General features: G+C 45.2%; 4 protein-coding genes, 1 long non-coding RNA gene and 1 pseudogene across 12 annotated transcripts; 2 read left to right on the top strand and 4 right to left on the bottom strand.

The window, feature by feature from the left end:
• Positions 1-8,789: 8,789 nt before the first annotated feature.
• On the bottom strand, positions 8,790-19,450 carry LOC125165244 (uncharacterized). Its single transcript, XR_007152036.1, has 3 exons — positions 18,390-19,450; positions 10,058-10,140; positions 8,790-8,853 (listed from the first exon to the last, which is right to left on the bottom strand). It is a non-coding gene; the product is annotated as an uncharacterized LOC125165244 (long non-coding RNA).
• A 1,274-nt stretch (positions 19,451-20,724) lies between these two features.
• Positions 20,725-60,276, top strand: MRS2 (magnesium transporter MRS2). 4 transcript variants are annotated; one of them, XR_007152035.1, is made up of 12 exons: positions 20,726-21,019; positions 22,814-22,887; positions 26,172-26,208; positions 27,431-27,543; positions 36,356-36,529; positions 38,774-38,904; positions 39,342-39,458; positions 40,726-40,878; positions 41,121-41,238; positions 52,874-52,987; positions 53,504-53,998; positions 60,253-60,276. XR_007152035.1 is itself a non-coding variant. In XM_047857870.1 (11 exons), the coding sequence occupies exons 1-11, from the start codon at positions 20,848-20,850 to the stop codon at positions 53,612-53,614; spliced, it is 1,314 nt and encodes a 437-aa protein (XP_047713826.1). In that variant the 5' UTR covers positions 20,726-20,847; the 3' UTR covers positions 53,615-54,112. The 4 variants fall into 4 exon arrangements, 2 of the variants coding, with proteins under 2 accessions (XP_047713827.1, XP_047713826.1); XR_007152034.1 differs by lacking the exon at positions 60,253-60,276 and adding an exon at positions 55,882-56,890; XM_047857870.1 differs by lacking the exon at positions 60,253-60,276 and having other exon boundaries at positions 53,504-54,112.
• Positions 57,072-125,103, bottom strand: GPLD1 (glycosylphosphatidylinositol specific phospholipase D1). Of its 5 annotated transcripts, none has more exons than XR_007152033.1 (27): positions 124,951-125,103; positions 120,476-120,751; positions 117,634-117,689; positions 105,523-105,601; positions 102,075-102,172; positions 101,541-101,651; positions 99,877-99,925; positions 98,866-98,920; positions 89,719-89,826; positions 89,464-89,491; positions 89,231-89,370; positions 79,939-80,004; positions 78,177-78,300; positions 75,793-75,932; positions 73,679-73,865; positions 71,378-71,488; positions 70,008-70,082; positions 69,754-69,910; positions 69,123-69,264; positions 68,239-68,344; positions 68,060-68,153; positions 61,996-62,172; positions 61,493-61,653; positions 60,264-60,290; positions 60,091-60,141; positions 58,141-58,344; positions 57,563-57,618 (listed from the first exon to the last, which is right to left on the bottom strand). XR_007152033.1 is itself a non-coding variant. In XM_047857865.1 (27 exons), exons 2-26 carry the CDS (start codon positions 120,570-120,572, stop codon positions 58,291-58,293), a joined length of 2,493 nt encoding a protein of 830 aa, XP_047713821.1. In that variant the 5' UTR covers positions 120,573-120,751; positions 124,951-125,103; the 3' UTR covers positions 57,603-57,618; positions 58,251-58,290. The 5 variants fall into 5 exon arrangements, 4 of the variants coding, with proteins under 4 accessions (XP_047713819.1, XP_047713822.1, XP_047713821.1 ...); XM_047857865.1 differs by having other exon boundaries at positions 57,603-57,618; positions 58,251-58,344; XM_047857863.1 differs by lacking the exon at positions 58,141-58,344 and having other exon boundaries at positions 57,072-57,618.
• On the top strand, positions 124,133-144,995 carry ALDH5A1 (aldehyde dehydrogenase 5 family member A1). Its single transcript, XM_047857869.1, has 10 exons — positions 124,133-124,451; positions 127,762-127,845; positions 129,209-129,379; positions 130,986-131,102; positions 132,432-132,575; positions 134,687-134,830; positions 136,847-137,005; positions 141,403-141,572; positions 143,142-143,200; positions 144,168-144,995. The coding sequence occupies exons 1-10, from the start codon at positions 124,134-124,136 to the stop codon at positions 144,371-144,373; spliced, it is 1,572 nt and encodes a 523-aa protein (XP_047713825.1). The 5' UTR covers position 124,133; the 3' UTR covers positions 144,374-144,995.
• Positions 144,996-152,643: 7,648 nt separating this feature from the next.
• On the bottom strand, positions 152,644-226,801 carry KIAA0319 (KIAA0319 ortholog). The gene is given in 26 exon segments (XM_047857868.1): positions 152,644-152,822; positions 155,216-155,307; positions 157,765-157,855; positions 160,230-160,352; positions 162,030-162,172; positions 165,332-165,470; positions 166,040-166,178; positions 167,808-167,853; positions 167,855-167,939; positions 171,424-171,590; positions 172,232-172,364; positions 174,452-174,575; positions 177,516-177,744; positions 197,098-197,134; positions 197,137-197,222; positions 198,655-198,751; positions 199,808-199,888; positions 200,993-201,094; positions 202,555-202,647; positions 205,726-205,775; positions 205,777-205,913; positions 205,998-206,095; positions 209,466-209,525; positions 222,681-222,780; positions 223,158-223,317; positions 226,707-226,801. Coding segments are annotated over 22 exon segments (2,382 nt in total). The 5' UTR covers positions 206,007-206,095; positions 209,466-209,525; positions 222,681-222,780; positions 223,158-223,317; positions 226,707-226,801.
• On the bottom strand, positions 214,610-215,041 carry LOC125165635 (40S ribosomal protein S13-like; annotated as a pseudogene).
• Positions 226,802-227,198: the final 397 nt, after the last annotated feature.

Genomic DNA, 227,198 nt, shown 5'->3' with positions numbered 1-227,198 from the left:
CTCTCACTCCCTCTCTCTCTGCCCCTTCCTACTCGTGCACTCTCTCTCTCTCTCTCAAAATAAATATAAGTAAATGATAAGATAAGATAAGATAAAATTTCTCCAAATGTATAACTCAGTCTGACTCAGCAACTGATTTTTTTAGAGAATTTTTTCTAGTTATTGCTGACACTGTATATAAATGCAATAGATCTTTTTATAGTGTCCAGAAACCGAAGCTCTCCTGGATTTTGCCAGATAACATTTAGATTGGAATTTTTACATTAATGTAATTTGCTGTTTGTTGTTGTCCTTGGCCTATATATATTTTGCTATATAAAGGTCATGCTACCTTCTGAAAGATTTGGTATTAGATCAAAATTATAGCTCTTTAAATACTTGGTAAAACTCACCAGTGAAATTGCCAGTGAACTCATTTGAGTCCTGTTAGTTGTTTTTGTTTTAATCAGACTTGGGAAGTTATGTATTTTAGTACTATGTCCATTTCACTCTTCTTCAGGTTCACTGGCATAAAGCTGGCCATTGCATCCTCTCATCTGCTAAAGGTCTGCAGGGTCTGTGGCAGGTCCCATCTTGTCCATTTCCACCATTGTTCCTTTTGGCTGCATTCTTCTACTCTTCGTTAATTTCACCAGGGTTTTGTCAATTTTATTAGTCTTTTCAAAAAAAACCAACTTTTGGCTTTATTGATCATCTCCATGGTATGCTTTATTACTTTATCACTTATTTCCGGTTCTTTGAAAAACATCCCCTTTCCTGTTATTTCCTTGAGTTTACTTTGCTCTCCCCCCCCCAACTGCCTAAGATAAAAGTTTATTATTTATTATTTGTTAGCTTTTCCATATCCATTATCAGAAGTTGGCCAGAAAACCCAAAATAAATATTTCACTACAAATTCTTTAAAGCATTGAGTACAAACAGTCCTTTTATGCCATGTGTAAAATAAAATGTGGAGACAAGGGGGAAAAGAGAGGCATTCTGGTGCAGGAAGCAGTGTCACCTTGGCAGTGTCTCCCTGGACCCTGAGGACTCTAACATGGCATCTGTGGCGGTGGCACCTGGCCAAACACCATGTCACTGCAGAGGCAATGGTGCACAGGTTCTGGCGCCCGCCTCCTCAAGCAGCGGATGCCTCAGGAAACAGCACCAGAAGGAGCGAGAGCAGAAAATGAGGGACATTCAGGAACCATGCTGATGAGAGGGCTCATTCCCTGGGAACTCCTAGAAGTAACTAGAGGGAACCTTCGGGACGAGGGAAGGTTATGGGATGCACAGGTACTTTTCATAGGAAGCAAGAGCCTGAAAAGATGTGCCTTATTAATTTTGACCAACTTTACCCCCTGGCCCGATATGGTCTGGGAAAATCTAGGGTTTTGAGCCATGAGAGCAAGGGAGCAGGGTATATGCAAAAAAATGGATAGAATCTAGTAATGTTGAAAAAGACAAGTTAGTAACTATTTTAAATATCAGTGTAGGGTTTTTTCATTTTATTTTTCATTTTTTTTAATTTACATCCAAATTTGTTAGCGTATAGTGCAACAATGATTTCGGGAGTAGATTCCTTAATGCCCCTTACCCATTTAGCCCATCCCCCCTCCCACAACCCCTCAGGTAACCCTCAGTTTGTTCTCCATATTTATGAGTCTCTTCTGTTTTGTCTCCCCTGTTTTTATATTATTTTTGTTTCCCTTCCCTTATGTTCATCTGTTTTGTCTCTTAAAGTCCTCATATGAGTGAGGTCATATGATTTTTGTCTTTCTCTGACTAATTTCACTTAGCATAATAGCCTCCAGTTCCATCCACAGAGTTGCAAATGTCAAGATTTCATTCTTTTTGATTGCTGAGTAATAATCCATTGTTTATATCTATACCACATCTTCTTTATCCATTCATCCATCAATGGACATTTGGGCTCTTTCCATACTTTGGCTATTATTGATAGTGCTGCTATAAATGTGGGGTGCATGTGTCCCTTCGAAACAGCACACCTGTATCCCTTGAATAAATGCCTAGTAGTACAATTGCTGGGTCATAGGGTAGTTCTATTTTTAGTTTTTTGTCGAACCTCCATGCTGTTTTCCAGAGTGGCTGCACCAGTTTGCATTCCCAATTATCAGTGTGGTTTTAAGATAAGAAAACAACTCTGCATTAGAGTTTCGTCCAAAGATGCTGAGATTTACATTACTTTCTTCACAAACAGGCCATTCCACAGACCCCGCTCTAAAGGGGTAGAGTTAATGAGATTCTTTAACCAGTAAAGCCACTTGTAAACTACAGAAATTCTCAGAGGGATTCATCAGTGCCCCATGCCTTCTGGAGGCATTTAACTAGCCACCTGGAGAATTTCCATCTCTAGACAATTATTTCACAATAAGGAAGAAAAAAAAATTGCCTGAGGTTTTCAACTACAGTTAAATTCATTGGAGTCAACATGTCAGACAGTTGGTGTAGCTGCCCCGGGTCTGTTAGGCACAAAACTTTGCTCTTGAGGGATTGCTCATTTCCCACACTGGATAGCATATAGATGGGATCAAAAATTGTATATTCCAGATGACAGAGAATCTGACCTCCAAAATCAGCTCACTCAATAGTTATTAGTAATGATAGAATTTTATTACAAGAAAGAGGTGAAGAAAATTGCTGAGATATTTATATTTTATTTTTTATTTTTTATTTTTTAATGTTTATTTTTGAGAGAGAGAGAGAGAGCACGTGACAGAGCATGAGCAGGGGAGGAACAGAGAGAGAGGGGGGACACAGAATCCGAAGCAGGCTCCAGGCTCTGAGCTGTCAGCACAGAGCCCAACTCAGGGCTTGAACCCACAAACCGTGAGATCATGACCTGAGCTGAAGTCAGAAGCTTAACCCACTGAGCCACCCAGGCACCCCAGATATTTTATATTTTATAATGCACACACATTGCAATGCATTCATCAAATGACTTAGGTCAGGTTACTTCGTAAGTATAAGGTATACTTTAGAGTCCCTGTGTGCAGTCGAGTTCAAGCTGCCCTTGGTGAGATATTGCCTGAAATCACACCCTCACCTGGCTTCCTAATTACCAATCACCCTGAAAGCATTTCCGTACTAAATCACTGTACACAAACCTATGACCTTACCCATTCTGAGTCTCTAACTTCCAGTCCTGGATCTTAACTGCCTACTGCATGCATGCATGCATTCATTCATTAGCAAATACTCAGAATCTACTCTGGACAAAGCGCTATTTCTCATTTACACAGTGTGGCTGATATTGGGCCCTTCCTCCCCCATCTGCACCTTCTGTTTCTCTCTCCTATACGTCACAATAGTCAACTATGTAGCCTGGAATGAAGGGAGGAAGGGAAAAAGAGAGAAAGAAAAAGAAGGGAAGAATGGTTTGCTTCCAGCTGGATTCAAGCAGATCCTGGCGTCATGAGGGTGCAGGCACCCTTCAGCACCCCCAATCCTCTCCCCGGTGGTGAAGCTCCCCAGTCAGGACCAGGGGTGGTCAATTTCCCTTCAGTCACCAGATGGTTTCTTTTTTCAACGTTTACTTATTTTTGAGAGAGGGAGAGAGGATCCCAAGAGGGCTCTGTGTGGACAGCAGAAAGACCAGAGAGACCCATGCAGGGCTGGAACTCATGAACCCTGAGATCATGACCTGAGCCAAAGTCGAAAGCTTAACCCACTAAGCCACTCAGGCACCCCTGCCAGGTAGTTTCTAATCCAGCTTTGGAGACAGGGACAGGGAACGAACCCCAAGTGAAAAACATTACGCACCCGGGGCGTTGCCTGTTGGCTGTTATTAAACCACCTCTCCTACAAGGGCCTCTGGGTGGCTGCACTTTGGTTCAGGTCATGATCTCACAGTCCACAAGTTCAAGCCCCATGTAGGGCTCTGTGCTAACAGCTCAGAGCCTGGGGCCTGCTTCGGATTCTGTGTCTCCCTCTCTGTCTCTGCCCCTCCCCCACTCATGCTCTGTCTTCCTCTCAGAAATAAACATAAAAAAATATTTTTTAACCACTTCTGCTACAGAGCACAATCAGGACGCAGCCAGGATGAGCCCCATGTAGGAGCTGGACATAAACCAGAGGACCTCAGCTCCAAAACGCACCAGTGGGCTGCCTGAGTCGCCACCCATATCCACTGATCGGGACGAGGCCCTTCCAACCAATCAAGATGAGGCATTTTTCTTTCCCTTTCTCTCCTTAGCATACTGGGCCCAGGGGGAACCTGGGTTTTGTCTGTTTAAGCAGGGTCCCCCCTCTGTTCCAGGAGACTACATTAAGTATCCTCTGTCAGTGCTGTGTCTCTTTTCGGCTCCAGCCGTAGCCTCCGTAAAGCCTTCTTGTGCCTTTGTTTTTGGGGGTCTCCTCTCATCGCTGTCATTGTAGGGCCCAAAACGCAATTCCGGTAATGTTTTTGAAGGATTTCCCTGGTGTACCATCTCAGAAACTAGGAGACGCCCAGCATTTAATAACTGCCGTATGTCCCACAAGTACTGTGTGAGATACTTCATCTCAAAAACCAGCGGTCACGGGACTAGAGAGTGCCTGAATTCTGGCTCTCCACAGTGAGCGTGGCACTTACCCTCTCTATGCCCACAGTCTTCTCATCTGTAAAATAGAAGCAAGGATATTACCTATTCCATAGGTGATAGCCAGGATGAGACAAGACACTCCGTGTAGAACATTTAGTACAGCTAATTATGAATGCTACGCTTCTTGGGTTTTGAAAAAAACCTTCATATTCTAAACCACCCTTTTTGTGTATGATCACAAGTACAATAAATTAGGATCGTAATGTTGAGAGGTTAACACGTTTAGCCTATAATATAGATAAAAGACTATATATCTATCTTTTTAAAAACAGCATAACCTCAGAGTGAAGTGTAAAGCTGCCAAGAAGGAGCTAGTCCTGTTTGAGGAGCATGTATGTGTCTGTGGGGTCAGCCGGCCAGGCTGCAGGGTCACCCGCAGACTGGGTGGCTTAACAGAAATGTATCATGTCTGAGTTCTGGAGGCTAGAAGTCCTAGATCAAGGTGTCAGCGGGGTGGTTTCTTCTGAAACCTCTCTTGTGGCTTGTAGATGGCTGTTTTCTCTCTGTGTCTTCACGTCGTCTCCCTTCTGTGCAGGCCTGTGTCCTAATCTCCTCTTAGTGTAAGGACACCAATCTTTGGATTAGGACCCACCCTAAGAACCACACTTTGACTACCTCGTTAAAGACCTAGCATCAAGTGCTGTCACGTTCTGGGACAATAGGGCCTTGGGACTTCAATACATGAATTTTGAGGGGTACACAATGCAGCTCATAATTCATTATTTGTAATGAATTATTTGCCGATTCTAACCAATCACCACCCCCTTTATTTTACACGCTTTTGTCCTAAAGAGCATCTAGCCCTAACACCGATTTGCTTCCTTTCTGGGAAAGTGGATAGGCCTGCAGGTCTGAAGTTGAGTTTAAAACTAGTGGCAGATGAAAAACACAAATCATCGAGTGTTTCAAAAAGCCTTTAAATGATAGTTGAGTTGCATGAGGTACCAGAGAAGGATGTGGCAGGAGTCAGGACTACAGCGATCTTCAGCTGATTCCCTCTGGTTTGTTTCTGTGTATCTGTTGGCATGATGGTTCACAGCCCTCTCTGGAGCTCTCTGGATGGGATCTGAAACCAGCTGTAGGGGGGAAGGCAAGGAGACATGGAAGAAAGAGGCAGGCCATTTCAGTTTGGTAGGTGGCAGTTGTGATAAACAAAGGGAGCTTTCATGTCAGGTTTGTCTCGTCGGGAGCAAGATGAATGGATCCCTGCATCCACCTGCCATATCTTAAAAGTTCATAAAGAGGCCCCAAAAGGGTTCAGTCACGTATACCATGCAGGTGTTCTCAACGCCACATCACCATCTCAAGGCTGTGTCCTTAGAGCAGCCTCTGGGGGCGGGAAAAGCAGGAGGACCCCACATCCCCAGGACGGGGGAGGGGGAGAGGAACCTCTAATACCCGAGTCCAGCTCACAGGTCAATCGTGTCTTTTCAATGACCTTCTCCAACGTGGCAATATACATCATATGTATCATTGATTTCCTTTATTCTCATACCCTCTAGTTTCTGGAAACAGAAGGATGAATCACTACATTATCTTACAGAATACCAGAACCCCTGGGAGAATGGATCAGTTATGACACGGAAGGTGTAGAACAAAGAGCCTGGCTTTTTATTTATTTTTTTCAGTTTATTTATTTTGAGAGAGACAGAGAAAGCGAGCAGGGGAGGGGCAGAGAGAGAGGGAAAGAAAGAATCCCAAGCGGGCTCCACACTGTCAGCACAGAGCCCAAATGTGGGGCTGGAACTCCTGGAACCGTGAGATCATGACCTGAGCCGAAACCAAGAGTCAGATGCTTAACCGACTGAGCCACCCAAGTGCCTCAAGAGCTTGGCTTTTTATTTATTTATTTATTTATTTATTTATTTATTTATTTATTTATTTGTATTTATTTGTGTTTATTTGTATTTATTTGTATTTATTTATTTATTTATTTATTTATTTATTTATTTATTTTTGAGAGCTTGGCTTTTTAAATGATTTCTGCTTTGTGGCAAGAAGCTGCTAGGCGGATTTCACTTGCCTGCGGCACGTCTGGAAGGAGATGTAATATTGGAAATTTTCTGAGTAATTTCACCTATGACACAATTTGCTCTGTCGCCCGAGGAGTTTGTTGTAATACTCTGGTTCTTGGAACAGAAAAGCTATTTAAACAAAGCAGTTTCTCCTCCGTGGTGATTTAACGATCTAGCAATGAGGAGGGGAAAAAAAAAACTTTCACAAAACTAGGCAACCTAAGCTCAAAATTCTTTCCGCATTTCAGGCAAGTATACATCCCCTTCACTTACAATTAAATCCCTTGGGTCACTCTCAACAGAAGCAAGACTTTGATTCCAAGTTAATAAAATTGTTACTCATTGTCTTCAGCTGGGGTCTGTGAACTGGCCAAAAAAAACCCTTAGGAATGGTTTGACTCTGTCTCTCGGCTCTAAATTATTTATGTGCATAATCATTAAGTAAGTGGTGTAAATATCTTATTTACATAAGGCAGAAGTGGTGTTTACAGATACAAAACCAAAGCTTAATTAGCAGTCAGTGTCTCCCCCCACCAAGAATTCAAGGTGCTGGGGGAGGGGCTTACTGCCGCTTCTCCAAGTTATCATCAGGTTTCCTTAACGTGGAAATTAGAAGGATGCATATCTGAGGTTGCTGATTTCTTTGGTGGTGGTGGTGAACTGTGAGTTTCCTTTCATGATTCAGATTTGGAGCAAAGCAGTGAAACTGCATTTTAAGGCCTGTTCTCCAGTATCCCAGGGACTTCTTTCATATTTTTCCACAATGGACAGACTTTTTCCACTGACCTTAATTCTATAAAACCTCAGAACAAAAGTTTCTCTTTTTTTTATTTCTTTCTTTCTTTCCTTCCTTCCTCCCTCCCTCCCTCCCTCCCTCCCTCCCTTCTTTCTTTCTTTCTTTCTTTCTTTCTTTCTTTCTTTCTTTCTTTCTTTCTTTCTTTCTTTCTTTCACAAAGTTAAAAATCACTACCCTTTAGGGGCTCCTGAGTGGCTCAGTCGGTTAAGCGTCCGACTTCGGCTCAGGCCGTGATCTCAGGATTCGTGACTTCGATCCACATCGGGCTGTGTGCTGATAGCTCCAAGCCTGGAGCCTGCTTCAGGCTCTGTGTCCCTCTCTCCCTCTCTGCCCCTCCCCTGCTCATGCTCTGTCTCTCTCACAAAAAAAACTTTAAAAAGTAAAGTGTTTAGGGGCACCTGGGTGGCTCAGTCAGTTGAGCATCCGACTTTGGCTCAGGTCATGATCTCACGGTCTGTGGGTTCAAGCCCTGTGTTAGGCTGTGCGCTGACAGTTCAGAGCCTGGAGCCTGCTTGGGATTCTGTGTCTCCCTCTCTCTCTGCCCTCCCCCGCTCATGCTCTGTCTCTCTGTCAAAAATAAATAAACATTAAAAAAATTTTTAATAAAAATAAAAAAAAAATCACTACGCTTTAACACCAGCAAGATGACTTAGATGACTATGTCTCTGGCTCTATCATCATTAAAAGGCTACTTCTGGCAAAATCTTAGATGCCCAGTTTGGACTATCAATTGTTTAGTAAGCACTTTGGAAGGGTTTCCTTAGTTCACTGACAATTAGTGAGGTAAAATAGTACTACCACTTAGTACCTGGGAGGGTTTTGTTTTGTTTTAAGGCATAATGTCTTAAGCCCTGGTGGACTGTAATAAACAGAAGACTTTGATGAAAGAGAACTACCCCCTGCTGTGAACAGCCAGGAGCAAAGTTAACCATTACAAAATACCAATTTTGCAAGAAATTATGTCACTGATGCAGAAGTTACTGGTTAACTGCAGTCCAGTCTCTGAATTAATGGAAAGAGCTGCCTTAGTGAACTATAATGTTCTGATGTCATTTAAAGTTTGGAGGTTCCAATTTAGAAAACTGGTATCGGTCAACAAGACATGACTAGCATGGCAAGTAGTAGGATGGAAGCCAGACACCCTGGTACTTTCTCCTCACATATATTGATTTCTAACTTAATTATAAACTAACTCCAGAAGTTTCAATGATTGTGCAATATAACGTTTTTCAGCCCATCAGATTTATGACCTGTTTGATCATTTCCCAGTGACATTTTCAGATAGTGCAGAAAAACCATAAGGGGTGTAGATTTGAAAAGAACTTCTTAAAACATCTACGTGAACAGATGAGAAGGCTGTAGGTCCATGTAAGTTCACATGCAGTAAAACCTCACCTATTTAAAACCCAGCACACCCTGAACTCTGCCTGATTTTTCCCATGATTAACTCAGTTTTCATCTGAAAGAGAAAAATGAAAAAAAAATTAGTATCACGAATTTACTCGAGGCAGAAGGAGGAAGAGAGGAAAGAAAAAACAAATCACCACATTACATTTATTGCAAGATGCATACCTTTCTTCATCGTCTCTGAAGTCAGGATGTGCCTTACAGTCAAGGTAGTCTTATACCTGTCCTTGACCAGGTAGTTGTGTGTTGTGTGAGCAAGAAGGAATCAGGCCAAATGGTTCATGTTGCCACCACCCAAGCTGAGAGATGTGCATGGTTAATACTTCATATATGAAGCTTAGTTGACTTTTTTATTCTTTTAATATTTATTTATTTTTGAGAGAGACAGAGCACAAGCAGAGGAGGGGCAGAGAAAGGGAGACACAGAATCCGAAGCAGGCTCCAGGCTCCAAGCTGTCAGCACAGAGCCTGACACGGGGCTCAAACCCACGAACCTCAAGATCACGACCTGAGCCTAAGTCAGACACCTAACCACTGAGCCACCCAGGCACTCCAATCATGGTATAATCTTTAAAAAATTCATTTAGGGGGCGAGCCTGGAGCCTGCTTCAGATTCTGTGTCTCCCTTTCTCTCTCTGCCCCTCCCCGGTTTGTGCTCTCTCCCTCTCTTTCCTTCCCGCTCTTTCTCTCTCTCTCTTTCCCTCTCAAAAATAAATAATAAACATTTTTAAAAATTAAGATTAAACTATGATTTAACATTGGAACAACAAGTCTTAGGAGTGTCTTAACCAATATTTTGCTTACATTTTCCCATTTATGTACAAGACTTATACAATAGAAACCCATGTCTAAATAAAATCTGAAAAAGAGCTTTCAGTAAGTAAAACCTTAAAAAAATCTATGAGAAAGTATTGTGTCCTCATTTATTTGAAATTATCTTCCTCATTTGTTTGAAATGATTTTCCTTCTTAGGGTTCCATCAAACACTGGGGCGTCTTGTCATCGCAGGTGTGTTAACTGGAAGAAGGAATGTCATCCCGTGGGGTCAGTCCTCACAAATCTCTCTGACAGCCTTGCCCCAAGACCTCATCCTACCTGACAAGCCCCCGCCCCTCCTGCAGCCACCACTTCTCCATCCCCAAATCAGAGAGCCCCCGAGAGCACGGGAAGCAAAGCCGGCAGCCGCTTTCTCGGGGTCCTGCCATCATCGGCCAACCACGATTGTAAGATGTTATGGCAATCAGAAGTCGGTTTACCTGGTATAAAACCCAGTGCCAGCGCATCACTCAGTAAGCAATTGCATTTAGCGTCATGACCCAGGTCACCAAAGCTTCACTGACTGTCGCAGAAAAGAAGAACACGGTCAGACACATTCCCAGTAAGAAGGGTTGACACAAAAAGCGTCATCTAGCTAACTACCCATAACTAAATCTGAGCCTCATTCCCCGCACCCCCTCCTCAGCTTAAATGATGCCGTCCTTATCGTAATTTGGATCATAGGAGACATTTCCTTAGGCATTTAGGACTATATTAAAAATGTGTGGTTGCATCTCTATCGGTTTCAAAATGTCACTTCTATGTCTGGTAAACTGCAGAAGGGGTGGCCCCGGACATTTCCAACATTCCCGGAAGAGTGAAATTCCATTCTTTCCAGATTATCCTAGATGGTTCAGACCTTAACATGGGCTTCCCGTTGTGCTGGGAGAGGAAAGAGGAGACAGTGATCTATCCTATGACAAGCTGGGTGTTTAGAAGACAGGAATGGTAAGATTTAATAAAACTTAATACATTTTTGAAAAATGTATACATTTTACATAAATTCGTGTAAATTTAACAAATAGAACACACATCACACAAGGCTTTGCTCTACTGAATTCTCTCTCCCCCAATCTGAACTACTTTAAAGTAAATTTTCATCAGATTCACCGTATCGTGTTCTTGGCTGTCCTCCACAGCCAGTTCAAGCGTGTGATAGTATGAAGGGCATGGACGTGTATTTTTTTAAAGCCTAGAAGTGTAAAACTTATTAGGCCTACTATCTTCACAAGCGAAAACTTAAAACTTTTGACAGATGCTAAATCTTTACAAAAAGGAAAAAACTAATAATGAAACACACACACACACACACACACACACGCACTGCCTCAGATTCGACACCTCCTCATCGTACCTGCAGATGTCATATAGAGGTGGATACTACACCGATTAGCAGGGGTCTGCACATATGTGCTCTCCCCAAAGTACAAGAGGTTAGTTCGAACACCTTCAGTCTGAGAAATTCTTTAAAACGGTTGCGTGGGACAGCAATCTGTTGTGTAGATTCTACCTTGGCCTACTGCTTTCCAAAATTACAACTGTGAAATAAATGCAGTGGCAGGTGGGCACAAGCTCAGATCCTAAGAACGGAGAGGTGTTTGGATTCCCGACGTGGATGGTGGTGATGGTTACATTTAGGCGCTGACTTGACGGGCACACAGAGTGCCCAGGTTGAACAGTATTTCTGGGTGTCTGTGAGGGTGTCGGCAGATGAAATTAGCACTTGAAGCAACAGACTCCGTAAATTGTTGTTGCCGGTGTGGTGGGCGTCATTGAATGGGTGGTGGGCTTGACCAGAAAAACCAAAGCAAACCAGCAGAGGAATTCACCACTTACTTCTCTTCGGCCTCCCTGCTTGACCTGGGATGTCTGCTCTCATCTTCCGCTCCCAGACTGGCCTTTCCACCATTGGGTCCCCTGGCCTCGGGCCTCAGACTCAGGCTGAATCACACCACAGGCTTTCCTGGGTCCGCAGTTTGCAGACAGCAGATTGGCAGACGTTGGAACTTCTCAGACATTATCAAGTGGGCCAGTTCTTCCTGACAAATCTCCTTTCCTCCTGTTGGTTCAGCTCCTCTGGGAAATCCTGACTAATACACTAACTGTGCCTCTGATTCCTAGGTTAGGAATTCCCTGTATCACTTAACTCTGAAAGCATGTATTAAAATAGTCAATAAATGAACAAGCAAGCACAGGAATAGTGCTCCCTCCTGTGGCCAAAGTTCTGAAAACTTTTCGAATGTGGGGAAGCTATCTCTTGGAACCCCCAAGTGGATCACAGACCCAGACCCCAGAGATCCCAGTTTGCCACTGCAGGTCCTGGGTATAGACAGGATCATGATTTTATTTTTTTAATTTTTAAAACATGTTGGTAATGTTTATTTTTGAGAGAGACAGACACAGAGCACGAGCGGGAGAGGAGCAGAGAGAGGGGGAGACACAGAATCCCAAGCAGGCTCCAGGCTCTGAGCTGTCAGCGCAGAGCCAACACTGGGCAAACCGTGAGATGAGATCATGTCCTGAGCCAAAGTCAGACACCCAACCAACTGAGACACCTAGGCGTCCCAACAGGATCATGATTTTAAAAGCTGGACTCGTGGTTTGTGGTAATGGATGCAAATAAATCAGGACACATGTTTAAGTCATAAAGAATAAAATTTAATTCAGTGCTACAGTCCGGTAACGTTAGATTTGCACTTTTGAATGTCTACTATGTGTGAAGAAAATGTCTGTCAAAATTTAAAGAGGTCTAACTTGCAAAAGGAGAAACGGTCTTGGGGTTGGTGGATTCTTCTAATTCTTATAAAATACAGTGGTTCCCAGGGGCGCCTGGGTGGCGTAGTCGGTTAAGCGTCCGACTTCAGCCAGGTCACAATCTCGCGGTCCGTGAGTTCGAGCCCCGCGTCAGACTCTGGGCTGATGGCTCGGAGCCTGGAGCCTGTTTCCGATTCTGTGTCTCCCTCTCTCTCTGCCCCTCCCCCGTTCATGCTCTGTCTCTCTCTGTCCCAAAAATAAATTTAAAAAGTTGGAAAAAAAATTAAAAAAAAAAAATAAAATACAGTGGTTCCCAGTCAGAAGTGATTTTGCTGCCCAGGAAAAGATGACCACACCTGGAGACATCTTTGGCTTCACATCTCAGGGCCCGTGTGCTGCTAGGACCTAGTGGGTCAGGGCTGCTTCTAAATGTCCTACAATGCCCAGGACAGCGCTCCCCGCCAATAATGAATCACCTGATCCAAAATGTCCGTAGAGCTGAGGTTGAAAAACCTTGATACAAGAATGCTCTGTAATACTTTCCATTCCTATGCAATATATAAACCTTCAGCTTGTACGCAGTACTTATTCAGTACAAAACCAAGTACGTTTTGCTAAATTTCCAGCAATAAAGCCAGTAACTCAGAAAGGAAGATTCTTATGAATCATGAATCACGTCTGACTACATTCTTTTGGATTATGTATTTTTTTCTTGGAACATGATATGCTAACGATCTTCAGCCATTGTTTTTCAAAATAGAAAATGTATTTGGGTGTTTTGGTTGATACCCTCCGTGAGATATAAATTTAGATATTCTTGTCCCTCAGAGAAATACTAGAAAGGTGAAATTGTTTAAATTAACTCTACATGGGGCTGAAATGTTTTCATTAGAAAAACGTGCCTGCTAGCAACAGGTGCATCGAGAGCAGGAGAAAGGAGAGAGAAAGATCGACTTTAACATAGTCACCCCTCTGGCAACCATGGAAAAGCATTTCTTTTAGGACCAGGATCCCCAGCCTGGGATGCCCAAATCCTGAGGCTCTATGACAATAAGGAGAGTCTGAAAGCTACTTTCAACGTTTTAGAAATGACTTAATAATAATTGACCATTTATCTACTCGAAAACATATGAGACTCACTAAAAAGCAAAACAACACATGCAGACACTTACTACATACAAGTTTATTTCATCTGATGTAATATTGTAGGAATTGCCAGATCTCTCTGGGAGGGAGGGAAGTAACACAAAGCATCCTTTGTGATTAAACAAGAAGTTGGAGACTACTGCCTTGAGGAAACCTGGCAGTTAGATGAGGCTGTCTGGGAAACTAAAGCAGTAACACAATGTTGCACGGACCTTGTCCTCCGGTTTACTGCTTGTGGTGCTTAGTGCATGCTTGGTATATAACAGAAAACGCAATATGTAGTCGCGGTTGAGGCAGAACTTTCAAAAGAGTGAACTCCACTTCAGAATGATGGCAGTGGCAGTAAGAAAGCCCCAGGGAAAACAGTGGAGGGACAGTGCGCCAGACTTCCAAACCCATCAGGGAGAGCCTCCCCCCCCCCCCCCCCCCGAGGATCTACATTCATTTTTACTAAGGAGAAGCCTGGGTTGTTTTCTTAGGGAACTTAACGAAGACTCAAACTATGGTAACTTCTAGTCCCCTTTACCTTCACTACCTTCACTACCTTCCCTACCTTCCCTACCTTCCCACTGTAGTCAAATACAGCAAGCTCTCAGAGTGACTCCACTATTTTATTGGGGGCTCCTACCACTTGGGCTAGTCCATGCTGGACCACAGGGCCCATCCCCTTAATCTCTTGGGGACCTCCTGCTCCAGGTTCCGGTATTGGTTGGTGTCCCCTGGAGAATGTGATCTGGACCCTTCCTCCTTTCACATCCTCCCCGGGCAACCTCCTACATGCCCACAGCTTCGCTTATTTCTACATGCCCAAGCCCCACATTTCTCCGTCTAGCCCACCGCTTTATCCCCTACTCCAGACCAACGTTATCTAGATATGTGCTCGGCAATCTCCAACTCAACAGGTCCAAATAGAATTCCCACTCTTTCCGCTGAACTCTTCTTCCTCCGGGTTTCCCTTACTCAGTACATAGCACTATCCACCACCATCTTGCTTCTCTCAGAATCATGGGTTCATCGTTACTTTCTGCTATTGAATGAATGGTGTCCCCAAATGCATATCTTAAAGCCCAAACCCCCAGGACTTCAGAACATAACATATTTGGAGAGAGGGCCTTTAAAGAGGTAATAGAAATGAGATTATTAGGGTGGGCCCTGATCCAATCGAACAGGTGTCCTTACAAGAAGAGGAGATTAGGACACACAGAAACACCAGGGATGTATATGTGCAGAAAAAGGCACAGGGAAGGGCACCATCTACAAGCCAAGCAGAGAGCCTACCAACACCTTGATCCTGGGCTCCTAGGGTCCAGAACCGTGAGAAAGAAATGTCTGTTGTTTAAGTCTCCAGTCTGTGGAATTTTGTTACGGCAGCCCCAGCAGGCTTATATGCCTTCTCCCTCTTACCAATCACCTGGTCCTACCCGCTCTACTTCTATATATCTCTCCAGTCTTTTCTCTCCATGACCGTTCTCCCTGCCCTCACCCAGCGCCCCCTCAAGTCTTGTCTGGATGCCTACAGAAGCCTCCCAGTGGTCTTCCGGCTCCTCCTCTTCCCCTGCCCCATACAGTCTCGTCTCCAAAGACGTCTCCAGGGTGATCATCTAAGAATGAAAATGGAATCCTTCCCCCAGCTTAAAGCCCTTTGATACTTTCCCTATTTCTCACAGAATGAAATCCAAACTCCTTAACTTGTATAAAGCCCAGGACAATCTAGTTCCCATCTGCCCCTCTGGCCTCACCTAGACCCACTCGAGGGCCTCATCCACCATGCGTCGTCAGACACCTCTGGCAATTCTTCCAATGACCAAAAAAAACCCCACTTGTTTTCCCACGCATTTTTCCCCGTTTTGGAAATGTTTTTTCAGTCCCTCCTTGTTGCTAATGCTTATGCATCCCAGTCTCAACCAAACTGTCATTTCCTGAGAAAGGGTTTCCCTGCCCTCGCATGCTGGTTCACCGCATCCAAGTGCCCTGAGACCCTGCACTGGTCACTGATAGTGACCTTCTTCTCACAAGGGAAATTAAACAGTTGTCTGCATTATCATGTTTCTCAGGTGAGCTCCCCAAGACTAAAATCAATCTCTTTATTTTGTATTCCCTGGACCAAGTACAGTGCCTGGACCATATTTGTTGGGAAGGGATAAGAGTAACCAGAACATACATCTGAGGCTCCGAAGGAATTTACTTCTTACTAAAGGCCCACAATTCTTTGGCAGGAGGCTTTGATTTGAATTCTGAAGCCAAGTATTAAAGAGCCACAAAAGGTCGAACTTAACAGTAAATTAAGCTGAAGGGAAACATAAAACTATAATATGTCTTGTTTGCTTTTGATCTGTAGCGTGTATTTCCCCTCAGTAAAATTCTTGTGTACTGGAAATGACTGGAGGAGCTTGGCTGGAATAAGAGGTTTGAGGACACCAGTAAAGACTTAAAGGAGGTGTTACGGGGAGAGAAGGGGGGCAGGGACTGAGAGAGGGCAGTGAAATAATCATCGGGTGGTAGTGAGGGCACAGCTGGGGCCCCGAATTTTATAGGCCCCCATCAACTAGGATTTAAGCTACAGGAAAGCAGGGTATGCATTTTCTGGGGCTGCCGTAACAAAGTACCAGAAAACGGGCGGCTTAAAACAACAGAACGTTATTCTTTCACAGTTCTGGGGGCTAGAAGAGCAAACTCATGGTATCAGCAAGACCTCACTCCCACTGAAGGCGCTAGGGGAGAATCCATCCACACTTCTTTTGGTTTCTGGTGGCTTCTGGTGCTCCTTGGCTTACAGCTGAATCACTCCAATCTCGACTCCCACCTTTACATGGTGGTCTGCTAGGTCTGAGTGGTCAAGCCTCCCTCTCCTTTCTCTGATAAAGACTACTAGTCACTGAATTGAGGGCACACCGTAAATCCTCGATGATCTCAACTTGAGATGCTTAACTAGTTGAACCTGCAAAGACTCCTACTTCCAAATAGGGTCATGTTCTGAGGTTCCCAGCGAACATAAATTTGGGGGGGGGGGGCAGCATTCTACTCACTACAGACAGGGACTTTGTTTCCTTCACGCATTTACCCCAGAACCTAAAATAATACTTGGCACATTGTCATGCTCAGCAAGTACTTGTGAAATGAATAACTTCATTAACGAATAAAAGAAGTGCAAAGGATCGAGGGTGCTGAGGAATACAGGTGTTTCCGCTGAAGTGCCAAGATAGGGTACCAGCACCAAGGTCAGTTACCAACTTCTGAAGGGAATTTATAGAGAAGCCACTACACAGGTGGACCTCTCACCCAGGTGGAAGATGTCAAAGGATCAGAAGACTGAAGACTGAGGCCAGACATGGTGTGGAAGATTTAGAAACACTTCCAGAGAAAGGGGTAAGGAGAGTGCTTGCCACTCACTTCAAGTCTATTGAGAGGGACGTCTTAAAGTCACTCTGAGAGCTTGAAGATGTCACAGGCTTGTACCTAAGCAAAAGATAGCAGCTCTATGCTGGGGAAGTAATTGTGCTCCCCTCTAATGGTGCATGAATCCTGGGGTGAACACGTGACAATGGGAAATCAGGCTGGGTTGCTTTTTAAAGGATCCTGCCCAAAAGAGCAGCAGGTCGGGAAAAGAGGAGCCTGGTCATTTGAGGCAAGAAGAGGCAGAATTTGTAAGTGATCAGGAGGGTCACTGTCCGCATCAAAGGACTGGCAACCAGATGGGCCTGGAGGGAAGAGCGGAAGGTCTTCCAGAGAACCCGTGGACATGCCCTCAATGGGGTCAGCTTCAATATCTGCCCTGCCTATAGAGAGCACGACGCTGCCTTTCAGTCAAAGACTCGTTCATTCTAACTTGGCTTCACTGCCCCGGCAGAGTCAGAAATGGCAGCCATGGAGTAAGAAAAGGAGTGGGAAGGGGTTGGGGGGAGCTGTCCAAAATCTCTACCCACACCAAAAATTCTTGTTTGCCTCCAGGCCCAACAAGGAGAGAGGTACCGAGTCCTTTCTTTGAATGAAGATTGCAGCTGTGATTAGTATGAGGGGTCTGATACTGCAAATTACTGAATTGAAATTGGTATGTGGAGTGGACGTTTTCAATTACTGAACTGATAACAGAGTGAACATAGGGCCGAGGGACCAGAAGAGTCATGGGACCTACCCAAGTTTTCAAGAGGCTGGAGAAGGACTAGCCCCACTCAGCAGGATTGGAGGGACAAAAATAAAGTAGTTTCTAGGATTACACCCCTGAATGCTACATGTTCCAAGTACTAAGTCCTAGAGGTTTCAGATGATCAGTTACATAATCCAGGCTAGGTAGAGAAGGGAGAACAGCCAGCAAGGGTCCGATGGGAAAATATAATTGTGGGTATAAAGCCTCCAGAAGGCTAGTGTCAGAGAGTGTGTTACTGGTATGGCTTTCCTGACATGAAACATTTCTAGGTAAGAATACAATCCAGAGGTGGGGATGAGGTAACCGACATGCTTTGGAGCTCAAGAGGTGAGAAAAGAGATTAAAGAAACTTAAGGCAGGGTGCTTGGGTGGCTCAGTCAAGCGTCCAACTCTGAATTTTGGCTCAGGTCATGATCTCACGGTTCTCAAGTTTGAGCCCTGTGCTGACAGCGTGGAGCTTGCTTGGGCTTGTCTCTCTCTCCCTCTCCCTCTCTCTACCCCTCCCCTGCTTGCTCTCTCTCTCAAAGTAAATGAACTTAAAAAAAAAACTTAAGGCTAAATTGTTATATAGGTGCAGAAGTCTTCTGGGATCTTGTCACGGCTTGGGCTGAATAGGAAGATGACTATTCAGACCCCAATCCCTACCCCTACGGAAACTGCTCCTGTCAAGATCACCAGGAAACTCCAGTGTCACTTCCAACATAAGCAATTCCCATTTCTCATCTTACCTGTCAGTAGCATCTGACGTAATTGAGCACTTCCTCTTTCTTGAAACACTTTCTTCACTTTGCTCCAAGGATTCCACCCTCTGATTTTACTCCTCCTTCCTGGCCACCCCTTCTCATATTCTTCTGCTGGATCCACCTCTTTTTTCGACGATTAAATGCTGGAGGATCTAGGGCTCAATCATAGAAACTTTTCTCTTTGCTGTCTCGCTTCCTAAGAGATCATACCCGGTCTCATGGCTTTAAATACCTCTACACAGCTCCCAATGTGTATGTTAGCACCAACATCTCCCCCAAACTCCAGACTGCTTACTTGATACCAATGCTTAGATATTTGATTTAGCATGTCCAGAATCAAACACAATGCCATAACCTGATCTCCAACTTTCTCCGCTCTCAAATTCCCTCTCACTAGATGCCATCATGATTGCCCAGTTGTTTAGGCAAAAAAAAAAAAAAAAAAAGTAGTCAACTTCTATGCCTCTTTGCTTACATCCCATCTGCAAATCTTGTCAACTAGGTCTTCAATATATAGGACCAAGCTCGCCCTGTCTCCCCATCTCCATCTTGGCACAAAGCATCATTGCCATCTCTCTGCCTCCACACTTGACTCTCTGTAATCTCTTCCCCACACAGAATTATCCATTTAAACATACCTCAGATCTTTACCTCGCTGCTCATTGAAGTCCCCCTATGGCGCCTACCCTTCTCAGGTTAAATTCCAAACTCTTGACACGAATTGCAAGGTGATGTGTCTGGCCATTTCCCAGAGCTTTTCTAAGGCTCTGCAAGGCCATCTTAAACACAGCTGTCTCATTGAGCTGGGGGGGGTCAAGTTTTTTTAAAAGAATTATCACATATTGTCTCAAAGAAAGGTCTCTGAAGGCGTGTTTTAGGAAGAACTGTTTCATCACTGAAGCGCTTAGTAAAATGAAAAATCTATGAGGTACGTTCTTTCCAGATTTTAAGGCTTGATGTTATCCTTTGCTCTCAGTGCTGAAGTCAAACACCCCCTCTTCTGTGAAGTCTTCTGTCTGCTGGCTTCCTGATTCAGCTTCATTCCCAATACCCTACAGAAAAAACAAAAAGTTCTCCATTGTTCTGTGTTTATACACAGTGATTGGGAATCTGTGAAGCTCGTGTCTGTCTTGTGTTACTACTCTGGAAGGCACAAGTCTACTAACTCACGCTTTAAAAATATGCATATATATATACTGGGTGCCAGGGTGACTCAGTTCATTGAGCTTCTGATTCTTGCTACCGGCTCAGGTCCTGATTCCTCAGTGATGAGTTCAAGCCACTAGTGGGGCTCCTGGCTGGGCATGGGGCCTGCTTGGAATTCTCTCTCTCTCTCTCTCTCTCTCTCTCTCTCTCTTTCTCTCTGCTCCTCCCCTGCTTGTACACATGCATGCTCCCTCAAAATAAACATTAAAAAAAATTAAAATATACACATATACTGTATTTAATCACTTCTAAAACCCACTTTTTAAATAAAGACTGAAATCAGGAGATGCCTGGGTGGCTCAGCTGGTTAAGCCTTGGACTTGATTTCAGCTCAGGTCATGATCTCATCGTTCATGGAATGGAGCCATGTGGGGCTCTGCACTGACAGTGTGGAGCCTGCTTGGGATTCATTCATATTCTCTCTCTCTCTCTCTCTCTCTCTCCCTCTGACCCTCTCCCACTGGCTAGCCTGTGCATATGCACAGGCTCTCTCTCTCAAAATGAGTAATAAAAAAAAACACTGAAATTGGGATGAGTCTTAAAATGATAGAAAACATAATTTCTCAGCACTTTTTCTTTCTTGCTGGTACATAAAATAATGCTACCTTGGAATTGATACTATCTTACAGTTGATTAAATACTGAGTGTAAATCTTGTGAGTTTATGTGCTTCCATCTTCACCAGCAGAAGTTTAGTCCATCATTCCATATGACAGTTGTTTCTGCTACAATACATTTAAATATAAATTGAGTTAGGAACGGGGTAGAAGTTCCTCACTTCCAAACTGCGTATCTGATCCTCAGTACGAAGACGCTCCAGAAACGGCAAAGCATTATGGTCCTGTATTTCTTCACATCCAACCATCACCAATCACTAGCAATGACCCACCCTTTACGCTCCAGCCTGACCTCTGCAAGGTCGCAGGGGTTAAGCGCCGGTTCCGCAGCTGGGGTGGCGCAGGTAAGCGCGCCCCGCCCACCTACCCCCCACCCCTCCCCGACTTGCCTCGTACGGGACGCGAACTCTGATTGGCCAAGGGACTCAAGGAGCGTGCCCAAAGTCACCTTCCGAGCATGCGCGGGAGAGGAAGTGCAGGCGCGGCGCCACCCGCGCATGCGCCGTACGCAGCCGTCGCTCTTTAAAGCGCCCGCGCGGGGCAGCGTCTTGCCGGCCGACCCGCCACCGTCCGGCATGAGGGGTTGGGGTGTTGCTGTCACCTCCTGCTCGCTCAAGCACCATGGAACGCCTGCGGAGCCTGAGCCGGCTCCTGCCCCGGCGCACGCTGTGCGCTCTGGCCCAGGGCCTGACGCCTGGGGCGCGCCCAGTTGCCGCCTGCGGCCGCGCGGCCCACATCCTCGGGCGGAGCCGGGCCGCGCCGCTGTGCGGGCCCCGCCGGCCCCCAGTGGCAGGTACGGCCCTCTCCGCGGCCTTGGACGCCGATCTTGCGTCGACCTCAGGGCCCTGACCCGACCGTCCGACCCTGCGCAGGCCTCAGCCCCGAGTCCGCCCTTGGGGCTCCCGCCCGGAAGGTCCGCCCAGCGCCGAGATCCCCACGCCCCTCGCTGCAGCCCTCCCTCTGCAGTGCCCCAGGGGGAAGAATGTTCTTAACGAGAATTTCTCCCTAATTCCTTATATGGTAGCTCTGAAGCCGAGATTGGGTTCGTCCGCCTGAAATAATTGTCTGTTACTGTCTCTTCCCAGTCTTCTTTCCCTTCCTGATGGACACTGGTAACCCTTTTCCCATTGCTCAAGTGAGGAATGGGGACGCACCTATAAATAAGGCTGAAAACTTGGGAGACTTCGTAGTAAGAGTTGCTCCCGAGGAAGCTCTGACTTAGTTTTCCAGGGCAGTGTGACAGCCACAGGGGTCCGAGCAGTGGCGAGGAGGAGGAATCAGAGCTGTTAATGTTTTCACCATGTGATACAGCATAATGATCACATTTCCCCAAGTGTGAGAATGTGGGTGAGAATACTCAGAAACGAGCGACGTTACAATGTATGGCTCCTCAAAAGTATTGCGCTGCCCTCTAGTTTTCTCAGTTTTATTCTCAAAAGCTTTCTGAAGTACAACTCGCCATCGCCACGTCCTTCCCCACGCTCAACAGGGAGTCTGTATTTGGGTACATCGCATTTTCCCTCCTTTGATAATGCTCGGAATCCCAGTTTCAGCCCATCTGATGTTTTAGGACAAACGTTGAGATTCACAATCCCCGATTTGGAAACACTTTATCTAACTTGTGGTTGATTAGCAAATGCTGATTTATTACCGCTCTTTTACTTTTATTCACCTGACTCTTATAATTTGTATTTTGTAAAGGGGAAACAACAAGCCCCAGATGCTAACAATTACAGGAGTCACTAAGTGTATGTAATGGGAAAGAATAAGATCGGAAAGGAGACTGTGTCTCCACATTCTGTGGAGTCCGTGTGATTACTTTGGAAGTGTAAAATAATTGGTAATTTTTTTTACACCTTCTTCCCATTCCTTTTTAGTATTTTGAATACAGCATCCTTTGTGTCATTAAATCGACATGGTTATTCTTCAGAACTCACTGCAACTCAGTCTAATTACATGTTTTAAATAGATTTATTTTCGAATAAGGATTTGTTTTCATTCCAATTCATTGGGTTATCTTATGAGTATGGGATCTGCATTCCAGTTCAATGGGTCATCACATAAGTATTTACTGTGTAAAGTATATGTGTGGAAAAGTTAATACATGGAAGTAAAATCTACAGGTTTCATGACTTAGAGATCCAATAATCCTGCTCCTAGAATGCTGAAACGGGTTTTACTTGCAATGTGTTTTCTAAAATATGTCTACCAATGTAATTTTCATGAGAAGCCTTTTTAAATTCTGCAAAAAAAGATGGACATTTTCTTTTAATCTCAGAACAGTGTTATACGTTTGTGCATTCAACTCTGAGATAGCAGTAATCATTAGAAAAAAGGTGGTTGGAATCCGTAAGTTATTCTAGTACCTCACCTAAGCCATTACTTTTAAAAATCATTCCCTGCCAGATCTAATATAATCACCTACAAGTGTTAAAAGGGACATTCCTCTAGGAATTCCTCATTCCTCTAGGAAAAATGTTTCCAGAAAATAGTCTGAAGCCTTCCGCATACTATAAGAGCTCTCTGTCTTAGCCATACGTTGAAACCTGTTGTATGACCACAGAGAATTTCTTGATTTATTCTTCAGGTGAAATGCACCGGTTTAGAACTTCTGATGTCTCTCAAGCCACTTTAGCCAGCGTAGCCCCGGTGTTTACTGTGGTGAGTATGGATGGTACGTTTGATAACTGAAAGAAAGTCCTTCCCGTACTTATTAAGTTAACTGGGGTGGACTGGTCAGCCGAGATAATACTTATTTTTTGTTTCATAGTGAATCATTATACTTGCAAGTCATGTCGTCTTTGTGTTTTGTTTGGTGACCTGAGCGCCAGCTAGATTTGCTTAAGAGCAGCCTTGAAACTTCGGTGTTGAATGTGGAGGTCTTCTTTTGATACTAGAACTGGTCGTTCAAATCACAGCTCCTCACTGCCTCCTCAAGATTTCCCCGTGAATATGTTTAGAAGTCCTTGAAGGCTGTTGGCCATACAGGGGCTTAAACCCGTGCTATGCAATATAACATATGCAGAAGCATGTTGAAGTGAAAAAGTGTAGTGTTCAAGAGTGTATGCTTTTTTTTTTTTTTAACGTTTATTTATTTTTGAGGCAGAGACAGAGCATGAATGGGGGAGGGGCAGAGAGAGAGGGAGACACAGAATCCGAAGCAGGCTCCAGGCTCTGAGCTGTCAGCACACAGCCCGACGCGGGCTCGAACTTACAGACTGCGAGATCAGGACCCAAGCAAGCTGAAGCCAGACGTTTAACCGACTGAGCCACCCAGGCGCCCCAAGAGTGTATGCTTTAAAGGTTCATGATCTCTGCGATGATCTGAAATGATTCAGGGGGGGAAATGAGTAAAATAATAAGAATAATGTGTATCACAGACACGTATCTAAGAAAGAGAAATAGGCCATTGGGGCAGAATCGTAGCAAAAGAGGGCTCTAGGTGAAAGTTGCACAGGGTTTGGTTGTAAGATACTGCAGCTTTTTTTGTAGGGCTTTAACTTTTTCAAAACAACAGTTGAATTTAAAAAAAATAATGTGCCTGTTCTGAACGAGCATTCCTAAATTCAGAACTCAGCTCTACCTCTGTTAACTGGGCAGACTTGGACAAGGTGTGATAACATTTTTGTGCCTTAGTTTTCTCGTTGGTATACACTGGGGGTAATAGTACCTAGTGAGGTTCAAATTAACTCTCAACTGTGTGTGAAACCCTTAAGATTCAGGAATAAGACAAAGATGTCCACTCTTACCATTACTGTTTAATACAGCACCGGAAGTCCTAGCCTCAGTAATCAGACAACGAAAAGAAATAAAAGGCATCCAAATCAGCAAGGAAGAAGTCAAGCTTTCACTGTTTGCAGACCACATGGTACTCTAGGTGGGAAACCTGAAAGACTCCACCAAAAATTAGAACTAATTAACACATAAATTTACTAAGTCACAGGATATAAAATCAAGGTGCAGAAGTCTGTTGCATCTCTATACACCAGTAAGGAAGAGGCATAAAACCGTTAAAATAGTGCCTCACATGGTAAGCGCTTGATATATAGTAGCCATTATCATCATTATTATTCAGGCTTATGAACATAAGAACTTTTCTTTATAAACTGTATGAAGCAGGGGTGCCTGGGTGGCTCAGTCAGTTAAGTCTCCGACCAGCTCAGGTCATGATCTCATGGTCTGTGAGTTTGAGCCCCATGTCGGGCTCCGTGCTGACAGCTCAGAGCCTGGAGCTGGCTTCAGATTCTGTGTCTCCCTCCCTCTCTGCCCCTCCCCCCATTCACAATCTCTCTCTCTCTCTCCCTCTCCCTCTCTCTCTCTCTCTCTCTCTCTCTCTCTTTCTCAAGAATAAACATTAAAAAAAATTTTTAAGAATAAATTCAGAAATTAAATACTGAAAGAAGGTTCTTTGCAGGTGAAATTGTGTACCAAAAACACTTAAGAAAATCAGTTGATACTATTTGAAAGGAGAGCTCACTAATCAGCTCATTTTCTAGGTGATGTTACTTTATAAGATAAACATTTTTTTAAAATCATAGTTTGTATGATCTTTATCAAGATATTAAAGAAAAAATGGTGAATATTGACCTGCAAAAGTATTCATATATCGTTAAGTTGGAAAAGGAGGCACGACTGCAAAGAAGTGTGTGTAACATGAGTGTATTGAAGAGGAAAAAGGCTGGGAGAACGTTTAGTAAAATATTGGCATGGCTTTCTCCAAAATTTGTCATTTGGGGTGATTAGTTTTATTTTACTTTATTTTCAAACTTTCTTCAGCTGGTATGTGTATTTGTGAAATTAAGGAAACCTAGTCTGTATTACACAAAATAGTTCTTTTTGATGTAAATTTGCCCTTTGATGGCTTATGGTACTCATATTTATGTTGACCTTACCTTGCTCATGAGAAACCAGCTAAAATATATGCTGTGGGATGTTGTTCTTTTGCTGTTAACACAGCATGCATACGTTTCCATGGTAATAACCCAGCATTTGTTGCTTCAACTATATCTTAGGGTCTTTCTGGAAATGCATATTTAACAGTAATTAGTGCAGCCTAGTATATAGTGATTCATTAAATGCTATTTGACACATTCAAACTTGACAAGTATTCAGTACTTGTGGACAAGTATTGTAGAAAAATGTTCCCTCTGCTTTCTGGGAAATAGGTAGATTTTCTGCATTGTGTCCTCTCTTCAAACTATCAGAAGAGGCCTTTTCAGTAAATCGTTATTGATTCCCCTACACTCACCAGAGAGACTTGATAGCCTCCAGTAGATCCTTAGATTCACAAGATGAGCCACAGTTGGTTTCAGTCTACTCAGAAGGATAAAGGAAAGGAAACACAGAAGGGCAGCGTCAGATGTGTCCTCTTCAAAAGAAGCCCTTGCAGCCATCCAGCAGCTTCTCTGGACCCCATGTGACAGCTCAGGTACAAGCAGTTGATGTTCTTAAAGGTGGGTATGAGTTACACCTTGGCTCAGAATCTCCACACCTTGCAGTGCCGGTGTCTCCTATAACCAGCTCCAGGGCCCATCCAGGGCTTCCTCGAGGAACGCGGCCAGTTACAAGAGCAGCCATGCTCCAGGAAAAGCAGAGCCATGGCTTCCCACGAGGTTTCTAATTTGTCCACAGTCTTCCTGGTCCTGTGCGGTCTAGCAGGTATCAGGCATTTTTACCAGAAGCAATGTTGCCTATCACACATTGATACTCCTTTATCAGATTTCCAGTGGAACCAAGACAAAGTTAATCCAAGGTCACATTTATCCTCGCAAATGAAAGAGATTCTTTTAAACCTTAACTCCTAACCGAATTTAACCTAAAGAAGCTGTTATGGTTTATCTGTGCATTTTTTTTTGTATTTGGGAGATATAATACCATATGGTATAATACTATAAGTAGTCTCATTTGGGAGAAAATAATATTTTGTTTTTATTATCTTTCTTCAGACAAAATTTGACAAAGAGGGAAACGTTACTTCTTTTGGTGAGTATGTTTAATTTTTTTGTAAATTACTTTTCTTCTTTAATCAGTGAGTGAATGAATCTGATGGAAATTAAAAAATTGTAGTGTTTTGAGTAGGATTTCCTTTGCGTATGTGGGTATATTGAAAGAGATCTGTCTTCAGCATTTGTCCATCTGTCCTAATTGGAACTGGCAGTACCTGGACAATTCTCCCAGAACTGGTTTTTGGTTTTTTGTCAGGAGCCACTTCCTCTCTAACCGGATGTTAAAGGGATATTTTGAGAGCAGAGGCTGGTATGCAGCTGGAGTGCATTTAATTTCTCTTTTAGTCTCCCTTTCACTGCCCTAGTCCACATACACATCTTCTGTTCCACATGTAAGACAGACTTACAGAATACTATTGACATTGCAGTGGCAATGGGTGACAGAAGACAGGAAGGACAGGGCACTAGACGGGCTCTGCTGCTGCTGGACAGTTACTTTTTAAAATGAAACTAAGCATCGCTTTACTGTCTGACCTCAGATGCCGGCCAAGATCTCTCATGTGCTTCCAAACCCCATGATCCTGTCCCTGCCATTGCTGAGATCCTGGTGGGATATTTTGGGTGTGTTTTGCTCATTATGTCCTTCAAATGACTGTTGTACTTCGAGCTCTGTCACAGGTGTGATTTGACACTACAAGTACAGATGCTACTGTAACCATATCGTTTCTTGAGTTTCTTCATCCATCATGCTTTCTCTTAGGTAATAATTTTAGTTTTCAGGTAGGAGAATCTAGTGAAGAACTGACTTTATTTTCTCATTTTCTGTTAGTCCAAGAACCAAGAAAGTTGAATTATCTCTTCACAGATTTAAAATACTGAAGATAGAAAACAGGAAATGTAGTTCTTTACAATATGTATTAAAAAAACAAAAAACAAAAAAAGATGGTCCGTCTCTAGAGCTTGAAATCGATACCATGAGTCCTAATCATGTATGGCTGTGGTTATTTTGGTCCCCGGGGGCTTCTGTGTACAAAGACATTTTATGAAGTGTGGATAAGACCAAAAAAGAATTATTAGAGTTTGACCAAGTTTACTTGAATTTGTTTTGAGGCTAAAATGGCCACTAAAAAGACTAATTTTGTCTTGTTTCTGGTAGTAGAAAGTGATCTTGGTGGTGGGAGGGGTGCTCTGATACAAAACTAAACTCCTCACTTTATTGGTTTGGCCCACTCTTTTTGTTAAAAATCTTTCTTTTATAGAAAAGAAGAAAACTGACTTATATCAAGAATTAGGTCTTCAAGCCAGAGATTTGAGGTTTCAGCATGTGATGAGCATCACAACAAGAAACAATAGAATTATCATGAGAATGGAGGTAAAGGGTTTTTATGTCATCATCCTTTCCTGCTTCCTAGCTGTCTAGATCAGTATCTAGGTGAAAAGTACCTTTGTACTGACAATGGATGTGTGAGACCTAGGGTACTTGATAACATAACGTGTCATTATGAGCGTAACTCTTCCGTGGGTTCTGTACATATGTTCAGCAGGCATGACTCTTGCTCTGTTTTGTGTTGGAAGAGTTCTGACTGCAGTCTCTATTCTCGCTGTTGGAATTTGGTTTCTAGTTTCTGAAATGGTAGGAGAAAGAATCTTGATTATAATAGACATTTTCAGTTGTATACAGTTATGTGTCATCATAGCATAACTTTAGCCACCAAGAACATATATTCTGGGTCTTCAAATAGCCCAGGAATATCCCTTAAAATTTATAATCTTAACTTATATTTTTATTTCAACAGAAAGCTTTCTAAAACAAAGTCTTCTCCCGTCTACTCAGAGTACACTAAATACAATGTAATTTTCCTTAGTGATTCAGAATAAATTTGAACCTATGTAATTTGGATGGGCTAATGTCTAGAGTTCAGAAATAGATGAGACATGGTTCTCAATGGTATTGGCCCTCCAGTAGACATGAGACATGCTTTCTTTAAAAAGTCTTTGATGGCAGATTTCTGTCGTTTTAACTAGAATTTTTTAAAAAACTAATAATGGAAGCAGTCTTCAGAAAATATTCTTCACTTTTGTTATTGATAGCTAGAACCCTTTAAAAAAGTATCTTTGTCCACCAAAAAACTACAAGAACTGTTACATGAATTCAGTAAATCACAGGACACAAGATCAACAGAAATCCATTGCATTTCTGTACACTAATAGCGAAGTAGTAGAGAAATTAAACAGTCCTGTTTACAATTTTATCAGAAATAGTAATAACAATAATACCAAAAATAATAAAATACCTAGAAATAAAACATTGATAAAAGAAATTCAAGATGACATGAAAAAATGGAAAGATATTCCATGCTCATGGATTGGGAGAGCAAATAGTTAAAATGTCCAGACTTCCAGAAGCAATCTGCAGATTTATGCAATCCCTGTGAAAATACCAGCAACATTTTTATTGATTTTTTAAAAAATTTTTACTTTAATCACCAGTGCTCATCATGACAAGTGCAGTCCTTAATCCCCATGACCTGTTGTCCCCATCCCTCCACCCACCTACCCCTCTGGTGACCATCAGTTTGTTGTCTATAGTTAAGGAATCTTAGTTTCTTGGTTTGTCTCTTTTTTTTCCCCCTTTGCTCCTTTTTTTTGTCTTTCTTAAATTCCATATATGAGTGAAATTACAGGGTATTTGTCTTTCTCTGACTTACTTCACTTAGCATTATGCTCTTCAGCTCCATCCATATCTTTGCAGATGGCAAGATTTCATTATTTTTTGTGGCTGAATAATATATGTATATATCTCATCTCTTTATCCACTCATCAGTCAGATATTTGGGCTGCTTCCATATCTTGACTATTGTAAATAATCTGCTATAAACATAGCAGCACATGTATCTCTTCAAATCAGTATTTTTGTATTCTTTGGGTGAATACCTAGTAGTGCAATTACTGGATCATAGGGTAGTTCTATTTTTACCTTTTTGAGGGACCTCTGCACTGTTTGCCACGTGGCTGCACCAGTTTGCATTTCCACCAACAGTGCATGAGGTTCCTTTTTCTCCACATTCTCCTCCAGCATCTCTTGTTTTTTGTGTTGTTGATTTTAGCCATTCTGACAGGTGTGAGGTGGTATCTCCTTGTAGTTTTGATTTGTGTTTCCCTAATAATAAGTGATAATGAGCATCTTTTCATGTGCCTGTTAGCCATCTGTATGTCTTTGGAGAAACGTCTGCCCATGTGTTTTGCCCATTTTTATTTGAACTATTTGTTTCTTGGGTATTGAGTTTTATAGGTTCTTTTAGACACTAACCCTTTATTGGATACGTCACTTGCAGATATCTTCTGTCATTCCATAGGTTGCCTTTTGGTTTTGTTAATTGTTTCCTCTGTTTCCTCTGCAGGAGCTTTTTATGTTGATGTAGTCCCATTAGTTTATTTTTGTTTTTGTTTCCTTACCTCAAGAGACATGTCTAGAAAAATGTTACTATAGCCAATGGCAAAAAAGATACTGACTGCCTGTGTTCTCTCCTAGGGGCTTTGTGGTTTCAGGTCTCATGTTTAGGTCTTTAATCCATTTTGAATTTGTTTTTGTGTATGGTGTAAGAAAGTGGTCCAGTTTCATTCTTTTGCATGTTGCTGTCTAGTTTTCCCAGCACCATTTGTTGAAGAGACTGTCTTTCCCATTGGATATTCTTTCCTGCTTTGTCAAACATTAATTAACTATATAACTGTGTGTTTATTTCTGGGCTTTCTATTCTGTTCCATTGGTCTGTGTGTCTGTTTTTGTGCCAGTACCCTACTGTTTTGACTATTGCAGCTTTGAAATACAACTTGAAATCCAGAATTGTGATGCCTCCCGCTTTGCTTTGCTTTTTCAAGATTTCTTTGGCTCTTTCAGGGTCTTTTGTGGTTCTGTACAAGTTTTAGGACTGTTTGTTCTAGCTCTGTGAAAAATGCTGTTGGTATTTTGATAGGGATTGCATTAAATGTACAGATTGTTTTGTGTAGTATAGACAGTTTAACAGTATTTATTCTTCCAGTCCATGAGCATGGAATGTCTTTCCATTTCTTTGTGTTGTCTTGAATTTCTTCTTTCATCAGTGTTTTGTAGTTTCCAGTACAGGTCTTTCACCTCTTTGGTTACATTTATTCCAAGGTATCTTTTTTTTTAAACTTTTTAATACTTATTTTGAGAGAGAGAGCGAGAGAGTCAGAGGGGAGAGGGCAGAGAGAGGGGAGACATAGAATCCAAAGCAGGCTCTAGGCTCTGAGCTGTCAGCATAGAGCCCAGTGTGGGGCTCAAACTCATAAGATCATGACCTGAGCTGAAGTTGGACGCTCAACTTACTGAGCCACCTAGGTGCCCCAGTATCTTATCATTTTTCATGCAATTGTAAATGGGATTTTTTTCCCCCTAATTTCTGTCTCTGCTGCTTCATCATCAGTGTATAGAAATGGAACAGATTTCTTTACATTGATTTGTACCCTGCGACTTTACTGAATTCGTGTATCAGCTCTAGCAGTTTTGTGGTGGAGTCCTCAGGGTTTCCTATATGTAGTATCACATCATCTGCAAATAGTGGAAGTTTTACTTATTCCTTGCCAAATTGGATAATTTATTTCTTTTTGTTGTCTGATTGCTGTGGCTAGGACTTCCAGTAGTATGTTGAATAAAAGTGGTGAGCAAGCACATTCTTGTTCCTGATCTTAGTGGAAAAGCTCTCAGTTTTTCACCATTGAGGATGACGTTCGCTGTGAGTTTTTCTTTTTTTAAATTTTTTTTTTCAATGTTTATTTATTTTTGGGACAGAGAGAGACAGAGCATGAACGGGGGAGGGGCAGAGAGAGAGGGAGACACAGAATCGGAAACAGGCTCCAGGCTCTGAGCCATCAGCCCAGAGCCCAACGCGGGGCTCGAACTCCCGGACCGCGAGATCGTGACCTGGCTGAAGTCGGACGCTTAACCGACTGCGCCACCCAGGCGCCCCTGCTGTGAGTTTTTCATATATGGCCTTTATTATGTTGAGGTATGTTCCCTCTAAACCTACTTTGTGGAGGATTTTTATCATGGATGTTGTACTTTGTCAAATGCTTTCTCTGCATCTGTTGAAATGATCGTATGGTTTTTATTCTTTCTCTTGTGGATGTGATGTATCATGTTGATTGATTTGCAAATATTGAATCACCCTTGCATCCCAGGAATAATTTCCACTTGATCATAGTAAATGATTGTTTTGATTTATTGTTGAATTTGGTTTGCTGGTATTTTGTTGAGGATTTTTGCATCTGTGTTCACAGAGATACTGGCTTATAGTTCTCTCTGGTCTAATCTTTATTTCCTTTTTTCTGCTGGCTTTAGGCTTTGTTAGTCTTTATCTAGCTTCAGGTGTAAGGTTAGGTTGTTTACTTGAGATTGTTCTTGCTTCTTCAGGCAGGCCTGTATTGCTGTATATTTCCCTCTTAGGACCATTTTTGCTGCATCCGAAAGATTTTAGACCATTGTGTATTCATTTTCACTTGTTTCCATGTACTTTATTTCTTCTGTTTCCTGTTTGACCATTCATTGTTTAGTAGCATATTATTTAACCTCTATGTATTTGTGTTCTTTCCAGGTTTGTTCTTATGGCTGATTTCTAGTTTCATAGTGTTATGATCAGAAAAGATGCATGGTATGAATTTGATCTTTTTCAATTTGTTGAGGCTTGTTTTTTTTGCCTAAAGTGATCTATTCTGGAGAATGTTCCATGTGCACTTGGAAAGAATGTGTATTGTGCTGTTTTAGGATGGAATGTTCTGAATATATCTGTTAAATCCATGCGGTCCAGTGTGTTATTCAAAGCCATGGTTTCCAGGTGACGGATGGCTCAGTCATTAAGCATCTGACTTCGGCTCAGGTTGTGATCTCATGGTTCGTAAATTTGAGTCCCACATCAGGTAATCTCGAGCCCTGTTTCTTTCTCTCTCTCTCTCTCTTTCTCTCTCTCTCTCTCCTCTCTCTCTCTCTCTCTCTCTCTCTTCTTTCTCTCTCTCTGCCCCTTTTGGGATTCTCTCTCTCCGCCTCTCTCTCTTTTTCTCAAAAAAAAAAAAAAAAAAAAAGAAAAGCCATTGTTTCCTTGTTGATTTTTTTTAAAATATACGAAATTTATTGTCAAATTAGCTTCCATACAACACCCAGTGCTCATCCCAAAAGATTCCCTCTTCAATGCCCATCACCTAACTTGTTGATTTTCTGATTGGATGATCTGTCCATTGATAGAAGTAAGGTGTTAAAGTCCCCTATTGTTATTGAATTATTCTCACTTAGTTCCTTTATGTTTAACTATTTGATCTATTTGGTTGCTTCCATGTTGGGTGGGTTAATATTTACAATTGTTACATCTTCTTGTTGGATTGTCCCTTTTATAATTATATAGTGTCCCTCTTCGTCTCTTATTATAGTCTTCATTTTTGTTTTTGTTTGTTTTTGAAAACTTTAAGTTTGTTTATTTTTGAGAGATAGAGACAGAGTGTGAGCAGGGGAGGGGCAGAGAGAGAAGGAGATACAGAACTCAAAGCAGGCTCCAGGCTATAAGCTGTCAGCACAGAGCCTGATGCAGGGCTCAAACTCATGAACCATGAGATTATGACCTGAGCCAAAGTCGGGCATTCAACAGAGTGAGCCACCCAGGTGCCCCAATTACATTCTTAAAATCTATTTTATGTGATTTAAATATTGCTATCCCAGCTTTCTTTTCACTTCCATGTGCATGACAAATATTTCCACCCCCTCACTTTTGATCTGCATGTGTTTTTAGGTCTAAAATGCATCTCTTATGGACAGCATATAGATTGGTCTTTTTTTTTTTTTTTAATCCATTTTGTTACTCTGTGTCTTTTGATTGGAGTGTGTAGTTCATTTACATTCAAAATAATGTATTTATGCCATTTATATGATTTGTGGTTGTTTCTGAAGATTTTCTCTGATCCTTTCTTTCTTTCATGGTTTGCTGGGTTTCTTTCGTGATATACTTGGATTCTTTTCTCTGTATTTTTTTTCATATCACTGGTTTTGATTTCTGGTTATCATTAGGTTTATATACAACGTCTTTGCAGTCTGTATTAAGTTGATGGTCATTTAAGTTTGGACCCATTCTTTACTTCTCCCCTCCCGCCCCCACATTTTAGGTATACATGTCATATTTTATGTCCTTTTATTTTGTGAGTTCCTTAACTGATTTTTTTTTTTCCAGAAATGTTCATTTTTACTGATTTTGTGTTTCTTACCTTCCTACTGTCATTTTGGTCTTTTCTTTGCAGTCAAGGATTCCCCTTTAACATTTCTAGCAGGATTGGATTAGTGGCCATGAGTTCCTTTAGTTTTTGTTTGCCTGGGTAACTCTTTATCTCTACTTCAATTCTGAATGACAGCCTTGCTGAATAGAGTATTCTCTTTTTTAATTTTTTAAAAATATTTATTTGTTTTTGAGAGACAGAGTACAAGCGGGGGAAGGGAAGAGAGAGAGGGAGACACAGAATCTGAAGCAGGCTACAGGCTTTGAGAGTTAGCACAGAACCTAATGTAGAGCTCAAACTCACGAACATGAGATCATGACCTGAGCCAAAGTCAGACACTCAACCAACTAAACCACCCAGGAGCCCCTGGATAGAGTATTCTTTCTTGGCAGCAGGTTTCTCCCATTTTCTACTTTGAATGTATCATGCCATCTCTCTGTCTTGGAAAATTTCTGCTGAAAAAAATCTGTTGCTAGGCTTATGGAGTTTCCTTTGTATGTAACTGTCTTCTATTGTCTTGCTGCTTTTAATATTATTTATCACTGTATTTTGCCATTTTAATTACAATAGGTCTTCGTGTGGATATGCTTATATTGATTTTGTTGGGAGTTCTCTGTGCCTCTTGAATCTGGATATCTGTTTCCTTCCCCACATTAGGGAAGTTTTCAGCTATTTTTCTTCAGATAAATTCTCTACCTCCTTTTGTCTCTCTTCTTTTGGGACTCCCGTAATACGAATGTTACTACATTTGATGGAGTCACTGAGTTCCCTAAGGCTGTTCTCCTGTTGCATAATTCTTTTTTCTCCCTTTTGTATAGCTTAGTTACATTATTCTGTCTTCTAGGTCATTAATTCATTCCTCTGCTTCTTCAGCCTGCTGTTTATTCCATCAAGCGAAATGTTTCTCATTTCATGTATTGAGCCCTTTATCTCTTTATGTTTCCTCATCTCTTTGTCAAGGGTCTCACTGATGTTGTCCACTCTTAAGTCCATTGAGTATCCCTATGATCATTGTTTTAAATTCTCCATCAGCTTTGTTACCTATATCTGTTTTATTTAGATCTCTGGCTGTGGCCTTGTCCTGTTCTTTTATTTGGGGCAAATTCCCTGTCTTCTCATTCTGTATGAGTATCTCTACCTGTTTCTGTGTGTAGGAAAGTCAGCTACATCTCCTGTCCTTGAAGGGAATGTTCTTACGAAGAAGAGGTCCTGTGTAGTGTCTGCAGTGTAGTTTCCCTTGTTCCCCAGGGCCTGGTACTTCTGGTACTATCTCCAATCCATGCTCAACACCAAAAATACCAAATAACCCAATTAAAAAATGAGCAGAGACATGAACAGACATTTTTCCAATGAAGACATACAGATGGCCAACAGACACATGAAAGGGTGTTGAACATCACTCATCAGGGAAATACAAATCAAAACCACAGTGAGATATTATCTCACAGCTATCTGAATGGCTAGAATCAAAAATGCAAGAAACAGCAGGTGTTGGCGAGAATGTGGAGAGAAAGGAACCTCGTGCACTATTGGTGGCAATGCAAACTGGTACAGCCATTGTGGAAAACAGTATGGAGATCCCTGAAACAGTTAAAAATAGAACTACCCTATGATTCAGCAATCACACCACTGGGTATTAACCCAAAGAAAACGAAAACACTAACTTGAAAAGATATATGCACCCCTGTGTTTATAGCAGCATTATTTACAATAACCAAATTATGGAAGCAACCCAGGTGTTCATCAGTAGATGAATGGATAAAGGAAGTGAGGTATACACACACACAATGGAATATTAGCCAAAAGAAAGTATTAAATCTTGCTATTTGTAACAACATGGATGGAGCTAGAGAATGTAATGGTAAGTGAAAAAAGTCAGAAAGACAGGTGCCATATATGTATTCACTCATGTGGAATTTAAGAAACAAAAATGAACAAAGTAAAAAAGACACAAACCAAAAAACCAGACTCTTAGCTACAGAGAACACACTGGTGGTCACCAGTGTGGAGAGGGTGGGGGGATGGGTGAAAGAGGTGAAGGGCATTAAGAGTACACTTACAATGATGAACACTGAGTAACATATACAATTGCTGAGTCACTATATTGTACACCTGGAACTAACATAACACTGTGTTAAGTATACTGGAATTAAAATAACTCTTTCCCCTGATAATTTTTAAAAAATTATCTCTCTGAAGGAGAAGTGTGTGACAAAGCAAATTTAGCAGAATGCTAATTATACAGTCTAAATGATATGTATGTAGGTGTTCACTGTGATTTTTCAACTTTTCTGTATAAAAAATTTCATAATAAAACATTAGGAAAAAAATGTGAAAAATCTCTTAATTTTTATGTCACTAATACAGTGGCCACAGGTTACCTGTCCATATGACTCTTCTCACTAAAAGGATGCCAGTCTTGAGAATAAATTTCTAATTTCATAGTGTTCTAAATTAGAGTATTAAGATTATATTTTATCTTTATATTTTCAAATAGCTTAATATGTTTTGATAACATTTTAAAAAGGCAACTTTCCCATTTCAGCCAAACTAATCATGATTAAGTCATTTCTGAAAGTCCACCAAAACGTGACTTTTAAGAAAACCTTTTCTTTGTTCCCTGTTATTCTCATGATGACCCGTAAGTCTTCATATGTAGTTTGATTCCAGTTCTGTTGAGGGTTAGAGGTATCAAGACTTACATATATTTTAGGCTTCCTTTCTTTAAAAAGTATATCTTAGGGTTTTTACAAAAACCTAATTAACAATGATTTGGTTTAGGCTTAATCCAAGTTTAAAAAAGTATTAAACCCTACTTTATGGCTGTTACTCTTCTCCTGCAGCTCTATAACTTGCATATATGCATGTGTATGTGTTTGTGTATACATATATATGATTTCTTTTTTTTACAGTATTTGAAAGCTGTGATAACTCCAGAGTGTCTTCTGATACTAGATTATCGTAATTTAAATTTAGAGCAATGGCTATTCCGGGAACTCCCCTCACAGTTGGCTGGAGAAGGACAACTTGTCACATACCCTTTACCTTTTGAGTTTAGGGCTATAGAAGCACTCCTACAATATTGGGTAAGCCTATATTTTTATGTAGCTTCTTGAATTTGTTCTTGTTCACTAAAAAATTTTTTTTAACATTTATTTATTTTTGAGAGACAGAGACAGCACAAGTGGGGGGAGGGCCAGAAGAAGAGGGAGACACAGAATCCAAAATGGGCTCCAGGCTCTGAGCTGTCAGCACAGAGCCCGATATGGGGATTGAACCCACAAACTGTGAGATCATGACCTGAGCTGGAGTTGGATGCTTAACCGACTGAGTGTCCCTGTTCTTTGTCTCGTTTAAGACAAAGTTGGTATTGTTGCAATGGCACTTTGCCTAACCACACCCTGCCTCCAAACAAAAACATCTCTAAGGGTCCTGTATAGAGAAAGAAGTTAATTCTTTTTTTTTTTTCAATATATGAAATTTACTGTCATATTGGTTTCCATACAACACCCAGTGCTCATCCCAAAAGGTGCCCTCCTCAATACCCATCACCCACCCTCCCCTCCCTCCCACCCCCCATCAACCTTCAGTTTGTTCTCAGTTTGTAACAGTCTCTTATGCTTTGGCTCTCTCCCACTCTAACCTCTTTTTTTTTTTTCCTTCCCCTCCCCCATGAGTTTCTGTTAAGTTTCTCAAGATCCACATAAGAGTGAAACCATATGGTATCTGTCTTTCTCTGTATGGCTTATTTCACTTAGCATCACACTCTCCAGTTCCATCCACGTTGCTACAAAAGGCCATATTTCATTCTTTCTCATTGCCACGTAGTATTCCATTGTGTATATAAACCACAACTGAAAGAAGTTAATTCTTAAGCTATATGACCCAATCAAATAGATCTAAGGTCCCTAGATATAGTTTACAAAGTTTCTTTAAGAGTCCTATTAGGACATTCCCTTAAGCACATTTTAAGTTGGCTGTCCTTTGTGCAGTGTTGATAACTGTATTCGGGGGTGATAATTCAAAATATTTAACATCCTAAGTATCATACAAGAGAACATATCAAAAAAGTTTTAAATATATTCCATTTTATTCTGTAACTAAATTGTATATTGTAAAACCGCATATACATGATAAATGTTATAGCTCAGATCACTCATCAGATCATTCTAATACTTTCCACATCACTCTGTTTGTACAATGCTTTGTTTGAGACAGCTAGTGATGCCACTGTTTGAGACATAGTTTGACCTAGGAGCCACGTGTAATTCTTCTAATGACTCCCCCATTATGTTGATAGTCACTGAGTGTTTGGAGACCCTGTCAGGCCCTGAACAAGGATGGTCACTGGCCTCCTGGCCCCCACAGATTGTTCACTATCTGTCCTTCTCGTTAGGTTAGTGTCCGGAGCTAGCTGCATGCAACAGTTTTAGGAGCATGCTAACCAGAGTGAGGGAAGGAAGCAGGGAAAGAGCACGCGCAGTGGGTGAGGACCGGGTGAACCCGCGTCCCTTCTCTCTCGTCTGCCCTGCTGTACTGAGGGAGCCGGAAATGGCTGCATCCCCCACTCAACCCGGGCTAATGAAGCAGGAGCTCAAGCTAGTATGAGCCCATGCAATGGTGACTAGTTGGAGCAGGGGATGGAGAGAAGAGAAGGTGCAGCCAGCGGTCAGTGACAGGTTACATAGGCTGAGGAAGCTCTCGGTTCTCATGCTGAGACCAACAGTAAATGCTGGGATTTATGTCATTAACTAGTTTTACTAATTACTGCTTAATTCTGTTACACTCTGTACCAACTGTTATATCCATATTTAACCACTGGAATAGCTCTGTCCGTGCTTTCTTGCTGAATGTCTGCCATGCTTCTATATACCTGAATAATAGACTTTGACTTGACACTGATTTGTTTTTTTTAAAGTCCCAAGTTACGTTTTGATTTTCAGAAGAGTTTGTTATATAGGAGTTTTGAACTGCATTCTGTTGACTGAGAACATGGGTTATCAACTGTAGAGTTTGTGTTGTAGCCGTGGAACGGCAGGTTTACTTTTAGTCCATCAGTCCTGTGTTCCTTTCATAATGAGTGTTTATGTGGGAAGACTGTATGAAAGCTGATTCCCTGTTGACCAAGTGCAAGCCGGGTGACAACATCACGTGTGCTTATCTCATAACCTGGTAGATGTAGTTCTTGAATTGTCCAGAGTCAGCATTCCAGCAGTGACCGTGTTCCCAGCCATTACAGATTTTTGTGTTTAATCAGAAGATAGATCACTGACCCTGAGTATTCTAAAAAGATTGTTTTAATTCTTATGAAAGGTCATGTTGTTATCTAGATCAGCACTCTTCAGGGGAAACTTAGCGTTTTGCAACCACTGATCCTTGAGACATTGGAAGCTTTAGTGGATCCCAAACATTCCTCTGTAGACAGAAGCAAACTGCACATCTTGCTACAAAATGGCAAAAGGTAAATACAGGTGATTTACCTATTTGGGAGATAGACACAACGGTGAAATGCGTTGTATAAATTCAGATACAAAATTAATATGTTTCTTACCTGTTTTAAAAATACCAACTAGTCTTGGTAATGGTAACGACTTACTCTCCATGTCTTCAAAATAGGAAAGTAGCCTAGGTGGGAAGTTGAGCTAAAAAGGGCACACGGGCTAATGTTTATTGAAAAGCTGTTTTGCATGAAATGCTGCATTAGGGTCTTTAATGTATTTTTGGTTTGGGAATTGATTCTTAACGTGCATGGGAAATATCAAATTTTTTTTTACAAGTCAGTGTTCACCATCAACGTATAAGTGATCAATTTGATAAGATACTTTAAAAAGGCGCTTTTCTTGTAGTGAAATGTGTAAGTTTATGTTATTGATCATTTCTATACAACTACTCTTCTAGTCTGTCAGAGTTAGAAACCGATATCAAAATTTTCAAAGAGTCCATTTTGGAGATCTTGGATGAAGAAGAGAGGCTGGAGGAGCTCTGTCTAACAAAGTGGAGTGACCCACAAGTCTTGTGAGTATGTAGTCGTGCTTTGCTACTTATCTTGGTAGGATCTGTCACCTGTCTTCCTCAGGGTGGTTTTTCATAGAGAACGAGACGTTTTCTGAAAAGCAGAAAATAGAGGCACCTTTTATCCCCGGTTGTTTCACTATTTCCCCATATGTATTGCATCTTATTCAGTGTAACAAGGATATATTGAGTGCACACTGTGCTGGTCTACGATGAGTATAAACACACCATTACCTGTATCTTCAAAGGACTGGCCACCAATGTGGCCCACACATCTACCCAGACAACCTAGGGAGCACAGTGGAAGAGAGGGAAATACTCACGTGGGGATGGGGAGATGGCGGCAAAGGAAGGGAAGACATGGACATATGTTCTGTATCTTTTGTCTAGTGTAAAAACGCTTATCTTATAAATCTTTTATCTCTTATAAAATTAGAAATCATTTACTCTCCTTATGCCCACTCAAGTTAAATGTTTACTTTTTAAGTACTCAATATTTTTTTGTTCTTTGTAGATGAGTTTTAGAAATTAATGGAGACATCTTTGTCACGTCCATAGTTTCCACAGTCTGTACAGACTTTTTAAAGCATTTTGAGACATTAGTTACCTATATTTAAAAAGGAAAAATTAAGATTAAAAGGGCTATTATAGCAGAGAGATATAATAGCAGGAACTTGAACACACTTTTATTTGCTTTTTATTAGGCCAGTCTGTGTCTAAAATACTTTGTAAGTGTCTTTCACAGAGCACTTCACTCCTACTTACTCCCTATGGTAGGGTGGTAGGGAGTATAAGTAAAGGCTCACAAAATAACTATTGACATCATTCAAGAACACTTTTCTTCCTATATGAAAATAACATTGTGTATCTGTCTTGGAAAGGAAATGCTATGTTCGTTTTTAGTTTTACCTGATCTGCACTAATTTGCACTCCTTCACCAGCATTTACACATCTGGGTTTTCCTATAGGTGGTAGCGCATATTTGCATGAGAATCCTGTGAATTGGGGCCCTGGAATACAGTGAACCCGGCTATCCTGCATTGGGGATAGGGCTTGTGCCCCCCCCCCCCCCCCCCACTTAGTCTAATAGTGCTTGGGGTCGCCTGACAAAGCCACTCACAGACTGACCTCCATCACAATAATAGAAAAGACAAAGGCCAGTTTTGTCATCGGTAGCTGAATATTGTATACAGAATCAGGAAGTTTTTGGTATGAATGTATGATGCATGTATGGGGGGTATGTTAATTATGTTAACGCTTTTAATTGAAGTGAAAAGAGCAGTGCAGGAATCGACCATGCAGAAGAGATGGAATTGCTGTTGGAAAACTACTACCGATTAGCTGAGGATCTTTCCAATGCAGCTCGGGAACTCAGGGCGCTGATTGATGATTCACAGAGTATCATATTCATCAATCTGGACAGGTAAGAAAGCATTCTATAAATCAGTCAGTAAATATTTTCTTTTAAAGTAATTCTAAAGTGATAAAGCTTTTAAGGCCCTGTCATTTTGGGAGGAGTTACATCATCATCTATAAATGCCACATGGGAGTATGTCCTCTTTTTAAGGTGTAGATTTAATCTGTGTGGCCTCCAATAGATTCTTTCGTGAATTTGCTGTATGGCTAGCGGGCCCTTCTCATCCAAGTACGTGTTCTCCTCTCCAGCCACCGTAATGTGATGATGAGGCTGAACCTGCAGTTGACCATGGGAACCTTCTCTCTTTCACTCTTTGGACTAATGGGAGTTGCTTTTGGAATGAATCTAGAATCTTCTCTTGAAGAGGTGAGACTGCATTTCAATGAGCTAGGGATTATTTTTTATGTTTTGAAGATCGTTTTTTAAAATGGATTTTAAGGGGTGCCCAGGGGGTTGGTTCGAGTCCCACGTTGGATGTAGAGATTGCTTGACAATAAAATCTTAAAAAAATACAGTGGATTTTAAGAAAAGTCTTAAAATGTATGCACCCCTAGTGAATTAAAATGTGTAGTCTAATTCATTCAAAATTCAGGCAGTGTTTTTAGCCCCTGTTACAACGTAAATATAACTGTAGCCTAGGTTACCTCAGGTTTCTTGAAACCTGGAACCACACGTGGGAAAGGTTTGACAAAACAATGTCACACCGTGCACGGTGCTCTTGCAGGATCCCCCTGTGGGGCTCTGGTATGCGGGAGCACAGTGAGATGGTGCTCCCGGAGGATCTTGCCGTGGGTGCGGGTAGTGCAGGATCGGGATCGCACCGTGAGGAGACCGTGGTGCAGATCACATGATGCGATGGTGAGCCCGCAGGATCTTACCATGTCATTCTGGTAATGCCGGATCACACCCTGAAGCAGTGCTTGTGCGGCGTGGCACCATGAGGTGTAATGCAGGATCCCCCTGTGCGGTGTGTGCAGGATTGATTGTGAGGTGGTGCTCCTGCAGGGTCCTGCCATGAGGTGGCGGTAATTCAGAATCACAGAGAGGCCATGCTAATGAAGGACTTTTTTCCTAATTCTTACGTGCCAGGCATTGGTAGCTTGCTTATTTCAGTCAAGTCACAGCTCTGAAGATGGAAGGGTTACCCTACTTTACAGATGAGAAAACTGAGGTCCAGGAAATTGAGGTAATTTGCTCAAGGGCTCAGTGCTATAAAGTAACAGTCAGGATTTGAGCCTGAGACTTGTACTTTGCACTTGGCTGCACGTTCACATTAACGCAACACTGAACAGCCAGAGTTCTTCATATCATCGTAGCCTTGTATTTTCAGAAAATACCTTACTGTAAGATTTCCAGAAAATAATCTGAATACGCACTCAGCACTCTTTTTGGCTCCATGTCCTACGTAATCTGTAAGGTCGTTCTCTGTCTCTTTCCCTGTCGTCCTTGTCCAACCGGTGTCCTGTCTCATCAGGACACTTCCACTTCTAAAAAGTGGCCTGTAACAGAAGCACATCTGGTGGTCACTCTTCTGAAACTGTCCAGTGGTTTTTGATTGCCCTTAAAGATCCAGGCTCCTTGGGCTGCAGGACTCTTCCTGGTGTGTGTGCCCTCGTCTGCACGTCGAGCCAACCACTCGGCCCCACTGTCCATGCTGCATTGATCTTTCTGTACAGGCTCACTTCCTCCCACACACGTTCCCTCAGCTCCCACCTCCTCTGCCTGATTGGCTCCTACTTCCTCTCAGGTCTCAGCTTACTTGTCACTTCCAAGGACAATCATCAGCGAGGCACAGTGTTAGTCAGTTAGTTTAGTTCTCCTTGTACTGAGATGTAAAGAAAAATAAAGGCAGTCCATTCATTTGTTCATCCTCTAAACACAGTTTTGGTGCCTGTTACATACTAAGCACTGCTTTCAGCCTTGGGGAAACAGCAGGGAGTCCCTGCCCATGTTGGGGTCACGTGACAGTAGGAGAGAGCATAGAAATAGACACATAGTATGTTAGGTGAGAAGTGCCATGAAAGAAAAGCCCGGCACAAGGATGATGCTCACAGGAAGTGAGATGAGGAGATGGGCTGGTCAGGGAAGGTCCTTCCGAGGAGCTGACCGTACAGAGTGGGACGGTCTATGGGAAGGTACGCGAGGCACAGGGGGCCGCACGCGTACTGACTGCAGCAGGGATGGGCTGCACTTCTTTAAGGAGGAGAAGGCCGGAAGGGGCAAGAGAAGACGACGAGTCAGGAGGAGAGAGGTAGGGAAGGAGGTCACGGAGTAGACAGGTGGGAGATCGTGATGATTTTGTAGAGCCGGATAGGGTTTGGATTTATTTTAGGTGTGCTGGGCATCTGTTCTGAGGCCAGGAGTTTTAGAATTCTTCTCTGATAGCTCCCGGCCCGTGCGGTCCCCTCTGGTAGCTCTTGGCCAGTGTGGTCCTCAGTGTGGAGCCGCCCCATTGTGATGAGAGGTGAGTGGTTCGGGGGGATTGGTTCCCACACAACAAGATTCGGATCAGTACCTCACCCGTTACAAATTCCGTCTCTGGGGATCCTGAAGGATAGGAAAAACTTCTTGTTTTTTTCTTTTTAAGATAATTTTAGAATCTTCCAAGAATAGTCCCAGAATTCCCATAGAGCCTTCATGCAGTGTCTTCAAACACCAACGTTACATCACATTCACTCTGTCATTGTATCTGTGCAGCCTTTTTTCCTGAACCACTGGAGAGTAAGCAACACATGTGATGCCCCTTCACCTGTAAATATTTCACTATATACCTTTCAGTATATACTTCCTAGAAACATGGGCATTCTCATATATAACCACAATGCAGATGTCAAAATCAGGAAACTGACATCGAAACAATGCTGTTTTACAGTCTGCGGACCTATTTGGATTTAGGCTTTTGTCTTGGTGCTGCTCTTTGTCTCTTAGAAGACCTTGGATCACATAGTTACCCTGTCTCCTGAGACTCTTAATGGAGCCAGCTTTCTGATCTTTGTCTTTCATGGCCATGACACTCACTAAGAAAGAGATTCATTATTTGACCCTTGATAGCCTTTCTTTGTCCTGAGGTTCTGGTTATGCATTGTCAGTATGTTCTTACATTGAGTCCCATCAGGAAGCACATGATGTCTGTTTGTCCCGTTATTGGGACCATCGGTTAGGGAGGTGTCTGCCAACTTTCTCTCCCGTGAAGTGACTCTGTCTGTGGAGTGAAATGTCTTGGAGGGAGATACTTTGAGACTGTGTAAAAATCCTGTCATTCTTCAAATTTTCACCCTCTGGTTTTTGCATCTGTCACTTGACCAAAAACTAATTCATGCCTGAATCAAATATTACTGTGATGGTTACCAAATGGAGATTTTTTTTTCTTTTTAAGTTTTCATTTTAATTCCAGTTAGTTAACATCCAGTGTAATATTAGTTTCAAGTGTACAATATAGTGATTCAGCACTTCTACACATCACCGGGTGCTCATCACATGTGCACTCCTTAATCCCCACCATCTATTCCCCATCCTCCCCCCACCTCCCTTCTGGGGACCATCATGTGGTTCTCTACAAGAGTGTGTTTCTTACTTTATCTCTTTTTCCCCCCTTTGCTTGTTTCTTAAATTCCACATATGAGTGAAATCATATGATACTTGTCTTTCTCTTTTTTTTTTTTTTATTTTAACATTTGTTTAGAGAGAAAGTGCAGGCAGGGGAGGGGCAGAGAGAGAGAGAGGGAGACAGAATCCCAAGGAGACTCCACACTGTCAGCACAGAGCCCGATGCAGGGCTTGATCTCACCAACCGTGAGATCATGAGCTGAACCAATATCAAGAGTTGGTAGCTTAACCAACTGAGCCACCCAGGTGCCTCATGACTGACTGTGTGTGTGTGTGTGTGTGTGTGTGTGTGTGTGTGTGTGTGTGTGTGTAAAAAACACATCTTTTGTATCCACTCATTTATTGATGGACACTGAGGGTTCTTCCATTGTTTGTTGTAAATAATGCTGCCATAAACATAGGGGTGCGTGTATCCCTTTGAATTAGTGTGTTTGTATTCTTTGGGTAAATACCCAGTAGTGTGATTGCTGAATCATAAGGTAGTTGTCTGTTTTTAACTTTTTGAGGAACCTCCACACTGTTCTCCACAGTGGCTGCACCACTTTGCATCCCTACCAACAGTGCATGAGGTTCATTTTTCTCCACATCCTTTCTAGCATCTGTTGTTTCTTGTGCTGTTGGCTTTAGCCATTCTGACCTGTGTGAGGTGATACCTCGTTGTAGTTTTGGTTTGCATTTCCCTGATAATAGGTGATGATGAGTATCTTTTCATGTTGTCTCTTCTGTTGGCTATCTGTATGTCTTCTTGGGAGAAATGTTTGTTCATGTCTTCTCATTTCTTAATTGGATTATTTGTTTTTTTGGGTGTTAAGTTAGATCAGTTCTTCATATATTTTGGATACTAGCCCTTTATCCGATACGTCATTTGCAAATATCTTCTCCCGTTCCATAGGCTGCCTTTTAGTTTTGTTGATTGTTTCCTCTGCTGTGCAGATTTTTCTGTTGATGTAGTCCTGATTGTTTATTTTTGCTTTTGTTTCCATCGCCTCAGGAAACCTATCTTGAAAGAACTTGCTGTGGCCAAAGAAGTTACTGTCTGTGTTCTCTTGTAGGATTTCTATAGTTTCACGTTTCACATTTAGGTCTTGAATCCATTTTGACCTTATTTCTGTGTATAGTGTAAGAAAGTGGTCCAGTTTCATCCTTTTATTTGTCCAGTTGAGCCAGCACCATTTGTTGAAGAAACCATCTTTTTCCATAGGAGGCATATTCTTGCCTCTTTTGTCAAAGATTAATTGACCATATATTTGCGGGTTTATTTCTGGGCTTTCTGTTCTGTTCCATTGGTCTGTGTGTCTGTTTTTGTGCCAGTGTCATACTGTTTTGATTACTACAGCTTTGAAATAGAACTTGGAAGTCCAGAATTGTGATGCCTCCACCTCTGCTTTTCTTTTTCAAGATCACTTTGGCTATTTGCGGTCTTTTGTGGTTCCATACACATTTTAGGATTGTTTGTTCTACCTCTGTGAAAAATGCAGTCAGTATTTTGATAGGGACTACATTAAATGTGTAGATTGCTTTGAGTAGTATAGACAGTTTAACAGTATTTATTCTTCCAATCCATGAGCATGGAATGTCTTTCCGTTTCTTTGTGTCATCTTGAATTTCTTCTTTCATCAGTGTTTTATAGGTTTCAGAGTACAGATCTTTCACCTCTTTGGTTAGGTTTATTCTAGGTATCTTATTTTTTTTTTTATGCAATTGTAAATGGGCCCTTTTCGTAATTTTTCTCTGCTGCTTCATCATCAGTGTAGAGAAATGCAACAGATTTCTGTACATTGATTTTGTACCCTGCAACTTCACTGAATTCATGTATCAGCTCTAGCAGGTTTTTGGTGGAGTCCTTCAGGTTTTCTACATATAGTGTCATATCATCTGCAGATAGTGAAAGTTTTATTTCTTTGTTACCGGTTTGGATGCCTTTATTTCTTTTTGTTGTCTGATTGCTGAGCCAAGGACTTCCAGTACTATGTTGAATAAAAGTGATGGGAGTGGACATCCTTGTCTTGTTCCTGATCTTAGGGGAAAAGCTCTTAGTTTCTCACCATTGAGGATGGTATTAGCTATTGGGTTTTCCAGTATACAGACTATTTTGTTGAGGTATGTGCCCTCTAAACTTACTTTGTGGAGGGTTTTATCATGAATGGCTGTTGTTCTTTGTCAAATGCTTTTGCTGCATCTGTTGAGATGATCAGTACGGTTTTTATCCTTTCTCTTGTGGATGTGATGTATCATGTTGATTGATTTGCGAATATTGAACCACCCTTGCATCACAGGAATAAGTCCTACTTGCTGGTAATAGGTCTTCAAATTTCCTATTTCTTCCTGATTCAGTTTTGGGAGGTTATATGTTTCTAGGAATTTATCCATTTCTTTAGGTTGTCCAATTTGTTGCCATATAATTTTTCATAATACTGTTTTACAATCCTTTGTATTTCTGTGACACCACTTATTTCCCATTTCGTTTCCGATTTTTTTTTAATTTTTATCTCTTAATATTTATTTTTTGAGAAAGAGAGCACAAGCAGGGAAGGGACAGAGAGAGAGGGAGACACAGAATCTGATGCAGGTTCCAGGCTCCGAGCTGTCAGTGCAGAGCCTAACATGGGGCCTGAACTCACAAACTGAGATCACAACATGAGCCAAAGTCGGACACAACCCACTGAGCCATCCAGGCGCCCTCATTTCTGATTTGAGTCCTCTCTCTCTCCTTTTTCGAAGAGTCTGGCTAAAGGTTTATCAATTCTGTTGATCTTTTCAAACAACCAGCTCCTGGTTTCATTGATCTGTTGGTTTGGTTTTTTTTTAGTTTCTATTTCATTTCTGCTCTTTTCTTTCCTTCTACTAGCTTTGGGTTTTGTTTTTTCTAGTTCCTTTAGATGTAAGGTTAAGTTGTTTGAGATTTTTCTTCTTGAAGTAGGCCTGTATTGCTATAAACTTCCCTCTTGGCACCACTTTTGTTGTATCTTGAAGATTTTGGACCATTGGTTTTTCATTTTCATTTGTGTCTCTGTAGCTTTTTTTTTTTATTTCCTCTTTGATTTCTTGGTTGATTTATTCATTGTTTAGTATCATGGTATTTAACTTCCATGTGTTTTTGGTCTTTCCAGATTGTTTTCTTATGGTTGATTTCTAGTTCCATAGCATCGTGGTCAGAAAAGATATGTGTTATGACTTCAGTCTTTTTGACTTTTTTTGAGACTTGTTTTGTGGCCTGATATGTGGTCTGTTCTGCAGAATGTTCCATGTGAACCGGAGAAGAATGTGTATTCTGCTGTTTTAGGATGGAATGTTCTGAATATATCTGTTAAATCCATTTAGTCCGATGTGTCACCATTTCCCTAGTGATACTCTGTTTGGATGATCTGTTCATTGATGTAAGTGGGGTGTTAAAAGTCCCCTACTATTATTATTGTATTGATTACTTCCTTTATGTTTGTTATTAACTGTTTAACGTATTTGGGTGCTTTCATGTTGGGTACATTAATGTTTACAATTCTTATATCTTGTTGGATTGTTTGCTTTATGATTATTGTAGCATCCTTCTTTGTCTCTTGTTGCAGTATTTGTTTTAAAACTATTTTTTCCATCTAAGCATTGCTACCCCAGCTTTCTTTTCACATTCATGTGCATGATAAACGTTTCTCCATCCCTTCACCTTCAGTCTGTTAGTGTCTTTAAGTCTGAAACGAGTGTCTTATAAGCAGTATATAGATGGGTCTTGTTTTTTTATCCATTCTGTCACCCTATGTCTTTTGGAGCATTTAGTCCATTTACATTCAAAGTAATTATTGATAGATATGTACCTTTTGCCATTTTGTTACTTGTTTTATGGTTGCTTTTATAGTTCTTCTGTGTTCCTTTGTTCCCTTGCTCTCTTCTCTCACGATTAGTTGGCTTTCTATAGTGATATACTTGGATTCCTTTTTATTTTTTGCATATCTATTACTGGCTTTTGATTTGTGGTTACCATTAGGTTTGTAAATAACATCTTGTGCATATAGCGGTCTGTGTTAAGCTGGTGTTCACTTTAGTTTGAACCATCCTTTACTCCTCTCCCACATTTTAGGTATATGATGTCATACTTTACATCCTTCTATTTTGTGAGTCCCTTGATTGATTTTTTACAGATATACTTATTTCTACTGCTTTTGTGTTTCCTACTTTTCATACTCTCACAGTCTTTCCCAAGAGTCCCCTTTAACATTTATAAGGCTGGGTTAGTGGTGATAAATTCCTTATACTTGTTTGTCTGAGAAACTCTTTATCTCTCCTGTTCTGAATGATAGCCTTGCTGGATAGAGTAATTTTGGCTGCAGATTGTTTTCGTTTCATCACTTTGAATATATCCTGCCACTCCCTTCTTCCCTGTAGTTTCTGCTGAAAAATTAGCTGATAGCCTTATGGGGTTTCCTTTGTATTTGATGTTCTTCTTTTCTCTTGCTGCTTTTAATATCCTCTCTGTATCACCACTTTTTGCCATTTTAATTACCATATGTCTTGGTGTGGACCTGCTGGGTTGATTTTGTTGGACTGTCTCTGTGACTCCTGGATCTGGATTTGTTTCCTTTCCCAGATTCTTGACGTTTTCAGCCGTTATTTCTTCACATAAATTTGCTCTCCCTTTTCTCTTTTCCTTCTGGGATCCTTGCATTGCGAATGTTATTACACTTGATGTGTCACTGGGTTCCCTAAGTCTATTCTCGTTTATAACTTGTTTGTCTCTCACCTGCTAATAAGCTCGATTACTTTCCATTACTCTGTCCTCAATGGATATGTTCTTCTGCTTCCTCCATTTATTCTATCTAGTGTATTTTTAATTTCATTTATTGTGTTCTTCATCTCTGATTGGTTCTTTTTTATGTCCTTGTTAAGGGTCTTACTAATGTCCTCCACTCTTAAGTCCAGTAACTATATGATCATTGCCCTATATTTTCTATCAGGCATGTTGCTTATCTCCATTTTGCGTAGGTCTCTTGCTGTGATTGTGTCCTATTCTTTTATTTGGGACGTATCCTTCTGCCTCATTTTGTCTCCCTGTCTGTTTCTATGTATTAGTAAAGTCAGCTATGTCTCCTGCTTTTGAAGGCAGTGGCCTTGTGAAGAATAGGTCCTGTGTGCCTGCAGGACACCGTCCCCTGTTCACCAAAACCTGGCGTTTCAGAGGTGTCTCCTGTGTGTTTGGAGTGCACCTGACTGTTGTGTCTGGGCCACGTTTACCTTCAGTCCCGCAGTCTGCAGCGGCTCTTTGCCTACTCTGGGCGATGTTTGGTCTCTGTGGTGTTAGTGGGCCAGTCTGGTTCCACCTTGGGCTTGAGTTGAGTCATACCAGGCATTTGTCAGAGATGCAGTAGCACCGAACTGCAGGCTGCTTTCCAGCATTGTCCCCTGAGAAGCTTTCATTGGCGGACAGGGCCTACAGTCAGATCAGCTTTCTGGCCCCAGCCCACTGCTGGGGCCACATTCTGACCTTCCCCTGTCCCCGGGCAGGAGGTACTCTGGAGCGGTGCTGGCCCCCATTGGGGCTGCTTGCACACAGCCAGGCTTGGGGGTGCTGCTTCTGATGGGCCCCTGCCCTGGAGTTTGTGGATGCACAAAGTGCCCAGGGTGTAGGAGTGTCCGTGTTCTCAAGGTTTGTTGGGTCTCCTGGGGGAGGAGACCACAGCGCTGGCACTGAGGCAGGCCTGGCTGTGGGTGTGGAGGGAAATGGCACCTGCCAGGTCCTTTGTTTTGCGTGTCCCGGAGGGACAGACACCTTTGGGAGACTCCTCCAGGACACGCTCTCACACTGCTGCTTCTATGCTGTATCTCCCCTGGGCTGTTTCTCGTGTTGGCTCTTTAAAGGCAGGGACTCAGTTTCCTCTTGACTTCTCGGCTCTCCCAAAGTTGAGCCTGCTGATTGATTGATTGATTGATTGATTGATTTTAGTTATATATTTTTTAAGTTTATTTACTTATTTTGAGAGACAGTGAGAACAAATGGGGGAGGGGCAGAGAGAGAGAGAGAGAGAGAGAGAGAGAGAGAATCCCAAGCAGTCTCCACACTATCAGCACAGAGCCTGACACAGGGCTCGACCCCATGAACTGTGAGATCGTGTCCTGAGTCAATATTGAGACATGCTCAACCGAGCCACCCAGGTGCCCAAGTCTGCTGATTTTTTTAAATTCCAGGTTTTAAGTTTTTCTGATTATAAGAATTGACAAAATTTAGCCTCTCTGGTTTACAAAGCCAGTGTTATGTGGATTTGTCTTCCCGTGCAGGCCCCCCTGTGTGACGGTCTGTTTCTCTCCCCTCTTCTGTGCCAGCAGGTTCCTCCCTCTGTGCACAGCCCCACTTTCATTTAGCTCCCCACCCTGTCTCCATACTCCCTACCCTCTTGGATGTAGCTTCTTCTTTACATTTATTTGCAGAGTCTGTTCTGCCCATCTTCAGGTCGTTTTCTGGGTTAATAACACTAATGTGAGTCTGGTTGTGTCTAGTTGTGTCCTGGGACGAGGTGAGCTTAGGGTCCTCCTACTGCACCATCTTCCAAATGCAGTTTCTCTGTATTTTAGTAGCACGTGGAATTTCAAGCTTGGTTGGAACTTGGCTTAACCTCTCGAGTGTATCCCATTTTGGCATTCCCAGATGTTTGATTCATACGCGGATTACTGAATCAGTCTGCAGCAAAGATAGTAGTGATCCGTGTACACTAAGTCTCATTTAAACATAACTTTTACTTGGGACACCTGGGTGGCTCAGTGAGTTAACTGTCCGACTTCAGCTCAGGTCATGATCTTTCAGTTCATGAGTTCAAGCCCCGCATCGGGCCCTGTGCTGTGACAGCTCAGAACCTGGAGCCTATTTAAGCTTCTGTGTCTCCCTCTCTCTCTGTCCCTCCCCTGCTTGCTCTTGCTCTCTCTCTCTCTCTCTCTCTCTCTCACAAGTAAATAAACATTAAAAAAAAATTTAGACATAACTTTTACTTAATAAACTAGGGCCTTTTTTTTTTTTTTTTGGATGGCTAGAAAACGTGTGAACATTAACAAAAGTTAACTCATTTAGCATTTGTCTCCCTGATAGCTTATGTCTAACTCTGAGTTCATGTTCCATCCAGGGAGGTGGGTTTCTCCTTCATGCATGGTATGAATTTCTAACAGTGATAGTTTATCATTTGTGTAACGGAATTACCTGGGGGACAGGTGAGCTCTCAGTCACTGGAGCTAACGAGGCTGTGGTTGATCACCAACTGACAGAGCTATAGATGGAATCCCTTCCCTGTGGGATAGTAAACATCAAGTCTGGTTCTGTACATGGATGCATTATACTGCAAAAATACAACGATTCTGAAAATCACAGGGGAAATACTTATTGTATAAGTCGGAGCTTCCCAAACTTCCTTGGCCCATGATGGTTAGTGTCTTTCCATAGTATCACTAGACCAAATGTTTTTTTATTATGTTGTAGTTTTTGAGATGTTACCTAACAATTTTTATATGAAGTAGTTAAGTCAAACAACTTACTAGTGGTTCTCAGAGTACATTGCAGATGTCACTGTGTTCCTCTTAAAAACTTAAAATATTCTGGGGGTGTTGTGATGCTCAGGACACCACAGCTCACAGTTTGGGAACTGTAGCCATACGCAAAAAATGTGTGTATACTCTCTGTGTGTAACTGATCAGGTTTGTATGTATGTAAACAAAGACTGGAAGAAAACAAAGTACAAGTTATGTTTGGCTTATAGATGATTAAAATAATTTTTTTTACGTTTATTTATTTTTGAGAGACAGAATCAGAGCACAAATGGGGGAAAGACAGAGAGAGAGGGAGACACAGAATCCGAAGCAGGCTCCCGGCTCTGAGCTGTCAGCACAGAGCCTGACATGGGGCTGGAACTCCCAAACCGTGAGACCTGAGCCAAAGTCAGAAGCTTAACCAACTGAGCCATCCAGGCGCCCCGATTTTAAAATATTTAAGCCCTTTTATTTTTTATTTTTTTTAACGTTTATTTATTTTTGAGACAGAGAGAGACAGAGCATGAACGGGGGAGGGGCAGAGAGAGGGAGTCACAGAATCTGAAACAGGCTCCAGGCTCTGAGCTGTCAGCACAGAGCCCGATGCGGGGCTCAAACTCACGGACCGTGAGATCGTGACCTGAGCCGAAGTCGGCCACTCAACTGACTGAGCCACCCAGGCGCCCCTATTTAAGCCCTTTTAAATCATGTTTTCCTTCTAATTTATTTCTGATTCTTGGGTCTCTGGGTGCAGTCAAGGCTTGTTCTTAGGTCCTTCCTACAGGAAGGAGCTGGACAGACAAGAGGCTTCTTTTAAGCTCTGGGGCAAGAGTAGTGTGGGAAATTCCACTGCTAAGGAACCCGGCCTTTTGTGATTAAAATTAACTGTGTTCTCTTTTAGGACCATAGGGTGTTTTGGCTGATTACAGGAATTATGTTTATGGGAAGTGGCCTCATCTGGAGGCGTCTGCTGTCATTCCTGGGACGACAGCTCGAAGCTCCTTTGCCTCCTGTGGTATGTGGTGTGGAGAGTCTGGCTCGCAGCAGTGCAGCACAGGGGTCACATCTGGGCTTACGTGGGCACAGGCTCTGCAACCCTGAACACATCACTTAATTTCTCTAAGCCTCCCTCACTTTCCCCATCTGCCAGTTAAAGTGCTAGTGGGAGAGTTAAATAATATACGTAAAGTACTTGTTAGCACAGTGCCTGGCACAGTAAACAAGTTAGAAGTACTTTTTCTGTGTGCAGCACCGTGACGAGCATTACGTATTTAGACAGATGTTAGCAGTGCTGCCGCAGGCTTTGTCATAACCCCAGCTGAAATGTAGACAATGTAGTGTCCTCATCAAGATAAAAGTTTACCCTTTTTCTTCCCCTTCTACTCCTTGTTCACAGCAGGAGTAAGCACGTAAGGTACCGATACAAGTCTTACGGTCCTTCCCTCGTGTGGTAGGTAGTTCTCATTTTACTAGGGGCTTTTCTTTTCAGACAGACACCAACTAAAATGATTAATTTCCCTTCTTTATTTAGATGGCCTCTTTACCCAAAAAAACCCTTCAGGCAGACAGAAGCATGGAAATGAAACACAGCTTCCGGCCAGATGGACCCGGATCAAGCAGGAGTGTCCTGACAACCCGGTAGAGACGGGACTATTTTTTTATAGTAGTCACGAGAAACTTCTGATACCTTTATTTTCTTTTAAGAATCATAGACTTGAAAAAAATCACTGATACTTAAATTATAATGTCTGATAAAAATATTAGGGCACTCACAGTACTAGAACTTAATTGCAAAGTACTTGCTTTGTAAAAGGCCAAAATTCTATCTTCCACAAACTGAAAAAGCTGTTTTTAGAGACATGATGTGAGGCATGGAGAGACTGATTTATACATATCAAAAAAAGTACAGCCTCACGCCAAGCAAAGCCTGAAAACTTGATGAACCCGTGTGATGAGACCAGGTAGCGGCCCTTAGGAAGTTCCCAAGAACAAGATTCCCTGTGCTGACTCTCAGGTGACTGGAAAGGTAGGAAAATCTATATTAACCTCAAAACACACTTGGAAAGTTTGTGCTTTAAATCAGTCTTTTCTTCAATTTGCCTCCTTTTTATATAAGGCAAATAAAAATGAAACGATTGAACATCAGCTTACATGGATTCCATTTAATCAAGATTTCACTTTCTTGAACCCTGGAACAATTTTTCTTTGCTTGGCTATAACAAAGCCTTTAGAAATAGTGTCAAAAGAAACCATTTCCCTTCTGTTGCTTGGTCGTTCCCAGACTTTAGACAGAGGGGTCACCTCGACCACCCCCGAAAAAAAGTGTACATAGCCACAGATGGGCTTCCTAAAACCAAAAGGTGGATAAACTTCAGAATTTTGTCTACAGTCAGGTTGGGATTCAAAAACTGTGGCTATTTGTAAGTCTCAAAATTGCTATCCTACTTACCATCTTAACTACCATTTTTATATTTTCTGGAGGTTAGTTATGCAGAACATTATAGCTTTCCTTCCCTTCAAAAGTAACATGGAAGATTCCAGAGAGTCCAGAGCAGCTCTTGTACTCCAAAGAACAAATATGCCAGTGATGTTGGGGTCACCTGATACTACAATAGGATGTCATATGGGGAAGTTTAGGAGTCCATTTACCAAGTGGTTTGGTGATAGCTCCTGGAACAGCATTTTTATTCCTAATTTGAAAGAAAACGGATGAAGTTGTCAATTTTCCCCAGTCCCAGGTGTGGTTACAGGAGGCCTTCAAAGGTGGAAGATAGAATGGCAGGAGCTGGCCTGAGCTCAGCACAGAGTGGCCCCCAAGTACGCTCTGTGGTGTGGGTGTTGGGACATGGATAGACGTGGCTCTCTAGTGTCCTAAATCTGTGTGGTGGTTTTCAAGACAAAGTCTCTCTGATAATCCTTAGATTTCACAGGACACTCTTTGGCCCACCTCAGTGCACCTGCTGCTGGTCTTGTGCTATCACTGTAAAGTAGGTTATAAACATTAACTGTGACAGGGGAAGAATTGAAAGCCCAGAGGGCTTTGATTTGACTGAGATCAGACACAATTGAATTTTGGCCTTTTTCCTCTTGGTGTGACTTAGTTTGCAGACTTGGGTAAAATAATTTTTTTGATGAGTCCCATCTCGTCAATAAAAGGGAAATGGCTATTACCTCCTTAGTCTGCAGAGAAGTCACTGATGGTTTATCAGGTTCTCTAAGGTGCTCACATCAAGGAGGATTTCAAAAATGGCAGCTAGCTCTGCTTAGCGGACAGTAAGTAATAAGATGGCCTACACTGAAAATTACAAAGTTCAGTGGTTTTAAATTTTGAAACAGACTGAGCACATAAACTTCTGTAAATAAACGATAATACCAAATACTTGGTTACGTAAGCGAGCAGTCTTATCGCCTGTTTAACAAGTTCAAGGAACAATATTCTTCAGACTGTTCATTTTTGGAAGGCAGAAAATAGCATCCTAAAATGACATCTGAACACTCGCTTTATTCTTGATAAACCGATTGTGATGAATAACCACTAAATAAAAAGATAGTGGGGAGTCATTCTAAAAGTTGTACACAGCTTTATTTTTTGGAATTGCAATGTTAAACACACTTTAAGTGGTACCTGTGGAGGTGGGCTAATGGATGGTGCCTGGACTGGGGCATTCAGAGATCTGAGTTTATTCCAAGACCCACTTCAGATCTTTCTAGATCTGCAGTACAAAGGCATAAAACCATTCTGATCTCGAAGCAAGTTGTTACATATACATAGAAAAACAGACCGCAAGTATGTACCTGTGTTTTGATATCTTGAAATAAAGGTAACTGAGTTAAATTATTAAGTTCAGATTTGTGTTAATGAGAGCTTAAAACCCTACAAGATGTTTCCATTTCTGTTATGCATTTCAGAATCCATGCTGAGAACTACAGTTAGTGGAGTGAAAACGTAACCACATAATGCATTGGACTCTGTGCCAGGTTGACCTCCGACAGTAGGAATACAAATTAGCACTTCTGAATATGGCTAAATGTCCTATATAAAATCCTACACGAAAACTTGCCTCCAACCTTATACATTTTAACCTTCTCTGCCCAGTGCTTGCTATCTGGTATGTTTAAGCATTAAGAAGAATGTAAGTCATTAATGATCGTGTTTCAACACAGGCCCTATCAGTGAAGCGTGGACGTCTTCCGCGGTGCTGGCAGCGTAAAGGAACCCACGCTTGTAAGGAAAGGTCCAGTACTAGACAGGCATCCGTTCTGCACTCAGACTTCTCAACTTGTACAACTTGTCAACAGTCAACTAATTTCTGGGCCCTAAAGATGAATTTCCCTTAAACTAAAAAGAATAATTCACATAAGAACTAGCAATAATTGTTACCCATATGAAACCAAATGGTATTTGTGCTTTTTGCTGTTCCCTAGGGAACCATGCAGATGGCCTGCCTCTTTAGGAAAGGGGACAGTCACAGGACTCATCCAGAGGTGACTTTGTGTCCTGTTTCCCTGTATGTACTCACCTGTGCTCACAATGAACTCTAGTAGCTTTCCCTAGATTTCTAATTCAACTTTTACTCTTCTGCTGGACTCCTTCTTTGGACCAGTCTCTACTCTGCCTCTAGAGAAGCTGGGTTCTTGTCATTACTTCTCCCTGCACTTTTAGTACCTTTCACTAGTGTGCTTCCCTGTTACAGGATCAGTAGTAATGGTTTCTCACATTTTTTGTGAAGCTAAAACCCTGGGGTAGATCCCTTTCCCTTACCTATGCCACACTGCAGGACTGGCGGTTGAAATCTGCTAAAACCAGCCCAGGAACAAGAGAGACCAAGGCCTGCTTCTCTGCCTGGTCCCTTGCAGTGGCCGCTGGCTCAGGCCAGATCTCTTCTCTCTACATAGTTTGTACCAACTCAGTGCGACAGCAGCTCCTCTTGGGAGGTCCTAGAACAAGTGGAAAGTCACTAGATGCCACAGTTAGGACAGCCGCTTCTACAAAAGCATTTGAGGGCACTAAAAGGTAAGGAGGTTTTAGGCTTGTATTTATCCTTCACTATACAAAACACTGAAAATGAAATAATCCTCCCAAGAAGGGACCAAATCAGGTACAGCAGGTGCCTTTGCAGTTGTGAGGTTATCCTTCACCCCCTTACTTTTCACTATACTAGTTCTCTAATTTGTTTTCCTATATACTACACTAGTTCACTTTGATTGGAATGGGTCACCGTTTTTAAAAGGAAATTTTTAGGAGAAATTGTGATAGAGAACCACAGAGAGAGAGGTCTTTCCAGGCATCAGAAAGACATAGCTAGTCCTGTGAAGAGGAGAGACATTGTACAAAGGTTTGAGCACAGGCAGTAAGTCAGGAAGAAGTTTAAATGCAAGGGAAGCAAGGACTGAAACTCTGGAAGAGGAGGGGACCTGGCTCACCAGAGCCCCTGTCACCGTCTACTGCATCGTCATCCCAGACAGAGACATCTCTACTCCCAGGAGCCCTGCCCCCAGCAGGAACGCTCCCCCTGGAGATGACTGGGCACAAGAGACGGACGCAGAGGAGGCCAGCCTTTAGTCTAGGCCAAGGCTGTAGACGTGAAGTGCCCCAGAGAGTCGGGCTCCCAAAGAGCTCCTTCCAGCAGCAACGACAACTTGGTTCTGCAGAGGACACAAAACATTTTGATGATTCATAATGCCTTTAGTTTCTGCCATAATCCAGGCATCACGTTATGCTCTGGTGATAAGATGTTGTTTAAATCCCGCATTCTCAGATCTGTAGGTTCAGAAAACCAGGGCTGAGGAAGTTCCGTCCCTTCTCTGGGGGCAGGCCCTGCTGCTTGAACCAGTTTCGGAACCGTCCTTCAGAAGTGTCTTCAAAGCCTGCAGCCAGTGTTTAAACTGTTTTCCCGGGCAGCAGGTCTACATGCTGGGAGCCTGGACTTGATGATCCTAAACCCAGGCTGGCCAGGGTCCAGCCGGCCAGAGCAGGGAATGACCGTGAAACGGCCAAACCTCCTGTGAAAAGTTCTGATTTGATTTTGAGAACTACAGATGGAATCCAGAAGTAATAATGGCTAACATTTCCTGACCCCTTACCACACTGCCCTTTGCTGTTTTATACCCTAGTGTCAAAAGGAAAAATGAAAATCTTGCCTTCCTCTTATTTATGGAAGTATTTACTTGATTTGCCTGTAGTTTAGTTTCATAGTTGAGCTTGGTCTCCATTTCACACCTTCCTTTCCTGCCTCCTGTCCAGCTAGTCAACCTCCTCCTGGTTCCTGGCAGCTCACCTTCCCCGGCTCCCGCTTTCTGACTGCCTTTGGCTCTTGCTCAGCATACGTGGGCCTGTGTTACCGGGCACATTTCCACCCAGATGGTAAGCACCTGCGTGCAGGAACCAGACGTCAGGTTTGCGTGCTTCTCCGGGGCGTCGTATGACCTAGCGCGGCCAAGGCTCCCCTGTGCGCCCCGTCCTGACTCTGGCTTCATGCTCTCGAGTCTTCAGACTCCCAACCTGAGTCTCCGTAAACCACCACTCTGACTGGCCTCAGGTGGTCTGTGTCCATCTCTAAGCTACTCCCATGCTGCCATCCCAGGTGTGTGTTGTGCAGGTGGGGGGAGGGGGGGGTTGGTGCAGCACATTCAGTGTTCACCCCAGGGGAATGGTCGTTACAAAGGAGAACGTGCAGCATTGTACGCAGTCAACCATAACTTCTAGATGATCTGTACCACTCCTCAGGTGGCAGAAGGGATGCTGGGTATTTGTGATTCTTAGGTGGGTTCTTGATAACATCTAACTTTCAGAAAATGCATTTTAAATGCAAGCCAAGCTTACAACACATTCTGTCACCAGACATTCGGAGAATCCTCCCATAAACTTCATCTCTTTTTCTGGATAACCCTAAACTTTTACTTAACCAGGCTTGACTATATAGATGGTAAAGCAAGAGCCATCGGAACTGGTGGCCACCCGAGAGCAGTTTCACTAAACGGCAAGAAGCTGGAGGTCACCCACCCTGCCACACTCCATGATCTATGAAGGCCTCCCATTCCACCGTTAGTACTGGTCAGACTTTCAGACTATGCTTTAGCCTTAAGCCTGTCAACTTCCCACGTGTATAAATCTTGTTTCTCTCTCTCAAAGCTCACACAGTTCTGTAGAACATCCTCTCCTAAATGAATGAATGGGTTTGGTACTTTAGCTTTATATGTGAAGATAAAACTCTTTAACTGCTGTACCCATTAAAATCCAAAATGTGCATACCTTTTGGTCTAGCAGTCTGCTAAGAATATCATTAGCACAATTGGTTTCTTGTAATGGTTAGAGAGAGGGAGAGAGAATTCCAAGCAGGCTCCATGCTGTCAGCACGGAGGCTGACACAGGGTTTGATCTCCCCAACTGTGAGATCATGACCTGAGCCCAGATCAAGATTGTCAGATGCTTAACTGAGCCACCCAGGAACCCTGAGGCTTGCACAATTCTATAAAAATGGAAATAATGGAGAAAGGGAACCAAATAAAACCAATACGATGCAGCCATTGAAAAGACACCAACAGCTCCATGTGTATTGGTCTGAGAAGAGCCATCAGATGCTATAGAGCACATGGAGGTGACGAGGCCGGGCAGGTAGAGTGCGTGCACGTTTACGTGTTTGTCCCGGAATCTGGGCGAAACCGTGCCAGCATATTAATAGTGGTTATCTGCCATGGTGGGGTTTGCAAACTCTCTGAAAGGGCCAAGATGATGATTACTTCAGGCTGTGGGGGACCTCGGTCTCTGGGACAGCGAATCGCCCACCATTGCATTACAGTAGCTGCCACAGAGACATGGGAGCAGGAATGTGTTCTGATAAAACTAGGGACGCTTCATACAAGTCTCAGGTGTCACCCAGCCACTTAAACTGTAATAATCATTTTTAGCTCATGGCCTGTACAAAAACTAGTCCCACAGGCTGTAATTTGCCAGCCCAGCCCTGAGGGTTGAATGGGAAAGTGATGAGATTGTGTATGGATGTCATTTCCTTTGTGTTCCTCTTTTTCACATACAATCTTTTAGATGAAAGACCACCCCGCCCCCTCCCGCCCACAGCCTTAGGATATAAACATCCAAAGGATAGTCTTCATACCCACCTTGTTTTTCGACCTCACGGTAATCACGGAGCTCCCAAACCTTGAACTTGCCTGTAAAGCAGTGTCTGTTAATGGTCTTTTGAAAACATACTGTGATATCTTATCAGTTTAAAATAAGGGAAAGGGTGCACTTCTGTGGTTTCTCTTTCTTCATTCCTTCAGGAGGTACTTACTTCAGGAGAAATCAGTACATACTGAGCCTGAAAGGAAGGGGAGAGAAGGGAGACTTGTGTTACTGTCGATGCAGGTTTTAACCGCTCATCGTGAAGCCCCACACTCACATCTACATTCTGGAGAAGTCCTCAACTCGTGCATGCCCTTTGACACCAGAAATTCCACTCACAGGAGTGTAGCTCAAGAAGACAGATGGACAGAAATGTTCATATATGGATATTTATATCCTTATTTGTAACCGTGAAATGAAATGGACGGAGGGACTAATAGTCCCTCAGATAACGTCTACATAAACTATGGTGTGTCCACAGATAAAACAGGCAGCCAGGAAGTCCACTGTATGAGAATAGAAGGCATGGAGAAATGTTAACTACGTTGGCAGGGAAGACCAGACCAAGTTACAAAATTGTGGACAAGATGATCACGGCTGTTAATAAGCCCTATCCACACACACACTAATGGTGAAGAGTGTCCTAAAGAATCAGCTCCTGGTGCAGGGCCCTGGCCTGCCCTCTCCTAGCACTGTGACCTGGTGCGCCTTCCTCACGGACATTCGACGTCTTCATCTGGCACAGTACCCACATAGTAGCTTGGAGGTGGCTTGAAGAAGTAGCAGTGAGGGAGACATCTATCAAGTGTTAACGCAGTGCCAAGTACAGAGTAAGTGCACAATAAATGGGAACCATTAAGCCGACAGAAAAGCATACCAGAAGGCTACACCTCAGAAGGTTAACAGAAGGCATCGTCTCTGCAGAGTGCAAATCTAGGTAGAGGATTCGTACCACTTGTATTTTCTAAAATTTTTACAATGAACTGTACTTTTGCAATTAAATAAGGTTGTTTAAATTTAAAAATGGTGTTTTAGGCCCAGGCAACTTAAAAAAAAACCCACCTGAGAAAAGGGATGAACAGGAAGCAGTGAACAGGAAACAAAAGAGGGGGCGTTTTGATGGAATCCCAGGGGGCTGCCATGGGCCCTAACCAAGCAAGGCAGGCTGGGACCAGAACGAGCAGGACACTACGTCCAACTGGACTTGAGCTACAGTGCAAGCAGACGTGGAAGAATGCAGGGCTGCTCGGGCCTATGCCACACAGGCAAGTGATTGTGCCCTGACCGCCAGACAGCTCAGAAACCGTCAGAGTTGCGCAGCGGACACGATGTCACAAGGCATCCGCAGGTAGCCGCCTTTCCCAGCGTAGCCTAGGATTCCACACGGGCCCACGTTACCTTTTCCTCAGGACACGGAGCTGCCCAGGATTTGCATCTGCCCGTCATGTCACCAAAGGTGGTCTGTTTGCCATTGTAGACGTACACCCGGCCATCTTCCCCTCCCAGCAGCCCGGATGTGATGTCTGTTATCCGCAGTGGGGCTGCCACGAGGATTTCATCTGCAGACGACAGAAATCAGAACTAGGTCCTAACCCAACCCCCCGCAAGTCCCATGAACGCATCCCCTAAATCGTCTACCCGGTTTCATCCCAGCATAGTCAAGGCTCTGGTCCCCAGTCAATCATTCCTGGACAACAACTGACATGCATGGCTCTCATGTTACCACCTTCAAGAAGTAGAACTTTCTCTTGGCTCTGGTCTTACCGAGCTCTAAAATCTACCTAAAGGCCTTGGGTCACTGAGCTGTCGATGCTAAGGGCAGAGCCTACATGACCCAGTTCGGGGGCCGGTCTGATGACTGGGGAGCCAGTTCTTGGCCAGAGGCCCTGTTCCTCTCCTACCTAAGCCGTCGCCATCCAGGTCACTCAAGTGCAGAATGCCACCGAATCGGGAGAAGCGGCGGTCTCCGCTGAAGGTGCCAAGCAGAGGCGGCTGCGTGTCCAGCGTCAGTTCATACATCCGACCGGTTCCACCCTGGTGCAAGGTCATGGTCAGGAACGCCATCTTAGACTTCTCATCTGAAACAAACCAGGGCATGGTGTCTGCTGCCATCACAGGAATGAAGAGAAAATGTAAAGCGCTGAATGGAGTCCTATTCTCGCTTCAGTCTTCTGTACCTTGAGTGACACAACTGCTCAGAATCCCACGGACTGGGGTGGGGGGGAGGTTAGCGCTGACCAACTGTGGCCATGAGGAGACCAAACACTGGGTAGGCTCAGTGACGTCCCATCAGACAGGTCTGACCCCTGCAATACATTCTCCATACAACCATCTTTTTTTACATCACAAATTTCCTGTGAGATACACAGTCTAAATTCTTCACGAGGCCTTCCGCGGGCTCAGGAGGCCTTAGAGAATTGGCTACTTAAAGCTCTAGTGTTTGGGGGCCACGTCCCCCTTCTCACCCACACGTCACCCATCACAGATTTAAACCACAGCCCCTTCTATTTCTTAAGTCTGGGCCTCTGAACATGATGTGCTGTCTGCCTGGAACCGGCATCCTTCCCCCACACCCCTCTGCCGGCCGACTCCTGCGCTTCTGGAACGCGGCCCTGCTCTCGCCTCTGCTGCAAAGCCTTCCCTTCCCTCCTGTGTGCGGCCACAACACGCTGTGCCTGCTGCTTCCCGTGCCCCTCGCAGGGGAGCCTCGCTTCTGTTCACCGGGCCTCTCCTGCACCTGGCTGTCAGTTCCATAAGCAATGGGACCGTGACTTAGTCCCACAATGTGCTTAGAAACACGTTGCTTGGTTCAGTGCACGTATGGGATGGATGGTTTTTAAATGGGTGAATATTGAACGGTTTTTAAACAAAGCTAGAATTTCGCCTATATAGATCATCTGGAACACAACCTTCATTTCAGAAATAAGTACCTTCTCAAAAACAACAATGGCATCTGTCGGTTGGGGTTACTGGTCCTGGGAGGCTTACGATGACCCAGGCAACGCGTCCATGAACAGGTACAATCTTGTGTCAGTGTCTTAGTATTGTGTGTAGAACTGACTACAGTAAAACCTTGGATTGTAAGTAACTTGTTCTGCGAGTGTTCTGAAAGACTAGCAACCATTGCTAATAAGCTTTAACCTGATCAATGAGCGATGTCTTACAATGAGTCATATATGACCCTGAATGTCACATGACCACAGCTGAGCCACTGGTTCTTGAAATTCGCTTTGATGTACAAGTGCTTTGGATTACAAGTGTGTTTCCGGAATAAATTATGCTTGCAAACCAAGGTTGTACTGTATTTTCTTGGACAGCCTTCCCTCATGCCCTGTTCATAGCCAGCTGTCAACTAGAACCAACTGAAAGCTCAAAGCAGAGCCAAGAATGGCGGTGGGAATAACAGCGAGGACAAAAAGGAAACAGCCAGCACTTTGAAAGGTTCAGCAATCTGGGCTCTTGAACATAAAAGTACAACCTGACCCAGAACAATATTCCCAAGAGGACAGTGTTTCCATAAACTACAACCGCTAAAATTCAGGGTGAAAGCCCAAAGTATGAAGAAACGTCAAAACGAGAGGACATTCTTACGCCCTTCTGCTTCCTGAAGGGACTCGAGCTCCCTGGGGTCACAGAACACAGTAATGCTGGGAGCTCTGGCCACAGGGAGGAGGATGAAGTGCCTGCCTGCAGGGGCGGGGGACAAATGTGGCTTCTCCCTCTGGCTCTGCCTGCCTGCAGGGTGGGCATATCATGCTGGTTTTGCTGCTCGCGGGACGCACACAGACCACAGCCAGGTCTGCCTTCTAGATGCACTCCTGAGTCCACACCTCTGCCGCTCGTACTGCAGGCCAGATGTGATGGCCTGCAGACCCAAACTCTCTCTCAGAGAAGTCACCCCATGGTCACTTTGTGGGCCAAGATCAGAAAAGCCTGAACGTGGCTGCCCATCCAGACCACATTCTCCAACCCAGTTTTTAGAAGACACATATTTTGATAGGAATGATTCATGAGTCCACTTCTCAAATGGCTCCAAGTGCAGAAGGTTGGGGGAGGGGAAGCAGTGATTAGCACTTCCAAAACTCTTACTTTTTATCATAGTCACAATTTCAGCACAGTGTTGCTTTCAATTCTCAGAATTTGAAAAGGGCTCAAAAATCAGCAAGCCATGAAGACATGGGAGAACCTTAATGCAGAATATGCATAATGCATAAAGAAGCCAATCCGAAAAGGTTGCGTACTAGGATCCCAACTGTATGCCATTGTAGAGAAGGCAAAGCCATGGAGAGGTAGAAAGATCACTGGTTCGCCAGGAGCTAGGAGGGAAGATGGATGAAGAGGTGAGCACAGAGGATTCCTAGGGCAGTGAAACTATAATGGATACAGGTCCTACGTTTGTCCAAACCCATAGAATATTCAGCACAAAAAGTGAATTTTAATGTAAACCATAACCTGGGTTCTAATGGTGGGTCCGTGTAGGTCCATCACGTATCAGGTATAACAGATGCAGTCTGATGCAGAAGACAGCAGGGCCCACAGTTCACGTGGGGGGGGGGGGCGGGCAGGAGGGGGTTACGGGAAATCTCTGTACTTTCCACTCGATTTTGTTGTAAGCCTAAAACTGCTCTAAAAAAGTCTATAAAGGATTCAGATACTTTAAATTTTTGGCCATTCCAAATACCTCATTTCTGATAGATGGTAACTAGAACTTCCAAGGGTCATGTCCTAATGTGTACGTTATATACACCTGAAACATATTTTTCAATAAAATAAATTTTAAAATACTTCATCTTCAGGTTGATGCAAATTAAACAGTGGCTTACGATACACATTTTAAGCAAGAGGGGAAAAAAACAAACCCAAGGTTATGTTTCATTATTTCTGCATCTGTTATTTGAATAACAAAAGTAATCCAGCAGACCTTGGGTTTTTTAAAAGGGATAGGTCAGGGTCGGGGGTGAAAGTTTTTTTAAACACACAAGTGTTTTAGTCACTTCTCAAGACTAAGTTCACTTACTGTGACAGCAGAACACACAGCTGTCGTAACACACGGGTGTGTCCCTGCAGCTGGACCCCTGCACGAGCCACAGGAATGGGGACACCGCTTTGCGATGTGGCTCAACACTTGCAACTCATAAACTATGAATCATGTTACTTCCCGTGGCTGACTTTCCGGACTACCGTGAAATAGTCAAAACTAGAAGTGTCAGACTTGGGAATGCCAGGATTTTTTACATATCATTCATTACAAAAGGTGTGGAAAACACCCCCAAAAAAGTATAGTGAAGTTGTACAATGCATCTGTTTCTTTCTGGAGACTGACACCCATAGACATGTTAAACAAAATGGAGTTTGTGGAGTTTGTTATGGATTATAAAATTTTATACCCACTTAAGCCATTTCTAATTTTTTGCTATTATAATTAACACTGTGAGAAAGATCTTTCCCTGCAGCTCTGAAATAACTTTCTGAGAGCAGATTCTTAGAGACTATCCAAGGGAATGAGTATCTTTAAGGCTTTTGCCATTTAACCAAACCTTTCTAGAAGGGCTATATCAGTTCACATCTCAGCAGCACTGTGTGAGTGCCCACCTCCTCTCAACCCTTTCAATACTGAAAACACTTCATAGGTCATCAACACCCTAAAGTCCCCACTGAATATTTAAGCCGTTCGTTGTGGCCACGTTCTGAACCAAAGATTCTGCTGAGCCAGAGACAGAGCCCAGGGTGAAGGGGACAGGCCCGACAGGGTCAAGCTCCAGACCACCAGCATCTGGTGAGTACATCCAGTTGTTCCAAGATAGGTGACCCTGTACCACAGAGCCGTGATTCCCATCTACACCGAAGCACTCCCGTGAGCCCCCGGGAGATGCAGATATGCTGACCCTTGGAAGGGAACACAGTGACGCTGTCTGCCGTCCACATGAACTACCTGTTGGAGGCAGTTCATGGTTTTCACACTAGTTCCCTACGATCCTTTGAGTGACATCATATCTTTGCCAACTGGGATTTTAGGGGTTATAATAAAGTGCAGGTACCACGAGAAAATCCGTGTGGATTAAAAATGAGGGTGGTCATGTCTAATCTGATTCCAGGTTTGAGAAGCTGTACAGCAACCAATGGGGGCCAAGTTCTTAGGACGTAAATACAGCATGTGCCACACAGGCAACCACACGGAGCCCCAGGCTTGGCTTGATGCTTTCCAGTCACCTGCCTAAAATTCTGAATAATTTGTAACAAAGGCCTCCACATTTTCATCCGTACCAGGACTCACAAATAATGTGGGTGAAATACAGGCAAAATATAAGTAAAAAATAGGTAAAACCAGGGTGCCTGGACAGCTCAGTCAGTTAAGCAACCAACTCTTGATTTCAGGTCAGGTCACGATCTCACAGTTCATGGGTTCGAGCTCCGCGTCGGGCTCTGTGTTGACCGTGCAGAGGCTGCTTGGGATGCTCTCTCTCTGTCTCTGTCTCTCTCTCTGTCTCTCTGCCCCTCCCCCGCTCACATGCGCTTTCTCGCAAAATAAATAATAAAACCATTAAAAAATAGGAAAATCTGAACAAGATTCAACTGGTGGATTACATCGTGTCGATAACCTGGTTGTGACACTGTTGTGGTTTACAAGTATTATCTTGGCAAAAACTGGATAAAATGTCACGTGGATCTCCCCATGTTATTTCTTACAACTGCATGTGAATGTATAATGGTCTCAAAAAAGGTTAAACTGTATATAATACACATGTAATAAGATATATAAATTAGCCTTTTTATAATTTATACAGTATTTTGTAATAGGAAATTACTAAGACCGTAGGAACGTTAAAGTTTGGAAAGCTCTACTCACAGCATTCCAGTAGAAAGAGACGTGAGGCAAATAAAATCACTAATGTGTGTTGCAGGAGTTTGGAAATCACTACCTTGACTGTGTAAAAAGGGGTGGGGAGTGGGGAAGAACAACTTTTCCAAAGCTAAGTCAGCAAGTTCCTGGTGTGACAATGCTGCGTCCTGAATCATGCAATGAAGGAGCTCACCATTCTTTTGCCCAGTCCGCTCTGCTTATTGTATCGTAAGAAACAAAAATCTTCCCGAAAAATAATTTGACAGTATGCAGTTAAGAGCCTTACTATTAGACCCTCGAGTCCAGAAACTCCACTTCCAGGAACCGATTTTAAAACTATTCAGAAAGGCAAGGTTTTCTGTACATGGATGTTCAATGAGACCCTGTTCACAACAGTGAAAAATTGGAAACATCCTAAATTTCTAGAATAGGGATGATGTTAGTAAATGTTGGCATGTGCACGTGGAAAAAAAAAATGTGATAGGTATCGAAAACCACATTTAAGAAAAATCTTAGTAACATGAGAACACGCACAAGATATAGAATAAGAAATCAGGTGTGAAAATGCGTATATATTATACACACAACATATAGTATGAGCTTAAATTGTTAAGTATCTGGATAAGGGTGATTTCTATATACATCTTTGTATTTTCACAAATTTCTACAATAAACGTGATTCGCTTTGACAATCTTGAAGTGAATACGTTTTTGTCGGCTTTTTAAAACTCTTCCCCCATAAAGTAAATAAAATAATGGTTTATAAACAAATGTCCTCAGAGCAGACCTAGTCCTGGTGAATGGATTTACAGAATCTTCTGAACTCCCCTCTCATCCAAGCACAGTGGGACAGGAGCTTTAAAAACACACTAGCTCACTTTCATGGGGGATTTTCAACAAATCTTTGAGAGGGACGTTATAATTTGTATTTTGCAAACGATGATGCTAACATTTAGGGAGGTTAAGTAACTTCCCCCGGGCTTGTGCAGCTTGTGATTAATGAGAAAAGGAAATCCTCAAAATCAGGTCTGTCTGGCTCCAGATTTCACAACTCTCCCCCAGTAGGGCACAGTCAAGGAGCCACATGAGAAACAAGCAGCCAGGTTTCCTGGCAAATGACCTACCGTGCGTCGGGGCTCCAACCAGCAGCACCTGTTTCCGGGTCCCATTCACCATCACGTGACCACTTGACAAGGAAGTACCCAGCTTCCCCATTGCCTGTGAAATGCAAGGAGTCAGTATGGTACAACTCAGAGAACCCTCCGTGGCGCCCCCTGTCCTGGGGAGGGAGCAGCGGCCATACCTTGTCTCCAGAAATGGTGAACCAGCTTTGGCAATTTGGCGGGAAATAGCCATACACCCGTCCGAGGCTCTGTTTCTCATCCTGAGTGCGGTACAAACGGCCCAGACTGGAATGAAGCAGGCGGGGGTCAGCTGCTGGGGCCCGGGATTAAGAACTGACCGGGTGTTCAGGTCCAGGACCGAGCAAAGAGAAGCCCCCTCTTCCCCACCCCGCCCCCCCTCCCCGGGATCCTTGGCATGGGAGCAGGGGTGGCTTCCAGAGCGAATCCCAGTATTAAGACTCTCCAGGTCCGGGGCTCACCACTCGGCCTCCCAGCTGACAGCAGGTATAGGGAGGCCTACGGTCACGGCTGAACGGTGCTCCCCCAAAATTCGCATGTTGGAGTCCTAACCCCAGCACCTCAGATTATGTATATTTGGAGATAGGGTCTTTAAGGCGGTAGTTATGTTACAGTGAGATCATGAGGGTGGGGCCCTAGTGCAATCTGACCGGTGTCCTTGTAAGAACAGAAAGACCAGGGAGGCGCACGGAAAAGAGGCCGTATGAGGATGGAGAGGCGGCCCTCTGCAAGCCAAGGAGAGCCCTCAACCCTGCCAATACCTTGACCTTGGGTTTCCGGTCTCCGGAACGGTGAGAAAATGACTTCCTGTGCCTTACGCTACCCAGCCTGGGGCACGCTGTCACGGCAGCCTGGCAAACGGATGCGCCTCTCTACCTCGTTCTTAAACTTCTAAGGAGGAGGATTTGCAACCTCGCCCCACAGCCTTCTTCGCTTTTCCTCGCAGGGTAAGGCCTCGGCCCCTGTGTCTGAGCCCCACCCTTCCGCGGGCTCCCACGGCGGCCTCGGGTGCCCACCGGTCCCCGGCCCCACCCTGGGCGCTTGCCTGTTGCTGTTCTTCCAGGTCGGGCTCCCGACCAACAGCAACGTCCTGTTGTCCACGCTGAGCCCGTGCAGGGAGTAGCCTAGCCAGGAGAAGTCCTCCTCGCCCCTCGCCATCCAGTCGGCCGCCTCCACGTCCAGCTTTTCTACGCGAGACCACCAGCGCCGTTTACCCCACACGGGAGGGGGGGGCGCTGAGTTTTTGCCCGAGCTCTCAGATACCCCCCAAGCTGTTCGCAGGGCCCCCACCGTCAGAAATGGATCCCCCGCTTCACACGAGAAGGAAATCTCCAGAGCTCACTTCTGTGGCGCACAGGATGCAATACGGACGGGGTGGGGGTGGTGGGGCGGGGCGGGCATCCCTGGGATGCCTTCGGGCTTCCCATGCTTCCACAGAGAGACTCTGCCAACAACCCACCGGCCCCCTTGGATCTGGACCTAGAAGCTGGATCCCTTTCTGTACATCCTGTGACTATCCACAGCACCTGCGGGAACACCCGCCAGACTAAACGCTGGTAGATTTCAGCGAAATGATCACGGAGTGAGGAAGAAAGGACACGAGGCCACGTGCACCAGCACAGACTAGAGCCGGGAGGCCTCCGCCCCCACCCCCCCACCCCCCCACCAGGCGTTACCTTTGCCGCTCCGGTTGGGGCCGGAATGAAATGCAGCTACCATGCCCTTCTGTTTCCCTCCACCCGGTGCAAAGGGGGAGCCCATCACCAGATCGGGCGCGCCGTCGCCATTCACATCCGCGGCCAAGAGCGTCCAGCCCAGGTTACAGTAGGTGTCCTGTAGGGGAGACCAGGAAACTGCGTGACTCCCAGAGGCCGACGGCGGGATGCGGCGAGGTCCGGTTCGCCGCCCTCGGCCAAGGCGCAAGACATACCTGGCAGGTGATGGTGACGTTGGGGCGAGAAGACATCCCTCTTCGTGTGGGGCCGAAGTAAACGTACACGGCACCCTAGGCAAGGCAAGGCAAGGCACGGGGCGGTCGGGAGGCTTGGGTGGTGAGCCCAGAGCCCCAAAGAAGAGCAGGAGACGCAGGAACGGTGGTAACATAAGCCACACGAGTCCCTACTGTCAGGAGCTCAGTGACGGAGGGAAACCCGGCCCACGCATCTGCTGCTGGGCTGAGACGGTTTTGAGGTCACCTCCATCAGACTGGTGGAGCCCCCGACGCGGACACAGTCACTGTCACTCATCTGTGCGTGCCACCCACACCTGTCCGTGCGTTCGCAGGACCACTCGCCCGCCTCCCCCGCCTCCCCCGTTCAAGGCCAGCTCGGTTCCCGGCTCCTCCGTGACCCAGCCCATCAGTCCTCTGGACACGACTTGCGTGTGCCTCGAGACGCACACGCCGTGCCATCACTCTGTGATGCAGACCATTTCCTGTCCTCTCACTTGCCGGTCTCCATCCTCATTCGTTCTAGAAGCATTTATGTGCCACTTTGGGCCAAGCACAGGAGGAACCATGATAAATAACAACACTCTGTCCTCCCGAAAAGCTAGCAAGCGGGCAATGACAACACCACGGCATGAGGGGCAGAGGGTGCCGTGTGAGGCCGGGAAGTGTCACCCACACTGGGGTTTGGGGGACAGTTCCGGCACGGGTCTCATGTGGCCTCTAAAGGAAAAGGGAAGAAAGGACTTTCCAGCAGGGAGGGAGCTGCCCAAGCTGGGTGCTCATGTGCAGGGGCCTGTGGGCCCAGGAGTAGAGGGGGGAGGGCAGAGGGTGAGCTCGCAGCGGGCGGTGGGGTGAGCGGGGCGGGGGGGGGGGGGTTGGTGATGAAGGGCCTTTGACCTTTGTGCTCACACATGGCACAGAAGCTGGGCCTGCCGTGCACGGGGCACATGCAGACAAGAGCCCACATTCCAGGACCGGATCTGGGCAAGGAACAGGGACGGGGTGGGGTCTGTGCATGAGCGGGAAGATCTAGGGAGGTCACCACTCTGCTGGGATGACGGGGCCTCCGGATCGGCTGGAATCTCCATCCCCCTCCAGCATCCAGCATCTGAGGGGGTCGGGGGAGTAATTTCTGGTGGAATTGAGGCCACGCTAGGCCAGCAAGGCAGGGACTAGGTGGCACCTGGTAACCTGTGGTCACGTCAAGGACCCCAACTGGGGGACCCGAGATCATCTCCCCGCACACACTGCAGCCGACACACTTGGCTGTCCGCTTCCTGCAGAGGCTCTGTCCAGCCGGGCCTCCCGCCCGGCCTCCCCCCCTGCCCCCCCGCCCCCAGCATCAGCCTTACTTTGTAGGTGAGCTGCTCGGAGCCCACGGATGGGGCTCCCACGGCCAGGTCAGGCACGCCGTCCTTGTTAAAGTCCAACACGGCCAAGGCCGAGCCGAACCGACCTGAGGGCTGAAGAGACACAAGTGACTCCCCCCAGGCCGAGCCACAACCTTCAGAAGCACACAGGACTCCCCGGGAATACAGAGACCCAGACCCCTGCCCTGGAGCCCCAGGGCCCAGGAAGGAAGCAGCAACCTGTGACACTCCTGAGACGCCCAGACTCCCCGCTGGGCGGCTCTGCCCTAAGGATATTTTTGGCAAGCCTGTCTTGCTTTAAGGGAGGGGGGGTGCCGGGAAGAAGAGGGTCTGTCCTCACAAGTTGCAGAGTTAGAAACCGGTCTAATGTACATTCTGCCCCACGTTCAGGGCCAAACTCCCCCTGGGAAACATCCAAAATGATCATCGCACCCACCAGCAACAACAGCTAATGTCTGATGAGCACTCAGGATGTTCTAGAGCCACACGATGGCCAGAGCAGGGGCCACGAGCTAAATGTGGCTCTTACAGTTAAAGTAATTCGTACCGAACACATTAAAAATTCAGCTCCCCAGAGGCACCAGCTGCCTGGCAAGTTCTCAAGAGCCGTTGCACTTAGTGGCCCTCCGATTGGACAGCATAGCTACAGGATGTCGCTACAGAAAGTTCTGGACAACACTGCTGAGGACCCCGTTCTAAGCACCTTACACAGACTAGGGCAGGCGCGTTTATTAATCCCCCCGTTCGCGGTTTACAGGTAGAAAACCCAGCCCGTTCAGGGACAATTTTCTTCCAAGGTGGATTTCCTAGACCTTTCATCCCCCACCCTCTGGAACCAGCCTCAACCCAAACGCAACTCTTCGTCCTCCCGTTCTTACACAACTTCTAGAACAATGACCAGTCTTGCACAAGTGAGTGGTTTGCCACATACACACGGCCCAGAGTCCGCATCAATTATGTACTGGCTCATGGCGCTACACCCACGTGCATGGTGCCTCTGAAGACTGCCCCTTCCTGCGAGGCGGGAACTCAACAGACTAGAAAGGAATGCTCCAGGGCACAAAGCACGTGGGCCACGAGGAAGGGGCCACGACAGATGCATTTCACCCTACAGACAAGGACACAGAAAAGTTCACTGCAGACTCGGGCTGGACCGAAGGAGTCCCCTCCCTAGTCCCCGCCTTCCTCTGGCCATCTTCCTTCTCCTCGAAGGTCACTGGGAGACGAGAACACAGAGCTGCCCCCTCCACGTCCCGAGTGCGTGACACTCGATTGTCCCCAGGCGACAGCCGCCGCTCTCGCTCCCCTCTGCAGGAGCCCAAAGGGTTAGACCCTACCCAAAAGGCTGACACGGAGTGGCTTTGTGAAGAAGTCAGGAGCAAACAGCAACGGGCAGACTGATTTTGGAACTTTCTCGTGTGGTGTCAGAAGGTTCCGAAAAATGCTGTCCCTCCGGGACTGTGTAACCTCGCACACCGGCCAGCCGACTTTGGACGAACGCTCACATACAGGGCCCCTTCCGTCAGGTCAGGTCCTAAACCCCGTGCTTTTCATTTGTGGACATGGGTCCAAGAACGTCGTCATCTTGTTTGGTCTCCACAGCATTAACTCGACAGCAGGGGGTTTTGCCGTTTACCCGGGACAGGAACCAGCTTCTGATCCAAGTCCGGGGCTCCCTCCCCCGGTGCTTGGTATTCGGAGCACGCAGTTCTGCCCCAGCTCCCACACTCGTCTGTGCCAAGGAGCGTGGCCGCAGACAGCTCTTGTGAGAACGAATGCCGGTCAGGCCCCGGGGGAACCTTCCAGGCTCCTGGTGCTCCCAAGAGGGGTCAATGCAGACTCCGTGCTGGACATCCATATAGTCCGTGTGGGATTTTTCTGCTGATGAACCACTTAAAACCAAGGAATGAGGGGCACCTGGGTGGCTCAGTCCATTGAGCATCTGACTTCAGCTCAGGTCGTGCTCTCACGTCTCACGGGTTCGAGCCCCGTGTCGGGCTCAGTGCTGACAGCTCGGAGCCTGGAGCCTGCTTCAGATTCTGCGTCCCCCTCTCTCTCTGCCCCTCCTCCATTAGCACTCTGTCCCCTCTCTGCCTCTTCCCTGCTCAAGTGCTGTCTCTCGCTCTCAAAACTAAAAACAAGCATTTAAAATAAGCATCGGCCACCGGCTGTGTGTTGCTACCGTCATTCTTGTGACTGGCTGTTCACTCTGGAGACTCGGCTGAGAAAGACAGGCAGTGGCTTATGGACACCAAAAGGAAAAACTGGAGATGGCCGCCTCACCTCAAAGCCCTCCAGGATCACGTGGGCCTCCTTGTCAAGATCCAGGTCGATGGGGGGCAGGCCCAGGTCGTTGCCGTAGAGGAGGTACACGCGGCCGACCTGGACGTGGCCGGGGCGGCTGTATCCCGGAGCGCCCACCACCAGGTCGCCGTGCCCGTCCTGGTTGAGGTCAGCTGAGGTCATTGCCCTGCGGGGAAGAAGAGAGGACCCCCCCAGTATCTGCTGAGAACTATGGGTAAGACGGTCTCCTGTGTCCTTCCTCCCTAGAACTTCCTCTTGTTGACTTCTTCACCCTGCCTGACTGCGGAGAGCATTCACGTCTGAGTTTACGTTGTGATTCAGTCTTGCTCTCCAAGAAACACAACAACGACGACGACACTGAGGCCACCAAGGCCTCTGGGCATTTCTGGGCCCTATGACCCGAGCAGGTGAAAAGCGTCTTCACAGAGCCTCAGGTCCTCTATGCAAAACCCAGAATAGCTGTGCATGGTCCTGAGCTCGCCTGGCAAGAGAGGACAACTGCACCCAGCCAGTGGCATGGGCTCTGACAGGTCAGGTAACAAATGGACACCAACTGAGTCTGGGACAAACGTGTTAAGTATACATGCTATCTCTACCTTAGCTGCACGGGGTGCCGTGTGCTGTGAAAAATACTAACTGTTCAATGTAGTTAGTAGATCTTGCTTTCTTTCTTTTTTTTAAGTTTATTCACTTATTTTTGAAAGAGAGCGAGACAGCACAAGCAAGGGGAGGGGCAGAGAGAGAGAGAGGGAGAGGGAGAGAGAAAACACGACATGAACCCGTGAGATCATGACCTGAGCCGAAATCAAGAGCCAGACACTTAGGCGACTGAGCCCCCCAAGGCGCCCTAGTGGGTGATTCTAAATGAGAATCTATGACGGAGCAGGTACAGAAGTAGACAAACCCAAAGGTTCAAAGGTCTTTGCTGGGGCAGCTAGAAAGACCAGAGATCATCTGTTTATTCTTGTTATTATGGCCACAAAAGGAATAAAAGGCAGAACAGAGGGAGACAAGTAGTTTCCAAGGGGCTGACAGGCACCAGGGAGACACTGCTGTTCCCTGCGCTCTGAGGCTGGGTGCAGGGGAGAGACCTCCGTCTTCACTGCTGCTCCCCCACCCCCACACCCCCCTGTCCTCATACACCCCCCCCCCCCATGTGACTGCAAGCCTAGCAGGAGGCCTCCTTTGGCTCCTTCGGGAAGGCGGCCACGAGGAGCCATTATGCACGACTGAACGGCCAGTAAAAACAACATTCACCCCCCATTCCTGTGCTGGGGCTGCATGCGTTAGTGGCCCAAAAAAGAAGAGCTGTCAGTAAATGTTTCCAAGGGAAACAATGTCATATGGATTTAAGGAGCGTGGCTTAAAAAAGAAGTGTCCCCAAACCTCCAGAAAACAATCACTTCTATATACTGGGGCTCGGTTTCGGTTGATTATTAAAATCAGAGGCATCCCCAACATTGTATTTATAATTACCGTGGTTTACTAGGCTTTTGTCATATGAAGTTAGGATATTCCGATCACTGGATTAGCCATCTGTTCATATGCTTCTAATGTCATTAGATTCCCAAATGTCTGTGACATTAGGTCTTCAAGAACATTGAAGCTTTGCAAATATTCTGTAATACTTTATTGTAATTATTCAGTCAGGTGAAAACTCCTTGTATTTAAACACATTTTCACCAATTTTAAGGAGATCGTGGTTATTGGGTTTTGAAAATTTTTTTAATGTATATTATTTTGAGAGAGAGTCCGAGCAGGGGAGGGGCAGAGAGAGAGAAAGAGAAAGAGAGAGAGAGACAGACAGACAGATCCAAAGCAGGCTCCAGGGTCCAGGCTGTCAACATAGAGCCTGATGCGGGGCTTGAACCCACGAACCATGAGATCATGACCTGAGCCAAAGTCAGACGCTTAGCTGACTGAGCCACCCAGGTGCCCCAAGTGGTTATTATAAAGATGAAATTAAATTAATATTTTTGTTGATGGTGACCGGAACGGAATATGAGGTGCTAACAGGTGCCATCCGAAATCTGTTCAATGACTGAAAGTCATGCTGATGATAGCATTCAGGAATAGGAGAAACTTCTACCTACCAACCGAGTCTTGCATAGGGAGAAGACAGGAAGTAAGAAGCCAAGGGGCTGGAGACGTGCTTCAGCGACTGCTGAGAGCCGCCCGTGAACATTGTCCGTATGTTCCTCTCCAGAGCCTGGTACGCAAAAGTAAGGGAATCCTGGAAAACAAAATTAGTACAGGCAGGTAAAGACACATGGCATCATCGGCAAAACTATTATTTCTTGTCAAAAGTATTAGACTAAGGGAAGCCAGTTTTGACAAGTGCTAAATAAATAAATAAATAAATAAATAAATAAATAAATAAAGCACTGATTCCAATCAATAGCTAAGACCACTTGGGATGGGCAGTCAGGGCAGGCCAATCACTATCCCAGTATGCGGCGGGGAGGGGAGGGGAGCAGTTACAGCCCCAGGTCTCACACCAGCGGGTAAGGAAGTTTGCTGGGGCTTAGCCTGAACCAAAGTCAGGATGGTCTGTGCTCTGTGTTAACCTGAAGAACAGGACGAAAGAAAGCTAATGGATTAAAATAGCTTAAAAGTTCATTCAATATGGAACTGATTGTGTATCTGTGTGTCTATGCATGTGCAGGGGCATGTCTATGTGTGTGTCTATGGGTGTGTGTGTGCACATCTCTGTGTATGCATGCGTCGTGTGTGTGCATTTCTGTGTCCGTGTGTGCGTGTCTGTGCATATTTTCACCCCCAAGAACTGGACCACCACCGAGATGCCCCAAACACCCTCCAAACCACAGCAGGTAGAGGCGCGTCAGGCAGGAGAGCTCAGCTGCAAAGCACTGGAGTGGGGACCGGGCCGTCCGTGTGGGATGCTCAGCTGTTCGTAACTTGCTCGCGCACCCAAGCGGCCCTGAATAATCCGGCCACGTACCAGATCCGTCCAAGCCCAGGGGATACAACTCTAAACCCACCTGAGGGCGTCACGAGACCAGACCAGAATTCCGAGGCCTGCCCCGGGGCGGAGTGGCATCGGCCAGAGCAGGGGGACAGCCCCTCGTAGCTCGGGCTCCAGAGAAGAGCCCGCTGAGGGCCCTGCAGGAAAGGCCCATGCCTCCTGGTTTTCCATCCAGTCCGCCTGGCGGGCTGCACACAGACGCCCAGCCTAATGCCCAGCTCTGCCTCGCTCGTTCAGCCAGGAAGCATTTAATCAGCACCTGCTGTGTGCCAGGCACCACAACAGGCCTCAGGAACATAAAGTGTTTCTCTTACAGGACTTCCCTTTTTATGAAGGGGATCCAAATAACTAGGACAAGAGGATAAGTGTGTGACAGAGGATCCCGGGTCAGGACTGGCTGTGTAATTTGCGGAGCCCAGTGCAAAATGGAAGCACAGAGCCCCTAGTTCAACAGCGAGTAGGAATTTTAAGGCAGCAACAGCAGAGCGCTAACCCAGGTAAGGGGCCCTTCTCGGGGCGGCTGCAGCCCGTCCCCCGTGTCGGCACTGCTTGCACCCCCACAGAACAGACCCGCCCAGGCCCTTGCCCAACTCCCAGAGGCGCCGTTTAGACGATGTCGCGTGAACCCTTCTCCCGGCGTTAAGAGCTCTTTCACAGTCCAGTGCCTTCCCAAACCTCTCCGAGTACTTTGTATCCCTTGTCTTGTTTTCCAGGCCAAAAAGTCTACTCGTATTTCCAAATATCCCCCAAACTTTCCCAACCCACAGAGATACATGCTCACTGATGAAATATAACCTCCTGTTCAAGGCCTAAGTCAAAGAAGGAAGTTTTGTCTCACAGGCAGAGTATTGCCCACCCGCGTTATTTGTTGCATACTACGTACATATGATTATCTGTGTACTTATCACCCCAAATAGACACCTGTTCTCAAGGTCACAGTCTATTTCCCTTTCATCTTACACACCCAGTTGAGTGTCTGACACTTAACGTTTTTTTTTATTATTAATTTTTGAGGGACTGAGACAGAGCATCAGCAGGGGAAGGTGAGAGAGAGAGTTTGAGAGAGAGAGAGAGAGACATAGAATCTGAAGCAGGCTCCAGGCTCTGAGCTGTCAACACAGAGCCCCACGCGGGGCTCCAACCCACGAACTGTGAGATCGTGACCAGAGCCGAAGTTGGACGCTTAACTGACTGAGCCACCCAGACTCCCCAAACTGTCTGACACTTAAAAGATGATCGCATGGATGGATTTCATATGCAGCATCCGCCAGGGCCACCTCAGGCTCCGCGGGACTTGCCAAAGGCCACAAAGGTCCAGACTCACATCTCAGGACGTCTCTGGAGAAAACCAGATTTGGAGGCCAAGGGTATTTGCTGGCCTGGAGGCGCACAGGGCGCTCAGTGAACAAGTAAACAGCCGGTACGTCTGCAGGTCAAGATCGCAGTGGGCAGCTCACACCCTCCCCCTCCATAGCAACAGAAAACTCTTACCGAGGTCCAGGAATCCACGCGGAAGAACACTCCTCTTTCAGTATAGTTTATATTTTTTCCAGTCTCTTTAGTGAGGGACGCAGTCAAATTCCTATGGAAATCACTTTTCTGTACTTTGGAGCTGCTGGAAGGGAGAACCACAAAATGGGACAGACTGAGGAAACAACAGGCCCCCGAACGATGGACATGAAGTCAGGTCCATCTCGGATGAAAGACCATGAAATCCTATTATCTGGAAGGTGAAAGAGAAAAACCTTCCCAGGACATTCCACAGAATTTCACTGAACACATTTCCAAGGCTTAAGAGCCGGTGCTTATAGAAAACTACTTCCTGGAGCCTCAAACTTTTCTGGTATAAAAGGTGTAAAGTTCTTCCAGATTACTAAAAATAACAACAACAACAAGACGGGATTTCAGCATTTCATGCAAATGGTCAAGAGATAGTCGGTAGGTGGGGCACCCGGGTGGCTCAGGTGAGCGTCCGACTTCAGCTCAGGTCATGATTTGGTGGGTTCTTGAGTCGGAGCTTCGGATTCTGTGTCTCCCTCGCTCTCTCTGCCCCTCCCCCGCTCATACCCTGTCTCTCAAAAATAAACATTAAAAAAAGACTACTTAAAAAAAAAGAGATGTAGGTGCTTGGGACGCCGGTATCCAGGCACACGGATTTATCTTCAAAGACACACTGGAATGAACCATGCAATAAAAGTATGTTTTCAAAGTCATATATTTTAAGAGGCAACAAACCAGACGCCCAGAGGAGCGGGACAGAGCAGCCGGGAAACGGGAGTGAACGCAGGGGCCCACGTACAACGCCAGCCGGTGTAGGGACTCTGACAACCTAGACATTACAAGCTCGAGCCAGAGGCATTCAATTCAGTTACATTAAAAAAACAAAGGCTTACCTCATTTAAATAAATTAAACCATGAGGGCTTAACTCTCCTGTTCTGCGGCTCTACACTCTCTCTCTTTCACTGCAGCGGCGTCCGAGTATCTACCCCTCGCTCACCCTGAAATATCCACGGAAACACCACTTCGTCGCCGAGGGTTCTCCTGTGATGGGGTCAGGGCACTCCATGGTACGTCCCTCCTGACACTTGAGACTGTCTATGAGTTTTGTTCAGTGCCCATCTCCCTGCCGGACACATACCCTGGGGCGCAGGAACCGTCTCTGTCCTGCTCACGATGAGGCCTCAAAGCCTAAACCAGCCCCTGGAGCCAGCGAGGAGGAAACACCCTCTCGTTACTGACGTGCAGAATACGAACACGCTTAGTAGGCGCATGTGGTCGGGACGGGGCCCCACAGGGACTCAGAATACAAGTTGGGCCCCCTGGCCCCCTCCTCAGGAACCCCCTGACCATCTTCTGCTCACCCGGTCTCCTCGAGGACTACCCAGATTTCACCCTGAGCAAGTAAAGTTGATGAGTACTAACAGCGATAGTAATAACACCATGAACTACCATTTTTACTCCTTAGCGAGCGACTCGCTGATATGCTAATTGCTTTACATCCATGCTGGCACGAAATCCAGGCCATGATTCTGGGAATATGGACATGTGTTTTTTTCTATCTCGCCAGGAGGAGGAAGTTGCACCTCAAAAAAAATTCAGCAACTTGCTTGAAAAATCACACGGCTGTAAATGGCGGACCCACGCACCTACCTGTCTACAGATCCCGTCTTCATGTCTACCGGGCACCCCTCGGTGTGTTCCTTGATCGGTTTGGATGTTGTTTCTCTATGAACAGGTTTGGAACCTACTTACCCCTGGGCGCTGGTTTGTTGGCCGCCGCAGGCAATGAACAGAGGGTTCTCGGGCAGACTGCAGTCACTGGGGACACAGATGAAGCAGGCATTTTTCTACTCCCTTCTGTCCAGGCATGAATTTTACTGAGAATCGGTGGTGCACTTGAAGCCGCGTCCAGAAGCCTTAGTCTAGAGGCGTTCGTGACGGAGCCGGACGGCACTGCTGAAGGAGCGGGGGCCTCCGTGCTGAGGGTGTATGAGCCGACCGCAGGCAGCCCCACACCCTGGTCACCCCAGACCCCTCCCTGCGAGGAGGAGGAGGAGAGGGACACAGGATCTAAAGCAGGCTCCAAGCTGTCGGCACAAAGCCCAGTGTGGGGCTCTGAACCCGCCCCCCTCCCTCCTGTGCACCTGCTCTGGTCACCCCAGACTCACGCCGCCCTCCTCCCTCCCAGTGAACCTGTTCCACTGCCCCACGCTACCGTGAACCCTCTGGGAGTTGGAGACAAAAAGAAACGGATTCCAACGGCACCCCTCTCTGCCCGATTATGCCCGCATATGCTCCAATAGGTCTTATTTTCTTCACCTCATTCCTTTAAAAACAAAGATTTGTAAACTGACACGGCCACTAAGAGAACATAAGAGGTAAACTTTCCCTCTCCCTCTGGAAGGAAGCACTAAGCAAGGGAGTATTACATTACAAGAGGCTGTTCTCAGGGGCACCTGGGTGGCTCAGTCGGTTGAGCATCTGACATCAGCTCAGGTCACGATCTCACAATGCATGAGTTCAAGCCCCGTGTCAGGCTCTGTGCTGACAGCTCAGAGCCCGGAGCTGCTTTGGATTCTGTGTCTGCCTCTCTCCCTGTTCCTTCCCCAATCACGTTCTGTCTCTCTCTCTCTGTCTCTCTCAAAAATAAATAAACAATTAAAAAAAAATCATCTCTCTCAGGGCCAGCGTTCAGCTTTGGAAAAGGTTTTTCCTCAAATGTTCTGTTCTCCAACACCAGGATCGGGATGGCAGCCTTACAGCAAGAACGCTACAGTTACAAATCCTTTTTGAATTATGCAGAGCTCCGGCCGCAAACATAACTACCATTCTTCCACTGTTTCTTCCAGAAGCCACACTAGGAGTTTCAAGCAACAAATCTGCTTTGGAAGATAATTATCAGGACGCTGAGAAATCCTTATAATATGACAGTGGACACACTGTTTCTCCCGCTCCTGAATTTGCCTCCTTTTTCTTTGGAGCCTTTCTCCATATTTCCACCAAGTTCCACAAACTCTGATGAATCTTTCTTTGTGTGTGAAGAGACAATCAATTCAAGGAATTTTCTGCCTTGATAAAGCAGAACAGAGATCAAGAGACAAATCTGTTCCTTCTCAACTAGTTCTCCTAATTAAAGAGTAAGGTTTAGGGGCATCTGGGTGGCTCAGTCGGTTAAGCGTACAACTTTGGCTCAGGTCATGATCTCACGGTTCATGGGTCCGAGCCCCGCGTTGAGCTGTGTGCTGACAGTTCAGAGCCTGGAGCCTGCTTCGGATTCTGCGTCTCCCTCTCTCTCTGCCCCTCTCCCACTTGTACTCTGTCTCTCTGTCTCTCTCAAAAATAAATAAACGTTTAAAAAAATTTTAAAGAGTAAGGTCTGGCTGTCCATAACTATTTGGACAACCTACCCAAAACAAATGCCGAAACTATTCTCCACTTGAGGATCATTACACACGGATTTTATAAAGCAAATAAATGTTGGAGCACCTGGCTGGCTCAGTCGGAAGAGCATGAGACTCTTGATCTCAGGGTTGTGAGTTCGAGCCCCATGTTGAGTATAGAGATTATTTAAAAATAAAATCTTTAGGGGCACCTGGGTGGCCCACTCAGTTAAGCGTCCAACTTTGACTCAGGTCATGATCTCATGATTCATGGGTTCAAGCCCCACATTGGGCTTTGTGTTGACAGCTTGGAGCCTGCTTTAGATCCTCTGTCCCTCTCTCTCTGCCCCTCCTCTGCTTACACGCTCTCAAAAATAAAACTGAGCCTGGGTGGCTCAGTTGGTTAAGCATCCAACTCATGATTTCAGCTCAGGTCATGATCTCACAGTCCATGAGTTCTAACCCCACTTCAGGCTCTGTGTTCACAGCTCAGAGCCTAGAGCCTGCTTTGGATTCTGTGTCTCCCTTTCTCTCTGCCCCTCCTTCCCCACCAAAAATAAACATTAAAAAATTTTTTAAGCATCTGAATCATAGGGGTCCCAAAAGATGAAGAGAGAGAAAAAGGGTAGAAGATTTATATGAGCAAATCATAGCAGAAAAGGTTCCTAACCTGGGGAAAGACACAGACATCAAAATCCAGGAAGCACAGAGAACTCCCATTAGATTGAACAAAAACGAACTACCAACAAAGCGTATCATAGTCAAATGCACAAAATACTCAGGCAAGGAGAGAATCATGAAAGCAGCAAGGGAAAAAAAAGTCCTTAACCTACAAAAGAAGACAGATCAGGTTTGCAACAGACCTATCCACAGAAACTTGGTAAGCCAGAAAGGAGTGGCAGGATATATTCAATGTGCTGAATCGAAAAAACATGCAGCCAAGAATTCTTTATCCAGCAAAGCTGTCATTCAAAATAGAAGGAGAGATTAAACGTTTCCCAGGCAGACAAAAATTAAAGGAGTTAGTGACCACTAAACCAGCCCTGCAAGAAATTTTAAGGGGGACTCTCTGAGGTGAGAAAAGATGAAACAAAACTTAAAGGACCGAAAGCAACAAAGACTAGAAAGGAACAGAGAATGCCACCAGAAACTCCAACTCTGCAGTCAACACAATGGCCATAAATTCATCTTTCAGTACTCACTCTAAATGTCAATGGACTAAATGCTCCAATCAAAAGACAGAGGGTATCAGAACAGATAAGAAAACAAGATCCATCTATATGCTGTTTACAAGAGACCCACTTTAGACCTAAACATGCGTTCAGATTGAAAGTAAGGGGATGGAGAACAATCTATCATGCTACTGGTCAACAAAAGAAAGCCAGAGTAGCCATACTTACTTATATCAGACAATCTAGACTTTAAAATAAAGACTGTATCAAGAGATGCAGAAGGGCATTATATCATAATTAAGGGGTCCATCCACCAAGATCTAACGATTGTAAATATATATGCCCCCAAAAATGAAACCACTCAACTATATAAATCAATTAATTACAAACATAAAGAAATTCATTGATAATAATACCATAATAGTAGGGGACTTCAGTACCCCACTGACAACAATGGACAGATCATCTAAGCAGAAAATCAACAAGGAAACAATGGCTTTGAATGACACACTGGATCAGATGGACTTAACAGATATATTCAGAACATTTCATCCTAAAGCAGTGGCATACACATTCTTCTCCAGTGCACATGGAATATTCTCCAGAATAGTTCACATACTGGGACACAAATCAGCCCACAACAAGTACAAAAAGATCGAGATCATACCGTGCATATTTTCAGACCACAACACTATGAAACTTGAAATCACCCACAAGAAAAAAATTGGAAAGACAACAAATATTTGGAGACTAAAGAACGTCCTACTAAAGAACGAATGGGCTAACCAAGAAGTTAAAGAGGAAATTAAAAAGTACATAGAGGCCAATGAAAATGATAGCACCACAACCCAAAACCGCTGGGATGCAGCAAAGGAGGTCAAAGAGGAAAGTATATAGCAATCCAGGCCTTCCTAAAGAAGGAAGAAAGGTCACAGATACATAACCTAACCTTACACCTTAAAAAGCTGGAAAAAGAAGAGCAAGTAAAACCCCAAACCAGAAGAATACAGGAAATAATAAAGATTAGAGCAGGAATCAATGCTATCAAAACCAAAAATAACAGAATATATCAATGAAACGAGGAGCTGGTTCTTTGAAAAAATTAACAAAATTGATAAACCCCTAGCCAGTTTGGTCAAAAAGAAAAAGGAAAGGACCCAAGTAAATAAAATCAAGAATGAAATAGGAGAGATCACAACCAACACAGCAGAAATATGAACAACAAGGGGCACATGGGTGGCTCAGTCAGTTAAGCATCCGACTTGGGCTCAGGTCATGATCTCACAATTCACAAGTTCAAGCCCCACGTCAGGCTCTGTGCTGACAGCTCAGAGCCTGGAGCCTGCTTTGGATTCTCTGTCTCCCCCTCTCTGCCCCTTCCCTGCTCATGCTCTGTCTCTGTCTCTCAATAATAAATAAACGTTAAAAAAAATTAAAAAGAAATACAAACTATAGTAAGAATATTACGAGCAATTATATGCCAATATAGTTGGCAATCTGGAAGAAATGGACAAATTCCTAGAAATATATACACCACCAAAACTGAAAGAAATAGAAAATTTGAACAGACCCATAACCAGTAAAGAAATTGGTTAGTAATCAAAAATCTCCCAAATAACAAGAGTCCAGGGCAGGATGGCTTTCCAGGGGAATTCTACCAAACATTTAAAGAAGAGTTAACACCTATTCTCTTGAAGCTGTTCCAAAAAATAGAAATGGAAGGAAAACTTCCAAACTCTATGAAGCCAGCATTATCTTGATTCCAAAACCAAAGACCCCACTGAAAAGGAGAACTATAGACCAATTTCCCTGATAAACATGGACGCAAAAATCCTCAATAAGATACTAGCCAACCAGATCCAACAATACATTAGAAGACTTGTTCACTATGACCAAATGGGATTTATACCTGGGATGCAGGGCTGGTTCAACATCTGCAAAACAATCAATGTGATACATCACCTCAGTAAAAGAAAGGACAAGAACCACATGATCCTCTCAATAGATGCAGAGAAAGCATTTGACAAAATACAGCATCCTTTCTTGGAAAAAACGCTCAAGATAGTAGGGATAGAAGGATCACTTCAAGACCATAAACGCCATATATGAAACACCCAACACTAACATCATCCTCAATGGGGAAAAACTGAGAGCTTTCTCCCTAAGGTCAGGAACAAGACAGGGATGTCCACTCTCACCACTGTTATTCAACATAGTATTGTCAGTCTTAGCTTCAGCAAACAGACAACACAAAGACATCAAAGGCATCCAAATCGGCCAGGAGGAGGTCAAACTTTCACTCTTTGCAGATGACATGACACTCTGTATGGAAAACCCAAAAGATTCTACCAAAAACCTGCTAGAACTGATCCATGAATTCAGCAAAGTTAAAGGATATAAAATCAACGCACAGAAATCAGTTGCATTCCTATACACCAATAATGAAGCAACAGAAAGAGAAATCAAGGCATTGATCCCATTTACAATAGCACCAAAAACCACAATAAAATACCTAGGAATAAATCTAACCAAACAGGTGAAAAATCTATACACTGAAAACTATAGAAAGCTTATGAAAGAAATTGAAGAAGACACAAAAAAATGGAAAAAGATTCCATGCTCCTGGATAGGAAGAACAAATATTTTTAAAATGTCAATACTACCCAAAGCAATCTACATATTCAATGCAATCCCTATCAAAATAACATCAGCATTCTATACAGAGCTAGAACAAACAATCCTAAAATTTGTATGAAACCACAAAAGACCCCAAATAGCCAAAGACCCCAAAAAGCAAAGCTGGAGGCATCACAATCCCAGACTTCAGGCTGTATTACAAAGCTGTAATCATCAAGACAGTATGGTACTGGCACAAAAACAGACACTCAGATCAATGGAACAGAATAGAGAACCCAGAAATGGACCCACAAACGTATGGCCAACTAATCTTTGACAAAGCAGGACAGAATATCCAATGGAATAAAGACAGTCTCTTGGGGCGCCTGGGTGGCTCAGTCAGTTAAGCGGCCGACTTCGGCTCAGGTCACGATCTCGCGGTCCGTGAGTTTGAGCCCCGCGTCGGGCTCTGTGCTGACAGCTCAGAGCCTGGAGCCTGCTTCTGATTCTGTGTCTCCCTCTCTCTGACCCTCCCCCATTCATGCTCTGTCTCTCTCTGTCTCAAAAATAAATAAACGTTAAAAAAAAAATTAAAAAAAAAAAAAGACAGTCTCTTCAGCAAGTAGTGCTGGGAAAACTGGACAGTGGCATGCAGAAGAATGAACCACTTTCTTACACCAGACACAAAAATAAACTCAAAATGGATGAAAGACCTAAACATAAGACAGGAAGCCATCAAACTCCTCGAGAAGAAAGCAGACAAAAACCTCTTCGACTTTGGCCGCAGCAACTTCTTACTCAACATGTCTCCAAAGGCAAGGGAAACAAAAGCAAAAATGAACTACTGGGACCTCATCAAAATAAAAAGCTTCTGCACGGCAAAGGAAACAATCAGCAAAACTAAAAGGCAACTGACGGAATGGGAGAAGAGATCTGCAAATGAAATATCAGTTAAAAGGGTTAGTATACAAAATCTATAAGGAACTTATCAAACTCAACACCCAAAAATCAAATAATCCAGTGAAGAAATGGGCAAAAGACATGAATAGACACTTCTCCAAAGACGACATCCAGATGGCCAACCGACACATGAAAACATGCTCAACATCACTCATCATCAGGGAAAGACAACTCAAAACCGCAAAGAGATACCACCTCACACCTGTCAGAATGGCCAACATTAACAACTCACGCAACAACAGATGTTGGCGAGGATGTGGACAAAGAGGACCTCTTTTGCATTGTTGGTGGGAATGCAAACTGGTGCAACCACTCTGGAAACCAGAATGAAAGTTCCTCAAAAAATTAAAAATAGAACTACCCTATGACCCAGCAGTAGCACTACTAGGTATTTATCCAAGGGATGGATACAGGTAAGCTGTTTCGAGGGGCACATGCACCCCAATGTTTATAGCAGCACTATTGACAATAGCCAAAGTACGCAAAGAGTATGCAAAGTATGCAAAGAGTCCATTGACGGATGAAATGGATAAAGAAGACGTGGTATATTGGGGTGTCTGGGTGGCTCAGTCAGTTAAGTGTCTGATTCCAGCTCAGGTCATGATCTTGTAGTTCGTGAGTTCAAGCCCCACATCAGGCTCTGTGATGATAGCTCAGAGCCTGGAGCCTGCTTCGGATTCTGGGTCTCCCACTCTCTGCCCCTTCCCTGCTCACTCTGACTCCTTCTCAAAAATAAATATTTAAAACAAATTTAAAAGAAGATGTGGTATATATATATATATATATATATATACAATGAAGTATTACTTGCAATCAAAAAGAATGGAATCTTGCCATTTGCAACTATGTGGATGGAACTAGAGGGTATTATGTTAAGCGAAATTAGAGAAAGACAAATATCATATCACTTCACTCATATGTGGAATTTAAGATAGAAAACAGATGAACATAAGGGAAGGGAAGCAAAAATAACATAAAAACAACGAGGGAGGACAAAACATAAGAGGCTCTTAAATGCAGAGAACAAACTGAGGATTGCTGGAAGGGTGGTGAGTAGGGGGGTGGGCTTAACGGGGAAGGGGCATCAAGGAGGACACTTGTTGGGAGGAGCCCTGGGGGTTTTATGGGGATTCCCATATAACTGGATTCCATTCCTGAAGTTATTATTGCACTAGATGCTAACTAACTTGGATGTAAATTTAAAAATTAATTTAAAATTGTTTTTTAAATTAAAAAGAGAGAAAATCTTTAAAACAAATAAACGCAGGTCATTCACACTCACACGACCAACATAAACTGAACTTCCTTCCAATGGTGGTCCTAACACTAGGAGCCAACATGTATGAAGTGCTTCCTACACACTGAACCATTTACACGAGCGCCCTCAGGTGGACCTCCCAACAGCCCCGTGATCAAAGATAGAATTATTTCTGCCCCCATTTCACAGATAAAAAAACAAAGCTCGGGGAGGTTTAGTTACTTGCTTGGGATAACCCAGCAGTGAGTGGCAGGTCTGGAAAATTCCAAAGCCCATCCTCTACCATCGTGTGCATCCAAAACCCATGGCCACAGAAGGAGAGCCTGGAGATTTCACCGGAGGCTTATTTCACTATTAAAAATAGTATTTATATTGGATTGTTTATCTCACTGTTCCCCAGCTACTTAAAACAGGTTTAATATTTACAGTCTAATGTCAAATTTATCACGCAAGGCAATTCTGTTCCAAGTCACAATATATAATTATGGTTAATGTTCTCTGAATACTAAAAGTGTTTTTATTTTTTTTGTGTTTGTTTATTTTTGAGAGAGAGAGAGAGAGAGAGACAGACAGACAGACAGACAGAATATGAGCAGCGGAGGGACAGGGAGAGAGGGAGACACAGAGTCCCAAGCAGGCTCCAGGCTCTGAGCTGTCAGCACGGAGCCTGACATGGGCCTTGAACCCACTAATGGTGAGATCATGACCTGAGCTGAAGTCGGACGCCTGACCAACTGAGCCAGCCCCGAATACTAGCAAATGTCTTTAAGGCCAAAAGAATAGCATCCGGCATATAATATCTCAGAGCTACACACATTTGGGCCTCTCCAATTTATAACCCCAGTCCTATACTCCTTACCTGGAGTAGCCGCCGTCTGGTACAGATCCGGCCCTAAAACCCTCTTTCCCACTGCCCTTGTCTGCATGGGGTGCTGCCTCCGCTGCTCCCTCTCCAGACCACCCCCCACCCCACTTAGCTGCGCAGTGCACGGGGGCTGCATACTCAGTGGGCCGGTTGCAAGCCAGATCCGAGAGGAGCCTTGGCTCTCTCATCCAGCAGGGAGACTCTGTGAGCCCAAAGTTCTACTGCGGCTGGAAGTGGGCTGGTCTACCCCGGTCGGAGGCCCCGGTTAACACTCATCCTGGACATGCAGGGCGGGAGCTGGCGCTCCAGACGCTGTTCCACACGGGCTGAATGTCAGACTCCAACCGAAGGCTGTGATTTACAAATGCATCCACTCCTCGTTTCACTTCGGAGGAGGGAGTTTGGTGCAGCGGCCTCTGAAACCCTTTAACCCTGAGATGGCGGCAGGCGGAGAGGAGGCTCACTGGGCCCTGGCTGCCGGAGCCTGCGCACAGCTCGGGTCCTCCCTGAAGAGGGGACGCGGCACGGGGGTGGACAGGGGGCCCTCCCACTGACCACAGTTCCGCAGGATCCACCTCTCCGTCCCCAAAAGCGGAGGCAGCAGCACGTGTAACCACATGGGAGCGCGTCTGAGCTTTGAGGTGAGGGAGGGAGTTCCTTGCTCTCCCTCCTCGGTTACGAGAGAGGCCAGCACTTCATGAGAGCCTTGCATTTGATCAGTGGAAAACCTGAGCACGATAGTTGGGGGGGAGGCAGGGCAGGAGGGCCGCGAACAAGTAGAGCCGGATCTCACCTGGTCCCGTTTTCTAACATGAAGCTCGTCAGACGGAAGATGTTCGTGGACCAGTACGCCATGTCGTCCAGTCCCCCCAGGAAATATTCTTGGAATTGTTCCACCAAAAACGGGGATCTTCTGGAATAAGTGGGATAAAGCTACAGTAGAGAAAAAGAAAAGTTACCAATAAGTGCTTTTCCTGGTGTCTTCGTAATCCTTTAAATTGAGACTGTGAAGAATGAAGCCTTTACCTTGGAAACGGCTAGCATCTCACCATACCTGCAACATGAACAACAATTTTGCCTGTGAGTGTGGTTTGTACAGAGAAGCGAAGCAGATAATGAAGGAAAAAACTCCATTAACATGTAGCTACTATCGTGCAACTGCCTTTGAATGAGCAAAATCCCGTAAATCCAAAACCCAACTCAGGAAACTAAAACGTCAGAAAGCGCTCTAAGGAAGTCACACTGAGATCAGTTGTAAGCTCTCCTCTGGGCGACACCTACATTTCCAAGAACTGAAGGTAGGTACAGTCAACGATTGCACTTTTGGTGATGACTTCTCGGCCATAGAGCTTCTTGTAAATTCCCAGCAGATCTTGGACGGGCACATACCTGAGAAAGGGTTAGAATAAAATAAGATTCTGAAATTAAAGATAAATGGCCAGCAAGAGCAGCTACTGTTCACTCCATGATTACTTTGGGCCAGGAATTATGCAAAGGGCTTTCCATGAACTATTTATTTCGTCCTACCTACAGGCCCCGGTGCTTGGAGTTACTACATTCCTGCTTGACATCAGAGGAAGCTAAAGCACAGAAAAGTGAACTGATTTCCCCAAAGATGCACAGCAAACAACTGTACCTTAACCCAATATTTATGGAGGTACATTGGAAGACAGGAAACGAACTCTAACGTGTCAAAAGAATTAGTCTTGTGAATTCAGTTCAAGGAGCAATATATTTTTATTCTTTTGAGCACTGAATTGCTATTGAAAGTTCTTAGTTTTAAAACACCAAAATTGGGGGCGCCTGGGTGGCTCAGTTGGTGAAGCGTCCAACTTCGGCTCAGGTCATGAGCTCATGGTTTGTGAGTTCGAGCCCCTCATCAGGCTCTGCACTCACAGTTCAGAGCCTGAAGCCTGCTTTGGGTTCTGTGTCTCCCTCTCTGTCTGCCCCTCCCCCATTCATTCTCTCTCCCTCTCTCTCTCTCTCCCTCAAAAATATATAAACATTACAAAATATTTTTTAAAAACACCGAAATGGCTCCTCACCCCAACATCCTGGTTTAGACCACACAGAAGTAAGAAGTGAGACAGTAAAAAGAATTCTAAGTCAGGTTTTGATTCACAATATTCCTTATTTCAGCCAAAAGAGCAGCATACATTAGATTAATGCTGAATCATCTTCCGTTTTTATTTCTGAAACCTTAGAATACACCAGACAGAAATCACAACCAAATAAAACCTGATTTTAGTATATTTATGAGAAACACTCTATGGAGAGATCCTTTTTTTTTTTTTTTTTTTTTTTTTTTTTTAAAGAGCACCAGAGTGGTCCTCCCAATAAAAATAGCTCCGGGCTGGACAAAATAACAAAAATATTTTTTTTAGATGAATCATGAAGCTAGCAAGAAAGTGAAAATTTTCCAAAGGCCCAAAATAAATTGAAACTGGAAACTTGAAGAGGTAAGCAAGTGGGGAAGCCAGGCTGTGCCCCGAGCTCTTGGCGATTTTGAAGGGCTGCAGATGGTATGGGCTAAAGCACAGAAACCAGCCAAAGCTGGTTTCCACCTCGGAGGAGACTCTGAACTAATGGCTACGCCTCTGCACGAGTATTAGCTAGAAACCAACCTAACCTGTCAAGGTCAGCCAAGAAACTGACAATGGATAAAGGGGAAAAGATATAGATGTCCCCCTAACATTGGTAACTACCACCAGTCCCACAAATGGTCTGTCCTGCATTCGTGCTATCTCTGTAGTCAGAAAAACTTCAAGGGCTGAATGTAACTCCGTATGGTCCTAGGTTAACAGTGTCTCCCGGGAGCCTGCAGAAGTCGACAAACCCTGCCTGGAGACATGCAACTCAAAGTCCAGCCATGAGGAATTCAAGCACCATGGGACATAACCAAGAGAGCCGGCGTAACGACAGTGATAGTTGCTAAAGGAGACTGGGAGGCAATAAGCATTCACTGGCGATGAAGAGGGTCACCACGTCATGAGAAAAAGGTTCAACTCACTGGAAAGATGTAAGATTTTTAAACTTGAATGTACCTGACAACATATCTTCAAAACGTCTATATAGCAAATTGACAGAGCTTCAAGAAAATGGAAAACAATCCATCACCAGGGGAAATTTTTTTAACAAATTTCTCTCTCAGTAATTATTAGATCGACCTAATGTAAAATAAGAAGGCTAGTTTATCATTTTAACAGTAAATTTAATAAGCTTAAGCTAATAAGCATACGTACATTAGACCAAAAGTTGGAGAACAATCTTTTCAAGCGCATATGGACTATTTACGAGTGTTGATCATACGTTAGGTCTCAAATCAAGACTCAACAGGAGACTCCTGGCAAAGACGGCAGAGTGGGAGGACCCTAAATGGATCTTGTCCCATGGGTACAACTAGACAACACTCACATCAGTGCAGACAACCCCAAAAATGACCCAAAGACTGGCAGAAGAGCCTCCACAGCTAAATGTTGAGAAGAGGCCACATTAAAGAGGGTAGAAAGGGTAGAGACATGTGTGGACTAAACCCCACAGGTCTGGCTACCAGAGGGAGGCAGCCATGGTTTCAGAGAGGGGCAAGAAGCAGATTATCACACTGGGGAGCCTACTTGGTTCCTTGAAAATGGACGAACCTCTTGCCAGAGGCATCAGAGAGAGAGAGAGAGAGAGAGAGAGAGAGAGAGGGAGAGAGAGAGGGAGAGGGAGAGAGAGAGGGAGGTCATAAATAAACAACCCCCCCAAAAGAGGAAAAGTAACAACTGACACCACAGAAACACAAAGAATTGTAAGAGAATATTAAGAAAAATTCTATGATGACAAATTGGACAATCTAGAAGAAATGGATAAATTCCTAGGAACATATAACCTACCAAAACTGAATCAGGAAGAAGTAGAAAATTTCAACAGACCAATTATCATTAATGAAATTCAATCAGTAATCAAAAACCCCCCAATAAACAAAAGTCCAGAGCCAGATGGCTTCACAGGCAAATTCTACCAAACATACAAAGAAGAGTTAATGCCTGTTCTTCTCAAACTATTACAAAAGATAGAAGACGAAAGAAAACTCCCAAATGCATTTTATGAGGCCAGCATTACTTTGATACCCAAACCAGATAAAGACACCACTAAAAACCAGAGGTACAGGCCAGTATCTGATGGACACAGATGCAAAAACCCTCAACAAAATACTAGCAAACCAAATCCAACAATACATTAAAAAAAACAAAACAAAACAAACATTCACCATGATCAAGTAAGATTTATTCCTGGGTTCAAAGAGTGGTTCTGTATTCACAAAATCAATGCGACATATCATATCAATAAAAGAAAAAATAAAAGCCTTATGATCATTTCAATAGATGCAGAAAAAGCATTTGACAAAGTACAACATCCATTCATGACAAAAACCCACAAGATAGGTTTAAAGGGAACATACCTCAACATAAGAAAAGCCATATATGAAAAACCCACAGTGAACATCATAATCAGTGGTGAGAAACTCAGAGTCTTTCCTCTAAGGTCAGGAACAAGATGCCGATGTCCGCTCTCACCACCATTATTTAACATAGTATTGGAAGTTCTAGCCAAAGCAATTGGACAACATAAATAAAAGGCATCCAAATTGGCAAGGAAAAAGTAAAACTATCACTATTTGCAGATGCCAGGATACTATCTATAGAAAACCCTACAGACACCACCAAAAAAATACTAGAGATGATAAATGAATTCAGTAGGATCACAGGATACAAAAGTCAATGTACAAAATTCTGTTGTATTTCTATATACTAATAACGAAGTAGCAGAGAAACTAAGGAAACAATCCCATTTACAATTGCACCAAAACCAATAAAATCTCTAGGAACAGAAGAGGTGAAAGACCTATACTCTGAAAACTATAAAATACTGATGAAAGAAATTGATGACGACACACCAAAAAATGGAAAGACATTCCATGTTCATGGATTGGAAAAACAAATATTGTTAAAATGTCAATACTACCCAAAGCAATCTACTATTCAATGCAATCCCTATCAAAATACCAAGAGCATTTTTCACAGAGCTAGAACAGTCCTAAAATTTGTACAGAACCACAGAAGACCCCGAGTAGCCAAAGCAATCTTCAAAAAGAAAAGCAAAGCTGGAGGCATCACAATTCCAGACTTCAGTTATAATTCAAAGCTTCATTAATCAAAATAGTGGGATACTGGCACAAAAACAGACATAAATCAATGGAACAGAATAGAAAACCCAGAAGTGAACCCACAACTATATGATCAGTTAATCTTTGACAAAGCAGGAGAGAATATCCAATGGGAAAAAGACAGTCTCTTCAACAAATGGTGCTGGGAGAACTGGACAGCAACATGCAGAAGAATGAAACTCGGCCACTTTTTTACACCATACACAAAAATAAACTCAAAATGGATTAAAGGCCTAAATGTGAGATCTGAAACCATAAAAACCCTAGAAGGGATCACAGGCAGTAATTTCTTTGACATCAGTCATAGCAACATTTTTCTGATATGTTTCCTGAGGCAAGGGACATAAAAGCAAAAATAAACTATTGGGACTTCATAAAATAAAAAGCTTCTGCACGGCAAAGGAAACAATCAGCAAGCTAAAAACATCCTACCGAATGAGAGAAGATATTTTCAAATGACATACCTGATAAAGGGTTAATATCCAAAATATATAAAGAACTGATATAAGTCAACACCAAAAGAACTAAACCAATTTAAAAATGGGCAGAGAACATGGACATTTCTCCAGAGAAAACATCCAGAGGGCCAACAGACACATGGAAGGATGCCCTCAACATCACTCATCATCAGGGAAATATAAATCAAAACTATAATGAGATACCACCTCACACCTGTCAGAATGGCTAAAATCAACAACACAAGAGACAACAGGTGTTGGCGAGGATGTGGAGGAAAAGGAACCTCGTACGCTGTCGGTGGACGTGCAAACTGGTACGGCCACTGTGGAAAACAGTGTGGAGGTTCCTCAAAAAGTTAAAAATAGAACTTCCCGACAATTCAGCAATTGCACCACAGGGTGTTTACCCACAGGATACAAAAATACTAATTCAAAGGGATACGTGCACCCCAATGTTTTCAGCAGTATTATCTCCAAGAGCCCAATTAAGGAAGCAGCACAAATGCCCATCAACTGACGAACAGATAAAGAAGGTGTGGTCTATATATACATGATGGAATATTAATTGGCCATAAAAAAGAATGGAATCTTGTCATTTGCAACAACATGGAGTAAACTAGAGAGTATAATGCTAAGTGAAATAAGTCAGAGAAAGACAAATACCATGTGATCCCATTCAGATGTGGAGTTTAGGAAAGAAAACAAATGAACAAAGGAAAAAAAGAGAGAGAGAAAAGAAGAAACCGACCCTTAAGTATAGAGAAGAAACTGATGATTACCAGAAGGGAGATGGGTGGGGGGAGGAGTGCAACAGATAAAGGGGATTAAGAGTACATTTATCATGGTGAGCACCAAGTCATGGACAGATTTGCTGAATCACTATATTGTACACTAATATAACACTAGGTTAACGATACTGGCATTAAATTTAAAAACTTAAAAAGACTCTACAAATTTTATAAGAACCTGAAGGAAATAAATATATGAGTAAAAAGTAAGGAAAGAGAAAGGGAACATGTAACAGAGAGGATCAATAAAGCCAAAAGTTCATTCTTTAAAAATAATAAACCTGAAAAATATTATTTGAGATTCATTGGAGAAGATGTAAGAAAAAACAGGATAAAGAACACTTATGGATGACAAGGGAACACAAGTACAAATAAAGAAAAAAATAAATTATGAACAACCTTATGCTACAGTGTTTAAACAGAGGGAATGGAAAAGTCCTAGAAAAATAAAACTCCTGAAGAAGAAGTTAAAAAACTCTATAGCCCTATAACCATTACAGAAGTTTTTAAGAAGTCTCTACAAAGAACACCTGGCCTAAAGGGCTTTACAAAGTCTACTAAACATTCAGGAAAACGAAGTTTTGATCTTACACAGACTTCCAGAGAACAGAAAAGGAAGGAACACTCTCCACCAGATGTCATGAAGCCAGCCCAACCTTGATACCAAAACCAAACAAGGACAGAAGAAAGGAAAATCACAGTACAAGCTCACCCATATACAAAAATGCAAAAGCCCAGGCAGCAACATGTAACAAATATTAAACAGAAAATAAGCTATGCCAAAGTTGGTTTGTCCCGGGAATTAAACTTGATTAAATATTGGCAAATGTAAGATTAATAGAATCACTGTATTAACAGATTAAGGAAGAGAGAACTATTTCAACAGATGCAGAGTTCAACCCATAAGAAGTTAATTCATAACAAAAACTACTAGCAAACTAAAATAGAAGGGAATTACCTTGAGTTGATAAAGCAAATATTATACGTGATGAATTTTGAAAGCATTTTCTTCAAGATCACAAACAAGGTAAGCACATTCAGTATCACCACTTTTTTAATGTTTATTTATTTTTGAGAAAGAGAGAAACAGAGCATGAGCAGGGGAGGGTTAGAGAGAGGGAGACACAGAATCCGAAGCAGACTCCAGGCTCTGAGCTGTCAGCACAGAGCCTGACACGGGGCTTGAACCCATGAACGGTGAGATCATGACCTGAGCTGAAGTCAGATGCCTAACCAACTGAGCCACCCAGGTGCCCCACAGTATCACCATTTCTACGGAACTGAAAACATTAGCCAGTGTGATGCACCAGAAAAAGGAAATTTCTAGAGGAAATAGGAAAAGCAAAATGGTGACAATCTGTAGATGAGGCATTGTGAGTCTACCGTAAATTTGAAAGCATCTCCAGATACATTTAAATTAGTTGCTGGATACAAAAGTCAAAATTAGAAAGTCACTTGCATTTCTACACAGCAACAATCAATTAGAAAATAAAACTGGTACCAAAAGTTACCACTTATGGTAGCAAATAAAAAGTCTCTGCAACCAAATCAAATAAAATATGTAAGACCTTGATGACAAAACTTGTGAAACTTTAAAGTCATTAAAGAAGAGTTAAATAAAATATATAACAGATTTATGGATAAGAAGACTCAATATTGCAAAGCTGTAAATTCTCTTCCGACGGAGCTCTAGATTCAATAAAATTCTAATAAAAATTCCAACAAGATTTTTCTTAGAACATGGCACCTTGCTCCTATCACTTGATTTGAAAGAGCCAAGGCAAAAGAATATGCAAGGTATGTCTGAAGAAAGAGGACAGGCTGAGAGACCAGCCCTACCACATGTCAAGATGTGTTATAAAGTCACTGTAATTTTTCAAAATCAGTATTGCTCACGGACAATTAGATCAATAGAACAAAACAGAAAGCCCAGAAATGGACCCAAATACCTCTGGAATTTAATTTATGTCAGAGAGGGCATCACAGATCAGTGAGCAAAGGGGAGGCTATGGATAAGTGCCCTGATCTGGAGACGATCAGTTCTGTCTCCAGAAAGAAAGAAAATCAGATTTTATCTCAGAATATACAAAAAATTAACTCCAGGTAGATGAAAGGCAAAGTTTAAAAAATAAAACTATAAAAGCTCTTGAAGGCTAAGTAGGAGAATAATCTCACGCCCTCAAGTAGGGAAGGATTTCTTAAATAAGACATCATAAGTACAAATTACAAAGGAAAAGACCGATATATTCAATTACTATAGGTTAAAATTAAGTTCTGTTTATTGAAACACATCATAAGTAAAAAGACATGCCGCACACTATAAAAAGATATTTGTAACAAATAATGATAAACGGACCAAACATTAGGAGCCCTAATATGCAAAGAACACTCAGAAACAAGCAAAAAGGATAAGCAAACCAACAGAAAAACAGGCCAAACACCAAATCAGATTTTCACTTACTATCAAACACGAACAATCAAATATGAAAGAACGTTCAAACTCATTATTAGTCATCTGGGAAATGCAAATTAAAACTTTAATGAGGTACCATTACACACCAAACAGGTTATTTTCGAGTTGGACAGTACCCAGCATTGGAGAAAATGTAAACGTCAAAAGAAAAAAATACGTATAACTACCACATAAAACTGCGGAGAGCAGAAATTGGGAAGACCTTTCTGAAAGTCTGGGCTTGCTTAGGGGAGTTAAACATGCACTTGCCCTACGACCCACCAATTCCATGTCTGGTGGTGATTACGAGAGAGGTTCCTCTCTGGTGTATGTACAGAAACGTTCATGGCAACGTTATGTGTGAAGCAAAAACACTCCAGATGGCTTACGTATCCATCCACGTGAGAACAGAGTAATTCACCTGCTCTGCCCACGAAATGGATACCACGTAGTGGTGAAAAATGAATGAACTACCGCCAAACACATCCATGTGACTGTATCTCAGAAACAGAAACGTAAACAAAATTTGAGGAATACGTGCTATACGATTCTATTTATCTAAAGTTTAAAACCGTGTACTACTGGGGCGCCTGGGTGGCTCAGTCGGTTAAGCGTCCGACTTTGGCTCAGGTCATGATCTCTCAGCTTGTGGGTTGGAGTTCCGCGTCGGGCTCTGTGCTGACAGCTCGGAGCCCGGATCCTGCTTCGGATTCTGTGTCTCCCTCTCTCTGCCTCTTCCCCATTCATACTCTGTCTCTGTCTCTCAAATATAAATATTTTTTTAAAAACTTAAAAAATGTACTATTTTATATATGGACACATCCCTGTGTTTTAGACTATAGAGAAAAGCAACAAAATGATTAACAGGAAACCCACAGTAGTGGTTACCCCAGTGGGAGAGAAGGTGAGGAGGGAGGGCAAGGAACTTGTAAGATTCCAGTAAGGCTCCATTTCTTAAACTGAGTGGTAGCTGCACAGGTGTACATCATCTTATTTTTTTTTTTTTTATAAATATGCATGTTTAGGGGCACCCGGGGTGGCTCAGTAGGCTGAGCGTCCGACTTCAGCTCAGGTCATGATCTCACGGTTCATGAGTTCGCACCCTACATCAGGCTCTGTGCTGACAGTTCAGAGCCTGGAGGCTGCTTCGGATTCTGTGTCTCCCTCTCTCTCTCTCACAGTTCGTGAGTTCGAGCCCTACATCAGGCTCTGTGCTGACAGTTCAGAGCCTGGAGGCTGCTTTGGATTCTGTGTCTCCCTCTCTCTGCCCCTTCCCTGCTCATGCTCTCATTTTGTCTCTCAATAATAAATAAATGTTAAAAATTTTTTTAAATATGCATTTTTACATGGTATAATTCACAAGTTTAAAGAATCTACTTAGACCATTCTAATCTGCAATTTTACCTTTTAGAATTTACAAATACAGATGCCTTCTAGTTACATTGTAGGTTATATTTTCTAGAGGGATAAGAAGGGTCAATGCCATTTAGAGAACACATATGTGAGTGTACTTGCTCTTACCAGTGCCGTGCGAGGTAATTAAAATTAAACTCAAACTGGCTCAACACATCTCCTCCTAGGGTACAAGAAAAATATGTACATTTGGTCAGTCAGAGACAATATGGAGCATGCTTCCTTGACACAAATTTGGATAATCCAGGTTATTTACCACATCGTCACACGTTTCTGTTTGTTGTTTCAGATATAGGCATATCTTTAAGAAAAAGGCGATCTTTTATATCTTAGGCAGTGAAACGTATGAATTAAGAAAAAATACCCGTTATTAAGAGTTTTTCACTTGAAGGAAAGACAAGCCATGAAAGTTCTTTAAAAACCCCATTCACCATCTACTTTGGATATTGGGTGGTAATTTACTATGGGAAAAAATGGAAGATGCCACTTTAAAGCTGAAATATTAGGTGATATTAGGTAAGGAGTTTCAACCTGATATGAAGTAAAGCTTTTCTAAATTATGACACAGTCAATGATGAAATGTGATTTTTTTAAATAAAAAAATACACATACGCAACTTTTCGGAAATACATTTCTATGTTAAAGTATAGCCATACTATGAATTAAGATAGCTAGTTAGTATATGTACTGATAAGATAGGATAAAAAATACATATTTTACTTATGTGGGGTTTTTTTAGTATAAGTTGAATTTTACACACACACACACACACACACACACACACACACACACACGAATGAGAAAGAGATAATGCACCAAGCCTACAGGAACTATGCACGTCTTTGCCCAAGGACGCTCCCAGAAGCATTACTTACTATCTAGACACCTGCCTGTTTATTAGACATTTCACAAAGTGACTTAATACCTATTTCACAGAGTATGAAAATTGCATTTTTACTCAAGGGAACCACATAGCCAGTTCTAATTCATTATGAAATGGCCTCAGTTAAGGAGAAAGAAGTTACTAAAATAGGGGAAAGATACAGAGTTAAGATAGTGACTCCATAGCAAGTGAGATATAACCACTGCAAAAGAAAACTTGGCAAGTGTAAACAGTACCGAAGTCACCAGCCGAATGCGCCTCCGAATAAGAGCCATGAAAATCAACCTGAAAAAGAAAGAGAAACACCCGATGTGTGTGTATGTATACATCACAAACTGTAGCCCAAACCCCTACCCCACAGCCAAACCAGTAGTGGGAAGGTGAATGTCTGTCTAACCGAATGAAATGCTAAGGGTACATATGGATGGGACTCAATTTTCAAAACCATGTTTCATTTTATTATTTTATTTTACATTAATAAATATCTATTCTATTAAAATACTTATTTGTTCAAAACTGTATTGGCCGCTGAGTTGTATACCTGTTGTCTGGTAGTAAATAAAGCTATTGCAAATGTTTGCGCCTCAGAGGATATATACACAATCTTGACGGAGTCCAAGCATAAGCTTCTCACAGAACGGTACTAATGTCAACTGGTGACCAGAAGGGACTTCCAGAAATAAGTCACCAGGTAAGATCGTCATTTTCAGTTTGGGGAATGGCGTTTTCATACAGAACATTCAAAAAGATGGGCAAAATGGATGAAGGGGGAAGGGAAGGAGGTACAGGCTTCCAGTTAAATGGATTAATCACGGAAATCAAAGGTACAGCTTTGGGACACAGTGATGGTAGTATAGTGGCGTTGTGTGGCGACAGATGGCAGTGACACTTGTGAGCTCGGCATAATGAACTGAGACGTCCAATTGCTATGTTGTACACCTGAAATTAATGTAACAGCCTATCGACTACACAAAAAAAATTAATTTAAAAAGGTAAAGAAAATTTAATAAAAGAAAAAACAAACATGCGGAACCATTACTTTCAAATAGAACTAAGTGGCAGGTCTTCACATCCTTACTAATACACAACACGAATAAAACATGAAATTTCCCCAATATTGTTTGTGACTAAACAGAACATCACATTTATCGCTGTTTTCAGTGCACATTAGTGAATGGCTAATGCCTGTGTGATGAATGTATAGGCAGCAGGAAGAGTAAGAGGCATAAATAGTAATGGATGGAAATCTAACAAATCCTGCTTTGGGCAAGAAATCTTGCTTCCAAACAATAGCCAAATTATGGAAAGAGCCCAAATGTTCCTCAACTGATGAACGGATAAAGAAGATGTGGCTTATATACACAATGGAATACTACTTGGCAAAGAGGAAGAATGAAATCCTGCCATTTGCAACAACGTAGATGGAACTGGAGGACGTTAGGCTAAGTGAAATGAGTCAGAGAAAGACCGGTATCACATGATTTCACTCATATGTGGAATTTGAGAAACTTAACAGACGATCACAGGGGAATGGAAGGAAAAATAAGATAAAAACAGAGGGAGGCAAACCATAAGAGACTCTTAAATACAGAGAACAAACTGAGGGTTGATGGGGGTGGGGTGCAGGGGAGAGGGGAAAATGGGTGATGGGCATTGAGGAGGGCACTTGTTGGGATGAGCACTGGGTGTCGTATGTAAGAGATGAACCACTGGGTTTTACTCCTGAAGCCAAGACTACACTGTATGTTAACCCGCTTGAGAATAAATAATGAATTATTCTTAAAATAAATAACATGACCTCTGAATAACCTCAAGTTTTCCTCTCCTCTAAAAGGGTGAGTTTTTAATCCTGGGTGGGAAACACTCCCATAGCACCATTAACCCAAAGACGGGTACTCACGGCTGCCATTGTCCTGAGGAACCCTTGCTGGATCCCCAAGCTGTGCCAGCTGACATCGGCCACCATGTGAGAGGTGATTCCCAACAAGAACGCCACCAATTTCTCTGTGTCCTGCCAAAGAAGCGAATTAGAGTCCTAGGTGCTTGGGTTGGTCTATAAAAATCCCATTAACAGTTTTAATAAGTATGATTTCCATTACTGAGACTTAAACACTAAAATTAGAGGCAGGTACATTGTAGTTTCCAGTTACAAAAACCACAAAGGACTCTTCAAAATATTTTACGGATTTCAGATTAATTACCCTTGGAGCAAAACAGTGAAGTGACATACCCCAAACATTTTTAAGTGGTTTATTCAGATATTAACTAGCCACATGCTATGTTTGGCATTGAAGGTATGCAGGGGTGGGGGTGGGGGGCAGCCCTCCCAGAGCCTGGCGTGGAGACGGGGGACAAACGGAGTAGATGCAGACATAAGCAAGGGACTCAGCGGGTCTAGAACAGAATTTCTTCTTGGCTTTAGGGCTGTGCCTACCTTCTCCCAAGGAAGAGGATAGTTCTCTCGGATGTAATGAACGCTCGCATTCAGAAATGGGGTCCAGTGAGTGCTCTCGGACACATCATGGAATTGCCCTGATGAAACAAAAGGTGTCAGGAGTCTTTCTTTAAAAGCTGGAGATTCCCAATCAAATCTGCCGCCACTGCTGCCCGCTACGACCCTCCTCCTCCTCCTCCCCTCCGAGTCTCTTAGTTTCTTCTGTTGATGTGCAGGGGAAGCCTCTAGAACAGAAGAGCCAGCACAAAGAGAGAGAGAAAGGAGCCTGAAATGGCTCACAGCATCTTGAAATCACCTGGGCTGCCATGGAAGCTGGAAGGGTTTCCAATTCTGTGCTCTAAAGGGAAGGAGAGGAGGGGGCGCCTGGGTGGCTCAGTTGGTTAAGCATCCTACTCTTGATTTCAGCTCAGGTCATGATTGCTCGGTTTGTGAGATCGAGCCCCACATCAGGCTCTGCACTGACAGGATGGAGCCCGCTTGGGATTCTCTCTCCCTTTCTCTCTGCCCCTGCCTCAAAACAAAATAATTTAAAAAAAATAATAAGGGGGGGGGGGGCGCCTGGGTGGCACAGTCGGTTAAGCGTCCGACTTCAGCCAGGTCACGATCTCGCGGTCCGTGAGTTCGAGCCCTGCGTCGGGCTCTGGGCTGATGGCTCGGAGCCTGGAGCCTGTTTCCGATTCTGTGTCTCCCTCTCTCTCTGCCCCTCCCCCGTTCATGCTCTGTCTCTCTCTGTCCCAAAAATAAAATAAACGTTGAAAAAAAAAATAATAAAGGGAAGGAGAGAAGGGGTGTGTGGTGTGAGGGGAGGTGCAGTGGGACGGGGGCGTATAGGTGTGGGGGGGTGTATATGTGCATGTGTGCAATCTCCATCCATCACAGTCCACCCCACCAGCACAAAAGACAACAGTAGATATACTCCAAAGGCTTTCAAGTATTTTAATTTACAACAATTGTTTTATAATGGCACCGGCCCCAAGCATCAGCTGAGTGTCTTAATTCCCTTTATTTCCACAGTGGGGATAAGAAAGACGGGACCAGACATCTACTCAAAAACTCCCAAAGCCACACATTCTTCCTGGGGTGTCCAATGTCACGAGGGGCAACTGAAACCAAAACTCCAGAGTTTAGGTCCCTCAGTTCAAGTATTTTCACTGTCGCTAAAGTAAAAACAGCCTAACCAGTTTTCGATCATTGGTTTTTGTGGAAATGATTTTCAGAGACATTGCAACTAAGAAATTTGATTTGTGCTAATGGTGTTCCTAGAGATAAAACTTCTAATTCCTATTTTACAGAGCTCAGTACAAATCCAAAATTAAGTATAGAGGTAACCGTTTTGACAAACCTCCCCTTAACCAAATTGTCTTTTGTTCCCCTCTGGAATCTGACCAGAAGCAAAAGGAAGCCCACCCAGGGTCTGGGGGTGGGGGTGGGGGTGGGGGGGTGGCAGCCAGCAGGTACCTGTCCCCACAGCCAAGCTGTGTTACAGGAGTCGGCAGGGTTCCTTCCATTCCTCGCTAAGATGGTCCTCATTGTTGTAGTTACAGGATTTGTTCAGTTACTAGGTAAAGTGATGCAACGGAAGTGTAAAAACAAAGCTGTTTCTTTGGCAGCTGAGCATGAGAACATTTGCTTTCGGAAGATGCCATAAAAGTGAACCCCGAAACACGAAAGAGACAGGTGCTGTGGAAGTAGGTATGTGTGAGACCAAGGGGAAATCTGGAAAATTTCATAAAAGTCTAAGAGGAGTCTGCATCGAATTCCTCATAATTGGCACGTATTTTATAATTTTTTTATGTTTTTATTTTTTGAGAGAGACACAGAGTGCAAGCAGGGGAAGGGCAGAGAGAGAGGGAGACACAGAATCCGAAGCGGGCTCCAGGCTCTGAGCTGTCAGGGCAGAGCCCGACTCGGGGCTCAAACCCATGAACCATGAGATCATGACCTGAGCTGAAGTCATGCTTAACGGACCCAGGCACCCATATTTTATAATTCTAAGTGACCTCACTGATGAATTGGTCTGTGCTGTTTGGGGGAGGGCATCTACCACTGTGGGAAAAATGGAAAATTCAGGAGAGTGGGGACCCCTTTTATACTCTTCTCAAAGCCTGCAGTACTGTGTGTTTAATTGGTCTCTTAAAATGGCACATAGTTAAGCAAGTTTTCTCAAGTTTAATTGACAAAAAAAAAAAAAATCCTTTTACTTCTTTTTTATGGAAGAGATCAAGGAACTGTTAAATTATCGAGACATTATAGCTCCCTGAACACAGTGTTGGAAAGGGCTAAAGAGGAAATAGGTTTTTTAAAAAAAGCTGTAACAAGCAGGCAAAACAATAGCAAGATTAAGAAAGAATAGTTAACAGACTAAGAAGGAAACAGAAGAAAAAAAGAAAAACCCAACCTTCCAAACGTGAGAAATACAAAAGCTTAGTTATCTGGGGTCATAACTACAGGTGTGGCACTAAACATTCCACTGACCCTACAAGCTTCACTGTATTCAACCAAACATTGGGATAATGGCTATGACTCCAAGATTCCAAAAATGGTTTACGTGATGACCAGTGTACTGGATGTCTTCCATTTGTCCCTCGGATCCACGGTCACCCCACCCTGCCCCACCCTGTGCCCCTAGGACCTGTTCAATTGGTCTCATTGCCCTCCAGCTTTGCTTGGGCTGGGTTTGGCCAATGGGGAGTGTGCAGAGGAGATCAAAGAGAAGGGAGAGAGAGGGAGATGGGGGTATTCATTTTCCCAGCTCCCCTGCTGTGGGGTCACAGGGACTGGCTGTGTCCACAGCTGAAGGTCTGGCCCCAGCAAGTGGTCCCCCATGCAGCAGCCTGTCCATTAACTGCCCCCTCCCTGCACTATCCTTCCCAGTTCTCTTATATTGTGCCCCTGTCTTTGTAAATGGTCACCTTATAAAACACCCCAAATCACTCCACTGGGGAGCACCTTCCATGCCTGCTGGGGACTCCGACTGACACACCCATAAGCCCAATTTGCTGATAACACCACCTCAGGTCTGCAGAACACTTGACAAAATAATATGCATTAACACCAACAAAAATCCAGTAAAGAGGCAAGCAGGCATTTTTACTACGTTACAGGTGCGGAAACAGAGACTCAACATGGCCAAGAGTTTTTGAAAGTCACATGCTAACAGAACAAGAACCCAGACCCTTCAATCTCTTTCAAAATGTTTTCTCTTCCGCCACAAAGCAGTAAAGGAAGGGCGCACAGGATCGTGAAAATTCTCAGAATTTCCATGCTCGAGTAGGTAGGGTTTGATTACGTGGAAAATGCAGCTAACGCGAACCAAGTCATTGACCAACAATAGTGGAAAATATAATGTGCCGTGTGTTTTAAATCCTAGCCATTCCTACCGCTCAAGTGAAGGTGACATCGTGTGGTCTGTAACACTCCACCTTACCTCTTTCGCAGATGCTGGGGTAAAACGCATCAGGAAACACGGCTCCCGCCTGATACGCGTCCTGGTGTTCAAGCAACAGCTGGGGAGCAGGAAAACGGAGAGATGAGGGGCAAGAGGCAGCAGCCTGGGACAGGCCCACCAACAACAGGAGGATGGAGGGCAGGCATACGTGATAATAAAAACTCACGCGTAATCAAGACAACGCCCTACAATGGAGAACCTTGGGTTCTATCCTAGCAAACACAGGCGGATCAAGAAGTAGCAAAAATCACTTATTTGCTCCGTTCACCCAACAGAGCGGGATTTCCCCAAGGCTAGTTCGCCAACTGCTTTGTAGAACGATTTTCAATGATCCGGTGAAAAATCAGTGAAAGAGAGGAATACAGACATACATACGTGTACATAAAATACACACATACACACAATATACGCACATATACATTTACACAGTTGACCCTTGAACACAGATTCGGGCTGTGCAGACCCACTTATACGCAGATTCTTCTCACTAAATGTAGTAGAGTACTCTAAGTGTATTTTCTTTAATGTATTTTCTCATTAATGGTTTCTTTACCTTGCTTTATTAGAAGAATACGGTATATAATACATATTATACAAAATAAGTGTTAACTGACTCATCAGTAAGGCTTCTGGTCAACAGTAGGCTATTAGTAGTTAAGTTTTTGGGGCGTCAAAGTTATATTTGGATATTCAACTGCCTGGGGGATTGCCCCCACCCCCCCCCCGCAGCCCCTGTGTTGTTCAAGGGTCGACTACGTACACACAAGTTTATAGCTGCTACCTGTGCTTTAGGGTAAGATTATGTCTTTTGCGCTTGGGGGGGAGGGGTCTTCCTTGGGTGGCTGGCTCACTCCATTCCATTCTGACCCCCTTCAGGGGGCCCCAGAGGTCTCTAGAGGCTAGAAAGCAAAGACTACACTTCCCAGACTCCATGGTGGAGCCCCCTCTCCCCCTCTGCTTCTCCAGCTAGCAGGAAAGTGCCTGGTTTTGCAGCAGAGGTCGGAGGGGTCCAGGTGTTCACAGGTAGAGTACAGAGCACCTATTTTGCTAGTAATGAACATGGCTGAGGTGACAAGGTCCTGGAGCCAACAGTCCAGAAGGCGGCTTCTTACTCTCCAGACTGTGTAGGAGGCAGTTGGATCTGGATCTAGCAACTGGGCCATGGCTGTTTGACTAGGCACAGGTGACCCTGGCAGGCCAGTTCCGGGTGTCGTTCTGGGAGCCCTTCCTGGATGCTCAGCCCAGAACCTGCTCTTCGAGCGCTCACACGTCGTCAGCACCGAGTTCCCCAATCCTGGGCATTGAGCCCCTCTCAGCAGAAGCTAGCCAGAGGGGTTTCTGTGATCTGCAGATGAACTCTGATGGCCAAAATGGGCAAAGTAAAAGCTTGGCAACCTAAGCTTCTTAATTTCTCCGTAAGGACTCACTAATGCCCATCACCACCACGATGTTTGGCTCAGAGATGCACGTTTGATGAAAGCTAGCTCAGTTAGAGCCCTCGCCGAGACTCCTCATCTCGAGCCATAGGGAGGACACCCTCTTCCCTTTAGGGATTTTCAGTTTGAAGCCTGAGTTCTGGATGGCCCGTGTCCCCCACGGGGAGAGAGACCGCCACTTGACCTGTGGGTGGAGCTCTGCTCCAGGGCTGTAAGTTACGTGGGCCCCTAAAGTCTCCTTGTTCTCTAAAGGTAGCTCGGGTTGGACTTTTGTCACTGCAAAATAATAGTTACCTTTATTGAATATTTACCTTGTCAGCCACTGTCCTAGTTACTTCACATGATAAAGACTCTAGGTGAGGGAGAGCCTGTTACTTAACATTAAAACAGAATTCTGAAGTAAGTTTCGAAAAGTAAATGTGTCAGCAAAATAGGACACTGCCGGCGGGGTGGGGGGAAATGTGGGGGAGGATGCGTCCTTCAGACGTAAAAATGTATTTTTAAGCTACAGAAATAAAAGTAGTAGGATCCTGGCGTCGAAAGAGATCAAAGAGAGTCAAGAAACAGACTCAAGCATACAAAACATACAGTGAAGAGGAAAGGGGGGGAGTAACCAACAGATGGTGTCGTCGCAACCCTGTGGCCGTGAGGGTTCCAGCGTGGCATAACAAGAGACAAATACGAGGTGACTTAAAGAGTTAAAGGCAAAACAAGAAGCCACAAAATTAGGACCAAACTTAAGGAAATAATTGCACAACCTCAGAGTGGGAATGATTTTTCTAAGCAAAGCATACAGGCAAAATCCATCAAAGAACAGAACGGTGCACTTAAGTACCCCAAAATGTAAGCATTTTGCATGGTAAAAAGCACCAGAAGCAAATTTAAGAGAAAAATAACCACGAGAATCATTTGATCCATGATGGGGGCTCATATATTTAATAAGTCATTTTTCCACATCAAGATAAATATCCTAATTGAAAAACAAGAAGATATAAATGATTCACATAAGTACTAAAAATAGTTGATAAGCACTTGAAAGTATATTTAACCTCATTCTTTTTTTTTTTTCAACATTTATTTATTTTTGGGACAGAGAGAGACAGAGCATGAACGGGGGAGGGGCAGAAAGAGAGGGAGACACAGAATCAGAAACAGGCTCCAGGCTCCTAGCCATCAGCCCAGAGCCTGACGCGGGGCTCGAACTCACAGACCGCGAGATCGTGACCTGGCTGAAGTCAGACGCTTAACCGACTGCGCCACCCAGGCGCCCCTAACCTCATTCTTAATTCACTAAAATGCCAATTAAATCTCTAACAAAATACCTTTTTTCACCTACCAAATTAGCAAAAATGAAAAAAAAAAAAAAACAGGCTCCAAAAGTGAATGTTTCCAAACCTGAAGATACCTATCAAGAAATTTCAATGAAATACATGAGCAATTAAGGATATTAATCCTTCCTATAGGTCTTTCCTGTTTAGTTTTGTCTTGTTTCTGGGCCAAACGGACTCCACTAGCAGTGCCAAACATGGTCAGGAAACTGGCCGCAAACAAGGGGACTGGGCACGTAAGAACACGTATCGAGAATGACAAAGGCCAGGCTTCTCACTGTTGGAGAAAGGAGTCACAGATACAGACATAAGAAGGCTAGAACGAATCCGGTGATGATGGATCATAACTGGAGATATTTTTGGGTGAACTCATGGTTTTAAATAAATAGGCAGATAAATAGACACCAAAGCCAACTAGAGGCAGAATCTGGGACAATGGAAGCCTCAACATAAACAATAGTAATGTAATACAAACCATTAAAAAGAAATCCATGAACGTATATGGATATAAGTAAATATACGAATACGGAAGAAGGAAAGGCTCTACTTTACAGTAGAATGTCGATAAACGTAGAAAGGATAATGGAATCAGATAAACAATTTGGCCACCATCATAATAATTATTTCAGGCAAGAATTATCAATGGATGCTAAACCCGATGGGAAAAACAGGGTATTTACATTACCTTACTATCTCTCCCCATAAAATATTTACTTGCTAGTTAAAAAATAGAAAATACTGGGGCGCCTGGATGGCTCAGTAGGTTGAGCATCCAATTGTTGATGTTGGCTCAGGTCATGATCTCATGGTTCATGGGATTGAGCCCCACATCAGGCTCTGCACTGACGGCGTGGAATCTGCCTGGGATATTCTCATTCTTTCTTTCTTTCTCTCTCTGCCACATCCTCTCCTCCCCTCTCAAAATGAAAATAAACCTTTTGAAAAAGTAGAAAATACTTATTAAGTTTCCATTGTAAAAATGGAAAGACCCCATCTTACCAAAAAATTGACATCACTAAGACTTCTGCTTCCGGGAAGATCGAAGAGATGCACTTTTCTTATTCCCTCTTGCTAAACATAACTAAGAACCCGGGATGTTGTGCGCAAAGTGAGACTTAGAAGCCTCTGGAAGGTGGAGGGAAGTATGCAGATGGCTGGGGAAACTCAGGACCTGAAGACGACACCGTGCAGAGTTCTCTTGATTTTCTTTTGGCCTCTTATGTCCCCAACTGGATACCAGAAAAACTAGAAACTCCTATGAGCATAGACTAAACACACAAATGAAAGCCACAACAAAAGCCTGTTGTAACCATGCGACCAAGAAAGAGGCAGACTAGCAAGACAGAAAACTTTTAGACAACAGCCTCTCTACTGCAGCCAAACAACACAGAAAAGACTGTGGCCCCACCTTTACCAGGACTTTCATCTGTGCTGTCCTGTCTCCCATCCCTACCCCTCAGGGTGAGTGGAAACCATGGGGAGATCCTAGACATACAATGCCAACTGGCAGTGACATGGCACCTCACCCCATCCCCACTGGGTGGGACCAGAAAAGGCCCAGGGGAGAGCAGGACGTTCACCACCAAATGACACACACCCCAGCATCTGCAGAGGCCACAGTGAGGAGCAGTATTAGGTACTTCTACCCCTCCCAGCCAGGGAGGCATCAGTGGAGACCCCAGGGGGAACCTTGACCTCTACCCCCAGTTGGCAGTTAGGAGAGTTAGGAAGTGGGTATCCGCCCACTGCAGACCCCTCCCAAAGCGGTGCTGGAAGAAGTCAGCTAAAATAGAAGGTTTCAGGGGGGCTGAAACCTGGGGGCTCAGCCGGTTAAGCGTCTGACTTGGGCTCAGGTCATGATCTCATGATTTATGAGTTCAAGCCACACATTGGGCTCTGTGCTGACAGCTCGGAGCCTGGAGCCTGTTTCAGATTGTGTGTCTCCCTCTCTCTCTCTCTCTCTCTCTGCCCCCACCCCGCACTCATGCTCTCTCTCTCAAAATAAATAGACATTTAAAGAAAAATTTTAAAAATAGGTTTCAAGTAAGAGCCAGAGTCTCATAACCTGGATACCCAAATGTCCAGGTTTCAATCAAAGATCACTCATCAAACCAGGAAGCAAGCATCTCAAAAGGCATGAAAAGAGACAACCAACACTGAGATGGCAGAAATGTTATAATTATCTGACAAATATTTTAAAGCAGCCATCATAAAACTGCTTCAATCACAAACACACTTGAAACAACCCGCCTCCCCCAGCCACCACCAAAGCAGTCTCAGGAGAGAAATATATGAAGAACAGCCAAATGGAAATCCTAGAAACGAAAAATACAATAGCTGAAATAAAAGTTAATATCACCAGAAACCGTACACTTGACATTGTGAGCCTTCTTTTTTCTAGTTAATTTATTTTTTTAAGTTTATTTTTATTTATTTTTTTGGAGAGATTGAGCATGCATGAGCAGCGGTGCGGGGGCAGAAAGAGAGAGGGAGACAGAATCCTAAGCAGGCTCCATGCTGTCAGCGCAGAGCGTGATACGGGGCTCAAACTCACAAACTGTGAAATCATGACCTGAGTGGAAGTTAAGAGTTCTATGCTTAACTAACTGGGCGCCTAGGTGCCCCGACATCGCGAGCCTTCTGATACAATCCAATGAGAATACAGCATCACCTCCACGTTCTATGATATTTCTGTCAAAAAATAACCTGCAATGGGTCTATCATGGAGAACCATCAGACAAAACCAAATTAAGTTGCATTCTAAAGAATTATTGGACTTTGCCCTTTCCAGAATATCAAGGTCATTAAAGACAAGGTGGGCCTGAGGAACTGTTGTAGGTCACATGGTGCTGGATTGGTTCTGGAACCATAAAGATTATTGAGACACAACTGGTGAGATTTGAATGAAACCTGAGGATTGGGTCAAAGTGTTGTTCAGTGTTGATTTCCTGACTGTGATTATTATGCTGTGGTTACATAGGAGCGTCCTTGTTTTCAGGAAATACACAATGATGTGTTAAAGGATAATGGGTACCCCATCCACAACTTACTCTCCAATGGTTCAGGGGGGAAGAAATCAATATGTATAAATAATGTGGAATCGCATGAAATCTCTGGACATGAAAGATTCCGTTTTCCTGTCCAACGAATGAACTCTTGAACTGGGCCAGAAGCAGCAACTATTTGACAAGCAGTTGCTCATAAAATTTCAACAGGACAGCAAAGTTAATTGATACATAGGAGGACAGTTTTAATTGATAACACCAATAATCAAGAAGATAGTCATCAGAAATTGTTCAACTGGTCAGCACCAAATTAGCAGGGTTTTTCCTTCTCTCCTTTATCTAAATCATGGAATCACTCCTTCCTTTTTTCCTCATAAACACTCCTTGGTTTCCCTGAATGAGCAGCACACTTTTCTGGTTATTCTAGAATCTGTACTCCCCCAATTGCAATTCTGAGACTCAAATAAAGACCTTTGTTCCTTTTCAGTTCCACCTCCTTTCCTTGGTTGACAACACAAAGGATAAAAAGGGAAATATGGTAAGTTGTCAACAATTAGGGAAACTGGGTAAAGGGCATAAATGAATTGCCTGATTTTCCAGCTTTTCTATTGGTCTTTAATTACTTCCAAATGAAAAGCTAAAATATAGAACTGGTTGATTGAATTATGGTGCATTATGGATAACAGAAAAATATGTATTTGTTCTCAGTGATTCTGAAGTTCTCTACTGACATGGAAAGACATCACCAATATATTAAATGAAAAATAACAAGGTGCAGTGTGCAGAGAGTAATTTGGTGGGGTGAGGGTTGTACTAATAAATGAAGAGATGACACCTAGAATGATATAAAGCCAGGTGTTAATGCAGGTAGTCTCAAAATTTTTCTCTATGGTGAGCATCTATCAGTTCTCTAATTGGAAAAGAAAAAACCTCTTCTATGGGCAGGTAGAAGGAAGCAGGGCAGAAAGGACAGCAACCAAGCAAATAACTACCGTTGCTATGATTTCATGGTTAAAACACCACATTCTGTATTCTTATAGAACATAAATACATATAATAAGTCCAACCATAACAGTCTGAAATTAGAAATTATAAGAAAAACTAGGGGGGAAAAAAACACATGGAGACCCAACAACATGCTAGTGAACAACCAACGGGTCAATGACGAAATCAAAGAAGAAATTAAAAAATACATATGGAAACATACATAATGGAAACAATGACTGAAAATCTTTGTGGAGAGCCCCTAGCTGGCTCAATCAGTGGAGAGTGCCACTTTTTTTTTTTTTAAAGATTTTTTTTTTTCAACGTTTATTTATTTTTGGGACAGAGAGAGACAGAGCATGGATGGGGGAGGGGCAGAGAGAGAGGGAGACACAGAATCGGAAACAGGCTCCAGGCTCTGAGCCATCAGCCCAGAGCCCGACGCGGGGCTCGAACTCACAGACCGCGAGATCGTGACCTGGCTGAAGTCGGACGCTTAACCGACTGCGCCACCCAGGTGCCCCGAGAGTGCCACTCTTGATCTCAGGGTCAATGAGTTCAATCCCCACACTGGGTATGGAGCCTACTTGAAGAAATCTGGGGTGCCTGGGTAGCTCAGTCGGTTGAGTGTCCGACTTCGGCTCAGGTCATGATCTCGCACTCTGTAAGTTCCAGCCCCGCGTCAGGCTCTGCAGACAGCTCGGAGCCTGGAGCCTGCTTCCAACTCTGTGTCTCCCTCTCTCTCTGCCCCTCCCCTGCTCATGCTCAGTCTCTCTCACTCCCAAAAATGAATAAATATTTTAAAAAATTGTTAAAAAGGAAGAAATCTTTGAGGTGCAAAGTTTATAGCAGTTCTAAGTGGGAAGTTTATAGCAGTATAGGCCTACTATAGGAAACAAGAAAAATCTCAAATGAAGCATCAAACCATACCCCTAAACGAACTAGAAAAAGGACAGATAGAGACCAAAGTTAGTAGAAGGAGATAGTAAAGATTAGAACCAAAATAACTGGGAAAAAAAAATAAATCAATGAAACCAAGAGCTAGTTCTTAGAAAAGATAAAACAATTAATAAACCTTTAACCAGACTCATCAACAAAGACAAGTACTCAATGAGTAAAATAAGAAATGAGGGAGAAATAGCCAACACCATAGAAATACAAAGAATTATAAAATACTATGAAAATTATATAACAAATTGGAGAAACTAGAATAGAAAAATTCATAGAAACATAGCCTTCCAAAATTGAATCAAGAAATAGAAATTTTGAACAGACCAATTATTAGTAACAAAATTGAATCTGTAATCAAAAAACTCCCAAACAAAATTCCAGGACTGGATGGCTTCACAAGTGAACTCTACCAAACATTTAAAGAAGAGTTAATACCTATTCTTCTCAAACTATTCCAAAAAGTAGAAGAGGAAGGTAAATCTCTAAATTCATTCTATGAGGCCAACTTTACCCTGATACCAAAAGCAAAGACACTACTAAGAGAACTACAGGCCAGCATCTCTGATGAACTCAGACACAAAAGTCTTCAACCCATATTAACAAACCAAATTCAATAATATGTTAAAAGGATCATTCCGTGATCAAATGGGATTTATTCCTAGGATTCAAAAGTGGTTCAATATTCTCAAAACCAATGTAATAGGTCACATTAACCAAAAGGATTGAAACCATATGATCATCTCAAGAGATCCAGAAAAAGCATTTGACAAAATACAACATTTGTTTATGATAAAAACTCTCAGCACAGTGGACGTAGAGGGAACCTACCTCAACATAATAAAGACCTTGTACAACAAACCCACAGCCAACATCATGCTCAGGAACAAGACGAGGATGTCCTCTCTTACCACATTTATTCACCATAGTACCAAAAGTTCTAGATGCAGCTATGAGACAAGAAATAAAAGCATCCAAACTGGTAAGAAAGAAGTAAAACTGTCACCATTTGCAGATGATAGGATATTGTATATAGAAAACCCTGAGGACTACAAAAAAAAAAAAAGAAAAACTATTAGAGTAAAGGAATTCAGTAATGTTATAGGATACAAAATTAATATGCAGAAATCTGTAACATTTCTACATGTGAATCATGAAGTAGCAAAAAGAAAAACTGAGAAAACAATCTAATTTATGATTGCACCACAAGGAACAAAATATCTAGGAATAAACTTAACCAAGGAAGTGAAAGGCCTATACTCTGAAAACTATAAGACATTGATGAAAGAGATTAAATAGGACAGAAATGGAAAGATATTCTGTGCTCATGGATTGGAAGGATTAGTAATGTTAAAATGTCCACATTACCCAAAGCAATCTTCAGATTTAATGCAATCACTATCAAAATACCTATGGCATTTTTCACAGAACTAAAGCAAACAATCCTAAAATTTGTGTGAAACCACAAAAGGCCTCAAACAGCCAACGCAATCTTGAGGAAGGAGAACAAAGCTGGAGGAATCTTGGAGTGTATCCAGATTTCAAGCTACACTACAAAGCTGTAGTAATCAGCACAGAACGGTACTTGCACATAAACAGACACATAGGTGAACAGATCAGAACAGAGAGCCCGGAAACAAACCCACACATATATGGTCCATTTCTCTATGACAAAAGAGTCAAAATGTACAATGAGAAAAAGACGGTCTCTTCAACAAATGGTACTGGGAAAACTGGACAGCTATGTGCCAAAGAATGAAACCGGGCCACTTTCTTACACCATACACAAAAATAAACTCCGAAAAGATTAAAGACCTAAGCAGGAGAGCTGAAACCATAAAAATCCTAGAAGAAAACATAGATAGTAATCTCTTGGGCATTGGCCTTAGCAACATACTCATGGATAATTCTCCTTGGGCAAAGGAAGCAAAAGCAAACAGAAACCATTGAAACTACACCAAAACAAAAAAAGATTTTGCGTGCGCGCGCACGCACACACACACACACACACACACACACACACACACACAGACAAGATACACACAAAAGAACTCAATAAAACAACAAAGTAACTTACTGAATGGAAGAAGATATTTTCAAATGATGCATCCCATAAAAGGTTAATATCTAAACAACATAAAGAACTTACACAACTCAACACCAAAACAAAACAAAACACCAAACAATCCCATTAAAAAATAGGCAGAGGACTTGAAAAGACATTTTTCAAAAGAAGACCTACAGATAACCAATACACAGATGAAAAAATGTTCAATGTTACTAATCACAGGGAAATGCAAATCAAAGCCTCACACCTGTCAGAACAGCTAGAGTCAAAAAGGCAAAAAAACAGCAAGTGTTGGCGAGGATGTGGAGAAAAAGGAACCCTTGGGCACTGTTGGTGGGAATGTAAATTGGTGCGGCCACTGTGGAGAATAGTATGGGGCTTCCTCAAAAAATTAAAAATAGTATTACTATATGACCCAGTAATTCTGCTACTGGGTATTTACCCCCCGCCCCCGCAAATGAAAACAGTGATTCAAAACGATGTATGCAACCCTATGTTTACTGCAGCATTATTTACAAGAGCCAAACTATAAAAGCAACCCAAGTGTCTATAGATATGTGAATGGATAAAGGAGAGGTGATCACACACACACACACACACACACACACACACACACACACGAATATTACTCAGACAAAAAGAAAGAATAAAATCTTGAAATTTGGGATAACATGGGTAGACTCCACGGTATTGTGCTAAATGAAATAAGTCAGAGAAAGACAAATAGCACGTTCCACTTAGATGGAAATGTAAGAAACACATGAACAGACAGACTCTTAAATACAAAGAAACTGGTGGCTGCCAGGGAGAAGGTCATGGACAGGAGGGGATCAGCAAAATAGGTGAAGGCGATTAAGAGGTACAAACTTCCAGTTATAAGACATGGAAATGAAAAGTACAGCACAGGAGATACAGTCAACAATATTGTAGTAATGCATGGGCACGGGTGGTGACCACACTTAGTGCGGTGAGCACTGAGTAAGGTATAGAATTGTCGAATCGCGATGCTGTACATATGTAATGTAGCATTATAGATCAGCCACATTTTAGTAATAAGAAAACAATGGGGAAAAAGTATCAGGTCAATAATGACGCCCAATGTGAGGTCGGTTTGCTGTTTTTACAGTTCTTATAAATTAATGAACTGATTTTCTCCACTTGATGCATTATTCTTTTTGTGTAAGTCAAATCTTTAAAGAGAAAATATATTAGCAAAAGATAACCCCAGAACCAACAAAACTCCACAGAGCCTGCCCCTAGATCTCCAGCCTGTGGGGGACAGTCTAGGCACACAGCTGGCATCCTTCAGGCCACTTCCTTCTGAATCATTTCACCAAACTGTACCATTGAGTCCAGAAGTTACCGAAGAGCAGGTTTGAATAGGGAGAAAATGATACTACAACAATTCCCACATACAGAGAGATATAAAATAGATCAAGAAAAGGGATTGGATAGTATCAGAAAAGGTGAAGTAATCCTGATCTTCATAAATTGAAAGCTGAAGGGTAAGCACTCAGGGCACTTAGTCATTTCTGATGACGACATCACTCTTTGCATCAGGGCGGATGCGGAGGGGAAGGATCGGTGTCCAGTTCACGTTTCAAATTAAGTTCGTGACGCAAGCACGAATATTTCTACTAGAAAAATCGCTCTGTACACACTCAGGATTGATCGTTCGCATGATCAATTAGGCAATCTTCCTCCTCCCCCTCTTGCCTGGCTGCTTTCCACCAGGGTCAATGAGGATAACCAACTGCTGTTGAAGCGTCAAGAAAGTCGAAACTAACATCTAAACGAGGCATAAAGATATGATAGATTTCAGTTATGTTACCATCCTGCTTTCCATACTGAATTATCGGGACTTACTGGCAATAACTGGGTCCAAGCCTGACATCAGGAGCAAATGTTAACCACTCTTATCAAATGGAAGTGCTTAATCCTCTGTCAGAGCACACTGTTTAGCTACAGAACTAGCAATAGTGTATAGGGTCAGAACGGGTGCAGTCGATTTGAGGACAGGTCCAGAGAAGCCACCAGATGGTCCTACGAAGAATACAGTAGGAGGAGACGTCAGAAGAGCCTCTCAACATGGGCTTCTGAAGAAATCCTTCCTGCTCCTTGTAGGGATGCAATTTTTATACAACACACAGTCAGGAGGTGAGAAACAATTTGTCTCAGGTGTGGCTTCTCTTTGTAAAAACAGTAAGACGCACCATTCTTAGACAATTCTTTCTCAGTTTCTCATATTATGATTTGTCATCAATGTTTTTTGGCACCGATGGAAGAAAGTTAATGAGCGAGAGAAAAAGTAAACGTTATACCTCTTTGTAGTTAATTCTCCCATCTTGAAGGTGGAGAAACTCCAGAGCTCTGTGTCCTGAAATATTAAATCAATTAAATTCAACTGTAACTGAAAACAGAACTTACTCGAGATATTTTATTTTTTTTTCCCAACGTTTATTTATTTTTGGGACAGAGAGAGACAGAGCATGAACGGGGGAGGGGCAGAGAGAGAGGGAGACACAGAATCGGAAACAGGCTCCAGGCTCTGAGCCATCAGCCCACAGCCCGACGCGGGGCTCGAACTCACGGACCGCGAGATCGTGACCTGCCTGAAGTCGGACCCTTAAACCGACTGCGCCACCCAGGCGCCCCTTACTCGAGATATTTTAAAAGGAAAATGTAATTTTGCCATTGTAACTGTCAAGGAAGTGGGAAATGGAAATTAAGTGTGTACGCACTAGTAATTTTCATCAGGCATAAGATTCTTATGATGTTTATTTTGTTAAACTACAGATCAAATCCGCACAGGGATTTGAACTTTCTACTTAGGTAGCACTATAGACCTGGCTAGGCTAGCTAGCAGTTCCCTCCTAAGTAAAACTAAGTAAATAATACCCACCTTACAGGTTTGTTGAGAGAGTCACGCAAAATAAATGCTGTGTGATGAGCACAATGGCTGATACACACTAGGAGCTCAGTAAACAGAAGGTGTCATCATTGTATTTTGCCTCAACAACCCACTGAGATAAATAAGCCTAAGCAGGAAATATGATACATGGCCAAAAGCATGGAATGAATCAATGACTCTCAATTTTTTTTCCATCAATTAGATGGACCAAAAAAAAAAAAAAAATCATCTCAGGTCACCTGCTCCACCCACATGCCCATACACCCACACCCTGAATCTTCTTAGAATCTAGAAGATGAACATGCCTTGCGAAGTTACTTCCAAGGGTGATACCTTATTTTTTATTGTGCATCACATCCAGTTTTATAATCCATACAAAAACACAGCCACTACTACAAGCATTAATACTGTACGATATAAGCTCACAGCCCACACAAACGACCTGTGTAGAAGATTCCAGTGATTTACAAATCCAAACCACTGAATGAGGCCAAATCTAATTAACTCGCCTGAATGTCAACCTTCCACACAGGCGAAGTGAAAATAGGAACCAAGACATTTATAAAAGCCTCTAATTAGTAAATGTCGGAGTTTTGTCTTTCACATAAAAATCTTCAAAATCTGGGGCACCTGCGTGGCTCAGTCTGTTGAGCGTCCAACTTCGGCTCAGGTCATGATCTCATGGTTTGTGGTTTGTGCTGACAGCCCAGAGCCTGGAGCCTGCTTTGGATTCTGTGTCTCCCTCTCTTTGTCCCTCCTCTGCTTGCTGCCTTCCTCTCTCTCTCTCTCTCTCTCTCTCTCTCTCTCTCTCTCTCTCAAAAATAAACATTAAATTTTTTTTTTAATCCTCAAAATCTGTACAGGTTAGGAGTGGTCTTCAATTATGCTCAAAGTTTTATATTAATATACATTTAATATATATTTAGTATATATTAATCTATTAGGATCTTTGTCACAGACTAAAAAATAGCAAGCAATTATCTGATTTTTTTTAATTTTATATTTCATCTGTGTTTAAATTCTAAGGATTGAATACTTCAGTACTTCTACTTATACTTGTCCTCTTTCAGCCCACTTATAGTTTTAGCCAATTTCAGTTTCACAGACCTTACACTTGGAAAATACTTTTCAAATCCATTGGCAAATGTGGCTTCCTTACTCTACAGGAGAGGAACAGAGAGGAAATGAACTCCTCTTGTGGCACGTACTTAGTTTACAGAGCTGGTATTAGAACCTCGGTCTAATTCTCTTTTCTATTGTTTCCTGACTCTCGCTAGCAATAGATGTTTTTGGAAAGAATGCTGGACTGGCTGTCAGGACAGCCAGTCCTAGGCCAGCCCACTAACGAGCTAGCTGGGAGATTCTTCTACACCCATGTCCTTGTACGTGAACCGCAGGGACTGGTCTCAGTGACCTCTAGTGCCCTTCCAGACAGTAAAATTCTGTGATCATAGGTTCTTGGGTGCTAGAACTCAATACCTAGGTCTATCCTGCACTGATAAGTTTTCACACTTTATTTGTAATGTTGTTCTGCTTTGTACCTTCTGGAAGTGGCCTAACTAGAAAATATTATTGTTTTTATCTAAAAGTAAACCCAGATATCAGGTATTACCTGAAATTAATCCGAAAATTGTTACAGAATATAATCCCATCTGCTTAGATTATAAAATGGCTGACTTTTTCCAGGAGTTAAAAAATAGTACAAATGCCCTTCGTACGGGAACTGAACGTACTGTGCACCAATATCCGATACTCGGCCTGTAGCCGGTCCTTCCCAGCTGCTGTCCTCATCCTGGGCACCTCTAATGCCAGTGGCCAAGCTCCCTCGCGTCCTTCCCCTCCCTGCAGCCAAACCCTTGACTCGGGGGATACACTCTTGGGGCCACAAGTGGCCTTTCCGCACACTTGGAAATACAAAACAACAAAAATATCTTCCTCTCTCTTACAGAATTCCACGCATCTTTCTCCTCTCTGCATTCGATCAGATGTTCTGCTTCTGGGCAGCCCCCAGCTCATCCAGCTCGTCTGCCCACCCAGAACAACAGCCAGGGACCGTATCGTCAAAGATGCATCGTTGTCAGGCTTCCTGCCCACCCCTGACTCGGGTCACGGCCCGCCACTCTCCACCCCCAGGCTGCTGGCTGCAGCCGGGGGAACTTGTTATCAATACACAGGACCGGCCGTACATCTCTTCCTCAATGCCTTTAGACGGATTTAGAGTCCTAATAGCACAGCAAGGTGCTGGCACTTACCTATCTCTATGTGCGTGGAGATGCCACATGGTGAACCTCTCGGACACAGGGAGCCCAGTGCGATCAGCAGCCCCGGCCAGAACCTGCACGCAGACATGCCCTCGTTCCTCACCACTCCGGTGACACGACGTGTCTGAAATCTAGGCCCAGGCTCCCTGCTTTCCCTCTAAGCGGGTCACCGACACGGGAAGCCCAGCGTCGTTTCAAAATAATAACACTGCCCAGCAAACTGTTTAACTACTGTTTAACTTCACCAGAACAGCAAACAAACTCCACCTAGGAGGGGGGAAGAAAAAAAAAGCCATCAACCCAAATCTGAATGTCCTGAGGTTGAAGCATTGCCACTTTCTGACCCAGGGGGCCTCCGGATTTCTTTTTAACACGAAATTTGTATGGTGACACTAGCAAAGTTTTTCTCCAAATATTCTTTGCTTTCTTAAAGAGAGAGAGAGAGAGAGAGAGAGAGACACTCACCTGTCCATATTGACAGTCAACATCCCCTCACAAGGGCTGATCTCTCGGGCATCGTTTCCACACACGTATCAGGTGCCCTGCGTCCTTGGCCTCCCAAGCCACAAGTGCTGGGAAAGCTTTTATGACAATCAGCTGGCACCAGCTTCTCTTTCAGTATTTGGCAACAGATACCAACACCCGCAAGGGGATTACACAAGGGCAGCCACTCCTGGTCTCTCCACTTCTGGTTGCTCTTATGGGGCTTATCTCGAGCCTGTTGCACGGTCAGATTCCTGCACCCCAAGAAAAGATATCGATTCCACTGGGGGCGGGAGACGTGGGACCGATTTAAGACTGGGAAACAAGAATTCAGAAAATGCTAGGCTCAGAATCCACCTGTCACGAAGGATCTAATCTACAGCACTTAATCCATGGGAAAAATTACGTGACGCTCTCAAAGCTCAAATTGTGCATAAGATACGGGAAAAGCAAGGAAGGAGATCCTAAAAGGGTGGGCAGAAACCATACTCATGCTCAGGCGAGCAAATAGAAGAAAAGCCAGAATGTGGGATGATCTGAGATCCTTAGAGGCCTGCCAAGTTTCCCCTGTAACCTTAGCTCAGCCACCGGCAAGCCCCAGAGAAAGGAAGCCCACAGCTGTGGGCTCAGCCATGAGGGCATTGGGCTGGGCTGCTTCTCACTGCTTTTCGGCCAGAGACCTTTAATTGACATGGTTTGTCTGGCTAACAGGGTGCTTTACAAACCTAGGTCTAGGCTCCTCCTTACTCCAAGTGGGGGAGTGGATGGGCAAAGGGGAGAAGTAGAAGGTGGAGGTGCCCAGGACAAGGGCACGTGACAAAGAAAGTTCCTGGGTACTGATGGTCTTGCCCTCGCGGGCCCTGGTGAGCGATCACACCCATCCAGGCTCTGGGGGACATCCTAGGCAGCCCAGGAGCAAGACAGGAACCAGGGGGGAATGTGCTCCCACTCTGAATGGGGGATTTCACAGGGCACTAGACAGAGAAGGGGAGGCCAACAGCATGAATTTCCTCGGCCTGAGGCCTTTATGGGCCCCTTCCTTCATAAGGATAGAAAAATTAGATTTTACACTGGCATTGGCCTAAGTATTAATACTTATTATTAATAGTTAGCTATTAATGGTTAATAGTAATCATATTAAAGTTCACTTTTTTCCTGATTTTTATAAGAAATAACAGTTTTGTGTGCCCCCAAAAGTATCATGGGCTCTAGGCAGTGTGCCTTTTGGAGAAGTGAGTGGACACTGTTGAAAACGGAACCTTACAAAGATAAGCAGACAGGGGCACGTGGGTGGCTCAGTTGGTTAAGTGTCCCACTTCGGCTCAGGTCATGATCTCGCAGTTGGTGAGTTTGGGCCCTACATTGGGCTCTGTGCTGACAGCTTGGAGCCTGGAGCCTGCTTCAGATTCTGTCTCCCTCTCTCTGCCCCTCCCCTGCTCACGCTGTGTCTCTCAAAAATAAATGTTAAAAAAATTTTTCTTAAAGATAAGACAAACCGCAAGAGACTCTGTAAGAGAACTGAGGGTTGTTGGAGGGCAGCTGGGTGGGTGGGGATGGGCTAAATGGGTGATGGGCATTAAGCAGGGCACTTTTTGGGATGAGCACTGGGTGTCATATGTAAGAGATGAAACACTGGATTCTACTCCTGAAGCTAAGACTATACTGTATGTTGAGTTTAAATTAAAAGAATTTTTTTAAAAGATAACCAGACTGACTTGGGGTGGAGAGAGGCAGTCACCGTTGCCCTAACAAAACGCGTTGCCCCAAACCCAAGACAGCAAGCTGTCGGTAGGGCTCCCTCTGCAGGCGGCAGGTGGAAACACACCAAGTCCCCAGTCCCCCATGACACCCACCGGCCAGCACTCCCTTCCAGGGCCCCTCTCTCCCGTTCCTTCCGGTAACATGAAATACAGAAGGAAATAGCGAACCCCCACACACAAAAGATTAAACCCCGCCGTTCCCACTTCTGCTAGATGTGACGGACTCAAGACTGAGTGACGCCGACTCAGGAAAAACCAAAGTCAAAATCTAAATGCCTGGGCATTTTACAAATAAGAACCCAACGTCCTAGAGAAAGGTGAAGGGCCCAGAGGCTCCGGAGAGGCCACCAAGAGACTCCACTCTGTAGTGGGGAGAAGCAGAGAGATGCCAAGACTAGGGGTCCTAAATCAATGCATAGAATGGGGCTTCCCTTGAACCCACAAATTCCGAAGATAGTCCTATTTCTATTTGCATCCTCATGAATGCGGAGGCTCTCTTGCTGCTTCTGGAGTTGTATGCTCTTGTCTACTTGTGACTCTACCTCGGTTGATTCGATTCTGACAAATGGTCCTACTGACGAGTCGGGGAGGCCTAACTTTAATCGTAGCAGTGGCTTGTCCAAGGGCAGCTAGCAGGACTTTGAACGTTGTGCCCGATTTATTGCAGTAACTCTCCTAAGCAATTACGTTATCTCACAACGAAAGAACTTTCTACCAAAAAAAACAAAACCAAAAAAACCTGAGGTTAAGTAATTTGTCTAAGGTCATACTGCCTGTGGACAACAGACTCGGCTTGGGGCCAAGATGGTCTTCAGAGGCACAGCTACAGATCACGGCGCGGGGGAGGGGGGGGCGGTGACCCCAATTAATGGAGAGAATATGTAAACACACACCCAGAAAAACGTCCAGGCACAACACGGAGCCACACTCGCCCCGCACACAGGGCCCTCGGCCCAGAGCCCGAGCGGGCTGGGCTGAGGCGACGAAGAGCCGAGATCGCGTCCTCAGCGGTTGGGGCAGCACCGCCGGGGCATCCACGGCGTACAAATTCCGGTGGCAGGGGGAGGCAGGTTGGGGGGGGGGGGGGCTCGCGGAAGAGGGAGCAGGTGCCCTGCAGTAGTTGGGGGGCTAAGGAATAATTACAGAAGAGCACTCGGGGCGGGTAAGGTGCGGCCGGCAGGTGCGTACCCCGGGGAGGCCTCCCAGGTCCGGCGGGGCGCGGGGCCGCTCTCCGCGGAGGACCCGCTGCAGCGCCGAGGGCGCAGGAGAGGGCGCTGCTCCGCGTCCCCGCGTCCCCGCGTGCCGGGCGCGTCCCCGCCGCCGCCGCCTCCCTCCTCCCGCCGCCCCGACCCTTTGCACTGGGGCGCGCGCTCGCTTGCCTGCTTCCTGCCGCCGCCTCCGGGGCCATGGCGACCTGCCTGCGGCTGCGGAGCTGCCGGGCCCCGCGCCTCCCGCCCGCGCCCGCGGGCCGCGGCCTGCGCCCCGGCTGCCCCGCGCAGCCCCGCCGCTCTGCTGGGGGCCCGGCCGGCCTGTCCGCGGCGCTGCTGCGCACCGAGAGCTTCGTGGGCGGCCGCTGGCTCCCGGCCGCCGCCGCCTTCCCCGTGCACGACCCGGCCAGCGGCGCCCAGCTGGGCTTGGTGGCCGACTGCGGGGTGCCCGAGACCCGCGCCGCGGTGCGAGCCGCCTACGAGGCTTTCTGCAGCTGGAGGGGCGTCTCGGCCAAGGTGAGCGCGCTCGGGGGCCCGGGCTTGCCCCATAGGGAAACCGGCCGCGTCGCTCCCCACTCCCCGATGCGCCGGGCACGAAGTCGTAGAAAGGAGAGCAGAGGCGAGCCACGGGGAAGTTTGGAGCGTCGGCGTGGTCCCGACCGCGGTGCGGGGGGCTGGGGCCAGGCGCCGCCCTCCAGCCTCTGGAAACGTCCAGCCTGGCAGGCAGAAGCCGGAGGAGTAACATGAAATGAGCAGCGAGCCGAGGGTGGGGTGAGCAGGTCGAGGGGCCTGACCGTGGGCGGGGGGCCGGGAGGTGAGCTCAGGTGGCTCAGCCTGGGTCGTCGGGCGTGGTGCAGGACCGTGCTCCAGGTTTCGGCCTGCGTGGAAGGGCGCTGCGCTAGCGGGCATCTCCTGGGCCTGCAGGTGGTCGTCTTCACACGACCTTCCCTCTCTACCTGTCCGTGTCCTTACCTTCTTCCTGTAAAGACGCTAGTCGTGTTGGGTGAAGACCCACCTGTATGACCTCGTTGAACCTTGATAACCTCTTTCAAGACCCTGTTCTGTGATACCAGGGGCACAGCAGGGGGAGACACAATTCAGCCTGAGCATCAGGGTAGCTTCCCAGAGGACACGAGCTGCAATGATAAAGGCAGGGGAAGGGAATTCAGCTGGACCAAGATTCCCGAGTCAGGAGCGTGCCTGACCCATTTGTAGAGCAGCAAGGGGGTGGGGAGGCTCTGCAGGCGGGAGAGACGGGATGGCCTGCTGGATCCAGAGGGGAGCGTGGACTAGGTTTTACCTTGAGGGAGGTGGGGCACCGTCCCAGGGTTTCAAGCTGAGCGGTGATCGGCTTTGCATTTGCAAAGGGTACTGTAGGCACAGCACGGAGAGGGAGGGGCGGTGGAGGCCCCTTAGGGGGCTGGTGGCAGTGACTGAGGCTTGAAGCAGGGCGGTCCGCGGAAGGGTCTGTTGTGACCCTGCAGGTAACTGGAGTCCCTGGCGGTGACAGGGTGTGAGAGGAAGAGGGGTCAGCCGGGACCCCAGGGTCTCTGGCCAGAATAGCGGGGCAGGAAGGAGTGGCCACCAGCTGAGACGGGGAAGGGGTGGGCAGGAGCTGGCGGTGTTGCAGGCGTCCGCAGCTCTTCTGCCCCCGTCTCTGCTCCGGTGGTTGTTTGAGCCCAGGGCTGGTGCCGGGACCGCTCACTGACACAGTCCCTGGGTGTTCACATCACCCACCTGACATCAGTGCCCTTGAACGTGAATGCGTGGCATCAGCTTGTCCTCCAGGAGCTCGGGCCTTCTCTCCTTCCTTCTTGGAAGGATCTCGGAGCATTTTCCTGAGGAAGTAAGGGGCTCCGCCTTGCCTAGGAAGACAGGCCCACCTCTGCAGCTATGAGACGTGGGCTCTGATACGGCTTGTGTGGCTACCGTGACCCTCCCTTCTTGTCCCCCGGCCTCAGCCGCTTTCTGCCCGCTTCCCTAGGCCTTCACGTCCCGCCCGCCCGTTGCGGAGGTCGAGTTCACCTGTTGATTCTGCCGTTGGGCCCATCCCAGCGAGCTCACAGCCTCACTATTCTCCCTTCTCTCCATAGCACAGGTCTTGCGTTTCCTGTTGACATTTTTTTTTTGCCTCACAGCGTTCTTTTCACGTGTTTTAGGACCTCCCGTTTCCCACCTTGGGACCTCCTGGAGGAGCTCGGGGGAGAAGGGAGCTGGGTACTCACAGGCGCCTCATAAGCCGGCGCGTTGGTTTCCTGTGGCCGCTGTAACGAATTACCACAAGCTTCGTGACTTCACACAACACAAATGCCCTTACTATTCTGGAAGTCAGAAGCGCAAAATGTGTGGACAGGGCTGTGTTCCTTCTGGAAGCTCTAGGGGTTTCCTCACCTTTCCCAGCTTCTTGAGGCAGCCCCACACTTTTTCTGCTACTACTTGGCCTTTGACCTTCCTGCCTCTCTCTTATAGCGACCTTGTGATTACATTGGGCCCACCTGGGAAATGCAGGCTACCCTCCTCACCTCGAGGTCCTTAACGTAATCACATCTGCAAAATCCCTTTGCCACGTAAGGTAACAGGTTGACAGGTTGCAGTGATTAGGGTGAGGCCGTCTCTGAGGGCCGTTACGGTGCCTGCCACATCTGAGTACTGTTCTTGGTGCTTAACAGGTGCTTCCTCTAGTCCTTTTGATGGCTCTATGAGGTAGATACTCAATCCTTGTTTTGGATGAAGAACCTGGCTGCGAGAGGCTCAGAGTTCACCATCCACCACTCACCCCTGCTCAGGTGGGGGTTCTGGGACTTGAGCCCCACGTGACTCCGTGCACCGTGAGCCTCCCTGCTGGAGTCCTGCATGCTCACACAGCTCCTCACAAAGGCTGTGGAAGTTTCTGGGAGCTGCCCCACAAGCCTGATGGTTCAAACAACAGAAACAGATTGGCTCAGTTCTGCGGGCTAGAAATCCAAAGTCAAGGCTGCTTCCTTCTTTTTTTTTTTTTTTAACATTTTAATGTTTGTTTATTTTGAGAGACGGAGTGAGAGTGAGGGAGGGACAGAGGGAGAGGAAGACCGAGAATCCGAAGCAGGCTCCAGGCTCTGAGCTGTCAGGACAGAACCCGGCACGGGGCTCGAACTCACAAACCATGAAATCATGACCTGAGCTGAAGTTGGATGCTTAACTGACCGAGTCATCCAGGCGCCCCTGCAACATGTCTGTTTTGGGCGGACCCCATTAGCCCGTAACCCAGGCTGTGCATACTGAGGATGGTTCGTCGCCTCCCCTGGCCCCCAGGGTTCGGCCTGGACATTGTGTTTTCTGCCACCAGCAGAATCCACTTTGTATTCCTGCAGTTCTTACACCGTTTCCCGTTCTTCTCTCGTTCTCTCTCAGGCAGAGCGTGTGCTTTACATCGAGCAGACCATGTACTCAGATATTTGATTGCTTTCTCCGAGCTAGGCCCCCTAGAACACAGTCTTTCCTCTCTCACCCAGAGGAAGTGCTGGCCTGTAGTCACCAGATTCCTACCTGGCAGAGCACAGGGCCAGCAGGAAACTGTACCTGTGTGCGGTGAAATTGTTCATATTTGCACTGTTCCACAGAAGCTGCTTTTCTCTTTCACGATTTATGACTCCGCATACGCCTTTACGTGCACTTGAAATGGAATCTCATTACTTATCAAAGAGGGGCCTGCACACCTGAGACTAACATAACGTTATATGTGGATTATGCCTCAAAAAGGGGTTAGAAGGTCAAGTTGTGTCTCCCCGAGAGTGAGGGGACACGGAAGGTTATTTTGTATGACTGTTGTTTTTATTTCCTCGGCCAGGAGAGGAGTTCATTACTTCGGAAATGGTACGACTTAATGATGCAAAATAAGGATGACCTTGCCAAGATCATTACAGCTGAAAGTGTAAGTTCAAGGTCCTAACTTGTTACCCTAAGAAAATGCCCTGGAATTCTCAGGCAAAAGCTTGGGAAAGCCTCTAACTTCAGGGCTGTTCTGCAGCTAAAGAAAATGGGAATTCTTCACCTAATGGTCAAATACCAGCTAATCCTTTTTTTAAATGTTTATTTATTTAAAAAAATTTTTTGATGTTTATTTATTTTTGAGATGGCGGGGGGTGAGGGGGGCTGTGGTGGAGGTGGGGAGTACAGGCAGAGAGGGAGACACAGAATCCGAAGCAGGCTCCAGGCTCTGAGCTGTCAGCACAGAGCCCGATGCGGGGCTCGAACCCATGAGCCGTGAGATCATGAGCCAAAGTCAGATGCCTAACCAGCCACCCAGGCACCCCCACAGATACCAACTAATTCTTGTGCCCGGCACCAACTGTTGCTAATGAAGCCAGGCCCTCGTTGTTGCTAGAACCATTTGTATGTTGCACGCTTGAGTGACACAGAGAAACATGGATGGAGCTAGGGAGTATGACACTAAGTGAGATAAATCAGCCCAAGAACGGCTGGTACGTTTTACGATTTCCTTCTATGTGGAATTTAAGAAACGGAACAAAGGAAAAGTAAAAAGGACAAAAAGAGGTTCTTAAATACAGAGGACAAACTGAAGGTGGGAGGGGAGGTTATAGTGATAACCATAACACGTGAGCAATGGATTTTGAGTGAAACTATGTGAATAATGCTTCCTCACCGTTCCCAGTTGTTTCCATGTGATTGGTACGGTTGATTTTTTTTTCACGTTGTTTTTGTACGTTGAAAACGAGCCTGTAGCTTCTGGTAGCTGTAACAGTCATGTGACACCAGGGTCCCACCCTCGGGAAGATGTGAGGAGGAGAACAAAGGAGGAGACGCACTTGCCACTATCTTGGATGCGAACAGGATTGTGGCTTGGGTGGGGCTCGTTGCTTTCTGTCACCGTTTGTAACTCTGCTTTCCAAGACTTCTGCTGGGGTCACCGAATTTCTCAACAACCACGTGGGTTTTGTGAGGGGCAGGAGACTCGTCTGCCGTGCATGCGGCCTGGAAGAATTTCCAGGCGCGGAGTCAGGCTTTTGTGGTTAGAAGGCAGTGAATGTGTCCTTTTTTTAATTTTTTTAAGTCTGTTTACTTACTTCGAAAGAGAGAGCACAAGTAGGGGAGGGGCAGAGAGGAGAGACCGAATCCAAGCAGGCTCCGTGCTGTCAACACAGCACAAAGCCCAATGCGGGGCTCGAACCCGCGATCCCCTGAGATCATGACCTGAGCTGAGATCGGGAGTTGGACGTTTAACGGACCTTGCCACCCAGGAGCCTCTGAATGTGTCCTTTTCCGATCCGGTCCAGGGGAAGCCGCTGAAGGAGGCGCAGGGGGAAGTTGCCTATTCCGCCCTTTTCCTAGAGTGGTTTTCAGAGGAGGCCCGCCGCGTCTACGGAGACGTCATCTACACCCCCGCCAAGGAGAAGCGGGCGCTGGTCCTGAAGCAACCCCTTGGGGTGGCCGCGGTCATCACGCCGGTAGGTGGACCGACGGGATGGGCAGGGGCCCGGGGTAGGAGACGCAGCGAGGGACAACTCGCTCTTCCTCGGGGAGACGTGTGCTCCTGCCGGGGGCTGTCACCTGCCCTTGCTCCCTGATTCCCAGTGTGGGGTGGCGGCCGGGGAGGCCTGTTTCTAATGCCTGCAGGGGTGGGGGGACCCACAGCAGGACCCAGTGGCTTTTCTGATATGGCTTAAAGGCTGCTTCATGGCAGCGGCTCTAGCACATCTGCAAAGGTCTTTTTTCCTAGAGGCAGGATGTGACACATTGAACGTGCTGTGGTTTGGGGACATTTTTATGCTGATTTTATGGTTATCATCAACAGCCAAGTGTTTGCGTGCAGTGGGCCGGGTTCTGGAGGTGAAAAGGCTAAGAAATACAACATTGTGTCTGCCTGGACAGAGCCACAATACACTGGTGGGGCACCCAGCCCTGTCTGGGCCACCAGAGGGCCTGCTGCCTGCCAGGCCTCTCGTGTCAGTTCACCTACAGTGCCCGCTGGTCCCGAGACCGCTTTCTTCCCTGGCTCAGCAGAGTCACAGGCTGACGCCCCCCTTACTGCCTAGACTGACTCCGTGTGACCCGGAACTAGACGTTCACAAGCTGTGTGACCTTGGGCAAGTTACTTAACTGCTCTGTCTCAATTTTCCCCAACGGATGTCCTCATTGTCCTCCAGGATAATAATATTGACCTCAGTGGGTGTTGATGAGGATTTAATTATAATTTAAAAGTGCTTAGAATAGTGCCTGGCACAGAATCAGCACTATGCAAATATTTGTCAAAATAAAATAGGGAGAGGTCTACAAATATAGATCTATAAATAGAAGGAAGTAATAAATCACCTGCCATTTGGAAAATTACCTTTGCTAATGTTTTCTCCTAGAGGGTCAGGCAACTACAGCTTTCAGGCCTAACTCAGCCCTGCTGCCTGTATTTGTGAATAAAGTTTTATTGGGACACAGCCACACCCATCCCTGCACATACTGTCTGTGGCTGCCTTCACATTAGAACCACGGAGTACTTGGGGCGCCTGGGTGGCTCAGTCGGTTAAGCGTCCCACTTCAGCTCAGGTCACGATCTCGCGGTCCGTGGGTTCGAGCCCCACGTCGAGCTCTGGGCTGATGGCTCAGAGCCTGGAGACTGCTTCCGATTCTGTGTCTCCCTCTCTCTCTCTGCCCCTCCCCCATTCATGCTGTCTCTCTCTGTCTCAAAAATAAATAAAAAAACGTTAAAAAAAAAAAAAAAAAGAACCACGGAGTACTTGAGACAGAAACTGTACATCCCCCAGAGCCTAAATTTTTACAATTTGGGCCTTTACAGAAAAAGTTTGCCAACTCCTGGTGTGGATACTCTTGTACTGTTTTAAATTCTGAAAATGTTCCCTGTGTTGGCGAGCCTTTGTCCCGAGTCGCCCGGGAGGACGGGTGTCAGGTGTTCTGAGAGCTCGCCTGTGCAGGAGGAGCGGGAGCACTGCTTTCGGAGTCCGTGTGTGCAATGGCATCTGTTGACTGACTTCCCGACCTGCCTGCCTTTGAACAACCGGGCCAACGTCTCTCATCTCCTCTCTGCTCTTCTCACCCCAGTGGAATTTCCCCAGCGCCATGATCACCAGGAAGGTGGGGGCCGCCCTGGCCGCCGGCTGCACCGTGGTGGTGAAACCCGCCGAGCACACGCCCTTCTCCGCCCTGGCCCTGGCCGAGGTGAGCCTCTCCCCCGCGGTCGTACGGAGCTGACCAAGTCCAAGCAGCAGATTGAAAACCTGCCCCTTTAGCTGCATCTCATGCCGGATGGTGTTGGGTTTTAACTGACTAGCAGTTATTTTAAGTCTGACGTTTGAGAAAAAGCAACGATGGGGGACTTTCTGACATCTGTACACATGTTTTAGGCTGCCCTAAAGATGCTCTCTGTCCTCCTGCTCCCGCCGCCCGCCACCGGCCCCCCCCCCCCCCCCCCCCCCCCCCCCCCCCCCCCCCCCCCGTCCTCTGTGCGGAGTCTCTGGCCGGCACCTGCTGCTGCGCTGGGCGGTCACAGCGGCCGCTCTGGGGGCGCCTGCCCTGCGTTCCGCGAGCACCTGGGGGCCGCTTGGGCTCCTCCGTGACCCGCCCGTCGCACGGCTTCCGTCCGCACCCGCCGGTCGGGCCCGGAGCAAGCCGCCAGGCTGTCGGTTCTCCCACAAGGCTGCGGGGCGGGTGCCGGGTGCTCGCGCAGCGGGGGGGGGACGGGGGGGGGGGGGCGGCCAGGCGGTTGTCCCGACTGCAGTCTTCGCGGCAGTCGGACCGGTGAGCGCAGCGGCGCGGGGAAACACGCCGACCGTCCTGCGCACGCCGCTGCCCATCTCGTCCCCGATACTTCGGTTTGGCCGTGTCGTTGCCCTCGCTGGGTTTACGAGGGGACTCAGAGAGGGCGCAACACTCTGCTGTTCCCACCGTCTTCCCAGAATCCCCAGTCGGGTTCCTGCGGCGTTGACTGTGCGGGAGGTTCGGCCGTGACGGTGATTCCAGCAACGGCTGACCCAAGGAGGGTCAGCGTGGAAGGAGCGCGCGCGGGGTCCGGGCCCGGGCGCTGGCGGGTGGGCGCGCTGGCTCCCTTCGGCCCTGGTGTGCGGCCCGGGCGTCGCCTCCCTTTCCTGGCCGCTGCCCTGCGAGGTCACCTGTGGGCGGCTCTGCCCCCTGCGCGCCTTCTACAGGTGAACCCCAAGCTTCTTGAACTCTCCTCCCATTTTTCAGGGAAGAAATCCAAGGGGCTTTTTTCGTTTTTGTTTTTTCTCTTTATTTTTGCAAACAGAAAGTGGCATGAAAACTCATGCCGTAAAAGAGCTCAGTGTGTGACAACACATTTAATACCACCTTGGCGTGAATAAGGATCTCATTTCAGGCCCAAATATATTCTTATTCTGTCCCCAAGGTCAATTTAGTATTTCCCCCAGTACGTTCTGGATTTAAACAGCTGTTTCTCTCTTCCCGGTTCCTGTTTGATCACGTGCTGCCCCCCCCCCCCCCCCCCCCCCCCCCCGCCTGCCGTTTCTGTAGCTCGCGGACCAGGCTGCAATTCCTCCCGGCGTGTACAACGTCATTCCCTGCTCCAGAGCGAAGGCCAAGGAAGTCGGGGAAGCACTTTGTACTGACCCTCTGGTGTCCAAAATCTCCTTTACTGGCTCAACGGCTACCGGAAAGGTACGTGACTTAAGTGTCAGAGAAAACAGATGTCGTTCTCATATTTTCCTTGGAGACTGAAAATACTAGTTCATCGTTATCAACCTCTTAAGGAACATTCTCAGCAGAGTGTTGAAAGGTTTGTTGCATAAAGTAATGTCTGATCATCCTCTGGAGACATTTTGGATGGTGTCCCTTACTGTGAACCTGACCCAGGCTTCTGACCATACCGAGGGATCGGCGCAGCTGGAGCTCTCAGGATTTGTGGCCCGGGAAGTGGCTGAAATCTATCCGTTGTGTTTCCTCAGTTGTGAGATGCGCATTTCTTTCATGATCTGGAATAAAGTTTCCAGAAACATACAACTGATGTTGGAATGGAGGTCTTGGAATTGAACAAAAATTGTAGGTAGTAGAAAGGTCCTTGCAGAAATAGAAAGGCCTTTTTGTTCGTTTCCTTAAAAAGCTTTGCAGTTGTGCGTCGTCCTACAAATTTATACTGAGAGAATAATTGCAGTGTTATTTTTTTTTTCAACGTTTATTTGTTTTTGGGACAGAGAGAGACAGAGCATGAACGGGGGAGGGGCAGAGAGAGAGGGAGACACAGAATCGGAAACAGGCTCCAGGCTCTGAGCCATCAGCCCAGAGCCCGACGCGGGGCTCGAACTCCCGGACCGCGAGATCGTGACCTGGCTGAAGTCGGACGCTTCACCGACTGCACCACCCAGGTGCCCCTGCAGTGTTATTTTTAACAAGAAATTAGGAAGCTAAATTTCCAACAGATGGGGGCTAAATAAATTTATGAAATAGCCATGCGATGGAATAAAGGAATGTTCTAGGGGTGCCTGGGTGGCTTAGTTGAGCTTCTGACTTCAGCTCAGATCATGATCTCACAGTTTGAGTTTGAGCCTCACATCGGGCTCACGGTCAGCCCAGAGCCTGCTTCAGATCCTCTGTCCCCCTCTCTCTCTGCCCCTCCCCTGCTTGCGCTCTCCCAAAAATAAATATTAAAAAAAAGAATGTTCTAGAAACATGTACTAACATAAGAGAATCTTCACGTTATAGTGTTACACTAAAGGAATATGGTATAAAGTGCTATGAAAGTGTTAAGATGTTCCAGATACGTGGTTAATTGGGAAGATAAAGGTTACAAAACTGTATAAATCTACCATTCTGTTTTCTTTATAAAAAAAAAAAAAGAGGAAGTACATATATATGAACTTGTGTGTGTGACCATATTCTGAATCAGTATACCTCAAAATTTTATCAGTGCTAAGCTATGGGCTATGGGATTCTGGGAGATTTTATTATCTTCCCTCTAATATGATTAAGCCAATTGTCCCGTAAAGTTTTTTAATTTTTTTTTATTTCTTTTAACATTTATTTATTTTTGAGAGAGAGCAAGAGACAGAGTGTGAGTGGGGGAGGGGCAGAGAGAGGGAGACACAGAATCTGAAACAGGCTCCAGGCTCTGAGCTGTCATTACAGAGCCCGATGTGGGGCTCGAACTCATGAGCAGTAAGATCATGGCCTGACCCGAGGTGGGACACTTAACCTACTGAGCCACCCGGACGCCCCACCACATAATTTTTTAATAAGTAATACACTTAGATGGTTCAAGAAGCCAGACGATGTAAACACGCTCACATTCAGAAGGCTCTCTCCTGCTCCTGACTCCCTCCCTTCTATAAGTAAATACTCTTTGTTTCTTGTTACCTTCCTACTGTTTATCAAATAGAGATATGTGTTCTGTCTTATTTTTGAGAGAGAGAAAGAATGTGTGAGCACCAGCAGGAGAAGGGCAGAGACAGAGAGGGAGAGAATCCCAAGAGAGAGAGAATCCCAAGCAGGTTCTGCGCTGTCAGTGCAGAGCCTGATGCAGGGCTCCATCCCATGAACTGCAAGACCTGTGCCGAAACCAAGAGTCAGACACTCAACCGATTGAGCTGCCCAGGTGCCCCTAGAAATAGACGTTCTCATTTCCTCCTTTTCTTATACAGACCATCATCCCACGTACACTACTGTGCGCCTGGCTTTTCCATTGCTGGGGAGTTGTGGGAAACAGAGGCTTACCGGTGCGGGTGGCTGGGTAGCTGCTCCTGCCTGGTGCTCACGGAGTCTGTGCTCTGTTGCAGATACTGCTGCACCACGCAGCTGGCTCTGTGAAGAGGGTCTCCATGGAGCTGGGCGGCCACGCCCCGTTCATCGTCTTCGACAGTGCCAACGTGGACCAGGCTGTCGCGGGAGCCATGGCATCCAAATTTAGGAACTCTGGACAGGTGAGTCCTGTGGCGATTTTCAGGGTGTGTATGTGTGTGTGTGTGTTTCACAAAGATCTTACCACCTGACTCACCTCCTGGAAGGAAACTTGTAGGTTCCTTCCGTAATTCTTTCTTTACTCTTTGAGCACGTATTTCTTAAGGCCCTCTTTTTGCCAGTGACTGTTCCGGGCTCAGAGGGTCCAAATGGAAATAAGGTGTAATGAGGAATTTCTGAACAGATTTTTTTTTTTTAATTAAACTGTTCTCTTCCTACTCGTCAGTTATTCCCTCACCTTAGTTATTATCTTCAGTTTTCCCTCACTGGGCTTTTCTCTGCTGCACAGGTAAAGTCATCTCCTCAGACACAAAACAGCCTGAACAGCTGGGGTCTGAGGCCCACAGTCTTAAGGAAAAGAAAGTAGGAAAATGTTGAGATGGTTCTGGAAAAACTCAAAACCCTACTGCCTGGGTCTCACTGTCCTTGAGGTGGAGGCGGCCTGACAGGCACACGGTACAGGTGCCCATGGGGTCTCCAGGTTGCCATCGGAGTGGCGGCCCGAGTTCACACCTCCAAGGAAATCTCGGAATAACACATCTGGTGTGGACCTTCAAAGTGACCTGATACAAACCCTGCATTTTATAGATGAGGCAACGAAACTCTGGAGAGACTGTTTGACTTGAAGTCCTACGTCCCTGGGTCATAGGGCCAGCCAGTACTGCTAAGGAGCTGGGACTGTGGACCAAGAGGCCTGTCTCCTGGTTTCTCTCCAGGCTGTTGCCAGAAACCTGGCTTCTTACAAAATATCCTTAAGCACTTTGTCTCAGAGTACCATCAATAAGTGGTTTTATTTTTTTTTTTAAGTTTATTTATTTATTTTGCAAAAGCTCATGTGAGTAGGGGAGGGGCAGAGAGAAAGAGGGAGAATCCCAAGCAGGCTCCATGTTGGCAGCATGGAGCCCGGCTTGGGGCTCGATACCATGATCCATGAGATCATGACCTGAGCTGAAATCAAGAGTTAGACGCTCAATGGACTGAGCCACCCAGGTGCCCCAATAAGTGGTTTTAAATGCATTCCAGAGACAGAATAAAAACTCCCTGAAAGGTTATATTGTGGGGGAAAAAAGGTGAAATCTTGTATAATACTCTGTATCAAATAGTTTTCATCCTTGTGTTGACCTTTGGTAATTAATTTTTCCCCTTTCATATAACCTTAAATAGCTTGGTTGTTTCCGAAATACCTGTGTTTTCTTTTAGAAACATAAAATGCCAATATGTGTAACCTTCAGAGTTATAAAGCTACAACTTTGAGGTATGTTGATTTAAGCCAGTAAAAATGCATAGGATGCAAAATTATATGTAAGTAGATAGTTTCTACTAGAAAAATACATGATTAAGAAAAACATACAGGAAGAAAATCTATCAGTGATAACTGCAATTCCTATAATGTGGTTGTATTTTATAATTTTAAAATATTAGGTCTAATTAGGAAAAAATAAGCAAAGGTCTTTTCAATAATTTAGGTTGACGTGGAAGAACGGCCATTTTCAAAATGTCAAATTCAGCCAAACCCTTAAATAGTTTAATAAGCTAGTAGATAGAAGTCAGTCTTTGACTGCCTTCCTTCCTGCTCCTGCTCTGTCACTGCAGCAAAACTGTCTCTCGTGGAGTTACTGTTTTTTTATGCTCCTTTCTTCTTCCTGTTTGTTTCATAATGGCTTACTTAACCCTTTGGAAAAAACTTGAGTCAGGTGGCTTTCTCTTTTTTGTGCAGATGTTTGTACTTGCTTACTTGTTTAACCTCAAGGTGAGGCAGCTATGGACGAGGTTGGAGAAGAATGAGCACTTTGTGCATTCGTCTTCAGGGCCCCAACCACATGGGGAGGAATATGGCAGGTTGGACACAGGACAAGAGCCACTTGGGGAAGTGTTTTCACATTGAGTATCTGATAGCAACAGTGACACTTTTATTGGCTGGGTCAGTAGCTTCTGACAAATGGTCTTGTGAATTTGGTTTGGGTTTTTTTTCTGTCCAGACTTGCGTTTGCTCAAACCGTTTCTTGGTGCAAAGGGGTATCCATGATTCCTTTGTGAAGAAATTTGCCGAGGCAATTAAAACGAACCTGCGTGTGGGTAATGGATTTGAGGAGAGAACTACTCAAGGCCCATTAATTGATGAAAAGGCGGTAGAAAAGGTAAGTTCATTTGCTTTTCTGTTAAATTTCATGGTTTCAGTGTCAAGAGCTTTAACTAGCAAAAAACACTTTAGTAAGGTGCCCAGCAAGGCTGTTTTGGAAACAATGGAGAAATCAGAAAAAAGTGAATTTCTGCCCATTTGCATGAATTAAATAAATGGTATCATCTGGCTTATAAGCTTTTCTGGCTCTGTCATTACACTGAGCACTCGTCAGATGTCACTTTATTTTTAATGTTTATTTTTGAGAAAGAGAGAGAGAACACACGCACGCACATGTTGGGGAGAGGCAGAGAGAGAGGGAGACACAGAATCCGAAGCAGGCTCCAGTATCCAAGTTGTCAGCACAGAGCCCAACACGGGGCTCAGACTCGAACCATGAGATTATGACCTGATCTGATGGCGGACGCTTAACCGACTGAGCCACCCAGGCGCCCCGAACTCTGTTACTTTAGATCTCCTACTGCCCTCCCTAAATTTTCTCTGATAGTGGTGATCATTCTATCCCTGGCTGCCTCAGGAATTAGGATCTTGAAAGACAAAGTTCTTTAAATTTTTGAACAGCTAAAAGGAAAGGAAGACCGGTTTTATTTTTGAAATCATGGGTGTTTCAGCTGAAATGCTGGCTTCCATTGACAACAAAATGCCCTTCAGGAGAATCCTTGGCAAAAGCATCTGGTAGGGAGATGCAGAGGAACAGAAGCCACACCCAGTATTTACAAATGCCAGGAGAGAGAGACTGCTTTTAGGAAGGATCTGTTTGTTCAAAGAAAGTCATGGTCTAGATAGATCACTAGCTGGGCGAGAGTTCTGCCCTTGGTGTTTTAAAACATAATCTCCTGTTTTAAAACATAATCCTTTTAAATAAAGAAGATGTACTACATATATACAATGGCACATTACTCAGCCATAAAAAAAAAAAAAAGGAATGAAATCTTGCCATTTGCAACAACATGGATGGATCTAGAGGGTATAACGTGAAGTGAAATAAGTCAGTCGGAGAAAGACAAATACCATAAGATTTCAACCATATGTGGAATTTAAGAAAAAAAAACAAAGAAGAAATGACTCAAGAAAAATCAGACTTTTAACCACAGAGAACACACTGGTGGTCACCAGAGGGGGAAAGAGGTGGGTGAAATAAGTGATGGGGATTTAGGAGTACACCGATCATGATGAACACTGGGTGATGTCTGGAACTGTTGAATCACTATATTATATACCAGAAACTACTAGAACGTGGTATGTTAATGACCCTGGAATTAAATAAATAATGGGGGAAAACCTTATCCTTTTTAGAGTTACTTACAAGGAACTTTCTTGTGATACGAACATCCAGTATGCTCTTTAGATAAGTCTCTATTAATAGAAAGGATTTTAATGGAATAATTTAAGTTGGACAGAAAATGGAGGCTGGAGATTGATGTGCAGGGAAGAAAGGAGGTGGCCCAAAGACCCACATCTGTTGCCTCACCCAGCGGGAGCCAAGGGAAGCACTGAGGTTTGACAGAGCTCTGATAACTGTCTAGTGATTGCCTTGGCATTGCCCTAGTAGAGAACATGCATTAAAGTGTATGTTGGTACCACCTGCATTTTTGATGTGACTTTGGACCCTGTGCCTTGATTGCCAGTGGAGACAATTTGGGTCTGAACTAGCTGTGGCTCGAGGGACAGAGTGCTGGTTCTTAACCCGCCCTGTGCCTTTCACACCTGCAGATGCCAGAGAGTCCTTCCCGAGGAGACGGGGTGTGAGTAGGGCCTCAGCACTGAGAGTTTTTCAAGTGCCCCCGCTGTTTTTAATTTGCCAGCCTGGGAGACCACTGTCCTAGAGATTTTGGTGTTCCTGCCAAAGTGAAGGTGCAACCATTGGCCTCTAGAGGGCGCTGTGTCCCAGGACTTCGAACAAGGAAAGTGAAGGATGTTTTTCAGTTTAGTAGAAAACCTCTTGTCTGCAAAAATCCATTGTGCCTGCTTTAGTAATACCCACAGTCACAGGGTAAATTTGGGTGGGGGGGACACTGCACATGACATCTAACATGACCAGAAAAGGGCAGACCATATTCTCTCTGGGGGCAAAGAGGTGGCCCTTGTTAAAGATAATTAGTTTTCGAGCTATAAATCGTGGAAGGTAAGCCATGACGGCTAATGGGGTTTGTTGCAGACAGTGGACTCTGAGAGCATGGTAGGGGGCGAGGGATTAAAAAGGGCGGTTCTGGAGGGTGGAGTGTGCCCCAGCCAGTATTTACCTTTCCTGAAATCCCATGGCATATTCTGCCAAGAATAAGAGTCCTCCCCTGGGAGGTCTCCGGGGACCAAAGGTTGTGGAGAACTTCTGGAAGGAGGAATGGATGGTGCTAATACAAAAGTCAAAGCAGACGAAGCATTCCCAGGGGAAGCCTGTAGGGGAAGTGGGTGCCATTTTTTAGGATGGAACTTTCTAGAAGTGGGTAGGGTAGGAATGGGAGCAGGGGAAACATGGCGCCAACTAATTATATTTTGTACAGTTTTCTGGGCCGTCCCTACACCATTGCACCTCACAGCCACCACCAGGAGAGTGTAGGCATTTGCTCTGGGCAGGAGGTGAGCTACGGCTCCAACCTCAGTTGGTGTGCCTTTGCCCTCTGGGGACAGGGGCTGTCCCTAACGTGAAGCCTGCCAAGTCAGAATAAACCTGAGCTTGCCGTTGTCCCCTTGTTCAGGGGAGAGACCGGAAACTGTAAAGGCCACCCACGTCACCCAGCCAGTCCTTCACGAGGAAGGTGAACAGCCAGGGTTTGGAGCAAACCCTCAGCAATGAGAGGAACACCTGACCCTCAAGGAAGCAGATGAGTCCGGGAACAGAAAGGAATTTTCTGAGGATCTCATAGCGTCATCCGTGTGCTTCTGAGAAGATAGCGCATCTACAAAACAGAAGCAGGTCCTGTGAAAATTGAGGCAGTGAGAACAAGAGAGTTTTCAGAAATTAAACACATGATGGTCAAATTTTTTAAAAACATCAGTAGATGAAGACGGAAGGCAGAACCAAGGAGAATTTAAAGCAAAAGATAAAGAGATGAGGGGCACCTGGCTGGTTCGGTCTGTACAGCATGTGACTTGATCTTGGGGTCATGAGTTTGAGCCCCATGTTGGGTGTAGAGATTACGTAAGAAATACAAGTTGTTTTTTTTTAAAGACAAATGAAAAATATGACAAATTTGAAAAGAAATCAGAATTAATCTGAGGTGAGAGGCATATCCATTTTAGCTACAGGAACTCTAGAACAGACATAGAAGTAGCAGCATTATCAAAAACATGAGAAATGAAAACTCAGAGCCAGGGGAAAATGATTCTTCGGATGGAAAGACTTTACCAACTGCCAAGTGGAAGGAAAGCAGAAAGCCCAGATCCATTCTGCTAGAACAGTGGAGTGTCAGGAACATAGAAGATCCTAAAAGCTTCCAGAGATTGGGGGGGGAAAGCTACCTGCCAAGGGGCGAGAACTATTTTGGAAGTGCTTTTCAACAACACTAGAAATAGAGACGTGTACTTAGCGTTCTGAAGGAAAATTGGATGACAATTCCACCACCAACCAACACAAGGTAAAAACATCAGACATGGCAGGCAGCTCTTCCTGCCCATGGGTCCTGTCCCCGTGCTTTCAAAAACTACCTTTTTTGCACCCCCCTAAAAAAAAACGAAACAAAAACAAAACCATGAGACACGCAGTGTCAGGAAACTCAGGAAGCACACCATTTTCAGTGCACCTTTTTCAAAATGACCACTTGAGAAGAATGCATGAGAACAAAGTGAAAGTGAAGAGGACAGCATGGCACCCAAGAACCTGGAGCCAGCTCAAGAGTGTGAGAACAGAGGCGCCTGGGGGGCTCAGTCAGTTAAGCATCCGCGTCTTGGTTTTGGCTCAGGTATAACCTCACGAGCCTTACGTTGGGCTCTGTGCTGACAGTGCAGACCTTGCTTGGGAGCCAGTCACTCTCTCTCACTCTCTCTCTCTCTGCCATCCCTCGCTCTCTTTCCCTCAAAAGAAATAAAGTTAAAAAACAAAAACAAAAAAGAGTGCCAAGAACAAATGTCAGGGCAACTTCAGGGTGCCGGGCCCAGAAGGACATCAGGTCATACCAGACCCTTCAACAAATGGTAGAATGGAACAGCGGAAAAACAAAGAGCAGGGGAAGGCGGCACTGCACCTGCCACATGCCCTCCTCCTGCCTCTGCGTCTCCACGTATTTGGTTCTTTCTAGCTAGAAAGCATGAGGGCACCTCGTTCTCAACCTATTTTTTTAAGAAAAAGAAATGAAGAAAAGCACAGTTTTCTGCAGATTTAACATTCTAAGAGATTGTATCCTCTCCAACGTATCTTCAAGCCCGCTGTCCCGGGCTCCTCCTCTTCTCTTCACGCAGGTAGAGAAGCACGTGAATGACGCAGTGTCCAAAGGCGCCACTGTTGTGACAGGCGGGAAGCGACACCAACTTGGAAAAAACTTCTTTGAGCCCACACTGCTCAGCAATGTCACCAGGGACATGCTCTGCTCTCACGAAGAGACGTTTGGGCCTCTGGCACCAGTTATCAAGTAAGACCACCCAGCGGGTGGATTGGGGAAGGAGGACACCAAGAAAGGAACGCCGTTCGAGTGCCGTTTCAAGGCCCTGGGGCTGGGACGGGGGCTGCGGAGGCAGGGCTGTGTAGTGTCACAGAACAACAACTCCCATTCGTGGTTCTGAAATAATTTGTTTTTATCATTGCCTATGCAGAGCACAGAATTCAGCAGCTTCTTTACTTTGCCTCCTGACTTTTGTGTTTTCTGCTGAAATCATTTTTCTTCTCCTCGGAGCACATCCTCAAAGAGCTCTTTCGAGGGAGTTAGGGAAATGCACTTGCTGCGCTCTTAGGTGATGTTTTGTCTCACGTTCAAAAGTCAGTAATTATCAACCTGGATAAACTTCTAGGTTCAACGCTGTATCATTTCTCTGTCTCCTTATTTCTGGAGTCGTTACTGAGAAAAGTTGGTGTCTGGTTCTTGTTTCTTTGAAAAGGATCTAGTTTTTCTTTTTTGGAGACTATGAAGATTTCTCATGGTCTCTGACGTTAAGTTCTACCGGTGAGGCACGTCGTGAGCGTCTTCACGCTGCGGTCCTAATGTCTTCCTTGAATATCTAAGGTGTGTGTCTGGTCCCGGGAAATTGCTGGTCACTGTTTCTCCAGCAGGTTTTTCTCTCCCCTCCATTCGTTGCGTAACGGCCTCTAGGAGGTCTGTGGTAGAGACACGTCCGCGTCACCCCGCTCCTCTTCGCTCTGTTCATCGTACCTCCTCATCCGTTCCCGACACCTTCTGGGACATCCCCTCCCTGCCACCTGCCCGCTGAGCCATCCATTCCTGAGATACATACACTCTGCCACCCAGCCCACCCACCGTGTTCCTTCAGTTACTGTCATCCATGCTATCTCCACTTCTTTGTTCTTCCCCATAATGGAGTCTCCCCACTTCCTCATTCTCCCTTGTTTTGCTGCGGATGCTTATCCGTTTCCTACATCTTTTTCTGTCCCACTGTTGCTGCCTCCTGGCTTGTAGATCATTCTGTTTCTTATCCTTCTCCGTCTCCTCCAGAGAGATGGCTGGCTCCTGCTGCCGGCAGATCTCTGAATTTAAGAACTGGGGTGCTCAGAGCCCTTTGCCCCGGAAGAATGCTTCTCAAATCTTGTTCTGGAAAGAAAGGGATAAAGCTGGAAGGGGCCACAAGGGGCTTTGGTTTCTCTGCTGTTCATCTCAGGGAGGAGTGCACGCACGCAGAGCCCTGGCCCCCCGGCTTCCTGGGGACAGCTTGCTTCTAAAGTGGTTGCCGATTGTTACAAAGTCTCGGTAGGCAGCAAGAGCAGTGATCCTTTTTGAAGGCATTTGGTTTGACCTTCCGAGTCGCCGCTGTTCCCTATGGCCAGCCTGCTTGCCTCTCGTTCTCGCCAGAGAGGAACCGTGTGTGTTGAGCAGCGGGGCTCTTTGCTCCTGTGCTCGGCCCTGGGGTCTCTGCAGATCTCCCGACTTACACCGTGCCATTATTCAGGAAACAAGTCAGGAGACCAGAGAGCCGGCTTTCTTTGCCCTCTCCCCTATAGATTTTGCTGACAACCCCTTTAACTCTGGCAGGTTCGACACAGAGGAGGAGGCTGTGGCGATCGCTAACGCAGCTGACGTCGGGCTGGCAGGTAGGCGCTCCTGACTCCGTGGGAATCAGAACCACTCCTGGAACCGATGCTGGCGTTTGCCTTTTAAACATCCCCCTGGGTTTTGAGTCAGAAATGCCATTGTAGCGTGTGTTCTGCTGCTTTTCGGGGCACGAGCGGGTCTGTGCAAGGTCACGGCCTCCTGTCTGGTCCTTCCCACATTTTGGAGCTCCTGGTGAGAGCTGGGGGGCAGCTTGTGGGTGGAGAAGCGCACACCCCAAAATTCCCACGTTCTCGGAGGCTTGATGCCTGGAAGTTCACGTCTTTTTCTTCCACTCCGCCTGACTCCTGGCGGCCTGAGCCAGACCGAGGGGAGCCGCGGGGACCCTGGAAGTAGCAATGACCGTGCGTGCAGACGGAGCCTGAGTGGCCACCGTCCTTTTAGTTCGGAGATGGTCAGGGTGGCCACGGGACGTATCCCACTGCCAGACACCAGCATATGCACATAAATGCACTGGCAAATCTGCATTTAGCATCCGCAGTGAGGAGAGCGCGCTGAGGAAGACACAAAGACACAGATACACGGTTGCTCGGTAGCAGCTTCCCCTCCGGGGGTGAGCGAAGTACGTGGAACCAGAGGAAGGCCACGCACACTGGGGAGGCCCTTCCCCCAGCTGTCTGTGCAGACCTGTCGCGAGGCTGCAGTAGGACGTGTGCCCGAGTGCCTCGGTGACACTGCACCCAGCGCGCCTCTCGTCCCTTCCCAACAGGATGCGGGGAGAGGAGGCCGCAGCCTGCACTAGGCCATCCGTGTTAGGCAGAGATGGGAGGAGAGAGATTCTGGGCCCGGGGGCCACGGGGGTTCAGGTCGGAAAGGGTGGTGGTGATGGGCGTGATGAAAGGAAACGCTGAAAAGGACTAGACAGAGGTCGCCTGTGGCATCCTCTGCTTTAGACGCGACGTCTGTAACGACTGTATAAGCCGCGTGTGCCCTTTCTTCCCCTGACAGGTTATTTTTACTCTCAAGACCCAGCCCAGATCTGGAGAGTGGCCGAGCGGCTGGAAGTGGGCATGGTGGGCGTGAACGAGGGGCTGATCTCCTCTGTGGAGTGTCCTTTCGGCGGGGTGAAGCAGTCTGGCCTCGGGAGAGAGGGGTCCAAGTACGGCATCGACGAGTACCTAGAGCTCAAATACGTGTGCTTCGGGGGCTTGTAGGACTCGTCAGTGCTTTAAAAAATAAAGAAAGGAAGCTGACGTGCACTTACGGGGACATGCCATCCATTATTCTAGGTGAACTTCTAGGTGAGTGGAATTAGGGATTTTTCAAACTCCTCCAATACTCATGATCTTAAGCACAGGTGAGCCCCACCCCTCCCCTTACCTAACGAGGGACCAGCAGATGCCACACGTCTGGGGCGCAGACTCCCCAAGAACCAGCACTGCGTGTATAGAGCGAAGCCCTGGGACTCCACCAAGAGCTGGGTGTCCCGTCCCAGAGGCTCATCACTGCCTGGGCCGTGACCCCGCCATCTCCCCTGTGGCTCTGAGCTCACACCAGAGAGGGCTGCCCGGAGGACCCCTGAGCATGAGGACAGGCCGGGCAGAGGTGGGCCCACCGTCCCTGTCAATCTCCTGGCTCAGCTCTACACGCCCGTGCCGTGTATTCCTAAATGTTGCCACAGAGACTGAACTGATCATTTTTAAGACTTCGCAGTAGCACAGAATCTCCTGTGTTTCTGTGAGGAAAGAAAGAACACGCCTCTCTTTTTCTGGACCTTTTTTCTTAAGCTTATTTTTCCAGTAATCTCTACACCCAGCATGGGGCTCAAACTCACGACCCCAAGATTAAGAGTCACGTGCTCCACTGACTGAGCCGGCCAGGCGCCCCGGGACCATTTCAGTTAAAGCTTCATCATCCTAAATTTACTACTTAAAGATCATGCTCTCATCTCCATCCTGCTTTCCATTTCATTTTGTCTCCTTCAGGAAGTCAGCCTAGGCGGAAAGCAGAGAGCAGCAGAGGCAGCTGGGAGAAGGGAAGGCACAGAGGCGTGGCCCGGCAGCCCTTGGGGGGTGGGGGGGGGCTTAGTTCCCGTAGATGCGCCATTCGGCAGTCCGTCCCTTATGCAGAGGAGAGATGGTGTACGTGGCTTGCTTAGTTCAATGGGAGATTGCGAGGCCAACAGAAACCGAAATGTTTGCAAAAAAAGAAAGAAAAAAATTCGGTGCCAGTAAAGGGGCCATTATTCTTAGTAGCAGCAGAACCCCTCCCTGCCCCCCAGTCCAGCTGTGGCTTTGCAAGGTGAGGAAGGCTGGGGCCCGCCTGCACTCCCACCCAAGACTGAGCAGCTGTCGCCCGCAGCCTGCCCTTCCCGTCCTCACCCCCAAGAGCAAGCAGCCTCCCCACAGTGATCCCGAGAGGAAAATGAATTTCCATAATTGCCAGTCCGCCTAATGGCAGAGGTGCGAGGCCTTGAAATTCAGGCACGCCTTCTCCAGTAAGTTTTTCCAGCTCATCATTTGTAACAAAAATGATGCTGTGTCTCCTTTCACTTGGTAAGAGGAGCTCTGATTAAGAAAATTCTAAGCCTTTCTGGACATGTCTCCCATGCATATGGATACACTGAGGAAAAGGAATAAAGGCTGTTCCTGGCTGTACAGGCAGAGAGGAAGCTCTTTCCATTCCTACTCTCTGTGTGCAGAATCCACTGACACTCTGTGGGTATTCTGGGCAGTGGAAGGAGAAAGTAGTTCCTACCCCTCCCCCCATTTCCACCCTGTGACTTAGCATTTGTCCCTCCGCCACGGGGGAGCCTTGGGTAAGTCACTAGCGGTCCAGAATGCCCATGGGGACGGAGGAACTTAAGAGCCGGTGCTGGAGCTCCCTTGACTTAGCCTGCCTCACTCCAGCCACATCCCGAAACCCACAGGAGGAAGGACCAGAAATCTGCCTCCTGGTGACATGCCTCCCCCAGGCCCTGTCAAGAGTCACATACACAGCATATTGACAGCTTATTTCTACCTTTTGTTTTTATAATTTGGGGCTTGTTTTATATAACATTCTAATTAGGATTTGGGCGTGTCCATCTGTTTTCTGTTAATAAAATTCTTATAATGTTATTTGTTAGAAGTCAGGAACACAGATGCTTGGAGGTGTTGAGAGAATACGCTCAAAGTTACATGTGTCACTTTGCAAAACCAGTGGATCCCTTGGCTGGGTGGCAGATCGGAGTTTTCTTGTATATTTGGCTCACCAGGTACATAAATTCAGGTTCAGAGACTCATTGCGATATCTTTGATTAATTTTGTAGTTAAAATAATTTGGGAAGGAAATAGGTTGCTGTTTAGTAAAACTGTTCCGGGTTGTGGGAAGAAAGAAAAGTGTCTTTCAGGGTTTGTTTTTCAATAACATGAGCGTGTGTGGCCAGGAGTTGGCAAACTACAGCTCACAAGCCAAATGTGGCCTGCCACCTGTTTCTGTACAACCCGGAGCTGAGGATGGTGTTTGTATTTCCAAGTGACTGGGCGGGGAGGGGGGGGGAGAATCAAAAGGATAGTATTTCACGACACAAAACCATGTGGAGATTCAGATTTTCGATTCCATCCATAAAACTCTATTGAAACACAGCCACGCCCATTCATTTCACATTGGATCCATGGCCACTTTGTGAGCAGAGCTGAATACTGGCGCCACAGCCAGTATGGCCTGCAAAGCCTACGTCATTTACTCCGACTCTTTACAGAACACGTTGGCCGTCCCGATCTAGAGATCCTGAGCCTGAGGGAGATACTGATCTTCCTGCGTTTACCAGGCATTCTCTTATTTTATTGAACACCCGTGTAAGAAGCACTTTTCTGGGCATCGCTCCAACGAGTTCTCACCAAGAATTTGCCAGCAATTATCGCGTGACTCAGGTGAAATTATCCAGATAACACAAGTCTGGCGGCCTAGAGAAAACTCCTCAGTTTCCTTTCCCCAGCTAGGCAAGGATTCTCATTGCAACGGCCTATCTTCATCTGTTGTATTTACCCCTTTGAGTGGCTTTCAAACACGATTTTAGGCCACGTGGTGTGTCTTTTTTCCCTTATTCTCATGGAAAGACTCCGTGAAAAGAGATCAGAAGCACAATGCAAAGAAATCTACATTATTGGTAACTTACTAACTTTCGATTGTGGCATGTGACTGCCTTCTCAGAAGGCTGGAGCCCGGGATTTTAATTATTCATGTGCAGCTATGTGAGACAGCATTTTACTTGAATAATAGTTATGTGGTGATTTGTGTGTGTGTGTGCCATATGTGTGTATGTTTAATTAATAAATGTTGCATTAACAGAATTTCCTGTTTCTGCCTTAGGGTCTCTGGTGGTGGTGGTTTTTTTTTTCCTTGCCGGTTCGTTTTCAGTTTACATTGGATATTATTAGACCAGTTCAGATATGTATGAAGACGCTTAGCAGACTACACCATCCCAAGCCTGCTGCTTTGGCATAAAGATTATTGTGAGCTGAAGATGCCCTGGAGAAGCAGATGCCAGAAAAGCTCTCTGCCTTCCCCCTATTTTCTTAAAAGCCGGACCTAAGTTTTCAAAGGTGCCCCATCCTCTAGGAAGGACTGAGGTTGGTCTCTGGAGATGACTTGAGACCCGGTCAGCCTGGAGAGGGCACCAAAGGAATCTATATAACAGATTTTCCCAACTGGCTTTTATCTCCCAACTGGCCTTGAAAGCCTACGACTGCTTCCCTCTGTCCTGCCAATTCTCTGCACACTGATCGTTCTTTGTTGAAGGTGCTCTGTAAGCCAAAGGGTTGAGCCACCTCTCTGTTCCTCATTCTCCCCCGTGTCTCCCATGTTTGCATGAGGCATGCCTGTTCATCAACTTCTGTGTGCTTCTCCCTTGTTCCTGTAGATTTCAGGGCAGGGGGCTCAGCCAAGAACATAGAAGCGTAGATGGAAAGTTATTTTTCCCCTCCTGCATGGGTAAATAGAGCTCCCTCCCTGGAGACCTGTAGTCTGTGAATGCCTCGGGCCAGGAGCCTGCAGGTGACATTTTGTATCCCGGCCTCTGTCCTGTGATCTGGCCTCATTAGATGTTTGCCAAACTGAACGGAAAACATACCTGGTTTGTAAGTGTGGCCACGTAACCGCATATTCTCCAGCTTTCCACATTTGCCAGCCTCACTCTTCTGCTCTTCCTGTTAATCCATTATGTACTTTTTCCCAGGTTTGGGTTTTTCCAATACTGAAAGGTATGGGGAAGAAATTCCCTGAAACTCTGCTCTTCAGATATAATCACTGTTAATTATTTTAACAATGTATATTTTCGCCCACTGCTCGTTTATATTTTAAGAAATTTGCCGAATGTGACCTTGAACAAAGGTAGCTTTTTCATTAGAAGAAAGAGCAGTGCCACCGGATGCCTCTCTTTGTCATTCCACTGATCTCATGCATTTCTTTTCACCTGATTTGATTTTTTTAATGCTTACTTATTTTTGAGAGAGAGACAGAGCATGAACAGGGGAGGAACAGAGAGAGAGGGAGACACAGGACCCAAAGCAGGCTCCAGGCTCCGAGCTGTCAGCGCAGAACCCGATGCGGGGCTTGATCTCACAGACCGTGAGATCATGACCTGAGCCGGAGTCGGATGCTTAACCGACTGAGCCACCCAGGCGCCCCATCACCTTCTTTGATTTAAAAAAAAAAAATGAACATGGGGGGCAGGGCGCCTGGGTGGCTCAGTCGGTTAAGCGTTGGACTCCTGATTTTGGCTCAGGTCATGATCTGACAGTTTGTGGGTTAGGGCCCCACACTGGGCTCTGTGCTGACAGCACGGAGCCTGCTGGGGATTCTCTCTCTCTTTGCCCTCCTCTGCTCTCTCTCAAAATAAGTAAATAAACTTAAAAAAAATGAACATATTGTAGTATTGTATTTAACTCATTAATGAGGAACCTGGTAAGGGTATTATAACCAGTGGAAAGGAGAAGCCAAAAGCTCCCCAAACTTGTATGGATGCACAACACTGAAACGGACAAGAAATGGAAACACACTGTGTAGGAGGGAAATCAGTCAAATTCTAGGACAGACAGAATTTGCATTTGGCATCTTTCTTCTCTACAATGTTAAAGTCAGAAAATGCCTCCAGGACAATGAGTGTGAGAACCAGATAACCCAGGAAATAACCCTTTGCTGTGTATAGACAATGCATAGTTTTCCACTGAAGCTGTTCTTCATTTTGATTTTTAAAATTACTTCATTACCAGCAGAAAACTCTCCACTTACCTCTTAATTTGTGGGGTTTTTACGTGCTCGGCCTAGGCCAGTACTTAGAAGCGTTATTTTCCATCTTCCTACCTTTTCTTCCATTCTCTCAGTAAATGTTCACCTGCTGCAGCTTTGTTTCTAATTTAGCCTGCAACAAATTAAACAGCAAATTAGTGTGGTCTTCATTTATGAGGTCTGGGAAACTCTCTGGAAAAACAGCAGGTCCTACTTATTCTGAGAGCATGGAAAAGCTAACCAACATATTCTATTTGCACGTGTTATTTATAAATGAATGGAAATTAGTTTGGAAATGAGCAGTCTGCAAGTTTATCTATTTTTGTCAGCTAACGAGAATGGTATCGCCACAGGTTAGGCCACAGACAGTCCTCTGTCCCAGTGTCCGAGGACACGGATGTTTTTGCAGGTACTTGGTCAGATTAGGGAAGACTGAGCTTTCTCTCTGTTGTGCTAAGGACTCAGGCCTTCAACTCTGGGCTCATCACCTTCAGGACAGAGGTGATAATACTAAGTAGGCTTCAAATACAGGAAATTTGTCCATTTACTAAACTCATATCAAAAAGGGAGACTCTCTGTTTAGCTGGAGACAAGCTGGCTTTGCATTTTTGTTTAACCTGTTCCTGATATTAACGGAAAAGCTTTTAGCATTTCCCTGTTAATCATGAATCTGTTTCCTCTCAACATCTTTCCACCCTTTATTCTGAAATAATTACAAATTCACAAGAGGCTGCAAAAAGAACAGATTCCTCTGTAACTTGCACCCATTTTCCCCCAGAGGCTACTGCTTACAGAACCAATAGCAGGAAACTGACATTAATTAGTATCATACTAGGGGCGCCTGGGTGGCGCAGTCGGTTAAGCGTCCAACTTCAGCCAGGTCACGATCTCGCGGTCCGGGAGTTCAAGCCCCGCGTCGGGCTCTGGGCTGATGGCTCGGAGCCTGGAGCCTGTTTCCGATTCTGTGTCTCCCTCTCTCTCTGCCCCTCCCCCGTTCATGCTCTGTCTCTCTCTGTCCCAAAAATAAAAAATAAAAAAAAAAAATTAGTATCATACTATTAAGTCAGTCCTTCTGCCAGTTTGCCCAGTTTTCATGTATGTTTAGATGTGTGTGATCCAACTTAAGCACATCAGCAGGTACGTTTGTGCAGTCACTGCCACGATCAAGATACGGAGCTGTTTCACCCCCACCAAGGAAATCCCTCCTACTATCTCTTTATACTTGACTGGCTTTGAAAGTACAGTCACTTGGCCAGGTTTCTTGTTAAATTTTCATTCAAGTGTAACGTGCATGCAAAGAAAAGCGTATGTAAGTGAACTCGCTGAATCTTCACAAACTGGGGACACCTTGTGACTGGGCACCAGAGAAAGAAATGGAGCACTGCCAGGCCCTGCCTGCGACCCTTTGGAATGACCAGTTTTTCAGGGAAGTCTCTGGACTACAGCTCTCTCTCGAGATGCCAGGAAACGTTTCACTTTCCCCCAAGATCAAAAGGAAAACACTTCTGCTTTGGGGAAGCTTTAAAGTAAGGGTTTATGCTAAGTTTCAGGTGAGCTCAGACTTAGAGGTTTTTTTATTTTGTTTTGAATGTATTTGCAATAGTGGAAAGTCATCACTGTTGAGATTATAAAGATTTGACGCAAAGGGCAGTTTGGGTCTCTCAGGGAATGAATACAGAGCTCTGGCAGGACCGAGGGGGACCTTGGAGCCCTGAACCTAGTTTAGGTAACCACAGTAGTCCCATTCCCATTACAGGGCTCTTTACTTCAGCAAGTATTTTCCTGGTCCAAGTTGCTAATGGATTCATTTAAATGGCTTGGAAAGGAGGAAACGTGACGGATAAAAAGCTCCAAATGTGAATGTATATTATACGATCCCATTTATGTGAAACTCTCAGATATTCCAGCTAATCTGTAGTGACAGTGGATCGGCTTGCCTGGGGAGGGAGAGGTTACCAAGAGAAAATTTCATCTCAACCGTGGTGACGTTTTCCCGGTTGTACACACACCAACACTTACCAAGTTGTACTACGTGTTTGCAGTTATTATGAGTCCGCTATACCTCATGTACCATTTAAGTCAACGAAGCTTTGATGCCAAGACTTCTACCCCAACCCAGTGGCTGGCTCGCTCATGAACAGCCCATGTAACAGGCAGGCACGGTTGTGAGGCTTTAGGGAACCGACAGGTGACACGCCACCGTTCCAGAGTTCACAGCTGGGAACGCGACCACGCGGGAGGTACACAGTCGGGGTACACAGAAAACACATGGGTTCCGCGGTGGGGAGAAACCGGGTTGGGGGCTAAGGCTTCGGTCCGCACACCTTCGCCAGCTGCAGGCCTCCTCCGGCAGGGAGCGCTCGGCCGTTAACGTCGGGGCAGAGGTGGGGGCCTCGCGCAGGAGAGTCATTATCACTATCTATGGCCCTCCAAATGCATGGCCTATGTACACACTCAACAAATGTTCCATGAGTTAATCAACACTTTTATCATGTTTAATGGAAACTGGGGCTAAGAGAGGCTTCAGTGTTGTTTGTTTTTCTAAGAGAAAGAAAAGGCCAGGAATGTTAACATGCTACCTTCAACTTTCAACCTACTGGTCATTTCTCCCCACTCCCCTTTCTATCTCCTCTGGACCTCATAATATGAGTCTTACTTAGCTCACAGATTTCTAGGACCTGCTGTCCACAGAGAACACAGAAAGATGGCTACATAGAAGACAACCCACATCTCAGAGGAACCACTTTAAAATAGACAGCCATGTGACTGTATGGGTCCTACCAGAGAAAGCATGTTCCGAACGTCGTCCTGAAAGGCCATTGCAGCTCCTAAGAGAAATCAGCCCTCTTTAATCCGTGTTTAACTTTACCTAAGGGTCTGCAGATAGAAACAGGTGTTAATCTTTAACATGGGTAATATAAATACTGTGCCAGCTACAAAACACAAACTCTTTTCAGTATATACCTAGTATCTTACCCAACCTTTATCCCTATTAACAAGCATCTTTGTTAAAAGAGCAATGTTTCTGTTTTGTTTCGTGTCTCAAACACCCCAAGAAAACCAATCTTTTAAATTTAGGGGCACACATCCAGCCCAGTGTGAAAGGACACTGATGCACAATTGTAACAAGAGTTAGTTCTGTGTTTGAACTCCCACCGACTGGTCCTGGATTACAGGGTTCCTGTGCAGGGCCTTCAGGTTTACAACCTCTCTGTCATCTGTCCTCGGAGCCATAGCTGAAGGAAGCCCCGTTTCTGACGGAACCATTCATAGAGCCTTTTGGATCCCCTCTCTCCATCCGTTCTCAGCTGAAGATTGTGTCCCGATCACTGTCAAACTCAGACTCGGACACCATCAGGCTGGAGTTGTGCTCCGTGCTTCGGTGTCTGATACCTGGGGAGCAGCAGACAGACGCATCTTGGAGGAAATGGCCTTTCCACTCTCAGCTGTCATTCCGGCTGTAGGTCCCACATGCCCAGCTGTGCTCTCTGCACCTTCAGAGCGTCACTCACAACACAGCACGGGTTGGGGTTCCTAGTGAGCATCGACGTGGGCTGTGTCACACCTGAGCTTGAGCCCAAGCTGTGACACTTACCAGCTGCGTGATGCTGGACAAGATGCCTAACCTCTCTGGGCTTTCAGTCTCCTTCTCCATTAAAAACTGGGAGACCACAAAGCATCTACTCCACGGGTTTTTTTTTTTAATGTTTATTTACTTTTGAGACAGAGAGAGACAGAGTATGAGCAAGGGAGGGGCAGAGAGAGAGGGAGACACATAATCTGAAGCAGGATCCAGGCTCTGGGCTGGCAGCACAGAACCCGACGTGGGGCTCGAACTCACGAACCGCGAGATCATGACCTGAGCCGAAGTCGGATGCTCAACTGACTGAGCCACCCAGGCACCCCTGCTCCACAGGTTTATGGTGAGGATTAATGAAACAGTGCGTGTGAAGCTGCTGCCAAGTATTTAGTATTTGGTAAGCACTCAATGAAAACTCTCATGATTTTGCTCTTTGGTTCAATCGAATATTTTTGGTAGAATATGTGACTGCTGGGGTCAAAATAAGAAACAGAACTGCTGTAAGATCTGATCCCTGCTCTCCGAGAGTTTACAGTGTCCAGATAAGGGCTTAAGACAAAGACTCATCATGAGAAGATGGTTCAAAACAGGTAAGGAAGTTTTAAAAATAAATCTTACACGCAGCAGTAAGAGGTAAGCATGCACTGGTGTTGCTTCGGTGATACTTCACAGAGGATGCAATGATGCGAGTAGGGGCTTTGGACAGGAGGACAAGGGAGGCACGGGGTGTGCAGACAGGCCCCAGAAATACTGGGAGAAGCAGACGGCCTGGCCCAACCCACCATGGGCACTTGCCAGCTCTGTTACTCGGGCAGGTGGCTAGATTTTTCTGTGTCTCAGTTTCGTCTTCTGTGAAATGGTGATAATCATAGTACATCCATCACAGAGCTATTGTGATATTAAATGGGAGAAATTAAATGGGTGATGTGCCTGAACAGGGTGCAGTACAAAGGAAATTCATGATTACCGTTCGTGCTCTTAGTCCAGAGGGGAGGCTAGAAGGGTCTGCAGGGCGGTAACGACGCTGTGGGCGGAGGGACGAGAGACTAGGCAAGAGGGTGGGTGGCACAGGAACAAGGCACTCCTGACCAAGCACCAGCAACTGGGGCTCAGAGCCTGGTAATAACAAGCATGGGGGTTCTCTGAATAGAAATGGGGATGTCAGAAGGACAGGTGCACGTCAGAAGCAGGGTGGGTGAGATAATCCAAGTGGAAAGCACTCTGCGCTCTTAGGTACAAAGTTGCCTTCTAATAAATGACGTGATGTAAATGGTGAGCACACACATGTACCACGTGTGCGATCGTCTACGCTGCCCGTGAAGCCTGCCCCACCGAAGTCGCTAACCACACTCTGTAGGCCATCAGTCTTTCCGGGGCATCGTCCGTGCTTCGGTAGGTCTTGTGCTCCGACACGGTCACCCTCTCTGGGCTGTCAGCGCCTATAAAGACGGGCACTGGGCTTTGTTCCCCCACCTGCTGGGCCGCAGGGTAAGCACTCAAAACTCATCATGGGCGTTTTCCACCTCGCGACTTTGAAAGTGATTATGTCCCTCTGTAGGAATGTAGTTATGACAAAATCCGTGCTAAGCAGCCTCAGGGGGCCAGAGAAGGGTTACTGAGTCTCTAGGAGTTAATGCAGGGGAATCAGCTAACTGGGGTGAGGCAGTTCTAAGCACAGGGGTCTGTTCACTTTGTGAAGAAAGTCCACTTTCTGGGAAAGCTTCGTGTTCGTCCGTATCTGGCTAACCGCTAACAGAAATGCCTGACGCTGAAGCCCACGTGTTATTCTGCTGCGTTTCTCAGGGAGCAGACGGGCAGGCACAGCGTGTGGGAGACGAGTTGGCAGGCAACGGCGTCCCATATGCCCCACGCCCCCAGCACGAGGAGGAAAAACCTGTCGGGACATGTGTCTGAGGAGCAGTCTCTGCCTGCAGTCCCCGGGCGGGAGCCCAGCTGGTACCAGGCACTTCACGTCCCTCACCGGTTAAGGCCTCAGAGCGCTTCACCACACTTTCGTGCAACTCAGAACACAATACGCCTCCCGGTCACAGACCCTCGGGATTGGTGTGGGCGAAGCCCAGACTCAGCCTTCCTTCCCAAGTAGAGTGCCGGCCCCAGCCTGCTGCTCCCCCCTTCCCCAAGGTAACTCTCAGGCAAACGTCTGGATCCGATGATTTCACGGTAAGCCTCCTGGAGCCCGCCTTACATTATTCGGGCCTCAGCTCCATTCTGTCCTGGTCATCCATGTTATCCAGGATGGCATACCTGGTGTTCTTCCTTATTTCGGTCCTCTCTCGTCTACAAGGAAGAGGGAAAAGCTCAGGTCAGATTCTCAGGGAACTGGGAACCAGGAACTCAAACACGTGGAGGAATGAAGAGTCCACACTTGTACGAATGATGTGCACACATGGCCAGGTCTGGGTTCAGCGGACTCAAGTGCGCCGTGCATCTTGGGGAAACGTAGGAGCAGGACAGCCACCAGCACCCACGTGACTGCAGGCTCCCGGCTGAGCCTCGGGCCAGGCCCCTGGTAGGAATCCTCAGCACCTGTGTGTTTGCACAACAAGCTCTTCTTTGTAATTCTTCACTCAGAAAAACCTGGAGGGGCGTCTGGGTGGCTCAGTCAATTAAACGTCCGACTCTTGATCTGGGTTCAGGTCATGATCTCAAGGGATTCCTGAGTTCAAGCCTCCAAGATTAGGCTGACAGTTCGGAGCCTACTTGAGACTCTCCCTTTTCCCCTCCTCTCTCTGCTCTCCCTACTCTCTCTCAGAATAAATAAACTTGAAAGAAAGAAAGAAAGAAAGAAAGAAAGAAAGAAAGAAAGAAAGAAAGAAAGAAGAAAGAAAGGAAGAGAAAGAAAGAAAGAAAGAAAGAAAAGAAAGAAAGAAAGAAAAAAGATAAAGAAAGGAAAGAAGGAAGGAAGAAGGAAAGAAAGAAAAAGAAAGAGAGAAAGAAAGCAAGCAAAAGAGAAAGAAAGAAAGAAAGAAAGAAGGAAGAAAGAAAGGAAGAAAGAGAAAGAAAGAAAGAAAGAAAGAAAGAAAGAAAAGAAAGAAAGAAAGAAAGAAAGAAAAAAGATAAAGGAAAGAAAGGAAAGAAGGAAGGAAGGAAGAAAGAAGGAAAGAAAAAGAAAGAGAGAAAGAAAGCAAGCAAAAGAGAAAGAAAGAAAGAAAGAAAGAAAGAAAGAAAGAAAGAAAGAAAGAAAAAGAAAGAAAGAAAGAAAAGCCTAGGTGCACATGTTTTCCCCTGAACCTATACTAGCCTGGAATGTCCAAAATGTAGAACGAAAAGGCAACATAAACTAGCAACCAGAAAACAAAACGAAAAGCAAACAAACAAAAAAACCAGAAATATAACAGATCCCCCAAAACTAATTAGCAATAACCCGGTTTTTCATTTTTTCACAAGGCATGAAAACCACTGGGTGTGCGTCATCCTAAGCTGCAGGGGTTCTTTGAAAGTACACTTCAAAGCCACGGGAAGGTGTGCTGAGAACAGTTTCATGGCACTGAATCAGCTTTCTGATTGGTTGGTGACCAAGACCTTGGGCCTCTAATCCTTGATTTAGTGCTTGCTAGCTGGGCAACTCTGAGATAATTTTTTGATTGCGTCCTGACTCCATGCTCCCACCTGTAAAATGGGAGTAAAAACAGTCCCTTTTTATATGGTTGGTGGGAGGATTGGGAAATGTATGTAAAGCACTCAGAGCCACTCATCACAATGGCAGATACTTAATGGTCACAGTCAACCACTTTATCATGACCGTATCTGCTTGATATGTCACAAAACTGCAGAATTTGTATTTTTTAAAACTTTCAGAGAAGTCTTACTATGGGATTGAGGCCTCTGAATACCTGTACACCCCCCCGTCCCCTCACCAGCCTCACCTTTGGGAAAGTCATCACAAATAAAACCAAGATAATGGAAGTGGTTTCAAAAAGTAACTATTATTTATGATACACATTTTTTTAAATCATATCTCCCTTGGAGAGCATTTAGTGTTTTGTATAGGAAGTTGGGTCATCCCACACTGTCTTCTAAGGACTTGGTTAATCACTGTCTCTACAGATCCCCTCACAAAGGGCTGGGCACAGAGTTCTGGAAGATTCAGTCAATGAGGCAGCTCACCGCCTTCTCAGTGGTCAGCTCCATGGAAAAAGAAAGAAAAACCTGAAGTAAAGCTTCTCTTTAGTGATCACATCACCTTGATGAAAGTTTGGCATTCATTAAATAGAACTCAGATTCTACTGTTGCTTCACACAAAAGAATCAAAATCTAAATTTGCTTCAGTGTTCTAGAACTCCTAACTCTCCTGAGGGCTGGCTGATCAGTCAGGCTGCTCCGGGAGTGTTAGAATGCACACAGTGTGAGACGACACCAAGCAACATGAGATTGGATACAGAATTGCTAAACCTTCTAGGAAATAAGAAGCTGCCTCTGCCATTATTCCATTTATCTGGGCACATACGCCTTGTGAGGGGCAGCGCCTCACAAAGGATTTTTTCTAAGTAGTCTCCACACCCAATGTGGGGCTTGAACTCACGACCCTGAGCTCAAGAGTTGCACATTCCACCAACTGAGCCAGTCAGGCACTCCTACAAATGACTTTTAAAGTCTAGTTTGTCCCATAAAAAATGCGGCTATCGTATGGTTCAGCAGCTTAACAAAGCCCAGCAAAAGCGACTCCAGCTATCAAGTCCCGTTTGATGAGGTGTCTTGATTTCAGGGAAATACACAGACAAGCAGCCCAGGTACCTCTTGCAGCAGAAGATACAAAGCCAGGACAAGCCCCCTGTTAGTGTCAGAAGGGTGAGAACCACGGAGGTTATGGAGACTATACTCCACTCTGAAAAACAAGAAACCCAGAGTGGCCGTGGTTACGTACGACTCTCAGAACAACGTTCTCTCAGTGATTCACAAAGAATGTTTCTGAGTTCTGACAGGCACAGGCCATCTGTGGCCTGTGATCACGCCTCATGGAGCCAGTGGCAGAGCATGAACAAGGTCAAATACAAATCGAGAATAACATGAAAGCACCCTACTTTTGTCCAATCGCTTCGGGGACCTCATGGAGCATATTTCACGCTGACTTAAGGTCAGAATTATCTGAAAAAACAAATGAATTAAGAAGTAATTGCCGGAAGCCGAGCTATCCAACCAGCCTGATGGCAGGGCCCGGGCAGTGGACAGATAAGTGAAGCTTCTCGTGCTCCCGCTTTCATGTAATTTGGCCTTAGCGTTGGTCGGGGCAGCTCCCCTACCAATGAAAGTACCTGGGGAATTGTCAGTTGGGGAATTGCCCACACCAGGCCCCCCCCCCCCCCGGAAAAGAACCATTGGGGAAAGAAACTGTCCGCGGGGAAACTGTGCCGCCCCACATCCAGCCCTTGCCACCCCCTATAAAGACTCCTCTACCTAAAGGAAGGATGGGCCCATATATTTCCCAGCCAAGGAGGGGACAAATGGGTTCGAAATCCGCACTCTGGCAACAAAGGAACATATCTATGGATACAAGTTACTCCAACCCCTAGGCCCGCTTGGCCCCCAGGAGGCATTCCAGATGATAACTGGACCTGGTGGGTTAAGGTACAGAATGGTTCATTAGTTCTTAGGCATACATTGTCCCTCATGAGCACGTGAGGCGTGGGTTCCCAGGGCCCTCTTGGCTCCCTCCCAGCACCCCAGACCAAAGCGAATACCTTTGTTCCTTGTAGTGCAAATGGTTCAAAGGAACAATTAAGAAGTCCTATCCCTGTAAATGTTCTACTTGCAGTGTTGAGAGATAGATGACCTTTCATGAAAATAGCAAAGCAAATGCTTTATAGACAAATGTAGATACATAATGAAAATAATATGAAGAAATTAATCAATAAGCAAAAGGGCACAAGGGAACGTTACAAGAAAATACAGATATTGTTCCTTAATGGGTGATTACACAAAGGAATGTTTTTAGAATTAGGTAATGCCGAGAAACATAGATGACGCAGCTATAAGGAAACTGCTAACAAACAATGCCACATTTGCCACAATAAAGCGGCCAGTCTAACCCACTGCTGTTGTCTGTGTCCATTTGTTATTTTCTCTGATGCCGTTCATCCTTCGGGAACCCCTGGACTTGCTGCGGCTGGACCCTGGCAAGTAATGCCGCATGGGGCATCTGGGTGGCTCAGTCGGTTAAGCGTCCGACTTCAGCCCAGGTCATGATCTCATGGTTCGTGAGTTCAAGCCCCGCATCAGGCTCTGTGCTGACAGCTCAGAGCCTGGAGACTGCTCAGATTCTGTGTCTCCCTCTCTGCCCCTCTCCTGCTCGTGTTCTCTCTCTCCCTCTCAAAAATAAACATTAAAAAAATTAAAAAAAAAAAGTAGTGCCACAGACACCTAGGTACGGCATGTCAAAATAGTCATGTCATAGGCACAAGAAACACAACCCTCCCCCCAAAGTAGGTCTGACTTGGTTTTCATAAAGCAAATAACATATCTGTGGGGCTGCCTGTGACACGCAGACACTTTTCAGAGAGCCAGGCAGCAACTCAGAAACTACCTGATCTCTATTCCTTCCACATCCTTGCAAATGCCAGTGTAAAAAGCTTGGCCGTGGCAATTCAGGAGCAGAGAAACCAAGGGGTCAAAGACACAGGCTTAATTCCATTAAGTGTTATACCTGCTCCTTGGAATAATGATCCAAGGGCTATTTTCAAATTTTTCTGCCAAATATGTCCATCTGGATCTCCAAGGCAACAGAACTACCCTGAGAAATCGACTGCCATTAACATAGTTTCCTCCCCAGAGGAGACCTGAGGGCACCAGGCTGGCCAGCTAAGAAGGTGGCTCCAATTTTGGGTGCCTGCCCAGCCAGACATCCAGGAAGAGAAGGCCAGATTCTGTCCTTCGGAGATACTTCACCAGAACGCCAGTGGAGCCCAAGCCACGGCGGGTGTGACCTGAAAATGGCCCGTGTGGCCCAAAGCAAGTGTCTCAGCCGAGCTGGGGTCGTTTGCGAAATCAGCTCTGCCAAAGTGACTTTCTCCATCGGAAGTCTTCCGGAAACACCTAAGCACACCTGCTCTGGTGGGAGGTGGGGAGGATCTTAACTAACTACTCCTCGGCTTTAGGTGAGAAAAGGGTGAATTCTACAGCCGCAAAGCGGGGCACACATTTCTGGTATTCCCGAACGGCGCGACCTGGTGCCCCTCACCCGCAGCTGCACCCACAGAACTCACCACAGTTGCTCTCCCTGTCCCGGAGGTAACATTCCATCAGGTTCTCCATCCACAGCAGAGAGCACACACAGAGCTTTGTGACGGGGTCGCAGTGGCCGTGGCCGGAGCACTCCAGAAGGCAGTCTGCAAAGAGGGGTTGGTGGCTGAGGCTACCAGGGTGGGCAGGGGGTCCCGGCTCCCGCCTCCTGTGGACTTTCACTAGCACAGGCCCTGCAGGGACGCATCTTGCTGACTTGAGAGCCTCTTACGGTACCGCGAGGGTGCCAGGGAGTCTCTCCCATCAGGAAGCAAACGAAAGGAAAGAAAAAACCAATCCGTACCAGGAAACAAAAGCCTTAAAAATGTAGCAGAGACGTAGTACCCTCTGGCCTAAGCAAGATAAATTCTAAGAATCCATCCAGTGAAGGCAACTGAGATGTGCACAACAACTTACCTATGATCACAGCATTATTTAAAGTCAACCTTAAAGTCCATGAGCACAGGACGGGTGGACCACATCCAGGATCAAGGACCACGCAGCCATAAATATCCTACTGAGGGAGAATCATAAAAAAATCTGAGAAAATGGTCATTGTACGGTTTGAGGTTTAAAAGCAGATTAGAAGTATCTATCCAATTATCCTCATTGTGTCACAGGTTTCTGGAGATGGAAGAACTGGACGGAAATGCATCAGAAAATTAACAAACTTAAGTTTAGAGACAGGGGATTCTGGGCTCTAGAATCTAGAGGATTGTTTTGATTTTTTTGTGTGTGTGCCTTTCTGGATATTCTAAATTTCCTACAACAGATAGATATTCCTTTCGTAGTTAGAAAAAAGGGATTATTAAAAAAATTAAGTCAGTGCATGTCAGCACGGAGGACGTCAACCGCGCACAGACACGTCTCTGACACAAGCTAAGTGTTATGACGCGACGTCGTGTGTCCCTTGTAACGCTCACAGTCCTCGGCACCTGCTAGAGGACGGGTCACGTCCCACATCGTGAGGGAGTCATGTTCCTCCTAAGGTAACAGAGAACGTGAACAGAGAGCACGTTTGCACCCACACCCGTGATTCAGGCTGGTGCTGGGACGGGGGAGAAGCCAGGGACTGTGACAAGGAGGTACAATGGAAGGCACGTAGCGTGTGCCCCCACTTCCAGGGGCGTATGGGACACCATCGTCACCCCACCCCGATGTCCAAGGTAAAAAACCATGTGAACGCAGCTTTTCCAGCCCATAATGCTTCTCTGTCCTTAACACTGTTCTGACGGCTTAAGTACGACATTTCTGACAAAGACCATTGTCTAGAGTATAGTTTTAACGACTGACCCATGAGTCCTTGCTCCTCAGAGACAGAGAGAAGTTGGCAGATGTGCTGGAGGAAATGCCCTGGAGAGATACGTGCAAAACAAGTCTCCGGACGCCCACGAGCAAATGCTCGCACGCCACGCCGCTTTCGGTGCCAGCAAAACTTAGCCACGCCTGGCCAGTGTCATTCTTTTAGAATACTCCCCAGAGGAGTCATCCTGTAGGGATATTCTTGGAGGAATTAGGTTTAATATTTAATTTCTAATTAGGAAGATAAGTTTTGGACTTTGTTCCCACACAGCCCAAAGAGACTATGGGACCTCACAGCTGTCCTGTCACACCGGAAACAGATCTTGCTTCTCCTCCAAGAAATCTGTTGCTTTAACCTCAACGGGCAGTTGTTCATGTTTCTGGGAGATTCTCGCTGCATTTATCTGACCGCATGTCTCGCCCAGCACCGCACAGTTCTGAACGGACAAGTATTTGCATCACGGGGACTCTGGAAAATGCACCTACTGTGTCAACCCTCAAGACTGTGAAAAGCAAGAAATCCTCCTTCTCCTTGGGGAGCTGTCTGTGCAGACCCCGCACCACGTCGGCAGCTTCGAGAACCACGGACGGCGGCCTGGTCTGTACAGAAAACACAGTCGCGGTGCTGCCGAGGAGACAAGGAGAGAGGACAGCCACGCGATCAGGCAGTGACCAACGGGACACGTCCACGCCGGCCACGTGACCTGTGAGAAGGGGCACTGTCACGGCTGCGTCGTCTGGCAGGGGCATGGGGGCGCGTCTTGTGGGCCGAGGAATTGACCTGTTTGCATTTACAAATGAAGGCTCTTCAATGGCAGAGCCACGGGGTCACCTGATGACAGACTTTTACATAAGGAATGTGACAGGCATATGGGTGCAAACAGACTCACCCATGCACAGGGTGACATTGTTATCTTTTCACGGAGGTAGAATTTACTTACCTTGAAAGTCACCTTCTAACGCGTATCACTCGTGGCTTCTGGTCTATCCCCTGCCACCATCTGACTCCAGAACACTGTCGTCACCTCAAGAGAGGCTGCACCCATTAAGGAGCCACTGTTGGGGCGCCTGGGTGGCTCTGTCGGTTGAGCTTTGGACTTCAGCTCAGGTCATGATCTCACACTCCGTGAGTTCGAGCCCTGCATCGGGCTCTGTGCTGACAGCTCCGAGCCTGGATCCTGCTTCAGATTCTGTGTCTCCCTCCCTCTCTGCCCTTCCCCTGCTTGGGCTCTGTCTCTTTCTCTCTTTCAAAAATAAACATTAAAAAAAAATCTAAGAAGTCATTCTTCATTCCCTCCTCTCTCCAGCCCCTGACAACCACTAATCTACTTTCTGTCTCTCTGGATTTGACTATTCATTCGCTATGAATGAAATACACACGAGGCATTTTGTGTCTGGCTTCTTCCACTTTGCAGGATGTGTTCAATGTTTACCCAGGTTGTAGCATCGACTGGCACTTCTTTCCTACTGCCGAATGATAGTCTACCGTATGGACAAACCTCATTTAATTCACGCATCCATCAACTGCTGATGTTCAGGTTGCACCCACTCTGGCTGTATGAATAATGCCACCGTCCGTGTTCACGTGCAAGTTTCTGCGTGGACATACGTTTACCTCATCTCTTGGGCACACAGGAGCGGAATTGCCAGGTCATATGATAACTGCATCCAGCATTTCGAGGTACCGCTACACTGTCTTCCACGGTGGCTGCACCATTTTCTATTCCCATCAGCAATGCGGAGGGTTCCGCTCTTTCCACGTAATCACCAACGCTTTGTTATGGTCGGTCTTTTGGATTACAGCTATCCTAGTGGGTGTGAAGTGATGTCTCAAAGGGGTGTTGACTCACATTTCCTGACAAGTTCATGATGTTGAGCATTTCATGTGCTTATCAGCCATTTGTATGTCTTCTTTGGAGAAATTTCTCTTCAAATCTGTATTAGTTTTCAAGGTTGCTGTAAAAAGTACCACAAACTGGGTGACTTATAACAACAGAAATCTATTTTCTTGCAGTTCTGGAGGCCAGAAGCTCAACATCAAGGTGTAGTCAGGGCCATCCTCTCTCTGAAGGTTCCAGGGGAGAGTATGTTCCAGGCCTTTGTGTCACTCCCGGTGCTGCTGGCAGTCAGCTTTCCGTGCTCATAGATGCATCAATCCAATCTCCGCCTCTGTTATCACATGCTGACCTTCCCGTGTGTCTGTCTCTGTCTCTCTTCTTATAAGGACTCAGTCACACTGGATTAAGGGCACCCTACAGCAATATGACATCTCAACTAATCCCATCTGCCACAACCCTATTTCCAAATTACGGTCACACTCACAGGTCCCTAGAGGATAGGACATAAATGTGTCTTTTGAGGGGACCCAAAATCAACCTACAAGTTTTTATCATGAAAGGCTGTTGGATTTCGTCAACTGCTTTTTCTGTGCCTACTAAGATGATCATATGGTTTTTGTCCTTTATTAATACGGTTTATTACATTTGTTGATTGACCCGCCCTGCATGCCTGGGATAAATCCTGCTTGGCCATGGTGTCTACTTCTTTTAATATATTGCTGGATGTAGTTTCAAAGCACTTTGTAGAGGATTTCTGCTTCTATATTCATAAGGGACAATGATCTGTAGTTTTCTTGTAGTATCTTCATCTGGTTTTGATATCAGAGTAAACACTGGTCTGATAGAATGAGTTGGAAAGTGTTCTCTCCTCTTCTACTTTCTGGAAGAGTTCGTGGACTGGTTTGTAGAATTCACCAGGGAAGCCATCACTCTGGGCTTTATGGGAAGTTATTGATTACTGATTTACTCTCTTCACTTGCTATAGGTCTATTAAAAATTCTAATTTCTTCTTGAGTCCTTCGTTATAGTCGTGTCTTTCTAGGATTTTGTCCATTTCATCCAGGTTAACTAATCTATTGACACACAACTGTTCATGGTATCATCTTTTTTATTTCTACGTGATTGTAGGAATATCGCCTTTTATTCCTGATTTTATTAGTCTGAGTCTTCTCTCTTTTTTCTTAACCAATCTAGCTGAAGGTTTATCCATTTTGTTGATCTTTCAGAGAAATAGTGTTTGGTTTTGTTGATTTCCAGATGTGTTTGGTTCAGTGGTTGATAGTTTGTACGTAAGGGAAATCTGTGATCTGTTTTGAAAGAATTCTATAATAAAAATAAAGTTGTTTTTTTTTAACTTGGTATTTTTCTAAGTAAACTTTAGTTATCTGGAAAACAAACCCAGAGTGACTGACAATAACTGGCAAATAGATTTACTGTGAATGGTAGGAATGAAAACCTATTCTCTCTCCTCCTTCCCTATTCTATTATTCATAGATTGGATGAAAGTTCAAAAATAAAAGCTCAATTAAATACATAAATCTTATAGGAGACAAAGGACCAAAGTTTAGCCTCCCGGGCTCCCAGAAGACAGAAAAGGTAATCGGTGGTCCTCTCGCACCGAGAGAAGCCTCAGTCCTGTGACTATGGGGCAGGACTGAAGTCTGGCCATGAGACATCCTCTGTGAGAGCCCCAGGGCATTTGCATGCCCTCTGAAGATAGCAGAGCTAACAACCAGTCCCTGCTGGTGTTTGCTACCTCCTTCATTCAGAATGTTCTTGGTCAACAAACACTCACTGAGACTTGTAGGAAGGACCCGCAGTGGTGTCGTCCTCACTGCTGCCCTTGGAGGAAAAGAGCGTATGAACGTGGTACAAGCGCGTGCAAACAACGGAGAAGCAGCAAAGGAAATGAACGGCACGACGCCGGGCTCGTGCGCGGCTCGCACCTGAGACCCGAGTGGGCCTGGATCTTCGGGACCTGAACATCCACCGTCAGCTGCCTCACGAGCATGTCCTTCTGCTGCCCCGTCAGCTGCCCCACGCACACCTGCAGGACCAGCTTCACCAGGCCACTCTTCCTGGGGTCTGGGAAAGACAGCACACGGGGTCTCCGCCGGGAAGACGATCGAGGGAGCAAGGGCTGTACGAGAGCTTGAAGAGCTTAAAAGGATCCCTGGTGATTTCCTCACTTGTGTTTCAGGACCCGGACATATCTTTGCAAACAGGGCAGGGGTTGCTGTCTGAGAGCACATCTTCCTTGTTGACAGTTTTCTTCCGGGAAGACAATCAGAGTACCTACACAGCCTCTGGGGCTAATAACACCGCACGCCCTGCCCCAGGCCTGGATGGGGAACACTGCCCGGGGCACGAGGCAGGTCGGGCCTCGCGTCCCCTCACCGGGGCTGCCTCCCTCCGCGCTTCCCAGCACCGAGGCCCTGTGTCCGGCAGGAAAACAAAAGTGAAGTGAGATTTGCTGCCACATCCAAGCCCCCTCTGTGAGTCTGGAGGCTGAGACCGTTTGGGTCAATGAAGTGCAGAGACAGCCACCAGGTGGCTCTGGCCGGGAGCTGAGGCCGCAGGGGCGTCCCGCCCTGGCTACCCGACAGGGGACCGCCCAGCTCAGTTAACCCAGGGGCAGAAGCCCGTGAGCACACCCGGCGGCACTTCCCCGGTGGCAGTGTCCGTGTCCGCGGTCCCCTGGCTGTCAGCCACTTGCAAGTGGAATGTGTAGACGCCCTCCACCAGATGGGTGAGCCGCACGGCTGCGGTGCGGTCAGAGGCACCAATGGCATCCTGCAAAATCACACGCTTCGTGAGCCCATGGTCAGTTCCCAATGACCGGTCTTCTGTCAGTCCCAGGAGGGATCACCCACGACCGCAAGATCATGCCCTGAGCTGATACATCAAGTCAGACGCTCAACCGACTGAGCCACCCAGGCGCCCCAGCATGTGCATGATGTGAAGGGGCAGGCTGGAGGGAAGAGGGGTGATGGGATAGCTGCAGATGGGGGTGGCCCTGCGCTCTCCCACAGAAAAGACGGGGGACACGGAGCGCTCGCTCGGTGCTTCCTGAGCTGCGCTTAACCAACGGCTGTCCAGTCACTACTAAATCATTCGTTTTGTGCAACAGAGGGAAAACCTGTTGAAATCAGGGGGAAGCACCCTGAGGAGTTTTCTGGGCCTTCTCTCCAAACAGAGTTCTACAAGCATCTCCTCTTGGGCCTGCCCCCAGGATATCACATTCCCCTTCTCAAATGACCCAAGAGCCGGAGTAGATCATTTCTGCTCTGGAGGCTCGAGGCTCCAAAGAGCCAGAGAAGAATGCCAGCCCCCCCTGCTCTGCACTGGCTCACAGAAGAGGGCAGTAACCAAAGGGGACGAGAGCCGTTACAGGCAGAAGATCCACCGTCTGGCTGACGAGTGTCGGGTCCAGAAGGACTCGTTCAGTTCCTCCCCTGCAACCACTGGTTTGGTACGTTTCCAAGAGCAAACCTGTGTCTCTCAAGTCCCAACAATGGCAGGAATGAAGATGTGCCTACATTTATACCCTAAGAGGTGGAGGAATCTGACAGGGAGAAACGTCGGCAAGGAGCTGAAAACTTGGGTCTGGTTTGGTTAAGGACGAGTTCGCTGACCTCGGCCAAGTCCTCTGGCATCTCTGTGTGAAACGGGGACAGCGCCCTTTGACCTGCTGACCTATCCAGCGGGAAGTGAGGAAAAGGGAAGAATCCACTTGGACCCAAGTAAGAACAGCGGGGACGCTGAGGAGCAGAATGACTGCCACGGGAGGACTCGGCTTCGAAGCACCCCCAGGCGATGATGCCCTTCCCCGTCCAAAGTCTGCAGTCTGCTCAGGGAAAACTCAGAAAGGACAGCCTTCGTTTGAATCTGAAAGCAGCCCGCTGCCTCCAGCCCCCAGAGGAGACCTAGAAACACGAACAGCTTAGTGGGGAACACGGGAAGGGAGACGAGGTCATAACAGAAACGCCGCTGCAGACTGAAGTGTGTTGCCTCCAAATGCCGGTGCTGAAGCCCGAGCCCCCCAGTGTGACTGACCGTATTTGAAATGGGGCCCGCGAGGACATGGTTAAGGTTAAACGAGCTCCTGAGGGTGGGGCCCTGATTCCAGGGCGTTAAGGTCCTTACAAGAAGAGACACCACGGCAGAGCCCTCTCTCCCTCTCTGCCACGTGGGGACACGGGGAAAGGGCGGTCACCTGTGAGCCAAATGGAGAGCTCTCCCCACGTACTGAATCGCTCAGCACCTTAACCTTGGACTTGATGGGCTCCAGAACTGGGAGAAATGTCTGTCTCGTGTGGAAGCCACTTAATTCACCCATTCGTGGTATTTCCTTACAGCAGCCCAAGCGGACTAAATGCACGAAATGACACGTGGGCCTGGGACAACCCGCTGAGCGCTCACCCCGGCTGGGCTCTGGCCGTCCCGGATCCACAGGTGGGACACAATCCCTTGAACCGTCCAAAGTAATGCGGTTATTGGGAAGCTCAAGCGCATGCCGGCCACCAGCCTGGGCTCTGGGAGGGCTATTATTTTCTAAGTCAAATACAACAAAAATGAAAGCAAAGAGATCGATTTAAAACACTGGTGGTAGAAACATGCCATAAAATACACAACTGTTCCACCTCACAGCTGTGTAGATTTAAAATATCCAGGAGGCACTATTTTTCTACCCATTAGATAAGAGACTTTTTATTTTATTTTTTACATTTATTTACTTTTGAGAGAGACAGAGAGTGAGCAGGGGAGGGGCAGAGAGAGAGAGAGACACAGAATCCAAAGCAGGCTCCAGGCTCCACATGCTGTTGAGCACAGAACCTGATGCAGTGCTCAAACTTGCGGACCATGAGATCATGACCTGAGCCGAAATCAGACACTTAACTGAGCCACCAAGGCGCCCCAGGATAACAGACTTTCTTAGAGCTCTGTTTATGCTCAGTTAGTTGTAATTTGGCAGTCTCTATAATGGGAATGTTTACACTACTGTTATGGTTCTTTTCTTTTTAAAAAAGAGAAATAATGACTTTAGTTATCAGGGTCCAGAAATGAAAATATTTTAATTTAAAATATATTCTGAATCATTATGCACTGGTCCACACTATGTGGCCATAGAAACATCTACTGCTACTACTGCCAAATCTTGCTTAAATAAGTTAAAACTCGAGTCAAAAACTATTAGGTCTTGGGGCACCTGGGTGGCTCCATCAGTTGAGCGTCCGACTTCAGCTCAGGTCATGATCTCACGGTTCATGAGTTCGAGCCCCGCGTCGGGCTCTGTGCTGACATCTCAGAGCCTGGAGCCTGCTTCCAATTCTGTGTCTGTCCCTCTCCCCCTCATGCTCTGTCTCTGTCTCTCAAAAATAAACGTTAAAAAAAAACAAAACAAAACAATTGGGTCTTCGCTCCTCCGAGTGGGTGTTAGATGTACATGAACAACGTAAGAGCCATTTCTGGTATTATCGCCTCAGGAGAGAGGGGCCAGGGAGAGTTGGCAGCCTGGGGTGTGGGAGGGAGAACATAATATGACCCAGCCCCGCTTTGGGGGGTGAGGCTGCCATGGGGGAGATCCTGCTTGCTCAGGTGGGGCTCTGGGGCCCTACCGGCCCCTGGCAAACACCCCTCAGAACAAGTCCAGCTACGGACATGGTATGAGAATAGCCAGATGTTGATCCAAGGGAGTAATGAGCATCCCGTCAATCCGCTGCCGCTTTCCCCCTAAGACCCCAGAGGTCAGAGCAGAGGTGACAGTACCACTGTCAGCGTTTCCACACTGTTCACCACGCTGCCTTTTGGGGAAAACCCGTGCTGGTGAGAACCTGTGTGCAGGAGGCCGAATTCCACTGTGGACAGAAGGGGAGGCTGGAGACCCCAGACACAGACCGGCAGCCGACAGAGTAAGCCTGAAAACGCTTCTGTGAAGAACGATGACTAGACCCTCTCTGGCTTCAAGACTGGACCTTACATGCTTCTGTCCCCGCGATCCTGATCTCCACTCAGGGGCACCTCTCCGGACACTCGGTAGCCGCAGACCCGCTGCGGCTCTCCCAGGACCGGTGCCCCCACCCGTCCGTGTGCTGAAGTCACGGTTCCTCCATCACTTAGACACCCTCTTTTTTCCCTCTGGAACCGTCAAGGCATCAAGTCCTGAGAACTCGGGCTCTAAGAGGTCTTGCCAGTCTATCGTTTTTTCTCTGCTCTCCCTGATTTTGGCCCCATCAGACTGGGGTTTCCTTTTGGAAAAAGCCAACTCTCTCAGGTAAAACGACATGACGCTAGGGTTTGCTTTAAAAACTCCAACTAAATATATGCACAATGGAATACTACTCCGCGATCAAAAACAAAACCCTGCCATTTGCAACAACAAGTTCCATCCAGGAACTACAGGGTATTATGTTATGTGAAATAAGTCAGCCAGAGAAAGATAAACATCACAGGATTTCACTCATATGTGGAATCTAAGAAACACAACAGTTGAACATAGGGGGAGGGAAGGAAAAATAAAATAAAAACAGAAAGAGGGGCAAACCATAAGAGACTCTTAACTACGGAGAACAAACTGGGGGTTGCTGGAGGGCTGGAGGGTGTTGAGGGGATGGGTTAAATGGCTGATGGGCATTAAGGAGGGCACTTCCTAGGATGAGCACTGGGTGTCATTGTAAGAGATGAATCACTGGGTTCTACTCCTGAAACCAAGACTACACTGTATGTTAACTAACTTGAATTCAAATAAAAAAATAAAATACTGCAACCAAAGTAAAAGAAAGTATGAACTGATAGATGACATAAGATGAGCAAACTGATGATGGCTGTTGAAGCTGGGTGATGGGACATAATCATCCACTGAGGCTATTTTCTCTACTTACATATATGGTTGAAAATGTCCACAATAAAACATTTGAAAAAATCGAAATCTACATCACTTTGCTGATAAAACTGCTTCAGCATCTTCCCCGCGGCGGCAGATACGTCCCAGCTTCCTCAGGACGCGTGACGCACACCAACCTTCTACGGGTTGCGGCAGATGCTCAGCCACTCCCCAGGGCACCCAGGCCTGGCTGGTCTACAGTCCTGGACATTTCCTACGCACCATGCTCTTTTACATCTCTGTACTTCCACACAGCATAATTGTCTGTCCTATCATCCATTCATCCATCCATCTATCCATTCATCAATCCATTGATACATTCATCCAAACATCTATCCACTCATCCATCTATCCATCCATTCATCCATCCATGTATCCACTCATGCATCCATCCAACCATCCATCCATCCATCCATCCATCCATCCATCCACCCACCCACCCATTTATCAATCCATTGATACATTCATTGATCCATCTATCTACTCATCCATGCATCCATCCATTCATCCATCCATCCATCCATTCGTCCATCCATTCATCCATCCATCTATCCATTCATCAATCCATTGATACATTCATCCATCCGTCTATCCACTCATCCATCCATCCATTCATCCATCTATCCACTCATCCAACCATCCATCCATTCGTCCATCCATCCATCCATCCATCCAACCATCCATCCATCCCAGTACCCAGCACTTGCAATTTTCCCTGAGCCACAGAGGACACAGAAGTGTCTCGACAAAGGTCCTCGAGCAGCTCACAGCCACAGGACAGGACAGGACAAACAGACGAGTCCCTGAAGCAGAGCAGCAAGGAATGGACCACAGATCTAGAAAACACACGGAATGTGAAAGCACCTCTGCTGGTAGGTTCCCGGGCAGAGAGAGAAAGCAGAATGCTGCCACGTGGACACGGTCGTTCACCACCAGTAGTGACAGGAGACTGGCCCCTGGAGAAGAGACACTCGACAAACAAAAGGAGACTCTGTTTCTCTGCAGAGGGAGACGAGGAAACAGCTAACACGGATGGACGGAAGAAGAATGAACTCAGTACCCACTGGGAACAAAGAAGCACCACCATTTCCAAGTAATCACGGCCTGGTTAGGGTCTCGTGAGACTGAAAAGCAGCAACAGTCCCCCTGCCCTACCGCTGAGCTGGGACTCAGCCTTCCTCACGGCCACAGTGAGTATGCTGGCACTGCTCAGCCCCCACCGGCCTGTCACCGTCAGGCGGAAGCGGTGCATGCCCACTGGAAGCCCACTCACGGTGGCGACAGCCTTGTCACTATTCCCCATCTCCACTGCCGCTTGACTTCTGTAAAGCAGGGGCGGGAACAACAAAAGCAGAGGTATTCTGACTGTGGCAGGTGGGACATCTGTGTCCTAACACAAGTCCCCCTTTACAGCTAAAACATATGCCGTCTATGGAAGTCTACAGTAACTTTTTATCCACCTAAATTCTCTAGTTCAGCATATGGGTTGTGAGGCAATGCCAATTTTAGACTAAGCCTGGGATTCCTTTGGGAATAGTTATTATTTACTTCTTAAGAGCAGATTCAGGATCCCAGGAGTTTGAGCATGCAAACCACAAAGACTGTCACATGACACAGGACCCCCTTAAGCTCTTTATCTCTTTGGTCTACAGATGGTTTAAACGAGTGTGAGGGCCTCACACAGGTCCTCCCCACACCTCTCCCGTCCTGAAGCTCACCCACGGCAAGATGGCCCTTCCGCCTGGCATGGCTCCACCTCCCCCCCAAAGCCAGCCAGCATCCATCGTGTCCGTCCACGCTATTGTGTCTACTCTTCGGCAGCCGTGCTCGGACACTTCGAGAAAGGGGCTGAAATCCCAAGTCCCCGGCACGCTCAAGCTGACTGTTTAATGTGGAGACGGGACGATGCTAGCCCAGCGCCAGGGTGTGAACCCCGCCTGCAGCTCAGTGACAGAGGGACTACCTGACGGGCTCCCGGTGGTAAAGGGCGATGCCCTGGTCGTCTCTGCTCCTGCTGCCGTCCAGAGTGGTGCTCCCCACCGGGAAGACCAGCTCCTTGTCCGGGCCGGCCATGGCCACTGGGGACCTGTTGATTTCTAGAATTAGAGAAATGCTATGAAAAACGGTGATCTCTTTGCATTAATCTGCAGTCCCCTGATTTTTTTAATGTTTATTTATTTTGAGAGAGGGAAAGAGAGAGTGTGCGTGCATGAGTGGGTGAGGGGCAGAGAGAGAGGGAGTCCCAAGCAGGCTCCACGCTCAGCACAGAGCCTTACGGCAGGGTTCGATCTCACCAGGAGACCATGACCTGAGCCGAAATCGAGTCGGACACGTAACTGACTGAGCCACCCAGGCACCCCTGATTTCTTGATTTAAGCCAATTACTCATGTCTGGATCAGAGAGTGTCCTAAGGGAACCCTGGGGGGGACCACTGCAGGCCTGTGGCTGAGCCAGCACTACACCGTTCTGAGGGGGAGACCAGGGGTCCAGACCACAGGTTTGGTTCTTTAAAAGACCTCAACAGTCATGGAGACAAGAGAGAAGGAAAAAGAACGAGGATGGGAAGCTGGAGGGAAGAAGGACTGGGGACAGAGTGGGGGAGGCAGGCAGGAAGGAACTGGACGGAAGTCAGTTGACATCTATGTGAACACACCTGCTCTGTCAGGCAGGACTGACCCCCCCTCCCCCGCCCCGTCTTTGCAGCCCCGGGCCTATCACAGTGCCGGCTAAGTGATAAATGCTCAAAACATTTTGGTTACACGTTGAACAAAAGGAAAAGACATAAGGGGCACCTGGCTGGCTCAGTCTGTACAGCACACAATTCTTGAGCTCAGGATTATAAGTTCAAGCCCCACAATGGATGTAGAGATTACTTAAAAACAAAATCTTAAAAAAAAAAAGATTAAAAAAAATAAAAGGTATAAAGTACCACTGATACTGATATTGAAATAAATAGATTTTCTCTAAAAAAAAAAAAAAAAAAAAGTCAAGTAGTCAAAAACTTTAGTAGCAGTTACCCGATATCTGGACCATGTCCCACCCTCACTGTCCTACTCAGTAAAGTTCAGTGGTCCAGGGGCCTCTCTTGCCCTTAGGATAAAACACGTACGTGAACATCCATTTGCAAAGCCCTTGACGGTGGGCCCCCGCCTCCCCCCTCCAGATCACCCGCAGGCACCCTAACCCCTGCCCCTCACACGCCCACATCCTCACTGCTTTCTCTTGTTCCACTACATTCTTCTTAATTCTTTGGACTACCAGACTCTCTTTCATCCCATGGACTTTCTCCATACTGTTTCCTCTGCCTAAAAAACTCTTCCTCTTGCCCTTCTCTCCCCAAATTCACCTGGCCAGATACAACCCAGAGCTCACGTAAGACTCTGCAGATGCCTCGAGCCCAGATAGGTGTGTCCTTTCCCTGGGCTCCAGAAGCACCGTGTCCATCCGCTAGAAATGCACTGATCATGAGGTTTTCACCCATAAGCCGCGGGAGGACAGAGCCCAAGTCTATCTTGTTTAATGCCACATCCCCAGCATCTAACCCATAGCACCTACTACGTATTAACTGAAAAAATAAAATTAAATAAAATAAAAAATAATAAAATAAAATAAAACAATAAAATGCACTGTCTACAAATTGAGTATATTTTCAGTTGCCAGGACACTGGACGGCCTACAGGGACCAGCAGCATCTTCTAGAAAAGTTCGAAAGCCAAGACCATTGGCAAGCGAAAACCCAACTACCCTTAGGTTATTTAAATGTGTAGGAAGGCAGAGTCCTGGATTTCCATGAGACCATTACAGGATTGTGAGGTGACCTGGGGTCAATTCTCCAACATCTGGATACAAGCCATGTGAGTATCAGGCCACACATCACAATCAGCCTCTGCAGCAGAGTGGAACACGTGTGGGCGTGTCCACCTGGCAGGTGGAGCCCTCGAATGGCCCTGAGGATGTCCATCTGGTCCTCCACACCATGGTGTAGACGCACATTCAACACAAGATTCAGAACCGCAATGGAAAACTGGCTTTATATTAAGATTTAGCTCTTCCAGCCCCTACTTCTTCACAGTTAAAAGATTTAGAGAATTTGCCACCAAATTTGGCTTGTCTGAAGCAAGAGGCCCAGGTGTCATTTCTGCCTTAATCTCTGGGGCCAAATCCCTTTCCCATCCCACCTACGAGGCTGGACAGTCACAGTGACCACAGCAGTGGACTGCTGTCTTGAAGAATCTCTCACCATCAGCTGGAGCGTATAGTTTCCTTCCTGCATTTCAGACAAATGAAGGTATGGTGTCTTGATGCCCTGATACCAAAGAGACAAGAAAAAAGGAAAGAAAAAAAGCAATTTTAAGAAGTAGTATGACATAATGAAAAATGAGTAATGTTGTTAAATATGGAGATCCTGCTTGAAAAAGAAATGTGTGTGTCCCAAGAAAATGCAATGTAAAAGTTCACTGTGTATCCTCATGTGCTTCTTGAAGAAGTATAAATTAATATAGCCTTTTTGGAAGCCAATCTGGCAACAGCCGTTCGCATGGCAAACGAGCATGCTCTTTAACCAGCAATCCCACATCTGTCTGCCTCCACCAGAGAGAGCCCACGTGCACAAGGAGGCTCACACCGGACCCTGAGGAAGCACGGGCTCTGATAACAAAAACTGGAAACACTCTCAACGTTCATCAGTGGGGAGTGGCCAGACCCGCCATGATACATGATACAATGCTCGTTTAAAAGAGATTAATTTAGGGGCACCTGGGTGGCCCAGCTGGTAAGCGTTCGACTTCAGCTCAGGGCATGATCTCACGGTTCGTGGGTTCGAGCCCCATGTTGGGTTCTGTGCTGACAGCTCAGAGCCTGGAGCCTGCTTTGGATTCTGTGTCTTCCTCGCTCTCTGCCCCTCCCCCACTCACGCTCTGTCTCTCTCTCTCTCTCTCAAAAATGAACAAACATTTAGGTAGATTTATAATGAAATGGAAAGATGTCAAAGACATACATCATCAAGCAAAGAGAGAAAGTTGTGGAACAAGGCATATAGTGTGCCGGATACTGTTACGTGTCCGTATACATATACACGCAAGGATTCTGGAAGGATGCACATTAAACTGACCAAAGTAATTTATCTCCAGTAAGGGGACTGGGGCGGGATATGGGTTGTATTTGCACTTTATCAGAAGTTCACTTTTTTTTAACCATAAGAAGCAATTCATGTATTACTCTTATAACTAAAAATAATTTTTTAAAATTCTAAAACAAAACTTTTCGATATTTTTTTTCCATTGAGTATATCATAGCTACACTTGTCTCCAAGTTAATAACCTTTCATTTTGTTGCTGTTTTGTTGTTGTTGGTAACATTTCCAATTATTGCTTAGGTCTGAAGTTCATGGCAACAAAGAAAGGATTTTTAATCTTAAATCCTCGTATACTTCACTTACTTTCATAGATCCCGAGATTGACTAAAGATAAATATATCTGCATGTATTTGTTAAAGGTTTTAATGGAAAATTGAAAAAAAGATGATAGAAAACCAACTGTGTTGGCACAAGGGGAACTTGTGAAATTTGAAATATATACTTTTAAGAACTTAAAAAAAACACTGAGGTTTTTTTCCAGTTTTTGTTATCGGCTTTTCTTTTTTAAAGTTTATTTTTGAGAGAGAGTGAATAGGGAGGAGGGGCAGAGAGACAGGGAGACACAATGCGAGTTGTCAGCACAGAGCCCGACATGGGGCTCAAACCCACGAACCGCGAGGTCATGACCTGAGCTGAAGTCAAACACTTCACCAACTGAGCCACCCAGGTGCCCCTAAGTTCTCTCTTTTAAACTAGCATTGTATAATGTATCATGGTGGGTCTGGCCACTCCCCACTGATGAACACGGAGACTGTTTCCAGTTTTTGTTACAGCTTTTCCCTACTTTTTATTTATTTTTTTTTTCAACGTTTATTTATTTTTGGGACAGAGAGAGACAGAGCATGAACGGGGGAGGGGCAGAGAGAGAGGGAGACACAGAATCGGAAACAGGCTCCAGGCTCTGAGCCATCAGCCCAGAGCCTGACGCGGGGCTCGAACTCACGGACCGCGAGATCGTGACCTGGCTGAAGTCGGACGCTTAACCAACTGCGCCATCCAGGCGCCCCCCTACTTTTAAAAAAAAAAATTTTTTTAATGTTTATTTTTGAAAGAGAGAGACAGAGTGTGAGGAGAGGGAGGGGCAGAGAGAGAGGGAGACACAGAATACAAAGCAGGCTCCAGGCTCTGGGCTGTCAGCATAGAGCCCAACGTGGGGCTCAAACCCACAAACTGCGAGATCATGACCTGAGCCGAAGTCAGAAGCCTAACCGACTGAGCCACCCAGGCTCCCCTCCCTACTTTTGACTAAATAAAGTGAAGCATTTTTCTCTGAAAAGCTTTACAAAAGTGTAATTTCCTAGTCCTCACTTCAAAATTACTACAGTTACATGAAGGCTTATGTACCCAGTACAGGGAATGTTGTGGCAGACGGGAACTGGGCAGACCGACACGTGTCACCTGGCGCCCACAGAGCCACCCCATCGGAGTGCTCCGTGGGCTTCCCCATCCGGAGCAAAGCTGCGGCAGGCTGCCTTGCATGACGTTTCCACGAATGTAAGAGTCTGGTTTACAGTCGTCTTTGCGATTTTCCAGTTAATAAAAAGTTCACCTCTTTTAACATCTTAATCTGTCAACCACTGGACAATCACCTTGTTACTGCAGATAAGGAAAAAATTCCTGATAATAAAGTTTATATTGGATTATTTCTAAAGTTTCTCCCAATACTAAAATAAAATAGTATTTCCGTAGCAAATGCTGGATCAGACTTTCTCCAAACTAGCCTCAAGATCAAGCTGTCAACATGGGACCCGCTTAGTTGCTATTCCGTGCTTATAGAGAATGCATGAGGGGAAAGGACGTAACTTTTGAAGATTTGTGAATTCCGGGGCTCTTCCAATAGTTGTAATCTATCAGATAATCTTGTAAAACATATTTTCTAGATATAACTGCCCCCCACACACATAGCAATACTTTAGGTAGGTAGGTAGGTAAATGTGTGAAGAGATAAACAGATGGACAGATGTACCGATGGATGGATGGATGGGCAGGCAGATGGATAGCTGCATGGGTGGGTGGATGGGTAGACTGATGGACGCATGGGTACACGGTTGGGAGGGCAGGTAGGTGGACGGATAGACAAGTTAAAGTCTGAAGGCAGGCAAGAGAACTTGCCTGCATGGCCACCTCTTTGCTCTCACTCCCAGGACCCAGGGACCACTCATAGAGGACAATATGATTATCATCACTGCTCCAATTTCCATTCAAACACATGGCGTTTTGGGGCAAAGTTATGGTCTGATTTGGTCCTGCGTTGGCAACCGGCGGATGGTCCACAGCACCGCTGCCCACGAGGACTGCAGTTGTGGAGTCAGTGGCTCCATCCGAGTCTGTAACAGTCAATCTACAAAAAGAAGAGGAGGCCATCATGCTGCAGGAAGATGCCAAGTCTGAGAGCAAATGGCCAATTTAGTCGGCTTACGGCACCCTTCTCAGAACAACTCAGAACGGGTATAAACAGGAATTTGAGGATGAAGCTGAGAAAAGAACAGAGACTTGAGGATTTCTTTTTATTTGTTGCTGTCCATTCACTTTATTTTTAGCTAGTAATCTAGTCACATGATGGAGTTTTATCTTATATGGGTTTTGAGATGCTAGATGAAGAAATCTTCCTCAGCCAACACAGGAGCCTCTCTCTCATACCTGAGACTAAGAATGTGTCGGGTTTAGGTCCCACCTTCAGGTCTGGCCGTGTAGAAGACAGTAGACCGCTCATCGATTTTCATCTACAAAGCTTCTGAATTTTTTTCTTCTTTTATAGAGGACTTAATATAATTATGTTTTCAGGACACTCCTTTCAGGCAATTTAAGGATCAAGCACTTTTAAGTAAAAATGGATGCTAGACCTACACAAGCCAACAACAGGGAGAAGTGTACTGACCCTCATGCGGTAAACTCACTCCTGATGTGGTAACGGATTGGGAAATACGGTTACTTCATCCTTTCGGGGTAAAGACGTCAGTTCTGAACAGCAATGGGTGCGATTTAGGTGTTCATAGGAATCTGACCCTGAAGCCACGGGAAGAACACAAGCCTTGCTTGTAGTAAGGGTGTGTGCGGGGTCCGTGTGTACAGGGCCGTGTATTCTGCGCACCCTTTCTCACTATCCCGCAGACTCCATGCAACCAAGAGCTGGATGCCGGTTCTGGCTCTGACAGTCAATCAAGTATCCTGAAGTCCTCCCTCCTCAGCCAGGCTGTCAGGACGTGTGCTGGGCCCCTAAGGGAATTTCACCCTAGTAAAAAGGGGACAGCGGCAGCGACCTGCCTCAAGCAGACGATGAATTTAATAAGTATCAAATCATCCTCAACACCCATGACATCGATCTGAGGACGGACGGAACAGACCACACAACTAGAGGGAGAGAAGAGGCCACGTCGTGGAAGGCAAAAGGTGCGGAGACATGATTTGGGAGAGAAACAATCATGGGTGCTGCGGAGGGGAAGAAGCCCTGATCATGGAGAGGGACAGAGAGAGAGAGAGAGAGAGAGAGAGCGTGGCACACAGGGGATCACACAAGAAAAGCACTCCCCCAAAACCACTGACTGGGAAAATGAGAGGGGTGATTGCTGGGAGTCTGTACAAGCAGCAGAGCTCAAAGACTGAAGTTTTAGTAGAAGTTCGGGTCGTGGCTGGTGTGGAGCCCAGGGGGCACAGCGGCGCCTCTGTGGGGGAGTGGAGGCCCGGGAGCAGACAGTGCAGTCTGAGGGTCGTGCTGGGAGAGCCAGGTCCCCTTCTTGGAGTGCATTTGGGAGAGGCAGCAATGCCTCTCTGGGGCCAAAGAGCCCTTGGGCTCCACTGGGCCGCCCAGTTCATTAGCACAGGTGCAGAGACACCTGCTGAGGGCAGCTAACCTGGAGGCCAGCCTCTTGCCGAGCTTTACCCTAAACTCTAAGTGCCTGTGCGTTTATGTGACTGACCTTCTGGGACAAACCAGCACCAGCCCCAGAGCAGACACCCTCCCCCAGAGGGTCAGCGTGGGTCCCTAAAATTCTGGAACTCAGCTGGTGCACTTGAGATAAAACACACGCCTGCTGGGCAGGCAAGGGGCCCAGACACAGACAGGGTGAAGGCAAGGATCTGAGGGATGCCTGGGACACATGAAGGGAGATTGTTCACTCTTCTGTGGAGGCTTCCTGGACAGTGGCAGGTGCAAACTCCCATCTCTAGCGACAAGGGAGAGGGCAGGTGCCCTTTTTCTCCTGCACCCATCAGCACTGGCAGACCAGGGAGCAGCAGAGCGCCCACAGGGCAGGCGTGAGCCACTTACACCAAGCCCTGCCCCGCTGCACTCTGCAGCTGCTTCTGACCTAGGGCTATGGGCCCCTCCCCCAGAAGACCAGCACAAACACCCCCACCTGCACGCACCGAGTCTACTGACCACAGAGCGCTGCAAAGATTCAGTTCTAGTGGAAATTGGGTCTAGCTTCTTTAAGTAAGCAGACCAAAGTACACATACTTAAAACTCACCACACTCTGGCCAAGGGCAAAACATTGCCCATGGCAGGCAAAGAGAAACTCTGCAGGGGACTGACCTGAGGGAAGGAGCAGCCAAAACACAACAGCAGAGTGCACACAGCATACACCAGAGACAACTCCTGAAGCACCAAGCTCTGGACAGTATATGACCTCTTCTTATAGCCATTACTCTCAAGAGGAGAAAACATAACAGGCTTTCCTAACACACAGAAGACAGAGACTTAGACAAAGTGCCAAGATGGAGGAATTCATCCTAAAAGAAAGAACAAGAAAAGGTCACCGCCAGGGACCTAACTGAAACATATATAAGTAATATGCCTGATTCACAATTTAAAACAATAATCATAAGGATACTAGCTGGGCTTGAGACAAGCAAAGAAAACACCAGGGAGCCCCTTACTACAGATAAGAGATGTAAAAACTAGTCAGACTGAAATAAAAAATGCAGTAACTGAGATGCAAAACCAACTGGATGCAATGACCACAAAGAGGGCAGAATCAGAGGAACAAATAAGTGATACAGAAGATAAAATTATGGAAAATAATGAAGCTGAAAAGAGAAAGAAAAATCTTAAATCACAAAAGTAGACTTACAGAACTCAGTGACTCCATAATAATAGCGTTCATTATCATAGGATTCCCAGAAGAAGAAGAGAGGGTAAAAGATGCAGAAGGTTTATTTGAGCAAATAAGGGCTGAAAACTTCCTAATCTGGGGGAGGAAACAGATATCCAAATCCAGGAGGCACAGAGGACTCCCATCAAAATCAACAAAAGCAGGCCAACACTTGCAAAACACAGACATAAGGAAAGAATCCTAAAAGCAGCAAGGGAAAAGAAATTCCTAATCTACAAGGGAAGAAAAATGCAGTTAGCAGCAGATCTCTCCAAAAAAACTTGGCAGGCAGAAGGGAGTGGCATGATATATGCAAAGTGCTAAAGGGGAAAAGTATGTAGCCAAGAACGCTCTATCCACCAAGGCTGCCATTCAGAATAGAAGAGATAGAGTTTCCTGGACAAACAAAAACTAAAGGAGTTCATGACCACTAACCCAGTCCTGATGAAATATAATTGAGGACTCTCTGAGCAGGAAAGAAAAACCAAAAATAACAGAGAAAATCCTCGGAAATGACTTTACAGGCAATATGCTAGCACTAAATTCGTATCTGTCAATAATCACTCTGAATCTAAATGGACTATATGCTCCAATCAAAAGACATAGGGTATCAGAATGTATAAAAAACAAGACTCATCTGTATGATGCCAACAAGAGACTCATTTTAGACCTAAAGTCACCTACAGATTGAAAGTGTGGGATGGAGAAACATTTATGCTAATGGATGTCAAAAGAAAGCCAGAGTAGTTGTGCTTATATCAGACAAACTGTATTTTAAATCAAAGGCTGTAACAAGAGAGGAGAAGGGCACTATATCATAATAAAAGGGTTTGTCCAACAAGTTCTTGCAATTGTAAATATTTATGTGTCCAACGTGAAGGCCCCATATATATAAATCAATTAATAACAAACATAAAGAAGCTCATTGTTAATACTATAGTAATAGTAGGAGACTTTAATACCTAACTTACAACAATGGACAGATCATCTAAGCAAAAAAACAACAAGGAAACAATGACTTTCAATGACACATTGGACCAGATGGACTTAATAGGTATATTCAGAACATTTCATCCTGAAGCAGCAGAACACACATTCTTTCCAAATGTACCTGGCACATTCTACAGAATAGATCACATACTGGGTCACAAATCAGCCCTCAACAAATAAAACAAGATGGAGAACATACTATGCATATTTTCCAACTACAACACTATGAAACATGAAGTCAAACACAAGAAAAAATTTGGAAAGACAACAAATACATGGAGGTTAAAGACCATCCTACTTAAGAATGAATGGGTTAATGAGGAAATTAAAGAATTAAAAAATACATGGAAGTGGGGGAGGGGCCAAGATGGCAGAACACCATGGAAGTTTTTTTTTGCATCTCTCATCCCTGCAATATAGCCAGACCAACACTAAACCATCCTGCACACCTAGAATACTGATTTGAGGTATAATAACACAACACTCTGCACAACCTGAACCAGCAGGTACATGGCACGGAGAGGTGACTGGGGGAGAAAGCCGCAGAGGGCAGGGAGTTGTTTTTGCTTGCAGAGAGAGGACAGAGCCAGGGGCAGAGTACGGAAAGCATCCCTCACGCCTGAAAGCAGCTTGAGAGATAAGAAGAGTATGCAAGGGACTGAACAAAAGAGGGAGGTACCGCCTGGCAACATGACAGCTTGAGCATGGACAGTGTAAAAGCAGGGTGTGGACAGAATCCAGGACAAAGGAGGGGTGCGCAATTGCTGATCGGGGAGAGCACAGAGTTCTGATACTAGAGACTGGGTAGCTGGGTGACACCATTTTCACCCTTCCTGCACATGTGCATACACACCTACAGGTGCCACAACAATCCACCCCAGTAAGCTAAGCAGCACCATCTAGTGAGAAACGGAGCCGTAACACTAAGCCCTGCCCAACTGGGACAACCTTGCTCTTCAGGAACACCACAAGTCTCTCTGCCTGCTTAGTTTACGGACTATAAAGTGCTTCCTACTTCCACTTTTAGGGGAAACCGATGTAATTTCAATCATACCTCAGCCTGTTTACTGGTCCATCTGTTCAATTTTTTTTCCTTTTTTTCTATAATTGGATACAGAAACAGAAAAAATTTATTTTTATTTTCCATTTCTATTAAAAATATTTTTATTTAGTTTTTTTACTGTATTTTTTACTGTTTTATAAGTTTTTCAAATTCTATTTTTTACTTCCATCATTTCATTTTGTTCTCATTGTATTTTTTTCAAAGTTTCAAACATTTTCCTTTTTTTTCTTATCTTTCCCTTTTTACTCTAATCTATCAAGCTCCTTTCAACAATCACACCAGAACACACCTAAGATCTAGCATCCTTTATTCTTTTTGTGTTTTTAATATTTTAATTTTAATTTTTTTTACCTTATTAATTCCTTTTCTTCCTTCAAAATGATGAAATGAAGGAATTCACCCCAAAAGAAAGAACAGGAAGAAATGACAGCCAAGGACTTAACACAGATACAAGCAAGATGTCTGAACCAGAATTTAGAATCATGATATTAAGAATACTAGCTGGGGTTGAAAACAGTTTAGAATCCCTTTCTATGGAGGTAAAAGCTAGTCGGGATGAAATAAAAAATGTTATAACTGAGCTGCAATCTTGAACAGATGCCACAGCAGCAAGAATGGATGAGTCAGAGCAGAGAATCAGCAATACAGATGACAAACTTAGGGAAAACAATGAAGTAGAAAAAACAAGGGAGACTAAGGCAAAAGAGCACAATTTAAGAAAGAGAGAAATTAGTGACTCATTAAAAAGCAACAGCATCAGGGGCGCCTGGGTGGCGCAGTCGGTTAAGCGTCCGACTTCAGCCAGGTCACGATCTCGCGGTCCGTGAGTTCGAGCCCCGCGTCGGGCTCTGGGCTGACGGCTCAGAGCCTGGAGCCTGCTTCCGATTCTGTGTCTCCCTCTCTCTGCCCCTCCCCCGTTCATGCTCTGTCTCTCTCTGTCCCAAAAAAATAAAATAAACGTTGAAAAAAAAAAAAGCAACAGCATCAGAATCAGAGGGGACCCCGAAGATGAAGAGAGAGAAGAAATGGTAGATAGGTTATGTGAGCAAATCACAGCAGAAAACTTTCCTAACCTGGGGAAAGACCCAGACATCAAAATCCAGGAAGCACAGAGGACTCCCATTAGATTCAACAAAAACCAACCATCAACAGGGCATATCATAGTCAAATTCACAAAATCCTCAAGCAAGGAAAGAATCATGAAAGCAACAAGGGAAAAAATTCCTCACCCTACAAGGGAAAACAGATCAGGTTTGCAACAGACCTATCCACAGAAACTTGGTAAGCCAGAAAGGAGTGGCAGGATATATTCAATGTGCTGAATTGGAAAAATATGCAGCCAAGAATTCTTTATCCAGCAAGGCTGTCATTCAAAATAGAAGGAGAGATAAAAAGTTTCACAGAAAACAAAAATTAAAGGAGTTCTTGATCACTAAACCAGCCCTGCAAGAAATTTTCAGGGGGACTCTCTGAGAGGAGAAAAGATGGGGGGGGGGGGGGAGGAGAAAAAAAGGACCAAAAGCAACAAAGACTAGAAAGGAACAGAGAATACCACCAGAAACTCCAACTCTATAGGCAAAACAATGGCAATAAATTCATATCTTTCAGTGCTCACTCTAAATGTCAAAGGACTAAATGTCCCAATCAAAATACATAGGGTAACAGAATGGATAAGAAAACAAGATCCATCTATATGCTGTTTACAAGAGACCCACTTTAGACCTAAATACACCTTCAGATTGAAAGAAAGGGGATGGAGAACCATCTATCATGCTAACAGTCACTAAAAGAAAGCTGGAGTAGCCATACTTGATATCAGACAATCTAGACTTTAAAATAAAGAGGGGCGCCTGGGTGGCGCAGTCGGTTAAGCGTCCGACTTCAGCCAGGTCACGATCTCGCGGTCCGTGAGTTCGAGCCCCGCGTCGGGCTCTGGGCTGATGGCTCAGAGCCTGGAGCCTGTTTCCTATTCTGTGTCTCCCTCTCTCTCTGCCCTTCCCCCGTTCATGCTGTGTCTCTCTCTGTCCCAAAAATAAATAAACGTTGAAAAAAAAAAAAATAAATAAAAAAAATAAAATAAAATAAAGAGATGAAGAAGGGCATTATATCATAATTAAGGGGTCTATCCACCAAGAAGATCTAACAATTGTAAACATTTATGCTCCAAATGTGAGAGCATCCAAATGTATAAATCAATTAATCACAAACATAAAGAAACTCATTGATAATACCATAATAGTAGGGGACTTCAACACCCCACTAACAGCAATGGACAGATCATCTAAACACAAGATCAACAAGGAAACATTGGCTCTGAATGACACACTGGACCAGATGAACTTAACAGATATATTCAGAACATTTCATCTTAAAGTAGGGGGAATAAGCTTAGGAATTCCCTGAGCCTGCACTGATGTGTTAACAAGGCATAAAGAATTACAAAGCCATAGCATGCTCACATCCAAGCTTGCATAAACAAGATTAGGCCCAGAGGATAGAGCGGAGGGGGGGCAAAGGCCCCCAGAATAGGGTGGGGGGGGCCAAAGCCCCAAGGATGGGGGGGTAAGGCCCCCAGAATAGAGAGGGGGGAAAACACCCCCATACAAATGTATATGAATTGTAAATTTATATATTTATTTATAAATAACTTCATAAATGCTTATAAATGTATAAGCAAGATTAGGCAGTCAGGGCGAAAGCGCCCCCTAATTTAGTGCTATAGCAGAAAGCTGCTTTCATAGGAAGGAAGGACCAAATCAGGTAAATAGGGCTATAAACCACTGCAGGTGAAGCTGCCCAGATGGGAGCTGATTAGTAAAAGAAAAGGTGCCTTGTTAACCCTGAGGTTACTTGCTCTGTCTGTCTCATCCCCTAAGCTAGCTAAGACAAACAGACATGGCACCTCCTGTCTGTCATTAACAACCATCTGCCCATCTGCCCAGCACCAGGATTTTTTTTTATATTGACCCAAACCCCAAACACTGTATATCCTCAAAACCCCTTTTCCCTCATACCGTTGAGTTAACGTTCAAAGATTCATTGTCTGTTTGTGCAGGCCCATCATGTTTGTAAGCATTCTGATCTTAATAAATATGGAGCCAGGACCCTTATTCAGGGCTCTTGTCTTTTCCCGGACATTAGCCATCTCTCGGTTTCAGTCTCGCATCCGCTCTCTTCCTGGACAAGAAAGAATGTTAGACTAAGAGTCTATGACACTAAAGCAGCAGAATACACATTCTTCTCCAGTGTACATGGGATGTTCTCCAGAATAGATCACATACTAGGACACAAATCAGCGCTCAACAAGTACAAAAAGATCCAGATCATACCGTGCATATTTTCAGACCACAGTGCTGTGCAACTCGAAATCAAAAACAAGAAAAAAATGTAGAAAGATAACAAATACTTGGAGACTAAAGAACATCCTACTAAGGAATGAATGGGCTGACCAAAAAGTTAGAGAGGAAATTAAAAAGTACATAGAAGCCAATGAAAATGGTAACACCACAGCCCAAAACCTCTGGGACACAGCAAAGGCTGTCATAAGAGGAAAGTATATAGCAATCCAGGCCTTCCTAAAGAAGGAAGAAAGGTCACAGATACACAACCTAACCTTACACCTTAAAGAGCTGGAAAAAGAAGAGCAAATAAAACCCCAAAACAGCAGAAGACAGGAAATAATAAAGATTAGAGCAGAAATCATTGCTATTGAAAGCAATAAAACAGTGGAACAGATCAATGAAACCAGAAGCTAGTTCTTTGAAAAAACTCACAAAACCGATAAACTCCTAGCCAGTTTGATCAAGAAAAAGGAAAGGACTCAAATAAATAAAATCAAGAATGAAAGAGGACAGATCACAACAAACACAGCAGAAATACAAATAATAGTAAGAGAATATTATCAGCACTTATATGCTCAAAAAATGGGCAATCTGGAAGAAATGGACAAATTCCTAGAAATATATATACCAAAACGGAAACAGGAAGAAATAGAAAATTTGAACAGGCCCATTACAAGTAAAGAAATCGGATTAGTAATAAAAAATCTCCCAAATAACAAGAGTCCAGGGCTGGATGGCTTTCCAGGGGAAATCTACCAAACATTTAAAGAAGAGTTAACACCTATTCTCTTGAAGCTGTTCCAAAAAATAGAAATGGAAGGAAAACTTCCAAACTCATTCTATGAAGCCAGCATTACCTTGATTCCAAAACCAGACAAAGACCCCACTAAAAAGGAGAACTATAGACCAATTTCCCTGATAAACATGGACGCAAAACTCCTCAACAAAATACTAGCCAACCAGATCCAACAATACATTAAAAAATTATTCACCATGACCAAGTGGGATTTATACCTGGGATACAGGGCTGGTTCAATATCCACAAAACAATCAATGTGATACATCACCTCAAATAAAAGAAAGGACAAGAACCACATGATTCTCTCAACAGATGCAGAGAAAGCATTTGACAAAATACAGCATCCTTTCTTCAAAAAAAACCTCAAGAAAGTAGGGATAGCAGGATCACTTCAAGACCGTAAATGCCATATATGAAACACCCAATGCTAACATCATCCTCAATGGGGAAAAACAGAGCTTCCTCCCTAAGGTCAGGAACAAGACAGGGATGTCCACTCTCACCACTGTTATTCAACATAGTATTGTCAGTCTTAGCTTCAGCAAACAGACAACACAAAGACATCAAAGGCATCCAAACAGGCCAGGAGGAGGCCAAACTTTCACTCTTTGCAGCTGACATGACACTCTGTATGGAAAACCCAAGATTCCACCAAAAACTTGCTAGAACTGATCCGTGAATGCAGCAAAGTTGAAGGATATAAAAATCAATGCACAGAAATTGGTTGCATTCCTATACACCAATAATGAAGCAACAGAAAGAGAAATCAAGGAATCGATCCCATTTACAACTGCACCAAAAACCATAATAAAATACCTAGGAATAAATCTAACCAAACAGGTGAAAAATCTGTACACTGAAAACTATAGAAGCTTATGAAAGAAATTGAAGACACAAAAAAATGGAAAAAGATTTCATGCTCCTGGATAGGAAGAACAAATATTGTTAAAATGTCAATACTACCCAAAGCAATCTACATATTCAATGCAATCCCTATCAAAATAACACCAGCATTCTATACAGAGCTAGAGCAAGCAATCCTAAAATTCATATGGAACCACAAAAGGCCCTGAATAGCCAAAGTAATTTTGAAGAAGAAAACCACAGCTGGAGGCATCACAATCCCAGACTTCAGGCTGTATTACAAAGCTGTAATCATCAAGACAGTATGGTACTGGCACAAAAACAGACACTGAGATCAATGGAACAGAACAGAGAACCCAGAAATGGACCCACAGACATATGGCCAACTAATCTTTGACAAAGCAGGAAAGAATATCCAATGGAATAAAGACAGTCTCTTCAGCAAGTGGTGCTTGGAAAACTGGACAGCGACATGCAGAAGAATGAACCTGGACCACTTTCTTACACCAGACACAAAAATAAACTCAAAATGGATGAAAGACCTAAACGTAAGACAGGAAGCCATCAAAATACTAGAGGAGAAAGCAGGCAAAAACCTCTCTGACTTCGGCCACAGCAATTTCTTACTCAACACGTCTCTGGGAAACAAAAGCAAAAATGAACTATTGGGACCTCATCAAAATAAAAACTTTCTACACAGTGAAGGAAACAATCAGCAAAACTAAAAGGCAACTGATGGAATGGGAGAAGATATTTGCATATGACATATCTGGTAAAGGGTTAGTATCAAAATTTATAAAGAACTTATCAACTCAACACCCCAAAAATAAATAATCCAGTTAAGGAATGGGCAGAAGATGTGAAAAGACATTCGTTAAAGACATACAGATGGCCAACAGACACATGAAAAGATGTTCAACATCATTCATCATCAGGGAAATGCAAATCAAAAGTACAATGAGTTATCACCTAACACCCATAAGAATGGCTAAGATTAACAACACAAGAAACCACACATGTTGGTGAGGATGTGGACAAAGGGGAACCCTCTCATACTGTTCGTGGGAATGCAAACTGGTGCAGCCACCATGGAAAACAGCATGTAGTTTCCTCAAAGAGTAAAACATAGAACTACCCTATGACCCAGCCATTGTGCTACCAGGCATTTACTCAAGGATACAAAAAATACAGATTCAATTGAACTCTAATCTTTGTAGCAGCATTATCAACAACAGCAAACTATGGAGAGAGCCCAAACGTCCACCAACTGATGAATGAAGAAAAGGTGGTATATATACACAATGGAATACTACTCAACCATGAAAAAGAATGAAATCTCGCCATTTCCAATGTGGATGGAACTACAGTGTTTTATACTAAGCCATTTAAGTCAGTCAGAGAAAAACAAGTATCATGTGTTTCATTCATATGTGAAATTTAAGAAACAAAACAGATGAAGATAAGGGAAGGAAGAGGAAAAAAGAAAGGGAAACAAGCCATAAGAGACTCTTAAGATACAGAACAAACTAAGGGTTGATGGAGGGGGAGGAGGGAATGGGCTAGGTGGGGGATGGGTATTAAAAAGGACACTTGTGGGGCGCCTGGGTGGCTCAGTCGGTTAAGCGTCCGACTTCAGCTCAGGTCACGATCTCACGGTCCGTAAGTTCGAGCCCCGCGTCGGGCTCTGGGCTGATGGCTCAGAGCCTGGAGCCTGCTTCGGATTCTGTGTCTCCCTCTCTCTGCCCCTTCCCTGCTCATGCTCTGTCTTTCTCTCTCAAAAATGAATAAACGTTAAAAAAAAAAAAATTAAACAAGTCCAGAAAATCCTGGAAGATTTGCTCCATGTGCATGTAATCCACACATCAAAAAAAAAAAAAAAAATCTAGAAGATAGCTTCTAAACATCCTATACATTTTGATCTAATAAGAAAAAAAATGTTTTAAGTTCATGTAGGTACAGAAAAAAGACCATAAACATAAATGCCATACAGTTAAGGGTGTTTATTTCCAGACAGACTTATGAGGGATATTTTTTTCTTTCTAATTATAGATACATGATGAGTTTTTATTTATTTATTTTTTAATTTTTTTTAACGTTTATTTTTTGAGACAGAGAGAGACAGAGCATGAACGGGGGAGGGTCAGAGAGAGAGGGAGACACAGAATCTGAAATGGGCTCCAGGCTCTGAGCTGTCAGCACAGAGCCCGACGCGGGGCTCGAACTCACGGACCGCATGATGAGTTTTTAAAAACTTTTATGGCAGGGGCGCCTGGGTGGCGTAGTCGGTTAAGCGTCCGACTTCAGCCAGGTCACGATCTCGCGGTCCGGGAGTTCGAGCCCCGCGTCGGGCTCTGGGCTGATGGCTCAGAGCCTGGAGCCTGTTTCCGATTCTGTGCCTCCCTCTCTCTCTGCCCCTCCCCCGTTCATGCCCTGTCTCTCTCTGTCCCAAAAATAAATAAACGTTGAAAAAAAAATTAAAAAAAAAGAAAAAGAAAAACTTTTATGGCAAATGTGCATTATTCTCTTTTAAAGGTTTTTTTTTCCTTAAGTTTATTTATTTATTTTGAGAGAGGGAGAGAGAGTGGGACAGGGACAGGGGGAGGGGGGGAGGGAGAGGGAGAGGGAGAGGGAGAGGGGGAGGGGGAGAGAGAGAGAGAGACAGAGAGAGACAGAGAGAGAGAGAGAATGAATCCCAAGCAGGCTCCACACTGTCAGTACAGAGTCCAAAGCGGGGCTTGAACCCACAAACCATGAGTTCGTGACCTGAGCCGAAGTCGGATGCTCAACCAACTGAGACACCCAGGCGCCCCTGCTTTATTCTTACCATAAGAAGAAAAGTATATATTTATTTAAATATAAAAGTATATTATTAACTCCCCAATTATCCCCAACTTGTCTCTTGAAACCCTGTATCTCTTCTGAATCCAGCTGTGACTGCCTTGCCAAGGGGGTAAACTAAAAACACACACAAAGACCCCGCCCCAGAGACATGCCGATGGCAAACAGGCACAGGAAAAGAGGCCCCACCTCACGTCATCGGGGCAAATGCAAATTAAAACAACAATGAGAGAGCACCACACACCTGTTTGAATGGCCAAATTCGAAACTCTGATGGCACCCAGTGCTGGTGAGGGTGTAGAAAAGCTCTCCTTCACTGCAGGTGGGAAAGCCAAAGGTCCAGCCACTTTGCAAGATAGCTTGCTGGTTTCTCTCAAAACCTGAACATATTCTTACCGTATGATCCAGCACTCACACTCCTTGGGATTTGCCCAAAGGAGCTGAAGGCTTAAGTCCACACGAAAATCTGTACATGGATATTTACGGCAGCTTTATTTGCATTGGGTCAATGGAGAAATAAACTGTGGTCCATCCAGACAAGGAATATTACTCAGTGCTAAAAGGAAATGAGCTATCAAGCCATGAAAGGGCAAAGAAGAGCCATAAATGCACTTTACGAAGTAAAAGAAGCCAATCTGAGAAGGGTACTTACTGCACAATTCTGAGTATATGACATTCTGGAAGAGGCAAAACTATGAAGACAGTAAAAAGACCAGTGTTTACCAGAGAGGGGGCAGGGGAGACAGATGAATTAGTGGAGCACAGAGGATTTTTGGGGACAGAACACGATAGATACCTGCGTGATATCGATGTATGAGATTATGACAGCCATCTGCCATTACACATTTGTCCAAACCCATAGAATGTACAGCAGCAAGAAGGAACCCTAAGGCTGTAGGCTTGAACTATAGGCTTCAACTGATTAGGATGCATTAGTGTTGACTCATCCTGGGTAAAATACATACAATGCTTGTGAATGATGTTCATGATGGGGGCAGCTATGCATAGGTCGGGGCAGAAGGCATGTGGGAAATCTCTGCACCTTCCTGTCAATTTTACTGTAAAACCTAAAACCGCTCTAAAAAAAAAATAAAGTTAAAAAAAAAAAAACCAGCCACACATGAACATTGGATGCCCCATGTGGCTGCTCACCCAGCCTTCACAGAGGCTACAGATTCCTCGAGATCCCCTCTTAATAATAAAATAAGCTTGCAGAACTAGCTAAGTCTGTCTTTCTGTCTGTCTTTCTTTGTCTCTCTCTCTTTTAGTATGGTGAAGAATATATAAAATAAAAAGTACCATTTTAACTATTTTTAACTATGTAATTCAGTGGTATTAAGTACATTTACACTATTGTGTAATCCCTATGGCCATCCATTTCCAGAACTTTGTCATCATCCCAAACTGAAACTCTGTATCCATTAAGCACTAACTCTACATTTTCCCTCTCCCATCCCCTGACCCAGGGCGACCACTATTCTGCTTTCTATCTCTATGAATTCGTCTACTCTACCTCATGTAAGTGGGATCGTCTGTCCCTTGTGAATGGCTTCATTCACTTCACCTAATGTCTTCGAGGTTCATCCATGTTATAGTATATGTCAGAATTTCGTTTTCTGAGGCTGAATAATATTCCATTATATGCGTGTACCACATTTTGCTGACCCCTTCATCTGTGGATGGACATTTTGGCTGTCCCACTTTTTGGCTATTATGAGGAATGCAGCTATGAACATTGGTGCATGTTACAGACTGAATATTTGTGTCTCCCGCCCCAAATTCGTATGATGAAACCTAATCCCTGATGTGATTGGTACTTCAAAGTGGGGCCTTCAAGAGGTGATTAGATCATTACGGCAGAGAATGGGATCGGTGCCCTTGTAAAAGAGACCTCAGAGAGCTCCCTTACCCCTTTCTCAATCCTTCTGCCATGTGAGGACACAGCGAGAAAGTGGCTGTCTATGAACGAGGAAACGGACCCTCAGCAGACACCCAAGCTGCCAGCACCCTAACCTTGGACTGCCTAGCCTCCAGAACTATGAGGAACAAATTTCTGTCATTTATAAGCCACCCAGACTCTAGTACTTTTGCTGTAATCGTCCAAACAGACTAAGATGGTATGCAAGCACGAATCCTGCTGTCGATTCTTCTGGGTATACATACCTACAAGTGAGACTGCAGATACGGCCATTCTAGGTTTACTCTTTTGGGGAACTGCCAAACTGTCTTCCAAGCAGCTGCATAACTTCACGTTCCTACCAGCAATGCACAAGGGCTCCCATTTCGTCATATCCTCACCAACACGTGCTATTTTCCAGTTTTTAAATGATAGCTATACTAATGCAGTAGAGTGCTTCTTAAACTGACATTACAAATAAACCAGAACAGGAGTTTTCACAACATACATACAATTTAAAATGCTCCAGAGATGAATCCAGTCAGATGCTTGGGAGCTTCTTAACCTAGTCAGACTCTGGCGCGACTGGGTGGCTCAGTCGGTTGGGCATCTGATTTCAACTCAGGTCATGATCTCGCAGTCCATGAGTTCAAGCCCCAGGTCAAGCTCTGCGCTGACAGTTCAGAGCCTGGAGCCTGCTTCAGATTCTGTATCTCCCTCTCTCTGCCCCTCCACCACTAACACTCTGTCTCTGTCTCTCTCAAAAGTAAATAAACATTAAAAAAATATTTTTTAAAACATCCTAGTAAGACTTCAGAAGATTTATAAATATATGGATGCATTGATAGACCCATGGATGGATTTCAGAGAAGTACGAATATATGCTCCTTCTTTGAAATCATTGGATTCTTCAAGTGGTATATGAGATCTTAAAAATGTAGTAAACCAAAATGTTTACGATACAGGCAAATAGTGGAGGAAAATTTTAGTTTTAAAAGCTTTATAGACATTCAAAGAAGATCTAATATGAATGATCCAAGATTCTGGTCTAAGAATTTATAAGAAGAGCAAAGTAAACCAAAGTAAACAGAAGTAAAGAAATAGTAGAGATAAGAGCAGAAATCAACAAATTAAAAAACAGACAAAATAAGCAAAGCTCTAGTTATGTTAATAATTAGTTTGAAAATATCAACAAAATTAACAAAAACCTTAATCACACTGATCAAGAAGAAAAGAGAACACAAATCACCAATGGTGGAAATGAAGATGGGGTTATCACCACAGACCCTACAGGCATGAAAGGATAATATGAAAATACTTATGAAATCCTTTGAACCAACAAATCTGACAATTTAGACGGAACAGGCAGAATTCTTGAAAAATGCAACTTACCACAAACCACAAGAAAAAAAAAACAAAAACAGAAAACCTAAACAGCCTTACAACTATTTTAAAAACTGCATTTGTTACCCAAAACTTTTCCAAAAAGAAGGGCATCTGGGTAGCTCTGTCCATTAGGCACCTGACTCTTGGTTTTGGCTCAGGTCACGATCTCTTAGTCCATGAGATTGAGCCCCGCATGGAGCTCTGTGCTGACAACACAGAGCCTACTTGGGATTCTCTCTCCCCCTCTCTCTCTGCCGCTACCCTGCTCACACTCTCTCACTCTCAAAAAATAAATAAACATGTAAAAAAATAATAAATAGCATCCATTTAAAACAAAACCAGAAAAACTTTCCCCAAAAGAAAATTCCAGGCCCAGGTGATTTTACCGGTGAATTCTATAAAATATTCAAGAAGAAATCCCACCAGTTGTTCACAAATGTTTCAGAAAGAGAAGAAGGAATGGATCACTAGCCAGCTTGTTTTAATAGGCCAGTGTGATCCTCAGACCCGAAGTTGAGAAAGACATTGCAAGAAGAGAAAGGCATAGACCAATACCTTTCATGAAGACAAAAAACCCTTAGCAAAATAGTAGTAAGTTTAATCTAAGGCTAAACGAAAAGGATATAATGACCATATAGCATTTAACCCATGAATACAAGGTTGATTTCACATTCAAAAATATCACACAATACATAAAAATAACTCAAAATAGATCCTAGATCTGAATATAAAACCTAGAACTGCAAAAGTTCTAGGAAAAAACCATAGGAAATCTTTGCAGTCTTGGGATAGGCAATGGTTACTTAAAACAGAACACAAAAAGCATGAAAAAAAAGAAAAAAAATTGATGAATCACACCTAATAGAAATTCAAAACTTTTCCTCTTTGAAAGATTAATAAAAAGTCATATACTGGCAGGAAATATCCACAACACATATATAAAATAATAAACTTGTTTCAGGGCACCTGGGTGGCTCAGTCAGTTAAGCAACCAACTCTTGATTTCGGCTCAGGTCATGATCTCATGGTTCATGGGATTGAGCCCTGCATCGGGCTCTGCGCTGACAGTGCAAAGCCTGCTTGGGATTCTCTGTCTCCGCCCCTCCTCTGTTCACTCACTCTTTCAAACTAAATAAACATAATAAAATAAAATAAAACAAAACAAAATAATGAACGTACTACTTCAGAATGTATAGACTCTTACAACTAAATAGGAACAAAATTACAATTTTATTTATTTATTTATTTATTTATTTATTTATTTATTTATTTATGAGAGAGCATGTGTGCATGAGTGTGAACAGAGGAGGGGGCAGAGGGAGACTCTCAAGCAGGCTCTACACTAAGCGCAGAGCCCCATGCCGGGCTTGATCCCATGACCCTGGGATCATGACCTGAGCCAAAATCAAGAGTTGGACCCTCAACCAACTGAGCCACTCACACACCCCAATACAATTTTCAAAATAAGAAAAGGAGGGGCACCTGACTGGCTCAGTCAATAGAGCATTGAAACTCTTGGTCTTGGGGTCATGAGTTTAGGTCCCACATTGGGGTTAGTTTACTTAAAAAAAAATAAAAGGGTATTTAAAAAATAAAACAGGAAAAGGATACTTCCAAAAAGAAGTTATATGAATGGGGGTGCCTCGGTTGAGCGTCCAACTTTGGCTCAAGTCGTGATCTCATGGTTCGTGAGCTCAAGCCCTGCGTCAGGCTCTGTGCTGACAGCTCAGAACCTGGAGGCTGCTTCAGATTCTGTCTCCTTCTCTCTCTGCCCCTCCCCTGCTCACACTCTGTCTCACTCTCTCTCTCAAAAACAAATAAATGTAATAAAAAAAAAACCTTAAAAAGTTATATGAATGGTCAATAAGCACCTGAAAATATGCTTAATATCATTAGCCATCAGGAAAATGCAAATTAAAACCATAATGAGACACTACCACCCATCAAATTAGATGAAATTAAAAGGAGTAAGTATACCAAGTACTGGTGAGGATGTGGAGACTGGAACTCTCATACACGGAAGGTGGGATTGTAAAATACTACACCCACCTCAGGAAAGAATTTGGCCATTTCTTAAAATATTAAACTTAAACTCACCACAGAACCTGACCTTTCCACTCTTGGATAACTTACCCCCCGAAATAAAAATATCTGTCCACACAAAGACTTATAACAAATATTAATGGCAGCTTTGTTTTTTTTTTTTTTCTTTTTTTAATGGCAGCTTTATTTGTAACAGCTCAAAGCTGTAAACAGCCTGGGGTGCCTGGGTGGCGTAGTCAGTTAAGCATCCAACTTGGGCTCAGGTCATGATTTCACGATTCATGGGTTCAAGCTTCACGTCAGGCTCTGTGCTGACAGCTTGGAGCCTGGAGCCTGCTTTGGATTCTGTGTCTCCGTGTGCGTGCGTGCGTGTGTGTGTGTGTGTGTGTGTGTGTGTGTGTGTGTGTCTGTGTGCCCCTCCCCAGCTCACGCTTGGTCTCTCCCTCTCCTTCAAAAATAAACATAAAAAAAAATTTTTTTTAATGTTTTTAAGGCTGTAAACAGTACAGATGTTTATACTATCCATACTAGATGGAAGGATAAATACATTGTGGTACATCCATATGTTGGAATAGTACTCAGGAAAAAACAGGAACAAATCACAGGGGCGCCTGGGTGGCTCAGTTGGTTAAGTGTCTGACTCTTGATTTCGACTCAGGTCATGATCTCACAGTTTGTGACTTCAAGCCCCACTTCGGGCTCTGTGCTTACGGCACCGGAGCCTGCTTTCCCTCTCTCTGCCCCTCCCCTGCACATGCGTGCACGCTCTCTCTCAAAATAAGTACACTTAAAAAAATAAAAAATATGAGTTATGAAAAGAAACAGAGAAAACAGATAAATCATACGCTGCCTCACTTTGACTCTGAAGACACAAACTTTCTCTTACAGAACTCGACACAGCAAAAAGATGTGAGGGGCGCCTGGATGGCTCAGTAGGTTAAGCATCCGACTTCAGCTCAGGTCATGATCTCGTGGTTCATGGGTTCAAGTCCCGCGTCGGGCTCTGTGCTGACAACTCAGAGCCCGGAGCCTGCTTCGGATTCTGGGTCTCCCTCTCTCTCTCTGCCCCTCCCCCACTCACACTCTATCTCCCTCCCAAAAATAAATGAGCATTAAAAAAAATTTTTTTTAATATGCCAGCAACATACCATTCCTGACAACCAAAACTAAACGTCTCCAACACGCCAGCACTTATAATACACATCCATCAGTGAGGACTTCAGTCTCAAGTCGCTGCCACCCAAAACCCCCAAGGAAACCAAATCCACCTCGCCTCGCGACTGAAATGAGAAGCAGCACAGTATGTTTTATAGGCATCGATCCAAGGAACTAGTCAACACATAAGTACAAGGAAGCACAGTAAAGGTGGGGGAACCACTTGCCTGAAAGTATAGTTTCCGGGAACAAGGTTAGACAGACTAAGACGGGGGACTTGGCGGGGGTCTCCTCTCGGAAGGGGCCGTTAATTCCTTCCCAGCGATAACTCACTATTCTCATGTCGTCTGTACTTTCTAGAAAGATTTAAAAGTGAAACCTAGAATGAAATGCAAGAACCGTACAATTTTGTAATTTACAGTCCTCAAGCTTCAATTTGTTTTTGTGTGAAATCGCATAATTACACAGATATCAACGGCCGTGTATTATGTGCTACCAGGGGGATTTCTTCTCCCTGGACTATCATCACTGTTGTTCTCCCGAATTTCCACCAGATTTGAGAGGGCTGTTTGCGCTCGGTTGTGACTCTTAAAAAAACACGCTGACAGGTGCTTTGCTTTTTAAAACAACAACAACAACAACAAAACAGGAGTCAAACAGATGAAGCACACTGAAATGCTTTTTCCCTAGAACATGATACCCTTCTGATGATCTGACAAAGGTATCTGAACTGACAGATTCATAAAGAACTAAGAGACACTTATACGTATTTTATGCGACACCTTTTACAACCCTGATCATTGAGGTGTAAATCCAAAGAAAGGTAGTACCTTATAAGAAAACTGCCCATTTCTGCTTCGAAAGAGAACAAAACAAAACGGGCCACACAGAATCACAGACATTTAGACCCGGAAGGGAGTCAGCTGCATTTAATGCAGTTAAAGAAAGAACTAGTTGGTGCGACACACGAATAATCCCAAACAGTTTCCTGTACCTGAGTCGTCCTGAATTAGAGAAATCAAAATGCAGTACATGTCCTCATGTAAATAGTTTCATCTGAAATATGCTTTTTTTTTCAGGTTGTGAAGAGGGAAATGTGGATAGTGATATCTGAATAGACACAAATGATCACGTCAGTGGGAATTCTGCATATTTGCAAAATGGAACAGCATTAGCGGCTGACAAGTACTCTCCTTCCAACAACCAAGGATCTATTCTTTACAGGATCTGGTATTAGCTTTGTGATTAACTGCACACATATGCAAATACCGGTCACGCTGAGACTGATCATACTTTGTCATACACTGTCCTATATCTCGATCTATCTATACGAACGTACTGTCAAACGTAGGGGATGTTTTCCATCCACTGTCATTTGCACGAATGCCTGTAGTCACACAGGGGCCCCTTCCACGTGTAAGAGAAGGAACGAACTCTGACTGAATTAACACAACACAACCCACCCTGGACGAAGGCAACCCCTCTTGTGTGCATTAAAGTGATTTTCCTGTTGCTCATCTCATTCGCTACGTCAAAAGGAGATGTGCTAACAATGGCTTTAATTCCAAATCCATTGGCTGGGCCCCGAAGAAGTTTCCACAGACAAGTGAGACACACATGAGACAAAGGCCGTGACGAGGCACCTGAAGGGCTGGGAGCTACATGCCCCGTGAGGAAGACGCTCACGCATCCACACTGGTGTGCGAGGTCTCCCGGCCTCTACAAGGAGCACCGATAAACCTCGCGGCCCACCGGGCGGAGAGACCCTGACTTGTCCCAGATACCCATGGCTGCCGTCGATGAAGGCTGACGTCAAAGGCAGGGTGAGCGCTTGCATCTGGGGAGAAACCACTGCCGTGGGGGGCAGGTTGACTCTTCTGGCTGTATGACACAGAAAGGGACACTGGCTGAGCCTGCTAATGTGTGTGTATATCATAACCCCAGTATAGCATCTGCTTTTTAAAACTTGGTTATAGTGGCTCCGTCGGTTAAGCGTCCGACTTCAGCTCAGGTCATGATCTCAGGGTTCGTGAGTTCGAGCCCCATGTCGGGCTGTGTGCTGACAGCTCGGAGCCTGGAGCCTGCTTCCGATTCTGTGTCTCCCTCTCTCTCTCTCTCTCTCTCTCTGCTCCTCCCCCACTCACACTCTGTCTCTCTCTCAAAAGTCAATAAACATTAAAAAAAAGTTTTTTTTTAAAAGTTGGTTATAAAATGTCCTGTCAAGAAGGTGTCTATCCCACAGGCCTCAGCTGTGGAGAGTACTTCCTCAAGTTTTGCAACCTTCCGGTCAATTTAGGAGCTTGTCTGCAGGTTTACATTTTTGCAGGCTGAGTCCCGGCTCAGGTGACATGGTGAGAACCAGGTAATAATAACCTGGATAATAACAACCCCAGGCTTCATCGCGGAACGTGGACAGTAGGTGCCGAAAGGGAGCAACGGAGTACGGTTCCAGCTCCTCCGACAGAGGGGAGTTTTGAGCCCCTGGGGGAACGGCTGGGAGGCAGAGACGGCACACAGGTGGCCCACCCGGACGAAGGTACACCTGCCTCTAATTCACACAGATGCACTGACCCGGGGGCTGGTGGCAGCCCGAAAGCCCACTGCATGCCTCCCCTGGCCCCTTGGGGGCTCAGCCGACTATCTGAAAAAGCCTTCCGCGGCAGGTAAGGCAGAGTCACGAGGAAGGGGGTGGAGGGGTGACAGGAGCAAATGCCGGACAGAGAAACCTAAGGGCGGCCTTAAATAGCAGAGTTGAGCAAGTACTGAGAATCACACAGAATGGAGAAAGGAAACCAAAAAACACACCACATCGTTGTCGCTTATTTTCCCTATAGTAGAGCCAAATGTGAAAATAAAAAACCCATTACCATTTTATTCGGGCACCAAAAACAGAGATACACCTGTACGACACGAGGCCATTCTCCTACAGGGGCCTACCTGGCCGAACAGTGACACTGATGTATCCTTCTTCAAAGGCATTTTCACCGGAAACCGCTACTTTGAACGCGTCAAGTCCTGCTGACAACTGCAACAGAAATAAAAGCTACACAGGTAAACGCTCAAAAGCCATAATGGGACCGTTGCCTCAAAAGTCCTAGGATACTGGAGCGCATGGGTGGCTCAGTCGGTTAAACGTCCGGCTCTTGACTTCGGCTCAAGTCATGATCTCATGGTTCGTGAGTTCAAGCCTCACGGTGGGCCCCGTGCTGACAGCTCAGAGCCTGCATGAGATTCTCTCTCCTTCTCTCTCTGCCCCTCCCCCCACTCATGTCTTCTCTCTCTCTCTCTCCGTCAAAATAAATATACTTAAAAAAAAAAAATCCCAAACTATCCGAGAAGCCATTCCTCCTGAAGTGAGCACAGCACAGGGGCTCAGGACACAGCCTCATCGGAGCCCTGCAGACATGGCCACAGGTGTGAAGCCTGAGCCCCGTCACACTGAAGAGGCCATCTGCCCCCCAGAAAGGCCTGCAGCTGAGTTACAGGTGTTCCCGGGCTGTAAGTGAGGGGCATAAGTGAGGGGGGCTGGCCGAGGGGGGCAGTTCTTAAACTCGTGTGCAAGGGAATCATGCCTTTTTACTCGCTCTGGGGAGTCGGCCATCAGCAGCCTGGGGGCCACGCTAGGAGGAACCATGCCCAGTGACTGGAGGCCGACGTGAGCTTGCACAGCACCCATGGCCGTGTGGTCTCGCAAACAAGGACGAGATAATCACAGGTGGAAAACCAGATCCTCTAGCAGCTGAGGCAGTTCATTCATCCTTCCGGGCCAGGAAGGGGGCGCGTTTCCTCTCGTGAGGTGCTGACATCTTGGAGCAGTACATGATGGCCAAAGCATCCGTGTGTGGGAATCGAACCGCTGGCAGTTCTAGAAACGTGGCTGCTCGTAGAGCAGAGATGACCAGAATGCCTCTACCTCTACCAAGAGAGGGAGACTTAGAACACAGGCTTTTTAACCTCAACAGAGATTCTGACATTTCACCATCTGCCCATCTACATGGTTGTGACTTGACTCATTTGTATCCTCCTTCTGATCTCAATCGTAAAACAGACTTCAGGGTTCAGCAGCTCAAGTGTGAACTGAATTCTGTGGCGTGCTGTCATATCCGGCCAGTCTCCAGTTACTTATTTGAGAGAGACTAAGCATTTGCATGTGTCTTTCGTTTATTTCATCTCGGTAGTCTACTGGGTGGCTTAGCAAGCTCCACTCATAGCTGTACGTGGTCTCTGAGAGCAAAAAAGGAATACGAGTGAGTAGTCATAAGTTCTGAAAAGTTACTATATACAATCTGGGCAGAGGAAAGGAGAGGACGGCCCTAATTCCAGCAGAAGAGATGCCAAACATATCCTGAAATCAGCTTTCAACTAAGAAATAGCAAGTAAGAAATAGCAAGTTTCTCTTTCTAATGGAAAATTTCTGTTTTAGTAGGGAAACACACAGCTTACGCAAAATTCATGAAATGTGGAAAGTCAAAAAAAAGAAAAAGGAAAAAAAAAATCTCCCTGATCCCACAGTTAACATTTGATGACTTTCCTTTCAGGGTGACTACAGATATATAGAAAGATAGATAAATAGATACATAGATAGATAGATTTCAACACAGTATATAAACCACTGTACTTTTTCTCCTTTTAATAAAAGGCAAGGAGATTTCCATTTGTTTCATCCGTCACGGGGGTTTACTGAAGGACGTAGAAACAGATTAAACTCTTCTGTATAAAGATGAAGTTGTCTCCCACAGTGAGATGCTAGTTCAAGTACAAAGTATCTCAGTAACAGGATTAAAGGAAATGCCAAATATTATCATCTCTGTTTAAATTTTGACCCATATGTGATGGGGGCGGGGGACAGATGAAGGGACTAACCTGAATAAGAAACATCTAACACCCTACGAACGAATATACCTTAAGAAAGAATGCCTTTGACAGGTCAGAGGGATGGCTCCCATGTTTGCTGAATAGTAGCAATAGGACAAGCAGAAGAAAGGGCATTTTGAGAAACATTTTTGGAAGAGCTGGTGTGAGGCATCCTGAGTACCTCAGAGCCCCATTGCCCACACCGTAGTAGCTGAAAACAGCTTCGTGCCCCCTCCTGCCCCCTGTCCGCAGGGGGTTACCACAGGTCAGACTCTGGGATGTGGAAACCTCTCCTGCTCTAACACGTCTCTTGCTTTGCCTCTTCAGTAATGCATGGCTTTCCGTCTGGACCAATTAAGGGGCGTGTCCTATATGAGTTTCCCATACTCTTTCTCCATTTTAAACTACTTCAGTATGGTGTTATTTTTTAACATTTATTCATTTTTGAGAGAGAGAGAGAGAGAGAGAGAGAGAGAGCATAAGCGGCAGGGGGGCAGAGAGAGTGGGAGACACAGAATCAGAAGCAGGCTCTAGGCTCTGAGCTGTCAGCACAGAGCCCGATGCGGGCACTGAACTCATGGACCACAAGATCATGAACCGAGCTGAGGTCAGACGCTTGACCGACTGAGCTACCCAGGCGCCCCTAAACTACTTCAGTTAAGATTCAATGCTTATGACCACCAAAGCCTCGCCACGACTCCCAAACCTTCAGTCGTGACCTCACACAGTGTTGTGAAAATGAATCCCTGCTGTAAAGTACCTGTAAAGACCAGTTAAGAGCAACCCAGCTAAGGGGCCCCTGGGGTCACACAGGAAAGTCAAACTCTCACCTGCGGGAGGCGCCGGCACAACAAAAGCCTTCAGTTCAACTTCATTTTCTGGTAAAGTTATTAGATTATCTCCAGTGGACACCAGTTGTTTCACTAAAAGTTGGTTAGAAATAGTACATTCCTTTATATATGATAGTGATGCTATATTACTTCCCTGCAACAGATTATTTCTTAGTAGCCACAAGATAAAATAACATATATTTTTCCAATAGTTCCTCCTGTGATTTATCGAAGACACTCTTTTCCTCTGGCTAGGAACTGAGCCATGACTCACATTCTGTTGCAGAACAGACTTCGCAAATTTTAAGCCATCTATGTGAGTTGACAAGGTGAAGAAAATAATGATTTGGATTGAGTGAGCACAGTGTTGAATAAGAAGGTTGTACGGAACAGGTCGGGTACTGTGGGTGGAATCTCTTTTCCTTCCTACCATCAAGCTCCTCTTACCTCCCTGGTATGTGCTGTTTTTATTTAAAAATGGAGTGTGATCATGAGTGTTTCTGTATCATTAGTCACACACCGCTCAGTTCTTCTGATAGCAGCCTCACGAATTGTCACTAATGGCCTTGCTCTTGGAACCTCTCTAAGAGTAAACCCGGTCAACCTCCATATGAAAGAGCTATTTTAACTCAGGCAGCAGGAACATTCACTCTCATCAAAAGCGCTTACCCACTAGATGAGCCCTCAGAACACTGTTCATTTACCGTCTCCATAACCAGCAGAACACTGATGTATTCAATTGGTGAGACACCACTGGACGTTAGTCTCACTTGTAAAATACAACCGAGAGATGTCAGGATGTCACAGAGAGAAAAGCGAAGATTTTTTTTTTTTTTAAAGCTGAGTGCTCTTTAGAGATCTTAGGTACGTGGAGGCGTTGGATGGGTGGCTCACTAAATCTGCTCCTCTTCTGTCTGTCAGTACCCAGTCCTTCCAGTACCTTCCGACACCAGCTGCAGGCACCTCCCGAGCTTCTCTGCGGATCTCCTCTTACCCATCATTTCTACTGATTCTTTGCCCTGAAAGTCAGGCAACTGTGGACCCAGAGGGGACACTGGTCTAAACCTATCATGTTACAGACGCGGGAACTGCGCCCTAGAAAGGCAAAGTAATTACACTGCTCAAGGTTGTACGAATAATTAGTAAAAACAGAGCCACCAAAACTTAATTATTTTAAATGTATTTATTTCAACAAACACACAAAGCAGATCACACTGTACCAGGCACGGTCCCAAGGGCTTTAAAATGATCAGTTCGTCTAACCTTCCAGGAGTTCCATGAAATAGTGCTATTAGAACCCACAGATCCCGGGCGCCTGGGTGGCTCAGTCAGTTAAGCACCCGACTTCAGCTCAGGTCACGATCTCACATTTCATGAGTTTGAGCCTGCGTAGGGCTCTGTGCTGACAGCTCAGAGCCTGAAGCCTGCTTCAGATTCTGTGTCTCCCTCTCTCTCTGCCCCTCCCCTGCTTGTGCTCTCTCTCTCTCTCTCTCTCTCTCTCTCTCTCAAAAATAAACAAACATAGGGGGCGCCTGGGTGGCGCAGTCGGTTAAGCGTCCGACTTCAGCCAGGTCACGATCTCGCGGTCCGTGAGTTTGAGCCCCGCGTCAGGCTCTGGGCTGATGGCTCAGAGCCTGGAGCCTGTTTCCGATTCTGTGTCTCCCTCTCTCTCTGCCCCTCCCCCGTTCATGCTCAGTCTCTCTCTGTCCCAAAAATAAATAAACGTTGGAAAAAATTTTAAAAAATAAAATAAACTAAATAAACAAACATTAAAAAAAAAAAAGAAGAAGAAGAAAAAAAAAAGAACCCACGGATCCTAATTCCCAGCTAGTGTCCTTTCCAATATACCACACAGCTTCTCTTCTGCCATTACCCTTCTGTCTACTGACGCCGAGGATCAAAGTAAGTGAACAGGCAGAGAGGGTCACCCCAGGGTACAGTGCCCACTGAATGGCCTAGGAAACAAGGTCTCTAACACCTTCCTTATTAGGGAATCTCATGGGAGCTTTTCAGCACTCGCCCCGATCCCTGCGGCCTCTGGCTCTTTCATGACCTCTTCCTACTTAGAAGTCTCTCTTTCCTTCCTGCTGTCCATGCCCTTCTCTTGACGTCCTGCTTCTCTGTAGGCTCCTTCTGTTCTTCCAACTCCTAAAGAAGGGAGGTCTCCAAAGTTCCTCGCAGGCCTCTCCCTAGCTCACCCACCAGCCGCCCTGGAAGGTCAGATCTGGGCCTTAAGCCTGCAGTAGTCACCTCTATGCCAATGGCTGCTGGTGCCTCGTCTTCAGCCGCTCATCGGTCTCAGGGTCCTGCTTCTTTCATCCTGCCGGTCAACCACTCATCAAATCCCACTGACTCCAGCTGATAGTGCTCGAATCTGGTTTCTTCTCTTCAGCCCTGCAATCACTCCCTCCAGTCCTCAGGGATCTTCTTGCCTCCAGTCAACTACTTTCTTGAAACAAATCTGATCATTTCATTTTCCCGCCTAAAGTCATTCAGAGATTCTACTTACCCAATGAAGCATAAATTCCTCAGCACAGATTACAGATCTTTCAAAATCTTGCCCTGCTCACCACTGTAGACTCACGCCTTGGTTCCCCCTCATTCACGTAAATCAGTTCCCGCCAGAACGGCCTCCTTACAGCTCTCCCAAAGTGTCGCCTGAGCCCCCCTGAACCTCTGCTCTCTTCCACAGGCAACGAATGAGGTGATGGGCGGGAAATGCTAAGCATGGTTCCCGGCACTCGGTTAAGTGCTCACTGAACAGTCATCGCTATTGTTACACATGTCGCCACCTTGACCCGAACAACGCAGCGACCCCATTTTAGCCGGCTGGCTCTACCCTGGCGCTACCGCCTCCGGAGAGGCTTCCCGGCCCTTCTGAGAGGGCAGGCCGGGTGCCTCCCCTGCTCCCTCAGCTTCCTGTCACAGCACTTACCAGGTGATAGGAAAACCGTCCATTTCCCTGTCTGTCAGTCTCACTTCCTGCACTGTAGATCACAGAGGGAAAAGACAGCGTGTGTTCGTCTTTTCACGCCTGGTGTGTAAGCACCGTTTCTAGGACACACTCAACGATGTGCCTGGGGGGAACGAGTAAACTTGAAAGCTGCCACGACTCTCCTACAGCACGTTTTTGTACTTTTCTTCCAGCTGTACTAGGAGCAGTACTGTTACCTGTCCTGGGAGCAGCGGTGGGAGACACAGGTGGCTCAGATGGGGTGGACGCCGGGGACGACGCTAGTGGGAAGGCTCAGGCTGCTATGCTCCGTGCTCCATGGGGGGGCCAGAACCGGCCTCTTCTCTGTGGAGGCTGGGCTCAACTCCGGTCTGGCTGGAGGAGGATCACGGGAAGGCATTAGAACCTAGGAGATCAATTACAAAGACAAATTGCTATGAAAGAAAAAACAAAAATGGCTGCCCTCGTTAAGCAATACAACATCACTGACCTTTCTCATAAATTGGATTCAGTGCCATTGGAAAAACCATGTCTGATATCATACAACAGTAGAATTCTACACCATCTCTTTCAAATATGCTCTGATATCTATTAAAAATGAAAGAAAAAAGAAAACTGTGGGTTGGACAATTATTGTAAGTGAACATGCACACCCAGAATCACTCAAGATGAAAAGAGAAAAAACAACAAAAAAACCCTCCACAGCCCCCGAACTATTCAACAAGGCAGTAACTGAAGACAATCAAAACATTCAAAGACCAGGCTTCTAGAGTAAATGATCTCTAGTCATACCATCTATGTGCATAAACTGTAACTTAAAGTTACAGTCAAAGTTAGCCAACCTAAAGTTTTTAAATTAAACATTATGTGCCAGAGGGGAAAGTCTCGTAAAATGATATCAAAATTACCTTCTGAGCTTAAATTGCCAGTGACTATGGGTCCAGGTAAGTAAAAGTCAGGCTTAGAACACAGGAGACCCAAGGGGGGAGGTGCAGGGAGAAATCCACAGAAAGAAAAGCTGTAAGACCAATATAAACCAGGGAGGGGGCCTCAGGTATTTACTGAAATCACAAACTGGTGTCTATTCAGCAGTTGAGGAAAGTAAGGACAGAGACATTTTGTGACCGGGCACCAGATAACTGACTTCACTGCTGATATTAACTAACTACTAGATACTTTAGTTCATACAGTTCAGATATTACGAGGCAACTGGTAAACCCCTTCAACAACAAATTTCAGGAACCAAGGCTGAAAGAAGATGAAGCGTAAAATTTTAAATATATTGACCAGACCAAGACAAAATCAACTGACCAACATTTAAAAACTAGGTAGTGGGTTACAGGGAAGGAAAAAGTTCTCCCTCCTACTCTCCAACCTTTCTGCCTGATACCTCCACTCCCCGTAACAAAAAGGCTGATTAACGGAGGAAAAACAAATTGAAGTCTGTGTGCCAGACATACGCCCAGGTGCCCAAGAAAGAAAGGAGGTGCACCTGGGTGGCGCAGTCGGTTAAGCGTCCGACTTCAGCTCGGGTCACGATCTCGCGGTCCGGGAGTTCGAGCCCCGCATCAGGCTCTGGGCTGATGGCTCGGAGCCTGGAGCCTGTTTCCGATTCTGTGTCTCCCTCTCTCTCTGTCCCTCCCCCGTTCATGCTCTGTCTCTCTCTGTCCCAAAAATAAATAAATGTTGGAAAAAAAAAAAAAGGAGGTGCAAAGAAGGGAACAAAACAGGAGGTTTAATACATTTTAGGCAAAGAAACAACAGACTTGTGAACTGAAAGGACAAAGGGATTTGAACTTGGGGTACTTAATGGTGGAGAAGTAATAACAAGGTGTGTCTGTACAGGCTTCTCCAGCACGGTCTTCTCTAAATCCCCGTCTTTGGGGCTAAGGGTGCCCTCTCCCCTCCTGGCACAGGGAGGCTACCTTGCCCATGGCAGACTTCCGGCCTGCTTTCAGGGGACCACAGTGGGGGCGGTGTTCTTCTTGCACGGGACTTTCCCAGGTACCATCAATTCAAAATAATCAATATGCCAAAGTGCCATGTTGGATACTTTGAATCCCTACAGGGTCTAATTTTGAGATGCTCAGCTTGAGGTTTCAGGCATTGAGGTGTGGAAGGGAGTGCTGATATAGGAGGCTGGTCCTCACATCTGTGCTGACAGTAGTACGAAGTTCAGAATCCCTGCGACCAGAGCGCCAGCACATGGCAGTGGGGCCTCCTACAAAGTCACTACCAAGTTGAAATAAAGAATGGAGTCTACAGACAGTGGTCGGAAACATTAAGGCACCTGTCAAGGGCTTCCCAGTAACCAGGGACTGGCTGAGGGGGATTACAACTCCTCCCCTCCCTCCTGTCTACACAATCAGCTTTCCCACCACGCTGCCTCTCTGGGCTGTTAGAGCAAGCCGGTTTTTTGCTTTCACTCCCTGGCTCCCTCTCCATGACCTTCACAGAGAACTCCTGGCTAAGTTATTGGCACTCAGGTTCTCTCTGACACACCCCACCCAAAGAAAATGGATCCTCCAGGGAAACAACGGACACCCCCACGCCCCCATTACAGCCTAGCCTGGACAACGGGATCCTTGAATGGCTCTTGTTTCTTTTTTTCTACCCTTAACTACTTTGAAACAACTTCTTTTAGGTGCATCTGTCTGGTCTTGCCCACTTGAAAACAAAACTGCAGAAAATGTCATTTATCCTCTACGAATTTAATCTTGACTTGTTTTGAATTTCTTGAATTTGTCCTATTCGGTCGCACTACTTGGTGAATAATGCTTCTATATACATTTGTGCACAAGTCTTTGAATGTGCAAGTGTTTTGCTTCTCTTGGGTAATTACTTAGCAGTTCAAAGGGGGTTTGGGTCCTAAGGTTTGTAAGGCTCTGTTTATCTTTCTGAGGAACTGCTGGACTGTTTTAGAGTGCCTGTGCCATTTTACGTTCCTACCAGCAATGCCTGAGGGTTCTCATCTCTGTGTGTCCTTACTGACACTTGTTCTCTTTTTGTCTTATTCTAGCCACACTGGGTAAGTGGTATCCCAGTGTGGCTTTCATTTGCATTTCCCTAAAGATCAATGGTCCTAAATTATTTAAACGAGAGACCTTTTGACTGAAGATAGAGATGTTGGAGGTGGGGGGCCAGTTATGACAGGTTACCTTGAAAAACACCAAAAACAAAGGTAAGGTTGTTACACAGATTTCAGTCCCCTCCTTCTCCAAGGGTAAGAGTTTCTACTGACTTGAAATCATTCTCTTCCTGGTTCAGAGGAAGAGACACTTAACAAATGGAGATTTCCCTTATAAATGTAAATTTCCCTTACAAAAGGGACTACAGATAAATTCTACTGTTTTTAGAGCTTCTCTCCTTAGTGCTTTCTCTCAAAAATAATCAGTTCAAATAATCCTTATACCAAAGAGACATATTTGGGGTCACATATTCTGATACCCTTCAATCTATTTTGAGTTAATTTATGTAGCTTAAGGTAGGGGTCTAAATTTCGTTTTCATATGGGAGTATCCTGTTGTCCCAATACCATTTGTTGACAAGACTATTCTTTTTCCCATGGAAAAAGAATTCTTTTCTTGGCACCTGTATTAAATACAATTGTACTATTTATGATACGTTTTTGGTGAGGGAAGAAATCTTTGGTTTTGTCATTAATTCCAAACTTTGTACTTTGGCAGAATAAAATTATTTATGTCTTATGCTGCAGAAATAATGTTTATCGACATTAATTCAAGGATTATCTATGACTCAGTTCAGTTCAAAAACACATAATGTGACAGTAGGGCAAAATCTGTATTTCAGTGGAAAATAAAACACTGTCTAAAGGATCTCTTGGTTATCTAATTCTAGTCTTTCTTGTATTTCAGCTATTGGACAACTCTACCAGTTGGAGGTGACTTATAACAATGCAAAATAACTTATTTATAGACAGATGTTCCCCTATACGAACCAGCCTGGCCTCCAGTTGCACATTTATTTCAATGTTCTTCACGTATGTTCTTCAGATTCTCTTGTAAAACAATACAACATTGATTAATGACTAGGATAAAAGCTAATGCATGTTCATTTTATATCTGTATAATTCATGACTGTACCTTTCTTTCATAATTATCTTTTAACATAACCAACTTCAAAGAACTAATGAGCCACGTTTAATACACACTTCCATCCATAGAAGCTATAAAATCAAAGACTTAGCAACATAAAAGAAAGTAAACGGTGTTAATATTTAGTGATAGAAGAACATGGTTAATCTTTGCTAATTTCAGATTATTTTTCAATTGGAAGCTTTTAACATTTTAAGACAATTACAAGTTTAGAAAAATCTAGAAACTTTGAAAAGTAATAGCAGGCAATGCAGTCACTTGCACTAAGCCCCACATCAGCAAAACAAGACTTAATACCTAACCTAACTGCAGTTACAACCCTCCCAGGAATGCAGTCTTAACCCATCAGTCTGGAATGTTCTGGTCAACACCAATAGGTAAGCTGCCTGTCCACCACTGGTAAGTTACCTTAGCGTGTAACAACCCCCTTCTACCTCCAAAAGCCTTCCTTCTTGTACAGCTCCTCAGAGCTCCTTTCTATTGCCGGATAGGGTGCTGCCCGATTCATGAATCGTTCGATAAGGTCAGTTAGATCTCAGAAACTTCCTCAGTTGAATTGTCGTAATTTAGCAGATTTGGCCCAGGAACGGAGGGCTCTGAACTGCACTTCTGAAGGCGTTCAGGGACGACGAGAAACACAGGCGTGGCACCCGTGAGCCCCTTTCTGAGTGGTCTTTCTTGCCTTTCCCAAGGGCCCTGCATAAGTTCCTCCCGCTTCTGGGCTCTGCCCTCCTTGCCCTGAGCTCCCGATCTCACTTGCTTTCCAAAGTTCCCCGTTTGTCTGAAATCACTCGCTCCGTCCACATGGGGGAACTGCCAGCAGTGTGGACACAATCCCCCAGGTGACTGGAAACCCCGGTCCTCGGCTCTGTCCCCACAGTCCACGTCGGGCGCTGCCGCTGGCAGCTGGAGCCCCCGTTTGTTGGGGTCCTGCTGAGTCAACCCCTTCCCCGGCCCAGACTCCACGCTGGGAAACGTTGGAGGTGCGCACAGGACTTCTCTCGGCCAGGACACGGTAACAGCACTCGGTGACTGCACGTTATTCGGGGGCACAGGCTTGCTTGTCGTGTCAGATGAAGGCTGGCGGAAAGACAAGGGCTCTCTGCAGTCTGAAGAGTTAGGCACGTGACCTCTGGCGCACCTGCTTACTTTGCGTCTAAAGGATGGCAGTCCCGGGAGCTGAAGCCATCTCTACAAACGGCAACATCTTACTAAAACCACCTAGAATCGCGGTGGCTGGTACGAGGAACGTTCCAGTTAGAGAAGATCACTTAAGAAGGGCACTTGGCAGCAAGGATTCCCAAATGAAGCAAACAGGCTGGGATACGTTTTTTAATCGGCAGGCAGAAGCCTCCACAAAGGTTCAAAGTTCCCAAACAGCTTCATTCAAAGATTCACTGTGAAAGCTTATTACAAAATTAAGTAATTTTTACTGCTTCCCTCTACCCTCCTTTAAATCCTCTTTCTAGTAGTCTTATGTCTGCATTGCCTTTACAGGACTGTAAACAAAAGTCAGCCAAGTTAATGACCTTAAAGACACCTTGATTGGCCAAACTGCCAAAGGTGAATACAAAAATTAGGGACATAAAAGGTACCTACAACAAAGACTGTAAGACTGACGGATGTGACCGTCCACAGCTCCCCTCCACCCTCCTTGGTCCGATACCCATTCCGGGGACCCTCTGTCCGGACTGCCTTTCCATTTGAAGAGACAGTCAACTTTCAAACTAACACCACCAATGTCACAGCATCCTCTCCTGGTATCTTCCTCTCCTAGTTCAAAGGCTGATCTAGACATCATAGTTAAAGAATTTCCTAAATCCAAGGAAGATCCTCAAAAGTTTTTAATACACAGATAACCTCCTGAGATTAATAGATTAATAAAAAGGCAGAAAACAGGATAGGAGGCCACCATTTATGATCATAGCTGAGGACTCGGAAAAGATTTAGAACCAAGCCTGTAAATGGTCAGCCAACTTGATGGCCTTACAGACACCCCCATATTTACCTCCCAAGGAAGGCCTCTGCTTGGGTCCTTCCCAGTGTTGACAAGACTATGAAGGATTTTCGGGTGAACTGCTATGAGTCCCTTAAAACAGCCAAAGGGAAACTAAAATTAAAATTAATTTTTAAAAAACCTTGCCAAATTTTGGTAAATCCCCCAGCTACACTCTCCACTTTAAACTCCACTCAGGACCTACAGGTGGGATCCTAGAAAAACAAGGACCCAGCTAACGGTAAGATTTGTACCACAGTCAGCTCCCCCAGATCTCTGCCTGTGGTGCCCCAGAGAAAAATCAAAATAAACTATCTTCTGCACTGTCTCTGGGAATGCCTCTTCAGTCCAAGGGGTCATCCAATACTCCCAGAAATATTTGTTTGTCCTGACCAAAAACTTCCTGGAGGAACTAACATTCCTTCCCTGTCCCTCTGAGAATCAAATGTTCTATAAACTTCAGTGAGGGAATTATAGAAAAACAAAAAGGGTAATGAAAAATCAAATATTGGTAGAAAAAGTTTTAGCTGTCTGAGCAGATAAACTTAACTTATTCCAACAGATTTTTCATTGGCCTAAATTTTAAATAGCCTTTCCCCCTTCTGATCTTTTACGGTAAATGAGTTTACATTATGATATGTCTCAGAACTATTTTTAATTTACTTATTTACTTATTTACATACTTACTGATTTATTTATAGGCTCCCTACCCAGTGTGGGGCTTGAACTCACTACCCTGAGATCAGGAGTCATCTGCTCTATTGACTGAGCCAGCAGGTGCCCCATCATGGCTAAAGTTTTAAAACAAACATATGAAGTCTCTGTTTGCATCTGTCTCAGTGTTCATGTAGTGTCATAGATGTGTGTTATTTTCTACCTCTGGATGGCAATATCAAAATTTATTTGTAATAGAGTTCTATTTAATTGGCTTAAACATATAAACACTTATATAAACTAAATTCTCAAAATGTAATAGAAAATAACCCAAATGCTTTTCAGGTTCATGTAATCTAAGTATTATATGATATAAAAGCTAGTTTACGTTTGCCGGTTGATTGAAAATAGGCATGTCTCCAGAGTTAACAGCATTGTAATTCCTTCTGGGTTTAGTAATCAGCTAAGTCTGTGATGTCTTTGTTACAAACTCTGTCACCTAGAAAAATAACCCAGGATGATGACCGAAGTTGTCTAACATCTAATGAAGTGTTTGTAGTTAATCTAAACATAGTTGTTAACAATAAGTAAATTAAATGGATGTAAGTAAGATAAAAAGGTTTTAGGTACATTTCTGAAACAGTGTCTCCAAATTTTTTTGTAACCTAAAACCTTAAAGTTTCACTAAGTTAAATTTGACTATACAGATCATTTCCTAATAAGATAAAAACACTGAAATATTAATTACTACATACAGGTTTATGCACTTTTTCTTCCTTTCGTGGAGGATTAAAGCTATTTTAGTCTAGTACTAAACACGTTTTATCCCACACTGAGAAATTTTCCGTGAAAAACCACGTTTCTAGAAATTATAAAGCAAAGATGCTAATGTAAAAGATAGTTCATTATTGCATATTTCTTAATTTTCATGAAAAATTAAAAGAGGTTAAGGGTTAAAAATCTAATATATGTGATTAAAACTACCGGAAATAATAGGGAAAGGAGTTTTAGGTGTGATCAGGACTAAGATTGGAATGAATTTAACTAATGAGTTTTACTTTCATAACTAAAATTAGTACAAAACTAGAATTCGGTTTTCTCTTTGTTAAAAGGACCAAGTTTTCGTGGACAACTGGCCTGCTCTTGTTAAGAGATTATGGAAGGTTTTTCTTTACCTTTTTCAGTCATCTGCCCAGAAGAAAGAAAGATTTTGTGTCTTGTCAAAGCAATTTCCTGTGGTTCTTGATCAGGTCTTTTGTTACCTAAGAAAGCTATATCTTCTCTATTAAAAGAGCTAAGTTTAGGGGCTCCTGGGTGGGTCAGTCCGTTAAGCGCCAACTTCGGCTCAGGTCATATCTCACAATTCCGTGGGTCCGAGCCCTGCATCGGGTTCTGTGCTGACAGCTTGGAGCCTGGAGCCTGAAGCCTGCTTTGGATTCTGTGTCTCCCGCTGTCTCTGCCCCTCCCCCGCTCACACTCTGGGTGTGTCTCTTTCAAAAACAAATAAACCTTAAAATAATTTTTTTTTAAAGGCTAAGTTTTTTTTTAAGTTTCTATATTTGCCTATGAAACCTTTAGTTGTTTCTATGGTAATTGGATAACTAAGTATTACTTCATTTAGTATTTGACTAAGTGTTCTAAAACCTTTTGATATGTTTTGACAACCTTCCAAAAATCAAATTCTAAATGAAGTCCTTTTGACCTCAAATTAACATTGGGATTTTTCCAGAGCATCCTTGGAAAAATCACACCAAAAAAGTATTCTCCCTCCTTATACAAGAGAGCTGTTAAACTAATTAGGCTTATTTGATATATTAAATTACAAGTAGTGTCAAATAGTAAGTAATACTAAGCTTTCTTTATTATAGTTATACAAGTGTTCTGGAAATTTTATGAAATCCCAAAGTCTGATATATCTTTTTTTGGTTTTGTTGTTTTAGAGAAAGAGAGAGTGAGCAGAGTACAGGGGCAGAGGGAGAGAAAGAGAGAGAATCCTAAGCAGGCTCCACGCTCAGTGCAGAGTCCAACTCGGGGCTCGATCCCACAACCCTGGGATCCAGAATCAGACGCTCATCCAACTGAGCCACCCAGGTACCCCCAGTCTGATGTATCTTCGTATAATGTTATCAGTCATAAATTAGCTATTATCTTAAAATGTATGTCACAGAAGAAAACAAATTTCCTTGTCAATTCCATTATAAGGAACTCAATTAGATCTCTTAACAATTACTTTTTAAAAAGGCTTTTCTAAGTTATTTATGACAACTATCGTTCTATTCTGATACTTTTGTTTTTCTAGTTAGACAATGATTTTATTGCTCGAGTACAAAGACAGATTTATACAACCAGGGCGGAGGCTGAGGCTAACTCGTATTTCTAACTAGGGGAGAGGACTCTTTTGGTCTTATAATACTGAAGCAACAAGTGACTACGGCTCTCGATCAGAATCGGTCGTAACTTAGCATCCTATCCTTTCTCTTCCTCTCAAGATGCTTTCAAACAGCAACAGCTTTCTTAATCAAATGGTGGAGATCCTCAAGAAGATCAGGAGCAAGTCCTTTAAGAATTCTCAAGATTTTATTGTCACAGAAACGTACTCGAGTCTCTCTGGGTCACACCTACTTGTGAGGGAGTCAGGCCCTACTTGCCCACTTTGTGGAGCTGCTCCTTCATGGAGTCAGATGTCAACTTCAACCAGGCAGGGGCGCCGCAGTGGTAAGGCAGTAGGGACTGGGACACACCCTTCCCAGGAGTGAGGACACGACCCATGATGGTGGCGGTGAGGCAGCGAAAAAGTGATCTTTTGCAAAGGTGTTCCTGCCAAAGTATTTCATCTTGAAGCTGAGTCAAGGAAAGGACTTTGGACGAGCAGAGGTTTCAAACAACCAAAGTTAAAACACTGGAAAGCAGAACTGGTAAGAATTTCCAGAACTGATGGAAAAACCGGATTCAAGCAGAACAAGAATTAATTACATGGAACTGAATGAGCTGAGGAGGATGATTATGATTTTTAGGACTTCTTGTTTGAAACAGTGCTGTCTTTCCAGAATCAAAGAAACCTGTTCTCTGAAGCTACCTACGTGTCTCTTCACCTATAGAATGTATACGGTTTTGTGACTGGTACGTTCCATTTGACTGATGACAGACCCCACTGAAAGAGTCACCTTTTTAAGCCAAGTGGCTTGCCCAGTGATCTTATGTGAGTTTCAGCACAGACCCCTCCTTGTTCAGCTAAAAGATAATCCAGTCCTCTCCTATTATCACGCATTAACTTTGGCCACAAAGTCTAGCCGTTTTTGCCAGGCAGGCATTGTTTCCAGCAGCAGACTCTGGAGCGTGTTCAAGGAATGTTCTGGGTCATAGCCCCATCTGCACTTTTTCCGGCCAAGGAAACAGTGATCTACCAACAGAAGCTAATTCTGAACTCTGAATACCTCCCGGTCAGCTTTTTTATGTCGATGATATAAACTCAGGGACATTGAGCCATGAGGTGTCTCAGTCTGTTTGTGAACAGTCAGGGGCAACGGGAGATATCCTAAGGGGTGTTGTTTGGTTACGCCAACCACCCAAGCATTCATGGGCCTAAGGAGAGTGAAAACCACTCCAGACAAAGACAAACTGTGAGGGCACAGACCATTCCTGCTGAGGCGGTTCTGTGAACAGACTCATTCACCGGGATTGTTACATTTCCCTGTTCAAGCCAGCGGTCAGCCTGGGTTTCAGTGCCTTCAGCCCGAAAGAAAACGTTCTAAGGTTGAGGTTACCCCCGTTAGCAGTGGCCGGGGACACACACATGATGGCGTTATTTTCTGGACCAGGGTCAGAGTACAGGACAGAAAGACAGGAAGAGAGGGTTTCGTTTTAAAGTATGAAATATCGGTCTGGCCTCTTGGGAGGAAGCAGCCTACCTCGCGTCCACCGCTTCTCTTCCTCGTCAAGTCGGTTCAGAGGCTTCAGAGCCTGTACAGAACCAGATGTCAGGCGTGGCCTTCTTCAGCTGTGACACACGTATCCAAAGTGCAAGTCCCTGAACTTCAGTGAGGACGACCTGGTACAGGACCTTTACAGGAGATTCAAGGGTGGTCTTTGTTCTCAGTGGTCCCAAATCAAGGTGGGAGAAAACTGGAAATGGCAGTTTGGTGAGTCCTAGCCAGATATTTGAGGAAACTAGAAGAATTCAGGATCAAATCGGATTTACAGGTACATAACAAAACCTCAGAGACAATTAACAGGACTACACTCTAATGTCTACACAAGTGCAAACATAATTTTTCTCTCTACAATCACCCCCATTTCTTTATCAAAGATAATAGAAAAACTAATTTGTTTGCATTAAACATGACCTAATTATCTACCTAAGTGCAGCAAGAGCAGTGATTGGACATAAAAGTTCTTTTAAAAATTGTTTTGTTGAGGGGCTCCTACGTGGCTCAGTCGGTTAAGCGTCCGACTTCAGCTAAAGTTATGATGTCACGGTTCGTGAGTTCAAGCCCTGCATCGGGCTCTGTGCTGACAGCTCGGAGCCTAGAGCCTGCTTCGGATTCTGTGCCTCCCTCTCTCTGTGCCCCTCCCCCATTCACACTGTGTGTGTGGGGGGGGGGGGGCGTGCGCGCGCGCACGTCTCAAAAATAAACGTTAAAAAAAATTTTTTTTTTAAGTATTGTTTTGTTGATACCTTTGAAACAAGGTGCCAGATGGATGTTCTTTTCACCAAGGGGCTTTACTGGATCCATAAAGTCAATTCTAGTTCTCTAAACCTATCTCGTCCTGAGTCTGTGCACATCTCTTTCAAATATGATAATGCAGTCAAAGCCTTGGGAACATAACCAGTGTTGTCAATTGTGTCCTGTTACAAGGAGAACAGACCTTATGCAAATTTTGTCCTTTTAACAGAGAGAAAACCAAATTCTAAGTTTGCACCAAGTTAGTTTTGATATTAAAATTTATTTAACTTGTTTAAACGTATTCCAATCTTAACCAGCCAGCCCTGTTCACGCATAAAATCCCTCTCAGAAATTCCTTTCCTACAAACCTTCGACAACTTTTTCTCAACAAAAATGCATCTCCATTTCTCATACTGTCTTTTACTGAAAAGATACATCCTACTTTCTTTTCACACAGAGATGTTTCCTTTATTATTTCTAGTAGGTTTAAAAATATAGTAGCATGTTTAACCATAAGTACCCTAGTTTTTAGTAAAAATAAAGAATTAAACAATTATGAACTATTATGTTAACATTCTGTGGCTTAGCAAAATTTTTTAAATACTTTTTATTATTTCTAGAAATACATGCTTTCTCGTAGTAAAGTTTTCAGTGTGACAAAGGACGTTTACTAAGGGACCCATTTATCCTCCGCTCTTTTGCAGAAGGAAGCCTGGGTTTAGTAAATAGTGTGTTAGTATTTTATCTTATTTGGAAATGATCTGGATAATTAATGACTACCTATTATGCAATTTAACACAGCAAAACTTTAAAGTTTCAGGTTACCAAAAAGATCTGGGGAAACTTTCTAAAAATTTCACCTGCACACTTTTGTATCCTATTTACATCTATTTGCTTGTTCTTAATTATGTTGAGACCACCAGCAGAAACTTCATGAGACATTAGACAAAGTCAGACATCATCCCAAGCTATGTGTCTCTTTTCCTTTTTTGAGAGAGAAAGGAAGCGTGCAAGTGGCAGAGAGGGGCAGAGGGAGGTGGGGGTGGGGGGTGGGGAGAGACAGGGAGAGGGAGGGAGAGAGAGAAGGAGAGAGGGAGAGACAGAAGGAGAGAGGGGGAGACAGAAGGAGAGAGGGAGAAAGAGAAAGAGGTGGAGAGAGAGGGAGAGAGAGAAAAAGAGGGAGAGAGAGAAAAAAAGGGAGAGAGAAAAAGAGGGAGAGAGAGAAAAAGAGGGACAGAGAGAGAGGGAGGGAGGGGGAGAAGGAGAGAGAGAGAGAGAGGGAGGGAGAGAGAATCTTAAGCAGGCTCCATGCTCAGCACAGAGCCTGATGAGGGGTTTGATCTCACAACCCTGAGATCATGAGTAGAGCTGAAATCAAGAGTTAGATGCTTAACCAACTGAACCACCCAGGTGCCCTCCCCAACTATGTTTCTTGATGACAAATTCTATAAGCAATAACAAGGACTTATTTGATAATAAAACCAGGTAGAGTAAAAGTTGTATGTATTGTATTCAATGCTGTTGGTAACTCCAAAGACATGACCATTTTAATTAAACCAACAAACTTAAAATGGCTTTAATACTGAATATTAAATTTATATGAACACTTACTTGTTTAAGCCAATTAAGTAGAGTTCTTTTACAAATTAGTTTTGGCAATAGCATCGGGAGATAGAAAACTCCCACACATCTGTAACATATATGTATGGATATGTATAAACGTACAGATAGGGGCATCTGGGTGGCTCAGCAGGTGGAGCGTCCAGCTCTTGATTTTGGCTCAGGTCATGATCTAACGGTTTGTGGGACTGGGCCCCTCATCGGCGTCTGTGATGAGCCTGCTTGGGATTTTCTCTCTCTCTCTCTCTCTCTCTCTCTGTCTCTCTCTCTCTCTCTGCCCCTCTGCTTGCACATGCACTCGCGCACTCTCTCTCTCAAAATAAATAGACATTTAAAAAACACAAAAAGCAACAAACAACAAAACCATACAGGCAGACATAAACAAAGACTTTATAGCTTCATTTTGAATTTACTTCCATGAATCAGGTACAACAATACAAAACTTACCAGTTATGAAAGAACAGTTAGAATAAATTACGGTTACCCTGCTCTAATGGTTAAACCTTTTTCGACTAATATTTATGGAGAAGACACTTAAGATTTGTATTTTTCTTTGACAAGTAACCTATGGAAGCCATGGAGAAGTCTTTTTTTTTAAAGTCTCTCCCTCCCCTCTTTTGCTTCCTTCAGGTAAAAATTACCTCTCTGAAGTTTGATTTCACGATCCCAGGGTCGTGGGATCAAGCCCTGAGCCGGGCTCCACACTGACACCATGGAGCCTGCTGGGTATTCTCTGTCTCTCTCTCTCTCTGTCTGCCCCTCCCCTGCTCGCACAAACACACTCTCTCTCTTTCTAAAATAAAATTTAAAAGAGTTCACCTTTATATCTCACAGGCACAGGGAGAGAATCTAAGTTCCTCCAAGAGGAACGTGGGTTCCTAAGGACAATACTTACAAGCCTTTTGAGATAAATACGGGAGGATTTGGGATTGGTAAAAAGGACAGGTTGCCTATGAATTGTGTCTGGATTTGCAAAGATCTGTGAGATAAGGCGAATGGTTCGCTCTTCCTCAAAGACTTGGGTCTCCTTGCAGCCTAAATGAAAGCCATCGCAGCTTGAACCACCCATCCAACCACGTTATCCTTAGTTTGCTTTTTGTATTGGGGAGATTTCCAACAGGGAATCAAAAGATTTCTATGTTCTAGATTTTTTTTAAATTTTTTTTCTTAGCATTTATTTTTGAAAGACAGAGAGAGACAGAGAGAGACAGAGTGCGAGCATGGGCAGGGGAGAGAGAGAGAGAGAGGGAGACACAGAATCCAAAGCAGGCTCTAGGCTCTGAGCTGAAAGCACAGAGCCTGGGATGTGGGGCTTGAACTCATGAACCATGAGATCATGACCTGAGCCAAAGTTGGAAGCTTAATCGACTGAGCCACCCAGGTGTCCCTATGTTCTAGATTTAAGAGTTGTCTGCCTTTGGAATGTTTCTAGTCAATTTTCCACAAAGGCTTCAGAATGTTTTCTTTCCCTTTGTCTACATTTAGCTTAAGGAAAAGACCTAAAAAAAATATCTATCAGGCTCTGAATATCAGTTTCCAATCTGGCCCCCCAAAAATTTTTTTAATGCTTATTTGAGACAGCAAGAGAGAGCTCCTGCTCTCAAACAGGTGGGGAAGGGGCACAGAGAGAGGGAGACAGAGAGAATCCAGCACAGGCTCCAAGCTCAGCATGGAGCCCAACAAAGGGCTTGATCCTAGGACCTCGAGATCATGACCTGAGCTGAAATTAAGAGTTGGATACTTAACCAACTGAGCCACCCAGATGCCCCTCCAATCTGGCCAACTTTCTAATCACAGAGTCATTAGATCCGTTCAAATATCTTGTCAGGTTTCAGACAGGACAAACGGTAAATATTTCTGGCAATACTAAACAACCCCACGGGCCTCAGAGGGTGTAAAAAAAAAAATACTATCTTCAAAAACTCTAGAGTCACTCCCAAAGATCAATGCCCAATGGCCTGGATTTAGAAAGGGACACTGTGAAGTTTATTCTCTTTCTCCACCAGGCACTACACTCAGAGATCCAGGAGAGCTGACTCTGGGAAGGATCGTCACCCTTAGCTGGTTTGTCCAGTTTTCCGGGGTCCCATCTGTAGATGTGGTACTTAGCATAATTTGGCAAGATTTGTCACTAATTTTTAATTTCCCTTGGTCATTTAAGGGAATAAGGTAGCACTTTACCAGAATGTAAGAGTTTTGTCAACTCTGGGAGGGTGTCCCCTATGGGGCCCTCCTTTAACAGGTGATATCAAGGTGTCTTTAAGGTCATTAACTTGGCTGACTTTTGTTTACAGTCCTGTAAAGGCAATGCAGACATAAGACTACTAGAAAGAGGATTTAAAGGAGGGTAGAGGGAAGCAGTAAAAATTACTTAATTTTGTAATAAGCTTTCACAGTGAATCTTTGAATGAAGCTGTTTGGGAACTTTGAACCTTTGTGGAGGCTTCTGCCTGCCGATTAAAAAACGTATCCCAGCCTGTTTGCTTCATTTGGGAATCCTTGCTGCCAAGTGCCCTTCTTAAGTGATCTTCTCTAACTGGAACGTTCCTCGTACCAGCCACCGCGATTCTAGGTGGTTTTAGTAAGATGTTGCCGTTTGTAGAGATGGCTTCAGCTCCCGGGACTGCCATCCTTTAGACGCAAAGTAAGCAGGTGCGCCAGAGGTCACGTGCCTAACTCTTCAGACTGCAGAGAGCCCTTGTCTTTCCGCCAGCCTTCATCTGACACGACAAGCAAGCCTGTGCCCCCGAATAACGTGCAGTCACCGAGTGCTGTTACCGTGTCCTGGCCGAGAGAAGTCCTGTGCGCACCTCCAACGTTTCCCAGCGTGGAGTCTGGGCCGGGGAAGGGGTTGACTCAGCAGGACCCCGACAAACGGGGGCTCCAGCTGCCAGCGGCAGCGCCCGACGTGGACTGTGGGGACAGAGCCGAGGACCGGGGTTTCCAGTCACCTGGGGGATTGTGTCCACACTGCTGGCAGTTCCCCCATGTGGACGGAGCGAGTGATTTCAGACAAACGGGGAACTTTGGAAAGCAAGTGAGATCGGGAGCTCAGGGCAAGGAGGGCAGAGCCCAGAAGCGGGAGGAACTTATGCAGGGCCCTTGGGAAAGGCAAGAAAGACCACTCAGAAAGGGGCTCACGGGTGCCACGCCTGTGTTTCTCGTCGTCCCTGAACGCCTTCAGAAGTGCAGTTCAGAGCCCTCCGTTCCTGGGCCAAATCTGCTAAATTACGACAATTCAACTGAGGAAGTTTCTGAGATCTAACTGACCTTATCGAACGATTCATGAATCGGGCAGCACCCTATCCGGCAATAGAAAGGAGCTCCAAAGGGCTACAGAAAGAAAAAGGTTTTAAATGCAGGACAAAGAAATTATAAAGAACAAAAACAGGACTATTTCAGGCAAGATGGCCTCCCTTTGGGGAACAAAAGGGTCTCAAATGGATGACCTCACTGGTGCAGACGGGGGAATTCCAGAATGACCTCTTAAGATCAGTCCTGGGGAAGGGTGAACTGCAACTGGGTTAGATACTAGGTCCCAGTTTGGCAAAGTGGGCCTAGCCCAGGTGACTCCATCTGTGGTAACCACGGCTGTGCATGTGGGCCGGCTCCAGGGACGTCTGCTAAATCATCGTTCCCCTTAGACACTGGCAGAGGCACCCAGAGGGAGAAGCACTAAAGTCATCATTAGGTGGCTGACTGGTGAAGGCAGAAACACCATCTATTCTTACAGGTGTCTGGTCCTGACAGGACAGCAGAGCAAGGGGATGTTTTGTTAACCGGGAAGGCGCTGGGAGCCACCTCCCTTGCTGCTGCTGGAGGCGGGTGCCCTTAGGAGGCACCTTTTTGTCTTTTCTTTTTTTTTCTATTTTTTGAGAGAGAGAGACAGCGTGTGACTGGGGGCGGGGAAGAAACACTGAATCAGGAGCAGGCTCCAGGCTGCCAGCAAAGAGCGAGATCACAAACCGTGAAATCATGACCTGAGTCCAAGTCGGATGCTTAATCCACTGAGCCACCCAGGCGCCCCAGGAGGCACCTACTTGTGACGGTACAGCCTGTAGTGGCGCCTGGCGACCTCAGCACCCCGTCCCTCAACGACCCCCCCCCCAAGCACCCCCGCCCACCTGGTCTCCAGAGCTCTTGCTGGGTGGTTCCTGGGGGGGAGAAGTCTCCTTTCCCAACTCCTCTCCTGCAGGTGGAGTCCTCACGAAGGCAGGAAACAGCCTGCTCCAGGAAGAGTGTCTGGGGGCCGGGGTCCCTGTGGGCTCCCTCGGGGGCGGGCCCCCAGCCGAGGAGGAGTCGAGGCCCGCCTGGGCGCCCCCCCACCCCCGGGGCTCCTGCCTCCTGGGGGACACGGAAGGGGTCAGGCCCGGGCTCCCCGTAGTCATCGTGTCCCGCTCTCTGCCCAGGAAGGGGGGTCCTTTCCGAGATCTTCGGGGGGGGGGGGTCCCTCCCCCCAGAGTCCCAAGGCCGCGTCCCCGGTCAGCAGCGTCTCCCCGCCGTGCAGCCGCCACCCGGGCCTCCGGAGAAAGGTGAGCGGGGACCCGACGGGGGCCGCCCTGCGGGGCTCACAGCTCTCCGAGCGAGGGTGGGCAGCTCACCAGGTAGCAGCGGCACCCCCGCCCACCAGGCCAGGTCACAGGCGGGCCGGTGACAGCAAGCGCCCGTGCGGTCCCCCGCAGGATTCTAGTAGTTTCCACGTCGGGCGAAGGACAGCGTTGGCGTGCTTCCTCCCATCAGCGCACTGGCCGCGGGCCCCACCTGCAAACAGAGGTCTCCAGTGAGGAATATGGCGGCAGCCAGCATCCCCTACAGAAAGCACCCCCTTCAGCCCAGCCGCGCCCCCGTCGGCCGCCCCGCCCCGGATTCTCCCCCCTCGCCCATCGTACCTTCCAGGCCCTCCTCGTGTCATTTCATTACGTGAAATTACTAAGCATTCTTTCCCAGCTGGGTATGGCTTTTACACTATTTGTGGCGCCGTGCTCCTCACCCAAAATTCAGGTATTAAAGGTTTACCTAAGGAACAGCACCATATTCCTGTTGTTAAATTGATTTTTTTAGTCTCACAGGTGATTCTGATGATAGATCACTTGCCAGGGAAGTCTCAAAGGAGAGAAAAACCTGTCCTCAGTCTAGGTCTGTAACAACTAGCTCTTTTTTTTTTAAATTTATTTAAAGTTTATTTTATTTATTTTTGAGAAAGAGAGAGAGGGGGAGGGAGAGCATGCACACGTGAGACAAGCAGGGGAGGGGCAGAAAGAGGCAGCCAGAATCCCAAGCAGGCTCCACGCAGTCAGCACACAGCCTGATGCGGGGCTTGGACTCATAAACCGTGAGATCATGACCTGAGCCGAAATCAAGAGTCGGACCCTCAATGGACTGATCCACCCAACTGTACCTAAACTGATTTTATTTTTTGTCTCACGGGTGATTCTGATGATTGATCAATTGACAGGGAAATCTCAAAAGAGAGAAAAACTTGTCCTCAATACATTGGGTATGTAACAACGAGCTTCAATCAGACTCTAAATAATGAGCTACAAATGCTTTCAGTCGGCAAAGACGACCGGTATCAGGGCTGTGCCACACCCCCGTGTGGCCTGCAGACAGAGTGGTGCAGGACCACAAGTGTGGTGACCCGTCCACGACAAAATGACAGAAACTGAGACTTTCAGAACCTTCGGCAGCAGTTTGTCATTCCCTGAAATCCAAGGGCAAAGTCACTTTTTTATTCTTTTTATGTATTGATAGAGCTCTCTTTCCTAGTGAGGGCTCTGTCGGGAAACTGTTACTTTCCTCATGGTGATAGTACTTCTAACTGGAGGTAAGAGAAATGGTTAAATACAGTTTAAGAGTCATCTCTACTTTTACCTGTACACACATCATCAAGTTTTTGACAATTGTTTGGGGCGCCTAGGGTGGCTCTGTTGGTTACATGTCTGACTTCGGCTCAGGTCCTGACTTGGCGGTTGGTGGGTTTGAGCCCCACGTCGGGCTCTATGCTGACAGCTCAGCCTGGAGCCTGCTTCGGATTCTGTGTCTCCTCTCTCTGCTCCTCCCCTGCTCATGCTCTCTCTCTCCAGATAAACATTAAAAAATGAATGAATGAATGAATGAATGAATGAATGAATGAATGAATCATTCAATGCCGGGACACCTGGGTGGCTTAGTCGGTTAGGCACCCAACTCTTGATTTCGGCTCAGGTCATGATCTCACAGTTGTGAGATGGGAGGCTCACGTTGGGCTCTGTGCAGAGCATGGAGCCTGCCTGGGATTCTCTCTCTCTCCCTCTGCCCCTTTCCTCTGCACTCGCACACATGCACTCTCTCTAAGTAAATAAACATTAAAAAAATTGTTCAGTGACTCTAGAGGAAAGTCTAATTGGTCCAATTTAATAGGAATTAGGTATAATAGATATGCATCTTTCCCCATGAGTAAGCTAGCAACAAACTAATTCAACTGAAATGACATTTTCTCCAATGTAAATCTACTTTTTAAAAATTACCTTAATAGTTTTAGCCTTTTATTTTCTAAAAAAAAGCTTCACCTCAGATATAGAGAGGGAAAAAACCTCCAGTTGAACATAAAACAAAAACTAGCATCTCTAATTAAAATCAAGAGACGATGAAGGGTGTAGAAGAGACAGATAATCTTGGACTCCCACATCTACTCTGAAAAATATTGCCTTTATTTGTAAAGATACCACTATGTCCCTGAATGGCCTTTAAATGAAGACCCAGTCTAGAAATTTCTTTCAGACACATATGGTAGGATAGACTTTATTCCCCTTGAAAAACTGTTAGGTCATCTTTTGAACAGAGCGATCCCTAGAAGCTGCCATGTTTCCTTTCTGGCGTGGGCCACCAGGTAGCTCAAATGCCAACTTGTAAAACTGTGTCAAGGAAACCACTGTACAGAAAGAAGGCTGTAATCCTGGAGCAAGTGGCTGAGAAGAACTTTCCAAGGCAGAAGCCTTGACAAAGCTTAAAGCAGTTTTCAATCAGGTACAGACTTCCATACACTCCTCGGGTAGATCACCTGTTTGCTCTGCAAAAACCACCTGAATGGTCTGTATAGACAGACATACCTTCTGCAGAGATCTTAATGCTAAATAAAGAAGTTTGAAAAGGTTTCCAGCAACTAACCATTCTTCCGTGAGGCCAAGTTGCCATGATTACTTCAGACTCTAGAAGACCCACTCAACACAGCTCGCGAAGAGACCAGAGAACACTCTCCCATGTTCCTATGTTCTCCACAGTCCCAGCCCGATCTGTGACGGAAGTAGGAACCCCATGATAGGTGACAAATCAATGAAATCATCATCAGCATTTTGTCAAAGGTACAGAGGATAGAGAGGGAAGACAGGCAAACTGCAAATAACATCATGGGGGCTCAGGAACGCAGGAATTTTAAATTAATGGAAGAATCACAAGAAAAAGACAAAGAGGAATGCAAAAGTGGGGATTTGTGAGAAAAAAAAAAGAGTGCCTAAACATTAGTAATCTATGAGGAATGACAGGGCTCTTCCAGTGGTAGCACTTCCTACAGTAGCCCCTATATACTCTACAACAGTGCTCGTAATAAGTCAGCTGCTTCATGGGGCGCCTCGGTGGCTCAGTCTGGTAAGCGTCCAACTTCAGCTCAGATCATGATCTCACGGCTCGTGAGTTTGAGCCTCATGTCAAGCTCTGTGCTGACAGTGCAGAGCCTGCTTGGCATTCTCTCTCTCTCTCTCTCTCTCTCTCTCTCTCTCTCTCTCTCTCTGTCCCTCTCCTGCTTGTGCTCTTTCTCTCTCAAAATAAATAAACTTTTAAATAAATAAGCAAGCAAGCAAGCTGCTTCAAACCCTTGAGCCACACCCTCTAGGCATTCTAGTTCAATAGGTCTGGATGCAGATAAAACATTTTATTTTTTTATTTAAGTTTATTTATCTTGAGAGTGCATGCAAGAGGGGGAAGGAAAGAGATAGAGAGGGAGAGAGAGCATCCCAAGCAGGCCCTGCCCTGTCAGCACAGAGCCCACGGGGCTCAATCCCACAAACCATGAGATCGTGACCTGAGCCGAAATCAATGATTCGGCTGAAATCATTAACCAACTGAGCCTAACAGGTGCCCCAAAGCTGTATTTTAACAAGGGTCATTCTACCTACTTGGCTTCCTACCTGCGACGGTCACCAGAAAGAGCAACGGAGACAGCACACTCGTGGGGGTTGTCATTCCGTCCCACACAGTGGATGGACGCAGGCTTCCGGGCACATCCTGAGAGGCCTCTGGTGCAGGCTCCCTTTGATGTTTCCTAGGAACCAGATTCGGCCTCAGGAACCTCAAAGGAAAATCAGAAAGCAGACAAGAAGGAAGAAAAAGAATAGGCAGATGAGGAAACATACAAAATTACTTCTATCGTTTATTCATGTCAGTGGGAAGCCTGCCCTGTTAACACCATAGGGCCCTATCCCAGGCAAGCGATCCACCCCAATTCTGTTCAAACAGCAAGAACAGTTCCTAAGAAGAGGCAGAGGGTTTCATGCTCTGATAGGGGCCAACGGCAGGCAGCCCCCAAATGGGCCACTGTGCCATGAACATTATTTTGAGTTAAAAGCAATCCAAACCCAGCAGATCCCGGGAAAGCTCTTTATCTCCCC

Source organism: Prionailurus viverrinus, chromosome B2 (genome assembly GCF_022837055.1).
Source record: "Prionailurus viverrinus isolate Anna chromosome B2, UM_Priviv_1.0, whole genome shotgun sequence".
NCBI lineage: Eukaryota > Metazoa > Chordata > Mammalia > Carnivora > Felidae > Prionailurus > Prionailurus viverrinus.
This window is presented reverse-complemented; position numbering and strand designations above follow the sequence as displayed.

Coding starts and splice junctions, on each gene's coding strand:
- MRS2 (XM_047857870.1), top strand. CDS start 20,848: ATGGAACGCCTGCGGAGCCTGAGCCGGCTCCTGCCCCGGCGCACGCTG. Junction 40,879..41,120: donor ATATTCATCAATCTGGACAG/GTAAGAAAGCAT, acceptor TCTCCTCTCCAG/CCACCGTAATGTGATGATGA. Junction 52,988..53,503: donor AAGCTCCTTTGCCTCCTGTG/GTATGTGGTGTG, acceptor TTCTTTATTTAG/ATGGCCTCTTTACCCAAAAA.
- GPLD1 (XM_047857863.1), bottom strand. CDS start 120,572: ATGTCTGCGTGCAGGTTCTGGCCGGGGCTGCTGATCGCACTGGGCTCC. Junction 78,301..79,938: donor CAACAAACCAGCGCCCAGGG/GTAAGTAGGTTC, acceptor TCTCCCTTCCAG/CAGCTCCAAAGTACAGAAAA. Junction 62,173..68,059: donor GGTTGGAGCCCCGACGCACG/GTAGGTCATTTG, acceptor GGTTTGTTTCAG/ATGAGAAGTCTAAGATGGCG.
- ALDH5A1 (XM_047857869.1), top strand. CDS start 124,134: ATGGCGACCTGCCTGCGGCTGCGGAGCTGCCGGGCCCCGCGCCTCCCG. Junction 124,452..127,761: donor GGAGGGGCGTCTCGGCCAAG/GTGAGCGCGCTC, acceptor TTCCTCGGCCAG/GAGAGGAGTTCATTACTTCG. Junction 132,576..134,686: donor GCTCAACGGCTACCGGAAAG/GTACGTGACTTA, acceptor GCTCTGTTGCAG/ATACTGCTGCACCACGCAGC.